At 35.6% G+C, this 204,841-nt stretch overlaps 17 protein-coding genes, 1 long non-coding RNA gene and 4 pseudogenes across 37 annotated transcripts; 7 read left to right on the forward strand and 15 right to left on the reverse strand.

Annotated features, from left to right (window-relative positions):
• Positions 1-2,548: 2,548 nt before the first annotated feature.
• On the reverse strand, positions 2,549-4,662 carry LOC118038749 (wall-associated receptor kinase 1-like). The gene is made up of 3 exons (XM_035045159.1): positions 4,551-4,662; positions 4,304-4,456; positions 2,549-3,159 (listed from the first exon to the last, which is right to left on the reverse strand). Exons 1-3 carry the CDS (start codon positions 4,660-4,662, stop codon positions 2,549-2,551), a joined length of 876 nt encoding a protein of 291 aa, XP_034901050.1.
• A 2,021-nt stretch (positions 4,663-6,683) lies between these two features.
• LOC118038760 (wall-associated receptor kinase 2-like) lies at positions 6,684-10,674 on the reverse strand. Its single transcript, XM_035045174.2, has 3 exons — positions 9,701-10,674; positions 9,369-9,521; positions 6,684-8,164 (listed from the first exon to the last, which is right to left on the reverse strand). Exons 1-3 carry the CDS (start codon positions 10,563-10,565, stop codon positions 7,011-7,013), a joined length of 2,172 nt encoding a protein of 723 aa, XP_034901065.1. The 5' UTR covers positions 10,566-10,674; the 3' UTR covers positions 6,684-7,010.
• A 15,462-nt stretch (positions 10,675-26,136) lies between these two features.
• LOC118038807 (serine/threonine-protein kinase TOUSLED) lies at positions 26,137-34,874 on the reverse strand. 2 transcript variants are annotated; one of them, XM_035045236.1, is made up of 16 exons: positions 34,238-34,874; positions 33,171-33,260; positions 32,705-32,917; positions 31,108-31,158; positions 30,830-30,937; positions 30,712-30,756; positions 29,993-30,105; positions 29,447-29,513; positions 28,964-29,030; positions 28,277-28,374; positions 28,000-28,179; positions 27,619-27,829; positions 27,198-27,462; positions 26,970-27,024; positions 26,557-26,718; positions 26,137-26,445 (listed from the first exon to the last, which is right to left on the reverse strand). In XM_035045236.1, the coding sequence occupies exons 1-16, from the start codon at positions 34,478-34,480 to the stop codon at positions 26,350-26,352; spliced, it is 2,064 nt and encodes a 687-aa protein (XP_034901127.1). In that variant the 5' UTR covers positions 34,481-34,874; the 3' UTR covers positions 26,137-26,349. The 2 variants fall into 2 exon arrangements, with proteins under 2 accessions (XP_034901127.1, XP_034901128.1); XM_035045237.1 differs by lacking the exon at positions 31,108-31,158.
• Positions 34,875-36,929: 2,055 nt separating this feature from the next.
• LOC118038804 (nicotianamine synthase) lies at positions 36,930-38,200 on the forward strand. Its single transcript, XM_035045228.2, has one exon. It carries the CDS (start codon positions 37,010-37,012, stop codon positions 37,862-37,864), a length of 855 nt encoding a protein of 284 aa, XP_034901119.1. The 5' UTR covers positions 36,930-37,009; the 3' UTR covers positions 37,865-38,200.
• A 456-nt stretch (positions 38,201-38,656) lies between these two features.
• Positions 38,657-42,773, reverse strand: LOC118038765 (uncharacterized; annotated as a pseudogene).
• A 5,867-nt stretch (positions 42,774-48,640) lies between these two features.
• LOC118038755 (kinesin-like protein KIN-12E) lies at positions 48,641-58,013 on the forward strand. The gene is made up of 22 exons (XM_035045165.2): positions 48,641-49,107; positions 49,422-49,577; positions 49,684-49,767; positions 49,933-50,052; positions 50,523-50,636; positions 50,923-51,015; positions 51,355-51,444; positions 51,671-51,741; positions 51,838-51,912; positions 52,038-52,125; positions 52,752-52,810; positions 52,959-53,022; positions 53,278-53,343; positions 53,541-53,699; positions 53,791-53,895; positions 53,970-54,205; positions 54,578-54,647; positions 54,732-54,788; positions 54,890-54,949; positions 55,757-55,816; positions 55,909-55,988; positions 56,211-58,013. Exons 1-22 carry the CDS (start codon positions 48,817-48,819, stop codon positions 57,781-57,783), a joined length of 3,771 nt encoding a protein of 1,256 aa, XP_034901056.1. The 5' UTR covers positions 48,641-48,816; the 3' UTR covers positions 57,784-58,013.
• Positions 58,014-58,546: 533 nt separating this feature from the next.
• On the reverse strand, positions 58,547-63,374 carry LOC118038756 (mediator of RNA polymerase II transcription subunit 19a). The gene is made up of 7 exons (XM_035045167.2): positions 63,298-63,374; positions 61,895-61,958; positions 60,370-60,653; positions 59,955-60,200; positions 59,591-59,650; positions 59,296-59,438; positions 58,547-58,871 (listed from the first exon to the last, which is right to left on the reverse strand). Exons 2-6 carry the CDS (start codon positions 61,923-61,925, stop codon positions 59,388-59,390), a joined length of 672 nt encoding a protein of 223 aa, XP_034901058.1. The 5' UTR covers positions 61,926-61,958; positions 63,298-63,374; the 3' UTR covers positions 58,547-58,871; positions 59,296-59,387.
• A 489-nt stretch (positions 63,375-63,863) lies between these two features.
• On the reverse strand, positions 63,864-65,664 carry LOC118038757 (ubiquitin-ribosomal protein eL40 fusion protein). Its single transcript, XM_035045170.2, has 5 exons — positions 65,526-65,664; positions 65,313-65,399; positions 65,080-65,200; positions 64,686-64,752; positions 63,864-64,584 (listed from the first exon to the last, which is right to left on the reverse strand). Exons 1-5 carry the CDS (start codon positions 65,626-65,628, stop codon positions 64,555-64,557), a joined length of 408 nt encoding a protein of 135 aa, XP_034901061.1. The 5' UTR covers positions 65,629-65,664; the 3' UTR covers positions 63,864-64,554.
• Positions 65,665-68,906: 3,242 nt separating this feature from the next.
• LOC118038758 (BTB/POZ and MATH domain-containing protein 4) lies at positions 68,907-73,821 on the forward strand. Its single transcript, XM_035045171.2, has 4 exons — positions 68,907-69,396; positions 72,046-72,391; positions 72,497-72,776; positions 73,368-73,821. The coding sequence occupies exons 1-4, from the start codon at positions 69,017-69,019 to the stop codon at positions 73,553-73,555; spliced, it is 1,194 nt and encodes a 397-aa protein (XP_034901062.1). The 5' UTR covers positions 68,907-69,016; the 3' UTR covers positions 73,556-73,821.
• Positions 73,822-74,440: 619 nt separating this feature from the next.
• LOC118038748 (uncharacterized) lies at positions 74,441-78,544 on the forward strand (annotated as a pseudogene).
• A 309-nt stretch (positions 78,545-78,853) lies between these two features.
• On the forward strand, positions 78,854-81,890 carry LOC118038987 (NADH--cytochrome b5 reductase 1). The gene is made up of 9 exons (XM_035045560.2): positions 78,854-79,106; positions 79,453-79,594; positions 79,697-79,787; positions 79,885-79,962; positions 80,439-80,519; positions 80,610-80,699; positions 80,780-80,845; positions 81,277-81,363; positions 81,442-81,890. The coding sequence occupies exons 1-9, from the start codon at positions 78,998-79,000 to the stop codon at positions 81,532-81,534; spliced, it is 837 nt and encodes a 278-aa protein (XP_034901451.1). The 5' UTR covers positions 78,854-78,997; the 3' UTR covers positions 81,535-81,890.
• A 2,578-nt stretch (positions 81,891-84,468) lies between these two features.
• LOC118038986 (germin-like protein 9-3) lies at positions 84,469-85,853 on the forward strand (annotated as a pseudogene).
• Positions 85,854-87,789: 1,936 nt separating this feature from the next.
• LOC118038747 (serine/threonine-protein kinase BLUS1-like) lies at positions 87,790-89,452 on the forward strand (annotated as a pseudogene).
• Positions 89,453-90,058: 606 nt separating this feature from the next.
• LOC118038985 (putative disease resistance RPP13-like protein 1) lies at positions 90,059-97,709 on the reverse strand. 9 transcript variants are annotated; one of them, XM_073408880.1, is made up of 7 exons: positions 97,246-97,709; positions 92,629-96,570; positions 92,036-92,185; positions 91,062-91,926; positions 90,818-90,966; positions 90,560-90,710; positions 90,059-90,456 (listed from the first exon to the last, which is right to left on the reverse strand). In XM_073408880.1, the coding sequence occupies exons 2-3, from the start codon at positions 96,567-96,569 to the stop codon at positions 92,152-92,154; spliced, it is 3,975 nt and encodes a 1,324-aa protein (XP_073264981.1). In that variant the 5' UTR covers position 96,570; positions 97,246-97,709; the 3' UTR covers positions 90,059-90,456; positions 90,560-90,710; positions 90,818-90,966; positions 91,062-91,926; positions 92,036-92,151. The 9 variants fall into 9 exon arrangements, with proteins under 9 accessions (XP_073264981.1, XP_073264979.1, XP_073264977.1 ...); XM_073408878.1 differs by having other exon boundaries at positions 92,629-97,022; XM_073408876.1 differs by having other exon boundaries at positions 91,062-91,182; positions 91,274-91,926; positions 92,629-97,709.
• A 3,643-nt stretch (positions 97,710-101,352) lies between these two features.
• On the reverse strand, positions 101,353-102,145 carry LOC140955460 (uncharacterized). Its single transcript, XR_012169530.1, has 2 exons — positions 101,891-102,145; positions 101,353-101,681 (listed from the first exon to the last, which is right to left on the reverse strand). It is a non-coding gene; the product is annotated as an uncharacterized lncRNA (long non-coding RNA).
• A 4,781-nt stretch (positions 102,146-106,926) lies between these two features.
• LOC118038984 (T-complex protein 1 subunit eta-like) lies at positions 106,927-143,249 on the reverse strand. 2 transcript variants are annotated; one of them, XM_073408566.1, is made up of 7 exons: positions 108,994-109,074; positions 108,749-108,872; positions 108,567-108,665; positions 108,387-108,476; positions 107,839-108,091; positions 107,651-107,725; positions 106,927-107,301 (listed from the first exon to the last, which is right to left on the reverse strand). In XM_073408566.1, the coding sequence occupies exons 1-5, from the start codon at positions 108,996-108,998 to the stop codon at positions 107,990-107,992; spliced, it is 420 nt and encodes a 139-aa protein (XP_073264667.1). In that variant the 5' UTR covers positions 108,999-109,074; the 3' UTR covers positions 106,927-107,301; positions 107,651-107,725; positions 107,839-107,989. The 2 variants fall into 2 exon arrangements, with proteins under 2 accessions (XP_073264667.1, XP_034901447.1); XM_035045556.2 differs by lacking the exons at positions 107,651-107,725; positions 107,839-108,091; positions 108,387-108,476; ... (1 more) ...; positions 108,749-108,872; positions 108,994-109,074 and adding exons at positions 142,749-142,823; positions 142,937-143,025; positions 143,100-143,249.
• LOC118038981 (putative disease resistance RPP13-like protein 1) lies at positions 113,940-120,443 on the reverse strand. Of its 3 annotated transcripts, none has more exons than XM_073408565.1 (5): positions 119,906-120,443; positions 119,820-119,873; positions 115,006-119,188; positions 114,496-114,697; positions 113,940-114,388 (listed from the first exon to the last, which is right to left on the reverse strand). In XM_073408565.1, exon 3 carries the CDS (start codon positions 119,185-119,187, stop codon positions 116,641-116,643), a length of 2,547 nt encoding a protein of 848 aa, XP_073264666.1. In that variant the 5' UTR covers position 119,188; positions 119,820-119,873; positions 119,906-120,443; the 3' UTR covers positions 113,940-114,388; positions 114,496-114,697; positions 115,006-116,640. The 3 variants fall into 3 exon arrangements, with proteins under 3 accessions (XP_073264666.1, XP_073264665.1, XP_034901440.1); XM_073408564.1 differs by having other exon boundaries at positions 115,006-119,191; XM_035045549.2 differs by having other exon boundaries at positions 119,820-120,443.
• A 362-nt stretch (positions 143,250-143,611) lies between the features above and the next one.
• Positions 143,612-164,403, reverse strand: LOC118038983 (T-complex protein 1 subunit eta-like). Of its 3 annotated transcripts, XM_035045550.2 has the most exons (14): positions 164,233-164,403; positions 163,864-164,124; positions 163,209-163,334; positions 162,927-163,130; positions 162,329-162,498; positions 162,035-162,170; positions 161,398-161,514; positions 161,158-161,277; positions 160,976-161,074; positions 160,796-160,885; positions 160,161-160,248; positions 159,998-160,086; positions 159,810-159,884; positions 159,101-159,475 (listed from the first exon to the last, which is right to left on the reverse strand). In XM_035045550.2, the coding sequence occupies exons 1-14, from the start codon at positions 164,245-164,247 to the stop codon at positions 159,380-159,382; spliced, it is 1,686 nt and encodes a 561-aa protein (XP_034901441.1). In that variant the 5' UTR covers positions 164,248-164,403; the 3' UTR covers positions 159,101-159,379. The 3 variants fall into 3 exon arrangements, 2 of the variants coding, with proteins under 2 accessions (XP_034901441.1, XP_034901445.1); XR_012169636.1 differs by lacking the exons at positions 159,101-159,475; positions 159,810-159,884; positions 159,998-160,086 and adding exons at positions 143,612-143,659; positions 143,749-143,847; XM_035045554.2 differs by lacking the exon at positions 161,398-161,514.
• Positions 148,311-158,468, reverse strand: LOC118038980 (putative disease resistance RPP13-like protein 1). 5 transcript variants are annotated; one of them, XM_073408563.1, is made up of 4 exons: positions 157,632-158,468; positions 152,798-156,959; positions 152,276-152,424; positions 148,311-148,473 (listed from the first exon to the last, which is right to left on the reverse strand). In XM_073408563.1, exon 2 carries the CDS (start codon positions 156,953-156,955, stop codon positions 152,864-152,866), a length of 4,092 nt encoding a protein of 1,363 aa, XP_073264664.1. In that variant the 5' UTR covers positions 156,956-156,959; positions 157,632-158,468; the 3' UTR covers positions 148,311-148,473; positions 152,276-152,424; positions 152,798-152,863. The 5 variants fall into 5 exon arrangements, with proteins under 5 accessions (XP_073264664.1, XP_034901435.1, XP_034901434.1 ...); XM_035045544.2 differs by lacking the exon at positions 148,311-148,473 and adding an exon at positions 151,852-152,168 and having other exon boundaries at positions 152,798-156,956; XM_035045543.2 differs by lacking the exon at positions 148,311-148,473 and adding an exon at positions 151,852-152,168.
• Positions 164,404-165,168: 765 nt separating the features above from the next.
• On the reverse strand, positions 165,169-172,316 carry LOC118038979 (probable apyrase 6). Of its 2 annotated transcripts, none has more exons than XM_035045541.2 (8): positions 171,494-172,314; positions 171,097-171,209; positions 170,309-170,416; positions 169,770-169,824; positions 168,783-168,941; positions 167,931-168,028; positions 166,188-166,384; positions 165,169-165,589 (listed from the first exon to the last, which is right to left on the reverse strand). In XM_035045541.2, the coding sequence occupies exons 1-8, from the start codon at positions 172,119-172,121 to the stop codon at positions 165,319-165,321; spliced, it is 1,629 nt and encodes a 542-aa protein (XP_034901432.1). In that variant the 5' UTR covers positions 172,122-172,314; the 3' UTR covers positions 165,169-165,318. The 2 variants fall into 2 exon arrangements, with proteins under 2 accessions (XP_034901432.1, XP_034901433.1); XM_035045542.2 differs by having other exon boundaries at positions 165,224-165,522; positions 171,494-172,316.
• A 1,954-nt stretch (positions 172,317-174,270) lies between these two features.
• On the reverse strand, positions 174,271-178,384 carry LOC118038978 (uncharacterized). The gene is made up of 6 exons (XM_035045540.2): positions 178,183-178,384; positions 177,772-177,968; positions 176,811-176,891; positions 175,320-175,559; positions 174,798-174,875; positions 174,271-174,705 (listed from the first exon to the last, which is right to left on the reverse strand). Exons 1-6 carry the CDS (start codon positions 178,295-178,297, stop codon positions 174,463-174,465), a joined length of 954 nt encoding a protein of 317 aa, XP_034901431.1. The 5' UTR covers positions 178,298-178,384; the 3' UTR covers positions 174,271-174,462.
• Positions 178,385-201,186: 22,802 nt separating this feature from the next.
• Positions 201,187-203,303, reverse strand: LOC118038976 (geranylgeranyl diphosphate reductase, chloroplastic). Its single transcript, XM_035045536.2, has one exon. It carries the CDS (start codon positions 203,278-203,280, stop codon positions 201,820-201,822), a length of 1,461 nt encoding a protein of 486 aa, XP_034901427.1. The 5' UTR covers positions 203,281-203,303; the 3' UTR covers positions 201,187-201,819.
• Positions 203,304-204,841: the final 1,538 nt, after the last annotated feature.

Genomic DNA, 204,841 nt, shown 5'->3' on the forward strand with positions numbered 1-204,841 from the left:
ATCATAAAGTTGAATTCTTAATCAAATCGATATTAAAAGATGAAATTGAAAGAAAAAAATTACTTAAGAAAAAGAAAAAAAATCTTAATCAACTGGTTTAACCCGTCAAACTTGGGATTCATGTCATAAAATTGAAAGAAAGAAAAATTGATGTCTTTAGTTATAGTTAATTATAATATTTAAAGATGAAATTGGAAGAAAAAGCCAATAAAGAAAAAGAAAAAAAAATATGAATCAACTGGGTTAACCCAACAAATCAAGTTAACCCGTCAAACCTGAGATTTGTGTCATGAGAGTGAGATAACTAAATAGAAAAAAATTAACATTAATAAACAAAAATGAACAAAAAAAAGATTAATTAAAAAGAACAAAAATAAAGGAAAAAAAACCTACATGAAGAAAAAAAAACTAACGAAAAAAAAAATGGAATTAACTGGGTTAACCCGTCAAACCAGGTTAATCCATCAAACCTGGTATTCGTGTCATGAAAGTTTGATAACTAAACATAAAAAAACTTAATATTAACAAACTAAATTTAAAAATAATAATTATAAAGCAAAAAAAAAAAAGCAAAAAAGAACAAAAATACTAAACAAAAAAAATATTAATTAAAAAAAAACCTACATGAAGAAAAAAACCAATGAAGAAAAAGAAAAAACAATCTGAATTAACTGGGTTAATCCTTCAAACCAGGTTAACCCATCAAATTTAGGATTCGTGTCATGAAAGTTTGATAACTGAATAGAAAAAAAAAAATTTACGGGTTAACCCATAATTAGTTGGGTTAATCCATCAAACCCGGAATCCGTGTTATGAAAATTTTTATAACTAAATAGAAAAAATTTGACATTAACAAACTAAATTAAATGAAAAATTAAATAAAAAGAAAAATCATAAAAAATTCGAGTTAACGCGTCAAACCCGTAACCCATGTAATAAAAGTTTGATAACTAAACAGAAAAAAAATTTAACAATAACAAAAAAAAAATTAAACAAAAAAAAATATTAATTAAAAAAAACAAAGAAAACAAAACAGGTTAAAAAGAAAAAAGAAAAAAGCAAAAAAAAAAAAAAGCTCAAAAAAACAAAGCAAAAAAAAGGCAGCTAAGAGTTTCAATATGGACTGCACCCGAAAAAACTAATTAAAAAGAAAAACCAGAAAAAAAAAATCCGGGTTAACCCATCAAACCCAAAACTTGTATCATAAAAATTTGATAATTAAATAGAAAAAAATTTAACATTAACAAAAAAAAAAAAACATTCATTAAAAAAAAACAGCTTATAAAAAGAAAAGAAAAAAAAAACAGCTTTAAAAAAAACAAAAAACTGAAAAAGAAGATAGCTCAGCGTTTCACTGTGGACTTGCACAGTGAAACACTGAGCTGTTTTAGCTATTGTTATAATAATACGTGGCCCACACTACGCTGCGGATCAATTTTTTTATATAAAAAATATTTAAAAAAATTAAAATTTAAGAGTGTTAGGTTTTTCAACAAAGTTATACCTAAAAACATTGGGTCTATCTGTTACTCATGATCCAAAAATTTTATTTATAATATTAATAATAATATTAAACTTGCATGACCCAAGTTTAAGTGGGTTTTGTTGCAACATCAAACCCGGAGCCTTTGATATGAGTCTAGTTGTAAGGTTTTGTTATAAAAGTGTGATAATTAAAAAGAAAAAAAAAATTAATATTACAGAATGAAATTAAAAAGAAAAAAGATTAATTGGAATGAAAAAAAACAATAAAACAAAACATTATTCCGATGAATAATGCTTTGCAAGGAGGGGTACAGTAAAATCTCCTCATGAGATCACAATAATTTAATGACCAGTATACAAAACAAATCTTAAAATTTAATTCTTAATCAAATCGATATTAAAAAGATCAAATCAAAAAGAAAAAAGCTACTTAAGAAAAAGAAAAAAAAATCTTAATCGACTGGTTTAACCCGTCAAACTTGGAATTCGTGTCATAAAATTGAAAGAAAAAAGATTTATGTCTTTTAGTTATAGTTAATTACAATATTTAAAGATGAAATTGGAAAAAAAAACTAATAAATAAAAAGAAAAAAAATATGAATCAACTAGGTTAGCCCACCAAATCAAGTTAACCCGTCAAACCTGAGATTCGTGTCATGAGAGTGTGATAACTAAATAGAAAACAATTAACCTTAATAAACTAAAATGAACAAAAAAAAAAAGATTAATTAAAAAGAACAAAAACAAAGGAAAAAAAAAAAACCTACAGGAAGAAAAAAAAACTAATGAAGAAAAAGAAAAAAAAATCTGAATTAACTCGGTTAACCCGTCAAATCAGGTTAATTCATCAAACCTGAGATTCGTGTTATGAAAGTTTGATAGCTAAATAGAAAAAAAACTCAGTATTAACAAACTAAATTTTTAAAAAATAATTAAAAAGCAAAAAAAAAAAACAAAAATACTAAACAAAAAAACATATTAATTAAAAAAAAAAAGCCTTCACATAAAAAAAAAACTAATGAAAAAAAAAGAAAAAAAAATCTGAATTAACTGGGTTCACCCTTCAAGCGCCAAAATCTGCTACTTTTGCTGTGTAATTATTGTCTAGAAGTATGTTTACTGACTTGACATCTCCATGAATAACTGGAGGGTCTGCCAGAGAGTGCAAATAATCAAGCGCAAGCGCAACCTCCGATGCTACCCTCAAACGATTGGTCCAGGAAGCCAGTATCCGGGAACCTTTGTCGTGGATGTGCTTGGAAAGAGTTCCATTTGAGATGAACTCATAGACCAGTAATGGAACTTTGGTCTCTAAACACAGGCCCAAGAGCTTTACCACATTCTTGTGATTGACCTGTGAAACAATGCTCATTTCCTTTTGAAATTCCTCATTCATCTGAGCCTTGTCCACCCCTTTGGACTTCTTGACAGCAACCATTGTATTATCTGTTAAAACTCCACTGTAAACAGAACCAAAACCACCCTCCCCGAGTTTCCGATCATCAGCATAATTGTTGGTTGCCTTTGCCAACCCTGTCTCGCTGAAAATCCTTACTCGTTGATTCTTTAAAATTTTTCCCCCGTTCTCTTGGAAGTTCTTGTCCTTTATTCTTTTCCTGCAGATCATGTAGAGTAACAGACAAATAACCACAAGGAAAATGCTTGCGCCAACAGCTGCAAGCAAATGTCAAAGAAGGACGTTACTTTCAAAATCAAACCAAGGGAAAATATTTATTTACTAACTTTTTACTATTGTAATTGATCGAAAGTCTCCATATGAGCTTCGTTAATCCAACTAAATACGTGATGTTTTATTTTTTTAATTTATTTTGATCCCTCGAACTATAAAGTCAAGTTAAAATCAAGCCTTCTTTAGCCTTCCGATCAAAATCTACCTCAAATGTCGTGGTCTCCTAAACACCAATAGCAGCCAGAAGGAGAAGAAATGAAGCAAAGCTAAAACAATTGATTGAAGAACACGAGTGATTCCATTAATTTATAAAAATAATTAAGTTTAACCCCTTTTTAATTTTTTTTGTTTGCAAATCATGTGATTCCACGTGTCTCCTTTAAGTAATTTTTTAGAAGGCACTTATGTTTATGAAAACCGTGTACACTTTATATAAACCCTGTATATTTATATAACCTTCATAAATTAATAACTTTTATTAAATAATATTTTTGTTTAATCCCAACTTAAATTTGAAGTTTAAACAATATATCTTAATTAATTAATTAATTTTTATGGTTTGAAAAGATATTAATTTATAATGGTTTCATTGTAGTTTAAAAAATCAGTATTAAAAAAATTAAAAAGTTCAGACCCTTTTAATTACTAATTGACGGCCTTGAGTATTTTTTTCAAAAAACATGAGAGTATCCATATCTCTATTATTTTTTTTTACGGCAAATATCTTCAAAATATGTTTATGCACGAAAATTGTTAGTCTAAGTAAAAAAAAAAAAAAAAGGCTATTCATATTAGAAGCAAGGGATTCTTCAATAGTCACTGTACCAAGCCTGTGCTTTGATCTGGAGCCGAATTATTTTTTTATATAAAAAATAATATTTAAGTATAGTAAGTGTATTTTATATATATATATATATATATATATATATATATATATATGATTTGGATTATAGACTCAACTAAAATAATAAACTAATTTTAATTAAATTAAACGAAAAACAATCGACAATAAATGAATCAACATCCCATTAAATATAAAATAATAAAATAATATAAAAAATTGATTTTGATACATCCAAGTTAGCCGAATTTCTATACTTACAAGAGAATGCAAAGAAAGCTAATTACCTGCAATAATTGTGATGATACCAACTCCTTTACAACCTGTTTTACCATCACCGTACTGGCCAAGTGGACATCGACACTTGTAATCTCCAATCACATTCTTGCAAGTACCTTCTGGACATGGGGTTTTTCCTGGATCCGTGCATTCATTTATATCTGTTTGTAAATGTTAAAAACATTAGCAAACAAAACCTGAATATACAAATAGCCTGCATACGCATAGTTATTAGTGATTAAATCATATCAAAACGCAATAACCAGTTTACCTTGGCATCCTTCTTGGAGATAGGGATTTCCTTCGAACCCTTCATTGCATAAGCAACGATATCCTTGACCGCTCTCAGGGTAAGTGCAATTTGCATTAGCGCCACAAGCATATGCACTTATTCATTGAGCTAGCTGTGAAATCCTGATCCGAACAGAACTGCTAAATCTAGTTTAATTTTTAAAACTTACAACTTGTAAAATATTGATATTGAGTTCAATTGAAAAGCTTAACTCTAAACAAATTTAATTTTAAATGATAAAATTATAAAAAATATATTAATAAAAAAACTTACAAAAAAAAAATCCTTCCTCGTTCATCTAAGCCTTGTCTGCCCCTTTAAACTTCTTGACTGCAACCAAGGTCTTATCTGCTAAAACTCCCTTGTAAACAGAACCAAAACCACCTTCCCAAGTTTCTGATCATCATCATAATTGTTGGTTGCTTTTGCCTCACCGAAAATCCTTGCTCGTTGATGCTTTAAGCCATTTCCTCGTTCTCTCTGAAGTTTTTCTCCTCCCTTTTTTTCTTTTCCTGCACATCATGTAGAATTGTAGACAAATAATCACAAGGAAAATTGTTGCTCCAATAGCTGCAAAAAATTATGAACGAAAGATGTGTGTAACTTACAAAACGAACCAATGGAAAGGATACATTTACTAACTTTTTACTAAGTGATGAGCATTTGGATCTCCTCGGGAACCTGAGAAAATCCAATTATTTTCTATTTTATTGTTTTACAGTTAAGAGTTTACAAAGTAGTGATAGGCCATTAATGTTACTTACAAGCCCATCACCAATAATGGGCTCAATTTGATAGTAGACCTATGGACTCAGAGAAGGCCTTTAGGTCCATAGGTCTATTAAATTGATGGCAGATCAACTGGAAGCAAGGTTCCCTCGGCTCCTAATAAAAAACGATGTAAAAAGAGATCGTTTCATTTGATGGCAAATTTACCCGCCTTCGTTGTGAATATTAGTCATGAGGGTGTGATTGTAATTGTAATTTAAAATATTTTTTATTTAAAAATTTATTAAAATAATATATTTTTTTATTTTTTAAAAATTATTTTTGATATCAGCGCATCAAAATAATCTAAAAAATATATATTAATTTGAAGTAAAGAAAAAAATAAAAAATTTTAAATTTTTAAAACGCAAAAACAAAACAGGGTCTATATGTAGTTATTTGACCTGTGTAGTCACAGGTGAGATAATTTTTTAATAAAAAAAACATAAAAGTTTTTTTAAATGTGTTTTTTACAAAAAAAAAAATCATAATTATAAATAAAAAGCTCTATGCATGCATTTAATTAAATAAATCAAGAATCATCTATGTCAATAAATACAAAAAAAACTATTAACATGTCTATTCAACTAGCCTCATTGTAAGTCGAATAATTTCTTTTTTAATACAAAAAAATATATATGTAAATGTTATATACATTGAATATCTATTAGTATCTCTTAGACTTCATAACTCTTAGGTTTAATTTCTTGGTTTTCTATAATACACGTATTTTCTAGTGTTTTTTAATGTTTTCATTTCTAAAAATATATATAAGAAAAGGTATGGATTTTTCTTTAAATTTTTATTCTGAATATGTATGTTTTTACTTGTTTTTTATTTTTTTTTAACAAAATCAAAATTAAAGGCAATCAGCTTATTCCTTTTATTCTAATAAAAAAAAATAAAGGAAAAGCTTATTACTATAAGATGTAGCAACTATTTTAAAACCCGACTTGACTTAATGATTAACCCATGATTCTGGTGACTCATAGCTTAGATCATAAATGATTTCAAAATAATTGGGATAATTAACCTAATAAACTCAATCAAAATATATTGATTTTTTTCTTTTCTTTTTTAATTTTGTTTAAATGATGTTATTTTTACTTTTTATAAAATTAAAAAATTAAGTTAACCCAAATTAATTCCCCTGAACCGAAACTTGAGACTTGCCAAAACTATGGTTACAGCAGCTCATGCAATGGCTAGAAAATGATGGGAATCTTGTCTTGGTAAGAATTCGTATGCTATGGAAATTTGAGCTAGCTGTGGAGCTTTCTTTATCTGTGAATGTAGGTAAATATCATTGAATCTGGTTTGATTAGGAAATCGAAGGTACTTGTCAATTTCTCAAAACAATTTCTTTTTGAGAGAGTATATTAATTAGTCCTGTAAACACAATTTTTATTTGAACACAGGTGACAAAAGATAAGGTAAATCTGGATTCTTGAAATATGTCAAGCTTCCAAGTTCCTGGAGAATTACTAGAGACAATAACTCAAGAACATCAATAGCCATAATCTACAATTTATTAATGGAGCTATCTGACTTATTGAATGTTAGAAACTGATTGTGGTCTGACTTTAATTGAATCTACAATTTATTAATGGAGTTATCTGACTTATTGAATGTTGGAAACTGGTTGTGGTCTGACTTTAATTGCTGTTAGTGTAGTTCTCAATCTGCATTGATATCACAGTTTGGGATTGATCCATGGGAGGACTTGCATTCTTGCAGAAAGATTGTGATGATTCCCCTAACAAGTAGTCTGTTTCCTCGCTATTTTCATGAACCAATGATTTCTGATGAAGAGCTTTCAGCTTAGCAAGCTCATCGGACACTTCCTTCATGGTTGGCCGGTTTAGTCCCATGCTATTTAGACATCCTTTTGCAAGCTCAGCTACAGCTTCTATCTCATCCAATTCACCTTCATCACCCGTCTGGAAATCCAAAATTTTGAAGAGATGATTATTTTCCAGTGCCGAGATGAAGTGTTGAATAACGTTCCGTTTCTCTCCAGACTTGGAAATGGAGTTTGGCATCTCTCCAGTGAGAAGCTCCACAAGAACTACCCCAAAGCTATAGACATCACTTTGAACGGTTAAAATACCCGTCATAAGATACTCAGGATCCAGGTAGCCTAGAGTCCCTTGTATTTTTGTAGCTAAGATATTGGTTTGGCCAGGAGACATCAGTACCGAAGCGCCAAAATCTGCTACTTTTGCTGTGTAATTATTGTCTAGAAGTATGTTTACTGACTTGACATCTCCATGAATAACTGGAGGGTCTGCCAGAGAGTGCAAATAATCAAGCGCAAGCGCAACCTCCGATGCTACCCTCAAACGATTGGTCCAGGAAGCCAGTATCCGGGAACCTTTGTCGTGGATGTGCTTGGAAAGAGTTCCATTTGAGATGAACTCATAGACCAGTAATGGAACTTTGGTCTCTAAACACAGGCCCAAGAGCTTTACCACATTCTTGTGATTGACCTGTGAAACAATGCTCATTTCCTTTTGAAATTCCTCATTCATCTGAGCCTTGTCCACCCCTTTGGACTTCTTGACAGCAACCACTGTATTATCTGTTAAAGCTCCACTGTAAACAGAACCAAAACCACCCTCCCCTAGTTTCCGATCATCAGCATAATTGTTGGTTGCCTTTACCAGCTCTGCCTCGCTGAAAATCCTTACTCGTTGATTCTTTAAAAATTTTCCCCCGTTCTCTTGGAAGTTCTTCTCCTTTATTCTTTTCCTGCAGATCATGTAGAGTAGCAGACAAATAACCACAAGGAAAATGCTTGCGCCAACAGCTGCAAGCAAATGTCAAAGAAGGACGTTACTTTTTTTTTTTTTAGAAGTATAATATTACATTAGAAGACGCCAATAGATGACGGGAACATAGAGATTCTGTTTGCAGCTCACCTAAACAGAACTATGCAATGAAAAGAACAACAAATCAAAGAAGGACGTTACTTTATAAATCAAACCAAGGGAAAATATTTATTTAGTAACTTTTTACTATTGTAATTGATCGAAAGCCTCCATATAAGCTTCGTTAATCCAACTAAATTCCTGATGTTTTATTTTTTAATTTATTTTGATCCCTCGAACTATAAAGTCAAGTTAAAATCAAGCCTTTGTTAGCCTTCCGATCAAAATCTACCTCAAATGTCGTGGTCTCCTAAACACCAATAGCAGCCAGAAGGAGAAGAAATAAAGCAAAGCTAAAACAATTGATTGAAGTACACGAGAGAGAGAGAGAGAGAGAGAGAGAGAGAGAGTTTTATTAATCAAACCATTAATTTATAAAAATAATTAAGTTTAACCCCTTTTTAATTTCTTTTGTTTGCAAATCATGTGATTCCACGTGTCTCCTTTAAGTAATTTTTTAGAAGGCCCCTATGTTCATGAAAACCGTGTACACTTTATATAAACCCTGTATGTTTTATATAACCTTCATAAATTAATAACTTTTATTAAATAATATTTTTGTTTAAACCCAACTTAAATTTGAAGTTTAAACAATATATCTTAATTAATTAATTAATTTTTATGGTTTGAAAAGATATTAATTTATAATGGTTTAATTGTAGTTTAAAAAAATCAGTAATAAAAAATAAAAAAGTTCAGACCTTTTTAATTACTAGCTAATTGATGGCCTAAGCACGAAAACATGAGAGTACAATAAAATAAACAGGCTATTCACATTAGAATCAAGAGATTCATGAATAGTCTAAGTTCTAAGCCCGCGATTTGATGCGGAGCCCAACTATAGAAAATAATATTTAAGTATTGTAAGTGTATTTTTAAAAATATATATATATATATATAATATATATATATGACTTGAATTATAGATCCTGCTAAAATAAATAAGCTAATTTTAATTTAATTAAATGAAAAAAAAATTAATAATAGATGAATCAACATCCCATTAAATATATAAAAATAAATAAAATAACATAAAAAACTGAATTTCTATACTTACAAGAGAATGCAAAGAAAGCTAATTACCTGCAATAATTGTGATGATACCAACTCCTTTACAACCTGTTTTACCATCACCGTACTTGCCAAGTGGACATCGACACTTGTAATCTCCAATCACATTCTCGCAAGTACCTTCTTCACAAGCGTTTTTTCCTCGAACCTTGCATTCATCTATGTCTGTCGTAAATGTTAAAAACATTAGCAAACAAAACCTGTTCATTATTAGTGATTAAATCAAATCAAAACGCAATAACCAGTTTATTATTAGTGATTAAATAATATATACAAATAACCCTTCATTATTAACCCTTCATTATTAGTGATTAAATCAGGTCAAAACGCAATAACCAGTTTACCTTGGCATCCTTCTTGGAGATAGGGATTTCCTTCGAACCCTTCATTGCATAAGCAACGATATCCTTGACCAATCTCAGGGTAGGTGCAATTTGCATTAGTGCCACAAGCATATGCACTTTGATTAGCTTTAGCCTGTTCGCACGTCTCATTTTTAACTACCCATTCAATCACAGTATCGGTTCTATATGCATCATCTCCATCTTTTGGCTTGCGAGAGAGCGGCCAATCTGAAAGCTTCAAGGAGCTTCTGTCCACTAAGAAGGCAATTCCACAAGGATTGAAGTCCGAAACATTCGTGTGGTTGTTATAACTGGAAGTTGAAATGTTAAGTGACTTGAGGCCCTTGGGGATTGAGGTTTGGCAGCATCCAGAACCTGAGCAAGGATTTCCATCTGACATGTTCACGTTTTCGGTGCATATGGAGAGACATGCAGCTCCGTATGTACGATCTTTGTTGATCACCTGAGCAGAGGTATCGCAACCAATAGCTGTGAATACATTTTGGGTGTCTGAGAACATGAAAGGGCCTGATCCAAGGGTAACAGAAGATTTTGACCTGTTCCTTGCTGTTTCGTTATAGCAGTCGAAAGCAGTGTATATGCCTACAGTGACTGTGCCGTTCAGTGCTGATATTTTGCGAACAGGAATGTTTCCAATCAACAGTTGACGTTGCCCATCAGCCTCAGAACTGCAGTTTAGAAAGAAGTGCTTATTCATGGCACAGCTTCGTTCCAAAATCCCAAAGGGGTAAGGAACACTAACATCCCCACAATTATCTTGGCAGCCAGGTTTTACATCTGGGCTTGCTGTTGATGCTGCAACTGGACACAATAAAAGCGACATCATCAGCAAAAACACCCACATGACTATGCAACTCCCAACTGAATAAGTAGCAATTGAGCCCTAGAAGATTTGTATAAAGAAGCTCCACTCTAACTCTCTCCCGTCCCCCACTAACTTCTGCAACTTCTTTTCTTGTAGAGGACATATATAGAGATGGGAATTAACACAGACCAATAAAATTGTTAACACGACTTAGTCCAAGACTACAGGGTCGTTGGCTGCATCTGCCTGGTTAATTCCCTCCCAGATGTATACTTTTCCTTCGTAATTTCTCATGTGGAAACTGAAGAGAGATGTTTTAGCCCATAATCAATTAAAACTCCCATTCACGCTCTTCGTATTGGAGCTTGATTTATTAATCTTAAGAAATTATTTAACGGCTGATCGAAGATATGATGAGAGGATTAAAAATTAATAAATCAAGAAATCATTGAAATGAAGGTGCTATTACAAAATAGAGGAAGAAGTCACATAACAGTCTACAATTACTAATACAAGTGTAGACAAACCCCAATGAAGCCAAATCACAGCCACCAACCTCGACGTTTGGGGTACGCAGAGTAATTAATGATTAAGGAGATTTGTTTTTTTTTAATTCATTTTTTAAAATTAATATTTAATAGAATTTGATTTTCTAATTAAATACAATAATGTAATAATATGAAGTATGTATTCTTAAAATTTTTTAAAATAGAGGTCTATACCTGGCTAGGAAGAATTCACGTAATATTGACCAAATCAAAGTCTACAATTACTAATACATGTGTAGACAAACCCCAATGAAGCCAAATCACGGCCACCAACCTCGACGTTTGGGGTGTGCAGAGTAATTAATGATTAAGTGGTTTTTTTAGCTCATATTTTAAAATTAATATTTAATAGAATTTGATTTTCTAATTAAATACATTGTAATAGTATTAAGTATGTATTCTTAAAATTATTAAAAAAAAAATTAATCTCAAGTAAACCTTGAAACTAATTAAAGATACATTGATTGTTAAGGGAAAAATAAACACAAACATCAAAAAAATACTCCATCTTACATATTCCAAAGCCAATAAATGCATCCCCGAAATGTAATTAATTAAAAATATTAAAACATGACCAAGACATAGAGATGGGAATTATTTGGAGTGTTTTCTAGGCCAACTATACGCATGCTAAAAGCACAAGAAGGAGATTGCACCGTGACCTAAATTCTAAAAATTCCTATTAAGATTCTCATTCACTTTATTCCAATTCCAGATGAATTTTTTTATATAAATTATCCTAGTTCCTTTTTTTATATAGAAGTTATATACCAACCCATCTTCTTTTTTTTCATTTTGCCTATCTTAATTTAATTTATGACTAGTTCCAATATGAGGGGGTCAATGAAGCCCTAAGAGTCTTCCTTGCAATGTTTTTTTGGTGGGGGGTGGGGAACAAAAAATTTATAGAAAATTCAAAGTACTAAAACAATCAAGAAGGTGAAAGCTATCACATGCAAAGTCTATGGCTGTCATTTTCTCGTATTTAAATGGTTTTTTATTTAAAAAATATATTAAAATAATATTTTAAAAACAATTATTATTATTGAAGTACATCAAAATAATCTAAAAATATAAAAAAAAATAACAAAAACATAGCTCAATCGCGTAGCCAACTTATACTCTAATTTAATTAATTAATTAACATCTACATCATGATTCAACACTTTTGAATGAATTGAACTTATACTCTAATTTAATTAATTAATTAACATCTACATCAAGATTCAACCCTTTTGAATGAATTGCTTTAAATTACTTTTAAAACTTAAGATTTATTTGTGATTTAATTGAGTGATAAGCACTCCCAGATGTCAGTATTGGAGTGGTTTGATTAGCAGAGATGTAATCACCATAAAAATATTAAACACTAAAGACTTTTGAAGATCATAGCAGTAGCTTTGGATAATCATTATGAAATTAATAGTTTCAGTTTACATTTGTTCTGACTCAATCTTGACAACAACGTAGTCAGCTCCTTCGAAAATCAATGAAAAATAAAAGATTATGCATCTAATTATATATTAATAAGTGAGTTTGTTGTGTATGTCAGCTAGCTGCGAAGTCAGCTCCTTCTTGTTGCTGCTGCCACTGGCCAATACAACAATAGCAATTAAACATTATCATTTTTTATGCACTGCCCAACTTGTATGACATAGAAATACTACTTCCCTCTCTAATCTGTGTAGATAATTTATACTGCTATGGAAAACATTCAATCCATGAGCGAGAGGAATGCAAATTCATATTAAAAAAAAAAAATGACATGGAGAGCAGACTCGGTCGATCGATGAAGACTTAACGGCCCACGGCAACAATTTTTCAACATCTTCTCTTCCTTTTTTTATTTTTTTATTTTCAAAACTGTAACTTATCATATATATATATATATATATATATAGGCGGAGGCATGGCAAAGGCTGAGGTTGGCTTTAGCCTAGGTCAAGATTTTATCAATATTTTTAACTAGTTTTATATAAAATAAATTTATAATTCTCAATTAAGTTATCAAAAAATTCTGAAAATTTACGTGGAGCCTTCTAATATGACGCTTTAACTTGAGTTAAAATTTCAGAAATTTAGAAATTTGATAAAAAAATCACATATCAGTTTTATGTTATTGGACATAACTTTCAATCCGACCATCAGATCGAGTTGAAAATTTACAAGTGATCTTAAAATATATTGAATAAAATCTAGTAAAGAGTTTAGGATGAACGGAGCTTGGTAGTGCCAACAAAAAAAAAGACCGTCAAATAAAAGCAAAATGACTCATTAAGAGTAAAATGGTTATTTGCCATTAAAAAATAAAACAAATCAACTCCTCCTTCCTTTTATATGTTGCCGACTGAGCAGAAGCAGAATAGAAGAAGAAAGAAAAGAAAAGGCGAGAGAAAATAGAAAAAAAGTAAGGGAAAAAACATAAAAAAATTCCAAGAAAAAAAAAGTGAGAGAATAACCTTGTAATCTTACAAAATCCAATTTATAAAACACTAATCTAGGGAAGAATCAAGTGAAGGAAGAAGGAATTAAAAAAGAAAAAAAATTTAATTACTTTGTTTTCCGGTTGACATGAGATTGTTATTTTATCCCGGTTCAGGGGTTGTTACAATATCGATTCAGATTCGATTATAGATGAATTATATTCCACAAAACATCGAAGGATGTAACTTTAATAATGAGTTTATTTTTACTTTTGCTTTAATTTTATATACTTTCAAATTATTTTTTTAATATTTAAATAGTATATTTGAATTAAAATTTACTATTAATTTTAAAAATTCATGTACATGAGTTACTAATCAAATTTAAAAAATATTTATATATTTATTTAATAGCCCAAGATAAAAAAAATTCTGGCTCCGCCCTTGTATATATATATATATATATCCAAAATGCAATAAAATAAATGTCGTACGCAGTGATAGAGGGTATAGAAGTTGTGCCAAATTGAAAAATCAACGAAAAAATCAAATGCTTTGAGATTATTTTTTTAGTTGAACCAATCAAATTGTGCCATTCAACTGATAGAGGTATAGAAGTTGAATAAGATGAAGTTGAAGGGCTAATAATGGATTTAATATACCATTCATTTGTAAGATTGTTAATGTTGATGACATAGCATGACATCAATGGTTTGAATTTTTTATTTCGATTCTTATAATATTCAACATATTTAATTCTTTTTTTTCTATTTAGTAACTCAATTACTTCATTCTAAAGTAGAAAATTATTTTCAAATATCAACAATTATGTAACCAACTTTGTATTGTTTCATAACTTATTCATAGAGCTAGCTGTGAAATCCTGATCCGAACAGAACTGCTAAACATAATCTAATTTTTAAAACTTACAACTTGTAAAATATCCTAAACAAATTTAATTTTAAATGATGAAATTATGAAAAAAAATATTAATAAAAAAACTTACAAAAAAAAGCAACAAAAGAATTGAGATAAAATTTTGATAGAAAAAAAAAACCCCAAGAAGGATGAAATTTGTAAAAAAATAAAAAAATTAAAGAAAATAAATAGCAACTAAAATAATAAAGATCAAATTTAAAAGATAAAAATATTATAGGGGGAATTGAAAAAAAATGATAATTTGATAGATTATTTATCAATTAAAAAATAATAAATTGTGAAATTGAAAAATATTTATAATTTGATAGATCATTTATATATTTAAAAATGATAAGGTGATGAATTAAAACATATATAATTTAATAAATTATTTATAAATTAAAAAATTATAAAAGGTGAAATTAAAAAAACACTTTCAACTCACTGAAAATCCTTGCTCGCTGATGCTTTAAGCCATTCCCTCGTTCCCTCTGAAGTTTTTCTCCTCCCTTTTTATCTTATCCTGCTCATCATGTAGAATTTTAGACAAATAATCACAAGGAAAACTATTGCTCCAATTGCTGCAAAAAAAACGTCAACGAAAGATGTGTGTAACTTACAAAACGAACCAATGGAAAGGATACATTTACTAACTTTTTAATAAGTGATTCAAATCCAATTATTTTCTATTCTATTGTTTTACAGCTAGGAGTTTCCAAAGTAGTGAGACCTATGGACTCAAAGAAGGCCTTTAGGTCTATTAAATTGATTGCAGAGCAAGTGGAAGCAAGGCTCCATCGGCTCCTAATAATAAAAAGATGTAAAAAGAGTTCGTTTCATTAGATGGCAAATTTACCCGCCTTCGTTGTGTATACAACTAAGTTATTTGACCCGCGGCGCATTAGTTATGGATCAGATAAATGTTTTAGAGAGAAAAAATAAAAAAATATAAATTTTTAAATGTATTTTTAAAAAAAATTCTTAATTATAAATTAAAAAACTTTATTCATGTATTTAATTAAATAAATCAAAAATTATTTATAGTAATAACTAAAAAAAAATATTAATGTGTTTATTCAGCTCGCCTCGTTACAAGGTGAATACTTTATTTTCCGATAAAAAATATAATATATAAATATTATTAAAAAAGAATTTACACCTAAGTAAAAATTATAGCTGTTAATTATAAGATCAATACTTATATTTTGTCATCATTCATCAGAGTTTGGCCGCGCCGACCAAAGAAGGTTGAATGAGTTAATTTAAGTCATGGTTTATCACTAGCAACCGATTTCACTAAGTCTGAGGATATAAAATTAGCAGATCCATGAAAATGTAAATATAATTACAAAAATAAAGAAGAAATTCTCGTGCGTTAAAAACTTTCTGACCTTATTCTGCATTATGAGATTGGTCATGCTCGATAAATTCTAGTGTCTTTCTTGAGACAACATTGACACGGCTCACCCTGTTTGTGTTCACCCCATGTAACTTATCAGCAACCTTCACAAGTTCTGACCTGAAAGTTTTGATTATAAATTGAGTATTTGTCATGTCAGCCAGGTGACGGATCATGTCCAGCAAATAATGTAATCAAGGATCTCCTCTAAAGGACGTAGCAAATTTATGTCAATATTTCCCACCACCGATGACAAATACACTAAAATCAGCTACAATATTTATTATGATAGTTAGCAGTTGGTTGGTATTTATATGTAGTTGCCAAGGCTTTCATTTCTCCAATAAATGGGGATAAAGAAAGAGCAAGAGAAGAGTATGTGCAGTGAGTGCAAGTGCAACTATAAGAGTGAAAAAGAGCACATTTGAGAGAAACACCGAGTATAAAAGTGAAACACTGGTTTAAGTTAAATGTTTGTATCATTTCTCCAATAATATATAATCTACTACCTTCGTGAACGTACCTAATTTTAAGGAACCACTTAAATCTGCTTGTTTGTGTTTGATTTGTGTTTGTTTTCGGTCCAATATGCACAACAAACGATATATCAGATGAAAAAACAATAGCTAAAATCAATACAGAGCACACATAACTACACACCAACAACCCTTAGATCTTCTTTATAGGGTTGACATTTCTATTTTCATTGCACGAAGGTACAAGCCAATATCTTGCCATTCATATGGTTAAACAATATCAGATGAGTAGTAGTCTCTCAAAATCTTACTGTCAATCAAATTATCCAGATCCAGTAGCAGATTAAATGGCCACTTGCCCCTATTGAAGAATAACCCACATCACATCTAGACACAATAAATTTCATATGAACTAAGATGGAAAATATTACCCTGGAATAGAGCATGCAATAAAAAACTAACACTAGGCATATATCTGCATATATAAAAGCATGTATTCAATTATGCACGAGTTTCCCATTAGATATAAATACCTACTTCCACTCCAAAAGGATGAAGATCAACTCCCCTCAATGAATAGCAGCAACAGAAGAGCATGGCAGGAAAGCAAAATTTACATCTGACTCCATATTGATAGCTAAAAGAAGACCACAAAAAGAAACCTTTAAAGCTTGAGGGAGACAGAAAAAATAAAATACATGAAAATAGGATACTTCCAACAACAGTCATGTAATGTGGATCCAATGTTGCATCTATCTTGTCAAAAAGATAAATGCATGAAACTTATAGAACATCCTGTCAAGATACTACAAAATTTATAGAACTGTTTCAACAACTATCTAGATTGACCACAAATATAAGACATGAAACTTTAAAATGTACTCATATGGTTATCTCTAAATTTCAACATAAAAGACCATAAAAAAAAATATTGGCTAAACTTAGAAAACAATAAAAAGACAAAGGAAGAATGTCAAGGCATTGCATAAGAATAACAAAGGAAAAATGAACAATAAGAGGAGATAGAAAAAACAAATGAAACTAAGACTTAAAGGCTCCTTTGACTAACCTTTTGCTTCATCATAACCAGATGGCCATGACCACCTTGCACAAGTTCAGAGAATACTTGACAAAATTGTCGAGCAACTTCTTTGAAAGTGTTCTATCGATTCATCATTTTGCTTATCTAAAACAGATATAAGTAACATAATGGTTAGAATATCATAATGCCTTTCTTTTTAGAAGGTCTTCATTATATAGAGCAAACTACTAGTTATATAAGGAAACTTAAATATTTACATGCTAATTACCCAGAGTGATTTTAAGAAGCTAAACATGGTAAGCTAAATCTACTTTCCTATTTATGAGAGTATATACAACCTAGATTAATAGCTATTATTAATGGACAAGAACATTGAGAGATAATACCTTGAGATAGCAAGAAAGATTGGAACTTATGAGACATATATTCCCCTCTAGAGTCAGACCGAAGAATTTTAACAGCAGCTGAAAATTAAGCGTCAACAAAAGCTAAGAATAGTTTGAACATATGAAAAAATTCTGATTTGTTTTGCAATAAATACACTATATATATCTGCAATAGTCATTAATAAATGTTACAAAATATTTGTATTGTACATGAGAAATAACAGGATTGATACCCCGAACATCACTATGACTGATCTCAAAACTGTGGGTGTCTCTACTTCCTTCAAAAGGAAAGGGTAAAGTCTTACTTTTGCCGAGTTTACAAGTTGCACAATTAGAAAACATAGTAGAAGGAGAATGCTCTTAGACCAAATTCCAACAAATAAGATAGAACCCTAGAATGAGGATGACCAAGGCGTTTATGCTAGATTTCATTTAACACTCTAGACTTATGATAAAGTAAAGGCAGAATAGAGAAGGAAGGTAAGCTTCGTGGAATAGGTAGTTGTAGGTAAAAGTGATGTCCATACTTAGGCCTCTTGGCTATCAACTGCCTTGACATATGATCATGCATAACACAATCACCATGGGTAAAATGTGTACATCATAATTTTGGTCACCAAGCTAACCAATAGAAGCTAAATTAATCGGGAGTTTAGGTGACACAAGATCTTCAAAGGAAAAAGATATATCAACAACTTCTATAATGGGTAGAACACTACCATTGGTTGTTTGAATATGTGAAGAGCCATAATATTCTTTGACATTACTTAGACCATGGAGAGAATTGGTCATATGATTAGATGCACTCGATTCTAAAATCCAAGATGAAGAACCAGTAACTTGAAGACCCAATGTTGAAAATGCACTCACAATCATTTCTTGCACCATTTCTCGAGTTAGAAAAGATGTTGCAGGTTTTGAACCAGTAGAAGTTGCAACAGGCATAGCTAGTTGTAAGTCACAAGTAACAACGACAAGATAGACCTTGTTGAAGCGTGAAGGATGAATAGTACAGTCCTTAATAATGTGCCCTTGTTGTTTGCAGTAATTATAGAATTTATGAGGATAGTTAGAGGAAATATGGCCATATTTCTTGCAACTATAGCACCGTATAGTGCTCATGTCATGACTCTTTCCCTTTCCATTAGCAGCATAGACAACTAAGACAGTATTAGAAACAATATGACTACTTCATAATATTTTGAGTATTAAGGCGTTGTTCCTCACATATAAGTTCTCCAAAGCAGGTTTTCAAAGTCGGAATAGGATCTCTACTTACTAGAGAGGCACGAATAGATTCAAAGTCAGGCCCTAATTTCATTAGAAATTGATCTCTTTGGTTGGTTTTGTGTACATGTTTTATTGTTGTCAATCCTGCCTCTCATTCTTCTATAGAGATCATGACTATAACAAGGTCAGAATAATCATTCCATAAAATTAGAAAACCAGAGTAGTAGTCTTGAATTTATTGATCCCGTTGAGTATAGTTAGGAATGGCTAACTCAAGTTGGAAGCATTTGGCATTGTTGTCTTACTAATAGATTTGCTTTAGATAATTCCACGTAGCCTTTACAGACCTATGAGGACGTAAAGGAAGAATCAGATATGGCTCTATAAAACCAAGAATCCAGGACATAATTTGATTATCTTTGGCCTCCCAAGCTGCCTCGTCGGCCATAAAACTTGCTATAGTAGATCCATCTTTATTGTTTCCATCTATATGTCCTTATAGCTCTTTACCTTTGAGAAAGGTCTCTAATTAAAACTCTCATGCAACATAATTTTTGCCAATGAATATGACACAAACATTATCTAACTTTTCTAGACGTACTGAAGTTGTGACTGAGAAAACTAGGGCTAAGAGTTCTTAGAGAAAAAGCTTTGATACTATAACAGAATGGTTAGAATCTCAGAATGCCTTTCTTTTCAGAAGGTCTTCATTATATAGGGAAAATTGCCAGTTATACAAGGAAATTTAAATCTATACATGTTAATTAGCTAGAGTGATTTTAGAAAGCTATACATGGTAAGCTAAATCTATTTTTCTATTTATGAGAGTATATACACCATAAATTAATAACTATCAACAAGGTATAATTTATGGCTTTCTATTGACAATAAGTTCTTTGATTCTCTACACAAAGTTGTTGAAGTAAAATCATAATCCCATTGAAGTAAAGATACATAAATTATAATCTCACGTTAAAAACAGTAAATACAACAGAAGACATTTAAGCATTAAAATCCAGTACCATAGTACCTCGTCACTTGCCTCAAGTTTAGCTTGCCTTTTCTAGAGTTCCTCATGTTTCTCAGTGAAATTTACATGTCTATCTAGTGCCTTCTTGTTTGCATGGTTGAACTGATGAAGTTGTCCATTGCATCTATGAAGCATTTTATGCAACGTTTTCACACTCCACTTATACCTTATATGTTCCAATAAAAGAGAGCATGCCACTTCTCGAAAGATGAATGCTTAAGTGAAAGCATGCAAATATGACATATCTCAGTAAGTACCAAGTACATGTGGAGGCAGGACCAAAACATCATCTTCTAGGATTTCAGCATAGATATCGACTGAAAAATCAGGCAGGATAAATAGATTTAAAACATTGATTACAAAACATAATATTTTAACAATACATTAAAAGCCAAGAATAAAAAATTGAAGCTCAGACTAGTCATTTATCACATAAAAAAGCAATAAAGCAAATTCATAGTTCAGAGTTCTTGTGTTGTGACTTAAGCCAATGAGTCTATCCATCCTATTAGAAACACCTGGAAGAACGGCTAGTCAAAAAAGTCTTTTACAATAAAATATTATAATCAAGTTTCTAAAAACAACTCAAAGCTTACTTTAGAGTTCTTGTGTTACGACTTCAGCCAATGAGTTAGCTTCATTCAATTCCTGCCCCTTCAATTCAGCTTCACCATATAACATTTTAGACTTTGCAAAGGATATTATGGCTTCCAACTTTAGTTTTATCATTTCAGATTAGTTATGAAATTAATATCTAGCTCCGCTTTTCTCATTTTAGTCTATGTGATGGAAATTACACATTCATGAGATTTATTACCTTTATGCGATCTATTCTACATAATTATGTTCATAAACTTCAATTTTGAGCATCGATAGTCATAAAAATAAAAAAAAACTTCGTGATATCAACTTTCTTCCTTACTTGATCACCTGATCATTAGTAATCCAAACCATCAGTTTGTGGACACATCCAAATCCTGACCTATCACAGTTTAGGTAAACACTTAGGAGATTAAGAAGAATATACATCGTTATAAGCATGCAGACCATTGCAGAAGTCACATCAAGTTCATTGACAATTTAGCTCATGAAAATTTTCAAAAAATGCACACATTTATAGACAAGCCCTCAGACATAAACAATGCTCCATTAGTATCCAATAACATTCCAGTCAAATAATTTAAGTTGCTTACAAATATCATATCAAGAAAAAATTGTTTTACTTCGCAAATCATATAAATTCCTAGTAGCATTATGGCTTGGGGTGCACACCAGAAATGTATATGTAGGTGCTTTATAGACTTGCTTACTTTTATAGTTGGTACCAATTGACCACAATTATCAAATTAAAACTTCTTCTCACAACTATCCACTCTTGGATTCCAAAAGCAATCACTACAGAGCTTCTCACACCAAAAACTTTCAATCCAAATTTGCAGACCAAGCTAATAAAAACATCAGCAATCAATTAACAAAACATGTACAGAAATAACATTCTAGAACAAAATAGCACAAGTAATTACTGAGTTTTCAGTTGCGCGTAAACCAACATACAAATTATTAACAACAAACTCAAATCAATGTTTTTGTTGGATCAATACAATTTTATTTAGAACAAGCATGGTGGAGAACTGAATGTGATGCAAATTTAGGCGTTCTAATACACATAATGTTTTGTAAGCAAACACCAAGCCAAAAGCTTATAAAATTTGAGCACATTTCCACCAAGTCAAATGCACACAAGTCATGTATTCTCTCAAGATAAAAATAAAATAAATCAATGGTTGTATGTAGAAAGTAACTCAATGAAAATGTAAATGAACCAACACAATTGTGCAGAAATCATCCATCACAAAGGCATCTCCTATAGAAATGAATTCATAAGATAAGGCATCTCTAAGGGAACCCATTTGGTTTCTAAATTAATCCACCATGCATAATTAAGTAGCAAAATAGTCATTGGATGAACAGAATGCAAAGCAGTTTTGTTAAAAATAAAGGCAGCCACCAAATCAATCATTCTCAACTGATTTCTCCAATAGGTGTGGTCAAGTTGCAGTAGCAACAATTTTATCCTTACCAACATCCATTACAGAAACAAAAGCTTTTAAGTGCATTGTTTACTACAATAGCAATACAAGAGATAAATTTGACTATTAACACTCATCAAAAAGGAAATAATCCTTCCGTCCATAAATTCAAAATACTCATCACTCAATATATTATAACAGCCAGACAATAATTGAATAAAATTATATAAAAAAAATTAATAAATAAATATGTTCTCGATAGCTCTTAAAACAAACTTACCAACACAATTAACTTTCGAACTGAAAGGGTCTCAGTAGCAATTTGTTCTCGATAACTCCTAGAACCCTCGATTACAGCCTTTATAAGAACAAAAATCAAATTCCGCTCTCTGTTTTCAAAAATAAAACCATACACAAAAAAAAATCTGGAACGACATTACCTACTTTATATACATCATGAAATTACATAATCATCCACCTTCTATCAAAGAGATTAAAGAACACCATTAGCGGAGTTTTTTTATTGTTAGAGACAGAAAAAAAATTAATTTAATTTTTCAAAAAAAAGGATTAGCATGCCTATCTCTATACAATCCAAAATCTCTGAAATTATTTCATGCTTTTTTGAGGAAATTAAAAATAAATAAATAAAACAAAAACAGTTTCGAAAGATTAAAAAATAAATGCTTAAAAAAACTAACAACTGCTTACCAAGGTTTCAACTTCCAGAAATTTTCAGAATATATAAAAATTGGAGTCTCAAACCCTAAGTTCTATGTAACAAATACAGACACTAAAACCACGGCCTACACGAGCTAGATTAGCAAGAAAACTTACGAAATTGTTACTCCATCGACTGAAAGGGGTTTTAGCATTGGGCTTGCAGTGTGTCTCTATCAGTTGCTTTGACATGTCTTCCTCTTCCCCTAAGTTCTCGTACTACACTGCATAAGAGTTAGCCTCAAGTTTCTTGACTGTTGTCGCTGCATAATATGATCTAGGAAATCCTTCCTCTTCGCTACATACTTATACTTTTTCTCTATTGTTGTTCCAGAATTTAACAAGCAAAGAAAAGAGGAACTTGAAAGGTCAAGGAGTTTTTTTTCATGTACTGTAAATCAAAATCAATGAAGTGGGAGTGTTGCAGGCAGGTTGTTTTTTAACGTGACTCTTTTCCTTGAGGGAAAAGGATTGTGAGGTCGGTTTGATTTTTCGAGGTTGTTAACGGATAGTTTTCTTTAACGTTTCTCAAGCAGGTACCCAAACAAAAAAATATTACTAATGGGATCCCCATGACATGATCTATTAGGTATTACCCATATTATTATAATATGTGATAATAATGTTTTCATTTTAAAACAAAAGGGTCCTCTTTTATGTCATTTTGAAGGAAATAGTTTTAATCATAGTTATTAAATCTAGTCCAAGATCCATATCGCAAGTTAACTAGATAAACTCATAAATTAATAAGTTAAACTAGGTTTATCATAAAATGATATTATTTAAAAAAAACAATTAAAAATAAAATTTATTGAAATTCATAATATTGGTATAATCTTAGTTTGATCGGGTCAATCTTCATTCAGGTTCAAAAAAAAGCCCATGTAAATTAGGTTTTGAGGGGACTTTCCGGACCATATTAGATTTAATAACTATGGTTTTGAGTGATGGTTACTCGAATAATGTCTAATAAATGGAGAATCCATGTGAGAATTTATTTGCATTGGGTGTAGCCTAGGTATATCCTAAGATGACATTGTTTTGGATTAAAAAAAAATTAAGAAAAAAAAAATCAATGAAGTTGACTAGATTAGATCTCACCATGTTTTGACGGAGTGAATGTCTATTATGGTTCAAAATAAAATCTATTTTAATTGGTTTCTGAATTGACATGCCAAGTCATGTTAGTTTAATAAATATACTTTTGAGTAGGAGTTAATAGGGTAATATAATGAGAATTTATTTGCTTTGAGGATTGAATTGATAATTAAATTTTTTTATATATAGAATAGTTATTTCTTAATAATGTGTATTAATTCATTAAAAAAAATAGCGGATAAATTATTATGGTTTAATTTAAACAATTGATTTCCAAGGAAAACTTCTCAAGGTATGTATGGTCATGGAACTAATACATTGTTGTTTGTCTAAAGATTTGCTATCATGTTTTTTATGAGAAAATTCGAGAACATCATAATTGTGATTCACTTTCTTATTGAATATCATGGTAGAAATATTAATGATGTTGTTTTTAACCAAATATCATCATCGTATTTTATTGTTATTGATATTGACAACCATGATGTCCCATAACATTTCAAAATGCCTCAGCGTATACATAAAGTATATGATATTAGATTGCCAGCTGTGCGAAGCTACGGGCTGAATCAATTTTTTTAATATTTTTTTTTAATAAGTAATGAAATTAAATTTTGATTAATTTATTATCATGATAAAAAAAAAAGATGACAATAAAAAAAAATATCACTTAGAAAAAGTTGGGCTACCACGCGAAATTAATGACCTTAACATGAGATATTTCAAGATTATGTATGTATCATGTGTGTTAAATCATGAGGTCAGAATAATTCGATATAAAAAGAAATTGATGATAAATAAAAACAAAACTACAAAAATTAAGAGATAAATATAGATTATGATATTTAATAGCATAACACGGGGTATTTATCCGATTATATTTAATGAATTTATTTATTAAAATTAATTTGTATTATAAAAATAAATTTAATTTATATGAAAATATTAAAAAAATGAATCGTATTAACTTCATGAAACATTAAAGACACCCAATATAATTAAAAAATAATCACTATTTAAAAAAAGATTAAATAAGCCCAAAAATAACATAGGAGGGGTATTAATTAAAAAATAATTTTAAAAAGACATATCTTTAAAAAGACATCAAAAAAGGTATTAATTAATTAAAAAAAAAACAAAGAAAAGTATAAAAAAAGGAAAAGCTCAGGCCCACATGCCTGGGCCTGCAAATTTTTTCAAGTCATCTGCCCCTATTTTAAAAAAAAAAAAGTTGGCAAACGACCTTTCGCTTGTCAACCCAAAATTCAACATTCATTATGGTGGTCAGAAAATTGAATCTGCGAGTTTTTTTTATATCAAAAAAATCATTTTTTCAACCCCAAAAAACTCATTTTTTCAACCATTACAACCATAAACACCCCTATAATACCAAAAAATCAACTTATCAACCTAATAAAACCTAAAAAGAGGTTCAAAACACTAAAACAAAATGGAAAAAATATTGTATCCTTGATCTAGATCTAATTTTTTAAGTTACTTTAAGGCTTAAAACAACCACTATAAGACTCCCCTCACCTAGTGGAACCTATTGACACAAATTTTAATATTTTTGGTGGTTAGGTTCATCGCCAACAAAGAGCTCTCTCTCTTTGCTGAAATCCGGCGAATCCTCGCTCCTCCTCTCATGAAAAAAAAAAAACTGAAAAAAGAAGAAAATAAATTTTGATACCAACATATAGTTTTTTTAAAATTATAAGAACCAATCACCTTATAGCAAAAAAAGATAAGGGACCAAAATATACTTCACAAACCAATGTGAAAGTGTCACCTATGTTATTCATGCTTTTTACTTTAGTCCTTTGTCTTTTAATTCAATAATCTCTAAAAAAAAATACATTGGATGCTAAATTAGATTAAAAAAAACTCAATTGTGCAAAAAAATAAGTTCAAAGATCAAATGGAATTTAAAAAACATCAATGCTCCAATCCATAATGTTTTCAACTACAGAAAACACCACAAAACTTAATTTTTTTGTTGATATGCATCAATTTTAAGCTTTTCTATTTTCATATGTAAGATTTAAGTGTTGGAATCCACTAAATTACCAGTATTCTTAGCTTAATATGTGAGAATTAGTGCATGTTGTTTTATCCAAGTTTTGAGTTTTTTTTTTATTCAATTTGTTTTCCCTTTTGCTATATAATTCACAAAACTAATACTAGTGATTAAGTGCTGAAATAAAGGTTAACGACTGTTTATTTGTTTTTGTGGCGAAACATGTTTTTCAAACTGCTTTTTCACATAAAAAAAGTATTGAATTGATGCTTTTTAATGATTTTAATGTGTTAACCAAACAAATGAAAAATATATATATATATATATTTGGATACATTTCAATTGAATTACATTGAAAAAGAATGGGAAAATTACAACCCTTTACAACCTATACAAAACTCCAAGTTGGTACTGCAGTAACTTTCTTTTCTGCTTGGCCAAAGAAAACTCTCCACCGCCCGCCCTGCTCTCTCTAAATCTTTAATCCTTGACTTTGTACACTCTTACTTCTTCAAGTATGTAAGATATGGATCTTGAGCAATGGTCAAAACATCTGGTCTCTCTGCTTGGTTATAAGTCAAACATTGACGAATCAAATCCTGTAATCCATCAGATCAGAAGGACGTACAAAAATCATCACCCATTGTTGCTGTGAGAATAAGACCTAAGAAAATATACAGTGAAAACTGCCGGACTCAAATCAAACTCACCTTCGCCTCATTTGAGATAGTAGGCTTTGTAGGGAATTCAACCCTGCGAGCTTTGATAATTGTATCTTCGCGTAATATTCGTTCTTGAGTTTGGTCATGCCCAAAAGGGCGTCTGCCAAAGAGCATTTGGTAAAACAGAACTCCAGCTGACCAGACATCAACCTGCATCCCAAGAAATGGCATTTTGATGAAGGTTAAATAGATGAAGCTTAAGCAATCAATTATATTCGGTGATAACCAACTCTTTGGAATTCTCATGGAGGTCTATATAGACTCAATTACTGAACAGCAGGTGAGAAACGAGTCAGAGGACCATGAATCCAAAAAACAAGGGACATTCTCATTTCAGTAAAAACATTTTATTCTCTTGGCTATGGCTGTGACTAAATATCTTTGATGGGGAGAAAATATACCTTCGATGATATTAAAGGGGTCTTGCTGAGCTCAAAACATTCTGGTGGCAAATACCTAAAATTACAAAAGAAGAAAACGAAATCAGAATTTTGCCCATATAGCTAAACTAGAGAAGATTTATCAAAAAAGAGTAGGAAATTATTGCAAGTGCATTTATTTCTTGAAGCAAAAGATCAAACATTTACAACATCCAAAATCACAAATGACAAAACTTTAGTGTTACTTGCCAATAAGTTCCAGCTCCCTGAGATGTAAGTTCCATTCCCTGGGATCCAACATCTTCCTCCACTATCTTGCTAAGACCAAAATCAGTTACTTTTGCGATACCAAATTCATCAAAAAGAACATTCCCAGGCTTCAGATCATAATGGATAATCTTCTGTGATCTCTTATTCAAGTATACAAGGCCTTGAAATATCTGGACAATAATGATCCTAGCTTCTCTTTCAGGTAATACAGGTGTAGCTTTAAGAACAGCATCAAGATCTTTACCTGTGAGTAGAAAATGGGTAAATGAAAGGAAAAAAAACCTGAGTGTTAAAGGCAAATTCCATAATCCGAATGTTTGGATGCCCTAATATACTGGGTCTTCACTCTACTGTACATCTATAAACAGACTGAAAGTTGTCAAGAAGTTTAATGCCATACCACTACAGTACTCTAAGATTGTGCAGAATGTATTCTGGTCAATTTCAAAAATGTCCCAAAGCCGAACAATGTGATTATGCACCAAGGTCTTGTGAATATTGTACTCTCGCAGTGCATGCCGTATGTAACTTTGCTTCTTATCCTCACTCCATTGAACATTCAAACCATGTAGCTTACATGCAACATATCTATGCTCCAACAAATCATAAGCCTGCCGGAAATTTCTCACTTCAAATCACTGCAAAAGGATGTGCTTTTTACAATTGCCAATATTGGCAACAGAATGAACTATACTCTTGTCATATTAAATATGAATTTCATCAAACAAGCAGAGGTTAATGTTTCTATCATCAAATGAAACTACTTGCTGTAAGTTCTGACCTTGTAAACCTCACTAAATCCTCCTTTCCCAAGAAGGTTTAAAAGGGCATATCGGTGATTTAAAATCTGAAAATTATTAAAACGTGAACCATCCTCATCTCGTATCCTTTTCAATTCACGTATAAGCCGTCCCTTTTCCAGTTCATAGCGGTCTCTCTCACGCAAAATTGTCTCTTCCTCCTACAGAGAATCAACAACTCAATAACAAGGGATGCATGTATAAAGGAGCACTTGCAACTTTTGCAAAATGCAGCATGGAGATAACAGAATGACTTACACGCTTGATGCTCACTAGACGAGATTTAAAAATCTCATCTTGGATGAGAAAATCTTCTTCTTGTGCTCCTGATTCTGCATCTGTACCATCACCTTTGTCTTCATAGCAACATCAACTAATGTTAACACTCAGAAAGTATCTTAATAAATCACAGATAGCAGATAAACATTGTAAAAGCATGAGGAATAATTCTTTTCTTTTTATTTACTCATTTTTCAGTGATAAGTAATATTATTTTGCTGGGGTTTGAGGCCAGGACACATTAGTGCAACATCATTCTATCACCTATAGTGCAACGGGTGGCAATAATAAACGCTAACAAACCATTTTCTTCCAAAAAGTCACCCACCTGAGCTAGCAACGAATATACAGAAACTTTTGGGGCAATATATTACCATACACCCATCAGCATATAGGCATGCATGACAGCAAGCAAAAGGCCAATCAGAAAGCAGACCATAAATATGGCAGTAACTTGGAAGGCCACAAAAGCTTCAGATAGTTTCTCATAGCCAGAGACATGCCAATAATTTAGAGCATAGACAGCACCAATTGGCTTGCGACTGAAGATCACCGAAGATCCTTTCTTGGTATATAAATGCCTTAACCATAGTTTGAAACGTGCCAATAGCATGCACAAAGAGTAGAAAGAAGTTACTGTCAAATATTACAAGAAATATGTTTTACCAGATTGTCGCTTCTTCAATGATTTCCGCTGCCGCTCAACAGCCTCCTTGGTTTCTAATATCTGTCTCTGAATATTAAATCATGAAAGAACATTACAACCACCTATATAGGAGGAGCTTGTAAACAAATTCCATAAAACTGGATTTATTGTTAATGAAACTAAAGACTGAAAAGAACCCTTTATAGGAAATGAATTTCAACATAACATGGATGCGGGATTAAAGATGAAAAACCAGCTTGGGATAACGAGTCTAGTGGAATCATGGCCATCATGGCCAGTCAACTGAGTGCAATTAGAAAGCAGCAAACTACTAGTAAAGCAAAATACTAAAAAGCTAAATTACAAAACCATTTTTGAAGTTTGGAAACATTGCAAATTAGAAAAAGAAAGGCAAATTGTCAAAAGTAGCTCATAATGAAGAAAAAAGTGAGCTTGTAATAAGGCAAATTAACTGGAGAGAGAGAGAGATGACTACAACATACAAGATGGATATTTAGATCTTTCAGCATTTGCCCATCCTCCCACGTCTCGGATATGATGGTTCCAGCTCTGAAATGGAATGAAAATAAGCACTCCCATATGAACGAAAAAAAATCAAGGAAAAGTTTCTGCTGTTAAAAGAGAAACCAACAAATTAACTGAAGAATGTGCGCAACCTACAATGTTATAGAATCAAAACTTGTTGGTATTCTAGATTTTACTTTGAAGTAGCTTTTCTCCTAAGTTGCATTATAGAATTTGTTTTTCCACAAAGTAGATTGTACTGACCTGGTGTCAAAAAAATAATTACTTAATCACTTTAAAGCCTATTTCTTCACCAGATCATGCATGTTATACAATCCAAAACTTGCACACTGGGATCATGCATGATTCAAGAGATCATGGTCCCAGATTGTCTAATTCAGTGGTCCTTTTTCATCAATATCTTTTTTCACTACTTTTATCACTCACAAGAGATAGTTCTATTAGAACTCCAAGAGAGATCATTCAAGCACATTCAGGACAAGCTTAAGAAGATGTGAGTGTACCTGATAACACCCACACTGCCAAGTCTTAAAGAATCTTGGCGAACTTTCATCCTTGCTTCTTGTCTCTCTGCTTTGGAAACAGATATCAACAGATCCGATATGATTTTGGTCCTCTGCATCAAGGAGTAAATGAAAATTAGATATGATCACAAATCTGCTAATGAAAAACTTATTAAACTACTGAATGAGTGGATAACCCGCCTATTGCTGGTTACACAATGAAGAGAAAATTAAGCAAGCAGGTTAAATGCCTAGTGAAAAAATAAAAACGTCAGGAAGATTCCACCTAAAGCCATATGCAAAAGGTATTAACTGACAATTTTAAATCAAGTAAATCAACAAGCCCAAAACTCTTCACCGATGACTTGCAACAACACGTGCCTTAAATGTCATTGCCTTCCGGCTAAAACAATGTTAAATGTTTGGTTCTTTCCAAGTTTCATCATCTCTAGAATCTTCCTGCACCATTTATACATTCCTTATTGGGCAACCATATTTAATCTGCTCATCAACATTACATTTCCCACTTTAGAAAATCCAATTCTTTAGTAAGGGTGCAAAATAAGAGACACAAACAACTTAACCCATTTGCTAAGTATCATATGGCATCATAGCATGCAACGAAACTTGAAACATTTGGGTAATTTTATTACCATATACTACTTAATGAGAAGATGAGAAAAAATGGATAAAAAACCAATGTCCCTCCAAAAGCATACCTTTGGCTTCATTTGTTGTTCAAGATCTTTAAGTTCCTTCAATTCCTGTGCAGATATAATAAAAGATCGTTAGCCATAGTGAATAACCAAAATCCATAAAATAATGGCAAAACTATACCTTTTCTAACTGGTGGCAGAGATCATGATTATTAGAAGCCTCTTGACAAGATTTACGTAGATCATCCTCTAGTGCAGCAACTTTAGCATGTAAAGATGTGAGCTCCTCCTAAATCAAGTTGAAAAGAAGGATTAAAAATGTAGTGTCAAAACATGTTGTGCCTTGAGGAAAGCATTCCACAAATTGCAACGGCAAAAACAACAACAACAATAAAATCTAACAAATTGCAGGAATTCTACAAATCTGAACAATTTAACACCAAATCACTGAACTGATACCTCTAAAGATGTGTGATCACCATTTTGGAAGTGTTCTTTGGCCGTGCTATCCTGTGTAATTAATATATATGTCATTCTAAATAGATTTGTATAGGTTGCATTCCTACAGTTCTTAACATTAAGCTGCAGAGTAAGGGTTCAGTATGTATGACAAAACATTTCTAGTTGTGGTCTTTTAGTGGCCTTTGCAATCAAAGTAATGGGTCTAGGCCACAAATTGTAGTTTCTTACGGTCAATTATAAAAAAAATTATCAATGCAATAAACAACAATGAATTCCATTAGGAAACTTGCCACCTAAAGATTCACGAGAACAGCGATAAATGGCCTCCAAATCAGATTCAATTCAAGCATGACAAAAAATAAGATTCATAACTATTTTCATGATATCATTTACAAGTCACTGCAATCTCACCTCATGGTTATGATAATAAACATTAAATGAATAGTAAGAATTATTAAATAGGAGGATGTGTTTGTTTTATGGAAAAAGAAATATGAGTATATTTAGATTAATCTATTTAATAAAACATAAGAAAGTCATTGCAAAATAAGGTTTTGAACGAAAATGTAATTAGAGAAGCTCACTAAAACCATATTTTATTTTCCCAAAAAAGCATGAGCCTGCTACTGAAGCTCACCATCTATTTCTCACTCACAACCATCAACCAACTACCGTCGCAAACAACTAGCACAGCTTGGCAATCCAGATGTTAAGCAAAGAAAATATTGCATTAGAACAAATGCCTTATCTGCTTTTTACCGCATTAAATGATGTCCATTTCCTTTCTGGTTACAAATGGTTGATGTCCAAAAAATTTGATCAATAAGTTGTGATTGACTTGGAAAAGGAGCAATTAAGGCATCATGTTAAAGGAAGAAATGAAAATGCATATCTTCCCTTCAGTTTTGTGTAACAGTATGAAAGTACTATAAATTCCTTTTGAATATGGTTATCACAACTCACTTAGTTCTTCAATAAACTTTGCGGTTACTAATCTAGAAGCCTTAAAAAATGCAATTAAAACTTGTCATTTTGAATGAAAAAAGCCTTAAAAATGCAATTAAACTCCTCATTTTGAATAAAAGAAATCATGGCATGCCTGTCTGCAGGAATGTTATGCCAAATTTAGATTCCAATTTTCCCTAATACACCATAAATCTCCTCCTGAACAACATACTTTTCAAACACTACATAATGGACCTGAAAGTAATGCACACATAATGACGCATAGTATAAGTATAAATGCACCCATAATTGTACAACCAATTCATTGTATTGCACAATAAGAGAATTGGCTCATAGTTCATTTGCAACTCAACCCATAAAATCACATCTTTGCAGTTTCCACACACACACCATGGAGTTGTGGAAACTCACTCTCTCTCATATTAGTAACACTGTACTGTTAAGGCATATATATATATATATATATATATATATATATATATCTCCTATGTTAAGAGGAGATAAACTGAGCCCCTAAAAGGAGTAAACCCTTTCTTTGCTATGCTGAAATGTAACCTACAATGAAATTGAATTTCGATAAATAGAGGAACCCAGGATTGAGTGGAATTTTTGGAGAAAGAGCACATACCTTGTAACATGAATTCTCAAGCTGACCATTTGAAGGCAAGGCTGCTGAAACAGAACTTTGTGATCTCATCTGATCATTAGCTCTCACACCACGACCTCTACCAGAATTAGAATGCCCCCTTCCACGACCTTGTTTTCTACTATTAGCATCGGTACTGACCTTGGTCTCTACAGTTTCCCCAATCTTTTGCTTTCCATCATTCACTGTCTGTGTCTTTTTTATTGTTTTAAACAGAGATTAGTGTGAAAATATTTTGCCTAAATGAGAGTCAAAAGAGGAGTTTATGTTAAGGAATTGGCTAAGCAACACCTAAACTATGCCTAGAAAATCTACATAAGGTTATCATCTTCTAGTTTACCAGTCAATCATAACTATTGCCTCAAAGTGGTCAAAAAAACAAATTAAAAAAAAAAATGATCGAGAAGAACAACTGCAGACCAAAGTAGATTGTCTAACATCAATCTACCTCAAGATGTTCAAAGACAGCTGAATTATCATTTTCTTGTAATCTCTGGCGCTTCTGAGTGTTTGCTTGTATAAGAAATCCCCCTCCATTCTGCATAAAAGAGGGAAAAGACAAAGTCATGGGTCAGGAAAAATAAATAACTGAGCATAATGTTTAAATGGCTTCCTTGATTGAAAAGGTAAGCTTCCACATAGGTATAAACAAGAATTGCACATTTAGCATCACTTGACAAGTACAGAGTATAGATTAAAAAATTGCATGTGCTCCATTGCAATCTAACTGCAACAAATCAACAAAGTTTCATGTGTATAAAGAGCAAACAGATGTTGCAATCACACTTCCATATTGAGGTCCATCTATGCCATCATACATCAATTTCAACATTCTATTTAAGATCACCATTGAGAAACTTGATTTATCGAGTGTTATTTCTCAACCTTATAAAATCAATTGCAACATTAGAGCAAAATCCTAACAGCGCATATTTCAGCAATGCTAGAAACCAACATGAATCTTTTAGTAACCACTTGTTTACAGAAGCAACATTCCCTCTAGAATATCCATCCATTGCCCATTTTATATAGCCCATCAAAAAGCAGAATCCTCACACATAGCATCCTCTTTAACTCCCACACATAAAACAGAAACTCAAACCAAAACGTAATGATAAAACATTTTTCAAAAATTCTGAAAACCACATTCTCAAACCAACAAATCATCACCCACTATTATTCCATGAGGAACACATATAGTACAAAAATAAAAATTTCGACTTGCATCTACAGGCTCCTTACAAAGTCCAAACTCAATTAGACCAAGTAATCAATTCAACTTTCAACCAAAGTTTGGCAAAGTACAAGCACGTGTGGAATGAATATGAAGAGATTAAGCCCTGGAAAATACAAAGTATGACTACACAGCACATAAAATGATTCATAACAAAATCAAATATATCAAACAGGTCAATGTAATTATCATCCAACGTAAAAAACAATCATAAGTTTCACTATTTCTATAACACCAACTTCAAATTCATAAATAAACACAATGACAACATGAAAACTTACATCATCGTCAGAATCACTAGACTCTGCCAATTCCTCAGGAGGCCCAAATCTCGGACCCGGAGAAACAGAAGACCAAATGGGCTGTTTCTGTTGTTGCTGCTGGAGCTGAACAGGGGGGGCAGGATAGACAGAAGACGCTTTGCCAGCCATACGAGCTTCAAGTTTAGCGATTTTAGTAGGCAAAGACTGGTCCGATTGGTTTGAGGAGTTTGAAGAGAAATGCATTAGCATATCATCAGACATTGTATGTAGAAAAATGGGTTATGTTTGGAATCCGAAAATAAACCCTAGAATGTTAGCTTTTTGTGATGAGAGTCAAGGGTTCTGGAAAAGTCTTGATCTTTACAAGAAAATAGTGAAGACATGATCATGCAAGGAACTAAAGCAGTTTCTCTTTTTTAGGGTTTTGAAGATTAGTCAAGAAAGAGAGAAATCAAATAGGGGGTTAGGGAATTAGTCAGGACAGGAATAACCTGAGAAGGACAGGAAAAGAGAACGAATGATGAGAGGTTTTGGCTTGTTTTTAGAAAAGTTTCTTTTGTGTATTTTTTGGACAAGAAAGCAAAGGGGAAAGGGAGGGTCAAAGGGGCATGTGGGTTCGAGTCGGTTTTGATTTGGTCATGGGGATTAACAAGTTAGGTCATTTGGGATTTTTTTATTATTATTTACGTGAGTGTTCAGGCCAGCTTATGCACCATGGACTCACTGAATATGCAAATCAACGGTGAAGTTTGAAGCCAGATACAGAGAAGGAAACAAGGATCAAGACATAAAGTGCAAAGAGATTTGGGACTTTGGACATTAGAGGAGAAAGGGAGATTCATCTGCCTAATGGCTTTGATAGCAAGGCATGCGATGGGAGCCAAACCCACTGGTGTTAACTCTATTCTATTATTCTTTCTTGTTTCGATAAAAGAAATATGTCTATAGAAACCTTCAGACCTCTCTTCTTTTCAACAGTAAAAAATTTATTTTAATTAATATAATATTCGAGTTATTTTATATATATATATCAATTAATTTTATAAGTTTTAAAATTAATAATTATATAAACAATTCTTAAATTATAAAACTTACACTGGTATTCTAATTAAAGTACCTATAGGCACAAGTTCTATTTCTCGTAGAGAGGTCTATTTGTCTATGGTAAGCAGTGTTCTATTTCATGAATTCTAACATTAGTCAAAGAGAGGTGAAATAGACGGGCCAATTTATAGGGAAGCAAGGCCTTACATAATTTTTTTAAAAAACAAAACTTAAAAGGAGGAGTCATGTAATACAATTTATTGAAATGGTATTATTTTTTTAATAAATGTTTTTTTTGTTTTTTTTAATATTAAATTTATTAAGAATTGAATTTATAAAAAAAATCAATTTATTTTTTATTTGTTTTATTCTAAACTTATACCTATATTACATGTTTAATAAATTAATTTGGTTGATTCAAGTTTTTTTTTTAATTAGTATTTTTATTAATTTTATTTTTCAATATTGAATTGATTGGGATTTAGATTTTTGTAATTTGTTTTGGTTTGTTTTTATTAAGTTATTCTCATTTTATGACTCGGATCATACGGTTTTGACAGGTTAACCCTGGTTAATTCAGGTCGTTTTTTTATATTTTTTTTTAATTTTTTTTTTTAACACTAGATTGATTAATAATTGAACTTATAATTTGTTTTAATTTATTTTTTTTTGGATGATTCTAGTCTCATGACCTAAGATGTGGGTTAATAGATTTATTCAAGTTTACTCATGTTCATTTTTTTAATTAATTTTCTTTAGTTCTATTTTCATTTAACGTTGGGTTTATTGAAAATTGAGTTTCACAACTTGTTTTAAGTTGCTTTAAGTTGCTTTCTATAAGGTTATTATGATTTCAAAAACTATTTGAAAAGCAATTACAAACACACTGTCAAACAAGCTTGATATTATACACACAAGTTAAAACTTAAAATACCCCGCTCAATGGCAGAGGCAGGTTGATAAGGTCCTGCAAAATCTAAAGCCCAGGAGTTGGAGAAACTTGGGAGCTAAATTCTGCAATTATATCAGCTTTTTTCATGAAATACAGAGACAAACTTTTAAGCAAACGATTGACAAATCAATAAAAAACCCAAGAAATTGAACTGCCAAGGCATGTTCCATGCCTTGATCATGACCTTTGACTCCCAATTGATTATGAGCAGAGTGTGAACATAAATCACTTTTAGTATCTGCTTAAAAGCATACTATTTCATATACTTAGAAAACACAATGTGAAAGGCATCGAAGCTCAAAATGTTCAAATAGTGAAGCCCTGGTTGACACATATAGGTTGCATCATATGGTCACCACAAGCTATTGTTTTATATTTGAAAAAATAGGGAAAGAAGCTTCATGGGATCTTGTTTTTTGCTGCACTCCATTGCTAATATAGATCATATACGGCATGGAGCAGCACGGTTGTTGTTGACCATGTAAGATTTCCAGCATATTAGCACCATTAATTTTCATGCTTCAATACTAATTTATAGATATCACCGTTAAAGAAAGCTTCTACTTCGTAAGGAATTCGGATTATATAGGAAATTTCAGCAAATAAGAAACACTATAATAAAGGTCTTACACTGTACGAAACTTGTATATTTTTCTCAATAGTGCGCATAATTCTGTTCAGCATTTACTATAAATACTTCGATAGGAAGGCCTTACCACACGACCAACACACTCTAGCTAGCAGCTTCAATAGTTTGTACAACAGAATCAGATACTGCAAGCTATTCATCATCAATGGCTGCCCTCCAAATCTCCAACTGCGAGAGCCAAATCTCTACTGAGCTCCTCATAGCTCGGGTAACGCAAATCCATGCTAGCATATCCAAGCTTAGCTCGTTAAAGCCCTCGAAGCAAGTTAATAGCCTCTTCTCTAACCTTGTGAAACTATGTATCCTACCATCATCCATAGACATTACTGCCTTGCCTGAAGAAGTGCAAGCAATGAGAGAAAGCCTCATCAATTTATGCGGCCATGCCGAGGGCCTGTTGGAGCTTGAATTCGCAACGTTCTTGAGCAAAATCCATCAACCTTTGAACAACCTCAACCTTTTTCCCTACTATGGGAACTACGTCAAGCTAGCCAACATTGAATACAGGATCTTGAATGAAAATGGGGTGCTGCAGCCAAAGAAGGTGGCTTTTGTGGGTTCAGGTCCAATGCCTCTCACTTCTTTTATAATGGCTACAAATCATATGAAATTCACTCATTTTGATAATTTTGACATTGATGAGGCTGCTAATGATGTCGCTCGTCAAATTGTTGCTTCTGATGTTGAACTTGAGAAGAGAATGAAGTTCGAGACGGCTGACATAATGGAAGTTAAAGAGAAGCTGGGTGAATATGATTGCATATTCTTGGCTGCCTTGGTTGGCATGAGCAAAGTAGACAAAGTCAAGATTCTAGGCCATATAAGGAAGTACATGAAGGAGGGCGGGGTTCTGCTGGTGAGGAGTGCAAAAGGGGCTAGAGCCTTTCTCTATCCTGTTGTCGAGGAGCAGGATGTTCTTGGCTTTGAGCTTCTCTCCGTCTTTCACCCTACTAATGATGTGATCAATTCAGTTGTTCTCCTCCGCAAGCCTGCCTTTTAAAGCATAAAAAGCTTCCATCTCTTGCAAAACTGGTCCAGGAGGCAATTATGGAGCTCCAATCTTCTCTAGGATGCGTCAGTCTTCTCCACCAGCTGATCTTAGCTAGAGAGCAGCTATTTTATCCAGTTTTCTTATTCCTGCTGCTATGTTATCTAATCGCACCTCTTGGTGTTCTGTGTTTGGTTTTCATGTTTTTTTCAGTTCGGATTTTTCCCTTTTGCTATGTTTTCCTATATGAAATCTAGCCAGTCCGTCACCAGCAAATTTTAATAACCTAAAGATGTTGTATTCCTGATAATAAAAAAGAGGAGTGATATCTTTTCTTTCTTTTTACTATATGATCCTATTGTTTGTGCACACAGAGAGTTCTACTTCCTAATTCGATCAAAGTTAAGTCATCTAGCATTGGAATCTCTTGCATGAACACAGCATTACTGATGAATTTATCTTCTACTAATGTTGAAGAAGACTCTTTAAGGGATTGGAAACTCCAGCTTTTCAAGTTTTTCAGTGTTAGATGCCGAAATGAAGTAATTACCACAACAAGAAACTTATCCTTTTGTGCTCCCTTCATTTTTTTATTTCGAGGTTAAGTAAAAATTTTCAACTTCAGGAGTAATATTTGCGAGCTGAAGTTACTATTCTTACAAGCATAAACCACCATGTTATTTCAGAAAGGTAAAAACCAATTCTTTAAACTTAAACCGCCAGCTATCCTTCAAAGGTTACTATAAGGTGTGTGGATACATCCATTGAGAAAAGATGGTATCGATCACTATAAGCGCATCCATGTATGGAAAATAAATTGACTTTACTGAGGCGATAAAGAAATTAGAAAAAAAAATACACAGGTCAAAAGGGTCCGGGAAAAGAATTAGAGTTCCCAGATCCGGCAGTTTCAATATAAATTTCATTTCTACCACCAACCGTTCTTTCTCCTCATCCCAGCACTGCCAGGGCTGCCAAAATCAGAACCGGAGTTGCCATATGCATGGCCATGGTTGCTGTGTCCAGGCCCAGAGTTCGTGTACGCATGCCCTGAGTTGTTGTATGAATATGCATGCCTTGATGTATGGGCTGCTATGTATGCATGGCGGAATTGCTATATGCATGGCTGGAATTGTTGTGTGCTTGGCCAGAGTTGCTGTATGCATGGCCAGATTTGTATCCATGACTGAAGTGGCTGAGTGCATGGCCCTTGTTGCTGTGCGCATGGCCAGAGTTGCCAAATGCATTGTCAGGGTTGCCAAACCTGGATAATGAATATCTGTGCTGATAAGGCGTTGCCGACCCTTCAAATGCTGAAGTTTCTGATTGACTCCAGTTATTATTATTCGAAGTTTGAGAACCTGACATATGATGACCAGAAGTCATAGGAGAAATCTTGTGACCCTTGTAAGAACGTGTTGAAGGAGACTTGAAATGGTTCTTCTTGTACTTTGATTGCGATACATCTCCAGGATCCTCCGAAATCCATCCACCTTTGTGTTTTGATTTTGTTGGTGTTGACTTAAATATATCTCCAGGATCGTCTGTAATCCATCCACCTCTGTGTTTTGACTTTTTTGGTGTTGACTGGGATAAATTTCCTTGATCCTCTGCAATTCGACGACCTTTGTGTTTTGATTTTTGCAGTGTAGCATCATTGCCTTTCTCTTTGGACTTGGTTTTTCTCTTTTTACGAGACTTGCCAAGATCATGAGGAGCAGATTTAATTCCCATGCTCTTGTTATTTTCTCTATGAGATTTTAGAGTTGGGGTTGATAATTCACGGCTCCTCTTCCCACCCTGCTTATGTAAAACAAGCATGCATTTTACTGATATTTCTAGAAACATGCACAAAATTGCACAAAGGAAAACTGAATCTTTTGACGCTGAAGTAATGAAATAATAGTTAAGTCGAATATAAATGAATCTGCCTACATTGATACACATCTTCGCTGAAGAAACCTACCTTAGCTGATCTGGTGCACTCACGTGCAAAATGCCCTCCTTCCCCACATCTGTAGCATAAACTAGGTGATTCTGCCATAGTGGCTTCCTCATTTAACCTTCCACACTCCTGCATAAATAGATAAAATTCAACAAAAGAAGGGTAGTCCAACAAGAAAAAAATTGGGAAAAAAAGAGTTAAAAACACCTCAGGATCAGATGGGTGAACAGAAACAATGTTAAAATCAACAGATGCCAATGTCAAGAGACTTGCCAAAATCCCATAACAGATATTCCAAAGCTTGGGCAGTATCAAACCAACCACAAGGATATCTTGCACAAACAAAATTGTATAATAACAGTATAAAATCACGTGCAAGAAGAATGTTAATGTCATGTATAGGTGTGAAAATAATGTACAGCTTCATATCATATTGAATCAAAGAATATTTATCAAGTAAACCACACTGTCTGATTCGACATGTGATATAATGTCCACCACTTGCAACTTTAACAACGAGAAAAAAAAACAATTTAAATCCAAGACCATTAGGGAGAAAAGAAACATCAGCAAAAGAAAGTACCACCAGAGATGGTGCATACTTCAAATTCTAAACCACCATCACACTGGCATCTCCTGAGATCATGAAAGGATGATTCAGAAATTGAGAAAATAGAACAATACAGTCAATGCTGAACTAAATCATTGACAAGAAACACAAGGATATTAATATAGCAACTATCATATAGACATACCTAAACCTAAAATCACATAACATCAACATGTCATTATGCATTTAATCCATGAAAGCATCATGCACTTATAGATGAAATTTTCTCCTTAACCATAATACACGTAAAAAGATATGCAGAATGCTCAAAGAGAGAGCCCATGGAGACAGACATGCAGATGTTGAAAGCATTGAATAGGACTTACCAAACCAGAATGACCCAGTTCACCACATCTGTAGCAAGAAACTTGTCTCAGACCATCATCACCAGAGGTAACACAACATAAATGGCCAAAACTCTTGCAGATGTAGCATTGTATTTCCTGAATGATGACCAAAAAAAAATTTAAACATTAAATTAAGAATGAGATTCAAATTAGAACAAGAATATGAACTTGTAGGTAAGCAGGAGGGAGGAAGAAAATGACAAGCAATGAAGAAAAAAGTGGAGCAACCTTGAGATCACCAGGAGAATAATCTTTCTTGCATGAGAACATCTCATGCCCGGATTCCCCACAATTCAAACATATTTTTGAGCTCTGGGGAGTGGCATTATATTTATCAGGACAATTTTTTGCACGGTGGCCACTTTTCTTGCAAATAAAGCAATCTCGTCCCTGCAGAAAAAAATGGAGCACAACAAACACACAGGTTTAGTAGATTCTTCAAGTCCTCAAACTATTTACATTTAATTCAATACAGCCATAGACATAAAGACAATATTAAGTCATTTCAGTATTCTTTTGTTCCGGTTTTCCTTTTTTTATATAATTTTCTCCCATCTATGATATTTACATTCCACATGAAGGAGCCAAGTTATCCAATCTTTTCACAAACGGACAGTATATGTCCTTGTGATTCATAGCGAAGTGGGTTAAGACCGCTGACAAGTACATCCAGAGGTTACAGCGCCTCTAACCAAATATCTCAAATGCTGCATGTGTGAAATTTAAGAGTAACTATGGGATAAAAGCATTCTCAAGCAAAGTTGAATGCAGCAACAAAAAAACATGGGTGGTCATCAAAACAAAATGAGTTTAACTTTTCCACAAAGTTCCTTCTTATCCAAAACACTCTTAACAATCTTGAAGAAGAAGAAAAGAAAAAAAAAAGTCCAAGCAAACAGCTTTTGGAAACAACTGAATCCAATAAATAAATAACAAGGCTCCAAATTCTAAATAATTAGTTTCACAAACCTTAGAACATTGCTTAGCACCATGCTCCAAACTCCCGCAAACAAAGCATGGTTTAATCTTCTTCATAGGTGTCGGACAGTTAACTGCCATATGCCCTTCCTCACCACAATTATAGCAAGTTGACCAGCCACTATCCGGAGGATCAAAGTACCTTGGCCCCCGCTGACAGAGGACATATAACAGATATACCAATCTAAGCCTTCACAAGGGAATAGTATTTCTTTCAAAATTGTAGATCACAACAAATATTTCAACTCACAAGAAGCTTTCGGAGCACAACATTAACAGACTGCTCATCCGCATTCGCACCACCAGATTCCACCAATTCCGCAGCCTCAACTGCCTCTACCTTCTCACTTGTCCCTGCCTTCTCGATCGTCTCCGAATTCTCAACTGTCTCCGCCTCCTCAGCCGTTCCCACCTTCCCTTCTTCCTTGGCATTAACAGCCTAACCACGCATTATTAAACCAAATAACCCTTAATTTCAAAACTAATCAATTTTCAAGTTGTAATAAAAATAAAATAATCAATTTAATTAACAAGAACAGCATAATTAAGCTCAACTTACTGAAATGCTAATCCTTTTCTCAACTTTCTTTTTCCTCTTCTGACCACCACTGGGACCCACACCCGCCGGCACAGCCTCCATCGACGAGGTCGCTGCTACCTCCACAACGCCATTATCTCCTCCATCACCACCGCTACCATCACCGTCGTCGTCGTCCAAAACGATAAGACAGTTTCCGTTTGCAGTCAATTTCGTCGCTTTCATTAACAGCGACTTCTCTACGATCTTCAAGCTCAGATCTTCATTTGCCTCTTCATCATCGCTACTCACTTCCACTACAAATTTCTCCGATTGCTTCTCTTCTTCTTCTTCGATTTCTTCGATTTTCGTTTTTTGCTTCTCTTTCGTTTCCATTTAATTAATTAAATTTAAGAAACCGTAATTTTGAAAAAAAAAATCCTATAATTTGAAGTTTACGGCCACGCATGGGCAGGCGGAGAGAGTCAGCTAGGGTTTGAGTAGGTACATTCAAAATCGATTCCATGCGGCTTTGATCTGATTTGATATTGTAGGAAACCTCAAACTTAGTCCCTACATTGTTATCTATTTATCATGTGAGTACAACATAGAAACATAGCATCGATTAGGTCCCTTAATGTAGTTAACTTTACTTCAATTAAGTCCTTACGTCCAAGTCTCTTGATTTTTCTGTTCGATTTTTCTTAGAAAAATTATTAGGTGAATTTAATTCACAAGTTGCGCTCATGAACCAAGCCAATCAAATTCTTACATGTCATTAACTATCGAGATGGCCAATAATAAAAACTTAGAATTAAAAAATTTGTTTACTTCGTTGGTTTAAACCATATGATTTTATATAATAATCATGATCGTTAACTTTAAAGCTTGTGAAATTAGTCAAAGCGTACGCAAGCTAACCCTAAAACTTACATTAATAATAATAAAAAAAAATCTTACATGTCATTAAATCTATACACATTGTTAATTATCTTATTTTATAATTATGATTTCAGCTTTTATATTTTAAATATAAATTATTAAATTGGTGATTTAAACTTAATAGTATGTGATAAATTTAGTGGTTCGTTAGTAATTTTTATATTTGTAATAAATCTATTGGTTGGTTCATGAAATTAAATTCAATAATGAAATAGATTGATTTAGAAGATGTTTGTGAGTGTTATAATAATTGTTTTTTTAAAATATTTTCACTTAAAAATATATTAAAATAATATTTTTATTTTTTAATAATTATTTTTAACATTAACACATCAAAACAATTTAAAAATACCAAAAAAATTAATTTGAAGTAAAGAAAAAAAAATTAATTTTTTTTTTCAAAAATATTTTTAAAAGGTAAAAACAAATAGGATATTAATAATCTCCTACTATCTTAACTATGTCAATAAATAATTTTATTTCTATATAGTATTTTAAAGCACAATTGTTAAAACCAATTTAACTCAACATATTAATTTCAAAAACTGGATTTTGTCTAATTGAAATTGGGTTTAATATTAAACTAATTAAAATATTAAACCCATCAACCTTATGGAAATTGATTTAACTTGATTTCTATTCTTCTATATTAAAAAAAATATCAATTTTAGTCCATTAAAAAAATAAAAAATAGAGAAAAAAATAAGTTATCAATCATGTTTAATGACCTAACACAAACCATATTTTGGGGAAAAAAAAAAAAGATACGTAAATAAAGTATAATAATATTTTAAAAATCATAATGATGATACCATACTTTTCAAATAAAATTATAGTTTTTTTATAGTAATATTAAAAATTACTTTACTAATAATTGTATATAAATCTATAGAGTCAGTCCTTCTCATGATTCGAAATAGATCCATCGAACGCTACTCAACATGGATTCTAAAATTAAATGCTTACTATGTTTGTTGAGAAAGTGTTCAAAATAGTCAAATTTAAGAACAAAAATTTAAATTTTAGGGTATAAATTAAGAAAATATGATCTGTCATATTAATTATATCAACATCCGAAGCTAATTTATCCATGCATAAGTTTTTATTTTTCAATCCCATCAAAAACTTGAAAAAACACCATCGATATGTCTCTGTTAGTGATCTTAACTCTAGTTTGGTTTGCTATGGAGTCCATGGCGAAAGAGGCCCTTCAAATGAACATGATTTTCAAACACAACCAGCAGATGCAGTTGAGGTACCTAACATTTGTCTAATTCTCATACTTTTGGATGCTTGATGGAAACACTAAAATCTATTAGCAGCAGGTGCGCATGTCCATCTTCTCATTCGGAGGACCTGGTGGAAAAGGCGGCGGTGTTTGAAGATTCCTCCGGTGCAGGAAACCAACAGTGTTATCCGTCTGAAGTTTTTATGTTTTTTTCTACTACCTTGTCAACAAGGTATTTTGTCTTTCAATAATGCTGTAAATTTCTGACTTCTTTGTTTTTGCAATAAATTGATGATTTATTTTGAAGAAAGATCGATCAAAATTAACTCCTGTTTATCTTGAACCTGACAGCAGCATCACAGGTCAGTGATTTCCAAATGCTGACCACAAATATATAGCCTTGCTCCATGACATGATAAACCAGAGACATGGTACAAACACCGGAAACTACAAGCATTTTCTATGCATCTCAAAAGAAGTTTCTATGCCTGGATGAACATTCTCTATTGTATCTGCAGCATAACCTTCCTGGAAATCTCCATGAGCTTTGCAGAGCCTGTATGATAAGGTGTTGAATCTTCTGATCTTTTTCCATATTTATAATGGAGCAGTGAAGACCATTCGAGGTTTCGGTGTCAAACTGGAATTAATTCAGGGTAATAAAAGCTGGGATTTAGGTGATTCGCTGCAGCATGGAGGGCTCTGTGAAGAAAATCATCTCATATTAATTTCCAGAGTGGCATGTATCCGACTCCATTGTTTCCGAACTCCTCAAGTAATGCTTCTTTATCTGATACATGCTATCATATTTGAAGCCAGTCGAAGGTTCATCGTCATCACTGATCTTGTCAATAACAAGATTGAGAGAGGTTGTTGTCTTTGATGCCATTTCTGCTGCCTTCAAGAAAGAAGAATCCGTTACCACAGCAGGTGCACTCTTGCCTTCCACTCTCTTCGACCTAAAAGAAGATTTCCACTCTGACGAAGTGAAAATTTATTTCAATTCATCTTTATTGGAGAGGATGCTCTCGACAATCGAGAATGGGATTGTCGACCTCATCTTTGAAGGCTTGAAAAGGTTCTCATTTTGAGAAACTGTAGAGCCTTAAACAGCTTTAGCACTGTAGCATTGTTCTGAGCAAACCTGACAAGGCTTTTTGCCTTATCTAATACTCTTCTGATGTCATCCATAGCAGCAATCTTCTCTTGCATGAGACCGATGCAATCTGATGCACTCACAGCCCAAAAATCGTGCATGTGAATCCTTCTAATCTGATTGATAACCGAAAACATCCAGCTTGTTGTAGAACAAGTCATGACCTGAACTACATTTTGCTGCATAACCTCTTCAATAAGAACATCTAACAAGTTCTGCAAGGGAACATTATTGCCACTGATATCTGTAATGACCTCAGATAAACACGACCAGCCGGACAATCTACAAGGAAATTGACCAAACATCGACCGTCTTTATCCACCCATTCATCCATCAAAATGGTACAGCCAGTGTTAGCACATGTTTCTCTAGTTCATCGGAAGTGGTTTCACTGATCCTTGGAAAACTCAGCGAGGAGGCAACCTTACACCTATCCCCATTTCGAGGAAGTGCCCAGAAACTTTTTCGGAAACTGGTGAGTCGCAAGCATCTCTCGCAGTCACACCACCCCCTGTGGCGGGGTTAGCTGCGGCTGCACTTGCATTGCTAGCAACTTGCTCATGATGGTCTAATTCTTGAGCAAGGCCCTTACCTTCCGCTTCAGCAATGTGCTTCCTGAATAGTCGTCTCCGAGTCCAACACGGCTTGCACGCATCTTCTCTTGATCCAATCAACTCATGCCATCGCCAATCCAGTACCCAAGGAACTAGACCTTATGCAAAGCTCCCTGACACTAAGGGGAGCTCCATCACAATTCGCAACATCTCCCCTGACAGTCAATAAAACCCACTAATATTCCCATCGTCGCAAAATGCATGGCATTCGAGCTTGTTCGGCAATGTAATAGCGGTTGTTTTTCAAATAATATTTTTTGTATTAAAATATATATCAATGATTTTTTTAAAAATAATTTTTGACATCTACACATCAAAATAATTTTAAAACACTAAAAACATATTAATTTGAAGTTAATAAAAAAAATAAAAAAAATTTAAATTTTTTTTAAAAACACTTTTGAAACACAAAAAACAAACAATCTTTTTATCTGGAGCCACACCATACTCATGGGATGCTCATGGAGGTCATGTCATGCTGCCATTTTCTTGATTCTCTAGAGATTAAGCTTGCAAAATAAACAAGATAAACAGTCAATAACATTTTGTACTCCAGATGGATCTTGGCCACCAATGGGAAGTGGAGAATATGCTTGTCGATCTTTCCATGAATCAAGTTACTTCCGAGCATATGGCGATTATAGTACTGTGGGTGACCCTGACCGTTCCAAATTAAGACATTTTCTTGACGATAGAACTTCCTACGATGTGAAATATTTCCGACCTAAACAAGGTTATGGTTGCGGGCATAGCTTAATACTCGGGTGACCTGGTAGAAAAAACTGCGATTCGTGAAAGTTTCTTCCTGTTTTATATTAAAAAATAATATAAATTATATTTTAAAATTTCATCTAAAAACATAATTATTTTATTTAAAAATTTAAATTATTAAATTGAGATAATTTTTTAATATGGTATCAGAATCTTGATAAACAAGTGATCATGAATTTGAATTTTATCATTTTTATTAATTTGGATAAGTATTAAGCGTAATATAATGTAAACATGTACAAGTTTCAAGTCATTTAAAAAAAACTTAAATATATTAAAAAATAATATAAATTATATTTTAAAATTTTATTTAAAAATTTAAATCTTTTAATAAGATAGTTATTTTACCCAAAATCATCCATAGTGTTAATTAAATAATGTTAATTATTAACCGTTGAAATTTTATGTTTCTTTCTACTGCCTTGTCCACAAGTTACGCTCACGCTAAAAATTTCAAAATTTAGCCCACCCTTTTTAAAACCCAATGCCAAACGGGGGCAGACAAGCAAAAGCAAGAATCCCTAAATGAAGAAGACATTGCCAAATTCGGTTAAACTGCAAGAGCAAAATCAATCTAAGATAGCCAGTTCAACTTTTAACTTACTTGGTAGAGTAATTGTGGTTGGTTTTTAAATAATTTATTATGTTAAAATATATGTTAATAATATTTTTTTAATTTTTTAAAAAATTATTTTTAATATTTGTATTAAAATAATTTAAAAATACTAAAAATATATTAATTTAAAATAAATAAAAAAATTTAATTTTTAATTTTTTAAAAAATATTTTTAAAACATAAAAATCGAATTCAAAACAGAAATATAAGAAAGAGAGTAGGGCGGGAAAAAAAAGGCATAGCAGAGAATGGGACAATAAATATAAAAAATAATATATATTATCTATTTATGTAAATTACATATGATGTGATGAACTAAATTTATCTAATAATTTCTTTATATTAACAATAAAATTTAAATCGTTACCCAATTAAACTTTAAGCTTTTACATGTTATCCCATACAATACAATTTAAATAAAAAATTAAGGTTAGAAAAATAAAAAATAACATCATATATTATTCTAATCAGAATATGTACTTTTATAATAAAGATATTGTTATGTTATACATACCTGTATAATTATACCATACCTAATTAAAATTTATTTATAAATAATAATAATAATCAATCGGGATGAGAAATTAGAATATTAATATTATCTAAATATATTGATATCAAAACTTAAAAAATAAATATAAATTATAAATCCCAATTTAGAAAAAACAAATCATAATAAAATCCTAAAGAATAGATTTAGTGAGTGTTTGGAAACATAGTTGTATCCGTATTTTTAAAATAATTTTTTTTTTAAAAAAATTAAATTTTTATATATTTTAAATCATTTTAATAGACTGATCTTAAAAATAAATTTTAAATAATAAAAAAATATTATTTTAATATAAAAAAATATTTTAAAAAATAAACCAACCACATTTTTACTGTTCATAACATATGTCCATCATCTTACCGTTAGAGACAGGGACTTTCCAGTAATTTCATTCTCCTACAAAAATCCACCTTTTCAAAACTCAAACGGTCTCCAGAATTCAAATCCAAACCATCCTAACCGCTCATCTAAACCTATCTCCGCCGTCCGATCACTCCCACCCCCGAATCCTCATTTTCCCTCAAAAATTCGTTTTCAAAAAGAAAAAAAACAAAGAAAGAAAGGAGGGAAGGAAGGAAAGAAGAAAGAAAGAAACACTCTCTTTTCTTCTCGTTTCTCTTCGAATTTTCTCACCTCCCAAACACCCCTTTCACCCCTAACTCTTGCCCTAGATTTTCCAACCAACTTAAAATGTCTTTCCTATCTGACACGGCGAGCGCGATTAAGAGCCGGTTCGGGTTTCATGACCGGTCCGTCTCGGAATCTGTGCCGAGCACTCCAGATCTACTGAAATCCGTCTCTCGAGATCATAACCTTGCTCCCACCCAATCCTTGCTTGCCATGTCAGCAGCCCGGAGGATTGATGACTGGGAGGAGGACGGCAACAGTGGCGTTACAGGATCAGTGGTGTCGGTGCCGCGGCATGCTCAGAGCTTTGAGTTCTCCGAGGATCCTTCATTCTGGAAGGAACATAACGTGCAGGTTAGCCCTTTTCTTTTCATTTTGCTCCTTGATTTAAAAAAAGTAATGATTTAGTCCAAATATCATATTTTGAGCCCAATTAAGCTTAAATTAAGGTTATGCTTGTGATATGGGTTGTTATTTTTTATTTATTTATTTTTGAATTTGTTCAGGTTTGCTTTTTCTTGTCATTTTGGTTCCTGGATTTTCAAAAAGTGTTGATTTAGTCAGAAATATCACAATTTGATGCCATTCAAGCTTTAAATTAAGTGGCTTTGCTATTCAATTAAGCTACAATCTTGTTTAATTTATTGTTATTTGATTAATTTTTTTAGGTTATTATAAGATTAAGACCGTTAAGCAGTTCAGAAATATCTGTTCAAGGGCATGGCAAGTGCGTTAGGCAAGAAAGTTGTCAGACAATTACTTGGACCGGGCATCCCGAGTCACGGTTTACTTTCGATCTTGTTGCGGATGAAACTGTTAGCCAGGTATCCACCTCTTTCTTTCTTTTTTCTCTGAAACGAAAATGGGTTTGGTTTTTTTTGGGGTAGAGTCTTAATTGGCATGGTTAATTTGATTAATGTGGTGTAACAGGAAAAAATGTTCAAAATGGCTGGATTGCCGATGGTGGACAATTGTATGGGAGGCTACAACAGCTGCATGTTTGCATATGGCCAAGTGAGATTTTGCTAAGGGTTTTAGTTTTAATGTGGTAGTCTAGTTTTCAGTATTTGAGATAGATTGATTGGAAAGAAAATGCTGTGAAGGGCTTATAGATTTTGTTTTTTTAGCTAAAATGACTTTAACATTCGTTAATACACAATCTATTGTGTATATATGCAGACGGGAAGTGGAAAGACTCATACAATGCTTGGAGACATCGAGGGAGGGACTCGAAGACATAGTGATAATTGTGGAATGACACCTAGGGTGTTTGAGTATTTGTTCTCAAGAATCCAGAAGGTTTTTGATTTTCCTCTTGGACATCAACCTGGCCATGAATATGTTTAATTTTTGTTTTTTGGATATGAGTGAGCTATTCCCAAACTATTTCCAAAGCATTAGTTTTCATGTACTATTTAGCTAATCTTGAAAAGATGAGCCCAATTGCACGGTCATAAAAGAAAGATCTGTGCTTTCTCCCCTTCCTTTGTTTTTATCATGAGTTGGATTTAACTGATTCTAAGATTTCATAGACTTATGTTTATTGTGTGCATATCTCGTATCTTTTGGTTCGCTAAGCGGCGGAGGTTTGCTGCAGGCCTTTTTTCCTACCACATTCACAGAATTCATATTCAAACCGATGGCCAAAGGCTGAAAGTAGAAATTAGCTTTCTATTTTTAGGGTTGCTGAATACACATCAGTGCATTAAATTTTTTCGGTTTCTGTGAAAGGAATATAATTGTGGTTTTTAATTGATCATTTGTATCAGGAAAAAGAGGTTCGTAAAGATGAAAAGATAAAATTTACCTGTAAATGCTCTTTCTTGGAAATATACAACGAACAGATTCTTGATCTCCTGGATCCGTCATCTACCAACTTGCAGGTATAGGTTACTTCTTGAAGTCTGCATTTCTTCAATTGATTTGTTTTTTTCTTGATTGCATTAAAAAAAGCAATTTGCAATTTGGAAAAGAACTCTGCAATGAAAGAGCTCTAAAACCCTCAATTTTTGTTTTATATGTTTACACCATTAACAACTCTCTTTATATTAGTTTTCTTTTGAACTGTATTATACCATGTGCGTGTATCTGAAGTTGCACTCCTTTTACTTTTCTTTAATTGAGCATTTTGGTGAAATTAAGAATATTCGGTGGACATTATTATTACAGATAAGAGAAGATGTGAAGAAAGGGATTTATGTGGAGAATCTCAAGGAGATAGAAGTTGCAAGTGCTCGAGATGTGCTTCATCAACTTATTCAGGTATACAAATTGCCTCAACACTATGTATGTGGTCTTCGAAGCAAGCTTACTGTGAGAAATAAATTTTCAATCAGTATTCTGTTTTGAAATCTCCAACTGTTTCTGATTGTCAGATCAAGCACAAAGCTTCTAAAAATTGTGTAATATGAAGCAAGAACTACAGTGTACTAAGTATGAAACTCTTGTTGGAAGATTGGGAAAAGTCAATGATACAAAAAGTTTACCTGGAAGAAGAATTCTTTCTTAGATTAAATCCCAACTTGTACATTTACATGGATACTTATTTCTTTTATTTCCTCAAAATTTTACTTAACTGAGTATCGTGTGCTGTTTTTTCAGGGTGCAGCAAATAGAAAAGTAGCAGCCACAAATATGAATCGTGCAAGTAGTCGTTCTCATAGTGTATTTACATGCATCATTGAAAGTAAGGTTAGTTGATTTTCTCAACAAAAATAAAATAAAATTAATAATTGAAAAGAAATCATACAAAAGTCTTCATTTGCATTTATTCTTGAAAAGCAACATATTCTGAATGCCTTCCTTATCTCATTCTTTAAAGACATTTGGTTTTAAGTATGAAAGAAAATAAGTGATTCTGAATACTGTTAATTGGGCTGGTTTTATATGGTAATTCTAATCGGTGGTTTGTCATCAGTGGGAATCCCAAGGCGTAACTCACCATCGGTTTGCTCGGCTTAATCTTGTTGATTTAGCAGGATCTGAGAGGTGCTGTGATATGGAATAGAAAAATAATTTTATTAAAGAAGTTAATTAGTAAAACTTCCAATCTAAGTTTTGTTATCCTTGTGTTTATCATCACAGGCAAAAGAGTTCTGGTGCTGAAGGTGAACGTCTCAAGGAAGCTACCAATATTAACAAGTCACTTTCGACATTGGGGTGCGGTCTCCAACTTATTCTTAATTTGTTTATAAAAACTATTTAAAGACTTATTTTATATGTGAAGTTAAAGTATGAATTCAAGTCAACTGTTAATTTCATTTAGATGGTTTTGATATTTGCAGACTTGTTATTATGAACCTCGTAAGTATATCAAATGGCAAGTCGCACCATGTTCCTTATCGGGATTCGAAGCTCACATTTTTGCTTCAGGTATACTTTTTAAAATAGAATATGTTTAATTCTTGAATTTGAAATATCAGAAGTATACCCTACCAATCTCATACACAACAACAAAATGTCTATTTGGAATACATTTAGCAGAGTTTTTATATTTTGTTTTCAGCTGGAGCAAAAGTTCCTTTTGAATATTGTGGGCATGAATCGAAGTATAATTCTAGCTTTCTTGTAACTTTTAGTTAATTTTTGTGTGAGCCCGCTGTGTGGAAGCATTCCTACTTCCATCCTAATTAATTTCTACCTTCAAGAATAAGGGTTGGTTGGATGCATTGTAGTTATCTAACTAAATTGAGTTTAGGAAGTATGGTGACCTTAATTATCATAAGATTCTTGGATTGCCAAGCATAAGTGACGATGACAGTCTTTGAAAGTAGTAGAAGCATTGAAAGTATGGACTGAATTAGAGAATCTCTCTGCTATGGCCTACAGAAGATTGTGGTGTAGTTGAAGAGTTTTTAATATTTATTTTTTAAAGAGATAAAGTTCTATCATTTTGGAATATAAATTTGCATTAAATGTCTTGACTATTAAGTTTTAATTTCCTTTATCATGATATGAATAGCTAATATATGCACTTCTATCTAATCATTTTTTTTTAGGATTCTCTGGGAGGAAATTCAAAAACCATCATAATTGCAAATATCAGTCCATCTCTTTGGTTAGTTGTTGTCTTGTTCTCCACAATGGTTTCTCTTAAGTTCTTGCTTGGCCACTCGTGCAAACTTAAAAATAAATTTTAACAAGCATGGCATATTTGTATGTGGGTGTTCACATTTTGGTATAATATTTTTTTGGGTCCCTTGCAGTTGCTCTTTGGAGACGTTAAGCACATTGAAGTTTGCACAACGAGCAAAATTCATAAAAAATAATGTATGTGATCTTGCTTTTAAGTTTGTATATAATCTATATCCCAACGGTCATAAAATAGCGAAGCCTAGCCTTTTGTAACTGATACTATTATAAAAGATTAAAATTTGGCACATATTTTTCTTTCCCTTATAGTAAAAAAAAGTCCCAATTGAAGGTGATTGGTGAGGCTTTCCAAAACATTATTGGTACATGGTAAGTTCTTAATGTCAGCCATTGCTATGCACACAGAAAGTCACTGCTTTACTTTTCCTCCAGGCAATTGTTAACGAAGATGCATTAGGAGACGTTATTGTGATGCGCCTTCAGATTCAACAACTTAAGGTACTGTGCTTAAATGAGATTCCCTTATCTTATGAGGCCTTCCTTGTTTTAGAGCTAAAATAAAACTGTACATTGTTTTAGTAACATTATTAGATAACTGTTACCTAAAATAACTCAATATTGTTCCAAGGAAACCAACAAGGTTAGGTTTTCCGTCTTGACTGCTTATGATTGCATCTGTGTTCGTATATTTTCAGAAAGAAGTGTCCCGATTGCGTAGTTTAGTCAACGAGGGAGCTGAAAATCTAGATAGTGATACTTCATCCTTAAGCTTTCTTGGATCTCCTGGAAGTTTTAAGTGGGAAGGGTTTCATGGATCATCTAGTCCGCTTATGTCTGAAAATAGAATGTCTCAGGTACCCGTCTCTTGTTCTTAACCTTGACTATTTAACACAGAATTGTTGAATGACTCTTAGCTAAAATTCTTTTTGTGCTGTACTTTTATAGAATAAAGATTATGAAGTTGCCCTTGTCGGGGCTTTTAGAAGAGAAAAGGATAAGGACATAGCTTTGAAGGCATTGACAGCTGAAAATCAAGCAGTTATGCAACTGGTATGTGCGAAACATATTGCTTGGATTTAATTAATGATCTGAAATTTTTTCTGATTTTTTTTGGAATGCACTAGACCAAACAGAGAGAGGATGAGATAAAAAGCTTAAAAATGATACTACGATTCCGAGAGGCAGGAGTTAAGAGGCTAGAGGCAGTTTCTGCTGGAAAGATTTCAGCTGAAACACACTTGTTGAAAGAAAAGGAGGAGCATTTGAAGCAAATTGAAGTTTTACGAACCCAGGTTGATCGCAACCAAGAAGTCACAAGATTTGCCACAGAAAATTTGCGCCTAAAGGAAGAAATTAGAAGGCATGTCTTTTTCAGCCTCTTTAACTCTCTTTCTCAGTAAAGTGGCAAATATATTGGTCTCGATACATATACATTGGTTGTCAATTCAATGAAATTCGAGCTGGATGTAGATTTATGTCAAAATAAGGCTAAAAAAAGTTAATAATATTAGCTACTAAAACCAAGGTCAAACATCTCTGCTAGCAATAAACAGTAATTTTGTCAACTAACTGAACCTGATAAAACAGGAATGCATCTGATTGGGCCATGAATATTCTTTTTATAGCTTTTTGATTGCAAAGAACAGATTTCAAGTAATATTTTTATGTCCAAGATATATTCTGAAATCATTTCCCGTTAAATGGGGATACTTATTTTGGCTATACTTCACAGATTAAAGTCATTTTGTGAGGAAGGTGAAAGGGTGATGATGAATGAACAAATCATGGTCTTACAGAATAAGGTAGAGGAAACAATGTCTAAACATGTTTTAAGCTGTTTTCAGTCAAATTATCCTTTCTAAAACATCTTCTGATTGTATATGCAGTTACTAGAAGCACTGGATTGGAAACTTATGCATGAATCAGATTCCTTGGCAGTTCAGGTTCTTCAAAAGCTTTACTGTGAACTTTGAAAATGCATGGCTACATTTAGAATATTTTTTTTCTCATTAACTGTGAGTTTTTTAATTTCTTTCGACTACAGAAAACTAGCTTAGACATGGAGACAGCAGCAGTACATGATGATCCACCAATTTTGAGTCAGGTACAATTCAAGCAGATGTATCTTCCAAAGCATTTTTCACAACAGTTCAACCACTTTGGCATATATATTTAACTCTTAGCGTATCAGTTTTGATTACATTTATTGAGATGGGATGTAAAATAAGCTAATGAGTTGTACTCTTTCATGAAAGTCTGGTGACGATGGTGCTAGTTTCTTCTTCATTGTTGCAAGAGTTCTTTGTTTGGTTTTCACCTCAAAAACTTTTTAAAATAGTATGATTTCAGTAGTTGCATTTCTATTTATTCATTGTAGAGATAATTATATTTCAAACTTCAAATTCAGGTTAACTACTTGCATAATTAGTAACTTGACTGCTTGATACTTAAATTTGATTTCACAACAAGAGGGGCATGTACACAGGCGTAGGCATCAGGAATTCCTAGATGGTATTTCTCTCCTGCAGCCGTCCTGTAGCACAAAATGAATGACACTGTAAAATGATATTCAGAGAATATTGTATTCACCACTGAAGATTTCAGAATTTTGCATTTTTCATCCATCCCCGGAATGTTACAACAATAGTTTTGTTGAGGAATTCTTGCTTGGATCCACAATCATCTTTACCAAAAAATCAAAGAGAAAGAAAAGCAGAAATTCTGCCTCCTGATTTTAGAATGATTCAGTTTGAAATTACAATTTTGTTTCTAGATAATCATATTATAATGGCAAGTGCTTGGTGTATGATTTTGAATTATCTTACGAACTATGTATGCTTTGGTGTTTGTATTACTCATGCATGGTTAGCACCAAAGGCTTTATGGATATAAATAACTATTGTTGACACAGGAACCAAGATCACCTTGTCAATCTTCAATTAATAAGGAGAACGAATTCCTTCGCATACAGGTCCGCCACTGTGCTTCTTTGTTCACAAACTTTTATGCGGCTTTCATTTGATACAAGGTACACGTGACAGATTTTTTATTTATGTATTATAGGTTATTCAAAACCAGGCCGAAATTGACTTGCTCCATAAGAAGTTGGATTTCTGTTTTGAAGAGAACGAAAGACTAGAAAGGTAATGATTGACTCTTAATTCTTTCACTTGATAAAATTTTCAAACTGTCAATTGATTTAATTCTTCAATGAACAAGTTTGGTTACTATACCTCTAGCATGATTACACAGCTGAAGATGAATGTACGTTTATGTAGACTCAAATACCTAATACATAGTATATGTATGCTCGAATGTACTGTACTATTTTGCAATGCTGTCTGCCTGACCAGATTATTTTGTAGGCATGTCAATGATCTCATGATGAAACTTGAAGAAGAGAGATTTTTTAGAGCCACAAACGAGAAAACAGAGCAACTTGAGCTTCCTTTGTCAACTGATGCATCAGTTGTCAGTGTGGAGCTCAAAACAATGGTTGATGCCATTGCCGCAGCAAGTCAACAAGAAGCTGAAGCTCATGAAAAAGCGATTACATTGTCTAAGGAGAATAATGAGCTGCAGTTGAAGCTTGAAACATTTATTGAGGCAAACAAGGAGCTACAGTCAAAACTAAAAGCTTTGATTGAGGAAAAAAATAGTCTCATTGAAATGTATGAACGGGCAGCTTCAAAAAGTAACTACAAGAACGTGAATGATGATGAGAGTGAACAAAATGGAATGGAAGTTCATGTTAATGATAGTCCTCCTGAACTTGCCAATGCAAGGGAGAGGGAGATTAAAACAGTTGAGAACCTAGAGCAGCAGCTTATGGAAACGCATGAAGAAAATGAAAAGCTGATGGGTTTGTATGAGATAGCTATGCATGAGAGGGACGAACTGAGAAGATTGCTTTCTTCTGATGAACAGAACAGAGTTGGAGAGAAACTAATGGAAGTTGATGGAGAGAAATGTCTTCCGTCACCTGCATCTCCATTGAATGCGGAGCAAGCTTTCATTGAGCTTGATAAAGTTCTGAGAGAAATTGAAGTTACAGAAGAAGGGCTTCAGATAAAACAGGAAGAGTTTCGATCCCTTGAGCTACTTTCCTCTGAAATGCAAGAGAAAAGAGCTCTTGTAGATAAAAAGTTATCAGCACTGAGATATTCCGTGTCAAGTTTTGCTTCATCAATTGCTTACTTTGAACAGCGAGAACACAGAGCAAAGGCAAGGGTAAATGCTTCAACGTCTTATCTCGAGAAAAAGAAAGAAGAGCTGGTTCGCCTTCAAGTTTGCAAGGAAGAATCTGAGGCCACCATGGGAAGGATTCAACAATCTGAAATTGAATTGAAGAACCTACTGGCAGTTTTGAAATCCAAACTTCTGGAGGAGAATCAGAGACAGGAGAGTGAAAAGGTCCTTTTTGCCATAGATAACATTGAGAATGTTGACACCTCACAGAGAAATTGGCAATTAGGCGGTAAAGCTACAGAGTTATTGAAGTCCGAGGAAGAGAAGACCAGGATGCAGAATGAAATGAAGTTGTCCCGCGAAAATCTTGGTCTTATAAAGAAAGAATTTGATGTTTTGAGTAAAAAGTTGGGTAAGATAGAGAGTGAAATGCAAGTCGTACAAACGGATATACAGAAGGGATCCAAATCTGTGGAGGAAATGGAACTTGCACTTCAGGTTGTAACCCATGAGAAGGAAACTCTCTTAGAAATCAGAGAGGCTGGAATGCATGAAATTCAGAGTATGATTCTTGAATATCAGCAAAGCGTCTTCGATGCAGATCTGAAGGGGGCAGAGAAGAAGATGTTGGAAGAAGAATTACAGCAGGAGCTGAGAAGAAATGGAGAGTTGAAAATACAGCGGGCAGAAGCTTCTGAGAAGATGACCAAGCTGTTGGAAAACACAAGCTCCCGTCCATGCTTTGCTTGAAAAATGGAAGAGTAGCTGCAGATGTGTTCGGGTTTCTGCATGATAATAGTAAATACATTTGCACAGGAGCACGTCGTGTGGTCTGATGCATTCTTTCTATGTATTTTTCACAAATAAAGTACTACATAAATTAATATTATTCGATAAATAATGTGAGATTAATTTTATAAACAATAGAATATAAAATATTATAAATGGAGCTTTAATGCAAACAGTTACATGTTCTTATTCTTCGACTCCCTTCAGCTTTCAAGTGGCTAAGGTTAGAGAGGGGTATGCTCAAGTCTAACAATAAAAAGAAGCAAAGCCACCAACAACAGTTACAAGTCTTGAGTTTTGCTCTCAAAAAAATCAGAAAACAAGATGAAAATCAAATTACTATCTGAATAGATAACATTACTATAAGCCTGACACATTTTAGGGATTTGCTAGGATACAAACAGCTCACACCAATCAATCATCAATGAGTTTCAGTCCCGAAATTATTCTGTGATCATTAAGAGCTTTGAATTCCCACTCAGTCCCATTTTGCTCGTATATATTACAAGATAGTATCATTCCCTAGTCGACCTCAAAACGAATCATCAGCACTAACAAAAATTTCCACAGTTTCCTAACTATGATCTCCCCTAGTTCTGCAGTTCGGTTACACGAATGTCGCCCGAATGAAGAGAACATTCAAGACAGCATGCAAAAACCCTAGCCCCGTTAAGATCCTATTGGTTACCTAAGAAGCATGTCAATTTTTGCCACAAAACACGGGGGAAGAAAGGAATTAATCAATATACACAATCTCTATCCTCAAGCGTGTTCTTCCTACAGCTCAAAGCAGGAAATTCTACACGAAACTGGTTATAGAACTAAGCTTTGGACTACCCTAAAATGGATAAATGATTACAATAATGTGTACACGAGGAAATATCCAATGCACCATAAGAACTAAGGGAAGCTTTCCCTATTACCAGCAACTATACTAGACCATTGTTATGATACAAAGTTCCATTTTCAGCAAATCTCAACCTGGCATGCAAATGTTCTTGTCTGGTGAATTCACCATCTTCACATTTTCAGCCAGTTCAAAACCTACTCTGCATAAGAATGAGAACAAAACGTAAGAAACACCTTAATGGTAAAGATGAAAAATAACAAAAGTGATTATCACCGCTATACTTATATCACATAATTGATGCTACTAAACGACATGGTAATGCTCTGGAGATGAAAGAGCATGCACACTGTTGAGGATGAGAGACTACTTTGTTTGGGTAACTCACAAGAAATCATCCATGGTTATTATTTATGCACAATACTTTTTAGATTATGCCCAAGGAGAAATTCCTTTTTTCTTTCAAAGAGGAATGCTTTAAATCAGCTTGGAATGATTCAACATAAATCTGTTACTTGTTTATTTTGGAGGAGTCTCTGGAGTTTGGTGGGTACACATTCACAAAATTAGTTTTCATACGTCAAATCAAAAGAAGGATATAAATCATATTCTGATAAAGTATCTACCTCAAAACAATGGACAACTTCAAGTCAAAACCCCTTCCAAACTGTCAACAACAACCACTTCAAACAAAAATGAACTATAGTACGCAACTGTTTCAGCCTGCTACCTTTATCACACCAATTTCATCAATCTTTGAACTCTTATGCTGCAAGAGAATAAAATACAAAACAGAGAGCTTATTTAAGGAGAGCGGGGGACTAAGAAATGAAAAGCAGCCAAGTAATTCATAACAAAAATGAGAGAGATGAGACTGGACATACTGCAAAATCACCATTACTTCAAACAAATATACATTACCTTACTTTTTTTGTGCTTGTGCACATCATTGAGATCTTCATCTCCATCGTGCTTCCTTTTCTGAAATCATACAACAACAAAGTCCACATTGGCAATGACATTGAGCATAAGAAATTTAATGCCAAAATCACCAATCACTGCAGTTCATTCCTAGCCATCAGCAAATTTACTAGTTTTTAATTGTCAACGGTGAATGTGACATTTATTGAAATAGAGATTTGAGTTATTGTGCACATAGGAAGTTGAACTGTTTACTATAGATGTCAAACAACATACAAAAGTAACTTAGTCTATAAATTTAACTACAATTTTATAGGCCACGTCATGTTCAAGCAGTAGCTGCAAGCAAGTAGTAAGTTCTAACCTTCTCGTGGTGTTTTTTGGAATGGTCAGCACCAGAATCATGATGTCCACTTCTATCCTTCTTCTTCTCCTTGTCTTTGTCTTTACTTCGATCTTTATCTTTATGACGGTGTTTACGTTTCTTGTGCTCCTTCTCCTTCTCCTTTTCCTTCTCCTTATCTCTATCTTTGTGTTTTTTATGCTTCCTATCCTTATCCTTGGACTCAACTTTTGATTTCCCGGCTATGGTAGGAGTCCCCTTCTGTGCCTGAAGAAGATGGGAAAAATAAATAAATAAATAAAAATACATTGGGACACCAAACAAAATAGTACTAATTGTCAAAATACATTGGTGTTATGAGCCAATTACAATTTTGCAACGCTAAACTAAAGTGACTGATAAACCCACAAAATTCAAGGCAAGATAGATTTCTTACAGAAGGCAAATCTATAGGAGTAGTTTCCTTCAGTTGGAAGGCCTCCCTAAGTACATCTAGGTCAAAGGGCTCTATGTGTGCATTACTATCTCTGGAGGTATTCTGGATAAGCTGATCCAGTTGCATCCCTTCTCCTTTTCTTATTTCAGTGTCTCCCACCACATTGTGAAGATAATGTGTGTCTGCAATTGACAAAGGAAGTGACCTCTTGCAGAAAAATTCATGGTGGGGCAACAATTTGAAGTGACTTATAAGATCAACGGCACCAGTCAGCTCTCTTGGTCCTGAAGTTTCAAAAGGGCACCATCTCATCAGTGTATGCAACAAAATATCAGGCAAACCTCAATTTTTTTTCTCCAAGCTTCACTTATATATTCATTTCACATTCTGAGCTCCTTCTTCATGAATACCTTCTTGTCCCTTTCCCTTCTTCAAGTGGATGAAGGATGTTTATTGTGTTTAAATGACATTAGGGGAAAAAAAATACTTGCATTGCTTTGAATAAATAAAGACAGCTTGACATCTGGTGTTTCCCTTTTCAGATATTTAGAAATGATAAATTGAGCAGGTCAACTGAATGCACAAGTCTGAATGGGGGTAAGATGGGTTTTTTTCTTGATTCATAAAAACAGGGGGGTAGAGATAAAGCTCAGTTGCATATGCAAGCATTACATACAATCACATGAATGAATTTATACGAAGATGATTAAGAGATGAGCCATTACCAAGTCAGTGATCAATAAGGCACATTGCTAAAAAAATTACTAGTTTTTTCATCCCTCCTAAATAATTTAAACCGTTTTGGAAGATGTTTTATATTTGATGTTTCTAAATGGAGAATTTCAGAAGTGCCCATGAATATTTTAATAATCATTCTCCGTTTTTGGCCAAATATACTTAATTTATGGTTATAGACCTAATAATCAATTCTACAGACAATCTTTTAGTCTTATATATTTGTTTACATAATATGCTCTTGGATAAGATTTACAGCAATTTTCACTCCCCACATGAACCTCCAACCATATTCTCTTTACTTCTCACAGTTACAGTACAGGACTGCTGATCTTAACTTTCTTTTGGATGATGTGGTAGATGATAGAAATGGAGATATCGTTTCAGCTCTGGTATAAGTATATAATAGCATTTTGGTTTGGTTGGGAGGAGAGCAAAAAACAATTATACTTGGCCTCAAAAATATTTGTAACATCAGGCTGTTACATCAATACAAGATACCTCCATCTCCATGTTAGCTCTGGTATAAGTATATAATAACATTTTGGTTTGGTTGGGAGGAGAGCAAAAAAAAAATATACTTGGCCTCAGAAATATTTGTAACATCAGGTTCTAACATCAATACGGGATACCTACATCTCCATGTTCAGATAGAATGACCCAGCTATGAAATGATTTAAAATGAGTAATGATGATAACCCTAGGACACAACGCCCATCAACCATTAAAATCAAGAGAGGATAGGGGTAAGGGGCAACAAGCCAAAAATATTCTAAAAACTAATTCTTACCTCTTCCAAACTTCTTGCTTTCTGGATCCATGGGTCAATGTTTAGTGAGAAGGTGAACCACCAACTGCATGTTATTTATCACAAGAGAAAAATGCTTCATAACTATCAAATGCCTTTAAAAAAGCATTTCAGCATATAAACAAAGAACGCATCAAGTAGCTACTTGTCAATTTATACTGTAATCCAAGTATCTACAGAACAAGATATTTGAATAACAAAAATGCTGCTGAAGATAGACTAAACAAATGACCACACCAAGTGTCACGTATAGCATGACTCATAAAAAATTCATGCTATAGGCAACATCTGAACAAACAAGTGGGCATTCAATGCTTATTTCCTTCATTTTATAGCACATTATATTTACACATCAATTCACTATCTTTTCTAAGGCCACTATACTTTGAAGGGGTCAATGTATATTCTATAATCAACAGAAAAGGTAAACATTGGTGGAATCATTTAAACCTCAGGGAAACAAGGGAATCTATAATGACCATCCTTCCAAACACCATACAAAACATTGGGAAAAATTCGAACATGCAACAAGGAGACTTAGCAGCTTAAAAATCACATTTGATTCATAGGACGAGAATTTCACTAAACAGCCCCTTATATTAGGGAACCCATCCAACTAGTGATACCTTTGTCAGAGTTATGATACAACCTCAACAACTACCCATCAGAAACAAGCTCCCAGAGCTTTTCGAAAATGATGAGCTAATTGATTAGACAATTTTTTGGTTATACTGCTCATGTGTATCACAATTAAATTGCCAGCCAAACTGGACTATAAAAACACCCCTAGTCAACACTCAACAAACCCACAAAAAGAAAAGGAAAAAAAGAAAAGAAAAAGAGCTGATGCACTATGCAAGGCAACGTTCTCCCTCCATTTTAATGAAAACACAGTATCCTCTATCCCAGTATACCACACCAGATCATATTCAGCTCCACAAACCTCTCCTCCATATACGATTATCGAACGACCAATCTTTTCCCCTTCCTTTCAAGAATATCTAAAGATTTCGAAACTGGTGACCACTACCAAGCTCGACGAGTAGCGCACAGAAGGCACGCGTAAATCAACACCTCATCAATCAATCAATGCACCTATGGGACAGCTACTGTTACGGACACTCCACGTACTACTACCAACTCCGCTCTGGTAACACAGAAAATTACAAAGAGCCACATTAATTACCCTATAAACCAGAATTTTCACCCGGTCAAGTCTCACCGCCGCTAATACTACGCTAAGTCGATGGATTTTCTCTACATTCGCTGACCTAATCGCATTACAGCAAGAAGGAATGGAAGAGTTGTAATTTGAAACAAAATCACAAAACCCTAATGTTGGCAAGCTAAGCAATCAAAAAGCTAGAACTTCTGCTTGAACAGACCTTTGGCATGGATCCAGAATTCGTTTTTATCTGTGCTCTTCGAGATCACAGGGGCAAAACCGTAATTTTACAACAACCCGTCTGCTTCTCCTTCTCGTCTTCTCCACGACGGCTCCTTTCCAGTTCGGTAACAGGCAGCTTCAAAAACCGTAACTCTTTGGCTGTGAGATTGGGAATCGCAAGAAGCGAATTGCGGTAATTGGAGAGAGAGAGAAGATAGAGTGAATTTGATGGATCAGAGAAGATTCGCGAAGGAGATAGAGAGAGAGTGAGAAAGTATATTACTATATTTATAGCTGGAGAAATTGTGTACTTTTTAGGGTTTGCATTGAAAGGGGAAGGGGATTTATTCCCGAATAGATTTGGGAGTCTTAGAAAGGTGGGGTAGGCTCATATTAGTCCCCAGAAGACACCCTTTTTATCCGTTAGGTCCCTACTATGTATTGTTATCAAATACAATCCCCGATCTGCCCTTCTGTTGCATATATGCCCAGGCAAATTGTCAATTAGGTCATAATTGCTACACTCTGCTCAACCCAGAAAGTTAACCCTGGATCCCAGGTTTGAAATTTAATTATATTAAAAAATAAAATAATTAAACTCCATTAAAACTCTTTCTGGTTAAAGTTTAATTTCGGAAAAGAAAAAAAATTGTTAAAAAAAGTGTTACCAGCTCATAAAGACAACAAGTGTAAGAGTATGAATAATTTTAGGAATGTGTTGATGATTAACGGATGCGTTGAGGACTTAATTGAGAAAGAGGCTGTGGAATGGGGACTGAGTTGAAGTTATCCCAGAAGACTTTCAAGTGGTCTTTCTGCTGTCGCTTTTGCACTTATTTTGGTTATTTTTGATCCGTCATGTTTTCTCATTTTTATTTTGCAAAGCGGATCACTCCTTTTTCTATTTCTGTAGTTAAACTCGTAAGAGTGAAAAAAGTGATCCGGTTTCTTAAAGCTGCATAATGTTAAGGTAATCCTTTATTTCTTGAATTGATTGCAAAAAGACCCTTTTATTTTGAATATTGCCGTTCACCAGTTGCCTGGCGTCCATCAATTTCGTCCTCGATGTGTACTAAATATTTTCAATTAGATCCACTTTTATGTAGCTAGATCGCAAAAGTACATAGATAAACAACTAAATTTCAATCCATAACAGGTTTGAGTGTTATTAATGCTCAGCAGTAAGCAGGCATCTCGATTGGGGCATTTTACAGTAGAAACTAGAAGGCCTGAATTTCAAAACAAACATATTTATTTAGCCCTGGGGTAACTTCTTAGGCCTCAGCTGCAAAGAGAAAATACAAAATATCAGAGCATGTCCTGACAGTACAATGAAATCAAAACAAGAAAATAATGGAAAATCAAACAAAAACAATTGATCATAACCTCATTGCTATGGCCACACTTCTTCTTCCTGCAGTTCTTAGCTCTGGGAGGCAGACGAGAATAACATCTAGCAAGCCAAACACAGTAAGCTAAAAAACTATCAGTACTGGTTTGCTAGATCACAAGGCTGTCCATGTTGGATTACTTTCTTGATCCTTAATTAATCCCGAGAGTTTAGCTTAAATAAGCTGTTAATGTGATCTTAAAAGGGATGATTATACTCTTGGAATGCATCTCAACCGGCTATGAAACAAAATCTACATGCCCATGCATCCATGATATTAACTTTCTAAATCAAGAATTTGTCAATCAATGTGTATGCCCCACTAGCTAAGAGTTCATTAATTAATCAGTTCTAGGATATTAAACATCGAGGATAAGAAAGAAGGTGTACCTGCGGCAAATCAGCTTGTATTGATTGAATTTACGAGCTAGTTCCCTCAGGGAAGGCTCAATTTTCATGCTCGGAGCTCCTTTTCCTCCCCTGAGCCTCAAGACTAGATGAAGTGTGGATTCTACAACAACAACACCAGCCACGATAAATCAATAAAACCTTTCACAAAATCTATGATCACTGCAAAAAACCAGAAGCCCTTCGCTTTTTTCTGACGAACATGAGAAGCAAACCTTTCTGGATATCGTAACTAGCTAAGGTACGGCTATCTTCAAGTTGCTTTCCAGCAAAAATCAACCTCTGTTGTTCCGGCGGAATTCCTATTCAACATTAATCACCATGTAAATTTAGACCATCTACACACACAGTTTTCTTTGGCAAGCTTAGTTAAAAAGAACAACGAAAGCATGATATGATATGAAAAAGGAAGAACAAAAAAGGGTTACCTTCCTTGTCTTGGATTTTGGCCTTGACATTGTCAACTGTGTAAGTACTCTCAACCTCGAGAGTAATAGTCTTCCCAGTTAGGGTTTTCACAAATATCTGCATCTTTCCTTTCTCTCCTTGGCCTACTTCTCCAACTGTTTACTGCTATATAATATGTGTATGCGGGTATATATATATAGTCTTAGTAATTTGCTAGCTACTTGCAAATCAAGTTAGCGTTTTTGCTAATTACTTGCGAACCAAGTTTAGGATGTGGCCAGTAACTTGCGAACCAAGTAACTGGTAGTTCCTGCTTATAACTATAGGCAATTATTTTACGAGCTATAACAAATGACACAATTAGCTAGGACCCGCACCGAATCGATGCTTCCGACTAGTACTGTATGGATTTTGCTGGGTTAATAAGATCATCAGTGTCTGCCTTACAATACTCAAGTCATTTATTTTGATAATTTATAAAGTAGAATTATTTGTCTTGGAATAAAAAATTATTATACCTGGCCCAGGGTTTGAGTTGCAGGTTTTCATTCATGATTTAGCTGGTAATCCGGATCTGTTCCAAATGATATTGTTTATTTAAAAAAAAATGAATCGTAGATGTTTGAAACATCAAAGAAAATTAAATGATATTATTTTAAACAAAAATTTTAAAAAATATTAAAGTTGACCTGACATTATCATATCTAAGTTTGATAGCGTCAATTCAATCATTGGACCCATCAAGTTATCTGGACTTAGACTAAATTAACTCTTAACTGGATTCAAAAGAAAATTAACTCAATCTGGATATTTCCTCGTGTACACACTACTGTAATCATTTCTCCATTTTAGGGTTGTCCAAAGCTTAGTTCTATAACCAGTCTCGTGTAGAATTTCCTGCTTTGAGCTGTCGGAAGAACACGATTGAGGATAAGGTACCTTCAAACTCTCGCGCATGATCATGACATAAAGAATTAAGGCCAGGTGTTTCCTTCTCAATCAACTCCTTGGTAGCTTCAGGAGCCATCTCTTGGGGTAAAGCCAGTTCCACCTTCAGTAACTAATATAACATTACAGAAGGGGAAAATGCTGGAGAGGAAGAAAAAAAGAGGTAAAAGAAAATATTGCAATGTTGCATTCAAGTCAAGAATGAGATCCATTCTATCATTATAACTCCATTTCTGCAGAACAGCCTTGAGTTTGCTCACGTCATCTGAGACAACAGCTGTCAAAACTACGTACTCTTGCTCCGCCTAGTTTTTCTGATGAGGAATTTCAGACGGACACTGCCCTTGGGCCGCTGCAAATTTCCAAACATTTTTTAGCTTATTTTCTTTCAGAGCTTGGATACGATCAGGAACATAGAAATAGAAATTAATTGCGCAGTCGCACGGAAACAAGACAGAATGCCATGAACTTTGGTTTGACAAACACGTATATTACCTCGAAATATTGGATTTTAAATAAAGTAACGAAACTACCAGAGGCAGCTTGAATAGAGGTTCAGTCACAGAAATCAGTTTAATCAAACAATGCAAATCATCATATTTTAATAGTCTGTTTTGAGGTAGCTAGGAAACTAACAATGGTACTCAGTCTATCAAGAAAATATGAAAGCTTCTGTGCGGGTGATGCTAAAATGTTAGAAGAAAAAAAGCAACAACTGATACCACACCTTTGATCAGGCCCAGCCCCTGATGCAACAGTATCACTCACTGTTAGAACAGCTACTCTGAACATGTTATCGTACAAATTAATAGACTGTTTGTTACTTGATGTTTTTGTTTTTTCTCAGCCACGTAAAATCAAGTATCGAATGATCAAAAGGTACTAAGATAATTGTGTATCAACATTAATTTTGTAAAAGTTAAATAACATTTTTTTATTCATAAAGATATATTTTTTATTTAATTTATATATAAAAATTTATCTCACAACAATTTTAATTATATATATTTTTTAAAAATCTAATTTTTTGAACCGCGTCAAAAGGTTTTTTAAGGTTTTTTTTCATGTAAAAAATATAACCATAAAAATTTTTATTGATCAAATCACCATATTAATAATAAAAGAAATGGTAGGATAACACTATTTGAAAAGAATTTGGTGAATTTTACTTTGTTGTGTTTCATAAACACGATACTTACTAAATGCCATGCTTTTGAAGCGCTACAAATAAGATTAAGTCCAATCATTTTGTCTTTGTGATAACGAGTGATTCTAAGCAATCATGTGTGGATTTTTCATAACTAAATGAGGATCTATCACAAATATATTACATGAACAACCTAACAGATGTATTTTTAGACCAATGTGATAAATTTATGCCTAGGAGGAGGTCTGACTGTGTCAAACTAGAATAACATATTAAAAGAGCCATTACTTTTGATTTTACTATTAAATCATGCTTACATTTTTATAGAAGTTTCGGAGGCTGTTTTCTTTATAGTAGCTATTATGTTACTATATGGACTGTCATATTTTTAGATATAAAAAATCTCACTAAACCCTCATGGTTTTAGTAATTTCAAATTTTTCCATGTTATTTTTAAAATTAATCAACTAGTTTCATTGACCATTAAAAATTAGTTGATCAGTTAAGCTAGATGATAGCATATTTTTACCTTATCAAATTTTAAAAATATAATATTTATTAAATATCATTATTTTTCAGTACAAGAAGATAATTATCATGCTTAAAAATAACAACATTTACTAAATATGATGTTTTTAAATTGCCACAAAGTAAAAACATATTATTTTATTAGATATTTTTCAAAACAAAGTTATACCGCAGATACCGAGTTTCCCCCCGTAAAAGGTAGCAAATATGACTTAAAGAACTCAATGATTCGAGGGCCACTTGAATTTAACGTAAAAAATTAAAAAATTACTCTAATTAGATTTGATCCATTTTATCAAAACCTTGATATTAAAAAAATAAAATAATTTTATTTTTAATAACCTAAAATTGACATGCAGTTTCTTCACCCAATCTGATCCAGGTAAAGGGCAACAACTCCAAGGATGCATTTTGTAACACCATCAATAATCATCATCTAGAAATCCCACTTCCCCGTTTGAAATTGAAATTCAACCTTGTTTATTAAAAATTTATCTTTTTTAATATTTTAAAATCATTTTAATATTCTAACCTAATTTATTTTAAAAAATTTTAAAAAAAATATTATTTTAATATATTTTTAAATTAATAACATTTTAAAAAACAATCTCCGGCGCTAAATACATGCGAAACGGTACCCAATAACCAAAAACAAACCTTTCCACTTTCTTACCACCAACCTCCAAACTTCTCAACCCATCCAATAAACAACCACCACGCCATCAAAACCCACCCCTCCTTCAAGCCCACCACGGTCATTTCCTCCACCCCCATTAATATTATCCCCTGAGCTAGGCTCTAGACTATCCTCCCACCTTGTAAAATCCCCATTCATTCTCTGCAATCACAACAAAAAAACCCTAATTCCATGAATCATAGTCTCTCAAGATGACCGAACCGAACCCACTAGTCTCGCCAACCTCCTCCCGGTCCGTAACCGAAACGGTAAACGGCTCGCACAAGTTCGTAATCCAAGGGTACTCGCTAGCGAAAGGAATGGGAGTAGGCAAGCACATCGCGAGCGATAATTTTACGGTGGGAGGGTATCAATGGGCGATTTACTTTTACCCAGATGGTAAAAATCCGGAGGATAGTTCAGCTCATGTTTCGGTTTTTATCGCGTTGGCTAGCGAAGGGACGGATGTTAGGGCTTTGTTTGAATTGACGCTTGTTGATCAAAGTGGGAAAGGGAAACATAAAGTTCATAGTCATTTTGATCGGTCGCTTGAGAGTGGGCCTTATACGCTCAAGTATCGTGGCAGCATGTGGTAATGCATTTTGTTCCTTTTTTAGTCTTTTTCTTTGTGGGTGTTTTTCTTTTCGTGTCTGCGTGTTTGATTTGTTCGTTAGTTGTAATTGGGCTGTGTGAGGGTAAATTTCTGTTGATTGTTGTGATGGCGTGTGGTGTGGAGGTTTGATTTTGTGCTGGAAAGAGTGATTCATTTGTTAATGTAGATGATGGGTTTTTTTTGGGTATGTGTTTGACTGGTTTTTGTGAGGGCTGTATTCTATTAGATGGGTTATTGTTTTTAGTGTGATTAGCTTATGTGTGACAATGGTTGAGAGGCATTGTTGTGTGCAAGTTGTTCTTGTTGTTAAAAATTGGTTGTTCGTTGGATTGTGTTATTTGGTTAAAATGGTGTGTCGTTTTGTTACGTGTTTGATAGGTTGATTCTAGAGGTAGTTTGATGAAAAATTTCTTTATAGAAATGCTGAATTGATGTATTAGGTGTTGTTGATGTTGAATTGCCTTGGTACTTGTTTGGGCTATTTAATTAGGAAGAGAAGAGAAATAAGATATCGCTCTGGTGTCTTTAGCTTGTATTTTTTCTGTACACGTGTGGAAATCTTGAAGCATTTTGTTAAGGTGATATTATGGGGTGCATATTGACTGCAATTTGGTCTAACTGGTGTTTGTATTAGTTATCCATGGTTAAAGTTTTGCTATTGGTGAATTGGACATCATATGACGTGTACCATTTCTTTTTCTGTGGAGTGGATTTTTGTCTTGTAGGATAGAGCTACAGGGGTAATTACAAGTTTGCTGTTTTATTCTAGAGCTTGATGGTGTTCTTTGAATTGAATAAACCTACCTTTAATGATCTCTTTATTCAGTTTAGTTCTGATTCTATTGAATTGGAAGGGATTATGTTTGTAATGCAGAATCTGTTCTTCCCTCCATTCATCTTTAAGGTATACTTAATCACTGATTTTGTGTATACTTCCTCAAATCCTAGAGGCCATATCAGTTATGGACTCATGTTAAAATTGAAATGACGCCCACTACTGCTGTAACAACAGTGCTATTAGTTTGCCTTTTACAGAAACCACCCTTAAGTATGGAAATTACACACCAGATAATGAAGAATGTTAAATGCTGCTCGAGTCTTCTGAAGTTTTAGGGTGTTGTAGACTTTACTGGATCTATGTTAATATTTGCCATGCAAAAGATTCATGAACTTGTACAATTCAAAATGGAAGCAGTTTTCAGTTGCTGGAGGTTTGGCATTGATGGTTTGGTAAAGAAGGGCTCCTTAAACTTTAAACCTGGGATGTTATTCCACTACGTGTATGTAAAATTTGTACTCTGCATCTTAATATAAGTTTTCTAGACCTCCCATTATATGTTCTACTCTTAACATGTTGAAGCTCTTGTACCTGCTCAATCTTAGCATCTAGTTTCCTGCATCCTGCTTTTTGTCCCTTTCATCCTTTTTTTTTTCGTTTTCTTTAATGGTTTTCATTCCTTTGATAAATATTTCTCTTCAGAGTGTTCCCCTTTCTTTATGTATACTTTCTGTGAATAGGCGTTGAAGGTTAGTTTCTTGTCAGGAACAGAAAGAAAACACCAGAGTGTGCATCTTTAGAGTACTAGGGTTCTATTCCTGCTTTCTAGCATGATTTTACATAGCTTTTACTGTATTTATGGCTGTTGTTTTATTTTGTTTCTTTTGTATTTCTGTCAACTTCCTGCTTGCATTAACTCAAGGGTTAAGATTCACATGATAAAAAATTTAAGATTTCATCCAGCTTCCTTTTCAATTTCAATTGTATATCTATTATCATTTTTTCTGGAGTGTAATGCACATAAGATTGACAAGTTCAATCCAAGTGTCCTAAGGTTTGTAGATCAACCTCTCATCACTGCCAACTTGGTTGAATTTTATAATGTTGTGCCTGAGTTGACACTCTTTTCTTGAATGATTTAGAAATTAGTTGCTGAGCACTCAAATTTCTTTGGATTCTCAGTGTATGATCAATTGAACTATATCTCTGATTCACTTGAGGAACCAATAGCCAATTGGCTCATGTGGCTTCTTATCCTGTGGCAGTGCCTGTTAACATGTGGGGAATGCTTCGGAGGTCTTTGAAAAGCTGAGGGTGGATTTTCTTTATGGAGTTTTTACTAACTATCGATCATTACTGGTGGAAAAAAAACCCAACGCTGACTGTATCGGGCTACAAAGAACTGAGAAAAGGGTGACTTCAGTCTCATTGTGTTGCTCATAAAGATTTTGATTTTATTGTTGGACAATCGTGAGTGATCAATATTTATAAATTAAAGTTGCGAGTAGCAAATGAACAAAATTTCAATTTTGCTCATGTCTCTGCTGTTGCAGGACAAATCTCTTGCATGGAGCCTTTTAGCAGAAAGTTTTGATTCATTTTATTCAACTGCCCCCTTAGTTTTTATTCTCTTCTCCTGCTTTATCTCTTTTATATCCATTGTATGTTTGCCTCCTTCACCTTGATGTTGATATGTAAAAAGTTCGATATATTTTAATTTCAACCTCCAAGTTTTCCTAACTTCACACACACACACACACACACACACGAGTCAGGTGAGGTCTTTATTTATGATTCAATAGCAACTTTTGGACTTGGATGTTAATACTGTCCTGTTTGCTCTATTACAGGGGATACAAGCGATTTTTCAGACGGGCAATGCTTGAAACGTCGGATTACCTTAAGGATGATTGCTTGAAAATCAATTGTACTGTTGGAGTAGTGGTTTCTGCAACAGATTGTTCCCAGTTAAACTCAATTCAGGTTCCAGAGTCTGATATAGGAGCTCATTTTGGCATGATGCTCGATAATATGGAAGGTTCAGATGTTATTTTTAATGTGGCAGGGGAAAAATTTCATGCTCATAAGTTGGTGCTGTCTGCCCGATCTCCTTTTTTTCGATCCAAGTTTTTTGATGGCGTAGAGAAAGATGAAAAAGAGATTGTCATTTCTGATCTAGAACCTAAGGTTTTCAAGGTAATAACCCCTAAGATTGTGCCTTGTAAAAGCATTTTGGGTCAGGATTTGTGTTCTTGTTGGTTTGTGTTTCTTTATTTGTTTTTCTTATGTGATTCCCTACAGGCTATGCTGCACTTTGTTTACCGAGATACTCTCACTGAAGATGTGACCATGGTGACGTCCAGCTCATCTCTTGTCTCCTCCATATCTGACACATTAACAACAAAGTTGTTAGCTGCAGCAGACAGGTATGGTCTGGACAGACTCAAACTGATGTGTGGGTCTCATCTCTGCAAGGATATATCCGTGAACTCTGTTGCCAGCATCCTTACCATGGCTGACTGTCATCATGCAACAGAGTTAAAAGCTGTTTGCCTAAAATTTGCTGCTGAAAACCTTGCAGGTAATTTTTAGTTTCCCCTTTTGTAATTTCTTGTAGCTGTCATTATATTGAGAATTGCATGGCTGTCAAAATAAACACTGTTGTCAAATGAGGGGATAGGCTAAGGACCTTGGTGAAATCTGGAGGTGAAGATCAGTAAAGAAATAAGTCCTCTGCATAAATTTGTGCACAATTATCACTTGGTGGTGGTAGGAGAAGGGCCTCCGTGTTGGATGTAGCTTTGGAGGGCATAAATTTAACTGCCTTGGCATTTATGTTTCACTTCATACATCTGTGAAGCCAGGCAATGGTGTTTTAAACTCATGCATCTCGCCTAATACAATTCCTCAACAACCATTAATTCTCCCATGTCGGTAATTGATGTGGTATTTAGCTAGAAGATGTTCCCACCAGGGAAGTGTGTCAGGGTTTTTATGACATGAATAACATTTCTAAATCACTTGAAACTTAACAGCATTACATAATGTAAATTGCTGCTATTAACAACTGGTGTACAGTATATATTTCTGTGTACGCTCATTGTTCAATATGTAATGGATTGTTGGTGCTTGATACTGTTTTCTTATTCTCTTTTGGGCATCATTACTGCAGCTGTAATGCTGTCAGATGGCTTTGCCAACCTCAAGGAGAACTGCCCGTTACTGCAATCAGAGTTGCTGAAGACAGTGGCAGGTTGTGAGGAGGATTGCAGCAGTGGAGGTGGAAAGTCGCGGAGTGTATGGGCCCAACTTTCAGATGGTGGTGACACCAATGGCCGAAGGGTTAGACAAAGAACCTAGTATGTGAACATCCAGCTGATCTTTGTAAATGAGGGTGTGACAGACAAAACGCAGGATAGAAAAAGAACAAAATGTGTAACATAGTAGTAGGGCCTGCCACGTTTTTTCAGTTCGAACTGGTGTTGCCTTGTGGGGGTGTGCTGTTTTGAGGAGGCATGGAATATGCCTTGTGAAATTCTCCTTTTCCCTTGTAACATGCTAACAAACTGTGAGTTTCTCAGACGGAGAGAGTCTTCTTTACTTGAAATCCCCTTTCCTTTCTGTTCTCTTCCGTTTTCTGTGTCTCAAGCAACAGCAGTTCAGGTGGATTTGGTGTCCAAGTCTGTTGAATAGATTTATTTCACCTCTTGAGTGATTGGAGAGATTCTAAAGTGACCTGTTGTCACTGTTAAGTAGGGTTTATTAAACAAATCGAGTGAAATTGTTCTATTTATGGATTTGTTAGATAATGCTGCATGCCTATTAAAAACCCTATTGAAGAAAATATTTCATGGAATTGAGAGGAATAATTAGCTAGGATCCTGTGATCACAAACACTATTTTCCCTTCACACTTGGAGAGAAAAAATCTTACAGTGTCATCATACCCGGTTCAGGCCCGATAGACAAAAATCAGCCCAGCCCATCGTAAACATGCGAAGAACTCACTCTCAAGGGTACATGGCCCATGTCTAATATCTTGTAAGGATATCTTCTCAGAACAAATCATAGTCGGTGATCAAGTAGTCCTTTTTCCCCAAGGAATTAAGATTCCTATATATTCCTTGTACCCCAAGAAATCACATCGTACAACATTCCAAAAACTCAGGAAATAGACTGGGTTTTCGTTGATTTTTCTCCTACCCACATAAGAAATTCAGTTTTTTTCTGTTCATTAGATTTAGCCATGCCCACAATGCTTTGGTGCACTCACTGTGCCAGAAAGTGCCAGACCTTACGCGAAGGAGATTTCTTGTAAGTATAATTTCACAGGTTCTCATTATCATGGTTATATACATAAAGGCAATTAATTTCTAATTGTCTGTATGGTTTTGTTTAATGATCTGCTGCAGGTCATGTTCTATGTGTGGTAAGGTTCTTAGCATGTTGACTTGGCACAAAAAGCTCAATATAAGAAACCCAAGATCTAAAAGAACCAAGAGAAGGAGGAATAATGTACAAGTAGCTGATGATGAATGCTCTGTAAATGTTGTTGATGGTTTATTAGACACTGCTAAAAGGCCAAGTGTTAAAGTGAATAAAGATAGTTTGGGGGTAAATTAGAGATAGGAATTGGATTTGATTGAAGGAGATGTTATACTTAGCAAGATCTTTCTGTCCTACCAGCCTGGGCCAGGAATCCTAGCATCTGTATAATTAAGAGCTCAAGGTTCCTGCCTAATAATTTACGAGTCAATCTCTTTTGGAGATATTGCCATGCCTAAATCTTGTTTCTATCTTTTCAATTCCCACTTCCATGCATGCATGTGTTTAAGAGTGAAATCTAAAAAAATCCATTCGAACAAATGCCGTGATAAATGTTCATATATAGAGCAATAAAAGATTACGCAATTAATTAATAGTGCTAGGGTTTTTTTTAGAAGTTTCTGAGGTGTAGGTGTATAACTTAATGGAGCTTCCTCCACTCCAATTCTGAAAAGGATGTGAGGGTGTATCACTGCTGCAAACTCATGCAATTCCCATAAGATGGCATGGTTTTATATTGCAATCTAAGAGCCTGCATGCAGGGGCGGAGTTGAGATTATTTGATAGAAAGGGCCAAAACTAATATAATAAAATATACTTTGTTATATGTAAACCACACTGGTTTATAAAAAAAAAATTAATATATTAAAAAAAAACTGATATATAAAAACAAATCTATCATAAAAAAATGGGATTATTGGTTTCTAAAATAGAAAACTTAAATTGAATTAAAGCTAGACATGTGCCTTTCAAAGAACTTGATTTGGCTAAAAAGATCGTGTCTAATTATATATTGGACCCGATGATAGTAAGGTGCATGTGAGAAAAAATTTGATAATTTTAACGGTTTTGCTAAAAATAAAACAAAAAAAATCTATGCATAATCGAAATAAACCCTATAAAATATATCCAATTCATTAAAAAAAAAACATTCACTATAGCAAGAAATAAAAAAATATGGTAAAACTAGTAGATCTAGAAAAAAAAAATATAGAAGAATATATATATATATATACACCTTAGCAAATTCTTAACAAAACAAAAAAAACAAAAGATTTTAAATTTAGATCACTAATTACCTTGTTTTGATGAATAGTGAATTAATTAACAACTTTGTTTTAACTTTTCCGTTTTGCTTTGTATTATTATATTTTTTTTTGTTAGGACTCTAGAGAATGAAGATAGAAAAACAGTAAAGAAAAATAGAAAAACAGTAAAGGTAATTAAATTGAAAAAATTATTTATCTTTTTTTTTTCCAACTTATACGAAGAGATAATTTTAAATTTAAAGATAACTAATGAAATAATAATTTATTATTAGAAAACTCCTTGTTAAATTTAAATCCTAAATAAAAATAAATTCTAAAATATTTTGTAGAGGTGCTTGCAGGGGCCCGGACCCTGCTTGCCACCCCTTAGTCCTGCCACGTTGCCTGCATGAATCTGAAGAAGTGACTGTCTATATTTTATGGATATTGGAGAGTTCAAGGGAAATCCACACACACTTGAAACATCAAATAGTATTAATTTATAAAATCGAGAGGTTCAAAATATGTTTGCTAGATATGACTGGGTTCTCAATTAATAAAATTATTTTTTTAAAAAATATTAGTATCTTTAATTATTTCTTAACTACTAATAATTTATTGTTGTTAGGCATCTTTAAAGTTTTGATTTTTGAACAAGGCAGGATCTGGAAAAGAAGTTCCTAGGATAAATGTTTCTAAAAAGTAGAACATGCACGAGAGAAGTAAAAAGGACATCAAGATTTGATTATCCACATCTTTGTCTTGGCATTGAATGGTTTCCACATGCAGCTCAAAACCTCTGTATCCACACCAACATGAAAAGCAATAGCTAATTTGTATAGTGTCATAGTGTTGGCCAGATTTTGCACCAAATAGACATAACTACAGTCACTTTCCCATCTTTCATTCCAAAGTCTCGCTTCTTGCTCATAATTCCATCACGTTTCAGTCACCTCAGGATTTTTTCTCAAATCTACAAGGTGTTGGGATTAAAGCAAAGAAGCAGAGGGGTCTTGGTTTTGTGCATGCTTCTGGGGCCGAAAGCACATTGACTAGTGTTGAAGAAAGATGGCTTCCTGTTACCTGTTGGTTAGTAACATTGATGAACTTTCTTGTCCAGAAAATAAATAAAATTTAAGTTGAAATTATTGATCATGCATTGCAAAATTTATTACTTAATCAAAAGAGAGGCAAATTACTGCGTAATCTGAATCAAACTTGATGTTGCTTCAAAATTGGAGCATGTGTGCCATGAAGTTCTGTCATGTTCTCTGATCAGTTTTCAAAGGAAGAAGAATTTGAAAATAGGAAAAATGGAAGACAAGGAGGCATAAGTGAAGTAATGATATAAGATAATTTCTTCATTGCTTAGTTCTTTTAGGAACTGTAGTATATTTTTTAAATTACAAATTACTTCTATTTTCTTGGTGTTTTTGCTACAAAGATTCATACTAAAATTCACTTTGATTGTATTGTATCAATCAAATATAAATTAATGATGCCTCTTAAATTTGGTCTATCTGTAAAAGGGTAGGTGATGGGGATTCAAGGCACATAGGATTCAAGGTTAAAATGCCAGATGCATTTTAAATTGCTTCTGTGAGTGTTTCTATCACCTGTTCATGATAATTCAGTTTTACTCAAATATACACCAATTAGCAAGACCTTTTAGGCATTGTTCTAGAGTGAGGTTACTGTTGGCCGCCTCCCCGAAAAGGCAGACATGGTGATTCCAGTTGCAACAGGTATGATTTGAATTACCTTGTCAATGCCATGTTTATTGCATAAGTAAACAGGAGCTTTCAATTTAAATATTTGCTTTCCACTTTTGACAGTGTCTGCTCTACACGCTCGCATTCAGAAAAAGGAAGGAACACTTGTGGTCACATATTTGGACAGTACTAATGGAACATTCATCGATGAGAAACGGCTGAGACCTGGACTCCTGGAGCTGCTGTCAGTGTATCGCCTGGAAGTCGTATCACATTTGGTACTAAGTCTAACTAGAAATATCATTTCCCCTCATTTTCTGCATAATTATTATGCTGCAGTATTTTTGTTCTCTAGACCCTAATTGAAGTAGATTGCTTTCGGATTCTTACCGATTTCGTTGCATGCAGTGTCATCTTTTATCAGGACACCGTAATAATTCCATTGAGTTTAGACAAGAAATGGAAAGAGTACTTCCAGAAAGCTGTTGAACACTTGAACTCATGAACTTGCATAGGTACCATGAGATAGAAAACAATCCAATAAGAAATTCTTATGAATCTAACTTTTTGTTCATTTTCATTTTTTGTTAAGATTTTGCTAGAGAAGTTGACTTTCTAAGGGGCAAGATGCATGCATTTCTAATCCATTTCCATTTGTCCCGTCTTGTCCACCATACCAGATGCCCCCAAAGAAATCATATCACTTGATAGAGTAGGGAACAAATTCATACTCTAGATTGCTACGACTTATTATTTTCAAGCTGATGAAGAAAATTTTTGGTTTCTTACAGACATCCTAGGATGTTTGTCCAAATGGTGCTGTTAAGATTTTGAGAAATGATTTGAAAACTCTTCTTGTAGGTACACAATGGTTCAATGTCTGAATTTCTGAAGCTCTACTATCATTTGCTTATGTCTGCGTTCTTTTATTGCATTGGATACTCATCTGGCCATGTTTCTTGTCTCGAAGCTTGCCACTGTCGAAGCTCCCAGCAAACCAGAAGAGTCTCAAGACAAGTAGAGACTGATGATCGCTCAAATGAGAGCAATGAAACCTCAAGTTAAAAATCGTACTTGTATTTGTAAGAGAAATATAGTTGGTGAATGACCAAGAGAAGATTTCAATGCTATAAATCATGTTTGTTTCCAATTTTCTTCTCCAATTCCTTTTTTAATTAATAAAAATGAAAAAAATAATAATTAAAGAAGGTGTATTTTCTATTAGGAACTTTTTAGAAACTATAAGGGACACTAATTGCAAATGTCAAAAGATAAGGATGAGAAAGGAACATTTGTGAATCTATAGGGCTACATCTCAAATTCAACGCCGAGGAACTATGATCATCTGCAGCAAGGACCCTAAAAATCTCATGCACCCATATAAATACCAAACACAGCCTCCGTGAACCGGTCCCGGTTCCTAAATCTAACCACCGGCCATATTTTTCTCAAGAGGGAAAGAGAAAGGCAAAAGCTTTCCCCTGGGAAGAAAAAACCCTCCCCTCTTTCGTATCCAAAATGGAAAATTTACAGTTGCATAGGGCTGAAATGATAGGCATGGCTGTGGCTCTTGTTGCCATTGGTGCTAGCACTGCTTTTTATTTCTACATCACCAAGAAACCTAAAGGTATATTTTTTTTGTATTTTGGTATCTGGGTTTTTGTTATTTTTGCTTATTGTTTATGAAGTTTGAAGCTTCTCTTTTCTTTTCCTTTTCCTTTTGTGGGGTTTAATTATTATTTGTTAATAATGCCCAAGTTTTCGAATTTATTAGCTGTTTGATTAATTTTGATGCAAAATGAGAGGATTCATTTGTTGGAATTGGAGCTTGATTAGAATTATTAGCAATCTGAGCTTCTTTTGATTGGCAAATGGAGAATTGGTTTTCATGGTTATGAAGCCAAAGCTTATAGCTTCGAGGATATAAATCAGGATTTGTGCAAATTGATTGATGGCTTGCATGTTTTTGATAGGCTGCTTGGACCCTGAAAATTTTAAGGAATTTAAACTTGTTAAGAGAACCGAACTCAGTCATAATGTGGCTAAGTTTAAATTTGCTCTTCCCAAGCCAAATTCAGTATTGGGACTGCCAATTGGACAACATATGAGTTGCAGGTTTGGTTTATGGTTTGCCTTTTTTTGTGATGGGTGAAATCCGTTTTTTGCTTTATATGAGTTGATTCCACGAATGACTTAATTAGACCTTTTGATTAACAGAGGAAAGGATAGTGCTGGTGAAGAAGTTATCAAGCCGTATACTCCTACAACTTTGGATTCTGATCTTGGGTACTTTGAACTAGTTATAAAGGTGGATTGATTCTATACTGTACTGTTTGCATTTCGGTATGATATAGCACAATCCTATTTTGGTTTTTCATCCTGTTTTTGTTGTTTCATGTAAATAGATGTATCCACAAGGTAGAATGTCCCACCACTTCCGTGAAATGCGTGAAGGTGATTACTTGGCTGTTAAGGGGCCTAAGGTAAAGCTATTTCATTTCTTCAGTTGCATTTCTTTGCCTTAGAATTTCTCACATTTCCCAGTTAGTTTTTGAAATCAATCTGGGATTTGTTAGGCGAGTTTGAGTATTTTTCTGTAGAAAATTCGATTTTTCATTTTGAGCAGCAACATATATATATATATGGTTCCCGTTCCTACCATTTCTCTTTGCTTTGTTATGTTTCTTCACAACCAATTAGCTATAAACTTTGCAGTACTCAGATCTTGCTGCATTTTACTTGCTCGTCAGAAACTATAGTTTGATTTTCCATTTCGAGGCACACTTTTTGTACCATAAATACATGGTTCCTCCCATTGCTTTGCTTGAATGGTTGGGTTTCTTCTCAACCAATTAACCCTATAAACCTTGTCACTTATCAGAATCATATCACATTTTACTTCTTTTCAGAAACATTATCACAAGTGCTGTTCATTGATGTACTAAAATAATTTTTCTAGGGGCGCTTCAAGTATCAACCTAACCAAGTCAGAGCTTTTGGAATGATTGCTGGAGGCACTGGAATCACTCCCATGTTCCAAGTACATATTAAAAACAATCTCGTATTTTGTGACAGAAAAAATTATTAATCTGATTTACTGACTACTTTTCTTTCTTCTTTGGTTTCTTAGGTTACTAGAGCCATATTAGAAAACCCAAATGACAAAACCAACATACATCTTATTTATGCCAACGTCACATATGAGGACATTCTTTTGAAGGTGAATCCCTCTCTCCCTCTCTTCCTTCTTTGGTGGATGTATTAGAAAAGCATAACTCCACTTTGTTTGCATGTTTGCAGGAAGAGGTTGATAATCTTGCAACCACTTTTCCTAACCGATTTAAGGTCTACTATGTTTTGAATCAGGTATTATTTTTATTTCTTTCCATCTCGTAATTTTGTCTTTTCAATCTCTCTCTCTCTTAATTTCTACCCTTTTACGTTGCATACTTCTTTGATTCCAATTTATTTATTGAAAAGCTTGCTTTTCTGTTATCTTCATTGAGTTGAAGAATGAAACTTTGTTATCCATTCCTTGAAAGGAAGATGCATATCTCAAGAAGACTGCTAATAAAACAAAACTAATACTGAAAAGGGAAATTTAGCTTCTATTTGCATTTTATATGGATAATAAAAAAGGAAACCAGGTTACTAATGCAGTTTTCCAGATGCTCCATAAATGGTTAATGCATTTGTTTTCAGTGTGAGAGTTCCCTAAATCTCACAAAAATGTATGATTTGTTGGTTTCATGATCTGCAAATGCTTGTTTATGTTAATTTCAAAATTTTATGTTCAGCCACCAGAAGGATGGGAGGGTGGCATTGGATTCGTATCCAAGGAAATGATTCAGTCACACTGCCCCCCACCAGCTGTGGATATTCAGGTAAATGTTTGAATGTGCAACCTCCACCCCCTGCCTATCGCTCCATTGACACTGACAACTAAACCGTCCTTTTTGCAGATATTGAGGTGTGGACCTCCACCAATGAACAAGGCCATGGCAGCTAACTTAAATGATCTTGGATATGCAGCCCAAATGCAGTTCCAGTTTTGAGTCTGTAATGAGGCTTCTTTCACTTTTCCCATTGTCTAAAATGATATCTCCATTCTCATGCAGCTTCATTATTTTGTCTTTCAGCACAAAACACTTCTCTAAGGGATGATTGATCAAGCGATGATATTTGCAATAATTCAAATTTTCCACTTGGTTTACTTTTTCAGGACATTCTAACTCCTATAGCTCAATGAGATTTGCTTCGAGCAAGTCATCTAGCATTCTAGATATGTCTAAGTTGGGGAATGAATACCTTTTTTCTTGTCGCACTTTCAAGGATGACTTCTTTCTTTCACCCATTTAAAAAGTACTTGATGTTGCACAATCATTCATTTTAACTCTAGTTGGTACTTTTATGGCAACATAGTTAATTACTAAAGATTGCTTTCCCTTGATTTTTAGAGCATTCTTTCTAAATCTATGACTTTTATGCTTATTTCTCATGGGCTCTTGCATATGCATATGTAATGATGAGTTTTTAATTATAACAATGCTCAGTTTCATGTCATGTGCTCGAGTAGCCAATTCTTCAAAAACTTTAAAACTTTAGTTTGATTATGCGAGTCAATCCTTGCAGTTAAGGCAAAGGTTTCTCCACCAATAAATGTAGTTGATGACAAGTTACTCCCTCTATTGACGTGCATTGGTGAGTTCAATCATGTTGACCACACAACGAGTGCTATAGAAAAGGTTTAGAAACTTGCATTGCTCTCAACCATAGTTTTAAGATCCGACCCGGAGGCCCGGGTTCCGGGTTTTGATTGGGTCACCGGGCTTTGACAGGGTCACTGGGTAAGCCGGGTTAAGTTTTTTTTTTTTTTTTAAATCAAAACGACGTCGTTTTAGTAAAAAAAAATAAAAATCAACGGGTTTGCAGTCGGGTCACACCGGGTTTTTTTTCCCCCTATTTTTTCTTCAACTCAGCCCGGTTCCAGCCCCAGGTCGGTTGGGTCGCAGGCCCCGGGTCGACCTGTCAAACCGGGTTTCAAAACTAAATAGCATTCAAGTTGAGAGCATAGTCAACTTGAATGCTAAAGAAAATTTAGTGCGCTTCGATTTGACTTTTGAGGTGGAGTTACTTTTAGCTTTAACTTTGGAGCGAGCTCTCGTGCCTCCTTTGCATTTGATGTTGACATTCGCTTGAGAATCGACTTAGTTTGCACATATAACTCGGCGAGGGATTTTAAGGTTGAAGAATCTTTAATGGCTTGGTTCGGTGACAATGCTTATAGTTAAAAGATTTAAAAAAGCTTTCAATGGACTTCTTTGAGATACATAATCTAAGGTGGACTTCAAGAGGTTAATAATAAAAAAACAAGTCTTGATTAATATGATTCATGTTCAAGAAGGGCTTGTTGGTGGAACCAAGACCGTTACACAAGGATTGAGATATAAAGACTTAAATCAGACAGTTTGACCTTTAACTACTATATGACTTGAATCAGTAGCCTTGTTAAAAGCAACAACAGTGAATTAAACAAGCACATGTTCAGATATTTGATTTTATCAAATATATGACCGAGTATAATCTATATTTAAAATATTCTTACAAGAGAATAAGACAATTCTCTGATTCTTCCCTTAGATTTGATATTGATATATGGTAATTTAATTTATTTGTGAAATCAAGCTAAGGTTTATGCTTTACAAGAACACAAATTTGGATGTGTAATGCAGAGTGAGATTTGATAATTTAATATTTTGAAAATTACCTTTGATTTGTTTTCAAAATGTTGTTGAAAAACTCTTGTGAGATGTTTTATACTTTGATCCAACAGAGTTTTGTTTTTTTAGACTTCAAGCGTACATAAAAAGGGCTTGAGAACTTTTGAGAGAGCTTTATTACTTGAAGTACTTATCTTGAAACTTTTTTTTTTTGTATCTCTAAGAATTCTTCTCCTTTTATTCTAGGGTGAAACCTGCAATTTATAGAAGTTAGTAGGGGCTCTCAAGTTTTTTTTTTTTTTTTCAAATCACATAATATTATTTTATTGGTCATTTTTTATTAATGGAATCTTGTATTTATTACAAGATATCTTAAATATTTATTTCATATATCAACCTTTTATTGGCCAAGAAATATATAAAGATTTATTTTTTTCATGTCATTTATTTCAATTTTATTTTATTATTCCATCTAAAAAATAAAATAAAAATAACACATGGTAAATTTGGAGCGGTAGATAGCTTTTGTTTCTGCAGTTTAATTGATCTCTAAGAAGAGTATATACATTAATTAATTTCAGCTCTATTGGGTTTCATGCGAGAGTGGCTAGTTGACATTCTTCATATAGGTTGAAGTTGATCATTTTCTGCAAAAATTTCATTCGAAAGTCGCATTGATATTCAAACAAACATGCTTTAGCTTTTCTAAAATTCTCTGTGTACAAATGAAATGTCTCGTTAGAAGACATGAACTGTTGGATGTGTGAAGCCAAAGGCCTCTTCGACATGCTGTTTAATGGCATCTTAAGTTATGCCACGAAATTCAGGATCTGTAGCTTGGTCCTTGGCTTTTTTGACCTAAGCTGCTTTGAAGTGCTGTTGAGAACAAAAAAATGAGGAGAACACAGAAAACAGGCATTTCTTTTGTTCTGGCGGATGGTAGGGGAGGAATTTGATACCTTAAAATCTGGACATTAAGGTCATGTGGAAACAGGAGAACACCAGGGGATATAAACCAGTTAGAGAGATAACTTGTGTTAAAATCAAGCTCAATGTGGCTGCCTGACAGTCTTTTTCGAGTTTGATTTTGAGTAATGGAGATAGGGCTTGCTGTTGTGTTTATTTATAACTCATAAAGAACTTATTAATATTTTGAAATGATTGCACATCTAACAAAAAATAGTGTTTTTTACAACTTAACACATCCTTCACAACTATACGCACAAACTATACATATCTACAGATTTCTTGCACCTCTACGAATGATACATAGATACATGATCGTTTTATGAGGTTAGATTGAATATTTATCAGTATCTAAACCAGCCTCCTCTTGAAGGCTTAATAATCTGGATTTGAGAACTAAATTTTGAACATTGATTTCATATTTGATTGTTCAATCATGGATTTTTCAGTTGAAAACATGTTTATGAAAGTTGAGTTTCAGATGATTGTTAGCAGCTGGTTTTAATTTGCAGGAGCATCAAAGTATGATATAAAAGAAAATTTCAAGTTCATTCCCTGCACCTGCAGCAACAACATCCGCCGGCACTGTACTCCTTTTTTTTACATCATACTTTGTTTTTTTTTGTTTTATATGTATATATATAAAGAATGAACAATACAAACATTGGTGCTGATAACATTGTATTGTTCATCAATTGTTATTATCGAAGAGCTATCCTGCTGTACATGCTTGCCTTTCTGTTAGGTTCTCCTCTATATAAATCTTTCAAAACCAAGCACATCATCACAAATGCCATAATAGACTACAGCAGCTCTACCTTGATCTTCACATCAAGTTCTTCATCATGGCATCAGCTTCTTCCACCTTCAAATTCTTGTCACTGCTAGTAGCTTTATTTGTCGTCGCCAAAATGGCAATCACCGGAGACCCGGATGGAGCATTCTTCACATTCACTGGCATGCGTGCCCTTGTTGGCGCACAACCACCTTCAGCTTTCAAGGTCTCAAAGGTAAGTGCAGCTGAATTTCTGGCTGGCACTACTAATCCGCCTCACACTCATCCTCGGTCTGCGGAGGATTCGTCGACACAACCAACAAGCTCTTCACCAAGACTCTACAGGCTGGTGACATGTTCATAGTCCCCAAGGGGCTCGTCCACTTCCAATACAATGCCGGTGCTCAAAATCCAGCTTTGGCAATTTCTGCTTTTGGAAGTGCTAGTGCAGGGACTGTATCACTTCCTACTACCCTTTTCACCACCAGCATTAATTGACGATAACATCCTGGCTAAGGCCTTCAAGAATGATGTTGCCACCATTCAAGCTCTGAAGGCTGGTCTTGCACCTAAGCCTTGAGGATGGGATTCATCACCATTCTTTCCCTGTATTCCTCTTATGTTTTATTGTACTTCTATTTTTTTTCCATCGTTTGATGATTTGTATTGAATAATCGCTCCAACAGTGCTCGAGGCCGGTGCATGTTGCTCATTTGTTCACTGCTTAATTACATTGTTTGTCACAAACTCTTGTTTCATAGCAATAAAAATTAATCAAGAAAACAAAAAACAACTTGTGTTTTCTTAAATTTTCCATGCGAGCAGTGAAGGATGTCTATTAGTGCAAGCTGAGAATTGAGAAGCAGACTGAATTTGCAAAAGAGCAAACTTTCACACATGCTTTGCGAGCAGCATTTATACAAAGTATTATGAATTGAATCAGCATATATTATAGCTTTCCTATATACAAAGTATTATGAATTATGGATTGGAGCATTATGAATTATGGATTGGAGCAGTGTAATACTAGCCCAACTCTTAACACAAAGAGTTGTAAGAATAGCAGGTTAGCAATGAGGTTGTCTTTTCGCTTGGGTGCATTTAACATTTAAAGAATGGTTGGAGAGAAAATTTTCAACACAAGTTTTGGTGGGGCTGTAGGCCATGGGAGCGCACACCTGATGCTGGAGCAACCCACGCAAGGATAGATGACACTTAGACTGCCCAGACCTTGTGCGGGGCAGATCGAGCACCACATGACGCATGGATGGCCCTACCCTTGTGCGGGGCAGACTCGAGCGCTACCTGGCGCTTGAACGGCTCCGATACGTGGTGCAGACCCAATGCCACCTGATACCTGGGTCTTGGCAAAATATCCAATTGGCTATGTCAACCCAAGCGCCAAGTGGTGCTGGGGAAAACTTGAGGGCCACCTGGCGCTTTGGTTGCACGATTGGCTATGGCAACCCCATCGCCACATGGTGCTCGGGTTCGGACACGTCCGCGCCCAACCATATATGTGTTTATTTAATGTGTGTTATAAATATTATTTTTTCTTTTATAATTCAAAGTGTTCATATCAAAAATATTATTATTTGTGTTGTAATCATCCTTAAAATTTTTAATATAATTATTTGTTATAAATATAATTATTTTTATTATAATTAATAGTATAAATATTAAAAATATTATCATTTGTGTTTTAAATATTATTATTTTTATTATAATTAATATTATTAATAAAATAATTAATAAATTTGAAAAAAATTATTATTAATATTTTTAAAAATATTATTTGTGTTATAATTTTTATATTTTTATTATGATTAAGAGTATTAATATTAAAAATAACATTTTTTTATTATCATTAAAAATATTAATATTAAAAATAGTATTATTTGCGTTATAATTACTTTTATTTTTATTATAATTAGAAGTCTGGGCGCGTCCACGCCCATCCCCAAGTGGGGTTGGCCATGGCTACACCCACACCCAAGTTGAGGCTGAACGCGTTTATGTCTAATCCCAAGGTGGGCGTTGATGTGGACGTGTCCTCGCCCAAACGCAAGGTGGGCGTGGATGTGTCCACGCCCAACCCCCAGGTGGCCGTGGATGCGTCCCTACCCAGATCCATAGTGGGTATGGACGCGTCCAGGCTCACCTCCAACCCCAAGGGGGGCTGGATATATCCACGCCACCCCCAAGTTGGATATGGAGGCGTCCGCGTCCAACCATATGTATTAATATAATAATGTGTGTTATAAATATTATTTTTTATTTTATAATTTAAAGTGCAAAAATAGTATTATTTATGTTATAAATATTATTATTTTTATTATAATTAATATTATTAATAAAATAATTAATAAATTTTTAAAAAACAATTATTATTAATATTAAAAAAATATTATTTTTTATATTATAAATTTTTACAATAATTTTTTATAAAATATAAAATAAACCTGTCATATAGCGCGGATATCCAACTATAATATAGCTAAACTAAAGCTGTGATGCTTAGCTCTGAACAATTTTTCCAACTTAATCACCCTATCTCCTTCTCTTCTAGCTTCATTGTTATTCCGAAAGAAAAAGGCCCAAACCATGAGGACTGGGGTACAAGAAGCCCAGGAAGCACAGGCTCCTGCGTATTGAACCCCTCAAACTGCCCAGGCCTGCTTCTCTCTGTTATTAAATCCCTCCCTTCCACATAAAAGGCACTCATGTACTTCCCATGCCATGCATCTTCTGTCTCTTACTTCTCCAAGATAAATCACTGCTCTCTCCCCCTGAGACTTCACAAGAAAACCAACTGAAAATCCATCTCCTTCGAGATCAAGATCAAAACCATGTCAGCTTCATCTTCATCATCCAGGGCTGATGGAATAGTTCAAATTCAATACCCAACGGGCGCAGATGCATATAGAATCTTGGAACAGATTGGTGGTGGTGCTCGTGCCACAGTTCACGAAGCAACATGTGTCAACAACGACATCCGGTACTCAGGTTTGGTTTCAATCAAGATTATTGATCTTGAACAATATTCTGCAGCCGATCTTGATGATCTCAGACGTGAAACCAAGGCTATGTCACTTCATTCACACCCTAACTTTGTTGGCTCCCTTTGTTCTTTTACCGTGGATCACCATCTTTGGCTGGTTATGCCTTACATGGCTGCCGGTTCTCTCCAATCCATAGTCTCTTCTTTTTTCCCTGATGGCATGCTAGAGCCATGCATTGCTATAGTTCTCAAAGAGACCCTAAAGGGGTTGTCTTATCTTCATCGTCTAGGCTATTTACACACAGATATCAAGGCAGGAAACATTCTTTTAAATCACACAGATAATGGCAGCATAAAACTTGAAGATTCTGGCATGTCGGTATGGATGTACGAGTCCAGCAGCGTTGAGAAATCATCATCATTGTCTTCCTCATCAAAAATGAGGTTAACTGATGTTTGCAGGGACCCCATATTGGATTGCGCCAGAGGTTATCCAAGACTCAAACACAGGTTATAGTTTCAAGTCTGATATATGGTCTTTTGGTGTCACTGCGTTGGAATTGGCCCATGGCGGACCTCCTTTCTCCTACCGTCCTCCTTCGAAGTCTTTGATGTTGAAGATGAAGAAGAGGTTTGGGTTCTCTGATTATGATTACGATGAGAAGAGCGAGAAAGATTTCAAGAACAGCCAGTTTTCTCAAGCGTTCAAAGATATGGTTGCTTCTTGTCTTGATCAAGACCCTTCAAGGAGACCTTCTGCTGATCAGCTGTTACAGTATTCTTTTTTCAAGAACTGTGAAGGATGGGACCTTTTGTTCAACGAGTTTTTCCGTGGGTTGCCTAACGTTGAAGAAAGATTCCAAGAACCCAACGCTTTAAGTGATGGTACATCAAGCCAGATTACTTCTGGTACTGACATTGACTCAGCGGGTTCAAGTGTGAAGACTACAAGGATCAGTGGCCAGAATTTAATGAGAGCAAATTCGAGCTTGAGCCAGAATTTCACGCTGAGTCTAAAGATGATGTTGTGAAAACAGTTCGTTTTGGAGGTGAAACCATCATCGATACGGACACCAACATTGGGTTCAGTGAGTCGTCAAGCGGGTCAGGTGACTTGGAGGGTTTATTGGGAGATCATAGAGGTCTAAACATGAGTGGAATTAATAGAAGGAGCTATTGAGACCCTTAATCAAGAGACAGTAGCAGAGAAGGCGAGTAGCAGGTATGATTGTTCTGTTACGAAGAGAGTCTGATGGAGAGGCACAGATAATGCAAAAAAATGAGAATCTGATGGAGGTGTTGATCCTTGAGAAGGAAAAGAACTTCAAGTTAAAGATGGTAGTGGAGAATATCAACGCTATGTCTTCTGATGCATCTATTGATTCTGCTTCTTCAACTGTTCAAATTCTCTTACAATGTTATTGAGTACTGATTGTGTAGAAGACGGGTATGTGGTATGTCATTGGCAGTAGCAATGATAGGAGTTTTCGAACATCATTTGCAGTAAAAACTGTCTGCTTTTTTTTTTTTTTTTTGTTCTGTTATAGCAGCAGTAAAGAACAAATTGGTCTTGGGACTTTGATCTGCTTGTCATTTTTTTCTCAGGCACAGCATGTTTTATTTTTGTCGATTTCTAATAATTGATGAAGAAGAGCAACCTTACCCTCTCATGTCATTTTTTTAAAAAAGTTTGATGCAGTGCTTTTATGTGTTGCGTACTTGCATCCTGATGCTATACTTGATCAAACCAACATTATCTTGCTAGGATCGAACTCTTTTAACGGTCAAAGCGATGACGAAATGAAGGTTGTTGAGTTTCAATTAACAATTACTGCCTGACGAAGAAAATTCCTCTGTACAGTGATGTTTTTTTCTTGATATCAACAATCTACCAATATAAAGTTGTTGTGAGTGTACAATGGCGCTCTGGAGCGCCCCATTTCAAATGGAAGATGCTGAAATCTGATAAAAAAAATTTAATGCAGGAGCTGTTCGATGAGGTACCTCGCAAGATTCCATATCTGTTTCTGATCTGATAAAACAATTTATTCCCAAAACCTTTTTTTTTTCCCCCCTTAATCCCAGCAAGGGGATTAGGTATAGGACTACTAAATTGCTAGAATGAAAGTGTCACATATGCTTTGGTGCTTTTAGGAGACACAGGAAGCAGGTTTCCTACAGGTTGACGTTTTCTTAGCCAACAATAAATCCAAATAAAAAAACCACAACAATAACACAGACACAAAGAGCACATACATCCACATGAACGCAAGATTTTACGTGGAAAACCCTACTTCGAGGGAAAAACCACGGGACCAACTCCGAGAAAAAATCCACTATATCAAAGGTTTAACAGTCTCACAGCAACAAATTCCTCACCCTCTCCAACAATGGGTTTCAAACAAAAAGAAAGAGGTAAAGCTACGCTGAAAAGACCCAGAGAAGGAGTCCTCTCATCGATGAGAACCGTTCATGCGGTACAACTCATTGCTGTGAATAACATGATGAAATTTGCCTGCAAATAGGAAACGTAAATGCATAGCATACAGCAATCCATTAGTGTATAGAAATAAGTTGAAAGTAAATGACAGTGTTCTGCGAGGAAACACACAGCTCACCACTGATTTGAGATGCAGCCTTTCATTTGCCCTCTCCACAGGCTTGTAAAGTACAGTTTGCCCGCATAAATGAACATCAGACACCGAATTGCATCCAAGAATAATAGAATGCCTGTAAGTCCCCTTAACTTGTATGTTAAAGAAGATGAAACTGCATTTTGTACATCAAACTGAAATCAGAACTTGAAATTACTTTCTTATCTTAAGATGGTAGAATTGCATGACACGTGTGATAACAGAAATGCTGGAGAACAGTACCAGGCAAGCCTCCTCGTTTGATTGAAGACTGTCTGTCGGAACTAAGCCACCGTAAAACCTCGGGTCCCTAATATTAAGTGATGGAGACTTGATACTTGCTCATGATCACAAAAAATTATGTTGGAGTTGCAACTTGCAGGGGTTCCATCCTGGGCAACAGAACAGCCAAACTTATTTCCTCAAGTTAATCCATTGCTTGCCTAGCAAAGTCAACAATAAAAATAAAAAAAGTTGTTCTCCTTACAGATGCATGAGGTTGCATAGCATTTTAAGAAGAGGGAGAAAAATATGTAGGTATGTCTATGCTGTGCATGACTATAGTCCAATCCAAGCAAGCCTTTTAAACGATCCAATTGTTACAATCGCTGTCGTTCAACATTGTCATCATTCCATCGGGCAATGATCTCAGAGAATCGCAATTTGTAATCACAAGACTTTTGAGAGAGAGGGGCAAACCTGCTCCTTCAGAAAAGCACTCTAGTTTTCTGCAACCACGTATTGTCAAGTCTCTGAGCGATGTGAGGCTGCACAGCCCATTTGCCAGCTTCCCCAAGTTACTACAGTGTTGCATCTTACCAGATATAAACTTCGGGGATGTGGGCAATGATGGACCAATACTCTCCTCTCTCTTTCAAGCATCGTTCCTCCAGAAGAGGGCTGTTACTTATATATAAACATCCAAGTGAGAGAGGGAAGCCCTCGCTGGGGAAGAACCGGAGTATAGGGCACTCAAAAATGTTTAATTCTTCAAGGGAGGTGAGGTGTTGGAGGCCTCTGGATATCGATTTAAGATTCTTCAGATTAGAGATCTCAAGATAAGTTAACGAAGTGGGAAGCAGCAGACCTTCATCATCCGGAAAGCGATCCACATCTATTGTAAATTTGACTGAGAATCGTTTAAGAGAGGTGAGCATGCGGAGTCCCCACTCTGACAGTGGCGAGGAAACACACAGCTCACCACTGATTTGAGATGCAGCCTTTCATTTGGCCTCTTCCCAGGCTTGTAAAGTACAGTTTGCCCGCATAAATGAACATCAGACACCGAATTGCATCCAAGAATAATAAAATGCCTATAAGTCGCCTTCATTTGTATGTTAAAGATGATGAAACTGCATTTTGTACATCAAACTGAAATCAGAACTCGAAATTACTTTCTTATCTTAAGATGGTAGAATTGCATGACACCTGTGTGATAACAGAAATGCTGGAGAACAGTACCAGGCAAGCCTCCTCGTTTGATTGAAGACTGCATGTCGGAACCTAAGCCACCTTAAAATCTCGGATGCCTAATATTAAGTGATGGAGACTTGATACTCGCTCATGATCACAACAAATTACGTTGGAGTTGCAACTTGCAGGGGTTCCATCCTGGGCAACAGACCAGCCAAACTTAGTTCCTCAAGTTAATCCATTGCTTGCCTAGCAAAGCAAACAATAATAATAATAAAAAGTTGTTCTCCTTACAGATGCATGAGGTTGCATAGCATTTTAAGAAGAGGGAGAAAAATATGCAGGCATGTTTATGCTGTGCATGACTATGTGGACTAGTCCAATCCAAGCAAGCCTTTTAAATGATCCAATTGTTTATGTAGATTTTTTTTTTCTTTTAATTTTCCTTGTCGTTACAGGAGTGTATGGAAAGAAAAAAGGACAAGTAAAAGTCCATTAATGCGTGAAGTATCGTGAGGAAGCAATAAACCTTGGATGTGATTATGGAGCAGATAAACCAAGAAAGAATACCTGTTTCTCTGTTTTTTTTTTCTCGTTCAAATCCTGCATAACAAAAAACTGAAGAATCAACGGCATCTTACGAGATATTAACTTCGGGGATGTGGGCAATGACGGGCCAATAATCTCCTCTCTCTTTCAAGCATCGTTCCTTCAGAAGAGGGCTGCTACGGATACGTAAATATCCAAGTGAGAGAGGCAAGCCTTCCCTGGGGAAGACCCGGAGTTTAGGGCACTCAAAAATGTATAGATCTTCAAGGGAAGTGAGGTGTTGGAGGCCACTGGATATCGATTTAAGATTCTCCAGATTAGAGATCTCAAGACAAGTTAACAAAGTGGGAAGCAGCAGACCTTCATCATCCGGAAAGCGATCCACATCTATTGTAGATTCGACTGCGAATCGTTTAAGAGAGGTGAGCATGCGGAGTCCCCACTCTGACACTGGCAGTGTAATTTTGCAACTCCTAATTTCGAGAAAAGTCAGGTTAGGTGGCAAGCCCCCTTTGGGGAACGACTTCAACTCATTGCACCGACATATCCTCAAGGTAGTGAGATGGAAGAGGAAATGCAGGGGTGGCAATAACGGTATTCTGCAATTGAAAATATCAAGTTCCTTTAGAGAGATAGGAAACTCGCCAGTTGGGAAGGTTGTGGCAGATAAATCCTGTAGTGTTAAATGCTCAAGATTAGAGCAAGACGTCTCCCTTGCATCACGTTGCAAAATCCCCTCCGGAAGAGACCAAGAAATGTTCAAGTCCTTGAGTGTTTTTGGCAACTTCCCCTTAGGAAGCCATTTTAGGGATGGACAAGCAGTAACTACCAACTTTTCAAGAAGGCTGTCGTTCACCACTGTCATCATTCCATCGGGCAACGATCTCAGAGAACCACAATGTGAAATCTGAAGACGTTTGAGAGAGAGAGGCAAACCTGCTCCTTCAGAAAAGCACTCTAGTTTTCTGCAACAACGTATTGTCAAGTCTCTGAGCGATGTGAGGCTGCTCAGCCCATCTGCCAGCTTCTCCAAGTTACTACAGTTTTGCACCGACAAAACCTCAAGATTGCAAGGCAAAATCCCTTCCTCGCCCTCTACCAGCGACAGGAGCTGCTCACAGCCTAAGATCCGTAAACGTTTTAAACTAGAAAGTTTGTCTAAATCAACCCCATCTTGCCACAAGTACGTCAATTCATCACACCATTCAAGATCAAGATCTTCAAGCGCCACCAAGGCCTGCACGAGCTCATCATGTAAGCTTACAAGGCCGGAAATTTGAATTAACTGTAAGCTTGCGAGGGATGTTAGATCAGGCGCAGCTCTGAAAGCGAGAATCACCCCTTGACATCTTTCGATGCGAAGCTTTTTGAGTGAAGGAAGGCAACTTGGCAAATCTCCAATCAACCTCGGACAATATTTCAAGGTAAGCTCACTGAGTTTAGGAAATTTTCCCAGAGTACTTTCATTGACACCGTCAGACCACAACCATCGCTCCCACCCCAACATATCGTCGATGTATAAAGTCTCAAGAGATTGGAAATCCTCAGCATACACTTCTTTCACCCCATCCATTCCTTCTATCCTCAAATGGCTTAGAGCAGGGAGTTTTCCAACCGATGAAAGTGATGTGATCTTGCGACATGTAAGAAGCTTTAGGTGCACTAATTTAGAATAACAGCTATCCCCTATCCATGATGGAAACTCGGTACCGCCATATGATGTAACTGACAGCTCTTCTAGACTTCGGTGAGGCTTTAATGAGTCGAGGACGTGCAGTTCATTCCTTTCATTTCGTAGTGGATCATCAAAATTACTAATCCAATGCAAGGCTAAGTCACATAGACCTGTCTTCTCTTTCAGATTTGCAAGTTCTGCATCTCGAACATTCACCTTCTGCAACCCCTCTATTTTAAGCTGCCCTTGTAAATGCGAAAGCTTCATCAACTCCGTTATCCCAAGCCCTTTTCCTTCTCCCACGATAAACTTAGGCAACATGCGAAGATTTATCAAGTTGCTTATCTGCGGAGGCATCTCCAGCAACCCATCTGTATCTCTAATATCAAGGCACTGCAAATTAATTAAATTGACAACACATGTGGGCAACTCAACAAGCTTCTGGCACCCACGTAACCTCAAAGTCTGCAAGTTGAAGAGTTCACCCAACGATTCAGGTAATCTTTTAATCCAAGTATAGGACAAGTTAAGGTAACGTAAAAGCTTTAAGGTACCAATAGAATTTGGCAATTCCTCTACACAATAACCAGCTAGTGACAATGCCCTTAAACATTTTAATTTTGGCACTAAATCATCCAACACCTTGCTAGATAAGTGATGACAAGGTAATAAATAGGGTGGCAATGCTAAGAATGTTCTCAAGTTCTTCATTTCATTGAAGACATCAAATCTTTGAGAAATGTCATGTCTATGAGAAGTGAATGAAGAGTGGCGAACAGCAGCATATGATTCCACTGAGCAAGGTTCCTTCTTCGTGTCATCCAAGTAAAAGCATATTTCTCCGCTTACGAACCGAGCAAGATCACTTATAAGATCATGCATTATAAATCGTGATTTGTTGCTACTAGATTGTTGAAACAACGACCTTGATGATAAATCACGAAAATATTCATGGCCTAAGTCTTCCATGTGCTTCTTTTTCCTTTTTTGATTCAGAAAACCCTCTGCCATCCACAAGGAAACTAGCTCGCCCTCCTCGAACTCATAATCTTTAGGAAAGATTGCGCAGTAAGCAAAACACTGCTTCAAATGGGAAGGAAGATGACTATAGCTTAATCTCAAAGCTGAAAGAATGTCACTTTCAGTTTCAGACAAATTCAACATCTCACTGCTCAAAATATCTTCCCACTCTTCAAGGTTCTGTTTATGGCGTAAGAGTCCTCCAAGTGTCTTGGCAACCAAAGGCAATCCTTTACATTTTCCCACTATCTCTTCTCCTATTTCTTTCAATTCCAAATGAGCATCAAAATTTTCGGAATCCAAAGCATGTTGGGTAAATATGCGTAGACATTCATCAAATGATAGCCTTTCCAAAGTGTAAGCACGAACAGAGCCCATTTTTGAAGCAATGTCTTCAATACGAGTTGTGATGATGACTTTGCTCCCCCTTGCTCCTGCACTGAAGGGAAGAAAAAGGGCAGTCCAATCATCATAGTTGTTACTCCAAACATCATCCAGCACTATCAAAAACTTCTTTCCAGACAATTTATCCTTCAATGTTTCTTGAAGAACATTTAAATCTTTATGTTCACAGCTTCCCGAGTGCTGGAGGATTGTTTTTGTTATCCTCGGAATGTAAAAATCATCAGAAACACAGACCCATGCTTTGCAATCAAACTTCACGCTCTCATCATTGTAGACAAATTGAGCAAGAGTTGTCTTCCCGATACCACCCATTCCAATTATTGGAATGACGGAGTACTCAAGGTTGCTAGCATCATCGTTCATCAACAATTCAAGTATGGCTTTCTTGTCATCATCCCTTCCACAAACATGGGATTCTTTGACCAGGGATGTAGTCACCCTTTTTTTCACTCCTTTTGGCCTCTGTTCAGCCATGATTCCCACGTCAAGCTCATTTTTCTCTTTAGCAATTGCTTCTAGTCGTGTAGTTATGTCCCGCAGCCGGGACCCCGTCCTCATATTAAGCTCAATAGCACTTGGATTCAGACCAGCACAACAAGTTGGGAGGAGCTTCCGGACAGTACTGCTGCTGGCTTGAGATTCTGCCCTCACCTTGCTTGCCAAAGCTTCTGTTTGAAACTCGTCCAGCACGTCCTCCACATCATAAGCCAAATCTCGGAGCTTGGTAAGCCAGATTTTCACAGTCGAACTTGTGATTTGCTTCTCATCTGCATCCTTAAGAACTGCATCAATTTCTGACAGTCTTCGCCTCCACTTGTTAAGTTCTTTCTCCACTTGTGTTTTGCGTACGAAGTTCAGAAGGTCTCCGGAGGTTAACTTTCGAAGCAAAGGCTCAAGAAGAGCCGAGAGAAAGACTTCTCCAACAACTTCCATCCTGCTGAATGATGTCACAGATAAGATCAGATTTTTGGCCTAAACATTGACGGTACTCTAACTCAATAGTAAGAAAAAGCTAAGAATCCAGTGCTTCTGCTGTGTTGGGTGGATGTTTACATCATTAACAAGTTATCAAATATATGAAAAAATCACTTAGATTAGCAAAACACATGTCTGCAATTTTCTGCAGAATCAGCTATGAACAAGGGAGAGTTTTCTTTACACTGCATATTTTTCGTTCCCCGTCTTCTCTTTTACAATTCCAGAATATTACAGCACTTTTATGCTTCCAAAATTATCGCATCCTATCCTTACACTTGCTCATTTCAATCACCACGTAAACTAACTCCAATTACATTGACTTGGCATGCGTTACACTTATTAAAGTTAAGGTTAAAGTTCTGTAACGTTCACAGCATATAAACCCCAACAGTATCAGAAGCCAATGAACTGCAAACAAAAAACACTGAACCCAGTTTATGAAACTAAATATAGGAGGTTATCATCGAGAGGATATTGGCATCACGAAGAATTATGTCATCAGCTTTTCAAACTTGCAAATCTACCCGGTAATGATATAGTTTAGCAGAGTTTAAAAGATGAAAAAGAAACTAGTAGCCAAATTGTGGCTAGAGAGACCAAACGATAGATATAGCATTCTTCTGTGCATTACCTGTTTTACACCGAGCAGCAAATTGATCTGTAAGTCCCTTGAAAACGGTAGATCGGTACTCTTTAGAAATTAACCTTAGGTACTGTGGCAAAAGAAGAAGGCAAAGAATGTGAAGGGGAGAGACAGAGAGCACTGATTGAGGAGCAACTAGTAAAGACAGAAGACACAAAAATAAAACAAAGGAGCGTACGCATGGTCTTGCCTTGTTTACAGCACAAATAATTGAAATAAAATATTATAAAATGGTCATTCTTGCCCTTATGAAATTCCCTTGTCTCTCACTCTAGAACTTTACGGTAGCAATACCCCCACCAAAAAAAAGATGTCAAAAAAAGAAGACAAAAAACCATTGATAAGATTCCAATTCTTTTAATTGCCAAACATCCGGCTGCCATAGTTTGAAGGGGAAGCTCCTTGACAGACTTCCGAAATTGTAAGTGATTTCTATCCAATCTTCTTCGATGTTCGAAGAAGGGGAAGACGATATATAGGCTCTCATGAATATTGGACACATTAAGATTCTTCCATGAGCCAAACACCATCCGCGTCTTTGAAGTACCAGGAAAGTATCAAATGGTCTAATGAAGTTGAGGACTTGATAGTCAGCTTATAGCGAAAAGAAAAAAAAAAAAAAAAAAAAGATTTCCTAAGCCTTTATATTATAGCTATATTAATCATTATGAATCCCAAAATTTTCTTAACTATTTTAAAAAATAACATGCAAAACTATTTAAATAGTAAATTAAACCGATTTAATTAATAAAATTCCAATCAAATAAAAATCTGAAATCTAATTATAAATTATTGTTTTTGAAAATAACAAGAAAAATAAATAAAAATCCGAGTCAACAACTTCTAAACCTAATTTAGGCATGTTCTTGACTTCAGTTAGTGCCAGCAAAGTTTCAAGCTTGGACTTGATAATACTGTTTATTTCCGAGCACCCATCCAAGCTTGGAAACAAATACTCATCGTGCAGATTGCAAAAGCTTGGACTACTGATTAATTATTCGAGCGAACGTGTCAAATAGATTTTGTGTTTAGTTTTATAGGATCGAAGATCCTGTATTGCCTAATAATTTGAGCTTCTTCTTCCTCTTGAGGCTATAGCTATGAGTTTTCTGCTTCCAGGACAATACCATCAGAAGAAAATATAATTTCCATCCTCTTAATTTTAATCCTACAAAATAAAGAGAAAATAAAGTCATCTTGATATCTTCTTCTACACATTTTACTCACCTATAGGATGTTTTGGGACGTGTTTGGGACAGTTTTTTTAAAAAATTAAATTTGTTTTTGTTTAAAATTATTTGTTTTTGTTTTTTTATTGTTTTAATATATTAATATCAAAATTAAAATTTTAAAAATAAAAAAAATAATTTAATATACTTACAAATAAAAAAACAATAATTACACAACATAAATCATTATTATTCTTTTTCAAAAGTTTACAAGGGGGACGCCATTTCCTCGCACACATGATGTGACTAAAGAGAAACCACTTGGAAATGTCATGCTGGGAAAAAAAGGGAAGGAAGCAGGTTCTTGCCTCTTATAATTATACAATTTTGAAAAAAGAAATTGAAAGAGAAAAATCAAAGATGAAGACTCACTGTCAAACTAGGGATCGTTTGGAAACACGATGACTTATATTTATCTGACATAAATTCATCCCAAACTCAATGGGATATGACATTAAATTATATGATTTAATGAGTTTTTCTTAAGACCGTATCAATCCATGTATAATAAATAAAATATGTATATTATCGAAACTAACTCAATTTTTTTTGGTTTAAAATTAATATTTTTTAAATATTTTTGAATCATTTTGATAAGCTAATATCAAATATAATTTTTTTAAAAATAAAAAAATATTATTTTAATATATTTATAAATAAAAAATACTTTTATCCCTGCTAAGTTGCTAACGATTATTTTCATGGTGGGGCTTGCATTTCAACGACTTTGCACATGGTGGTGGGGCTTGCATGTCCGTTTGGCTACGCGTTCGCGTTTCTTCAAAAACCCATGAAATGACTATTTGGTTATAAATGGTGAAATAATAAAAACACATGGGTCCCGCCATTTATATGCGGCAGGACCACGACTTTTGAGAAGCAGTAAATTACTGCTTTTTTACGAGAGTTTCAGGCACACTGCAGTGAATTGCACTGTTCACGTGCACTTTTTTTTTTTCTTTCTCTTCAATGTATTAATTTTTTTAACTGTTTTTTTTTAAAAAAAATCTAGTTTTGAACAATATTTTTTTTCTTCAAAAAACTAGTATAGAGTAAATTAAATTCACTCGTACTGTAATATCAATTTTATACTTGATAATATTTTATCTTATTTATTACACACTCACAAAATTATAAAAAATGTAGTTCTTATTGGCTGAATTTTGTATGTAATGAAATTATAAATATTTTAATAGAATAATAAAAAATATTTTATATCAAGTATTATTTATTTCATGATGTAATATGAATAGTTAATTCTATAATATTTAAATTTAAAACCATCAATATTAGTATATATATTTTAAAATTATTTTATAACCTCAATTTCAAAAGCATTTTTAATCAAACACATTAAACTACTTTTTCTTCAACTACAGTTTTAACCAAACACCTATTTTTTCAAACCAACCTCAACTAAAAGTACTTTTTATAAAACAATTTTTTTCAAATCACAACCACAACAGTTACCGCAATATCAAACACACTTGTCTTTCTCCACGCATTTCAATGCCACCGAAGAACCCATCTTGGCTCTGTAATATTCTCCTTCCATTGGCTCCATCTTTCTTTTCCCTCGCCACTACAGCCAAGGATGAAGTCTATGAGATGATATGAGAAAACTTTATTTGTTTGTTTCAAGTAGACATTATTTGCTCTATTATTGCAAGGTGTTCAATCATGTAATGTATATTTTAGCTTTTAAGAGTTGGCCCTTTCCAAGTATGATTGTAATGTCTTTTAGCAGAACTGCATGTCAAAGTTTAATTTCTTGATGGAGAGGTAATTAGCTTTTTATCATGTTTTGACACCAATTGATAAGAGTGTAAAAATAACTAGAAATATTTTTATTTTTTAGAGATCCTTATACATCATTCATAATATATTTTATGTCGACTTTCACTTCAAAACTACACTGGCTTTTTTTTTAATTGATATCTTCCAGGATTTTAATCTCTTCTTGAACAAATACCTGCACTGGTTTTTTTTATTTTTTTTAAATTATTTTTAATATCAAAATATTTAAAAACACAAAAAAAAATAATTTAAAATAAAAATAATAATTGTTTTTTTCAAAAACACTTTTAAAAAACAAAAAACAGAAATAACTAGAGTTAGTGGAGTAGCCAAATCCTAGGTCATAGGTTGACTCAAGAAGAAAAAAAAAATTTGAGGTTTTAATATTTTATATAAAAAAATGTATCCAAATTTAAAAAAATATGAGACAATGAGGTGGGACCCCTAATCTTCACACAATCTATTAGGTTACAAATGAAAGTAAAGGGGAGCGCAAGAAATGGAGTTCGATAAAAAAGGGTAAAAAAAGAGTGAGTGATATTGCCTTCTACTATTTCTTCTGAAATAAAGGAAACAAAAATTTCAAAAATGGGTGTCATCCAGGATAGGATGAGTGATTCATGTTTTAGGTTGACTTGACGGGTCATTATCATTTGACTGGGTTTGAAGTTTTACAAAAGATAAAAATTAGATTTTTTAGTATAAAGTTTTTATTAACCAATTATTATTTTAATCATATTAATATTTCATATTAAAAAAATTTAGTAGAAGAATATTTTATAAGTTAGCTTGTTATACTGTGAGGGATTATTACCTCATTATTGTTGTAAATTATCAAATTGTAACTTGTAATATTTGTATGCAGAAGGTGCCATCATTCATGCCATGGAATTGCTACATGTTGCTGAACTATCATATATATACATATATAGGCTACTCCTCAGAGATGGATTTGAATAAGATATATTTTCATTCACAAAATCTCAACCTTAAATAACGATAAAATTGTTTTTAGTTTATATGCAATGTATACCAAAGTAAACGATAAAATTAAATTAAACAAAAGAGCTGTCAATAAATAAAGTTTGTGACTTAAGAAAATCTCACTTTATATGACACAGACTTCAGATATATAATAAAAAAACATTCAATCCTACAACATTGATATGTAAATCATATCCTTGGAAATCATCACAACATATCCTTGGCTAGAGGGCCTCTTTTATTCAAGCACCAAACTTACATATTGTTATAGTAGAGATAGACCTTTGAAATTATCATTTACTAGTTAATTATATCCTCCACGACCAGTTGGATCCTCGTTATAACCTCCTCGGCCGTTGGGATTCTCGTTGTAGCCTCCTCGGCCGGTGGTTTCAGCTAGGAGAGCCCTTCGTCCTAAGATGAAGGATAGGAAAACAGTAAACATAACAAGAAGAATCTATGAATATTAACAACTATTTGCAAAATGATCTTCTTTTTGGCAAACGAATTGAAGTTGAGTAGTAAATTCACGAAAGAATCTATGAGGATCCTATATTGTACTAGTAACTAGAAAATGGCCCTTTCTTCGACAAAATAAAATGCACAAGAGATTCTTTACAAACCAAGTGCAAGTGCTGCAGCTCCATCATAATTTAGCGTAGCATTAGCCACCTCAGAAGACATGAGCAGCAAAGTTGCCACAAGAAGTGTCATCACCGTGGCAGCCATGGGCCTAGAGAAGGCTGATTTTGCCATGCTAAATTTACACTACTCGCAAGAGGGTTTATGATAGCTTGTGAGTAAAAGGAAATGCAAAGCTATTTTCGCAATGTGGAGCTTCAGTTGGGATTGAGTGTTTATAATGGAAAGTTGAGAAAATGTTAACATCGTTAAATAATATGTAGAACCCCGTTATCATTTTATTGCAAACTTGGCGCCGGTCAATTTGATTCTCCAAGGTGCTGCTCAATAATACAAGTAAAATAAATTAAGATAAAAAGACATCACTCTTGTCGCCGTATACTATCAAATTGGTATTCCAGGCTACCTTCTAGATCATTTTTATGTCGCAGGTTCGATAATATAAAAGATTATTATTTTTTTAAAGTGCTTTTGATTAAAAATATATTAAAATAATATATTTTTTTATGTTTTAAATATTATTTTTGACATTAATACATTAAAATGATCTGAAAATACCAAAAATAAAATAACATTTACTTGTTTAAGCACTTTAAAATAATGAATCTTTTGTTGTTATCAATAATGAATTATTTATCCTGAAGGTTTTATTGCTATTCACCTGTACAACTAGAATGTTTTGAATATGATTCCCAAAATTTCAACAACACCACTTTAGTTTAGATATACTTTTGAATAAGGTTTTTGAACTAAAAATATGTAACTCAAATATCTCTCAACAAGATGCACCAAAACTCTAGATTTTGGAGGAAAACAAAAGCATAAAAAAAAAATTAAAATATGGTGAAGAAAAGTGTGTAAAATCTGAAAAATTCAAGTTAGAAACTCTTAATTATGTTAGAGAATAATATAAATCATATCATGGGATCTCACCTAACAGCTTAAGCTTTGAGGTTGAGATGGTTCTTTGACATGGTATCAGAGCCTTGATGACCTAGTGGTCACGAGTTCGAATCTCATCATCCCATTTATTTGATAAAATTAAGCACAAGGTAATGTGAGCTTGTGCAAGTTTCAAGCCTAAAGGGCTTTCACTTGAGGGGGGTGTTAGAGAATAATATGAATCATATCCTGGAACCTCACCTAACAGCTTAAGTTTTGAGGTTGAGATGGTTCTTTGACACATTAATCTTTTTTTTATAATAAATTTTCAAATTTTAAAAAATAAAGAATTAATGATAATTAATTTTCATAAAAAAAATTTAAAATTAATTATTTATTTGCCTATAATTTATTTATAAAACTCATAAACCTTGGGTTTTAACCGAGACGGCTACATCAATATCCTTTTTCATTAAAAACATCATTTGACTCATTCAGAATTCTTCTTGCACTTAGATTTGGCAATCTGATTTATAAACATATTTTCTAGAGATTCAACTTGAAGTTTTTTATATAGAAACCAAAATGATGTGCAACTTTGCTATATATGGACTTGATAATACTGTTTAATTTGAGCTTCTACTTCCTCTCGAGGCTATCGCTATGAGTTTTCTGCTTCCAGGACAAGACCATCAGAAGAAAATATAATTTTAATCCTACAAAATAAAGAGAAAATAAAGTCATCTCGATATCTTCTTCTACACGAGTTACTCACTTAAAGGATGTTTTGGAACGTGGAACGGAATTTTTTAAAAATTTAATTTTTTTGATATATTAATATTTAAACTATTTTAAAAAAAATTAATTTAATATATTAACAAACAAAAAAACAATAATTACACAGCATAAATCACTATTATTCTTTTTCAAAAGTTTACAAGGGGGACGCCATTTCCTCGCGCACACAGGATGCGACTAAAGAGAAGCCACTTGGAAAAGTCAAGCTGGGAAAAGAAGGGAAGGAAGCAGGTTCTTGCCTCTGGTAATACAATTTTGAAAAAAGAAATTGCAAGAGAAAGATCAAAGATACTCACTGTAAAGGGAATTGTTTGGAAACGCAGTAGAATTCGCGTTTCAAAACATTTTAATTTTTTTTTATTTAAAATTAAATATTTTTAAAATATTTTTAAATCGTTTTGATGCATTAATATCTAATATAATTTTTTAAAAAATTAAAAAAATATTATTTTAATATATTTTTAAATGAAAAATATTTTGAAAAAACAAACATATCATATATAATTCTACATGGATAATTCATGACTTATTTATTTGATATAAATCCAACCCAAACTCAATGGGATATGACATTAAATTATATGATTTAATGAGTTTTTTTTTTTAAGACCGTATCAATCCATGTATAATAAATAAAATATGTATATTATGGAAACTAACTCGAAGCTAAGTTGCTAACAATTATTTTCATGGTGGTGCTTGCATCTTTGTCTTTCTCTTGCAATTTCTATGCATTTGATCGGACAGTGACAATTATCTGTATCATTGAATTTTCTATGCTGAATTAATTATCCAAGGGAGACTTGGGCTTCATTGAATGGGAGAGTCTTCACGGACAGTGCTAGCCAGGAGACTTCGGTTTGTGGTGTTGGATATTCCAACTTCTTGTTTACTGCTTTACTTTTCTTCATAGATAGCACATTATCAATGGCTTACGAAAAATAAATAAATAAATAAAACCATCATAAGATAATTTCAGCTTAAAAAAAACCTAAATCGATAATGTTTTCTTTTTCCTTTGGTATCCGTTTAATCAATCTTCTGGTTTGATCCTTGATAGTGCTGATTTTTATTTCTTATGAAATATTTAGAATATCTCTTTTGAAATATCAATATCGCCGGCTACCCCCACTTCCTATATATTAGATTGGAAGCATGCATGGTTTCTTACATGATTAACTAAACTTAATCTTGTAATATTGAATTATTTGATGAAAACTGATATATTTAAAGTCAAATAAAAAAAATCCCGCTTATTTTTAATATTTAAAAATTATTTTCTAACATAAATTTATTAACATAAAAATTTATCAAAATTAAAATAAATTGTGATTACTGTTTGAGCAATTGAATTGATCTTGGCCCCACAATTATTTTCATTAGTCTGTTAATGGTTTTCTTTAAGCTTGTGGAACGGGGTGTTCTTTCAACTTGTTGTGTAAGCTACTTTGCTTTTATTTTCTTCGTAGACTTGGGAAGTCATTTGTTCAGACATTTGATTTTTTGAAAAGTTTTTAGAGCTGTTTGTTTTTTTATTTTAAAAGTATTTTTAAAAAAAATTTAATTTTTTTTTATTTTTTTATTAACTTCAAATTAATATATTTTTAATGTTTTTAAATTATTTTGATGTGCTAATATTAAAAATAATTTTAAAAAAATAAAAAAAATACCATTAATATATATTTTAATATAAAAATTTATTTTAAAACAAAAACCACAACCACTTAATTAATCTCATTATCAACTAGCGCTTGTTTTTTCATCTTCTTAGACATGTGAAGTCAAAAATTCCCAATTATCCACGGCATAAATCTCTATCCCATCAAAATGAATTTGGTCAAGAAAAACATATTTGATATAATTTTTAAAAAAATTAAAAAATATTATTTTAATACATTTCTAAAATAAAAAATATTTTTAAAAAAATAAACATACTATATATAATTCCACAATATTGATAATTCATGACTTATTTATTTGATATAAATCCAACCCAAACTCAATGGGATATGACATTAAATTTTATGATTTAATGAGTTTTTTTTAAGACCGTATCAATCCAAGTATAATAAATAAAATATGTATATTATGGAAACTAACTCGAAACTATAAGCTAAGTTGCTAACAATTATTTTCATGGTGAGTCTTGCATCTCAACGACTTTGCACATGGTGGTGGGGCTTGCATCTCTGTCTTTCTCCACGCATTTGAATGCCACCGAAAAACCCATCTTGGCTCTGTCATATTCTCCTTCCATTGGCTCTCCATCATGGTTGTTAAAATCACGTTTTGATTCAGAAAATTATACGATTTTACAAGTCAAAACATGCATTATGGGTTGAATCGCTTGAAAAAAAAAAAGAAGATAAAATCGGGTTGAAATCAGGTAAAATCGTAAAAATCGGATGAAATCGCGCAAAATCGTGATTTCAAGACCGATTTTGCGATTTTGAAAAAATTAGGTGCTGAAACAAAATTCCCCCCCTCATGTCCAGCTGTCTTCACTTTTTTTCAGCCTATTTGGTCCTTGGACTTTAATTTTCTAGCAATTTTTCTTTGTATGAGCTCCAAACTTTGGTGTTTCTTCAATTGAACCCCCTATTCCTTTAATTAATTAAATCAAAGTTTAATTAAGTCCTCAAACTCATCAATTCTATAATTAAGCTCATGATTTCATTAATTAAACTAATCCAAATTTTAATTAAATTCTCAAAGTTATTAATTCTTCAATTTCTGACAAATTGACTCTTAAATTTTATTTGAATCATGTATTTTAAGATGCTTGAACTATGTATGAATTTTTATTTGAATGCTTGAAATATATATGAATTTTTATTTGAAGCATGAATTTTTTTTTTAATGTATTTTAAAATTCCTTACGATTTTATGATCCGTTTTTACGATCCGAGTTTGTGAACGGCTTTTCGTGTCGTGTTAAAATCACGATTTTAACAACCTTTGCTCTCCATTTTTTTTTCCCTCGCCACTACAGCCAAGGATGAAGTCTTTGAGATGATATGTGAAAACTTTATTTGTTTGTTATAAGTAGACATCATTTGCTCTATTATTGCAGGGTGTTTAATCATGTAATGTATATTTTAGCTTTTAAACCTTGGAGTTGGCCCTTTCCAAGTATGATTTGTAATGTCTTTTAATAGATTTAAGACTTCTACATCTTATCGTATACTTCAAAAATATAGAAAGGATCCCCTTAAGCAGACTACAGGTCTAGGGAGGCCTATACTTGGAAAAATTTAAAACATTCTGTATGGGTCTAACGCCCATGGTTAGGTTACAAATGAAAGTAAAGGAGAGAGCAAGAAATTGCGTTAAAAAAAAAAAAAGGAGCGGGTGCTATTGCCTTCTACCATTTCTTCTGAAATAAAGGAAACAAAAATTTCAAGAAAAATCTCCTACAGACATGGGGGTAGGGCATGCTGGAAAAATAATCTGCTGCCATAATCCAGAAAGAAGCTAGACAGAAAAGGCCACTCGGGTTCAAAATCCCAGCCATCAAGATTGAACATCAACTTGAAACCCATAATAAACTGAAATCAAGTAGACAAAAGTTTGACTAATCCACCTCCACTTCCAAGAATATTGCTATTTGGTGAGCTCATCGTCTTCGCATCCCCCGTCCACGGCCACGGAAACCACCTCCCCCACGTCCACCCATAGCACCTGCAGCAGCTTCTCCCTGAGCGCTTTCAGACTGCAACATCATATATGATGGGAAACAATCAGCTTAAAAACAGAAATGCATGAATAGAGAGGTTCATGTTATTTTCAGATCCGATTTAACTTGGCACAAGCTCCACATTATGATCTGATATGAACATTAATACAAGCATTTAAAACACTTTTTTGAATGCAGAGTGACACAAATATCTTAACATGCATTATGTTGAAGCATATTTCACTAGTACTTTGAATAACCACGGTAAATATATTAGCTAAAATAAGTGTGGCAACTTATTATACATAGAAGCAAACCACCATTATCCAAGGAACTCAAAATAATATTTCATTTCAAACCACAGCAAAGTAGGTATTAACTTTACCTTGGGATTCTTTACTGTCTCCTCCACACTTAAAATAAGACAAGCAGCCTCCGTAGCAGCATTTATAGCGTTGATCTGGGTCCAGGATTTCAATCACATACAAGTCAGCAGGCAGAAATGAAAAGAGCAACAGTGTAATTCATCGATAATCAGTATTCATAATCAAATTGTTGAAGATAGACACGCACCTTCACAACCGAAGGCTCCCAAACAAAGTTTGAAAATGAATCTGCAATTCCACCGGTGTTGATATCCACTACATACGGTGCACCCTCACCTGTAATAAAAGCATTCAAGCAATGCCATATGAAACATATTTCAAAAGGCAATTCCAACAAGTTAAAGACCTACCAGATGGAAGTGCGCATGTTTCTGCCTTAGTTTGTTCAGCACATCAGTTGCATCAAACCCGGCATTATCACATAGTTGTCGTGGGATAACCTGCACCATGAGTGCAGTATACCTTGTTAAGTTTATAATCCAAGCCCATACCTTGTATTAGAAATATGGGAAAACATTATGATGTGGCTTTTCACCAATGCAATAGCAGGTAAAATACATAATCTTTCGAACATTTTTAATATAAACTAAGCAAGCTCGCAAAATTGATTCCCTAGCAAATCAAGATTGGTAGATCACAATAAAGATGGTCATTTTCACAATTTTGAAACCACATGCATGAAGTCCATGCCACAAAGATTGAATATTTAATATTACCACACTACTAGCTAATTACCTCAAGGGCTTTTGCATAAGAGTTGATAAACAGTTGAGACTTCCCAGCTATAGTGCGAGCATGCTGCCTCAAGTACCGACTTATTTCCATCTGCCATGCAAATCACAGGTTTAGTCACTACCGAACACAATGTCTCCAAATATTATAATCATGATGCATCACTCATAAGAGGATTCATACATCTATAGCACCACCACCAGCAACAACAGTTGAGTTCTTCATAGCTCTTCTGACTATCATGATTGCGTCATGTAAACTCCGTTCAGCCTCCTCAATGAACTGATAATCACAGTATAATGGAAAACCAGAGTCGGAATTGAACCAACGCACCACAGGTACCCATAATATCAACAGTTACCTACCTGGTCAGCTCCACCACGTAGAACAATGGTGGCTGTCGTTCCAGAAGGGCATCCGCTGAAAATATTAAACCTCTCATTTCCAACTTGCTTGCTTTTCCTCAAAAATCTCACAAGTCCCAAGAACCTTTAGGCCAAACAACAGACAAGAATTAAAAAATTGAATGAAGAAAAGAAAATGTTAGCAAACATTTACTGTATCAATTAAAATTTTTAACAGATTTTTCCTAATCAAGATATCGCAAGACCTCATCAATTATGTTGTTGACAATTGTCTGTACAGTTCCACCGGATGCCGCAGAAACTCTTTGCAGATCTTCTTCACTTACTATCACGACCTGATTCTCGGATCCATGACCGACACATAAATAAGGTTCCCTTACAAGGTTCCATACCTATGCGAATCCAAACTTACATACAATCTTATCATTTAAACAACTCAATCAGAGTTCAACACAACATTAACAACAAACTAACTTCATAATATAATAGCATTGTCTTAATACAAGAGTTAATATTTCAACACAACATTAACAACAAACTAACTTCATAATATAATAGCATTGTCTTAATACAAGAGTTAATATAATTTTATAGTTTTGGAGCACTAACTAGACATAAAAGGAAGGTACAAATTACAACAAAAAAACAGGTTTGGAAGGTTCAACAAAAGTAACCCGCTATCAAGCTATAAGTCTGAAAAGATAAAATAATAAGAGGGTGAGTTCAACAACTCAATGAGTAGATAACGTTCAATACACACACACGAGGTAATACTACAATGAGAAATATATATACAAGTATGACTTTAGGTTCTTATAGGAAGGTTTATTAAATAGGCTATAACAAAAATATCATAAGGTAAAGTTCGTCAGAAAATCAAAATGCAATGAACATGAGGCTCTGTATTGTGGGATGATCAGTCCACATAGATTGATGACTCCCCCAACCAACTAGAGTTCAGATACGATGTGTACAAAAACTAACACCACCCTGTTAGCATGTGTATTCTGACTAACATACCATGAGTTCATAATCATAATCAAACAGACATATTCATATCTCAAGGCTTAACTCATGACATCAATCAAATGAGAAGCTATCAATTCAGAAGTTAATTCAAAATACATATAGGTTTATATAAAGAATTCATATTTAACAATTGATCATGCTTTATCATAACAAGAATAATAATCAACATATATATTATCAAGAAGCATGATCCAATTCATATTAACAAATTAAATATTTATTAGTGTTTTGAAACCCGGACCGACACGGGGGGTTGACTCGGGACCCGACCGACCCAAGCCTGGGACCGGTCTGGGTCTAATTAAAAACCCGCCGGGGAGTTGGCCCGGCGAAACCCAGTAGACCTGGCGGGTCAACCCGGAACCCAGTCGACCCGGGTAAACCCGGCTGAGACCCAGCTACCTTCTTTTTTTTTTTGTTCTTTATAGATTCAAGCGACTATGTTGTTTTTTGCTTTATAACTCAATGGTCGTGTTGTTTGTTTTCTTCATTTACTTTATAACTTAGTTACAATTCTCTCCAGCCTTTATAAGAATAGATTAGAGGGGAGGGGAGCGAGAGATTATTGAGGATATAACTATAGAATATTATATTTCCTCTGCTTTGACTTTGAATAGCTAGAATCAAACTTGTTGCTCATTCATTCAGAGCTCTTTTCGGTAAAGTATATCGAGAGAGAGAATTGGCTTCTCGAGAATCTGCTAGAGTCAGATCAGTAGGAGAGTTCACACTGGGACTTTATTAATAGAGAAAGAACCCATACCCTGAACCGGGGTGTGTAAAAAAAGCTGAGAGGTGGAGGAGAAGGGCCATGGTGGAGAGACTATCAATTTAAAGTGGTGGCTGGTCGCTCGGGTTTTTTTGTGGATTGCTGGTAAAGGCTACTATGGGGAGAGGATTTGGGTGGCGTGAGAAGGGCAATAGATGTTGTGATTTGGTGATAAAAGGATTGTAATCGGTAGAGAATATAGAGTGGTGGTGGTGGAGCTGCTACGTGGTTGTTGTGGGAATTGCTGCTATTGACCAGGTTTGCAGTTGTTGTGGTAAGGGAATAGTGGATTGTTAAAGTCCATCTAGGAAAGGGGCTTTGTTGGATTTATTTGGAAGAGTGACATATAGAGATAAAACTATGCAAGAGAGGACGATGGATTTTAGCTTTAGGTCTTTTCGTGTAAGACATGACAACGACCAAACACGAATATTGCAATTTTTTTGGGTTGTCCCGGGTTGAACCGGGTCAACCCATCTGACCCGTGATCCGATCATTAGACAGGGTCGACCACCGGGTCGGGTTTTAAAACTATGATATTTATAATATTTTTCATGTATATGAAAAATTATCCACTCACTTGACTCGAAAATAAATAGAACTCAAAGCTGATACCAAAGGAAATCTTACTAACGTATCGCTGGTAGAATATCAGGATTATCTGAATACAAAGGAGATATATTTAAGAATGACTCGGAAGAATATTTAACCTATTTAATACATTTAACTAAGGGTGTATTTCGTAACCCTATATGTTTTTGAACGAAATAGTCAATTTTCTTAAAAACTCAAAATTTAACGGTTTTCCCGAAATCTAATCCATAATAAAACAAATAATAAGACTTGATAATAATTCACTAAATAAACCTTATTTATTCATCACACCAATCTGAAAAAGCTAATATTATAGCTAGGGACCAATCTGAAATGTATCATATTTTTAGCGCCAAATTGTAATTTTCGTATAATTGAAGGATCAAACTAAAAATATCATAAATTCATGACTATAGTGGAATTATGTCCATAATTCATCCTCACTTCTGTCCAGAATCTCTAATTATGTTCCAGGGACCATTCTAGAATTCTTTCAAATTTTTAGGGTCAAATTGTAATTTTTGTCAAATGGAGGACCAAACTAAAATTGTCATAAATCCATGACTATACTGAAACTCTGACCATAATTAATCCTCAATTTTGTCCAGAATATCTCACTATGCTCCAGGAATCATTCTGGAATTTTACCAAAATTTTATGGTCAAATGGTGAATTTTGTCAAATTAAAGGACCAAATTGAAAGGGTTTGAAATTCATAAATTCACGGGAAATCTGTCTATAATTCATATTTTATTCTGTTTAGAATCTTAGAATATATTTCAAGTATCAATTTGTAATTTTTCAAAATTTAAATAATAAACTATAATTTTCATACCGAAATGTTATCATCTTCATCGCCTAGGCTATTTACACACAGATATCAAGGCAGGAAACATTCTTTTAAATCACACAGATAATGGCAGCATAAAACTTGAAGATTCTGGCATGTCGGTCTGGATGTACGAGTCCAGCAGCATTGAGAAATCATCATCATTGTCTTCCTCATCAAAAATGAGGTTAACTGATGTTTGCAGGGACCCCATATTGGATTGCGCCAGAGGTTATCCAAGACTCAAACACAGGTTATAGTTTCAAGTCTGATATATGGTCTTTTGGTGTCACTGCGTTGGAATTGGCCCATGGCGGACCTCCTTTCTCCTACCGTCCTCCTTCGAAGTCTTTGATGTTGAAGATGAAGAAGAGGTTTGGGTTCTCTGATTATGATTACGATGAGAAGAGCGAGAAAGATTTCAAGAACAGCCAGTTTTCTCAAGCGTTCAAAGATATGGTTGCTCCTTGTCTTGATCAAGACCCTTCAAGGAGACCTTCTGCTGATCAGCTGTTACAGTATTCTTTCTTCAAGAACTGTGAAGGATGGGACCTTTTGTTCAACGAGTTTTTCCGTGGGTTGCCTAACGTTGAAGAAAGATTCCAAGAACCCAACGCTTTAAGTGATGGGACATCAAGCCAGATTACTTCTGGTACTGACATTGACTCAGCGGGTTCAAGTGTGGAGACTACAAGGATCAGTGGCTGGAAATTTAATGAGAGCAAATTCGAGCTTGAGCCAGAATTTAACGCTGAGTCTAAAGATGATGTTGTGAAAACAGTTCATTTTGGAGGTGAAACCATCATCGATACGGACACCAACATTGGGTTCAGTGAGTCGTCAAGCGGGTCAGGTGACTTGGAGGGTTTAGTGGGAGATCATAGTGGTCTAAACATGAATGGAATAGGAGCTGTTGAGACCCTTAATCAAGAGACAGTAGCAGAGAAGGCGAGTAGCAGCTATGATTGTTCTGTTACGAAGAGAGTCTGATGGAGAGGCACAGATGGTGCAAAAAAACGAGAATCTGATGGAGGTGTTGATCCTTGAGAAGGAAAAGAACTTCAAGTTAAAGATGGTAGTGGAGAATATCAACGCTATGTCTTCTGATGCATCTATTGATTCTGCTGCTTAAACTGTTCAAATTCTTTTACAATGTTATTGAGTACTGATTGTGTAGAAGATTCTGATTAATTTCTTGCGCTTATAATTGGCAGTAGCAATGATAGGGAGTTTTCGAACGTCATTTGCAGTAAGAACTGTCTGCGCTTTTCTTTCTTTTTTTTGTTTGTTCTGTTATAGCATTTCGAACGTCATTTGCAGTAAAGTACAAATTGGTCTTGGGACGTTGCGCTTATACAGCATGATTTTTTTGTCGATTACTAATAATTGATGAAGAAGTGCAACATTACCCTCTTAAGTCACTTTTTTTAAAAAGTTTGATGCAGTGCTTATATGTGTTGCGTACTTGCATCCTGATGCTATACTTGATCAAACCAATATTATCTTGCTAGGATCGAACTCTTTTAACAGACAAAGCGATGAAGAAATGAAGGTGGTTGAGTTTCAATTAACAATTACTGCCTGACGAAGTAAATTCCTCTGTACAGTGATGCTTTTTTCTTGATATCAACAATCTACTAATATAAAGGTGTTGTGCGTGTACAATGGCGCTCTGGAGTGCCCCATTTCACATGGAAGATGATGAAATCTGATAAAAAAAAAATTTAATGCAGGAGCTGTTCGATGAGGTACCTCGCAAGATTCCATATCTGTTTCTGATCTGATAAAACAATTTATTCCCAAAACCTTTTTTTTTTGTTTTTCCCCTTAATCCCAGCAAGGGGATTCGGTATAGGACTACTAAATTGCTAGAATGAAAGTGTCACATATGCTTTGGTGCTTTTAGGAGACACAGGAAGCAGGTTTCCTACAGGTTGACGTTTTCTTAGCCAACAATAAATCCAAAAACAAAAAAAAAACCACAACAATAACACAGACACAAAGAGCACATACATCCACATGAACGCAAGATTTTACGTGGAAAACCCTACTTCGAGGGAAAAACCACGGGACCAACTCCGAGAAAAAATCCACTATAACAAAGGTTTAACAGCATTTGATTCTCACAGGAACAAATTCCTCACCCTCTCCAACAATGGGTTTCAAACAAAAAGAAAGACACAGAGAAGTCCTCTCAACGATGAGAACCGTTCATGCATAGCATACAGCAATGCATCAGTGTATAGAAAATAAGTTGAAAATAAGTTCTGCGAGGAAACACACAGCTCACCACTGATTTGAGATGCAGCCGTTCATTTGGCCTCTGCACAGGCTTGTAAAGTACAGTTTGCCCGCATAAATGAACATCAGACACCGAATTGCATCCAAGAATAATAAAATGCCAATAAGTCTCCTGAAACTGCATTTTGTACATCAAACTGAAATCAGAACTCGAAATTACTTTCTTATCTTAAGATCGTAGAATTGCATGACACGTGTGATAACAGAAATGCTGGAGAACTGTACCAGGCAAGCCTCCTTGTTTGATTGAAGACTGTCTGTCAGAACCTAAGCCACCTTAAAATCTCGAATCCCTAATATTAAGTGATGGAGACTTGATACTTGCTCATAATCACAAAAAAAATATGTTGGAGTTGCAACTTGCAGGGGTTCCAACCAGGGCAACAGACCAGCCAAACTTAGTTCCTCAAGTTAATCCATTGCTTGCCTAGCAAAGCAAACAATAATAATAATAAAAAGTTGTTCTCCTTACAGATGCATGAGGTTGCATAGCATTTTAAGAAGAGGGAGAAAAATATGAAGGCATGTTTATGCTGTGCATGACTATGTGGACTAGTCCAATCCAAGCAAGCCTTTAAATGATCCAATTGTTTATGTAGATTTTTTTCTTTCTTTTAATTTTCCTTGACGTTACAGGACAGAAAAAGGACAAGAGGACAAGTAATGCGTGAAGTATGGTGAGGAAGCAATAAATCTTGGATGTGATTATGGAGCAGATAAACCAAGAAAGAATACCTGTTTCTCTGTTTTTTTTTTTTCTCGTTCAAATCCTGCATAACAAAAAACTGAAGAATCAACGGCATCTTACGAGATATCAACTTGGGGGATGTGGGCAATGATGGGCCAATAATCTCCTCTCTTGTTCAAGCATCGTTCCTTCAGAAGAGGGCTGCCATCGATCCATAAAAGTTCAAGTGAGAGAGGGAAGCCCTCCCTGGGGAAGAACTGGAGTGTAGGGCACTCAAAAATGTTTAATTCTTCAAGGGAGGTGAGGTGTTGGAGGCCTCTGGATATCGATTTAAGATTCTCCAGATCAGAGATCACAAGACAAGTTAACGAAGTGGGAAGCAGCAGACCTTCATCATCCGGAAAGCGATCCACATCTATTGAAGATTTGACTGAGAATCGTTTAAGAGAGGTGAGCATGCGGAGTCCCCACTCTGACACTGGCAGTGTAATTTTGCAACTACTAATTTGGAGTGAAGTCAGGTTAGGTGGCAAACCCCTTTCCGGTAAAGAATCCAGACGGTGACAATCAGATATCCTTAAATGTTGAAGAGACTTGAGGCTATCCATGTGAGCGGGTAGGGACCTCAACTTCTCACAACGGTCTATGAGAAGAGAGATGAGATTTGGGAGGGGCAAGCCCCCTTTGGGGAACGACTTCAACTCATTGCACCCATATATCCTCAACTCAGAGAGATGGAAGAGGAAATGCAGGGGAGGTAATGACGGTATTCTGCAATTGAAAATAGCAAGTTCCTTTAGAGAGATAGGAAACTCGCCAGTTGGAAAGGATGTGGCAGATAAACTCTGTAGTGTTAAATGCTCGAGATTAGAGCGAGACGTCTCCCTTGCATCACGTTGCAAAATCCCCTCCGGAAGAGACTCTGTAGTGTACAATGACTTGAGTGTTTTTGGCAACTTCCCCTTAGGAAGCCATTTTAGGGATGGACAAGCAGTAACTTCCAACTTTTCAAGAAGGCACTGGTTACAATCGCTGTCGTTCACCATTGTCATCATTCCATCGGGCAACGATCTCAGAGAATCACAACTTGAAATCTCAAGACGTTTGAGAGAGAGAGGCAAACCTGCTCCTTCAGAAAAGCACTCTAGTTTTCTGCAACTACGTATTGTCAAGTCTCTGAGCGATGTGAGGCTGCACAGCCTATTTGCCAGCTTCCCCAAGTTACTACAGTCTTCCACTGTCAAAACCTCAAGATTGCAAGGCAAAATCCCTTCCTCGCCCTCTACCAGCAACAGGAGCTGCTCACATCTAACGATCCGTAAACGTTTTAAACTAGAAAGTTTGTCTAAATCAACCCCATCTGGCCACAAGTGCGTCAATTCTTCACAACATACAAAATGAAGATCTTCAAGCGCCACCAAGGCCTGCACGAGCTCTTCTTGTAAGCTTACAAGGCCGGAAATTTGAATTAACTGTAAGCTTGCGAGGGATGTTAGATCAGGCGCAGCTCTGAGAGCGAGAACCACCCCTTGACAATTTTGAATGTGAAGATTTTTGAGGGAAGGAAGGCAATTTGGCAAATCTCCAATCAACCTCGGACAATTTATCAAGGTAAGCTCACTGAGTTTAGGAAATTTTCCCACGGTACTTTCATTGACACCGTCAGACCACAACCATTGCTCCTACCCCAACATATTTCTGATGTATAAAGTCTCAAGAGATTGGAAATCCTCAGCATACACTTCTTTCACCCCATCCATTCCTTCTATGCTCAAATGCCTTAGAGCAGGGAGTTTTCCAACCGATGAAAGTGATGTGATCTTGCGACATGCAAGAAGCTTTAGGTCCACTATTTTAGAATAACAGCTATCCCCTATCCATGATGGAAACTCGGTACCGCCATATGATGTAACTGAAAGCTTTTCTAGACTTCGATGAGGCTTTAATGAGTCGAGGACATGCAGTTCAATCCTTTCATTTCGTAGTGGATCATCAAAATTACTAATCCAGTGCAAGGCTAAGTCACATAGACCTGTCTTCTCTTTCAGATTTGCAAGTTCTGCATCTCGAACATTCACCTTCTGCAACCCCTCTATTTTAAGCTGCCCTTGTAAATGCGAAAGCTTCATCAACTCCGTTATCCCAAGCCCTTTTCCTTCTCCCACGATAAACTTAGGCAACATGCGAAGATTTATCAATTTGCTTATCTGCGGAGGCATCTCCTGCAACCCATCTGTATCTCTAATATCAAGGCACTGCAAATTAATTAAATTGACAACACATGTGGGCAACTCAACAAGCTTCCAGCACCCACGTAACCTCAAAGTCTGCAAGTTGAAGAGCTCACCCAACGATTCAGGTAATCTTTTAATCTCAGTATAGGACAAGTTAAGGTAACGTAAAAGCTTTAAGGTACCAGTAGAATTTGGCAATTCCTCTACAGAATAACCAGCTAGTGACAATGCCCTTAAACATTTTAATTTTGGCACTAAATCATCCAACACCTTACTAGATAAGTGATACCTACTGTGATACCGTGATAAATAAGTTGGCAATGCTAGGAATGTTCTCAAGTTCTTCATTTCATAGAAGACATCAAATCTTTGAGATATGTCATGTCTATGAGAAGTGAATGAAGAGTGGCGAACAGCAGCATATGATTCCACTGAGCAAGGTTCCTTCTTCGTGTCATCCAAGTAAAAGCATATTTCTCCGCTTACGAACCGAGCAAGATCACTTATAAGATCATGCATTATAAATCGTGATATGTTGCTACTAGATCGTTGAAAAAACGACCTTGATGATAAATCACGAAAATATTCATGGCCTAAGTCTTCCATGTGCTTCTTTTTCATTTTTTTCAGCAGAAAACCCTCTGCCATCCACAGGGAAACTAGCTCGCCCTCCTCGAACTCATAATCTTTAGGAAAGATTGCGCAGTAAGCAAAACACTGCTTCAAATGGGAAGGAAGATGACTATAGCTTAATCTCAAAGCTGAAAGAATGCCACTTTCAGTTTCTGGCAAATTCCACATCTCACTGCTCAAAATATCTTCCCACTCGTCAAGGTTCTGTTTATGGCGTAAGAGTCCTCCAAGTGTCTTTGCAACCAAAGGCAATCCTTTACATTTTTCCACTATCTGTTCTCCTATTTCTTTCAATTCCAAATGAGCATCAAAATTTGTGGAATCCAAAGCATGTTGGGTAAATATGCGTAGACATTCATCAAATGATAGCTTTTCCAAAGTGTAAGCACGAACAGAGCCCATTTTTGAAGCAATGTCTTCAATACGAGTTGTGATGATGACTTTGCTCCCCCTTGCTCCTGCACTGAAGGGAAGAGAAAGGGCAGTCCAATCATCATAGTTGTTACTCCAAACATCATCCAGCACTATCAAAAACTTCTTTCCAGACAATCTGTCCTTCAATCTTTCTTGAAGAACATTTAAATCATTATCTTCACAGCATCCCAAGTGCTGGAGGACTGTTTTTGTTATCCTCGGAATGTCAAAATCATCAGAAACACAGACCCATGCTTTGCAATCAAACTTCACACTCTCATCATTGTAGACAAGTTGAGTGAGAGTTGTCTTCCCGATACCACCCATTCCAATTATTGGAATGACGGAGTACTCAAGGTTGCTAGCATCATGGTTCATCAACAATTCAAGTATGGCTTTCTTGTCATTATCCCTCCCACAAACATGGGATTCTTTGACCAGAGATGTAGTCACCCTTTTTTTCACTCCTTTTGGCCTCTGTTCAGCCGTGATTCCCACGTCGAGCTCAATTTTCTCTTTAGCAATTGCTTCTAGTCGTGTAGTTATGCCCCGCAGCCGGGACCCCATCCTCATATTAAGCTCAATAGCACTTGGATTCAGACCAGCACAACAAGTTGGGAGGAGCTTCCGGACAGTACTGCTGCTGGCTTGAGATTCTGCCCTCACCTTGCTTGCCAAAGCTTCTGTTTGAAACTCGTCCAGCACGTCCTCCACATCATAAGCTAAATCTCGGAGCTTGGTAAGCCAGATTTTCACAGTCGAACTTGTGATTGGCTTCTCATCTGCATCCTTAAGAACTGCATCAATTTCTGACAGTTTTAGCTTCCACTTGTTAAGTTCTTTCTCCACTTGTGTTTTGCGTACGAAGTTCAGAAGTTCTCCGGAGGTTAACTTTCGAAGCAACGGCTCAAGAAGAGCCGAGAGAAAGACTTCTCCAACAACTTCCATCCTGCTGAATGATGTCACAGATAAGATCAGATTTTTGGCCTAAACATTGACTGTACTCTAACTCAATAATAAGAAAAAGCTAAGAATCCAGTGCTTCTGCTGTGTTGGGTGGATGTTTACATCATTAACAAGTTATCAAATATAAGAAAAAATCACTTAGATTAGCAAAACACATGTCTGCAATTTTCTGCAGAATCAGCTATGAACAAGGGAGAGTTTTCTTTACACTGCAGATTTTTCGTTCCCTGTCTTCTCTTTTACAATTCCAGAATATTACAGCACTTTTATGCTTCCAAAATTATCTCATTTCAATCACCACGTAAACTAACTCCAACTACATTGACTTGGCATGCGTTACACTTATTAAAGTTAAGGTTAAAGTTCTTTAACATTCACAGCATATAAACCCCAACAGTATCAGAAGCCAATGAACTGCCAACAAAAAAAACTGAACCCAGTTTATGAAACTAAATATAGGAGGTTATCATGGAGAGGATATTGGCATCACGAAGAATTATGTCATCAGCTTTTCAAACTTGCAAAACTACCCGGTAAAAGATGAAAAAGAAACTAGTAGCCAAATTGTGGCTAGAGAGACCAAACGATAGATATACCATTCTTCTGTGCATTACCTGTTTTACACCGAGCAGCAAATCGATCTGGAAGTCCCTTGAAAACGGTAGATCGGTACTCCTTAGAAATTAATCTTAGGTACTGTGGCAAAAGAAGAAGGCAAAGATTGTGAAGAGGAGAGACAGAGAGCACTGATTGAGGAGTAACTAGTAAAGACAGAAGACACAAAAATAAAACAAAGAAGCGTACGCATGGTCTTGCCTTCTTTACAGCACAAATAATTGAAATAAAATATTATAAAGTGGTCATTCTTGCTGGCTTCAGAAGCTTTTCAAGTTTAACAATTATATTATAAAACTAAAATATGGACCCGCCCTTATGAAATTCACTTGTCTCTCACTCTAGAATTTTACGGTAGCAATACCCCCACTAAAAATAAGATGTCAAAAAAATAAGAAAAAAAATCATTGATAAGACTCCAATTCTTTTAATTGCCAAACATATTCCGGCTGCCATAGTTTGAAGGGGAAGCTCCTTGACAGACTTCCGAAATTGTAAATGATTTCTATCTAATCTTCTTCGATGTTCGAAGAAGGGGAAAACGATAGACTCTCGTGAATATTGGACACATTAAGATTCTTCCATGAGCCAAACACCATCCGCGTCTTTGAAGTACCAGGAAAGTATCAAATGGTCTAATGGAGTTGAGGACTTGATAGTCAGCTTATAGCGAAAAGAAAAAAAAAAAAAAAAAAGGATTTCCTAAACCTTTATATTATAGCTATATTAATCATTATGAATGCCAAAATTTTCTTAACTATTTTAAAAAATAACATGCAAAACTATTTAAATAGTAAATTAAACCGATTTAATTAATAAAATTCAAATCAAATAAAAATCTGAAATCTAATTATGAAACCAATTTGAAAATAACAAGAAAAATAAATAAAATTCGGAGTGAACAACTTCTAAATATAATTTAGGCATGTTCTTGACCTTAGCTAGTGCTAGCAAAGTTTGGACTTGATAATACTGTTTATTTCCGAGCACCCACCAAAGTTTAAAGATTTTAAATTAAGGAGAATCTTGGGAAACTTGCAAGAAGGTTGCTAGTTGAAAACTGTAAAGGCTACCCGAAGAACCCATCTTGGCTCTGTCATATTCTCCACTATTATTCTTTTTCAAAAGTTTAAAGGGGGACGCCATTTCCTCGCACACAGGATGTGACTAAAGAGAAATCACTTGGAAAAGTCAAGCTGGGAAAAGAAGGGAAGGAAGCAGGTTCTTGCCTCTGATAATACAATTTTGAAAAAAGAATTGCAAAGAGAAAGATCAAAGATGACGACTCACTGTAAAGGGAATTTGTTTGGAGACGCGGTAGAATCCGCGTTTCAAAACATTTTAAATTTTTTTTATTTAAAATTAATATTTTTTTTAAATTATTTTGATGTGTTAATATCTAATATAATTTTTAAAAAATTAAAAAAAATATTATTTTAATATATTTTTAAATAAAAAATATTTTAAAAAACAAACACATTATATATAATTCCACATAGATAATTCATGACTTATTTATTTGATATAAATCCAACCCAAACTCAATGGGATAATGACATTAAATTATATGATTTAATGAGTTTTTTTTTAAGACCGTATCAATCCATGTATAATAAATAAAATATGTATATTATCGAAACTAACTCGAAACTATAAGCTAAGTTGCTAACAATTATTTTCATGGTGGTGCTCGCATCTCAACGTCTTTGCACATGGTGGTGGGGCTTGCATTTTTGTCTTTCTCCACGCATTTGAAGAACCCATCTTGGCTCAACAATTATATTATAAAACTAAAATATGGACCCGCCCTTATGAAATTCCCTTGTCTCTCACTCTAGAATTTTACGGTAGCAATACTAGGGTGAGCAAAAAAACCGATAAACCAAAAAAACCGGGAAAAAATAACTAAAAAGACCGAACAAAAAAAAACCGAATAAACCAGAAAAAAAATCACAAAAAAGTTTCGGTTCGGTTCGGTTCGGTTTCGGTTTCGGTTTCTAAAGTCTAAAACCGATTGAACCGAGCCGAGCCGAACCAGTTCAACCAGGCCAACACTAAAAAAAAAAAAAAAAAGGTATAAATAGGAAATGTTTTAACCCTAAACCTTAAGTAGCATTCCTAAACACAAAACTAGTCGCTGCTCTCTGCATCTCTCCCTTCCATTCTCTCCTTCTCTAGATCTTCAGCAAATCCTCCCTTTGCCTTTGGTCTCTACATCTCTCAATTCTCTCCTTCTCTGGATCTTCAACAAGCCCTTCCTTTGTCTTTGCTCTCTGCATCTCTCCTTCTCTAGATCTAAACCAGCAAACCCCCCCTCCCACATACACCTACTTGATAAACCTCACAAACAGACTTTTCCTCGACTTTTTCTTCTTCTTCATCGAACTCGAACGAGCTGTGGTTGTGCCATGGTTGATGTACAGATTCTTTAGTTGCTATTGAAGCTTTCATGCGATAGCAAAAAAAATCGAGACAATCCTTTACATGCAAAAGGTTGTGCTATGGCTGATGTACAGATTCTTGATAACGATTGGGTTGTTAAAAGCAAACTCTTGTTTTGGCTTGATAAAGATTGGGTTGTTAAAAGCAAACCCTTGTTTTGGCTTGTACAGATCTTGATAAGGATTCAAACCCATGTTTTGCCCTGTATAAATTCTTGATACTTGATAAGAATTCAAACCCCTGTTTTCGCCTATACATATTCTTGATAAGGATTGGGTTGCTGAAAGTAAACCGAATAGACCAGTTTGAAAGGGAAAAAAACCGAACCGAACCGAAATTAATCGGTTTGAACCGATTTTCGGTTCGGTTCAAAAACTAAAAAAAAAAGGTTTGGTTGTTTATTTTGATCCAAAACCGGACCGAACTGAAAATGCTCAGCCCTAAGCAATACCCCCACTAAAAAAAAGTCATTTAAAAAAATAAAACCATTGATAAGATTTCAATTCTCACCGTTTGGGAACACCGCGTTCTCAAAAAAAATATTTTTTTATTTATTAAAATTTAATATTTGTATATTTTGAATTGTTTTGATATATTGATGTCAAAAATAATTTTTTAAAAAATAAAAAAACATCATTGACTTGTATTTTAGTACAAAAAATTATTTAAAATATCAGAATAGTGTATCTTTTACGGTAGCAATAGTGTATCTTTTATAAGAAATAAAGTATCGGAACCAAAGCTTGGGACCAAATAAATAATTATTTCACTGGTAACAATTATTTTGATGGTGCAGAAGCAGCTCAACAACTTTGCATATGGTGGGGCTTGTATTGTTTGGTAGTGTGGTAGAGTTTATCATTATAAAGACGATATGCTAAACGAAAGATGTTTAACAAAGGCCTAGAGTTTATACATGTTAAAATAATAATAGAATACTAGCATGGATACTAAACATCTATCCAAACTTGCAATTAATATAAAATAAAAAAATTTAGCAAGCATACTAATAATAAAATTAATTATGCTTAAAATAAAATAAGAATAGCACTTACTTGTTTAAGCACTTTAAAGTAATGAATCTTTTGTTGTTGTCAATAATGAATTATTTGTCCTGAAGGTTTTATTGCTCCTCACTTGTGCAACTAGACTGTTTTGAATATAACTCCCAAAATTTCAACAACACCACTTTAGTTTAGATACACTTTTGAATAAGGTTTTTGAACTAAAAATTATGTAACTCAAATATCTCTCAACAAGATGCACCTAAACTCTAGATTTTGGAGGAAAACAAAAACATAAAAAGAAGAAGAAGAAAAACATTAAAATAAAGTGAAAAGGAGTTTAAAATCTGAAAAAATTCAAGTTAGAAACTCTTCATTGATCCTTTTTTTATATATATATAAATTTTGAAAATTTAAAAAAATAAAGAATCACTAACCAGAAAATCGCTAAATACCAACGGACATACCGACAGAATTTTTTCTGTCGGTATTTTTCAGCCGAAATCATCGACGGCCAATATTCGTCAGTAATTAGGTCGGTAATTACCGACGGACATAGTCCGTCGGTACTTACCGACCGAAAATTCAGAATCAATGAAAAAAGGGCGGGCAGTGGCGCGGAGGTTTTGGCGGGTGATTTTTCCGACGGAATCACCGACGGAATTAAAAACTGGGGCCCGTACGCGTGATGGGACCTATTCACCGTCAAAAAATACCGACGGAATCACCGACGGATTTGAAATGCCAGATCCGTACCGGTGACGTGACGGGTGCACCGTTAAAAATACCGACGGAATCACCGAGGGATTTGAATAGCAGGTCCGTGCGGTGACGTGTCGATTGCCCGTCAGAATTACCGACGGTTTTGCCGACGAATTCACCGACGGAATACAAACCGTCGGTAAGTCCGTCGGCAAAAGTGAATATATGGCCCCTCTGCCGACACTCTCCTCCCCCATTTCTCCTTCTTCTTCCTAATCCTAACCCTCCCCATCTGCAAAATAACCAGCCCCCCCTCGCCCCAAAACAAAAATCTTTCTCATCTCAGCACAACAAGTTGTATTTGTTTTGTGGTCACAGCATCCGTGTTCTGATTTACCGACGGATTTTATCATTTTTTATAAGTAATTCTATCTTTTAAAATTTTAACATTTAAATGTTAATTTTATTGTTTTTTTAGTATATGTATTTTTTTTTTAGTAGATGTACATGTTTTATTGTTATTTCTCAAACAAACTTGTAGTATATGAATGTATAATTTTATACTTGTTATGGTTTGTTTTAGATTTTGTAAGATTGTATTTGTTTGAAAATTGTTAAAACTTAATTTGTAGAATTACCGGAATTACATGTTGTGTTTTTGAAATAATTAAGAGCTTGCTTAATTAATGGGTCCTTTTTATAGAGGTTCGATAGAAGTCATGGATGATCGTTCATGGATGTATCTAGATTCACCCAAGGATTGCGGAGGATGGATTATTGTAACGGGGTTCAGGGTTTTATTAATTTCGCAACATCTATTCCCAGAAATTTTACTAGAGGCGGTATTAGGTGTCCATGCAGGAAGTGTCAAAATAAAAAGTATCTGCATCCAGATGTTGTAATGATGCATCTTCTACACAAAGGGTTTGTGGAGGATTACGAGTGTTGGTATGCACATGGAGAGGTATTTGTTAGTAATAGGAGAATGGGAGAAACGGTGGTTGGGTCAACTTCTAGTGCTAGCAACGTGCATGAAGCGGCAAATGACAACACTAATCCTTACAGAAACATGGTTATGGATGCAATGAGAATGAATCAAGATAATGTCAATCAATGTCCAATCGTAGAAGAAGAACCTAATGCAGAGGCAGCTAGGTTTTTTGATTTGTTGAAAGATTCTGACGAACCATTATGGGATGGCTGCACAAACCACAGTAAATTATCGGCTGTGGCACAGGTGTTCACCATCAAGTCAGATCACGGGTTGAGTGAGGCCGGGTATGACAAAAATTATTGATTGGGCAAGAAGCATTTTTTCCAGAAGGGAACAGGCTCAAAGAGAACTTCTATGCTGCGAAGTCCATGATGAAACCCCTCGGTTTAGGATACCAGAAAATTGACATGTGCCCTAACTTCTGCATGTTATACTACCTTGAAAATGCTGTGATGACCGAGTGCATGACATGCGGGCATTCCCGTTACAAACCCAGAACTGGCAGGGGGAAGACTCTAGTGGCATATAAAAAACTTATATATTTCCCGATCACACCTAGACTGCAGAGGTTATTTATGTCACCAAGGACTGCTGAGCACATGACATGGCACCAAACACACGATGTCGTTGATGGTGTGATGGTGCATCCTTCTGACGGCGAAGCGTGGAAACGTTTTAACAGTGTTCATCCTGACTTTTCTGCTGAATCAAGGAATGTTCGACTTGGGTTGTGTACAGACGGGTTCAACCCATTTGGGTTATTTGCTGCTCCCTATTCTTGTTGGCCGGTCATTCTCACAGTTTATAACTTGCCACCGGGAATGTGTATGAGGCCGGAGTTCATGTTTCTATCTACAGTCATACCCGGTCCAAGCAGCCCGGGGCGGAATATAGATGTTTGTCTTCGACCGTTGATAGATGAGCTGGCGCAGTTGTGGTCCTCCGGATCTCTGACTTATGATATATCTAGGAAACAAAATTTCCTTATGAGGGCGGCTTTGATGTGGACTATCAGTGATTTCCAGCTTATGGAATGCTTTCTGGTTGGAGCACGCATGGGAAACTCGCATGTCCATACTGCATGGAAAACAACAAGGCATTCACGCTAGCAAACGGAGGTAAAGCTTCTTTTTTTGACTGTCACCATCGCTTCTTGCCACTTAATCACAGGTTCAGAAAGAACAGAAAAGATTTCTTTGTTGGTAGAGTTGAAAAAGATGTTGCATCCCCGCGTCTTTCTGGTGAAGAATTGCATCATGTTGTATCAGAGTACGGTGATATTGTGTTTGACCTTCAATCAGGTAAGCAAAAGTTTCCTGGTTTTGGTTTGACCCATAATTGGGTAAAGCGAAGTATCTTTTGGGAGCTTCCGTATTGGAAGACTAATCTTCTCCGCCATAACCTTGACGTCATGCACATCGAAAAGAACGTGTTTGAGAATATTTTCAACACCATCATGGATGTGAAGGGGAAGACAAAGGACAACATGAAGGCTAGATTGGATATAGCTTTATACTGTAACCGTAAAAATATGGAGTTGGTTTATGACGAGTCACGGGTTGCAAAACCAAGGGCAAGCTTCGTGTTAGAGAAAAATGCACAACTGCTAGTCTACAAATGGCTTAAGAGTCTGCGTTTCCCGGATGGACATGCATCGAACATATCAAGGCTTGTTAACATAGAGGACTGCAGATTGTATGGAATGAAGAGCCATGACTGCCACGTGTTTATGCAAACACTCATCCCATTAGCTTTTCGTGATTTGTTGCCAAAGGGAATATGGGATGCACTAACGGAGATCAGTCATTTCTTCAGAGATATATGCTCCAGCAAGATGAATGTTGAGCACATTGAGATGCTTCAAAAGAATATCATCGAGACACTATGCAAACTTGAGATGATATTCCCTCCTTCATTTTTTGACTCAATGGAGCATCTCCCTATACATCTACCGTTCGAGGCAAAAGCTGGAGGACCGGTCCAGTATAGATGGATGTACCCATTCAAACGGTGAGATATTACAATTGCAATGGAATTCATATCTTAAAGTATTTTCTATGTTTTTCTTATTTGAAAATACTTGAATTGTACTTCAATGCAGGTACTTGTTTAATCTAAAAAAAAAGGTTAAGAACAAGGCGCATGTTGAGGCTTCGATATCTGAGGCCTATATTGTTGAAGAGATATCAACATTTATCTCGTACTATTTCGAACCTCATCTGAGAACAAGAATCAATCGCGTTCCACGGCATGACGATGGCGGTGAAGTGCCTTCCAGTGGGAACTTGTCAATATTCTCCAATACTGGATGACCCACACCTAAAAATGCCGTAAGAGGAAGATATTTGTCGGAAATAGAATTCAAACAAGCACACAACTATGTTCTATTTAACTGTGATGAGTTGAGACCATTTATTCAGTAAGTCTATATATGTGTAATAGTAATTAAACTTTGTCAGTAATATACTGTTAATTATATATTGTAATATCATACACTCATTATCACTTGCAGGCAACATCAATAATATTTGCTCTCCAATAACTCGCAGCTGACCGAATCCCAGATCTTTCAATTACAAGATGAACAATTTGCCACATGGTTCAGAACACATGTAAGCACTATCACAAACTCATTCTAACGTATGCATGTCATTACGAGATTCTCGTTCATTTACCGTGTATTGATGTACATTTAATTACATATATTTACAAGGTTTATCAAATGGGAAGGAGTGCGCCCAAGTCATTGTCTTCACTAAGCCTCGGCCCTGAAAGAAAAGTTAAGTGCTACAACGGGTATTTTGTCAATGGATATGTTTTCCATACTGAAGAATACGGGCAAGGAAGAAAGACATACAACTGCGGTGTTTGTGTTAAGGGATCCACAAGTAGCCAGTTAGAAGTTGACTACTATGGTAGATTAGAAGAGGTCGTCGAACTGCAATATCATAGCGAGCAGAATAAAGTGTTTTTATTCAAATGCTATTGGTATGACACGACGGACAGAGGAATCAGAGTTGATCCGCACCATGGTCTGGTCGAAATCAACTCAAAAGCTAGACTCCGCTACATAAACGATGTCTTTGTTTTCGCAAAGCAATGTCAACAAGTTTATTACACATACACCCCTTCATTTAGAAAGGATCGTTCAAGAGTTGATTGGTTGTCGAGGTTGTTCAGGATGAGAACGTAGACACAAGTGTGCGAGATGAAGTCTTTCAAGTTCGTGAGTTGGTTGAACCATATCGAGTTGCTCCTTCGATTGAATTGGAAGAAAATTCAAATTTTTGAGTTCTCGATGATAGTCTTGTTGATATTGACGGAGAGGAGTTGAATGTTGTTCTCAGCTCTAGCGGACAACCAAATGTCGATGAAGAAGATGATATCCATATTGAAGATTGCGATGAAGATGATGACAATTCAATTGATGAGGAAGAAGAAGAAAATTCCGACTAATTATGAAAATAAAGCCCTATGTAAAAACATTTATCTCATGTAATTTAGATTATTGATGATGTATTTTGTAAAACAAAATATTTATTGTTTAAGCAATGTGGTTATTGTTTTATGTGATAAACAGTTTATCAGTTAAGTTATTGCAGGAAGGTAAACAGGCAATACAAAGACAACCTTTCCTGCATAATGCCACAATCGCCGACGGCCATACCGACGGATCACCATCCGTCGGTATCTCACAGAGAGTTCGAAAATATTTACAACAAAATGCCACAATCACCGACGGCCATACCGATGGATCACCATCCATCGGTATCTCACAGAGAGTTCGAAAATATTTACAACAAAATGCCACAATCACCGACGGCCATACCGACGGATCACCATTCGTCGATATCTCACAGAGAGTTCGAAAATATTTACAACAAAATGCCACAATCACCTACGCCCATACCATCACGGAATAAAATCCGTTGGCATCTCACAGTAAGCTCGAAAACATAACACCACCATCGACGGGATTACCGACGGCGTAGGTCCGTTGGTAATTTATCGGTTACACATATTACCGACAGAATTACCGACGGACCGCGCGTTTTCCAAAGTGCGTTAATTAATGCGCCTCTGAACATGTCAGATTACCGACGGAATCACCGACGAACTGCGAAAATTTTGGAGGGCTTTTAAAAATTCGGGGCGAAATTCAAAAAATACCGACGGAATTTTGACCTGTTACTGACGGATGTTAATTCCATCGGTGATGCCGTCGGTAAAATTGACCTATAAGTTCCAGCCCCGCCGCTTCGCCTCATTTTTTCTTCTTCTCCCCGCCGCTTCTTCTCTTCTCCTCCGTTTTTCACCTTAGATTTTTCATTTTTTCCCCCTCAATCCTTAAACACTTTCACCTTTAATCTCTAGCAAGATTTGGTGTTGTAAATCTTCATTATATTAAAAGGTATGTGTTTTTTTTCTAATTTATTTTATTTTATTTTATTTTTAGTTGTTTTTTATTTTTGTTGTGTTGGTGTTTTTTGTTGCAATGTAGATAAAGTTTTGAATTTGACACATTATTAAGGTATGTATATTTCGTTCCTTTTTTTTTTGAATTTTTTGAATATTTTTTGAGTTTTGTTGAATATTTGTTAATTTAATTGTTGAATAATTGAATTTAATTGTTGAATTTATTGAATATTTTTTGTTGTTGTTGTTGGTAGAATTGTTATTAGTTAATTTAACTTAGAATTAGTTAAAGTTGAATTTTTTGAATATTTTTTGAATTTTTTTGAATTTGTTGAATATTTGTTAATTTAATTGTTGAATAATTGAATTTAATTGTTGAACTTATTGAAATATTTTTTTGTTGTTGTGTTGTTAGAATTGTTATTAGTTAATTTAACTTAGAATTAGTTAAAGTTGAATATTTGAATATTTTTTGAATTTGTTGAATATTTGTTAATTTAATTGTTGAATAATTGAATTTAATTGTTGAATTTATTGAATATTTTTTTGTTGTTGTGTTGTTAGAATTGTTATTAGTTAATTTAACTTAGAATTAGTTAAAGTTGAATATTTGAATATTTTTTGAATTTGTTGAATATTTGTTAATTTAATTGTTGAATAATTGAATTTAATTGTTGAATTTATTGAATATTTTTTGTTGTTGTGTTGTTAGAATTGTTATTAGTTAATTTAACTTAGAATTAGTTAAAGTTGAATATTTGAATTTTTTTGAATTTTTTGAATTTGTTGAATTATAATTGTTAATGTTGAATTGTAATTGTTAATTTGTTGAAGTATAATTTGTTGAATTTGTTGAATTTATTTTTTGTTATATTTTTTAATTGTTTTGAATATAATTATTGATTAATTTGTGAATTGTAATTGTTAACGTTGAATTTATCTTAGGATTAATAGTTGAATATGTTGGAATAATTAGTACAGATTGGTTCGATTGGTTGTGGCTATTGTTAATATTTACAGGTTTGTGGATTTGGGTAGTATCTAGTATAGGGGAGGTGCTGCCGATTTTTTTTTAACTTTTGAATTTTATTTTACAATTATTAATATAAAATTGTTTAGATGCGCAAAATGAAAACCAGAGCTGGTCATACAGTCGAATCAAGTTCGTCTAGCAGCGATGATGATGTTTCCTTAGGTGCCTCTCAAGAAGAGGCACCTACACCACCTGCGCCGTCAACCGATGCTGCCTCTTCCAGCGATGTTTCACATCGCAGACGTGGCATGCCTTCGAAGCGGAATCAATTTACCCGCCAGTTCGAGGCACAGTGGAAGGACGATCTTTCAATGTAAGTTTGTTAATGTTTTAGTTTTTTATATATAAAAAAAAACAAATTTAAAACATAATTTATGAAGTAATCACAAATTAATTTCATTTCTTTTCAGGTTCACAAACATTGAGGCCGCCCGATTAATATCATCGGCGTTTAAAGCGTCGATGGAGATTCCATTGTTTCAATGGAGTCAGATATCCAGACATCCTGAATGGATGCCTCAAATCAATGCATGGTTTCGTAGATTTGAGGTTCGTGTTAATATATAATTTTCAGCTTATTTCTAATTATAAATTCATGTTATAATTGTAAATAAATTATTAACATTTTAAAAAATTATTTTTTTATTTACAGCATCGATTCTGCTGGGACGATGAACATGACAGTGTTGTGAGGAGGGTGTGGGAAAATCACGCGGCAATTAGGTAACATCGAAAACAATACGACTTTCGTGCGTGAATTAGGTTGCGTGATTTTTGGTATGACGCCCAGAAAAAAGCAAAAAAAAATAGCGAGGGATAAGGGGTTACAAGGCTGGAACGATGTTGCGGTTTGGAGGGATTTCAAACCAATATACATCCCGGAAGATATATGGCCGCACTATCTTCAGCACGTGACGTCTGAGCGGTTCACTCGACGCTCACAGTCCGGTGCCGGCAACCGGAATCGGCAAATTCATGGCTCGGTTACAACGCACACCGGCGGCTCCGTTCCGTTTGCTGCACATGCGAAACGGATGGTAAGATTAATTTAAATGAAATATATCGTTCAATTAAGTTGTTAATACATTTTTTTCATTATATATAGGCTACGTCTCTTGGACGTGAGCCGAGCCCTATGGAGCTGTTTGTGGAGACGCACGTGCGGAGTCATGACCGCCAAAAGGGGACGCAACAGTTCGTTGACAACCGTGCTCAACAGTTTGTGGTGTGTTTGTTCAACCATTTTATTTTGTAAGTTATTATTATGTTTATTGAATTGAATATGATTTTTTTTTTCAGGAGACCTATAATAATCGGTTGAGGGAGAGATACGGGGATGATCCTTTGACCCATCCAGAATTCGATCCGGATTTGTGGATGGAGGCTAGATCGTCAGGTGGACCCGATAAAAATCGGGTTTACGGGCTCTCCAACACTACCGCTGCCAAGTTGCGGTCGACCGGTACTGCTTCAACCGGTGGGAGCTCCCGATCTGTATCGAGCTCCCAATCTAAGGAGTTTGTGGCCTTGCAGCAAAGGGGCGACCACCTATCAGAGGCGTACACACAACTCAAAGAAGAGCAAAGATTGGCGAACGAACAACACAGATTGGCGGACGAACAACGCAGAGCAGAGTCTGAACAACAAAGAGCGGCCTATGAAGAGCTTCGTCAAATGGTCATGAACATGACACAAGGCGGAACATGTGCGCCTAATCCTTTTTGGCCGCCTAACCCCCACCCTCCTCCTCCTCCTCCTCCTCCTCCACCTTTATATTAATTGTTTTTTTTTTAAACACATTCATTTTGTAATGAATATTATTTAACTTTGAGTTTTTGTTGCTTAATATAAATTTTATTTGCATAATTGGTTTGTATTACTATTAATTTATATTATTTTTTCTAAATAATTAAAAAAAAAAATTACACAGGGATTTACCGACGGAATAAATCCGTCGGCATTGGACAGTGTCTGAGGTATGCCATCCCATCACCGACATACTCACCGACGGAAATAACCCGTCGGTATAAAAATACCGACATATTCACCGACGGAAATAATCCGTCGGTATAAAAATACCGACGAATTTACAGACGGATTTATTCGGTCGGTATGAAATATCACCGATATTTTTGCCGACGGAGGTAGTCCGTCGGTATTTATATAACACCGACGAAATATATTCCGTCGGTATATTCCCAGCGGGAAACTTTTTTTTTTTTGGCGCGCACAGGCCGTCGGTAAAACCATCGGTAAACGTGTTTTTTTAATTACCGACCGATATAGCGACGGAATGTGGAATCACCGACAAAAGGTATTCCGACAGGCGTATTCCGTCGGTAATATAGTCGGTAAATACTTTTATTCTGTCACACACCGACGAAATATTTCCGTCGGTAAAACTGTGAAATCTTGTAGTGAATTAATAATAATTAATTTTCATAAAAAAAAATTTAAATTAATTTTTTATTTACCTATAATTTATTTATAAAACTCATAAACCTTCGGTTTTAACCGAGACGACTACATCAATATCCCTTTTCATTAAAAACATCATTTGACTCATTCAGAATTCTTCTTGCACTTAGATTTGGCAATCTGATTTATAAACATATTTTCTAGAGATTACACGTCAGCTTGAAGTTTTTACATAGAAACCAAAATGATGTGCAACTTTGCTATATATGGACTTGATAATACTGTTTAATTTGAGCTTCTACTTCCCCTCGAGGCTATAGCTATGAGTTTTCTGCTTCCAGGACAAGACCATCAGAAGAAAATATAATTTTCATCGTATTAATTTTAATCCTTCAAAATAAAGAGAAAATAAAGTCATCTTGATATCTTCTTCTACACATGTTACTCACTTAAAAGGATGTTTTGGAACGTGATTGGAAAGGAATTTTTTAAAAATTTACTTTTTTTTGATATATTAAATATTTAAATTATTTTTTAAAAAATAAAAAAAAATTAATTTAATATATTAACAAACAAAAAAACAATAATTACACAACATAAATCACTATTATTCTTTTTCAAAAGTTTACAAGGGGGGCGCCATTTCCTCGCGCACAGAGGATGTGACTAAAGAGAAACCACTTGGAAAAGTCAAGCTGGGAAAAGAAGGGAAGGAAGCAGGTTTCTTGCTGATAATACAATTTTGAAAAAAGAAATTGCAAGAGAAAGATCAAAGATACTCACTGTAAAGGGAATTGTTTGGAAAATTAACGCAGTAGAATTCGCGTTTAAAATATTTTAATTTTTTTTATTTAAAATTAATATTTTTAAATCGTTTTAATGCATTAATATCAAATATAATTTTTTTAAAAAATAAAAAAAATATATTATTTTTAATATATTTCTAAAATAAAAAACATTTTAAAAAAAACAAACATACTATATATAATTCTGCATTAATGAGTTTTTTTTTAAGACCGTATCAATCCATGTATAATAAATAAAATATGTATATTATCGAGACTAACTCGAAACTATAAGCTAAGTTGCTAACAATTATTTTCATGGTGGGGCTTGCACTCAACGACTTTGTACGTGGTGGTGGGGCTTGCATCTTTGTCTTTCTCCACGCATTTCTATGCCACCGAAGAACCCATCTTGGCTCTGTCGTATTCTCCTTCCAATGCCATTCCATTGGCTCCATCTTTCTTTTCCCTCGACACTACAGCCAAGGGTGAAGTCTATGAGATGATACGTGAAAACTTTATTTGTTTGTTTTCAGTAGACATTATTTGCTCTATTATTGCAGGGTGTTTAATCATGTAATGAATATTTTAGCTTTTAAACCTTGGAGCTGGCCCTTTCTAAGTATGATTTGTAATGTCTTTTAATAGATTTAAGACTTGTACATCTCATCGTATACTTCAAAAAATATAGAAAGGATCCCCTTAAGCAGACTACAGGACTAGGGAAAAATTTAAAACATTCTGTATGGGTCTAACGCCCATGGTTAGGTTACAAATGAAAGTAAAGGAGAGCGCAAGAAATTGCGTTTTAAAAAAAAAAAGGTAAAAAAAGAGTGGGTGCTGTTGCCTTCTACCATTTCTTCTGAAATAAAGGAAACAAAAATTTCAAGAAAAATCTCCTACAGACAAGGGGGTAGGGCATGCTGGAAAAATAATCTGCTGCCATAATCCAGAAAGAAGCTAGACAGAAAAGGCCACTCGGGTTCAAAATCCCAGCCATCAAGATTGTATAAGAAATATAAACTCAATGGGAGAGGAGAGGATGAGAGCAGAGAGATTGGGAATTATTGCTTCACAACCGTATTTTCTATTAGGTTGCATGCAAGTATATATATTAGTACAGGGGTAGACTTTCCTATTTACAGAAACTCAGCACTGTAAGGTAAGTCCAATCAATTACATGTATTACAAAGGGAATGTCAATTAATCATTCTAACTAAGGAATGTAGTTGCTTGAGATTCGGAGACTTCCAAGGCTGATGTAGTGGAATCAGCAGATTGCATGGGACTAACAGATTTTATAGGATTTGTTGCTGTAATTGTCTCTGCAGGTGTAATATTCTCTTTACCCCCCCTCAAGCATAACGGAGCAGCGCGAAGATTGAGCTTGGACTTAAGAAAAGAGAATCGATCACGACTCAGGCCTTTGGTGAATATGTCAGCAAGCTGATGAGAGGATGGAACATGGAATGTATGGAGAGATTTACGAGCAACTAATTCACGAACAAAGTGATAGTCAATCTCAATATGCCGAGTGCGAGCATGGAAAATTGGATTGGCAGCTATGTGGATAGCAGAGATATTATCGACATAGATGCAAGGAGCAGTCTGAAGAGGGATACCAAGTTCACGAAATAAGAATCCAAACCAGCAGATTTCAGCAGCTGTGTGGGCAAGGGCACGATATTCAGCTTCAGTGCTAGACCGAGAAACAATAGACTGTTTCTTGGCAGTCCATGTAAGAAGATTAGGGCCGAAAAATATGCAAGCACCAGTGGTAGATCGACGATCATCAACAAAGCCAGCCCAATCAGCATCAGAGAAGCTGCGTAAAGTGAAGTCATCGGACTGATGAAACACAAGACCTTGCTCAACTGTACCCTTAATATACCGAAGAATACGCTTGACAACCTGAAGATGGGAAGAACGAGGGTTGTGCATGAACTGGCACACTTGATTGACAGCAAATGAAATATCAGGTCGCGATAGAGTAAGATATTGGAGGCCACCCACCATGTTGCGATAGGTAGAGGGATCAGATAAGGGATCGCCATCCAAACAAAAGAGTCGAGTGTCAGACGGTAACGGTGTAGGACATGGTTTACAATCAGTCATATTAAACCGTTTCAATAAATCAACTGCATATCTAGTTTGAGAGAGGAATAAATGATCAGTGAACCGTGTAATTTCCATGCCAAGGAAAAAGTTAAGCTCACCCAATCGGCGACTGTCAAAGGTGGAGCACAATTGATCAAGAAATCGGTGGACATGTTGGAGTTCAGAATCGATGACAATGATATCATCCACATAAACAAGAACATAGATGGTGCTGGAAGAGGAACGATGAATGAAGAGTGATGCATCAGATTGACTATGGGCAAATCCCTGAGCAAGGAGAAAGGCACTGAGACGTTGGAACCAAGCTCTGGGAGCCTGCTTAAGGCCATAAAGAGCCTTATGGAGCTTACAGACAACCTGAGGACGTGAAGGATCATGAAAACCAGGGGGTTGTTTCATGTAAACTGTTTCTTCCAAGTAGCCATTCAAGAACGCATTCCGAACATCAAGTTGTTGAAGGGACCAGTTACAGGACACAGCTAGAGACAGGATGGTGCGAATGGTGTCCGGTTTAACCACCGGGCTAAAAGTCTCTGCATAATCAAATCCTTCTTGTTGATTGAAGCCTTTGGCGACAAGGCGGGCCTTGTAGCGATCAACAGAGCCATCAGCTTTCCGTTTTACTTTGAAGACCCATTTGCAGCCAACAATGTTCATGTGAGAGGAGGCGGGAACCAGAGACCATGTGTGATTCTGCATGAGAGCATCATATTCATCCTGCATGGCTGCTTGCCAATGACTGTATTTGGAAGCCTGGGTGAAACTTGTTGGTTCAAGGAACATGAGATCAGAGCAAGCGGCAAAGAGAGCCTGGGGTAAAGGGTGCGGAGTGGTGTGAGAGTAGAGAGGTTTTGGTTCAGGACCAAAGGGGATGATGGTCTTGAGACTCTTGAATTTTTGAGGAGGGTTTGGTGTATCAGGAGAGTTAGGAAGGAGAGATGGGTCAAGAGGGGAAGAAAGAGGTGTTGACACAGGTGAAGGGGTTGTGGTGTGGATGACAGACGTGGTGTTTGTAGGGCTGGTTTGTGGAGGATGGCTAGATTGGGAGACAGGGGAAGGAACGACTTCTATTGGACTAAGAGAGAGAGGTGGTGTCGGGGAAGGTTGTTGTGGGTTGGCAGAGTTTGTGACCAATAGAGAGGCAAGCATAATGGGTGCAGAGTGGGTTGGATTTGTAGAATTGTGGGTTTCTTCAGAGTACAAACCGGGCCCAACATCAAAGTGAGCAGTAGGTGTGGATCGAGCAATTGAAGTAGATTGAAGTTGTGTGTAGGGGAAGCTTGCCTCATCAAAAACCACATGCCGAGATATATAAATCCGACCTGAAATAGGATCAAGACAGCGATAGCCTTTGTAATGATCATCATAGCCAATAAATACACATGGAGCAGATTTGTAATGATCAAGACATTCCCTTTGTAATACATGTAATTGATTGGACTTACCTTACAGTGCTGAGTTTCTGTAAATAGGAAAGTCTACCCCTGTACTAATATATATACTTGCATGCAACCTAATAGAAAATACGGTTGTGAAGCAATAATTCTCAATCTCTCTGCTCTCCTCTCCCATTGAGTTTATATTTCTTATATGGTATCAGAGCTAAACCGATTTTCCACCAACTTTTTGAAGTGAACAAATGTAGTAAAAACATCTGATTTCTTAGCCAATGGATATAACCAAGTAAATCGAGTATGGTCATCGACAAAGGAAAAATAATAACGATAGCCAAAATTTGAGGAGATTGGTGCAGGACCCCATAAATCAAGATGTAAAAGTGCTAATGGAAATTGAGCATGAGACTGCCTGTCTTCAAATGGAAAACGACAAGATTTTCCCAACGGGCAGATATGACAATTTTTATTGGAGACAATTGCACCATCAAGTGGTAAGTGGTACTTATTCAACAATGTAGTAAAGACTGAATGAGATGGGTGTCCAAGTCTGGCATGCCATACATCTTGTGTTGTACGCTTTCCATAACAAGCGATTCGACGAGCAATAGAAGAGGATGTCTGAATGTGATAAAGTCCATCGTAACTACTGCCAGTAAGAAGTACCTTCTCCGTTTTGTTGTCCTTCACAGAAAAACCATTAGCATCCATTTTAAAGTAGCAATCATTATCACAGCAAAAGCGACGGATAGAGATCAAGTTTTTATGAATAGCAGGCACACACAAAACTTCATTAAGATTTAATGACTTTTGCACCCCGGTCAATTGTGTGTTGCCAATATGAGTTATTGCTAAGTGATTGCCATTTCCAACAACAATTGTATCAGTACCTGTGTAAGGATGAGCATCGAGGAGGGAGGTTGAGTTGGCTGTCATGTGATGAGTAGCACCTGAATCAAGACACCAATTGATATTTTCCACATCAGCAATAGGAGAAGGAGAGGTGGTAAAGTTCTCTGCCATATATGCATGAGGCCTACGGTCAGGACAGAACCTAGCTATGTGACCCTTCTTATTACACCGAAAACAAGTGACTTCACTGCGTTGGGTATTGGAGAATCGGCCTTGAGGTGTTGGAAGCAGAGGAGGACGCCCATCAGAGAGAGTTGCAGGAGAAGAGGTGGGAACAACAGATTGAGGGTCGCGAGGCTGAGAGTTGCGGTCTGGAAACCAAGCCCCTTGAACTGACTCCCAATGCCCTGTTCGCCTTGATCCACGCCCTTGATTCCAGTTCCTGCCACGACCACGTCCTCTTCCAAATCCGTGATGAGGATTGTGATTATGACTAGGCATGTTTGAGTGGAAGGGGCGTTCTTTGACCATACGATCAGCAACCATAGCAACTCCTGAAGTCATGGTAAGGGACATCCGTTTCTGTAAATGCTCTTCTCTAAGAGCTAAATCACAGAATTGATCAAAGTCAATATCCGGATGCAAGTGAAGCGTTGTGGCTAGCTCTTTGTATTCAAGGCCAAGTCCATCCAAAACATAGCTGATTAATTCATCATCGTCCATGGTTGCACCAGATTGTATGAGAGAATCAAAGAGTGATTTGGCATAATTGAGATAATCAACCACTATGGTGCTGCTGTCCTTCTGGAGAGTGCGAATTTGGTCTCGAAGAATCCGTACACGGGTGCTAGCAAGGGGTGAGAGACACTTGGCCAGCATGGTCCAGGCTTGATGAGCAGTGGTACATGGGATGAGAAGTGTTTTGATGGAAGAGGAGGAAGTTGCTTTGATCCAACTCAGGACCAATTTATCTTTTGCTAATTCTTGGTGCACAGAACCATCTTCTTGCACTTTGGGTGGTTCTGTGTTATTTTTTATGACTGCTGTAAAGCCATGCATCTCCAGTATGTCTTCAAATTGGGATTTTCAACTCAAGTAGTTGGTGCGATCCATGGGGACAGTGAACAAGGATGAGATATTGAAGGAGGTGGGCAAGGAATGGGATGAGAGTGGAGGTGAGGAAAGTTTCGACATTTCAGAAATCAGTTTTGACATATCAAGATTGTTCGATTCTCCAGTTTTGGGTGTGTTGGCCATTGGTTTGGGTAGGATCGATATTTTGAGGGTTAGCTCCAAGGAGCTCTGATACCATATAAGAAATATAAACTCAATGGGAGAGGAGAGGATGAGAGCAGAGAGATTGAGAATTATTGCTTCACAACCGTATTTTCTATTAGGTTGCATGCAAGTATATATATTAGTACAGGGGTAGACTTTCCTATTTACAGAAACTCAGCATTGTAAGGTAAGTCCAATCAATTACATGTGTTGTAACCCATTTTTGGGTCCCCATGAAAAATAAAATAAATAGCCAAAGGAGGTTAGAAAAATAACGGAAGGCAGAAGCACCCGGAAAACAGTCAGAAAATTGGTCAAGGAATTTAAAAATACAAGGATTGAATTTTTGACAGTATATTCTTAAAGGATGAAAGCCCTATTGATAAGAAAATTTGAATTTTGAGGAGAAAAGCCCAAATTTGAATGTTTATGGACTTAATTGGATTTTTGATTGAATTTATAGAAGATTTGATGGCAAGAAAAATTGATTTTTAAGTCAATTTGGGCTTTAATTAGAAGAAATTTAAGTTCTGGAGCCAAAATATATTTTTTAGGAATTTATTGGGTCAAATCAGGGGCTTAATTGCATAAATATTGAAGTTTAATGGCCAATTAGGGACTTAATTGTAAAAATCCAAAACCAGGGACCAATTTAGGGAAGGCGCAAAGATGGAGGGGGCTGTTTGAATTTGATCCAGGGGCTTAATTGAAGAAATTAGAAGTTTATTGATCAATTGAGGGCTAAATTGCATAAATCAGAGGCCAAGGATCAAAGTGGAAAACGCGGCCAACTATGGGGACGAACCGAAATTGGAAGGGACGAAATTGAATTGAACACAGATGATTAAGGACTGATTCAAGAAATGTTCTAGCGCCTTTATTTTAAAATGGAACGGCGTGTTTTATCCAAAACGACGCCGTTTCATGGAAAAAAAAAAAAAAAAAAAAGACCGAACGGTGCCGTTTTGAACGGCACTGTTCACTTTCTTCTTCCCCCGAACATTACAGCGGGGAAGAAGGAAAAGTTTGCATTATTTATTTTTCTGCAGGTCGCTCTTGTCACCGACCGAGGCCCCACGCCGGTGGGCCACCGACAGAAGACACTGGCCGACCACCCGCCGCGCTGCCGAAGCCGAGGGAGGCCCGCCTGGACAGCCGCTCCCCGACAGCCACTCCTCGACCCGCTCCTTGGCTCCACGGTGAAGCCACGCCCGCTGGTTCTATAAATGGAGAACCGAAAGAGAGAAGAGGGTGAGGAAGACAGAAAGAAAAAAAAAGAACCCAAAGAAAAAACAAAGAAAACCGAAGAGAGAGAGGAGGAGAGAACCCGAAGAGAGAGAGAGAAGAAACCGGAGAAGGAACGGACAGAGAAGAGAGGGAGGAGGAAACAAAACAAAAAAAGCAATGAGACAGTGAGGGGACGACCGAGAGGGGAGACCATTGTACACAGAGAAGGATGAACAACTGACAGAAGGAAACACCCGGGATCAAGAGGAGAAGAACCAGACATAAGCAAAAAGGAGGAAGACAGAGGTACGTGCGTCTACATAAAAAAGAAGAAATACTGCAGAAAACAGTTGCGCTTCCCAGCCACTGCCACCGTCAGCACCACCGGGAGACCTCGTCAACTGCCTCTCCACCGCCACCAGCATCACTGGGAGTGTTCGCCATCGTCTTTAACATCGTTTCTGCCACCAGGTTTGCACCCCCTTCGTCGCTGTGCATGCACCATATTTCACTTGAACAGTGAAATGCTAATTCACTGTTCACATAAATATAATTAACGTGAACAGTGAAATGCTATTCACTGTTCATATCAGACATATTTCACTGTTCACATGAGGCCTGCTGGGTTCAGCCCAGCCACGTGGCCCCGCTGGGTCCAGCCCTAAAAAAAAAAAAAAATTCTTCAAAAATTATTTCAAAGAAATTTGTGATTTTTCTGTAATTTTATTACTGTATTTTGGTCAATATCGATTTGTATTTTTATATTGTAAAGATACAAATCCGATATTAAAATACCCGGTTTTCGTTAACAAAAAAAAAATGTTTATTTAAAAAAAAATGTTTTGTTTTCATGCATACGGCCAATACTCTAACATGTTTTGAATGTTCTTTTTATATATAAAAAAATATTGGAAGTTTTGAAAATGTGTTTTCGCATAGATTTCTTAAACACAAATTATTTTCTTGCATTTCTGGATTTTACAACATGTTTGTAAAACTCCAAAGGGTATTGGCCAATATTCCAAAAACTATAAAAATTTTATTTTGAGGGGGGAATTTATTTATTATTCACCACTAATGTTTGGATAAAGAAATCCTTAAAAGGATGAATATCCAAAATATTATTGGGAGTAATAAATCCGCACACATTCTTGAAAGAAGCCTTGATTATAATCGAGGACATTTCAAAATTTTAATTTTTTTATTCCACGATTTACGAGTCGCAAACTCTCGAAATACTAAGGGAAAAATGAGCTTTCAAAGCACATGGAATCTCTTTAGATTTCTATCCCAAATCAATTGACGAGCCTAGAAAATACCAACACCATAGCAATTATAGAGCAAACCAAATACCAAGCAGCTTACCTTAGGTAGGGCGTACTAGGGGTGCTAATACCTTCCCTTTACGCAACCAGTCCCTTGCCTTAGAATCTCTGAAAGACCAGTTAGGGTTCCTAGTGACCAAAATACTAGGTGGCAACTCCAAAGAACCAAATCAGCAAAACAGAACAAAACGAAAGTCGCCAGTCGAATGTCGCAAACAAAAAAATTTTTGTTATTTTTTTTTTAGGGGGTGCGACAACATGTATTACAAAGGGAATGTCAATTAATCATTCTAACTAAGGAATGTAGTTGCTTGAGATTCAGAGACTTCCAAGGCTGATGTAGTGGAATCAACAGATTGTATGGGACTAACAGATTTTATAGGATTTGTTGCTGTAATTGTCTCTGCAGGTGTAATATTCTCTTTAGATTGAACATCAACTTGAAACCCATAATAAACTGAAATCAAGTAGACAAAGGTTTGACTAATCCACCTCCACTTCCAAGAATATTGCTATTTGGTGAGCTCATCGTCTTCGCATCCCCCGTCCACGGCCACGGAAACCACCTCCCCCACGTCCACCCATAGCACCTGCAGCAGCTTCTCCATGATGGGAAACAATCAGCTTAAAAACAGAAATGCATGAATAGAGAGGTTCATGTTAATTTCAGATCCGATTTAACTTGGCACAAGCTCCACATTATGATCTGATATGAACATTAATACAAGCATTTAAAACACTTTTTTGAATGCAGAGTGACACAAATATCTTAACATGCATTATGCTGTAGCATGTTTCACTAGTACTTCGAATAACCACAGTACATATATTACCTAAAATAAGTGTGGCAACTTATTATACAAAGAAGCAACCACCATTATCCAAGGAACTCAAAATAATATTTCATTTCAAACCACAGCAAAGTAGGTATTAACTTTACCTTGGGATTCTTTACTGTCTCATCCACACTTAAAATAAGACAAGCAGCCTCCGTAGCAGCATTTATTGCATTGATCTGGGTCAAGGATTTCAATCACATACAAGTCAGCAGGCAGAAATGAAAAGAGAAACAGTTTAATTCATCGATAATCAGTATTCATAATCAAATTGTTGAAGATAGACACGCACCTTCACAACTGAAGGCTCCCAAACAAAGTTTGAAAATGAATCTGCAATTCCACCGGTGTTGATATCCACTCCATACGGTGCACCCTCACCTGTAATAAAAGCATTCAAGCAATGACATATGAACCATATTTCAAAAGGCAATTCCACCAAGTTAAAGACCTACCAGATGGAAGTGCATGTTTCTGCCTTAGTTTGTTCAGCACATCAGTTGCATCAAACCCGGCATTATCACATAGTTGTCGTGGGATAACCTGCAACATGAGTGCAGTATACCTTGTTAAGTTTATAATCTAAGCCCATACTTTAATCTAAAATGTTTTGTGGTGCAACATCAATACAAAAAAAAGGTCCTACAACTCTCGCATGAACTCTACTTTAGGTGGGGGCTATGGGGGAAAAACATTTGCATGGAATGCTCATGAATAATGGGAGTTGGAATCAGCAGTGCTACATTTTTTATTTACTTTTCAACCAAGCACGTAACCACAGGGAGGAATGACGTCATAGAAGAGGGGCTAACAACGTATTGTATTAGAAATACGGGAAAACATTATGATGTGGATTTTCACCAATGCAATAGCAGGTAAAATACATAATCTTTCGAAACATTTTTAATATAAAATATGCAAGCTCGGAAAATTGATTCCCTAGCAAATCAAGATTGGTAGATCACAATCAAGAAATAGTGCGAGCATGCTGCCTCAAGTACCGACTTATTTCCATCTGCCATGCAAATCACAGGTTAGTCACTACCGAACACAATGTCTCCAAATATTATAATCATGATGCATCACTCATAACAGGATTCATACATCTATAGCACCACCACCAGCAACAACAGTTGAGTTCTTCATAGCTCTTCTGACTATCATGATTGCGTCATGTAAACTCTGTTCAGCCTCCTCAATGAACTGATAATTACAGTACTATAATGGAAAACCAGAGTCAGAATTGAACCAACGCACCACAGGTACCCATAACATCAACAGTTACCTACCTGGTCAGCTCCACCACGAAGAACAATGGTGGCTGTCCTTCCAGACGGGCATCCGCTGAAAATATTAAACCTCTCGTTTCTAACTTGCTTTCCCTAAAAAATCTCACAAGTCCCAAGAACCTTTAGGCTAAACAACAGACAAGAATTAAAAAATTGAATGAAGAAAAGAAAATGTTAACAAGCATACTGTATCGATTAAGACTTTTAACAGATTTTTCCTAATCAAGATATCGCAAGACCTCATCAATTATGTTGTTGATAGTTGTCTGTACAGTTCCACCGGTTGCCGCAGCAACTCTTTGCAGATCTTCTTCACTTACTGTCACAACATGATTCCTAGATCCATGATTCCTAGATCCATGACTGGTACATATATAAGGTTTCCTTACAAGATTTTATACCTATATGAACTCAAACTTACATACAATCTTATCCTTTAAACAATTCAATCAGAGTTCAACACAACATTAACAACAAACTAACTTCATAATATAATAGTATTGTCTTAATACAAGAGTTAATATAATTTTATAGTTTTGGAGCACTAACTAGATATAAAAGAAAGGTACAAATTACAACAAAAAAACAGGTTTGGAAGGTTCAACAAAAGTAACCCGCTATCAAGCTATAAGGCTGAAAAGATAAAATAATGAGATGGTGAGTTCAACAACTCAATGAGTAGATAACGTTCAATATACACACACACACGAAGTAATACTACAATGAGAAATATATATACAAGTATGACTTTAGGTTCTTATAGGAAGGTTTATCAAATAGGCCATAACAAGAATATCATTAGGTAAAGCTCGTCAAAAAATCAAAATGCAACGAGCATGAGGCTCCGTATTGTGAGATGATCAATCCACACAGGTTGATGAATCCCCCAACCAACAAGGGTTCAGATACGATGTGCACAAAAACTAACACCACCATGTTAGTATGGGTATTCTAACTAACATACCATGAGTTCATAATCATAATCAAAACAGACATATTCATATCTCAAGGCTCAACTCATGACATCAATCAAATGATAAGCTATTAATTCAGAAGTTAATTCAAAATATATACTGGTTTATATCAAGAATTCATATTCAACAATTGATCATGCTTTATCATAACAAGAATAATAATCAACATATATATTATCAAGAAGCATGATCCAATTCATATTAACAAATCAAATATTTATAATATTTATCATGCATATGCAAAATTATCCACTCACCTTACTCGAAAATAAACAGAACTCAAAGCTGATACCAAAAGAAATCCTACTGACGTCCCTCCGGTAGTATATCAAGACTATCTGAATATAAAGGAGACATATTTAAGAATGACTTGAAAGAATATTTAACCTATTTAATACATTTAACTAAGGGTGTATTCCGTAACCCTATATACTTTTAAACGAACTAGTCAATTTTCTTAAAAACTCAAAATTTAATGGTTTTCCCGAAATCTAATCCATAATAAAACAAATAATAAGACTTGATAATAATTCACTAAATAACCCTCATTTATTCATCAAACTAATCTGAAAAAACTAATATTACAGCTAGGGACCAATCTGGAATTTATCATATTTTTATGGCCAAATTATAATTTTCGTATAATTGAAGGACCAAACTAAAAATATCATAAATTCATGACTATAGTGGAATTATGTCCATAATTCATCCTCATTTCTGTCCAGAATCTCTAATTATATTCCAGGGACCATTCTGGAAGTTTTCCAAATTTTTAGGGTCAAATTATATTTTTTGTCAAATGACGGACCAAACTAAAATTGTCATAAATCCATGACTATACTGAAATTCTGACCATAATTAATCTTCAATTCTGTCTAGAATATCTCATTATGCTCCAGGGACCGTTATGGAATTTTACCAAAATTTTATGGTCAAATGGGAGGACCAAATTGAAAGTGTTTAAAATTCATAAATCCACTGGAATTCTGCCCATAATTAATTCATATTTTATTTTGTTCAGAATTTCGGAATATGTTTCAGGGACCAATTTATAATTTTTTAAAATTTAAAGACTAAACTGTAATTTTTATATATTGAAAAAAACCAAAATTTTGTCATTTTCATCGCCTACTATATTTACACACAGATTTCAAGGCAGGAAACATTCTTTTAAATCACACAGATAATGGCAGCATAAAACTTGAAGATTCTGGCATGTCGGTCTGGATGTACGAGTCCAGCAGCATTGAGAAATCATCATCATTGTCTTCCTCATAAAAAATGAGGTTAACTGATGTTGCAGGGACCCCATATTGGATTGCGCCAGAGGTTATTCAAGACTCAAACACAGGTTATAGTTTCAAGTCTGATATATGGTCTTTTGGTGTCACTGCGTTGGTATTGGCCCATGGCGGACCTCCTTTCTCCTACCGTCCTCCTTCGAAGTCTTTGATGTTGAAGATGAAGAAGAGGTTTGGGTTCTCTGATTATGATTACGATGAGAAGAGCGAGAAATATTTCAAGAACAACCAGTTTTCTCACGCGTTCAAAGATATGGTTGCTTCTTGTCTTGATCAAGACCCCTCAAGGAGACCTTCTGCTGATCAGCTGTTACAGTATTCTTTCTTCAAGAACTGTGAAGGATGGGACCTTTTGTTCAACGAGTTTTTCCGTGGGTTGCCTAACGTTGAAGAAAGATTCCAAGAACCCAACGCTTTAAGTGATGGGACATCAAGCCAGATTACTTCTGGTACTGACATTGACTCAGCGGGTTCAAGTGTGGAGACTACAAGGATCAGTGGCTGGAAATTTAATGAGAGCAAATTCGAGCTTGAGCCAGAATTTCACGCTGAGTCTAAAGATGATGTTGTGAAAACAGTTCGTTTTGGAGGTGAAACCATCATCGATACGGACACCAACATTGGGTTCAGTGAGTCGTCAACCGGGTCAGGTGACTTGGAGGGTTTAGTGGGAGATCATAGTGGTCTAAACATGAGTGGAATAGAAGGAACTGTTGAGACCCTTAATCAAGAGACAGTAGCAGAGAAGGCGAGTAGCAGGTATGATTGTTCTGTTACGAAGAGAGTCTGATGGAGAGGCACAGATAGTGCAAAAAAATGAGAATCTGATGGAGGTGTTGATCCTTGAGAAGGAAAAGAACTTCAAGTTAAAGATGGTAGTGGAGAATATCAACGCTATGTCTTCTGATGCATCTATTGATTCTGCTGCTTAAACTGTTCAAATTCTTTTACAATGTTATTGAGTACTGATTGTGTAGAAGACGGGTATTTGGAATGTCAAGATTCTGATTAATTTCTTGTGCTTATAATTGGCAGTAGCAATGATAGGGAGTTTTCGAACGTCATTTGCAGTAAGAACTGTCTGCGCTTTTCTTTCTTTCTTTTTTTTGTTTGTTCTGTTATAGCAGCAGTAAAGTACAAATTGGTCTGCTTTTCATTTTTTTCTCAGGCACAGCATGATTTTTTTGTCGATTTCTAATAATTGATGAAGAAGTGCAACATGACCCTCTTATGTCAATATCTTTTTTTTTTAAGTTTAATGCAGTGCTTTTATGTGTTGCGTACTTGCATCCTGATGCTATACTTGATCAAACCAATATTATCTTGCTAGGATCGAACTCTTCTAACAGTCAAAGCGATGAAGAAATGAAGGTTGTTGAGTTTCAATTAGCAATTACTGCCTGACGAAGTAAATTCCTCTGTACAGTGATGTTTTTTTCTTGATATCAACAATCTACCAATATAAAGTTGTTGTGCCCATTTCAAATGGAAGATGATGAAATCTGATAAAAAAAATTTAATGCAGGAGCTGTTCTATGAGGTACCTTGCAAGATTCCATATCTGTTTCTGATCTGATAAAACAATTTATTCCCAAAACCTTTTTTTTTTTTTGGTTTTCCCCTTAATCCCAGCAAGGGGATTATGTATAGGACTACTAAATTGCTAGAATGAAAGTGTCACATATGCTTTGGTGCTTTTAGGAGACACAGGAAGCAGGTTTCCTGCAGGTTGACGTTTTCTTAGCCAACAATAAATCCAAATAAAAAAACCACAACAATAACAGAGACACAAAGAGCACATACATCCACATGAACGCTAGATTTTACGTGGAAAACCCTACTTCAAGGGAAAAACCACGGGACCAACTCCGAGAAAAAATCCACTATAACAAAGGTTTAACAGCATTTGATTCTCACAGGAACAAATTCCTCACCCTCTCAAACAAAAAGAAAGAGGTAAAGCTACGCTGAAAACCGTTCATGCGGTACAACTCATTGCTGTGAATAACATGATAAATAGGAAACGTAAATGCATAGCATACAGCAATCCATTAGTGTATAGAAAATAAGTTGAAAGTAAATGACAGTGTTCTGCGAGGAAACACACAGCTCACCACTGATTTGAGATGCAGCCTTTCATTTGGCCTCTCCACAGGCTAGTAAAGTACAGTTTGCCCGCATAAATGAACATCAGACACCGAATTGCATCCAAGAATAATAGAATGCCTATAAGTCTCCTTCACTTGTATGTTAAAGATGATGAAACTGCATTTTGTACATGATAAGAGAGATGAGATTTGGGAGGGGCAAGCCCCCTTTGGGGAACGACTTCAACTCATTGCACCCAAATATCGTCAACTGAGTGAGATGGGAGAGGAAATGCAGGGGTGGTAATGACGGTATTCTGCAATAGAAAATATCAAGTTTCTTTAGAGAGATAGGAAACTCGCCAGTTTGCAAGGATGTGGCAGATAAACTCTGTAGTGTTAAATGCTCGAGATTAGAGCGAGACGTCTCCCTTGCATCACGTTGCAAAATCCCCTCCGGAAGAGACTCTTGGTTATCCCAGTCCAAGTACTTGAGTGTTTTTGGCAACTTCCCCTTAGGAAGCCATTTTAGGGATGGACAAGCAGTAACTGACAACTCTTCAAGAAGGCACTGGTTACAATCGCTGTCGTTCACCATTCTCATCATTCCATCGGGCAACGATCTCAGAGAATCACAACTTGAAATCTCAAGACGTTTGAGAGAGAGAGGCAGACCTGCTCCTTCAGAAAAGCACTCTAGTTTTCTGCAACTACGTATTGTCAAGTCTCTGAGGGATGTGAGGCTGCACAGCCCATTTGCCAGCTTCCCCAAGTTACTACAGTCTTCCACTGTCAAAACCTCAAGATTGCAAGGCAAAATCCCTTCCTCGCCCTCTACCAGCGACACGAGCTGCTCACATTCATGGATCCATAAACGTTTTAAACTAGAAAGTTTGTCCAAGTCAACCCCATCTTGCCACAAGTACGTCAATTCATTACAACATTGAAGATCAAGATATTCAAGCGCCACCAAGGCCTGCACGAGCTCTTCTTGTAAGCTTACAAGGCCGGAAATTTTAATTAACTGTAAGCTTGCGAGGGATGTTAGATCAGGCGCAGCTCTGAGAGCGAGAACCACCCCTTGACATTTTTCAATGCGAAGCTCTTTGAGGGAAGGAAGGAAACTTGGCAAATCTCCAATCAACCTCGGACAATTTATCAAGGTAAGCTCACTGAGTTTAGGAAATTTTCCCAGAGTACTTTCATTGACACCGTCAGACCACAACCATCGCTCCCACCCCAACATATCTTCGAAGTATAAAGTCTCAAGAGATTGGAAATCCTCAGCATACACTTCTTTCACCCCATCCATTCCTTGTATGCTCAAATGCCTACAATTTAGAATAATTTAGAATAACAGCTATCCCCTATCCAACCGATGAAAGTGATGTGATCTTGCGACATGTAAGAAGCTTTAGGTGCACTAATTTAGAATAACAGCTATCCCCTATCCATGATGGAAACTCGGTACCGCCATATGATGTAACTGAAAGCTTTTCTAGACTTCGGTGAGGCTTTAATGAGTCGAGGACATGCAGTTCATTCCTTTCATTTTGCAGTGGATCATCAAAATTACTAATCCAACGCAAGGCTAAGTCACATAGACCTGTCTTCTCTTTCAGATTTGCAAGTTCTGCATCTCGAATATTCACCTTCTGCAACCCCTCTATTTTAAGCTGCCCTTGTAAATGCGAAAGCTTCATCAACTCCGCTATCCCAAGCCCTTTTCCTTCTCCCACGATAAACTTAGGCAACATGCGAAGATTTATCAAGTTGCTTATCTGCGGAGGCATCTCCTGCAACCCATCTGTACCTCTAATATCAAGGCACTGCAAATTAATTAAATTGACAACACATGTGGGCAACTCAACAAGCTTCCGGCACCCACGTAACCTCAAAGTCTGCAAGTTGAAGAGTTCACCCAACGATTCAGGTAATCTTTTAATCCAAGTATAGGACAAGTTAAGGTAACGCAAACGCTTTAAGGTACCAGTAGAATTTGGCAGTTCCTCTACAGAATAACCAGCTAGTGACAATGCCCTTAAACATTTTAATTTTGGCACTAAATCATCCAACACCTTGCTAGAGATTCTTTACAAACAAAGTGTAAGTGCTGCAGCTCCATCATAATTTAGCGTAGCATTAGCCACCTCAGAAGACATGAGCAGCAAAGTTGCCACAAGAAGTGTCATCACCGTGGCAGCCATGGGCCTAGAGAAGGCTGATTTTGCCATGCTACAAGGTGCTGCTCAATAATACAAGTAAAATAAATTAAGATAAAAAGACATCACTCTTGTCGCCGTATACTATCAAATTGCTATTCCAGGTTACCTTCTAGATCATTTTTATGTCGCAGGCTTGATAATATAAAAAATTATTATTTTTTAAAGTGTTTTTGATTAAAAAATATATTAAAATAATATATTTTTTATTTTTTAAATATTATTTTTGACACTAGCACATTAAAATGATCTGAAAAATACCAAAAATAAAATAGCATTTACTTATTTAAGCACTTTAAAATAATGAATCTTTTGTTGTTGTCAATAATGAATTATTTGTCCTGAAGGTGTTATTGCTCCTCACTTGTACACCTAGAATGTTTTTGAATATGATTCCTAAAATTTCAACAACACCACTTTAGTTTAGATACACTTTTGAATAAGGTTTTTGAACTAAAAATTATGTAACTCAAATATTTCTCAACAAGATGCATCAAAACTCTAGATTTTGGAGGAAAATAAAAGCATAAAAAAAAGAGAGAAGAAAAACATTAAAATAAGGTAAAGAAGAGTGTGTAAAATCTAAAAAATTCAAGTTAGAAACTCTTCATTAATTCTTTTTTTTATATAATAAATTTTCAAATTTAAAAAATAAAAGAATTAATAATAATTAATTTTCATAAAAAAAATTTAAAATTATTTTTTTATTTGCCTATAATTTATTTATAAAACTCATAAACCTTCGGTTTTAACCGAGACGGCTACATCAATATCCCTTTTCATTAAAAACATCATTTGATAATTACTGCCTGACGAAGTAAATTCCTCTGTACAGTGATGTTTTTTTTTTTTTATATATCAACAATTTACTAATATAAAGGTGTTGTGCGTGTACAATGGCGCTCTGGAGTGCCCCATTTCAAATGGAAGACGATGAAATCTGATAAAAAAAAATTTTAATGCAGGAGCTGTTCGATGAGGTACCTCGCAAGATTCCATATCTGTTTCTGATCTGATAAAACAATTTATTCCCAAAACCTTTTTTTTTTTTTGTTTTTCCCCTTAATCCTAGCAAGGGGATTAGGTATATGACTACTAAATTGCTAGAATGAAAGTGTCACATATGCTTTGGTGCTTTTAGGAGACACAGGAAGCAGGTTTCCTACAGGTTGACGTTTTCTTAGCCAACAATAAATCCAAATAAAAAAACCACAACAATAACACAGACACAAAGAGCACATACATCCACATGAACGCTTGAACGCTGGATTTTACGTGGAAAACCCTACTTCGAGGGAAAAACCACGGGACCAACTCCGATAGCAAATCCACCGTAACAAAGGTTTAGCAGCATTTGATTCTCACAGGAACAATATTATGAAACACAAACATGATGAAATTTGCCTGCAAATAGGAAACGTAAATGCATAGCATACAGCAATGCATCAGTGTATAGAAAATAAGTTGAAAATAAGTTCTGCGAGGAAACACACAGCACACCACTGATTTGAGATGCAGCCGTTCATTTGGTCTCTGCACAGGCTTGTAAAGTACAGTTTGCCCGCATAAATGAACATCAGACACCGAATTGCATCCAAGAATAATAGAATGCCTGTAAGTCCCCTTAACTTGTATGTTAAAGAAGATGAAACTGCATTTTGTACATCAAACTGAAATCAGAACTCGAAATTACTTTCTTATCTTAAGATAGTAGAATTGCATGACACGTGTGATAACAGAAATACTGTAGAACAGTACCAGGCAAGCCTCCTCGTTTGATTGAAGACTGCGTGTCGGAACCTAAGACACCTTAAAATCTCGATCCCTAATATTAAGTGATGGAGACTTGATACTTGCTCATGATCACAAAAAATTATGTTGGAGTTGCAACTTGCAGGGGTTCCATCCTGGGCAACAGACCAGCCAAACTTAGTTCCTCAAGTTAATCCATTGCTTGCCTAGCAAAGTAAACAGTAATAATAATAAAAAGTTGTTCTCCTTACAGATGCATGAGGTTGCATAGCATTTTAAGAAGAGGGAGAAAAATATGCAGGCATGTTTATGCTGTGCATGACTATGTGGACTAGTCCAATCCAAGCAAGCCTTTTAAATGATCCAATTGTTTATGTAGATCTTTTTCTATCTTTTAATTTTCCTTGTCGTTACAGGAGTGTATGGAAAGAAAAAAGGACAAGTAAAAGTCCATTAATGCGTGAAGTATGGTGAGGAAGCAATAAACCTTGGATGTAATTATGGAGCAGATAAACCAAGAAAGAATACCTGATTTCTCTGTTTTTTTTCTCGTTCAAATCCTGCAGAACAAAAAACTGAAGAATCAACGGCATCTTAATAGATACTAACTTGGGGGATGTGGGCAATGATGGGCCAATAATCTCCTCTCTCTTTCAAGCATCGTCCCGCCAGAAGAGGGCTGCCATTGATCCATAAATGTCCAAGTGAGAGAGGGAAGCCCTCCCTGGGGAAGAACTGGAGTATAGGGCACTTAAAAATGTTTAATTCTTCAAGTGCGGTGAGGTGTTGGAGGCCTCTGGATATCGATTTAAGATTCTTCAGAATAGAGATCTCAAGAAAAGTTAACGAAGTGGGAAGCAGCAGACCTTCATCATCCGGAAAGCGATCCACATCTATTGTAGATTTGACTGAGAATCGTTTAAGAGAGGTGAGCTTGCGGAGTCCCCAGTCTGACACTGGCATTGTAATTTTGCAACTACTAATTTCGAGTGAAGTCAGGTTAGGTGGCAAACCCCTTTCCGGTAAGTAATCCAGACGGTGACAATTAGATATCCTTAAATCTTGAAGAGACTTGAGGCTATCCATGTGAGTGGGTAGGGAGATGAGATTTGGGAGGTCTATGACAAGAGAGATGAGATTTGGGAGGTGCAAGCCCTCTTTGGGGAACCACTTCAACTCATTACACCCAAATATCGTCAACCCAGTGAGATGGAAGAGGAAATGCAGGGGTGGTAATGACGGTATTCTGCAATTGGCAATAGTAAGTTCCTTTAGAGAGATAGGAAACTCGCCAGTTGGGAAGGATGTGGCAGAAAAACTCCATAGTGTTAAATGCTCGAGATTAGAGCGAGGCGTCTCCCTTGCATCACGTTGCAAAATCCCCTCCGGAAGAGACTCTTGGTTATCCCAAGAAATGTACAATGACTTGAGTGTTTTTGGCAACTTCCCCTTAGGAAGCCATTTTAGGGATGGACAAGCACCAACTGACAACGCTTCAAGAAGGCAATGGTTACAATCGGGCAACGATCTCAGAGAAAAACAATCTGAAATAGCGAGACGTTTGAGAGAGAGAGGCAGACCAGCTCCTTCAGAAAAGCACTCTAGTTTTCTGCAACTATATATTGTCAAGTCTATGAGCGATGTGAGGCTGCTCAGCCCATTTGCCAGCTTCCCCAAGTTGCTGCAGTATTCCAATCTCAAAACCTCAAGATTGCAAGGCAAAATCCCTTCCTCGCCCTCTACCAGCGACACGAGCTGCTCACATGCAAATATCCATACACGTTTTAAACTAGAAAGTTTGTCTAAATCAACCCCATCTTGCCACAAGTAAGTCAATTCATTACAACTTACAAGATCAAGATCTTCAAGCGCCACCAAGGCCTGCACGAGCTCTTCTTGTAAGCTTACAAGGCCGGAAATTTCATGTAACTCTAAGCTTGCGAGGGATGTTAGATCAGGCGCAGCTCTGAGAGCGAGAACCACCCCTTGACATTTTTCAATGCGAAGCTTTTTGAGGGAAGGAAGGCAACTTGGCAAATCTCCAATCAACCTCGGACAATTTCTCAAGGTAAGCTTACTGAGTTTAGGAAATTTTCCCAGAGTACTTTCATTGACACCGTCAGACCAAAACCATCGCTCCCACCCCAACATATCTCCGATGTATAAAGTCTCAAGAGATTGGAAATCCTCAGCATACACTTCTTTCACCCCATCCAATCCTTGTATGCTCAAATGCCTTAGAGCAGGGAGTTTTCCAACCGATGAAAGTGATGTGATCTTGGGACATGTAAGAAGCTCTAGTTGCACTAATTTAGAATAAGAGCTATCCCCTATCCATGATGGAAACTCGGTACCGCCATATGATGTAACTGAAATCGTTTCTAGACTTCGGTGAGGCTTTAAAGAGTCGAGGACATGCAGTTCATTCCTTTCATTTCGTAGTGGATCATCAAAATTACTAATCCACTGCAAGGCTAAGTCACATAGACCTGTCTTCTCTTTCAGATTTGCAAGTTCTGCATCTCGAACATTCACCTTCTGCAACCCCTCTATTTTAAGCTGCCCTTGTAAATGCGAAAGCTTCATCAACTCCGCTATCCCAAGCCCTTTTCCTTCTCCCACAATAAACTTAGGCAACATGCGAAGATTTATCAAGTTGCTTATCTGCGGAGGCATCTCCTGCAACCCATCTGTACCTCTAATATCAAGGCACTGCAAATTAATTAAATTGACAACACATGTGGGCAACTCAACAAGCTTCCGGCACCCACGTAACCTCAAAGTCTGCAAGTTGAAGAGTTCACCCAACGATTCAGGTAATCTTTTAATCAAAGTATAGGACAAGTTAAGGTAACGTAAACGCTTTAAAGTACCAGTAGAATCTGGCAATTCCTCTACAGAATAACCAGCTAGTGACAATGCCCTTAAACATTTTAATTTTGGCACTAAATCATCCAACACCTTGCTAGATAAGTGATTATTAGGGCGAAACGGTGATGAATAATTTGGCAATGCTAAGAATGTTCGCAAGTTCTTCATTTCATAGAAGACATCAAATCTTTGAGAAATGTCATGTCTATGAGAAGTGAATGAAGAGTGGCGAACTGCAGCATATGATTCCACTGAGCATGGTTCCTTCTTCGAGTCATCCAAGTAAAAGCATATTTCTCCGCTTACGAACCGAGCAAGATCACTTAATAGATCATGCATTATAAATCGTGATATGTTGCTACTAGATCGTTGAAAAAACGACCTTGATGATAAATCACGAAAATATTCATGGCCTAAGTCTTCCATGTGCTTCTTTTTCATTTTTTGCTTCAGAAAACCCTCTGCCATCCAGAGGGAAACTAGCTCGCCCTCCTCGAACTCATAATCTTTAGGAAAGATTGCGCAGTAAGCAAAACACTGCTTCAAATGGGAAGGAAGATGACTATAGCTTAATCTCAAAGCTGAAAGAATGCCACTTTCAGTTTCTGGCAAATTCCACATCTCACTGCTCAAAATGTCTTCCCACTCTTCAAGGTTCTGTTTATGGCGTAAGAGTCCTCCAAGTGTCTCTGCAACCAAAGGCAATCCTTTACATTTTCCCACTATCTGTTCTCCTATTTCTTTCAATTCCAAATGAGCATCAAAATTTCTGGAATCCAAAGCATGTTGGGTAAATATGCGTAGACAATCATCAAATGATAGCCTCTCCAAAGTGTAAGCGCGAACAGAGCCCATTTTTGCAGCAGTGTCTTCAATACGAGTCGTGATGATGACTTTGCTCCCCATTGCTCCTGCACTGAAGGGAAGAGAAAGGGCAGTCCAATCTGCATAGTTGATACTCCAAACATCATCCAGCACTATCAAAAACTTCTTTCCAGACAATCTGTCCTTCAATCTTTCTTGAAGAACATTTAAATCATTATCTTCACAACTTCCCAAGTGCTGGAGGATTGTTTTTGTTATCCTCGGAATGTCAAAATCATCAGAAACACAGACCCATGCTTTGCAATCAAACTTTACCCTCTCATCATTGTAGACAAGTTGAGTAAGAGTTGTCTTTCCGATACCACCCATTCCAATTATTGGAATGACGGAGTACTCAAGGCTGCTAGCATCATCGTTCATCAACAATTCAAGTATGGCTTTCTTGTCATTATCCCTCCCACAAACATGGGATTCTTTGACAAGAGATGTAGTCACCCTTTTTTTCACTCCTTTTGGCCTCTGTTCAGCAATGATTCCCACGTCAAGTTCATTTTTCTCTTTAGCAATTGCTTCTAGTCGTGTAGTTATGCCCCGCAGCCGGGACCCCGTCCTCATACTAAGCTCAATAGCACTTGGATTCAGACCAGCACAACAAGTTGGGAGGAGCTTCCGGACAGTACTGCTGCTGGCTTGAAATTCTGCCCTCACCTTGCTTGCCAAAGCTTCTGTTTGAAACTCGTCCAGCACGTCCTCCACGTCATAAGCCAAATCTCGGAGCTTGGTAAGCCAGATTTTCACAGTTGAACTTGTGATTTGCTTCTCTTCTGCATCCTTAAGAACTGCATCAATTTCTGACAGTTTTCGCTTCCACGTTTTAAGTTCTTTCTCCACTTGTGTTTTGCGTACGAAGTTCAGAAGGTCTCCAGAGGTTAACTTTCCAAGCAAAGGCTCAAGAAGAGCCGAGAGAAAGACTTCTCCAACAACTTCCATCCTGCTGAATGATGTCATAGACAAGATCAGATTTTTGGCCTAAACATTGACGGTACTCTAAATCAATAATAAGAAAAAGCTAAGAATCCAGTTCTTCTGCTGTGTTGGGTGGATGTTTACATCATTAACAAGTTATCAAATATATGAAAAAATCACTTAAATTAGCAAAACACATGTCTGCAATTTTCTGCAGAATCAGCTATGAACAAGGGAGAGTTTTCTTTACACTGCAGATTTTTCGTTCCCTGTCTTCTCTTTTACAATTCCAGAATATTACAGCACTTTTATGCTTCCAAAATCATCGCATCTTATCCTTACACTTGCTCATTTCAATCACCACGTAAACTAACTCCAATTACATTGACTTGGCATGCGTTACACTTATTAAAGTTAAGGTTAAAGTTCTGTAACGTTCACAGCATATAAACCCCAACAGTATCAGAAGCCAATGAACTGCAAACAAAAAACACTGAACCCAGTTTATGAAACTAAATATAGTAGGTTATCATCGAGAGGATATTGGCATCACGAAGAATTATATTATCAGCTTTTCAAACTTGCAAAACTACCCGGTAATGATATAGTTTAGCAGAGTATAAAAGATGAAAAAGAAACTAGTAGCCAAATTGTGGCTAGGGAGACCAAACGATAGATATAGCATTCTTCTGTGCATTACCTGTTTTACACCGAGCAGCAAATTGATCTGTAAGTCCCTTGAAAACGGTAGATCGGTACTCTTTAGAAATTAATCTTAGGTACTGTGGCAAAAGAAGAAGGCAAGAATGTGAAGGGGAGAGACAGAGAGCACTGATTGAGGAGCAACTAGTAAAGACAGAAGACACAAAAATAAAACAAAGGAGCGTACGCATGGTCTTGCCTTCTTTACAGCACAAATAATTGAACTAAAATATTATAAAATGTCATTCTTGCTGGCGTCAGAAGCTTTTCAAGTTCAACAATTATATTATAAGACTAACATATGGACCCGCCCTTATGAAATTCACTTGTCTCTTACTCTAGAATTTTACAGTAGCAATACCCCCACTAAAAAAAAGATGTCAGAAAAAAAAACCATTGATAAGATTCCAATTCTTTTAATTGGCAAACATCCGGCTGCCATAGTTTGAAGTGGAAGCTCCTTGACAGACTTCGGAAATTGTAGGTGATTTCTATCTAATCTTCTTCGATGTTCGAAGAAGGGGAAAACGATCCGCGTCTTTGAAGCACCAGGAAAGTATCAAATGGTCAGATAGAGTTGAGGACTTGATAGTCAGCTTATAGCGGAAAGAAAAAAAATTTGGATTTCCCAAGACTTTGCACATGGTGGTGGTGGTGGGGCTTGCATCTCAACGACTTTGCACGTGGTGGTGGTGGTGGGGCTTGCATCTTTGTCTTTCTCCACGCATTTCAATGCCACCGAAGAACCCATCTTGGCTCTGTCATATTCTCCTTCCATTGGCTCCATCTTTCTTTTCCCTCGACACTACAGCCAAGGGTGAAGTCTATGAGATGATACGTGAAAACTTTATTTGTTTGTTTTAAGTATACTTTATCTGTAATAATGTATATTTTAGCTTTTAAATCTTGAAGTTGGCCCTTTCTAAGTATGATTGTAATTTCTTTTAATAGAACTGCATGTGCCGACTGATGAAAAATAACAGGAGTATTCTTATTTTCTAGAGATTCTTGTATATCATTCTTCTATGATCTTCACTTCAAATTGCACTGACTTCTTTAACGGATCTCTTCTAGAATGTTAATCTCTTCCTGAATAGATACTTGAACTGGCTTTTTTTTATTTTTTTTAAATTATTTTTAATATTAGAACATCAAAATAATCTAAAAACAAAAAAAAATATTAATTTAAAACAAAAAAATAATTTCATTTTTAGAAAATAATGCTTTTAAAAAACAAAAACAAAACAGAATCAATGGAGTAGCCAAATCCCGGGTCACAGGTTGACTCAACAAGATAAAAAAAAAAATTATTTGAGATTTTAATATTTTATATAAAAAAATGTATGCAAATTTATATTATAAAAAAAATACGTGACAATGAGGTTGGATGAGGAATCTTCACACAATCTATTAGGTTACAAATGAAAGTAAAGGGGAGCGCCAGAAATGGCGTTCGATAAAAAAGGGTAAAAAAAAAGAGTGAGTGATATTGCCTTCTACCATTTCTTCTGAAATAAAGGAAACAAAAATTTCAAAAATATCTCCTACAGACAAGGCATGCAGGAACAATAATCTGCTGCCATAATCCAGAAAGAAGCTAGACAGAAAAAGCCACTCGGGTTCAAAATCCCAGACATCAAGATTGAACATCAACTTGAAACTTGAAACCCGTAATAAACTGAAATCAAGTAGACAAAAGTTTGACTAATCCACCTACACTTCCAAGAAAATTGCTATTTGGTGAGCTCATCGTCTTCGCATCCCCCGTCCACGGCCACGGAAACCACCTCCCCCACGTCCACCCATAGCACCTGCAGCAGCTTCCCCCTGAGCGCTTTCAGACTGCAACATCATTTATGATGGGAAACAATCAGCTTAAAAACAGAAATGCATGAATAGAGAGGTTCATGTTATTTTCAGATCCGATTAAACTTGGCACAAGCTCCACATTATGATCTGATAGGAACATTAATACAAACATTTAAATCACTTTTTTGAATGCAGAGTGACATAAGTATCTTATATGCACTATGTTGAGTACTTCGAATAACCACAGTACATATATTACCTAAAATAAGTGTGGCAACTTATTATACAAAGAAGCAAACCACCATTATACAAGGAACTCAAAATAATATTTCATTTCAAACCAATGCAAAGTAGGTATTAACTTTACCTTGGGATTCTTTACTGTCTCATCCACACTTAAAACAAGACAAGCAGCCTCCGTAGCAGCATTTATAGCATTGATCTGGGTCGAGGATTTAAATCACATACAAGTCAGCAGGCAGAAATGAAAAGGGCAGCGCTGTAATTCATCGATAATCAGTATTCATAATCAAATTGTTGAAGATAGACACGCACCTTCACAACTGAAGGCTCCCAAACAAAGTTTGAAAATGAATCTGCAATTCCACCGGTGTTGATATCCACTCCATACGGTGCACCCTCACCTGTAATAAAAGCATTCAAGCAATGCCATATGAAACATATTTCAAAAGGCAATTCCAACAAGTGAAAGACCTACCAGATGGAAGTGCATGTTTCTGCCTTAGTTTGTTCAGCACATCAGTTGCATCAAACCCGGCATTATCACATAGTTGTCGTGGGATAACCTGCAACATGAGTGCAGTATACCTAGTTAAGTTTATAATCTAAGCCCATACTTTAATCTAAAATGTTTTGTGGTGCAGCACCAATACAAAAAAAAGGTCCTACACCTCTCATTTTGTTGACCAGGGAGTGATAGACTAGCTAACTCTCGCATGAACTCTACTTTAGGTGGGGGCTCTGGGAGAAAACATTTGCATGGAATGCTCAATAATGGGAGTTGGAATCAGCTGTGCTACATTTATTAGTTCTTTTCAACCAAGCACAGAACCACAGGGAGGAATGACGTCATAGGAGAGGGCTAACAAAGTATTGTATTAGAAATATGGGAAAAAATTATAATGTGGCTTTTCACCAATGCAATAGCAGGTAAAATACATAATCTTTCAAACATTTTTAATATAAACTATGCAAGCTCGGAAAATTGATTCCCTAGCAAATCAAGATTGGTAGATCACAATACAGGTCATTTTCACAATTTTGAAACCACATGCATGTAGTCCATGCCACAAAGGTTGAATATTTAATATTACCACACTACTAGCTAGTTACCTCAAGGGCTTTTGCATAAGAGTTGATAAACAGTTGAGACTTCCCAGCTATAGTGCGAGCATGCTGCCTCAAGTACCGACTTATTTCCATCTGCCATGCAAATCACAGGTTTAGTCACTACCGAGCACAATTTCTCCAAATATTATAATCATGATGCATCACTCATAATAGGATTCATACATCTATAGCACCACCACCAGCAACAACAGTTGAGTTCTTCATAGCTCTTCTGACTATCATGATTGCGTCATGTAAACTCCGTTCAGCCTCCTCAATGAACTGATAATGACAGTATAATGAAAAACCAGAGTTAGAATAGAACCAATGCACCACAGGTACCCATAATATCAACAGTTACCAACCTGGTCAGCTCCACCACGAAGAACAATGGTGGCTGTCCTTCCAGAAGGGCATCCACTGAAAATATTAAACCTCTCATTTCCAACTTGCTTTTCCTCAAAAATCTCACAAGTCCCAAGAACCTTTAGGCCAAACAACAGACAAGAATTAAAAAAATTGAATGAAGAAAAGAAAATGTTAACAAGCATACTGTATCGATTAAAACTTTTAACAGATTTTTCCATATCAAGATATCACAACACCTCATCAATTATGTTGTTGACAGTTGTCTGTACAGTTCCACCAGTTGCCGCAGCAACTCTTTGCAGATCTTCTTCACTTACACGACCAGCACAGAATATATCTCGATCAGCAAAATACTGTTACAGACAGGGTATCTAATTAATATGCCACTATTAATCCTAAACAAATAGAAGAAATAAGAGTTTTCAGCAAGATAGATAGCATAGAGCTAAATAGTCACATCATTCTTCAATATTCCATATGTTGAACTATCGATCAATATCATCAAAAAGGAGTATATCGTGAAGTCCTATAAGACTAACATATGAAATCATACAGAACTTTCTTGCACATGTCTGTGAAAATCTAAGAGAATTCAAGTAGACATAATCTGCAATTTATAAGGTGCTTACACCAACCCTGTTAGAATATAAATAGTAATTGTTTTTTTATAAAAAAAAAAAAAAAACATGCAATATTGGTGGAGATAAAGTTTTACGAGCAGAAAGACCAAAAATAGCTTATACAAAAAAGACTACCAACTAAAAAATTAACCAAAAAATAAGAGGATATACTGGCCATGCATTTTCAGAATAGAATCAGAAGTTCAAAATCTCAGAAATAGATCAGAGCATTTACGAAACAAAAGGCACCCACCTGTGTTGCCAGATCACCGATTGCAAGGCGTGAAAGAACCACTTTTGCCCCACTTTGCACACATTTATCCAACTTGTCATAAATGATATTCCATTCCGCATCAACAATGGACTGGTACTGAGATGGATCTGACAACCTACAGCGTGTGAAAAGTAGCATTGGGAATTTCAATTATCAGCTCTCAAAAGAAATATCAACAACAACTAAGCCTAGATCCTGAAATAGCAGGGAGTTCTTAATAGGAATGTATAGTTTAAAATTAAAAAAAAAAAAAAAAAAAAAAACGAATCCTACCGTATCTCAGCATTTTCTTTCTCAGATTTCAGCTCCAACTCAATGTTGAGTAAGAGTATCTTGGGATTCACAAACTTCTTTGGTTGTTGTTCAAACCCCGCATAAGAAAACGTCTTTTTAAAGGCAACACCATTAACCAGAAATGAATCTCGCATAGTACCACCTGGGACCTATGGGGGCAAACACAAATGTTCACTCAAGGAAATCAATTTTTTTTCATTATATACTAGCAACAGAAAATTTGCAATGTCAAAATTTTTCATTTTTCATTATGGAGCCACCAGCTCAGCACAACACCAGAATCTGAGAACTTTTGAGATGATGAACAAATACATTACAAAAAAAAAGGAGATTTCTATGTGCAGGTCCAGGATCTCATGTTGCCAAACTGCCTTAGACATTATAGCGTCCACATGACTATGAACACCACAGATTCTCATCATAAAATGTCCTCAACAACATTTCAAAATCAAACCCACACGATTTCCTAAATTCTATGTCTTGAAGCTATTTATAAAACTGCCAATTTTCACAGAATAACTTGAAGAATGAGACAAAAAAATATAGGAAGAAAAAATACAAAAGCATAAAGGTTTACCTTCTTTATTCCAATCATATTTAGCCTGTCATCATTCCCAATTGCAATCACAGAATCCACGGCCATTGATGCAAAGAACTCCTTCTCACCACCAATAAGTTTTGATGATAGTGTTGTAGCAGCACATTTAGCCAATAAACTTTTCTTTTCCTCTAGACTTTTACCCTCTATGCTAACAGCTAGTTCTTTGACCTTCTCAATTGCCTATAACATCATTTTCAATATTTAAGATGCCAGAAAGCAAGTCCTAACATGTCAACCACAAATATAACAATCACATACCAAATTGCATGCAGTTCTATAACTACGTATTAAGTTTTGTGGGTGGACTCCTTCCTCTACAAAAGGTTTAGCCTCTTTCAAAAACTCCCCTGCAAGTAGAACGACGGTAGTAGTTCCATCGCCAACCTGCAGCATAACAAAAGAAACAGTTTAACTTTAATCTTCAACAATAAACAGCCCATAAATCCTTTCACAAAAAGCTCTTGGAGTTTCCAAAAAAGTAAGCTTCTAATATATAATAAGGAAACATGTTTGAAAAATCTCTCTCCTATTAGCAAACACAATAAATTTCCAAAAAAAAAAATCCTCCGGCACCCTCCTTAACCTTCACAATTTCTCATTCAAAACAAAAACAGTACTCCCACTCTAATTCTCCAACAAAATAATCTTCCTCCAGCCAAAAACACGAGTCGCCTCATCCTATTTTACATTCCAGTATCGCATTCACTCGAAAAATCACATTAACAAACAATTCAAACTACATACAAAACATTAAAAAAAAAAAACGCCACTTTTTCAACCACAAAACCCTGAGGGAAAAAATACACTGCATTTCAATCTCCATTATCTAAAGAAATTTAAAAAAAAATAAGAGCAAAAACTTCAAAAAAAAAAATCAACAAAAAATTAAAATATAAATTAATTACTTGATTACCTCAGAGTCCTGAGACTTGGCGATATCAACGAGGATCTTAGAGGCAGGATGAATAATGTCGAGCAATTTCATAATCGTGGCGCCGTCATTAGAAATGGTGACATTTCCTTTATCGTCGTGGATCAATTTATCCATACCACGAGGTCCTAACGTCGTCCTCACTACATCCGCCACCGCCGTGCACGCGTTTATGTTGCTTACTAACTGCGCTTTCCCTTGCGACGTGTCGGTTCCTTCTTTCAGCAGTATGATCTGCGGTTGCTGCTCTCGTTTCAAAAACACAAACAGAGTCGGTCAGTTCAGTCACTCAGTTAGTTAGTTACTCAGTTACTGATTACATGTCAGAATACAGAAAAATTGATCGCTTACCATCATGGCTGCCATTGTTGCAGATTCAGAGAGATAGGGAGAGGGAGAGGGAGTAGAGAAGTGAGTGAGAGAGGGAGGGGGGAGCTAGGGTTTTGTATGTGTATTTTGAGTGTAACTTTTCTTTTTCCCTTTTAATTTTCTGGTTGTTTCTAGCTTCTATCCCCCTTTCTCTCCCCGTCTGTTTGGGTTAAAAAGTTATTAAATTGTAAGACTCCAAACACGTCCCTCATGTATGGAAGTAATATCTATTGAATCCCTAAGTAGCATTTATTGTTAAATTTGAGTCCCTGTTCATTTTCCGTCCATGAATTCTGTAAATTCTGCGTACACGATTTGAAGTACGTCTTTTAAGGTTTAATGGCATTTTTAGTCCTTGGGTTATTACAGTTTTCGCACATTAAATCTAGTAGTTCTAAAAAAAACAATTAGGTCCTTAAACGTTTGGTCTAGAAAAAATATATTGGCCCCTCTGTTAGGTTCGGACATAAAATTTAAAGTAAAGCACTTTGCATAAGCCATGTTACAACTCTATCTGAAGTGTTTGGTAAAATGCCAAGCATTCCTGCAAATAGGGATGGCGATGAATATCTGTACATTGAGTTTTCTATTATTCCTATCTGAATTTGAATTTAAAATAATTATTTAAATCAGATCTGAACATAATTGGATATGAATTTCTTGATGTCCAAGCCTAATATGATTGAATTATTTAAAATAATTTTTTTTTTTCTTAGTTAAAACAAACTGAGATTTTTCACATCAATTCCATCAAGTAAGAAGCATGGATACAAGCCCTCCACATGCTGAAAACAACACTGCAAGCAGGCATTGCTTGCTTTCAAGCAAATTGATGGCAAGATGTAATCTTCAGACATCTGCATTTACTTTTACAACAGTAATCTTCAGCAAATTTATGTTGATTGTAACATACTCGTCTACACTATAAAATTTGGGATCCCCTTGCTGTTCATTCCATAATTCAGCTCTCTCGTGCATGAATTTAAGACATTATTGATAGAATTCGGAAAGATACAGCAGAATTTACAAATTATTCTTGCATGAACAAAAACAATGGGTGAGGGACAATTATCTGGGCACACGAGTGATTATATAACGGCCCTTTTCTAGGTCATATATTGTTTTCAACTGGGGTTTTCGCAATTGTAATACAAAAAATGCTGCGAGCAAAGCAATTAAAAGAACAGCAAATAATGAGAAATACGTCACTGACTCGTCTCCAACAATCTCATCAAGGTTATTGATTTCCGATTCAAGGGGCTCCAGCATTGACTGAAAGATTAAAGCACCAAGAGTCCAGTCAAAAGGAATACTTTCAGTATTATTTGCAAATCCAATCCTACAAAAAAAAAAAAAAAAAAAAAAAAAACATTGTTATTTCAATACCAGGTTAAGAAAAATTCTCATGCAAATTCATTAGTGACACCAAATCTTTTTCCGTCTAACAGCTGGATATCATAGATAACATGCTGGAGAAAGATTGTTTTCTCTAAGACAGTGAAAACCTCGGAAACATTCATGCTGTCCACCCACAAACATAGGCTCATGCATGCACATAGAACTGCATGTTCACAGTCTCGCACATTAAGAAATTAGAAGACCAGTTTACTAATTCAGACCAAGACAACATTATTTGCAGCTCAAATGAAAAGTTTGGTTATACCAGTGGCTGGTCATAAACGACCCAGACTCCTCAAGATTGCAAGGTAATACTTGAGTGCATACGGTTTTGACCTACAAACTTTTACCATGCCCAACTTACTCCCATTTTCAACACATGATGGTTTTCCCAAGTATTGAAAAAAGGTTGCTAGAAGAACCAAGGCTGCAAAATCCCCAACCATCAACCAAGGCCAGGATGAATTACACGCAAGTTTCACAAAAGAACACAAGGAGAAGATTGACACACGCCTAAGGTGCAAGGAGAGCAATAGTACCTTGTATCATTCATTGATACTCCAAGGCTGTCGTGCAGCAGAGCTACCGTGTAGGCAGAAGAGAAACAATATCTCAACAGATCCAAATCATCGATGCTATGATGCTGATCTTTCAGTTTATCCCAGTCATCTTCACAGTAGTGTTTCCCAGCTGCCTCTAGTTCAACCAAAGAAACCCTAGGAACCAGCCCAAAAAACTGTACAAGGTTTAGTACTTGCACATAAGAAAAGGCAACAACCAGAGCAGCTTATAGGAGAAAAAAAGTGTAGGATGTCTGCACTGTATTAAGAAGCATAGTAAATGGCAATAAGGAGTGCTGAAAATTTCCTAATACATATTCAAGTACAATTTAGAGATTTTTTCCTTTCATGCGGATTCAAGTTAACATATGATCTTACATTTTTCTATCTAAAACTTTGTTAATATTATATCTTTTTCATATAGTTATTTGACCAAAGAAAATTAAGTTAATTGAGCAACATGCTGTTGAAATGTCTACTCATTCAGGCACATAAACTCACACTCAGGAGTATTTTATAACAGTGCCTCCACCATAGCAAGACTACTAGAATATTAACAAAGCTTGGATTGGCTGAACTAAGCACATTGCTTTGATAGCATTTGCATTCTTAGTCTAGATAATTAAAGTCAATGTGCTGTTTCACTACTTCTTGGCTAAAAAATCAACAGTAATGCTATTAGCAATGCTATGACACCAGGAAACCAGCAAACAGCTAGTGATATAGTGGCAATGCTTCATTGCCATGTTGATCGATTGGGGGATAGAGATTATGGATTGGATTCTCTATTGAATATAGTTGGAAGCTGGAATAAGCTACCAATCCTAGAGCACTAGCTTCCTTCCACTGTGCCTTTCATGGTGGGTGCAGCAACTAATGGATTGGTCGGACCTAAGGAAGCACAGGCAGAACAACCATGCCATGTAGGCCCCTCCTGTCAAGCTCTCAGTTCTAATAAATAATAATTATGGCACTAATAAGATAAAGCCAAGCCAGAATAGTTACAATCTACTCACCCTCTCACCATTTTTGTAAGAAAAAACTGGAAGAAAAAAATACAGAGAGAGAGACAGAGTGATAGTGGTGGATCGAGTTCAAATCCAGACCAAAAAGCTTTGAGTATTCAGCTCACAATGGAAGAGTTTTCAGCCCAAGTTGTGGATATGGACCTGGTTGCATCTTGTGGCCAAATTGGCGAAATCCAATTAGTTTAAAGTTACATTCAAGTTCGCTTGGGGTTCCTAAGTGTCTATTATGTTTTTTTTTTTTTTTAATTCTATTTGGGTTTTCTATTTTTGGAGGTTTGTTCCAAACATTAAAGCTGGTCAAGATGGCTTTTCCTATTCTTGGAGAGATGTTCCTACCTTATTTTTGTCTACTTTCAGAGTGTACTTCAATAAGTTAAGTTCATGAAATATAGAACTCTTTGAAGTATTTTTAGTAAATTTTCTTATCTCTTAGGTGGATTCCAAGAATGGTGAAGTTAAGCTATTATTCAGCAGTGGTGTGACTTATCTCTAAGAGTTTTTCAATCCCATTTTGAGAAACTATCTTTATTCTTTTCAACTCAAACCATATCACAGAAACATAAACATGGTTACAAGCACGGGATATAGGTACATTTTTTACACATTAAAGACGAACATCCACATATGACATGCATTTTGAATTATGTAACAAAAAAGTTGCCCTTAATTTCAACTCATCTCATTATTCACAAACCTCGGAAGCATAGAACACGTTGTTTTGAGAAAGAGGCTTGCTTTGTAGCTCCATGAAAAAAGGGGAGACAATGTTACAAGGAGGACTCAAGCATTTCTCTGCATAAATAAAACATTGAAAAAGGAATTATTACAAAGTAATTCTTTATTTTCTTTTACATTAAAGAATCAAAAGGCTTTTGAAGGCATCAAACAGTTTATCCAAGGAAAATAGCAGCCAACAATAAATAAATCTATTAGACCATGAGTGTGTTGCAGCAATGGCAAATGTGCATGATTGAGAGAGTACAGGGAGCAGAGAGGAGATAAACTACAAGGAATGCAGTCCATGTGTAGTTACATGGGGTTTTATGCCCAATATTTTGATACTAGATAACAAAAGCATGATTAGAAGCTCAATACTTCTAGTATTTAGACATCTTTGTTTATCAGAATAAAAATAGAAATTGCAGTTTGTCTCAGTAGCAAGGTAATTAAGTTAAAGGTTTATAATAGCTGATCCAGTTAGGGAGTACAAACAGTGTAATTGAATGTTGAGTAGTTCAATTTTGAAGCATATTTTGACTACCAAGCAAACTCGCCCTGCAATTTTTCTTGGCCTATTAGTCTGAAAGTCCATTCAACAACAGCAGAGATAGTTGTCATTTTTAATATCACATATTTGCAATAATACTAAGATGGTCTATGCACAACATACATATTTCTCGCCTATTCCAAATGCCAAATGCTCAAGTAACATGAATAATTTCTGTTTAGGAATTGTTATAAAGCACAGATCAAAACAATACAAAAGAACACAATCAAATTATACAAACAGCACAAAAACCCATCAAGACAAAAGAGAACAAGATACCTTGTCTGCTCTTCAACAATGCCAAAACTTCAAGCCTGCATGCAGTGAAGTTTCCAGCTCCATGAGACAGCAGAAGCTTTGGGTCACTTATATTATATGTCATCTCATATCCTTTGGGAATGCAAGGGTTACCAACAAACCCATCCCTATAAACCAACGCTGCACAAATATAATGTTACTTGCTATGATTGGTGATTCAATGACATTTTTCAAATCTGAAATTAGAACATCAACCATGCATGATGCATCAATGTTTTTCACTAGATTGACTCACATACAATATATTACCAACAAGAGTAAAATTTGCAATACATGGCCACATGATTTAAGGTAAAGTCTTTCCTATTCGATGTTGAATGGAAAATGTACTGCTCAAACCCACAAAATTATCTGCAAGACTTTTCTTTAAACATAGTTACAGCTTTAAAAGTATTTCCACAACAACAATTAATCATGTCAAAGACAACAGCCGGGCCCATTTTTTGCTTTGAGAACAAATGGAATAAATTGTTAGGGGGGTAACAAAAGCAACTACAGCAAAATATGGTGCGAGCGGCAATGCAAGTCCTTTTGTTTTACTAGTTACTATTATTCCAGACAAAACATGGTATGGGATTATTTGGACTCCAAGAGCAAACCAGATTATAGAGCAAGATTTGGCAAGTAATGGTTAACAAATTGGAATTCATTTATCAACAGATTTTTTTTCTTCCATTTGAATTCATTTCAATAATTCTTTTAGTTGCTTTGATAGGTGTGATTGCCACGACTCATCAGTAATAAATCTTTTAAATTGGCAATCACAATCCAAATCAGACTTTATTCTATGTTATCACATTTATTTTAAGATTATTCATAAATAAATTCTTTTATTCGATCTATATTCCAATCTATTTTTTTGTTTTGTAATTGTGATATTCTTATTCAATTTTGAAGCCCACTAAAGTCAGCCTTCCATCTAAAGAAAAGGTCAGTGTGGAAACTTACATGAATTCATATCTCTAGAGCTGTGCCATTCATGCAGTGATTCCCATGCTATGTCCTGTACAAAAACAATGGGCCCTCCCTAGTTAGGCACCTTCTTCAACACTACTACTTTTGAAACACCAAAAACCAATGCAAAGTTGTTGCAGAATGCAGTTAACAAAAAAGCACAAATGAACACAGACAATATGGTCCCATTCCATCCTAAGACAATAAACCCTCCTAACCCCTTCAGTCTCCTTTTTTATCGGGGAAAAAGAGCTCCCAAGCAAAACATTCCTTCCCTTCAACTTGAAAACCCCTATCCCAAACAAAGTCTTAAAATTTTCAATGAAAACTCTCAAGTTATCTCACTGAGCAGATAATGCCTATTTCGATCTTGCAAGAGCAAAAGTGTAAGAAACTTTGTCAACAGTTGTTTCTAGCAGAAATGTCAATTTGATATTTTAAAGCATGCATCCGTCAGAAAGATGACTGGAAAACAAAAGAAGATGAAAATTTGACACTTTGACCATCAACAAAGTAACACATAAGGGAAACACCTGGCCAAAATTTGGTAAGCTTTGTGCCTGAAGGTTGTAAGCAACTCCAGCCAGTTTTATCCTTCGTGAAGATTGCACTTGTGCTGCTTCTCTTGAGGCAAATGTAATCTGCATTTATTAGTCACACTGTTCAAATTCTTGTGGAGAATAGCATTTATCCAAACAAAGTCCTAGTGCACATATTCTGGTGTGATGTTATTATCATTCCTCTATGACTGTGAAAGAATTATCCAGCAGACCAAGTAAACAAAGGAACTAAAGTTATCATGAATCACTAGCCACTTAAATCCATAAATCTACTCACTTGTACGAAACATAAACCCATTATTGACTGCTTTTTGTTTGAATATTTTAGCAAACTAATCTTCTGGCTAGCATAAAATGGACTGGTAACAGCTGTAAATAATGGGATTTCAAGGTCATCTTACAATGTATACTCTTTTTTGAATTGACAGGTCTGAAACAACAGGTGTACTGGTGTAGCCACCAACCATCATTGAAATTCATGGTATTTGGCATGGCATCTATTTTATAATATTGCACAACATAAACCTCCTTTCTGCCCCTTTCAGCGCATAATTTTCCGTCCTTTCCCCTTCTGTTTTTCTCATTTCTTCATTCAATCTGACTCTACTAATTTCAAACCATATCTTACCAATTGTAAACCATATACTATTTTTATAGCAAGTTTAATGCTACAAAATGCCAATGTCAACATCCTATTTCCATAACTTCATTGACCTAGGTTGACAGAAATTACAAGCATAAAAAAGAGGCAAGAAAAGAACCTGCAAAGAATTGCCACCAAGCTCAACCATCCCAGTAGTTTTGTGAGGTTCACTTCCCATGGTTCCGTGAACATAGTTAACAGCAACCCAGGAATAAACACCCCTTTCTTCTTCTGTGAAGAACACATCAACATATCATTCAAATCAACAACACTCAATAAAAACTTAAACACAATTAAGTTAACCACATCATCTGCCTAAATTAAACAAATCATCACTTAGCAAATGAGACCACTTTTCTCTCATAAGTATTTCATTTACTAGTTAACACAATCAAGTTCTAATGCCAGATATCAACATATCTAACTTAAACACCCCTCATTATTAAAAACCCAGATCAAATTACTTTCATAACACCACAAAGAATCAAAATAAAGCCAAACACGTTATCACGAACCTTCAATAACACGCGCCCATTCGTCCTTAAATGCAAGCCCAGACCCTCTCAAAACCTTCCTACACGCCTCCAGAATCCTCTCTTTCAACTTCCCTTCCAACCCCACCATTTCCTCACCCCTAACCATCAACTGCACCCCGGCATTCCCCCAGTCCCTCCTCGGAACTCTCTTTTTGGCAAACTCAACCAACCCCTCAATCAACCCACCCGCATTATCTGGGTCCTCCGCAAACCCAGCCAATCCAGGCCTCACCTTCATTGACCCAGTAACCAATGGCAACTGCCCATTACTAAAACCTAAATTCCCCTCCCCCAACAACTGATAGACCCGGACTCTACACCCGGCCCGTCCCGAATCAATAACAACACTAAAAAAACGGGTATTAGGGTTGGAAAATTTGGAGGAATGGTGGATCTTTCGGGCAGTAGAAAAAAGGTAAAAAAGGAAAGGGATGGTCAAAAGGGTGGCTAAAAGGGCTAACAATTTGTGGGTTTTTTGGGATTTGGTGCTTTGTTGCTGTGGTGGGTAGGGCGAAGAGAAAGAGTGCATGCGTGGGTGTAATTGGGTCCGGTGGAGTGGGAAGTAGGCCGCTGTGGAAGGTCTGGCCTGAAGGGCTGAGAAATCCATGACACCTTTGAGTTCTGGAGCTTGGAAAGGAGAGAATAGAGGAGACTTGTGGTTTCTTTTTTTGTTACATTTGTTTGTGGGATTTTTTGGGGGAGAAAGTGAGGGTTGAGCTAAGGGAAGTGCATGCAGAACTGCCCATGGATGTCAACTCCACATTGGTAACCCGCGCTCAGAGGCGGACCGGTCTAAATTCTTTTTAATGTTAAAAAGGAAAGTCAAAGAGATGACAATGTTTTTTACATAAAAAGAAAAAGAAAAACCTTAATATTGAATGTTGGAGTCATTAAATTAATTGTATCTAATAATATAGGTAATTTAATAATTTAATTTAAATAGTAGATAATAATATAGATGAAATATAAAAAGAATATAGCAACAATCAAATAAAAAAAATCAATAATAATATAATGCAATGAAAATAAAGAAAGTCCTTAAGAAATTCATGGTTATTCCTCTATGAACATTCCCCATAATTAAGATCATGTTTGTTTCATCAAAAATAATTTTTTTAAAAATAATTTTTAAAATTATTTTGTGTTTGTTTGCCAGTAGAGAAATTGATCAACAAAAAATATTTTTCTATCAAAGAAAAATTTAACTTGATTTTTAAGAAAATATTTTCCTTTTATTTTGAACAGAAAACACTTTCTAGAAGTTGTAAAAAATCTAAAAATATTATATTATTTGTTGATTATATCAAATTTGATCCTCAGACTTTTCATTGCTATATATTTTGTTTTGAATTTATTTTTTTCAATTTTATCCCTTAAAATTTTGATTTAATTTGATTTTTATATTAACTTTGGTCCTTATTTTTATGATTGTTATTTGTTTTTCTCTTATCACTTTTTTTAATTGAAATTTTTTATATCAAATTTGATCCTCATTCTTTTGATTGTTACTTATTTTATTTGAAATAATTTATGAAATTGTAATTATTATTATTTTAATTTCATCATCTTTTAATTTTTTTATTTGTTAAATTCGATCTTCATTATTTTGATTGTTATTTATTTTATATGAAATCAGATTGTTTTTTTCAATTTCATTCTCGTTCAACTTTTTAATTTGTAAGATTTGTTCCTCATTATTTTAATAAACTTGAAACAAAAATAAAACATTAATAAGTTATTTTTCAACTCATTTTTCATGACATAACAAAACAATAAAAAATGTTTTTCAACTTATTTTTCATGGCACTATCAAACATCAAAAAAATAATTTATTTTCCAAGAATCCACTTTCCAAAAAAACTACTTTTCAAAAGGAAGCTATCTTCCAACAAATAAATAGGGCCTAAGAGAGTTTGTTCATCGTCAACCATGCTAGACCTAAGCATCTTGGATTTGACAATCACGTCAAACCCAAGGGCTTGGGTTTGGTAACCCCATATTATATTTATAATTTTAACTATTTCAATAATAATAATAATAAAAGACGTAGAAGCCTCTAAATACATATATATTCTCTATTTTCAAGGGCATGATTATATCTTCACTGTTTAGTTTAAAAAAAAAAGACAAAAGAAACCTCCGATCCAAAAGTTAAAATTTTATACCCTAAAAAGCAAATCAGTATCTATATTGTAGTCCAAAAAACCCGAACGGACTATTTATCTCTAATCATTCTTTCAATATCAAATATATCTCATAAAAAGACAATCCTATCCCCAATTGCATGCTTAGTAAGTTTTTTTTGGAAGAATAATTTGATCGTTACACTATTTCAATCCATAGTAATCTATATTTAGGTGCATAGTAAAAGAGTTATCAAAAGATAGTCTTTCCCAAACTCTATACTTGGCAAGTTTTTTTGGTAAAGATAATTTCATCGTAAACTTACACTACTTTAATCCATAATAACCTATATCTAGGTACAAAATAACAGAGTAAATAACAGCTCAATCTTTTAATATTTGTTGCAATGTAATTTCTAGACACACGGTTGTTGTTTGAACAGGGTTTTATCCATAACTTCACCTCTCTTCAGGAATCAAATATTCAGACATGTGCTAGGAGAAGCTGGTTAATGCAGGCTTGAACTCTGCTTTAATGATCAGAAGTCAATGTTGAACGTTAAAAGCAATGCAGCTTAAAGTTCAAATTTCTGTAACCATGGAAACAACCTTCCTACGATGCCTGGTCAGCAATTGTAATTGTAATGCCTTCTCTCGGAATCTTACATTTCAATTCTTAAAAATCGAGTTGTACAATAAAAGTTAAATTAATATTAACAGCCATTGTTCCATGAAAGATTAGCCAAGAAAGAAATGCAATTCCTTTTGCAAAATATACAGCTATTTTTCAGTTGATCTTCTGATCAAGATAGATATTGACAAATTTTAACTTAATCGGGCGGAAGCCCGGGTAATCCTTCTACTGGAACCGGACTGGGAACCCTGAGAGGAAACACATCCAAAAGCTGCTGCTGGGATATTTGTGTCGGCTCTCAGCCTCTTCTTTTTGGATCCTGCTGGCAGCTGGCTTTGATTATGCCCATTTAGGTCACCCTCTTCCTCTATGACCTCAGTTTTGGCCACTCCGCGATGCCATTGAATGCCACAGCTTGGACAGACTATGTCACCCTGTAAAACATTTATATTAGTGACTTCACGAAGTAAAAGTGACTATCTGTCAATTGTTGATACTTAGACAATAGATTCCTCAACACTAATACCTTGCTATGAGAAATTTTCTTCTCCAGGCAGTGATGATGAATTCGAGCTGTACATCCTTCATTTTGACACACTTTTCCCTGTCAAAAAGAATGGGAATAAATCATTGGATCTAATAGGAGCAACAAGCAACATTCCAATAGCTGAGGCCTAATGATATAGAAAAAAAACTGTGACCATTAGTCAGTTGTTTAATTCATAGGATAGGCTTTTAAGACTAAAATTCCATAGCATTATTGCAGTTATCTGGAGGTAATTGACCATTACAAATACTTTGAAATGATGCGCATGATTCTCTATGTTCTTTTTCAATCTATATATGTGTGATGTAGTTTAGTCTCCAATCAAGAAGGTCATCTAACAAATGTAAGAAGCATTGTCGAACAATCTTTTAACTAGTATCTAATTCACATCATCCACTTAAGTTGGATTTCCCTCGAGGATACCAACTGAAAAGAATTCAAGTTGAATTCATAACATAAAAGCAGATCAAATAGCACACAGGAGGGTCGAAGAAACAAAACCTTTACTCCAGCTTCATTGCACACCTCACATGAAGGTATACCAGAACTATTGAACCAACTTCGCAAATCAAGGTAGGATCTAGCACCAAGTCCAATGGCACCATCTGGTGTGTGGCAAAGCCAGTTGTCTTGAACAAGTTCATCAAGTGTTTTTTCCTTTTGGGACATGGAGAAGTTCCTTAAAGCAGGAGGGATCTGAGATGGACCTTCCTGATATTCTGACCCTGTCCCATTCTGGACCTGGAAAGAGACCAGGATTGCCAAGCACATTAGCATGCATGCATAAAACAAAACAAACATCTGTACAAATGAAAATGGGACGGAGTTCTTCATTGTTCCTGACATCACGCTAGTGGTTAAAGAGACAAATATATTTTATACAACTAGCAAGAGACTTGTCTGCCTGTAACAACAGTTTAAGTTGAAAGTTCATGGATTCAGCAATCTTTTTTCACAAGATTTATTAACTGTGATCTGACCATCAAGCATAGAACACCATCGACTGCACTAATTTGTACAATAAGACAGTTCATACAGAGTGATTTGGCTAAACACTGCAAAAAGATCATGTGTGGCAGGAATATTTGGGGAATACAAAAGAAATGCCTAGATAGAGACCGTGAAGGAGATAATGGTCATTTTTGTTGCTCAGGAATATTGGTCATCTTCGAATATAGTAACCAACTGCAATTCCAAATGGCCAATAAATACATTTTAAAAATGAAAAAATCAAATTGAATTGATGAGATCACAAATAGGATGAGTGTAGTCTTTTTTTCCCAAACAGAGTTTCCCTTTCCATAAACAGATCAAGCTTCTAAACAAACCACAATGAAAATTTGATTGGTTTTAAAACCATCGCCAAGATAAGATAAGTATGCATGAAGTCATCTGATAAGGGAATTTCACTGGCTTTAAACCACAAATTACTACTGCGGCTAGAAATGGCAGGAAGGATATAATAACACAGAAGAATGAAGTCTAAACAAGAAAATGAAGAGGTTTCAAGCTCCAGAATCATACCAGAAGATAAGAGGGATACCAGAGTGAATTTCAAGAGCAGAGTTCTACTGATTATAGTTTCAAAATATCCCAACACCATGAAAAGTGTATTCATGCTAGGGTCTAATAACTGTCTCATGTTAAGTTAGAGACCCCAATGAGATCCTAGTCAAATCCTCAGGTATAACATGATGTATGTCTAGCAGAACTCTACACTAGCTTGAAAATGGCAAGCATTTTTATCACTCTGAAGGATATTTCACAATGTTTTGACAGAAGATGAAAGATAAATGCCATTGTTTCAGAGAAGAAACTTCCTAATTACAAAATAACCCAGAAGTTTTGAGTCCTTGATGGTAAAAATAGAAGCGACTTGGCATTGAAAAAATGTACTCGCAACGTTATTTCTTTTCTTGGTGCGAGGTCATTTTATTTATGATCAAATTCATTGATTAACTTAAAAGTGCTGGTAGGATAAAATTTTCAAACCTGATTCTCTAGTCGTATATTGAGAGCATCAATGTTGGATATGCTTCCTTGGGCAGTGACATCCTGCACTATCGCTTCTATCTGACAAATGAAATCAAACAAACAAATAAATAACATAAACAACATGAATCTAAATCCCATTAAATTAAAGGCAGAACTTCAATAGCACAGTTGTTCAACTTATAACAGAAAATTGTATACAATGATCAAGAATGGAGGGGGAAAAACAGAAACAAAACTAGCTACTCATGCTCAATAAATTAAAAACAAGACAATTCCTGAAATTTACTCATTCACAATCTGGCAAAACCAGTGGACCAGCACGATTCATTTTTAGATCACAAAAACAGTTGGCTTTTGAAAAGGAAACACACACACACACACAAGAATCTGAGAATAAAGGAGCTTATATGTGTGTTTTTTTAATTTTATTTTCATTATGCTATGGAATACAGAATCCACAGCATGGCTTTCCTTTTCTCATTCCATCTTACATGCCTTTACTGCTGAAAGGGAAAGTTAAGCTGCCAAACAGTAACTCCAAACATCAGGCTTAGATGTGTGGCAGCATGGCATTTAAAAAAGAGGATAACTCAATGCATTCAAAGGTGTATCTTAGAGAATTGAAATCTCATTAAAGTTTCAATACTACCTACTTATTAGTCATTGCCTAATATACTCAAACTAATCCATTTCTTATGAAAACCTGCCCAGCCAACACTTGCACATTACATTCCCATTTTTGCATACAAACTACAAATCAGCCACAGAGAATCCCCAGCAAAAACAACTCCCAAAACACATTCCACAAACATCGGTGAAATGATCACAGGGATCATCATTTCCCGGTCTACAGAGTCATCCCATGGAAACAAGCAAATATGACCATCATCATAAGGCTTTTAACAACAATAACAATAAATGTCTCCCAAAATAAATCAAATTCCACTATGACACTTACAACGCCTTTAAATAAAGCAATCTGTGGGACAGAATACTTCGTTCCTAGCTTCGATTGCTCATCAGGAACAGTATTGACAAGTCCATAACACACTCCACCATCATTTTGGTTTCTACAACACCTCATCTCCATTTGAACATAAGACAATTCCTTGTTTATCTTCAGTAAATAATCATTTAATTCTCTCTTATTACCTCCTGCAAAAAATAAATAAATTAATAACCATGAAAAAATAATAAATTAATTTTGTCCCTCTTTAAAAAAAACCGTAATCTCTAATTTCACAAAAACTAATTTTTCCTAATTGTCTCCAGTTTCAACAGAAAAGGATATCGATTTTGCCTTAAAAATCATAGAAACATAAAAAAAAATTAAAAAAAAAAAAAAGAGAGGAAAAAACGAAGTATTTACTCGAGTTTTTTCCGGTGACGTCAGCGAAGATGTTGAATAATTCGTCTTCCGTGAGTGGCCCGCGTGACATTAGAGCTTGAATGAGAGTGTGGTGCTTCCAATTGAGCACTGACATTCCGGCGATTTTGAACCCCTAGAGAGTTTGGTGTTTGGGTTCCGGGAAAATTTTGATAATTTTCTGGGGGAATATGGGTTTTAGGTTTGCGTCTTTTTTGAGAGGGCGGGAATATTGGATTATTTTATACCATCATTTTTTGACACGTGGCAACATATTTGGGCCAAGCAAAGGGAGCCCAGAGGTGTTATCAACTTAAAATGTCAGCCCATGATAATACATAGCCCAAATATTTATTTAATTAAGTTTTTGGGTCTTAATAGCATAGCTATTGAACAGAGCCTATTTCACACAAGCTTGTGTTGCTCGGAGTTTGAACTAAATTAAATTTTATTTAAAGAATATTGATTACAAGATTTTATTGGTATATTTTTATTTAAAAAATGTTTGTTTACAAGTATAAATTTTTCACATCCTAATAAAGATGTGTTGGGTCTGGTGCCCGTCGTATTAGGCTTGACAATATATTAAGCCACGTACAAGCTAGGCATGACAGTGTGTCAAAACATTACAACAATGGGGCTTTGCAATATTTTAAATGATAGGCACACTAGGTATGACGCTAGACAAACCTAGCCACAATTATGCTTGGCAGTGTACTAGGTCTCGGGCACGCTAGGTTTGGTGCTAGTCAGCCCCGGGCACGGATGAGTTTGGCAATATACCTAGCCCAAACATATTGGGTCTGGCACTGATCAGGCCCAAAAAATGATTGAGTTTAACACCATCAATTCTATAGATTTTTATATAAAATAACATAGTTATTTTAACAAAAAACTTATTTAAACAAGTTTAAACTCCACTAAGACCAGTAGAATTATTAAAGTCTTTTATGGCTAGCCACACTATCTTTTAGCTGGATAAAATGAGTGAATATAGCTCACAATACAACTCAAAATATCACAAAGATGAAGTTATACTCCACCACTTTTCTCTATAAAATGAAAAAACCACTTTATAAAACCTTTAAAATAAAGGCTCACAATTTTCATTCTCAAATGCTTATATATTTTTTTATAGCATCTCTTTCTAGAATATTATTATATTTTTTTATCTAAAAAATATTTATTTGAGCATTGAGGAGTCCATATTTTTACTAAAAAGAATCTTTTACAAGTATTAGCCGCAAGCCACTTTGATCTACAAAACATCAAATACAAGTTATCAAGCATAGGAAAATGAATAAGGTTATTAGAATCAATTGATTAACCGACTATCCAACTCGAAAAACTTGTTCCTAGATTACTTGAATTTCTAGGACTTTATCGGATATTAATACAAGTAAATTCAAATAACTTATAATTTTATATAAAACATAACTAAAATAATATTATTTTAAATAAAATAATTAATTTGATAAACTTTGATAAATCAAGCTTTGTTAAGCAATAAGAATGTAAGAAGATAATTAAAAGATAAATTATATGTCCCAATGATGATGGTAAATGCATAGAAAATTATCATAAAGGTTGGTTTCATAATTTTGAAATAAATGTTAAAATTAGTTACAGTAAAATATATGAATTACATTCAAAAATATATTTATGATTTATAAAAAAATTCAAATAGACATTTAATTTACATCTATGTCTACAATATTCATTTAATAAATCTTGGTGGATAAGTTATGGAAGAGATCCCATTATAATTTCCCTTCAAATCATTGCTTTTGCAAGAAAATTCCATTTATAGGACTTCACCTTACCAAGATTCTGCAAATCAGGAATCTAAACAAAGGCCTAGCTAGCTCATGTTCTACTCCTGGTGGTGGCCATCTTGTTTGGTAGTATAATTATGATTGCTTTCTAAATAACTTTTCATATCAAAATTCATGTTAATGATGTTTTTTTTTTAACAATTATTTTTGACATTAGTACATCAAAATGATTTAAAAACACTAAAAACATATTAATTTAAAGTAAATAAAAAAATAAAAAATTTTCAAATTTTTTCAAAAGCACATTTGAAATACAGAAACAAACAGGCTCGATCAATTTGTTAAAATCAAGTTGGGCTCCAATCAAGTTGTTAAAATCATGATTTTAACATGGCATGGAAAATACAAAACAAACTTGTATCGTAAAATCGTAAGAAATTTTAAAATACACTAAAAAAATTCATATTTCAAATAAAAATTCATACATAGTTCAAGTATCTTAAAATACATGGTTCAAATAAAAGTTCATACATAATTTAAATAACTTTTCATTAACTAATAATTAACAAACTTAAAACAAACAATCTGCTGGTGTATCATGTAAACTAAAACCAGCTTCATTGTCTTCATCTTCCTCATTATTCCTTAAACATTCATCAATATCATTAGCATCAAGAGGATTATTAGTGTCACTACTAGTACCAACACCAGTATTATGAACATTAGTGTTATTACTAGTACCAACACCAATATCATCAATTTGAATCTCCAAATCATCTTTTCTAAAATTCTTATCAACATCTATATCATGTTGTTATCCCACATCAAACCTATTACCAGAATCATTTTTTCTAGATGCCATAAGTTTAACAATTTAAGGATCAACTCAAATCAACCTTATAATCAATCCAAACATTTTATGATTGTAATTAATTTTGATATTAAACATCCAGCTATCAAAAAAGAATTACCATAATATTGAATTCAAAAACTAATTAAAATCAATAACCTAGTTAACAATTTTGAGAAGTAAAACACTGAATCCAAAACACAGAATGATAGAATATAACATTATAACTCATGACTTATATTTTTCTCCATAAATATTATTTGTTGTTTGTAGTGTTTTACTCTTTGTCCCGTAAGCTCTGAAAACCATTTTCAAAATTAGAACCCAGTTTTCTGCCAAACCATTTTGTCAAAGTGTTTTCCTCTCTAGTACCTACTACGAACTCAGTTTTCTGCCATCTATATAAAATTCAAATTCAAAACATTTTTTTTCAATGTGTCTCATACAATTTCAATGGCCTTCAATCCTTCTCAAAAACTACAAATTTAACAAAACAAAACACTGTTAAACAACAGTCAAACGTACTTAACTCAAACATTCACAAATAGTTAGCAAACATATTTATAAAAAAATTCACAGACTTGTTTTCAAAACCTAACCCATCAAATTCATAGACTTGTTTTCTGTTATCGAAACCCAGCCCATTAAAAAATTAAAATTAAAATAGTTGTGTAAATTGTAAAATTCATAGTTCTTTGAAAAAACAGTGACTAGGATTCGGTGAGAGACCCATGACACAAGGCACATGGGCATGTCTGCAATTTTATAAATAAACTACTCTAGACTCTAAATCATAATGCTATTTGCAGAAGGTGAAAAAAGATCAATAGAATAACTTACGATAGTTGGTGGAGACTAGAGAGCCGCCGTTGTTATTGTCTGAAATCTGGATCTCACGGTGGCTTGTGAAAAGGAGGGTTGTTGGTGGTGGACCGATGGTTGATTGTTGGAACTTGGACGGCTGAGAGAAGGAGAATAAGGATTTAGTGACTTAGGGATTTTGATTTTTTCCTGTGAAGATTGAAGAAAGAACGTGTTACGTGTTAATTGTTTGCTTTTGTTCTATGTGTGTACTGTGTATTATGTAATAGGCCAATAATCGCTTGACACCTGTAGCTGGAGGGAACAATGACTCACAATTGCTGTTTTGTGCTGAAAACATAAAATCAATGGTGAAATCATGTTTTTGAACGATTTCACCTGATTTTACCCATTTTCGAGTTTTATGAACGATTTAGCACGTTTAACTTATATTAACTCGTAAAATCGTACGATTTTACGAGTTGAATCGTGATTTTAACAACCTTGGCTCCAACCCTACTGACCATACAATTGTTTTCTTGCAAAAGTTCTCTGTTTTGGTTTTATCTTGGTTTTCTAAGTATTTTGACACATTGTTTGTATCATATTAATCAAGAAGACAAAAAACAACTTCTGTTTTCTAAGATTTTCCATGTGAGCAGTGAAGGATATATATTAACCAAATTGATCCTGTAGAAGAGCAAGCTTTCACACTTGCTTTGCGAGCAGCATACATACATACATACATACATATATATATAGCTTAACCGAAGTTGTGATACTTGGCTCTGTACAATTTTTCCAACTTAATCAACCGATATTTCTCTCCTCCTCCTCTAACTTCAATGTTATTCTGAAAGAAAAAAGTCCAAACCATAAGGACTGCGATACAAAAAGCCCAGGAAGCACAAGCTCCTGTATATTGAATCCCTCAAACTGCATAGGCAGTCATGTATTTCCCATGCCATGTATCTTCATGTATTGACTCTTACTTCTTGAAGATAAATCATTGCTCGATCTCTCCCTCATTCAAACCTGAGACTTCATAAGAAAACCACATGCAAAACACCTAGTTTCTTTCTTTTTCCAAAACAAACTAACCTTCCTCGTTATCAAGAAAAGTTCCTTGCCTAGCTCAAAAAACCAAAAAAATCCATCTCATTTAAGATCAAGATCAAAACCATGTCGGCTTCATCATCCAGAGCTCATAAACTAACTGTGCTTGGATACCTAGGGACACATAATGAATACAGAATCTTGGAACAGATTGGTGGTGGTGCTCATGCCATAATCAGCAAGGCATTTTGTGACATAAACTCAAATGATGTTGTAATCAAAATCATTTATCTTAACCAATCATTTAGGATTTTACGCTGAGTCAAAGGACGATGCAAACATAAAAATCTTAAATGGCATATGTTGGGTTTGTTGCTATTAATGTGCAGCAACCATTAATGGACGACACCGTCCATAGACAAATACAGCAGCTGTAGCTGGAGCTCCACCAACCATGTGCACCCATCCCAAATGTCAAAGGTTGGCAGCCACCATTGTTGAAGAAGAGTTGGAGTTGGCAACCACCATTGTTGACAAAAGAGCAAGAGAAGTTGTCATGGATGCCTATAAATAGAGGCATACGTTAGAGAGCAAAATGAGAGAGTTGAGAGAGAGATAATAGAGCCAAAGATGTGAGAAATATAGGAGAGAGTAGGTTGCCAAGGATAGCCAGCAATAGCTGCCATTGCAACACTAAGAAGAGAGAAATAGAGTGAGGTTGAGAGTTGCTAAAAAAGGAATAATTCCTCCTCCTCTATTATTGTAAATCTTGTTCTCTCCCTATATAATCAAATCCATCTCATTTAAGATCAAGATCAAAACCATGTCGGCTTCATCATCCGGAGCTCATAAACTAACTGTGCTTGGATACCCAGGGACACAGAATGAATACAGAATCTTGGAACAGATTGGTGGTGGTGCTCATGCCATAATCAGCAAGGCATTTTGTGACATAAACTCAAATGACGTTGCAATCAAAATCATTTATCTTGACCAATCATTTAGGATTTTACGCTAAGTCAAGGGACGACGCAAACGTGAAAATCTTAAATTGCATCTGTTGGGTTTGTTGCTATTAATGTGCACCAACCATTAATGGACGACACCGTCCATTGATAAATACAGCAGTTGCAGCTGGAGCTCCACCAACCATGTGCACCCATCCCAAATGTTAAAGGTTGGTAGCCACCATTGTTGAAGAAGAGATGGAGTTGGCAACCACCATTGTTGACAAAAGAGCAAGAGAAGCTGTCATGGATGCCTATAAATAGAGGCATACGTTAGAGAGAAAAATGAGAGAGTTGAGAGAGAGATAGTAGAGCCAAAGATGTGAGAAATATAGGAGAGAGTGGGCTGCCAAGGGCAGCCAGCAGTAGCTGTCATTGCAACACTAAGAAGAGAGAAATAGAGTGAGGTTGAGGGTTGCTAAAGAGGGAATAATTCCTCCTCCTCTATTGTTGTAAATCTTGTTCTCTCCTTATATAATCAAATGGCTTCTCTCGTGGTGTAGGTGATTTGCCGAACCACGTTAAATATTGTGTCAGTGTGCATACCCTCCAATGAGCAATCATCAGTACATCACCGGTCGAAATTCCCTACAATTGGTGTCATAACCCAATTTTTGACCATTTTTATTTTAATTATTATTATTATTTTATTTACTAAAAAGGATAAAAAATGATGATAAAAAAATAAATAATAATGATGATGAAAACAAGTAAAATGAAATAAATGAAGAATGAATTAAAATTTGGGTTAAGGGCAACATGATTGGAAGTTTTGGGGTTTAATTAAACTTTGGAATTAATCTAATTAAGCTTGGAATTAATTTATTTAATCCAATTAAGGGTTTAATTGGAGAATTAATAAGTTTTGAGATTTAATTAAGCTTGAAATTAATTTAATTCATCCAATCAAGGATTTAATTGGAGAATTGATAAGTTTTGAGACTTAATCAAGCTTGGAATTAATTTAATTAATCCAATTAGGGGCTTAATTGGAGAATTGGTAAGTTTTAGACTTAATTGGACTTTGGATTTAATTAAATTAATGAAATCAGGGACTTAATTGAAGAATTACCAAAGTTTGGATTAATTAGGGGCACAATTGCAGCAGATTAAAGTATAAGGACTAACTTGTAAAAGGCGCCGAAATGCAGGGGTCCAATTACAATTTATCCAGGGGCTTAATTACAAAACTTTCCAAAATTCAAGGGCCGAAATGCATATAGCTGTGAATACCAAAACGACACCGTTTCCCGTTACTGTTCATCTTCCTCACCCGACCGAAACGGACGCCCACCGCCGCACAGCCATTACTACTGCAATTATCACACTTTATGATTGGAAGAAAACGACATTGTTTTCTCTGGCTATAAAAGCCATGGAACGACTGAGCGCGGAAGGGGACCGAGGGAGAAGAGAGAGTGAGCGATCGAAAAGGGAAAAACAAAAGAAAAAACTAAGAGACAGAGGAGAAAAACAAAGAGGCAGGAGCACGAACAAAAACAGAGGTATAAACCGAAAACAATAGGATACACACAGAGAAGAACGAAACAGGGACGAAGGAGTAGAGGGGATAAAACGTGAAAAGAAACCCAGGAGACAGAGGACGGACAAGCGAACAACCCAGAAGGACGAACCAAAACAGCAGGACTGTTGTTTCCCCTTTTCTTCTCAAAGAAACAGAGGAACGCAATAAAAAGCCAGAGAAGATAATAAAGACAGAAGACCAGCTTCAACACTCGGAACCATCAGAAACATAAAGAACAAAGCCAGAAGAACCAAGGGGAGGTTGGAACAGGTGCCCGACTAGTGTCACTCGATCACACAGGAAGAGCTTCACCATCGTCCTCGTTCTGCGTCCAGGTAATCTTCTCTTCCCGCTTTGCAACATCACTGGACACTGTTGCCGTGGAATTAATTAGCCTTTCCCAGCGCACGCACGCGTGCCGCGTGCCTTTGCCCAGCCGGGTCACTGGCTTGGGCCAGTGACCATACTGGGGCCGGCTGGGTCCAGCCCAGCCCATGTGGGCTGAGCTGGGCCCAGCCCCAAAAACATAAAAATTAAAAATTAGAAAATTAAAAATGTGTATGCATGAATAAAAATAATGTAAATTTATTGGTTTATTCACCGACGCCAGAGTCGGGAATAAAAATATCGGTTTAAATTTATATTATTTTTATTCGTTGTATTTTATTTTATTTAGCTAGAAAAATAAAAAATATGTGCATGCGTAAAAATAAATTTATTTCTATTTATTTATTCACTGGCGCTAGAGTATGGAATAAAAAAAATATTGATCTAATTAATTTTCGTAGCTACGAATTTTTACCAACGCCAGAGTTGGAATTATTCGAGTTCGAATATTCACTGGCGCCAGAGTCAGGAATATTATAAACAAATCATCATAGCATAAACGAATAAATATTTAGCAATTTAAGACAAAACCAACAATGCAGTCTGCCTTAGGCAGAACGTTTAAGGGGTGATAATATCTTCCCTTTTACGTAACCAATCCCGAGTCATAGAATCTCTGTTGACCAGTTAGGGTTCCTAGTGACCATAATACTAGGTGGCGACTCCTCAAACGAGACCTTTTCCCCTAAAAGAACCGGATGCCAGAAATCTGTTCTTTTTCCGTAATTCAAGAGAATTATTTTTAGAGCCGTCGCGATGTCGGGTGCGACAATTGGTATCAGAGCATATGGTTTGATATGGTGTTTGACTTTTGCTCAAAAATAAAAGTTATCAAAATGGTGTTTTGACCATACCACTGTGTAGAGGAGGAAGAGACGAAGCCACTGGTGAAAACGACATCAAAATCAGACGTCGGACATGGCCGCACGCGCCGTCATACTCCAGCAAGGTGTTTGCCCACGGGCACAGACGTGCCCCACGCGCATCGCGCGTTTTCTACTGTATGGGTTGACCTGACCCGAATACCAGTTGACCCGACTCATGTGACTGACCCGGATAAAGATGACATCATCATGACATAAATGTGACATCAACATGCACAGTAGGCATGTCAGGGATGACATCAGCATGATGTAATTATGACATCATCATCATCATGCACAGTAGCATGTAGAGGATGACGTCAGCCTGATGTAACGATGACGCCAGCATGCCATGTCAATCACCAGTTAACAGACACGTCAGCATAGTGGGACCCACCTGCAACGCCATCAGCTGCGAGCCGAGGGACAGGATCCATTGTAGCTGATCCTACGTGCAACCGAATCTGAGATTGAATCTGAGCCGTTGATCAGGCCACAATTGTTTTGATCAAATCTTAGCCGTCTGAAATGCGATTTGGATGATTTCTGACTTGTTTTCAGCTAATTTGATCGTTCCGGATGCAATGGTACGGTCTGATCATTAAGATTGAGACCTAAAATGACGGTGGTGAATTATTAAAGAGAGATTGCTCGATCAGGAGGCATCTGAAGGTCATCATGGTGGTCGATAGAGATGAAGAAAAAGAAGGTACACATGTTTGCCCAATTACATGTGCTGAATTGTTAAGTGGGGAAAATTAATGCCTTGAAGGAAGGCAAAATTGGGACACTCTGGACACCCGAGAAGTGGACGATTTGAGGTGGAGAGTGAAAATTGATGAAGACCAATCTTGACGAATCTAAGCATTGGCAGTCTCACCAGATGTTGAGAAATCAGGTATAAAACCAGGATACCCCAGATCACTTGTAAAGGAATGCCGCAACAAAGCTAGCAAATGGTTGTATATATAAAAAGGCAATACGGTGGATAGATACGTTTTAAGAAGTTATGTCTAGGAGATTAGGTTTTAAGCGGGACCAGTGTGACCCCTCCAAATCTTTCCTGGGAACTTGCTTAGTTGAACGATCATTCACACAGTACTATTTTTGTATATGTAACAGTTTGTAATGAAATTGTTGAAAACTAGCAAGATGACGACATAAAGGAACAGTCGGGTTCCGTATGTTCAAGTATCTGATGGAGTGATGATTTCTCCAAGGAAGTTAGATTCGGTGACTATAATTTCTTGAAGGGAGAATTAATGAAAACCCTGATAATGGAAGAGAAATACAGAAGGAGATAAAGATTGGCACCCTATTTTGACTTGGATAAATGTTGTGACAGGATGAGCTGCTGTCAAACATAAAAGCAAAGAATAGGAAGAAATCTGGAGAGCTGAAATTGCACGAGAGCATACAAAGATTGTGTAGGAGTACCCGTAGGATCCAACGAGGTACTGTAATGAGACAATAGGTGCAATGAGAAGAAGAGTTCCCAGATGAAGCTCAGAGCAAAGACTGTGTGAAAAAGTTGTACAACAGGAAGTCTCTTGTGCTCTTGATAAAGGCAACAAGTGAGGACCTTTCTAATGCATGCAAGGATGGAAAGATAAGCTGTTGCAGAGGCACCTATTAAGGGGGTGCAAACGCCTGTGATAAAACGCGACCGCCTATAATGAAAGGCGAAGGCACCAAAGAGAGTTGGTGTAGGTGGCGCTGTTAAGCAGAAAGGCATAAAAGCTCAAAACATAGAAATTAAGGTGGAGGATTACGAGGAGTATACCGCAACTTTCTCTTTCTATGTAGTCAGTGGCAGTGATCTCTCCCAAATCCAAATGGTGGTAGAGAATCTTGGAGCCACTAGAGTCATCCCAGATGAAGGAGGAGGAGACTGCTCAACGATGAGCGAAGACACCTCAGAAGAAGGTGTGAGGGCCACAATGTGAGCCAAGATTCAGATCGCCGCATGATGACGGACAAAGACACCTCAGACAGAAGGTGAGAGGACTATGATATGAGTCCATGTTCATATCGTCTCATGACGACAGACGGAGACACCTTAGGAGAAGGTGTGAGGGCTATGATATGAGTCCATGTTCAGACCGTCTCATGAAGACAGACAGAGACACCTTAGGAGAAGGTGTGAGGACCATGATATGAGTCCAAGTTTAGACCGTCTCACGACGACAGGCGAAGACACCTCAGACAGAAGGTATAAGGACCATGATATGAGTCCATGTTCAAACCGTCTCATGACAACAGGCGGAGACACCTTAGGATAATGTGTGAGGGCCATGATATGAGTCCAAGATCAGACCGCCCCATGACAACGGGCGAAAACACCTTAGGAAAAGGTGTGAGGGCCATAAAACGAGCCCAAGTACAGACCGCTGCATGACGACGAGTAGAGACACCTTTAATAGAAGGTGTGTGGGCCATGATAAGAGCCCTGGTTCAGACCGTCTTATGACAATAGACGAAGACACCTTAAATAAGGTGCGAAGGCCATGATAGGAGCCCCAGTTCAGAACGCCCCAGAGCTGATGTGAGTTATCTTTAATGGGCTACCCCTATGGTTAAAGGTGGAGAGTTATCTGGACTCTTGAGACTAAGAGCGGGAGACTCACGGAGAAGTAAGGCGTGCTTCCTAGGGTGGAACAGAGGGCAGACGCAACTCCTGGATAAGTATACTCTCAGAATAGTGGTAAGCTTGTGGTCACATTAATACTCAATGACTGTTGCACTTAGGAATATCTATTTAAAGGGGTGTTGTAAGCCTTGGTGTGAGGCTTGATGAATCATTCCGGACCGAGCATGGTTGATACGCTCGAAGGGGAATGTTATGTCCAGAGACAAGCGTTAACACTCTTCAGATGTGAAGTGGCAGACCATCTGGTTGTAGTGATCCTTTGGTGTGAGAAAAGGTGTGCTTTGGTGACTCTAGTGATTGAAAGGTGTGGCAAGTACCTATAAATTTGGCCGGAGACGCTCTCAAAATGGTAAGCTTGGAAGGGCTGCAAGATGCAAGCATGTGCTGAAGAAGCAAGAGGACAGTTGCCCCACATGAATGGCAAAGGGGGTGATTGTTGGGTTTGTTGCCATTAATGTGCAGCAACCATTAATGGATGGCACCGTCCATTGACAAATACAACAGCTGTAACTGGAGCTTCACCAACCATGTGCACCCATCCTAAATGTCAAAGGTTGGCAGCCACTATTGTTGATAAGGGAAAATCAAATAGCAATTATAAAAATGAGGATCAAAGTTAATATAAAAATTAAATTCTAAGGGATGAAATTGAAAAACAAATATTCAAAACAAAATATATATAGCAATAAAAAATTTGAAGACCAAATTTGATATAATCAGCAAATAATATGATATTTTTAATTTTTTCACAACTTCTGGAATTGCTTTCCGCCCAAAATAAAAGGAAAACACTTTCCTGGAAACCAAACCAAATTTTTCTTTGACTGGAAAGTGTTTTCCGTTGACCAACTTTTCTAATGACAAACAAACACATGAAAGTTTAGAAAGTGGTTTCCCAGAAACCACTACCCGAGAAACAAACACAGCCTTAATCAACCGATATTTCTCTCCTCCTCCTCTAGTTTCATTGTTATTCCAAAAGAAAAGGGCCCAAACCATGAGGACTGGGTGGGGTACAAGAAGCCCAGGAAGCACAGGCTCCTGCGTATTGAACCCCTCAAACTGCACAGGCCTGCTTCTCTCTGTTATTAAATCCCTCCCTTCCAGATAAAAGGCACTCATGTACTTCCCATGCCATGCATCTTCTGACTCTTACTTCTCCAAGATAAATCACTGCTCTCTCCCCCTTTCAAACCTGAGACTTAATAAGAAAACCACAATTCTATTGTAAAACAAATTGGTCTTGGGGTTTTGATCTGCTTTTCATCTTTTCAGGCAAAGCACAATTCTATTGTAGATTTCTAATAATCGGTGATGAAGTGCAATACGACCCTCTAATTCTGCCAATCTTTTTTGTTTTTCAAGTTTGATGGAATGCTTTTATGTGTTGCATACTTGCATCCGGATGTTGGGTTCAGCTCAGCCTCTCGAAGGAGCTAGGTTACTATCAGGATAGAAAACTATAAAATACAGATTTTTGAGTTAGTATTATACTTGATCAGATGCAGTTATTTTGTGCTCTTGGTAGAAGTCAATGATGAAGAATTGAGCATAAATTAAGAGTTCATTGTGCAAGGTTATAGCAGGCTGCGATATTAACCTGAGCTGTGTTCATGTTTTCTCAAGTTTGTCGTGCTAAATTACGGATGAAGGAACGATTGTTTCAAGACTAATGTTATTGATGTATTGTTATTCCTGAATTTGTAATGCTCTTCAACCTAGGAGTGGAATGAGCAATAACACTTTCATCTTGTTTTGACGGAGTTTTGATTAGGTTTTCTTGGGTCACGGGTCAACTTGGATTCTTGATCGCGTCACATTAGGTTGATTCTTCTTATATTTTCTTTGAAACCCGACCCAACCAAGACCTCAGGACACTAGGTTCATCTATCGGATCGGACCGAGTTTTAAAACAATGAGTGGAACTGTTAATGAACTAAGAGAGGGTTGGTGTCTGAAAATTTGACGAAACCAAAAACAAAGGGTTGGAAGCGCGAAATAGCTTCTTCAATGTTAGCGTTCTTGCAACCCTTTTCGCCACCAGCATTGTCCATAGCATGTTGTCACCATTCAAGCTCTCAAGATTGGTCTTAATTACAACGAAGCCTTGAAAATGGGCGTCATTAAGATTCTCTCTGCTATTATTCCTCTTCAATTTTATTTTCCTTCTATATTTTCTTTTTCCATCTCTTCGTTAAATAATCACCAAAATTGTCCAGGAGGCCTGTGCATATCGTTCATTTGTCCTAGGAGCCCAGGTCACCGAGTCAATCTCAAAGTGATATTATTTGTGAATTTTTTAAAAACAAAACTGAAACAAAGTCGCTTGAGACAAATTAAAATAAAAAACGATAACATTCTTTTAAAAAATAATAATCATTGGAATTCATGATGCTGCTAAAGATCACAATGTGAAGAATTACATCCATGTTCTCTGAAGTTACTCATGTTCAATGGAATAACGCACAGAAACCCTGCTGAACATTTGCTTATCTTCTTCATGCGTTCTCGCAATGACACAAGTCTTGACTGTTCTCTAATGTATTTCTAAAGAAGTTTCCTCGCTGTCAGAATCCAAACTCCACAAAATCTTGTAGACCACTTGGTTGTTGTTGTTGTAATCTCCTTAGGAATTGTAAACATCTTAAGCCTCAACAGACTGGAAACTACCACCTCAATCCATACTCAGCAACATCGACAGGTGGATAACATCTAGATATGATTTCTATTGCAGATGCATGATGAACTGGTTTATATGTATGGTTGTTGTTTGGAAAGGATTTTAATCCATAACCTCACCTCTTTTCAGGAATCTGATATTCAGACATGTCTTAATTAAGCTTCAACATAAAAGATGTGGTAGGAGAAGATGGTTAATTTATTTGTAATTGCATTCCTCCTAAAAATTAATTGCATAAGTGTAAAGGGAAGAAAAACTACGCACCTGCTCCCCCTGTCTCTCATGATCTCCTTCAATAAAAGATCCAATCCTAGTTGCTCCTCTTGAATCACCAGGAAATCTTTGATCAAGTTTACTTGAAGCCAAATGGTATAGTAACTCCATATTCATTCATTATACATATGGTACTTTCCATACATGTTCATTTTTTCATCATAACATACAAATACATATCAAGTATATTTTCAAGGCTGGTATGTCAACGTGTCCACACGGCTCAATTTTCATTAACAAAATTCAATGTCCTATAACTTAATTTTTGCGTCAATGAAATTTAGTGTATTACAACTCAGTTTTGCGTCAATGAAAATCAGTGTCCTAGACTCAGTTTTTACGTCAATGAAGTTCGGTGTTCTACAACTCAGTTTTGCGTCAATGAAAATTAGTGTTATAAGTGTCCCATGACTCATATTCAGAGTCTCATAACTCCAATTAAAGCAAACTTTATATTTGTGTTGGCTTGAATGGGCCCATTAAGGTCACTCTACGATGGCAACGTGATGACTTCTATGACTTCCCTTTTGGCCACTCTACGATGCCACGACTTGGACAGACTATTTCTCCCTGCAAAATCTTTATATCAGTACCTTCTCTACGTGGATGAGACAATCTTTTTGTTGGGAAAACTAGGAACAAATAACCGAACACTAATTTACCCAGATCAATTCATAATTCACAAGTCCCAATCATTTTCCCTCTTTGTGCAATCAAAATTAGGATCAAACAATGAACAAGGTGATACAAACAATCACACAAATCAACACCAAGAGTTTTACGTGGAAAACCCGATATGAGAAAAACCACGGGACCATAGTCCATCTAAGAACTTTCATTATCAACAAATAATGGGTTCACAAATGTTCTTTCTCAGATTTAACTAAGGGCTACAACATACATATCATCAAGAACAATCTATTCTTGGAATACAACAAGATTAAAGAGAGAAGTGTTTGAGAAAAACTCACAACATTGAAAGCCCTATTTTCTGTCAAAACGGCCAACTTCCACACAACCAATCTTTGATCCAACCGTCCAGAATGAAGTGTAACGTGTCTAGAAGCTGCTGTTCAAATATCAGCCCGATCCAACGGTTAACAAGCTGGAAAACAAAGAATGAAGACAGACAATTCAGCTGCCTCTTCTTCCTTTCTTTCTCTCTTTTTTCTCTTATCTCTTCTGTTTTATCTACAACCTTGTACAGTGGCAGCTGCATTTAAATCAAAGAGACAGCCAACTGCCTCTCTTTTTAATTAATGTAGTGGTCCCACCATCACATGGTGCAGGACCACACATAACAAATCTCCTCCTCATGCACCATGTGAGGAATTCATCATTCTGGCGATCAACCTGTAAGCTTCAATTTAGGAGGCTCTGACAAGCCTGCTTCCCCTTTGCAAAACTCAAACTTTTCTCTCGGTAGAGGTTTAGTCATCATATCTGACATGTTTTTATCGGTATGGATCTTCTCAACAACGAATGACTTCATCTCCATAGCATCTCGAATCCATTGATATCTAACCTCAATGTGCTTTGATTGAGAGTGAAAAGTAGGATGCTTACTGAGATGGATTGTGCTTTGACTATCATAGTGCAACACAAAGTCTTCTTGAACCAGGCCAAGTTCATGTAAGAACTTCTCCATCCATAACAACTCTTTGCCCCCTTCAGTAAGAGCAATATATTTAGCCTCTGTAGTGGATAATGCAACACATTTTTGCAACCTTGATTTCCATGAGACTGCTCCCCTGCAAACTTCATCAAGTATCCTGATGTGGACTTTCTAGAATCAACATCACCAGCCATATATGCATCTGTGTATCCATCCAACACAGGTTTATTATTACCAAAACATAAGCTGAAACTACAAGTGCCTTTGAGATACCTGAGTATCCATTTCACTGTTGACCAGTGTTCTTTAACAGGATTGGAAAGGAACCAACTAACCACATTAACTATATGAGCTATATCCGGCCTTGTGCAAACCATGACATACATCAAGCTACCAATTGCGGATGCATAAGGAACCTTTTTCATCTCATCTCTTTCTTCATCACTTGAAGGACACTGCTTAGAACTTATTTTAAAGTGGCTTGCAAGTGGAGAACAAACAGGTTTGGAGTTGTTCATGTTGAATCTCTCAAGTACCTTTTGAACATATCTCTCCTAAGATAACCACAGTTTCTCCTTCTTCTTGTCACGTGTGATCTTCATGCCAAGAATCTGTTTTGTTGGTCCTAAGTATTTCATTGCAAAAGACTTGTTTAACTCTTCCTTCAAAATCTGAATCTTTTTAGCATCATGGCCAACAATAAACATATCATCCACATACAATAGGAGAATAATAAAGTTTCCATCTGGAAACCTTTTCATAAATACACAATGATCAGAAGTGGTCCTATCATAACCATGATCCACCATGAAAGAATCAAACTTCTTGTACCACTGCCTTGGAGCTTGCTTTAACCCATATAAACTCTTTTTCAACTTGCAAACTAACTGTTCTTTACCTTTTGCTTCAAACCCTTCAAGTTTTTCCATGTAGTTCTCTTCATCTAAATCACCAAGGAGAAAGGCAATTTTTACATCAAGTTGTTCAACTTCAAGATTCAAACTAGCAACTAAACCAAGCACAACTCGGATTGAAGACATCTTGACCACTGGTGAAAAAATTTCTTCAAAATCAATACCCTTCTTCTAACCGAAACCTTTCACAACCAATCTTGCCTTGTACCTTGGCTGTGAGCAATGTTCATCAATTTTCAACCTGAACACCCATTTGTTCTTGAGTGCTCTCTTACCTTTAGGAAGCTTTATTAACTCAAAGGTATGGTTTTCATGCAAGGATTTCATATTTTCTTGCATTGCTTTCATCCACTCACTTTTCTTCTCGTGTGACATAGCTTCATCAAATCATTCTAGCTCTCCCCAGTCAGTAACCAGCACATACTCATGAGGAGAGTATTTGGTGGAAGGTTAGCGAGGTCTAGTTGACCTTCTCAATTGTGGCTCATCTAGAGCTTCTTGCATAACCTGTTCAGGAATAACATCAATATCATCATTAGCTGATTCAGGATCACCAACTAATGGCTCATTAAGAAAACCACCATTATCATCATTTTTCTAATCTCCTCCATGATTAGTAGGCATCAAAGGTAACTGTAGAGTAGGTCTTGGATTTGAATTAGATGGAATAAAAGTAATAGACTTTATTTTCTCCTTCTATTCAAAGTCTTCAATGATTTGATCTTCAAAGAAGATAACATCTCTGCTTCTAACAATTTTCTTCTCCTTTGGATCCCATAACCTATAGCCAAACTCATCATCTTCAGAGCCCAAGAAAATACACTGCTTTGTCTTGCTGTCAAGCTTAGACCTTTCATCCCTGGGAAAATATATGAATGCTCTGCATCCAAACACTCTTAAGTGTGCATAAGAGACATCATTTCCTTTCCAAACTATATCTGGAACATCAAAATCAAAAGGAACTAATGGAGAAAGGTTGATCATGGCAACTGCAGTCTTCATTGCCTCACCCCAAAAGGACTTAGGCAGCTTTGCATGAGAGAGCATATATCTAATTCTTTCAATAATGGTTCTATTCATTCTTTTAGCCACTCCATCCTACTATGGAGTCTTAGGAAATGTCTTCTCCAATTTGATACCATGTTCCCTGCAATACTTCTCAAAAGAACCCATGTATTCACTAGGGGTGTTCAAAAAAACCGATCAACCGAGTAAACCGAGAAAACCGAAGAAAAATTAATCAAAAAACCGAACCGAGATGAAAAATCGATTAAACCAATTTTTAAAACCATAAATTTTAATGGGTCCGGTTTGGTTTTAGTTATAAAACCAACAAATCGGACCAGACCAACCAAAAAATCATAAAAAATCCTTAGGCAGCTAAGGAGTATAAATACTAAATAGTTTATTAACCTAACCCTACCTAACATAACCCCCCCTCTCCTCTTCCTTCACAAACTCCCATTCCCTCACAAAAAGTTGTCGTCTGTGGTAAAGACTGCAGTGCAAACCAACTCACCACCTCAAAAATCATTCTTCCTTTCCCTCTCAAAAATCATTATTCTTTTACCTTTCAAGTTTTCAACTACAGGTAGTGGTTGTATTCTGGGCTCTTACATTTGGGTGGCAAGCTTTTGATATGGCTTGTAAACCCTTCCTCGACAAGGCTCTTTCCGCCATGAGCAAGTCTGATCCTAATCGAGATCCCGATGGTGATGCTGATTTTGCTGATCGCAAGGAGAAGGGCTCCCTCTCTGAATCTGATGCTTTTTTCTCTGATGAGAACCCAACAATTGCTTGATGATGATGGCTATGATTTTTGAATGCTAGTTGTTTGGTTAAATTTATGTATAAAAAAGGGCTGGAAGTAGAAATCGAAGATCTGTACTTAATGGTGTTAGTTATAATCTTATAGGGGTTTAGGTGCCAGGGATTTGAATGGGTTTTTGGTTCTACCATGTTGAAGTTCTTAACCTACTCTTTAAATCAATCGACGACAAGATTTAGGGGTTTGCTTTTCTCCTTTTTTTTTTCTCTACAGTTTGTTAATATACAAGTTGATTTAGGAGAGGTCTCCTTCATTGATGGAATGATTAGATTTTCCAGTTTTTTTGCTATAAAACCAAATTTAACCGAACCAAACCGGTTTGGTTTGAACCGAAATTCGGTTCAGTTTGAATTTTAAAAAATTTAAGTTACCCGGTTCGGTTGGTTTTTATAGTTCAAACCGAACTGAACCGAACCGTGAACAACCTTGGTGTTCACCACCATTATCAGCTCGAATACATTATAGCTTTCTACTAGTTTCTCTTTCAACTCTGGCATGGAAATCCTTAAAGATATCAAGCACCTGATCTTTGGATTTCAAACAAGTGGCCCAAATTTTTCTGGAATGATCATCAATAAAACTGACAAAGTACAATGCACCTCCAAGAGACTTATCAATCATAGAGCAAACATCAGTATGAACAAAATAAAAAACATGTGATCTTCTATGTGAAGGTGATCTTTGAAATGCAACTCTATGTTGTTTACCAACTAAACAATGAGTACATGTGTTCAAGTTCATACTTTTTAATGGAAGGTAGTTCTTCTTAGCAAGGATGCCAAGGCCTTTCTCACTTAAATGTCCAAGCCGTTTATGCCATAAATCAGTAGAGCAATCTTCAATTGTATTCACCTCCCCTTTGATCACCTTGGCTTGTGACATGTAAAGACCCATCTTCTTCCCTTTAGCAACAATTAAAGAATTTTTGGAGAGCTTCCATTTACCATCTCCAAAGTAATTGTGATAGCCTTCTTCATCAAGAGTACCTGTAGAGATCAAGTGTAGGTGCATATCATGCATATGCCTAACATCTTTGAGTAGCAACTTGCACCCAGTATTGGTTTCCAACCAAATATCTCCAATGCCCACAACTCTAGCAATCCCTTGATTTCTCATCCTAACTTTACCAAAATCACCAGTAGTGTAGGATGTGTAGAAATCACGTCGGGGTGTAACATGGTAAGAAGCTGCTATGTCTGCGACCCAGGTGGTATCCTGACATGCAAGATTAACACAACCATAATCACAAACAATGGCAACATCACCATCAAATACAACTGCAGTTGTACCATTATCTTCATTTTTGTCTTCATCTTTACCATTTTTATCTCTTTTATACTTTCTACAATCTTTTTTTAATATGCCCAGGCTTGTCACAATAATAACACTTAAAACCCTTCCTTGACCGAGATCTTCCTCTTGGCTTCCGTTTGCCTTTTTTATTGCTGGATTCTCTATCTTGCTTGCCGTGAGAGAACCTGCTTTGACTTCTCCCTTGATTTTCTGTAACAAGTGCATGAGACTCGGAAGTGCTTGTCCCTTTCCTCCTCTTCTCTTTGTTGAGGATACAATCCTTCAATGTTTTCAAAGTGATCTTTCCATTCAGAGTAGAATTGCTAAATGACACCACCAAAGTCTCTCAACTATTCGGCAATGAACTCAATAGGATTAGTGCTTGCATTTCATCGGGCTAACTCAAGATTCATCAATGACAGCTGATTCAAGAACCCTTGGAATACATTTATATGCACCGAAGCATCTTCACCATCTCTATGCTTCAAATTCACAAGGTCTCTAATTACAAAAACCTTGTTTTGTGCACTCTCCTTAGCAAATGTTTCTTCCAACATCTTACAAACTATATAACAGTCATGTTCTTGAGAAATATGATTAATGGACTTAGAAGATACCCATTTTCTAACATTAGCGGTAGCCTTTTTATTAAGCCCATTTCATTTTGCATCATCCATTTCATCAAGCTTTATTCCCTTACATTCAATCAACAAAGCCAAATCATTGCAATATAAATGATCCTCCATCATTGTTTTCCATAGAAAATAATTGGAGGAAATGAGCTTTATCATGCTCGAATTTTCCTTTTCCATTTTAACTGCACAAGAAATTCAATCTACACAACCAGTGCTCTAATACCACTTTGTTGGGAAAACTAGGAACAAATAACTGGACACCAATCTACCCGGATCAATTCACAATTCACAAGTCCCAATCATTTTCTCTCTTTATGCAATCAAAATTAGGATCAAACAATGAACAAGATAATGCAAACAATCACACAAATCAACACCAAGATTTTTACGTGGAACCCGATGCGGGAAAAACCACGGGACCGTAGTCCACCTAAAAACTTCCACTATTAACAAATAATGGATTCACAATTGTTCTTCCTCAAATTTAACTAAGGGCTACAACATACATATCATCAAGAACAATTTATTCTTGGAATACAAAAAGATTAAAGAGACAAGTGTTTGAGAAAAACTCATAACACTAACAGGCCTGTTTTCTATTAAAATGGTCAGCTTTCACACAACCAATTTTCGATCCAACCGTCCAAAATAAAGAGTAACGTGTCTAGAAACTTCTATCCAAATTGTAGCCCGGTCCAACAATTAACGAGCTGGAAAAAAAAGAATGAAGACAGACAATTCAGCTGCCTCTTCTTCCCTTCTTTCTCTCCTTTTTCTCTCCTCTCTTCTGTTTTCTCTACAGCCTTGTTCAATGACAGCTGCATTTAAATCAAAGAGACAGCCAACTCCCTCTCTTTTTAATTAATGTGGCGGTCCATATGTGATGCGGGACCACATACAACACTTTTGTCACAAGATTTATTAACGGTGATTTAGGCAATCTTTTGTCATAAGATTTATTAACGGTGATCTGACCATCAAGCAGAGAACACCATTGACTGCACTAATTTGAACAGTAAGAGAGTTCATCTACAGTGTGATTTGGCCAGGCACTGCCAAAAGATTGTGTGAGGTAGGAATATTTGAGGAATATCAAAGAAATGCCTAGGTAGAGACCATGAAGGAGATAGTGGTCAGTTTTTGTTGCTCGGGAATATTGGTTTATAGCAAATAGGAATAGTGCAGTCTTTTTTTCCAAACAGAGTTCCCCTTTCCATAAACAGATCAAGCTTCTAAACAAACTACATCAAGATTCGAGAATCTGACGGTTTTAAAACCATCACAAAAATAACATAAGTACGCATCAAGCCATCTGCTAAGGGGATTTCAGTGGCTTGAAGCCTAATCCAGAAAATGAAGAGTCTTCAAGCTCCAGAATCATAGGAACATGATGCTGTTAAGAAAAGTCTTGGTTTCCGCAGGGTGTTTGTTCAAATGATGCTGTTAAGATTTTGAGAAATGGTTCAACATTAGAATTGAAAAATCTTCTTGCATGTACAATGGTTCAATGCCTGAATTTCTGAAGTTCCACTATCATTTGCTTATGTCTGAGTTCATTTATTGCAGGGGATACTAATCTGGCTATGTTTCTTGTCTCCAAGCATGCCGAATTACTGTTGGTACTGATACTGACTCGGTGGGTTCAAGCTGAAGAATAGAAGGATCAGTGGCTGGAAATTTAAAGGGAATAAACTCGAGCTTGAGCCATAATTTTAAGCTGGGTCAAAAAAGACGCGGCTGTGAAAATGGTTTGTTTTGGAGGTGAAACCATCATTGATAGGAGTCGCCTAACAGAATTAGAGTTCTACATCAGCTGTAAGTTTATAGTTTATAGGAGACTAGAGGTTTGCAAAAATTATGACCGTGTTAAAGTTAGAATCAATGTTAGAGTTTTATTCTTATTAGGAGATTGTTATTTGATTAATTTCTTCACGTTGTTAGATTATGTTAAGAAGTCTTTGCCTAGGATGATTTGTAAAGGCTATTTAAAGCCATCTTGATTACTCAGAATACATTGAAAACTTCTAGACATTTGTTCAAAATTGGGAGATCATACTTGTGTAAACATGAGTAGAATAGGAACTCTTGAGAAGGATTTGGTGGAATTAGTAAGGAAAGTGGATAGTCTGATTGTTCTGTCACGAAGGGAGGTTGATAGAAAGGCACAGATGGCGCAAAAAATTGAGAATTTGATGGAGGAGTTGACCCTTGAGAAGGAAAAGAACTTCAAGTTAAAGATGGAATTGGAGACTATCAGAGAAGGAACTGTTGAGAAGGGTTTAGCGGAATTAAAGGGGCAACTGGAGAGCATGAATGTTCTGTTACGAAGGGAGGCTGATGGAAAGGCACAGATGGTGCAAAAAATTGAGAATCTGATGGAGGAGATGATCCTTGAGAAGGAAAAGAACTTCAAGTTAAAGATGATATTGGAGACTATCAACTTCGTGTCTTCTGGTGCGTCTACTAATGCTGCTGCTGCTTCAATTGATTAAGTTTGTGTTGAAGATGGATATTTGGCATGTCTAGATTCTTATTTCTTGAGTTTTTAGGACAATAAATACTTTTCTTACTCAATTTTATTTTTCTTTCAAGTTTTCTTATTTGATGCTTCAGCTACAGAACTCCTTGCATAGCAGTTCCTTTTACTTCCAGGCACCTTGCTCTTCCTTTTTCCAGATGAATTACATTCTTGCTTATTACTGTAATCATAGCATCAAGTGTTTGATGTAATTGAATTTTCAATAATTAAACACTTACAAATAAGCTTTTTTTTTTTTTTTTTTTTTGTAATTACTTGTATACTTCTCGTAATTGAAAGTAATGCGTGATTCATCATGCAACTTGAGAAGATATCAGGATCGTAAACTCCTCTTTCCAACAATAATAATATTAAAAAAAAAAACCCTAAGAACAATCAATAATGATGCGTTCAAGTTGGAAGCTTGGAGGAAATTACTAGCAGAACACCAGCTGTTCGACCACTCCTGCAACTTTCCAAGGCATTTATTTAGCATACGCCCTTTTACATCCACCATCTCCAACTTCCACACCCTTCCTCCTCATCTTTCTGAGAAAAAAGACGATCGATGATTCTCTTGAATACAACAGCGATGGAACCCAATTTTGGCTTTGAACCAATCTTCTTATCCATTCCAAAGTACAATGAAATCATTAGAGCCAGCAACATCTAGCTCCCGGTTGTCTTCTAGTTGGAAGGTTGAAGGAAATTACATGTGGAACGTACAGGTTCTTGCCATAGCTAATTCAAATTTCCAAAAGAACATTGGGGAGTAGGCTTGCTACATCCACTCTCCCTTCCTCCTCCTCCCCTGGAAAAAAAATGAAAAATGGCCTGCATGAACACAACATTGATCAAGAACATCTTCGCTTAACAAAGCTTCACATACATCCCGAAGGGTTTATGGCGGCTTGTCACTTATCATACAACAGAGAACTTTTCCTAAAACAAGAAGAGCAAAACTCTTAGCTTACAGCTTCAAAGCCTCCATCTCCCTTCCTAAAACCTTACATCTCATCAAACTCCCAAAAGTATTCAAAACCAATTTCACATCACCCCATCTATCTCCAGTAGCCAACTTTTTATACAAGTAACTGTCAAATGTCATCCTCTGCACATACTCATCCCCACATAACTCCACCAAGGCTTCTCTACCCACATCACTCCCATAAAACACCTTTTGCAACAGATCCAAAAACCTAAATGTATTCACATACTTCCTGTCCCATTCTCTCAAGTACTCCCTCTTCAAGTCCTCCTCGCTAATCATTTTCTCCCCTCCTTCCGAAGCCTTCACAATAGCCTCCCCACACATTCTCCCTGATTTCGCCGCAAAATATATCCCTTCTCCTGAACACTTGGTCACATACCCCGCCGCATCCCCTACAAGCGCCACACGTCCACGCACGCGCCTCGGGCGTGGGTGCTCGGGGATCGGGTGCGCCTCCACTTTAATCACTTTCCCACCCTTAATCTTCTCCCTGACCCTCTCCCTAATCCCTCTTTGATACACCTTAATATTCTGCCTCGCACACACCGTACCAGTCCCCACCGCCACATGGTCACATTTTGGAAACACCCACGCATAAAAATCAGGCGACACGTCATTCCCGACATACATTTCAGCGAGATCATGATAATACTCCATTTTCTCATCCGGCAATTTGATTCTCTCCTGGAACGCAATGGCACAACTGTAGTTCCCAGCATCAATAATCTTCGCTACCCTGCTATTGGCTCCATCAGCACCAACAATCAAGTCAACGGCTAACGATTGTTTACGATTATTAATCGTGTGGTGGATAACATAAGGTTTGGAAGAACAAAAATCAGGCACCTCAATATCCGTTACGAGGCCGGTGATAAAATGAGCACCGTTGGATTGAGCGCGAGATCGGAGAAAAGAATCCAGTACTTCGCGGCGCAACATGGGGATAAACTCGTGAGACTTTAAAGTCCTGGAACCGAAATCAACGGTCAGGTTTGAAGGAGAGATGATCTTCATGCGAGTGACATGTCGGTCGACGAGGTGAAGAGGGATGGAAAACTCGTCGATCATACAGAGAGGGATAGCCCCACCACATGGCTTAGCTGTGGAAGGGCTGCGTTCGAAGAGGAAAGTTTCCACTCCGCCCGCTGCTAATACTTCTGCGGCGGAGGAACCAGCTGGGCCACCGCCGATCACGGCGGCGCGGAGTTTTCGGCCGGAGATGGAGGTGGCGGTGATGGTTAGGTTGTGGGGTTTTGGTTTCTGGCGAGGTTTTAGGGTTTTGAGAGGTGGGGTTGGAGCGAAAAGAAGGTTGTGTGTTAGTGTTAATGCAGCCATGGTGCTGGGGGGTTCAGTGATGGGTGTGAGGAGAGTTAAAGAAGAGTGATTAATTATAATGGGTGTTTGGATGGTAATGAAGTTGGGTTTAGTGGAGAGAATCATTTTGATTATTTTAATCTGTTTGTACTTTGTATGTCATTTTTATATATATAATTTTTTATTTGTTTTTGTTAAAGACCAAACAAGCTCTGTTTCTTTAACGGATACTCCTTGTCTGGTTTTAAATAAATTTTTGTATTTGAAGTTTTTTTAAAAAAAATTATTAATTTGAATTTAAAATAAAATTTAAATCATAAAGATAAAAAATAAATTAAAGAGAGATTTTTTACTTGCTATAGTAATTTAAATAAAAAAATTATTTTAAAAATACTTCTCTTTTGTTTTTCTAAAAAATCCCAGAACTTTTCTCCACCAATGTTTTTTAACAAAAACTTTGATTTTTTGGATGAAAAAAATGGACACTGCCTGATGAATTTACTGAATTAAAAAATATAAAAAATACAAATAAATTGCCTTCAATTGAAATGACTATGTTATCGCTACATTGGTTTTTAACTTTTACCGATAAAGATGTTGAAATTATATTTTTAAAAAAATAATTATTTTATAATTTTAGATTGTTTGTAGTGTTAATATAAAAAATAATTATTTAAAAAATAAAAAATATATTATTACAATATATATATATATATATATATATCTAAATAAAAAAAATATTTTAAATTAAAATTGTTATCTCATTTCAAAACATATTTATTACCCTTGCAATTGTTACCGGATTAAAAAAATATTTAAAAATATAGTAGCGATTATTTTTTAAAATATTTTTTATTTTAAAGCATATCAAAATAATTTTTTTTATTTTTTTAAATTATTTTTTATAGTAATACATTAAAATAATATAAAAATATTAATTTAAAATAATAAAAAATAATTTCTTTTAAAATACAATTCGAAACACACCCTTAACGCTATAGCTCCACTGTCGGGCACTCTTTTCCCAATAACTGGAGCTAGTGGATTTGCAGCTGTTGCTGCATCAAATTGGAGGTGAACAATATAATTGATAGATTTTTACTTGCAAGCTATTAATGTTACTATAATCCTAGTTCATGCATGTTAATATTACATGCTGTCTTTATCATACCATGCATCATGATTTATTATAAAATAATATATGGGTTCTATTTTCACATTTACAAAAATAAACGAATTATTTAACTCAATACCACAAATATTTCAAATAGTATAATTGAATTCAATTTTGTAGTTTAATATTTTATTTTAAACAAAAAAAATTATAAGAAGTTAATAATTGAATTCAAATAACATATGGAATTTAATTTAATTTTATAAACGATTTAATTCTAAATAAGCACTTACTCGTCTTGAATATAATTATTAAACTTGAATTGGTATCTAACCATACCGAGTAAAATAACTACATCCCAAATCTTTTTCAAAAGCTAAAAGAAAAGCTGAAAGGATCTAATGGAAAGGACCCATTGTTCTTAGAGGTGTTATTATAAAAAAAGTGTGTGGAGAGTTTAGTAGTTTTTTTTATTTTTTTTTATGTATTTTACTTGGAAAAATATTAAATTAATATATATTTTTAGTATTTTTAATGGTTTTGTTGCACTAATGTTAAATATATATATATATA

This window comes from Populus alba, chromosome 4 (assembly GCF_005239225.2).
Source record: "Populus alba chromosome 4, ASM523922v2, whole genome shotgun sequence".
Taxonomy (NCBI): Eukaryota; Viridiplantae; Streptophyta; class Magnoliopsida; order Malpighiales; family Salicaceae; genus Populus; species Populus alba.

Coding starts and splice junctions, on each gene's coding strand:
- LOC118038760 (XM_035045174.2), bottom strand. CDS start 10,565: ATGTGGGTGTTTTTGCTGATGATGTCGCTTTTATTGTGTCCAGTTGCA. Junction 9,522..9,700: donor TCTCCAAGAAGGATGCCAAG/GTAAACTGGTTA, acceptor CATTTACGACAG/ACATAGATGAATGCAAGGTT. Junction 8,165..9,368: donor TATCATCACAATTATTGCAG/GTAATTAGCTTT, acceptor ATTTGCTTGCAG/CTGTTGGCGCAAGCATTTTC.
- LOC118038755 (XM_035045165.2), top strand. CDS start 48,817: ATGTCTTTCCTATCTGACACGGCGAGCGCGATTAAGAGCCGGTTCGGG. Junction 51,445..51,670: donor CATGCATCATTGAAAGTAAG/GTTAGTTGATTT, acceptor GTTTGTCATCAG/TGGGAATCCCAAGGCGTAAC. Junction 51,742..51,837: donor GATTTAGCAGGATCTGAGAG/GTGCTGTGATAT, acceptor TTATCATCACAG/GCAAAAGAGTTCTGGTGCTG.
- LOC118038749 (XM_035045159.1), bottom strand. CDS start 4,662: ATGCAAATTGCACTTACCCTGAGAGCGGTCAAGGATATCGTTGCTTAT. Junction 4,457..4,550: donor CAAGGTAAACTGGTTATTGC/GTTTTGATATGA, acceptor ATTTACAAACAG/ATATAAATGAATGCACGGAT. Junction 3,160..4,303: donor TATCATCACAATTATTGCAG/GTAATTAGCTTT, acceptor ATTTGCTTGCAG/CTGTTGGCGCAAGCATTTTC.
- LOC118038984 (XM_073408566.1), bottom strand. Junction 108,666..108,748: donor TACGTGGTGGAGCTGACCAG/GTAGGTAACTGT, acceptor TGTGATTATCAG/TTCATTGAGGAGGCTGAACG. Junction 108,092..108,386: donor CTTATGCAAAAGCCCTTGAG/GTAATTAGCTAG, acceptor CTCATGGTGCAG/GTTATCCCACGACAACTATG.
- LOC118038978 (XM_035045540.2), bottom strand. CDS start 178,297: ATGTCAGTGCTCAATTGGAAGCACCACACTCTCATTCAAGCTCTAATG. Junction 177,969..178,182: donor CGTCACCGGAAAAAACTCGA/GTAAATACTTCG, acceptor TATTTTTTGCAG/GAGGTAATAAGAGAGAATTA. Junction 175,560..176,810: donor ATATACGACTAGAGAATCAG/GTTTGAAAATTT, acceptor GTCTCTTTCCAG/GTCCAGAATGGGACAGGGTC.
- LOC118038757 (XM_035045170.2), bottom strand. CDS start 65,628: ATGCAGATATTTGTGAAAACCCTAACTGGGAAGACTATTACTCTCGAG. Junction 65,400..65,525: donor CAAAATCCAAGACAAGGAAG/GTAACCCTTTTT, acceptor AATGTTGAATAG/GAATTCCGCCGGAACAACAG. Junction 64,585..64,685: donor AGTGTGGCCATAGCAATGAG/GTTATGATCAAT, acceptor TTCTCTTTGCAG/CTGAGGCCTAAGAAGTTACC.
- LOC118038758 (XM_035045171.2), top strand. CDS start 69,017: ATGACCGAACCGAACCCACTAGTCTCGCCAACCTCCTCCCGGTCCGTA. Junction 72,392..72,496: donor TAGAACCTAAGGTTTTCAAG/GTAATAACCCCT, acceptor GATTCCCTACAG/GCTATGCTGCACTTTGTTTA. Junction 72,777..73,367: donor TGCTGCTGAAAACCTTGCAG/GTAATTTTTAGT, acceptor TCATTACTGCAG/CTGTAATGCTGTCAGATGGC.
- LOC118038756 (XM_035045167.2), bottom strand. CDS start 61,925: ATGGATCCAGAAAGCAAGAAGTTTGGAAGAG. Junction 60,654..61,894: donor AAGCAAGAAGTTTGGAAGAG/GTAAGAATTAGT, acceptor TTGAAACTTCAG/GACCAAGAGAGCTGACTGGT. Junction 60,201..60,369: donor CTCCTATAGATTTGCCTTCT/GTAAGAAATCTA, acceptor CATCTTCTTCAG/GCACAGAAGGGGACTCCTAC.
- LOC118038987 (XM_035045560.2), top strand. CDS start 78,998: ATGGAAAATTTACAGTTGCATAGGGCTGAAATGATAGGCATGGCTGTG. Junction 79,788..79,884: donor ACTTTGAACTAGTTATAAAG/GTGGATTGATTC, acceptor TCATGTAAATAG/ATGTATCCACAAGGTAGAAT. Junction 81,364..81,441: donor CACCAGCTGTGGATATTCAG/GTAAATGTTTGA, acceptor TCCTTTTTGCAG/ATATTGAGGTGTGGACCTCC.
- LOC118038981 (XM_073408565.1), bottom strand. CDS start 119,187: ATGGAAGTTGTTGGAGAAGTCTTTCTCTCGGCTCTTCTTGAGCCGTTG.
- LOC118038807 (XM_035045236.1), bottom strand. CDS start 34,480: ATGTCTGATGATATGCTAATGCATTTCTCTTCAAACTCCTCAAACCAA. Junction 27,830..27,999: donor GATTTAGTGAGGTTTACAAG/GTCAGAACTTAC, acceptor AATTTCCGGCAG/GCTTATGATTTGTTGGAGCA. Junction 27,463..27,618: donor AATCTTAGAGTACTGTAGTG/GTATGGCATTAA, acceptor TTCTACTCACAG/GTAAAGATCTTGATGCTGTT.
- LOC118038980 (XM_073408563.1), bottom strand. CDS start 156,955: ATGGAAGTTGTTGGAGAAGTCTTTCTCTCGGCTCTTCTTGAGCCTTTG.
- LOC118038804 (XM_035045228.2), top strand. CDS start 37,010: ATGGCTGCCCTCCAAATCTCCAACTGCGAGAGCCAAATCTCTACTGAG.
- LOC118038985 (XM_073408880.1), bottom strand. CDS start 96,569: ATGGAAGTTGTTGGAGAAGTCTTTCTCTCGGCTCTTCTTGAGCCTTTG. Junction 92,186..92,628: donor ATCCCCGAAGTTAATATCTC/GTAAGATGCCGT, acceptor TCTGTTGCCCAG/GATGGAACCCCTGCAAGTTG.
- LOC118038979 (XM_035045541.2), bottom strand. CDS start 172,121: ATGGATTTCTCAGCCCTTCAGGCCAGACCTTCCACAGCGGCCTACTTC. Junction 169,825..170,308: donor GCTTACCAAATTTTGGCCAG/GTGTTTCCCTTA, acceptor GTTTTTGTACAG/GACATAGCATGGGAATCACT. Junction 166,385..167,930: donor ACGTGTTCTATGCTTCCGAG/GTTTGTGAATAA, acceptor AACCTTGTACAG/TTTTTTGGGCTGGTTCCTAG.
- LOC118038983 (XM_035045550.2), bottom strand. Junction 162,499..162,926: donor ATATGATTGGAATAAAGAAG/GTAAACCTTTAT, acceptor TTGCCCCCATAG/GTCCCAGGTGGTACTATGCG. Junction 160,249..160,795: donor CTTATGCAAAAGCCCTTGAG/GTAACTAGCTAG, acceptor CTCATGTTGCAG/GTTATCCCACGACAACTATG.
- LOC118038976 (XM_035045536.2), bottom strand. CDS start 203,280: ATGATTCTCTCCACTAAACCCAACTTCATTACCATCCAAACACCCATT.